Source organism: Coptis chinensis, chromosome 1, assembly GCF_015680905.1.
Source record: "Coptis chinensis isolate HL-2020 chromosome 1, ASM1568090v1, whole genome shotgun sequence".
Classification (NCBI taxonomy): domain Eukaryota; kingdom Viridiplantae; phylum Streptophyta; class Magnoliopsida; order Ranunculales; family Ranunculaceae; genus Coptis; species Coptis chinensis.
In genome coordinates, this window is record NC_141456.1 from 13,922,572 (window position 1) to 14,210,929 (window position 288,358).

General features: G+C 36.5%; 18 protein-coding genes, 3 long non-coding RNA genes, 1 other non-coding gene and 6 pseudogenes across 37 annotated transcripts; 10 read left to right on the top strand and 18 right to left on the bottom strand.

Moving 5' to 3' along the window:
- Positions 1-1,099: 1,099 nt before the first annotated feature.
- Positions 1,100-6,397, bottom strand: LOC147522330 (two-component response regulator-like APRR1). Its single transcript, XM_086567517.1, is given in 8 exon segments — positions 1,100-2,310; positions 2,313-2,509; positions 3,085-3,169; positions 3,353-3,490; positions 3,988-4,116; positions 4,700-4,833; positions 4,918-5,079; positions 6,056-6,397. Coding segments are annotated over 8 exon segments (1,725 nt in total). The 5' UTR covers positions 6,219-6,397; the 3' UTR covers positions 1,100-1,593.
- An 11,582-nt stretch (positions 6,398-17,979) lies between these two features.
- Positions 17,980-21,221, bottom strand: LOC147522331 (pentatricopeptide repeat-containing protein At2g15820, chloroplastic-like). Its single transcript, XM_086592786.1, has 2 exons — positions 20,505-21,221; positions 17,980-20,278 (listed from the first exon to the last, which is right to left on the bottom strand). The coding sequence occupies exons 1-2, from the start codon at positions 21,081-21,083 to the stop codon at positions 18,398-18,400; spliced, it is 2,460 nt and encodes an 819-aa protein (XP_086448912.1). The 5' UTR covers positions 21,084-21,221; the 3' UTR covers positions 17,980-18,397.
- An 88-nt stretch (positions 21,222-21,309) lies between these two features.
- LOC147522332 (putative disease resistance protein RGA3) lies at positions 21,310-25,917 on the bottom strand. Its single transcript, XM_086592766.1, is given in 4 exon segments — positions 21,310-22,249; positions 22,252-24,068; positions 24,070-24,308; positions 24,311-25,917. Coding segments are annotated over 4 exon segments (3,366 nt in total). The 5' UTR covers positions 24,830-25,917; the 3' UTR covers positions 21,310-21,458.
- A 1,521-nt stretch (positions 25,918-27,438) lies between these two features.
- Positions 27,439-32,269, top strand: LOC147522333 (sulfite exporter TauE/SafE family protein 3-like; annotated as a pseudogene). The gene is made up of 9 exons (XR_015212963.1): positions 27,439-27,854; positions 27,937-28,001; positions 28,098-28,125; positions 28,235-28,320; positions 28,388-28,474; positions 28,585-28,635; positions 28,836-29,057; positions 29,404-29,497; positions 30,231-32,269. The product of XR_015212963.1 is annotated as a sulfite exporter TauE/SafE family protein 3-like (transcript).
- Positions 32,270-32,758: 489 nt separating this feature from the next.
- On the bottom strand, positions 32,759-36,184 carry LOC147522334 (uncharacterized; the record flags this gene model as incomplete). The annotated part of the gene is made up of 4 exons (XM_086567524.1): positions 32,759-32,983; positions 33,621-33,816; positions 34,531-34,581; positions 36,143-36,184. Coding segments are annotated over 4 exons (477 nt in total), but the record flags the coding sequence as incomplete, so codon positions are not given.
- Positions 36,185-36,265: 81 nt separating this feature from the next.
- LOC147522335 (serine/threonine-protein kinase VIK-like) lies at positions 36,266-42,991 on the top strand (annotated as a pseudogene). The gene is made up of 10 exons (XR_015199461.1): positions 36,266-36,292; positions 38,720-38,746; positions 38,842-38,958; positions 39,148-39,242; positions 40,196-40,316; positions 40,428-40,506; positions 41,069-41,128; positions 41,585-41,852; positions 41,943-42,058; positions 42,500-42,991. The product of XR_015199461.1 is annotated as a serine/threonine-protein kinase VIK-like (transcript).
- Positions 42,992-43,836: 845 nt separating this feature from the next.
- On the bottom strand, positions 43,837-59,202 carry LOC147522336 (uncharacterized). 3 transcript variants are annotated; one of them, XM_086592775.1, is made up of 21 exons: positions 58,634-59,196; positions 57,642-57,730; positions 57,447-57,554; positions 57,121-57,228; positions 56,899-56,989; positions 56,535-56,593; positions 56,115-56,177; positions 55,972-56,016; positions 55,840-55,875; positions 55,128-55,183; positions 54,324-54,405; positions 53,977-54,081; positions 53,715-53,862; positions 52,356-52,509; positions 51,399-51,621; positions 50,111-50,161; positions 48,755-48,805; positions 46,564-46,653; positions 46,318-46,455; positions 44,015-45,098; positions 43,837-43,958 (listed from the first exon to the last, which is right to left on the bottom strand). In XM_086592775.1, exons 1-20 carry the CDS (start codon positions 58,821-58,823, stop codon positions 44,040-44,042), a joined length of 2,946 nt encoding a protein of 981 aa, XP_086448901.1. In that variant the 5' UTR covers positions 58,824-59,196; the 3' UTR covers positions 43,837-43,958; positions 44,015-44,039. The 3 variants fall into 3 exon arrangements, with proteins under 3 accessions (XP_086448901.1, XP_086448896.1, XP_086448905.1); XM_086592770.1 differs by having other exon boundaries at positions 43,837-45,098; XM_086592779.1 differs by lacking the exon at positions 48,755-48,805 and having other exon boundaries at positions 43,837-45,098; positions 58,634-59,202.
- Positions 59,203-61,417: 2,215 nt separating this feature from the next.
- On the bottom strand, positions 61,418-63,349 carry LOC147522337 (uncharacterized). 2 transcript variants are annotated; one of them, XR_015212966.1, is made up of 4 exons: positions 63,244-63,349; positions 62,747-62,865; positions 61,740-62,666; positions 61,418-61,654 (listed from the first exon to the last, which is right to left on the bottom strand). It is a non-coding gene; the product is annotated as an uncharacterized LOC147522337 (long non-coding RNA). The 2 variants fall into 2 exon arrangements; XR_015212967.1 differs by having other exon boundaries at positions 62,751-62,865; positions 63,244-63,305.
- A 130-nt stretch (positions 63,350-63,479) lies between these two features.
- Positions 63,480-64,052, bottom strand: LOC147522338 (uncharacterized). Its single transcript, XR_015212968.1, has 3 exons — positions 63,871-64,052; positions 63,703-63,789; positions 63,480-63,620 (listed from the first exon to the last, which is right to left on the bottom strand). It is a non-coding gene; the product is annotated as an uncharacterized LOC147522338 (long non-coding RNA).
- A 4,379-nt stretch (positions 64,053-68,431) lies between these two features.
- LOC147522339 (3,9-dihydroxypterocarpan 6A-monooxygenase-like) lies at positions 68,432-70,668 on the top strand. 2 transcript variants are annotated; one of them, XM_086592793.1, is made up of 3 exons: positions 69,133-69,257; positions 69,400-69,730; positions 69,989-70,668. In XM_086592793.1, exons 2-3 carry the CDS (start codon positions 69,407-69,409, stop codon positions 70,571-70,573), a joined length of 909 nt encoding a protein of 302 aa, XP_086448919.1. In that variant the 5' UTR covers positions 69,133-69,257; positions 69,400-69,406; the 3' UTR covers positions 70,574-70,668. The 2 variants fall into 2 exon arrangements, with proteins under 2 accessions (XP_086448918.1, XP_086448919.1); XM_086592792.1 differs by having other exon boundaries at positions 68,432-69,730; positions 69,989-70,665.
- Positions 70,669-71,305: 637 nt separating this feature from the next.
- LOC147522340 (uncharacterized) lies at positions 71,306-73,098 on the top strand. Its single transcript, XR_015212969.1, has 3 exons — positions 71,306-71,435; positions 71,798-71,902; positions 72,893-73,098. It is a non-coding gene; the product is annotated as an uncharacterized LOC147522340 (long non-coding RNA).
- A 4,538-nt stretch (positions 73,099-77,636) lies between these two features.
- Positions 77,637-78,448, top strand: LOC147522341 (6,7-dimethyl-8-ribityllumazine synthase, chloroplastic-like). The gene is made up of 2 exons (XM_086567535.1): positions 77,637-77,640; positions 78,036-78,448. The coding sequence occupies exons 1-2, from the start codon at positions 77,637-77,639 to the stop codon at positions 78,446-78,448; spliced, it is 417 nt and encodes a 138-aa protein (XP_086423661.1).
- A 9,103-nt stretch (positions 78,449-87,551) lies between these two features.
- LOC147522342 (putative disease resistance protein RGA3) lies at positions 87,552-94,677 on the bottom strand. The gene is made up of 4 exons (XM_086567539.1): positions 93,903-94,677; positions 93,523-93,757; positions 93,220-93,427; positions 87,552-88,358 (listed from the first exon to the last, which is right to left on the bottom strand). Exons 1-4 carry the CDS (start codon positions 94,609-94,611, stop codon positions 87,708-87,710), a joined length of 1,803 nt encoding a protein of 600 aa, XP_086423665.1. The 5' UTR covers positions 94,612-94,677; the 3' UTR covers positions 87,552-87,707.
- Positions 94,678-100,024: 5,347 nt separating this feature from the next.
- On the top strand, positions 100,025-105,875 carry LOC147522343 (serine/threonine-protein kinase VIK-like). The gene is made up of 11 exons (XM_086592802.1): positions 100,025-100,647; positions 101,234-101,308; positions 101,408-101,524; positions 101,714-101,808; positions 103,017-103,137; positions 103,250-103,329; positions 103,913-103,972; positions 104,375-104,496; positions 104,601-104,686; positions 104,777-104,892; positions 105,312-105,875. Exons 1-11 carry the CDS (start codon positions 100,294-100,296, stop codon positions 105,436-105,438), a joined length of 1,353 nt encoding a protein of 450 aa, XP_086448928.1. The 5' UTR covers positions 100,025-100,293; the 3' UTR covers positions 105,439-105,875.
- Positions 105,876-106,023: 148 nt separating this feature from the next.
- LOC147522344 (serine/threonine-protein kinase VIK-like) lies at positions 106,024-126,013 on the top strand. Of its 3 annotated transcripts, none has more exons than XM_086592810.1 (10): positions 106,024-106,368; positions 106,454-106,680; positions 106,856-106,925; positions 107,283-107,756; positions 121,520-121,861; positions 123,591-123,685; positions 124,552-124,673; positions 124,775-124,860; positions 124,951-125,066; positions 125,514-126,013. In XM_086592810.1, exons 5-10 carry the CDS (start codon positions 121,766-121,768, stop codon positions 125,674-125,676), a joined length of 678 nt encoding a protein of 225 aa, XP_086448936.1. In that variant the 5' UTR covers positions 106,024-106,368; positions 106,454-106,680; positions 106,856-106,925; positions 107,283-107,756; positions 121,520-121,765; the 3' UTR covers positions 125,677-126,013. The 3 variants fall into 3 exon arrangements, with proteins under 3 accessions (XP_086448936.1, XP_086448934.1, XP_086448939.1); XM_086592808.1 differs by having other exon boundaries at positions 106,454-106,510; XM_086592813.1 differs by lacking the exon at positions 106,024-106,368 and having other exon boundaries at positions 106,661-106,756.
- A 5,138-nt stretch (positions 126,014-131,151) lies between these two features.
- Positions 131,152-139,263, top strand: LOC147522345 (uncharacterized). The gene is made up of 7 exons (XM_086567545.1): positions 131,152-131,323; positions 131,451-131,750; positions 132,015-132,767; positions 132,983-133,041; positions 134,453-135,478; positions 138,641-138,798; positions 138,900-139,263. Exons 1-7 carry the CDS (start codon positions 131,152-131,154, stop codon positions 139,261-139,263), a joined length of 2,832 nt encoding a protein of 943 aa, XP_086423671.1.
- Positions 139,264-159,492: 20,229 nt separating this feature from the next.
- On the bottom strand, positions 159,493-162,714 carry LOC147522346 (uncharacterized; annotated as a pseudogene).
- A 5,397-nt stretch (positions 162,715-168,111) lies between these two features.
- LOC147522347 (uncharacterized) lies at positions 168,112-183,975 on the bottom strand. 6 transcript variants are annotated; one of them, XR_015212970.1, is made up of 12 exons: positions 183,621-183,973; positions 176,854-177,557; positions 176,536-176,757; positions 176,300-176,464; positions 176,096-176,146; positions 175,738-175,848; positions 174,387-174,437; positions 172,983-173,033; positions 170,853-170,942; positions 170,607-170,744; positions 168,259-169,368; positions 168,112-168,187 (listed from the first exon to the last, which is right to left on the bottom strand). XR_015212970.1 is itself a non-coding variant. In XM_086592830.1 (11 exons), exons 1-11 carry the CDS (start codon positions 183,691-183,693, stop codon positions 168,310-168,312), a joined length of 2,715 nt encoding a protein of 904 aa, XP_086448956.1. In that variant the 5' UTR covers positions 183,694-183,970; the 3' UTR covers positions 168,112-168,309. The 6 variants fall into 6 exon arrangements, 5 of the variants coding, with proteins under 5 accessions (XP_086448956.1, XP_086448968.1, XP_086448960.1 ...); XM_086592830.1 differs by having other exon boundaries at positions 168,112-169,368; positions 183,621-183,970; XM_086592842.1 differs by having other exon boundaries at positions 168,112-169,368; positions 176,414-176,464; positions 183,621-183,969.
- On the top strand, positions 177,571-182,659 carry LOC147522348 (uncharacterized). Its single transcript, XM_086592854.1, has 3 exons — positions 177,571-177,895; positions 180,488-180,853; positions 181,773-182,659. The coding sequence occupies exons 2-3, from the start codon at positions 180,674-180,676 to the stop codon at positions 182,286-182,288; spliced, it is 696 nt and encodes a 231-aa protein (XP_086448980.1). The 5' UTR covers positions 177,571-177,895; positions 180,488-180,673; the 3' UTR covers positions 182,289-182,659.
- Positions 183,976-184,847: 872 nt separating the features above from the next.
- On the bottom strand, positions 184,848-185,787 carry LOC147522349 (uncharacterized). Its single transcript, XM_086560080.1, has 2 exons — positions 185,331-185,787; positions 184,848-185,253 (listed from the first exon to the last, which is right to left on the bottom strand). Exons 1-2 carry the CDS (start codon positions 185,601-185,603, stop codon positions 185,134-185,136), a joined length of 393 nt encoding a protein of 130 aa, XP_086416206.1. The 5' UTR covers positions 185,604-185,787; the 3' UTR covers positions 184,848-185,133.
- A 1,834-nt stretch (positions 185,788-187,621) lies between these two features.
- On the bottom strand, positions 187,622-191,474 carry PME31 (pectin methylesterase 31). The gene is made up of 6 exons (XM_086592858.1): positions 191,061-191,474; positions 190,634-190,738; positions 190,477-190,554; positions 189,959-190,146; positions 188,609-188,782; positions 187,622-187,946 (listed from the first exon to the last, which is right to left on the bottom strand). The coding sequence occupies exons 1-6, from the start codon at positions 191,307-191,309 to the stop codon at positions 187,784-187,786; spliced, it is 957 nt and encodes a 318-aa protein (XP_086448984.1). The 5' UTR covers positions 191,310-191,474; the 3' UTR covers positions 187,622-187,783.
- Positions 191,475-202,982: 11,508 nt separating this feature from the next.
- LOC147522351 (uncharacterized) lies at positions 202,983-203,501 on the bottom strand. Its single transcript, XM_086567555.1, has one exon. The coding sequence runs from the start codon at positions 203,499-203,501 to the stop codon at positions 202,983-202,985; it is 519 nt and encodes a 172-aa protein (XP_086423681.1).
- Positions 203,502-218,700: 15,199 nt separating this feature from the next.
- LOC147522352 (pentatricopeptide repeat-containing protein At1g05750, chloroplastic-like) lies at positions 218,701-240,021 on the bottom strand (annotated as a pseudogene).
- Positions 240,022-242,971: 2,950 nt separating this feature from the next.
- Positions 242,972-244,944, bottom strand: LOC147522353 (pentatricopeptide repeat-containing protein At2g20540 pseudogene; annotated as a pseudogene). The gene is made up of 2 exons (XR_015212974.1): positions 243,269-244,944; positions 242,972-243,075 (listed from the first exon to the last, which is right to left on the bottom strand). The product of XR_015212974.1 is annotated as a pentatricopeptide repeat-containing protein At2g20540 pseudogene (transcript).
- Positions 244,943-246,573, top strand: LOC147522354 (putative pentatricopeptide repeat-containing protein At1g74400 pseudogene; annotated as a pseudogene). The gene has a single exon (XR_015212975.1). The product of XR_015212975.1 is annotated as a putative pentatricopeptide repeat-containing protein At1g74400 pseudogene (transcript).
- On the bottom strand, positions 246,428-251,735 carry LOC147522355 (transmembrane emp24 domain-containing protein p24delta9-like). Its single transcript, XM_086592873.1, has 4 exons — positions 251,407-251,735; positions 251,106-251,318; positions 246,862-246,938; positions 246,428-246,713 (listed from the first exon to the last, which is right to left on the bottom strand). Exons 1-4 carry the CDS (start codon positions 251,620-251,622, stop codon positions 246,569-246,571), a joined length of 651 nt encoding a protein of 216 aa, XP_086448999.1. The 5' UTR covers positions 251,623-251,735; the 3' UTR covers positions 246,428-246,568.
- LOC147522356 (small nucleolar RNA snoR137) lies at positions 250,149-250,289 on the bottom strand. Its single transcript, XR_015206360.1, has one exon. It is a non-coding gene; the product is annotated as a small nucleolar RNA snoR137 (small nucleolar RNA).
- A 26,040-nt stretch (positions 251,736-277,775) lies between the features above and the next one.
- Positions 277,776-279,259, bottom strand: LOC147522357 (uncharacterized). Its single transcript, XM_086567578.1, has 2 exons — positions 279,103-279,259; positions 277,776-278,647 (listed from the first exon to the last, which is right to left on the bottom strand). The coding sequence occupies exons 1-2, from the start codon at positions 279,230-279,232 to the stop codon at positions 277,776-277,778; spliced, it is 1,002 nt and encodes a 333-aa protein (XP_086423704.1). The 5' UTR covers positions 279,233-279,259.
- Between the last annotated feature and the right edge of the window lie 9,099 nt (positions 279,260-288,358).

The window sequence follows — 288,358 nt, forward strand, 5'->3', positions numbered from 1 at the left end:
AACAATCAATGTTCATAACCGGGTTGTTTCGGTTGGGTTGAGCCGTTTATTTTTTTTCTTCAGGAGTATACTTGACATTTCATCTACCAGGGCCGTTGTTATTTCGCGTCAAGGGTAAATTTGAACTTTCAACCACCCGGTCTTTGTGAGTGATTAAAAGAAAAAGGTTGTCCTCTAGAATTCTTCTTCGACCGATTTGTCCTCTAGAGGGTCGCTCTATATTCCTAAAAACAATTTTTTTTACCCTAAATAAATAAAATTTAGTTATCAAAAAATAAAAATAAAAAATCATGTAACTTCTACATTTTTAGTTATAAAGAAATTTCAAATCAAAATAATTTGACAGAAACTCCATATACAGGTCATTTTGACAAAAAACAAACATGTTTTTCAAACATGTTTTTCGGAGTTTAGCATTCAAAGGCTGGAAAAACAAACGACCCCTTATTTACTTTATTTTCTTTTTGTGTCCTATATCCATGATGGCTTATTTGAAGCAAGAAATGAACTTTCTTTCATGTTATGTTTATATTTTGGAATAAACATGGTTCAACTTGATCTGGTTTGTCTTTCTCTGTATGAATTGCTACACTGAGGAAACTATGTTAAGCAGTAATAGTGAAATCATGGGTTGTGCAACAGGATATATGGAGTACCAATCATAAAGAAAAGAAAAATAAAAGTATGAAAAACTGATTGGCAAGACGCAGGATAGGTTGAAGGAGCGTACAAAACCAGGAAAATGAACGATAATCTACATGGAAATTAAGTACCCAAGCCTATCTCTCTTTCCTGTGATCATTTATACTGGAGGAAACTCTACGAGTACAAGGTCTCTTGTTTGAGAACATTCCAATTTGTTAAAGTTCTTGATAAACGGGGTATGAAATGATTGTCTGTGCAATTTTTCTCAAAAATTATCTCTGCCTGGATCCCCTCATCCATTCAATGATGGTAAACTATGTTTAAAACTTGTCAATCTGTATAGCAGAATTACAGCATAGTGAGAAACTTGAGAAATGAGGGGCTCTCATGATACCTCCCTCGTTTTGACCAAACCCCAAAACAAAGCTGAAAGCAAAGAACAAACAATTCAGGCTTTCATGGATTTGCATTCTTGCATTACACTCCTCGTTCCATTTTCAAATAGTAGAAAGAAAAAGGCTTTCACATTTTCCAAGTTTTAAGTTTCTAACCATACAAAGCTTTAGAAATCTTTTCTCTTTGGCAGCCTCTAAGCCGAACTTTAATCCATTTGATCAGTGATAACTTTTTCAACTCAACTTCTCTGACGTTGATTTCTTTGCCCAGCATATTCCATGTTCCATGCTGATGAATTAAAGTCAACTTGTCCTCTCTCCAACAACGCCTTCGGAAGTGTAAATCACGCGAGATCACCAGTCAACTTGTCCTCTCTCCAACAATGTCTTCAGAAGTGTAAATCACCTGAGATCACCACAGATGAACTAACATGCGCAAAGAAGCATAGAAACAAGGACCTCGATATGAAATGATGAATTTTTTTGGAATAGTTCCTGAAGCTCAAAGACTTCAGTTACCTTGAGGCATTGCCCTCAGCATAAGAATCCATAGCTACAACTCCTCTTCTTCGTCATCTTCATCTGAATCCCCAGCATTGATAGGCTGCCCATTTAGATCAACATCCACACCGTTCATCTGCCTCACAAACTGTCCTCTCACACGAGGCCTCCTCTCAGCAAGTCGTTTGCGGTTTATGTATCTGATCTTCTTGTCAAAACACCGGTCTTTCCTCTTCTGCCTAAACTTTATCAGTGCTGCTTCTCTTCTTTCAGTTCGATCTGGTTTTACTTTTGTTGAAGCAAAACTTGCGTTTGGATGCCAATGGTGAGTTGCAGGCATTTGACCGGTCTGCATACAAACACTGACCGGGTAGTAGGGGAATGACGGCATCATGGGCACATGAGTTGAACACTGTGGGAGAGAATTGTACTGAGGCAACATAGTTGAAGCATGCTTCCCAAAATCATGTTGGTTACCTTGAGACATTTGCACTGAAGAAGGCATCATAACTTGATTCATCATCCCATGCATATAATAGGGCAGAGAAGTAAGTGATGGAAGACCTGGAATATTAACTTGAGCCTCGTTGCTCGGATGCATCAATACTGTAGAAGGATGTTCCTTCTTTGAGTTTCTTGATTGATGGAACTCCAGTGAGACAGGAGCACATGACTTTTCTGTATAAGTGGTGCCAGGGATGGTTTCACTGCTAGGATAACTGTTTCCTTTGTGGTAATTCTCCACCACTTCCGCAGACTTGTGTACTGCTGAACATTGGCACCAGGTGAATTACACCATCTAGCAAGTGTTTCTTCCTTGGTTGCGCATTCTGCCTGAGCAGCAGTTTCATCTATACAGACAATTCTCTGACGTTTGCTTGGAGTGATGCTTGATTTGACGTATGTCAAGAATGCTGAGGATTCACCAATCTTTAATGCACTCTTTTTTGGACATGAAGAAACTTGTGCTGAAAATCACAACATGCAGAGTTCAACAAGCAGAGTCATAAGTCTGTGCTTCAGACTTTCTCTGAGAGTAATCTCTCTGGGAATACAGCGCTATATTGTCAGAATAAATAATGCTTTCGCCAAGAAAAGCATTTAGGGAAAAACATACCCTAACTGATGGGGAAGAAAACTGTTGAAAATACCACTAGTAACCACAAAATGGTGGGAGCCGAACGAAGAAGAAGAAGGACCTGAAGAGAAGAGACAAATTGAATGGTGGTGTTTGAAGAGAGATCAGGGGTGGTTTTGTGTTCAGCGAAAAAAAGAGAGAGAGGTGTGTTTGTGATTCGGCAGACAGACGGACAAAGTGCATTTTCGCTCCCTTGAGCCAAGACCTCACTTCGTTCGGGATTAAAAAAATCAACTAAAGGACAACAGCTGCAGTAAAATTTTGTATATGAAATGCTTGTCAGACATTTTCTTAAAAATCAGATAGGCCATTGGGAAATACTCAGATACTTGTCATGAGTCCCATGAGATATTACATCTAAAGAATTGAATTAAGTAACAATGATGCAGACCATTAGAAGCTCACCTGTTTGCTGAATAGGTCTCAGCACATCAGGGTAATATTCAGACGGTCTATTGAGTGCAGGTTCTACAGATGCAGCAGCATTGGACTGCACAGTAAAAACAGATTAAAAAGGTAGAGTTAAGATACATTCTAGACATTAATTGAATAAGCATCCTGAAATTTCAACAGTGGAAAACAAAATATGGTCTTAGCCAACAATGAATGGAATGCAAAAACATTGCAAACCAAACCCAGTGACCATGGTAAAATTTTAAGAATGAAGACTAACAATAGTACATAGCGACAGCCGGAGTATTTCAACTTTTTCAGCAAATTTTGCAGCTTTTGCCACACCTTGACCTTCAGGACACAAGCAGAACAAAGAATAATATCTTAGGAACAGGGATCTCATCAACGAAGACCATGATTACATCAAAATACATTCCTTTTTAGTGGAAACTGCACCAGATCCTCAGATACCATGACTCGCCATTTCTGGCTTGCATTTGCTTATCTGGTATTTTGCGCGACTTAAATCTTATTATTTCACATTTTCAATAACTCACATTAACGAAGACTCGTAATCATATAAGCTTCAACGACCTATCTGGAAAAAAAATTGGTGGATTAAGAATTGGACAACATAGGTTTGTAAGCATTGATAGAAGACGTAGGATGATTGAGACAACACCACTTTTCCAACTTCAGTTGAAGACCACCAAAACTCAGCATGTTGCAAATGGCTAAAAATGCTTCTGATGAATCATAAGGGCTTCAAAGTAGAAAGCCCAAAAGGACAAGATCAACAAATCCTGGAAACATATCTGATATACACCTCTCGACTGCCTAATTATTTTGAAAATTCATATGCAAATCATTCTTACCTCAGCCTCTCGATTATTCAAAATGCTATTTTCAAGAATGGTGCTTCTCATGGGACTTCTCATCTGTGTCATCTGAGAATACAGTTGTGCTGTTGGTATTGGCATCACTGGGGTCCGACGCTACCATATCAAAGTCATAATTCAAAATTTTCTTCTCCGACAAACCAAGCTGAAAGTAAATAAAATAGAAAATGAATTTCCTGAAATGAGTCCAATAGTCCATCTGTTTTATACTATTCAAGTACATGATAATTTGAGTTCCTTAAGAAATATAGGGTAAGGCACTAGAAAATTTTCTAATACATTCCCAGATACATATATATATCACATAGTATAACACAAAGGGAGATGGTACTCTAGAGCCCATTCCAACTTGAATTGTAGGAAGATCCTTCTCATGCTATGTATGAAAACTCTATGGATTATACACAAATGGTAGCTTATGACAGTTGAAGTTCACGATTAGACCATTACTGCATATTTTCATAGAGTCAAATATTCATTTACTTATTACCAAGCAAAAATGAAGGCATATTTTCATAGATATCCTAAGAAAAAATCTACATATGGCTCCCCTGCATATGTGCTAAGTGCTAACTGTCTCAGTATGCGATTAGCAGACAACACCAGGTCAACTGGCAGAGCTTGTACAATCCTGTTCTTTTTCAAAAACCAAACAGTACACAGAAGCAGAAAGACCCAACCGAACGTCAAAAAAATAAAATAAAAATCACACCGTTGAAAATACCAACCATTTGCCGCCTTCTCCACGTAAGCGTCCATAAGTTCAATAGCTCATTGGTGCGTAATGGCTTAACAAGATAATCAGCTGCTCCAAGTTTCAAGCACTTAACAACAACAGAAACCTCATCTTGAGCAGACATCACTGAGCGATTCAAAAGGATAAGAAACGTGAGAATCAGTTCACATGCATGCAAAGATAGCACATACAATATCAAATTGAACTTACTGATGATAGGAATCCGCCGTAATTGTTCGTCGTGCATAATGTACTTTAACAGCTTTAAGCCTTTGGTTACCGGAAGGTCAACTTCGGCAAGTATGATATCGATATCGGGCCCCTCTGCATTAAGAGCATCAATCACCTGTCTGGGTGTCCTCACTGAGGTTACTGAAAGGCACCAAATATAAAATGTCACAAAGAAGTCCCTTCCTACGAAATCAAATAAAATGTGATCGTACATGCAGTCTGAAAGTATATACTAAGATTAAGAGATGTGGAATCCTCTCAAAAGAAAGAGTTTATAGTAAAGCTTGTATAACAATAAAACCATGGGAAGAGGAAACCACCATAAGAGTAATTGAGAAAAATGTCAAGAAACAAAAACTTTGAGTGACTTCTCTTTCTCCAAAATACTTGCCTCCGTTTTCAGAGCAAAAGACCCATAAACAAACAATAACCAAAGTTGAATGCAAACAGCCAAATGGCTTACCAAGAAGAATTGATGCCATACAAATAGTTACCAATATAAATATGCAATGAGATTGTTAATAATTCTAATGGCAAGGGCAAAGTGTCTCATTAGCCACCCTTATCTCAATTACATAAATCCTATAGTGCCATTCTACAAGCCCAGTCGGAGAGATACTAAGAGATAAAGTCAGTCAAAATGATCTTGGCTTTCACGACAAAAGCCAAACTCATAGTACAGGTAATAAGATAACAAATCCAAAAGCAAAATTCCAAGACTGTAGCTCAGTTCACTACTTTGTTCCAAAATCTAAATCCAAATAAACGCCCTTGGAATTCTCTAGTTCAAACTATGCCTTCTGCAGAATAATCCAGTAAATAAACAAACTTTTTATATCAATTGAACAATCATAAATTTCAACTTTGATATGATTCTCTTCCAAACTCAAATTATACAATTTATAACCAATCTCAAATTATACAATACAACCCCATCCTCATCATCACTTCCATCCGTAAATACAAGTCATGTTCCTTCAATTGAACTCCACCCAAAGTCAATAACAAAACATTCTAATCACTCAAATTTGTTTTCACTTTGTTTATAAGCCCATAACAACAATCAACACTAGGTAACAAAAAGATACTAAATAAGCAAATAAAAAAAACAAGGTACCTTGATAAGAACATTTGGAAAGAAGAGTGAAAACTTCTTTAGAGCTTTTAGCATCATTATCACACAAAAGTATCCTCACTTTACTTCGATCAAGATATGGCATATTACTACCGTTACTGCTACCACCATCTTTACGTACACCACTTGCTTCATTTCTTTCCATTCTCTTCAACTGATCAAATGAGTCCAAGTCAACTTCTTCTCATCAAACCAACTTCAATACCACCTCAAACTGAGTTAGTTGCCGAGTTTTGAGTGTTGTCATGTTAACCTTATCTCACTATAATAACGAAAAAGTAATATTAAACTAACTAAATATAGTACGACCAAAATATCAAAATATGGAACTAACACTCACTCGAGTCCGGTTTTTGCTATCCTCAAATATTGTGTCCTAGCTGTCCAGCCTCACAGTATATACTGTCGGTTTGCATTGAAATACAGACATTTATGTGTAAATCTCCAAGTATTATATAAACGGTTGTGATGTATTTTGGACAGCTGAACAGCAAATTTTGGAACAGCATAACTCAGGTCCACTCAATCTAGTATTATGTACCAACTAACAAGAAATTTTATTTTGTCCCCTTGTAATTTTTATGCCAATGACTTGACTAGCTCATATTGTGGATGTGTCTAGTTGCCCAATTATTTTGTCTAAAGCATGTGGTATATAAGTTGTGATACTTTTCGAGAGGATTAGTTGGTAGTTTGGGCACACAATGGGGTTATTTATCTTGGATATTTTGCCCATCCATTTTTCGGTTTGCATCATGAATTTTTTATTCTTTTCAATTTGTAATTGAAAAGCCAAAGTCAATTTCTTAGAAATGCAAGAGTTACAACTTACAAATGAAGACCATTTTTGAATAGATGGTTGCTTATTTGCACTTTTCCCATAATGTTTTGAGGTGTTTAGTAACATGAACAGATTAAGTTAATTGGTGAGTTTATAGAATTAAGACTAGGTAAAGATTGTTTAGCCAATAATTAGGAAAATAATTGGGAACTGGTGGGGCCGGAAGAACGAACCCAACCACGGAAAAGTGACAACAGAGAGAGAAAAAGTGCAAGCGTGTGGGCCCACTGTAAGTGCTGAAAAACTATCCACGTAATGCTGAAATCGAAAAGAGAGACGTGGTGCAACAAGAATCTCACCTTGCACATCTTTCAGATCATGCAGAATCATTCGGTTGTCCCCAAAGTGTTTAATGCCCAAGCGTTACAGATTTGTCCTAATAACGCAATAAGTCTGAGATATCTGTCGGTTTGCTAGGAAACGGTATCAAAATTTCAAGTCTCGAAATGAATTAAACGACTTTTATTTCTTGAAATCGAATCAGATTTATGAAACCTTAACCTGCCCAAGAAAGTTGAAGCCTCGAAGGGAACCATTTGATTGTTTGATTTCAATTTTCCCCAACCATATAAACACGAGATAAAAAAGATGATGTAAAATGTAATTTGCGTTTGTTTCATAATTTATGCTCCAATACCAAATGCATGTTCACATAAACTTGCTTTCTCGTGTGATAGTTAATTGTTTTTTAACTTGTTACTCTTATAGCTATTAATATTTAACCTCACTTAGTTTTGCTTTTGTATCAAATGGAGATGAACGAAGTGGAATTACACAAGATTCTTGAGATACTGGAGCAAACTAAATATGCTCTGTATCAGAAGTCATACCAATCTATATGACAGTGGCTACTTGGAAGCCATGTGTTTGAGTGCATAGGTTTGTAGCTTAGAGACTTGGGTTGATTACGAAATTTATATCATTCATTCTTCTCTCTTGTTTTAAGTCTTAGTCAGTTTTGTTTATATAGTGTTAATTCCAAGACCTTAAAATGCATGCCTACGACTTTTCATTTAGACAATGTGTATTGTTTACCAAATTTATTTTTCCGTGTAAAAATTCCAAATCACTTTGGAATTTTCTTAATAATAGTACAATACATTTGTCGGCGTAGCTTGAGAAAAATCCTATGAGAATATAGCTCAGAGTTACAAAAGATTGCAGATCTTAAGTCTTTGGTAACTTGTCACAGCCCGAATTTCTAAACAATTAAAAAAAATGAATATTTGAAATATAAATATCTCAAACATCACTCGGTTTAATTGTCTAAAACCCAAATTTACTTGGGGGATACAACACATGTCAAAACCTAAAACCCACATCACAAATGGGATCAACTTAACAACAAAAATCTCCAAATCCTCAACTATCACTTTATTAAAACTTTCTTCCATCCCAATACAAACTTAAACAAACTTTAAGAATAACAATTTCCAACATCGTATTCTCATGTTATATAAAAATGTAACCTACGTTATTACATCCTTCCAATAATATCGGGCCTAAAGAAAACTAACAATTCGCCTCCGGGCATCTAATCCTAATCACACGCCGTGGTTCCAATCGCCTTCCACCTATATTCCTAAGAACACACCCGTTCTGCCAAAACAAAGAAACATGGGTGATTGAAAATGGAATTTCTTTGGTATGAGTAGACTAACCACATAAAACCATTATCATACTTTAATTATTCAAACAATCACTTTATATTATCCCATAACTTAATCATTCACAGCTTGGAAGACAGGTAGTTCCGTCATTTTAACCGGCATAATTTCTTCCCAAGCAAGACTTCCATTATATAACTCATTATAATAACTCGTTTTAATATCTAAACCATAGAATTAAAACTTACCGATATCCACTGCTGTATAAGGGTAGGACCGCGTCCCTGCACAAAATGTTATTAAGTCCTACCCTCCTGCAAAAGAAAGTTAGAACTTCTATATAACCTATGTAGATATTATATTATGTATTCAAAAGTAAACTCAAACACTCGCATAATCAAACAATACAACTAACCCGCAAGGCGAATACCTTAGTTCCTCTCAGAGTGGGTCAAATAATAACGGTCATTCATGGCACATTCAATGAATACCCTGGGTCATTCCTGCCACATTCAAGGAATACCCAATCCTACATTCCCGTACACTCAAGGAATATAACTAACCCGCAAGGCGAATACCTTAGTTCATCTTTAGGGCAGTCCAAACAATCTGGTCATTCATGGCACATTCAATGAATACCCTGGGTCATTCCTACCACCACCACCACAACAATACCCCAAGATCACAATTATCAACTTCGGCGCCCCATTATCGCTGCAAGCCTTCAACTTCATCCAGATCCACCAACAACTTAATCCAACCACAATCCCATCGCCTCCAAACCAACAAACCAATCAACACAATAAAAAAAGCGACATGGGAGTTGAACGCCATTAACGACTCAAGCTCGAGAGCTCCATCGATTCCAACCAACTTTTTCCCTTTATAAGTAAAATAACAACACGTAAAACGTAACTAACAAAAAGAAATCTAACGGGAAGAAATCTTTGACAAGAAAGCATTCATACATAGCCGTACTCTAGTTTGGGGAAAAAGAAAAACTAACTACACACAATATCGTTTTATATAGACAAGACCCGTAGAATTCTAAGCGGATAAAAAAATCATAGTTCTAGTAGTGGTGAGAGTTAACTCTACTCACCTGTAGCGCTATCCGATTATCAACCAGCTACCAGGAAAAACCTTCCTTTCCTTCCTTCAGTAAAAATCCCATTTTTTTTCTAAAACCCTCGCTGTGTTCTTTTTCCAAAAACTCTACGTGAGAAAACTCCCCGAAAAACAAGGACAACACTTATCCATTTACCTACGGGCTTTTATCCGTATCTGATAGTTATCATCTATCCATTTTATCTATTTTCATTATTATTATTTTTATTATTATTATTATTAGGAAAATAAAATAATAAAAACACGGGGTGTTATAATATACACACCTTAAAAGGATCTCGTCCCGAGATTCAAGGTAGAGTGTATATTAACCAAACAACAAGATCAACAACCAATAAAAAAACATACGTGTATACGTAAGTATACACACCTTAAAAGGAATACACATATACAATATCATATAGATAGACATACTAATATGCAAATCACATACTTTGAAAATGTATCTATATACGTATTGAACCCAAGAAATACGTGTATACACTAGCATACACAACTCAAAAGAATAAACGTAATTAATTTCTTCAATTGCCAACACTTAAGTAAACTCATTATTTCACAATTTAGCAAAACCCATATTCTTCAAGTTAAATCATACTAAGAAGGCAATGTAGTTCCTCTCATACCGAGGCAGTTAGTTCCACTCTTAGTATTTACCAACTAATCCAAAGCGCGTTTAAAAATACATATTATTTTTTTTTTTTTTTTTTAACGATCTTTCTGTCAAAACTATTTGTTTAAAAACTCATATGTTTCATCCACCACCTTAGTGTTTACGCATATATATCAACATTTCTCTCGTGTCTCACAAACACCACATGTTGAAAATAAAAATATAAAACGTATAGACCCGATTCATATTATCAACGGCCTACACTATGTCCACCATCACATAGGATCAAACACCTACAATGTGAGGCATGCATATTGGCTCACACACCAACGATATGCAAGTATACACACTGGTTCACACACCAACGATGCATACTAACTCTCTCTATCATCTTCACACACCCGAATTTCGGCTGAATTGGAAAACATTATTTGTTCCCCGACTCTTCGATCTCCGAGGTGTGGCGACTCTCAACTTCAAAACCCATAAACAGCTTTTAAATATCGCGGATAATTAAAACCAATAAAAATTTCAATTAAACAAATGTCCTCTTCATTACAAAATTTACAAATAAGATTAGGTTACAAATCTCTTTCCAATAACTCTTTATTTAAAATTACAAATGAAATATACAAAAACATTGTCTAGACTGAAAATCTATATCACCTTAAGGGAAAACAAAATACCTCCCCGAAATGCAATGCTAATGAAAAACCACAAGCAAAGTGACCAACCTTCTTCAACACTAAAGCGTCAAAACTTATCAACTATGTTCATTGAATGAACACACCCGATAAGCAAACATGCAAATCGGTTGAGATTATAAAAATCTTTGGTGTGAGTAGCTTCTAAAACAACATATACTTATACAAATATATACATAATCTATACGGCAGCTTAGTTCCTCCACCGAGGCCTTTACTTTCAACGACTAATACAACATCCTTAAGTTCAATAACTAAAGGGCGGTAGTTCCTCCATTCGGCTTTTTAACTTCCCACTAACCACACAACAAACTATACTCATAATAAATAAGGCATGTAGTTCCTCCATCGAGGTTTTAGGTTCTAACTAAACTATAACCCACCAAGCATATACAATCATCTATCTAAAGATACATCATTAACCAACACATTACCATAATTAGATTATTTCGGGCTTTCTTTCGTGTCCCTAAAATCACGCGTCATTATCTATGTCTTACCTAGTTTCCCTGGCTACCACAATCGCTACCCAACCGAACATGTACATCCACATGCCTCCCTTACATAATGAACCGGTCCGGCGTAACCACCCGGCGGGATGCGCGACACCGTAAAATCCTCACACGGAAGCAATTATGTAAGTAATGCCACTATTCGGCATAAAATATTGCGCATCATCGTTCTATTTTTGCGAACGGAATAATCAAGCCACTATTCGGCTCGCCCGAGGAGGCCATTCAAGCCTTCTTCGAACGCCGGAAGGGCCGCCGAAGGCCATTGGATTAACTGAAACGCTGGAAGAAGGCCGCCGAAGGCCATTGGATTAATCGAAACGCCCGGAAGGGCCAATCACATGAGTTGTGGTAGTCAGTTCTAGGATTTTCGTTATGTAATTTATTCGGGTGTCATACATTAATGACTCATAAACATTCCACTATATCACGTCGCGGTCAATTACCTTTATCGCTAAAGCCATAATATCTAGAAACATCTAAATTATATCTCATAGTCACTTTCATTTCTTTCACGTGCCAATATATTATTGCAGACTATACCACACTCCCGGGGCAAATATTCACCAATACTATATTAGCATCTCACATATAAAATAATGGAGTGTATATACATTTCTCCAAGATATTGCATTAATATAAATATCCCAAAGATATTATCTCATGTCACAATGCTTCAACGTGATCACATACATTTTTATTATAACGTATTAGGAATATAATATCTCCTAATATCTCAATATCGTCACGTGTCGAAAAAATACACAACATCAAGGTCAAATCTTTCTTAGATAATGACCACCAAATTATCCAAAGCTTCCATCGTGATTTTATTACTATATGTGTCCATATAATATACACATAATACGTAGCACAAATAAACAGTCCACAATCCACAATCAAAGCCCAATATATATATGATTTACACAACACTCACGTCAAATCTAAATTAGATAATGACCAACCAAGTTATACAATATTCGATAATATTTTATTACTATATTTGTCCACATAAGCAAATGTGTGAAAACTGGAAAAGTCAACATTCCACAGTCAACGGTCAAAGTCAAAGTCAAAGGCAACACATCATGGTCAAAGTCAAAGTCAACACGTCATGGTCAAAGTCAACATGTCCTGGTCAAAGCCAAAGTCAACGGTCAATGGTCAACAGTCAATGGTCAACAGTCAACCCATCAGGGTCAATGTCAAAGTCAACATGCCATGGTCAAAGGTCAAAGTCAACCATGGTCAAAGTCAAAGTCCACATGTCATGGTCAAAGCCAACATGTCTTGGTCAAAGTCAATTCATCATTTTCAAAGTCAAACTGTCGTTTCAGGTGTTAAACCAGGTTGAGTCATAGCCATGGTTCAAAATTTAAGGTCAAAAAGAATCGTGGCTCATAGGCTCATGACTACGGTAATGGTTCGGACCCAACTGGCCAGGCCCAAACCTTAGAACCCGAAAGTCTAAACCGTGAAAGACCCAAATAGATATATTTTAAGTCCAGTGGACTAGCCCCAAGAAATATTAAAAACGGGCCCAAAAACTGATACTGAACTGGCCCAAAACAGTTAAGTGGATTCGGCCCAAAAACTTTAATATAAACCGGCCCAGTCAAAACAAAATAGAACTGTCCAAACAAAACAACCAAAATCGGGCCCAAAAACCAACTAAGGCCCAAGACCAAATAATAGAACTTTGGCCCAACATACAATAAAATCGGCCCATAGAAACAAACTAACAAAGGCCCAACAAGAAGGCCCAACTAAGATGAACAGTTACTGTTGATCTTCTCTAGCTCCATCAGCCACCACCACCGCTCGAATTCCGGCCACCACTCGTCTGCCCCATTCAAGCTAACGGTTTCAATCCCCCTAAAAACCCAAACAACATTAATAAAACCAAAAATCCCAAATCGTCAAATCCCAACATCACCAAAATTAGATCTGGAAGAATTCCCACCGCCATTAATGGCTTCTCTCCGAGCTTTGACAGCCCCCATCAACAGCCCTCACTCACTACCCCCATTCCTCAAACAAACAACCCACGACACCAACAAAACAGTTCACAACAACAGTTCACATAAAAATCAAAACCTCAGTATCGCAGTAATGGTGTTCGGCGCCATTGACGCCTGTTCAAGGCTCCCAACAGCCCAACCACCGTACTCCAACCCCCAACAATCCATCAAACCCACTCATCAGTCCACAACCAAACACCAACAACAAAAACGAGTTCAACCCGCCACCATCGATGCGGTTTCACAACCAAAAACTGGGCGCTTCCTCGCGACGCCATTAGCGCCTGTTCAGAGCGTGAACAGAGCTACAACAGTATTTAAGTTCAAAGTCCACGCCGCCATTAACGCTCTGTCGAGCTTCAAGCTTCCAAAGCTTCAACATTTTAACAGTTCAACAGTGTTTGACTAGAGTTTTAACAACTCGACGAAACACGACGTTGAATAAAACAATATAATGAACAGTATAAAAACAGAAACCTTAGACAGTATACCGATATTCGAAAACGATAAAATCCGGTGATATAGCAAAATAGCTACTCACCTGAATTAAAACCCGACGAATCCTCCGTAGTCCGAACCGTCGCGCTCCACCTCTCCAGCAAACCAGTTTCTCTCTCTGCCTCCATTTTTAATATTTTATTCTCCAGGAACCCTATTTTCTAGAAAAATGTGTTTATATACTTGGGTCCGAAACCCAAGCCCAACACAGACTCGGGCCCAAAAACCAGGCCCACGTATCCCGAGTCCAATCCGACGAATTTTGAAAATAAATAATTAAATTAATTAATTAAATAGATAAAAACGTATTTTAAAAATACGGGCTTTACAATCACATAGGATCAAACACCAACAATGTGTGGTATGCACACTGGATCACACACCAACGATGTACATGTATACACTGGATCAAACTCCAACGATGCATACCGAGAGATGTTATGTATATTGGATCACACACCAACGATATACATAACTTGGACAATATCAAATATTTCAAATCCAACCTTTATCAAAAGGGTTTCTTTATTCCTTGGATAATTCCAATTTACTCAAATATGAAATTTTAAAATAACTATTTCTTCTTTAGTCAATACTTACTTAAAAATAGAAAACTCCGCTAAGAAAACAACACTATAACATGCAAAAAATTCGATTATAAATTTCATAAGAAATTAACCGTTAAAACAAGCATTTTATTTTCCTAATCATATCCCAACATTCCACTATAAAAGTACACACAAAACAACAAGCCAAACCAAATACCACGAAGAAACACTCCTACTACCCATTCACCACAATCCGAGGATCACCTAGACCTTCACTATCTAGGCTAACCTAAGCTCGATACCAAATGTGTCACCAATTTCTAAACAATTAAAAAATGAATATTTGAAATATAAATATCTCAAACATCACTTTCGGTTCAATTGTCTAAAACCTGTGCTATGACGGGGATACAACACATGTCAAAACCTAAAACCCACATCACAACAGGATCAACTTAACAACAAAAATCTCCAAATCCTCAACTATCACTTTATTAAAAACTTTCTTCCATCCCAATACAAACTTAAACAAACTTTAAGAATAACAATTTCCAACATCGTATTCTCATGTCATATAAAAATGTAACCTACGTTATTACATCCTTCCAATAAGATCAGGCCTAAAAGAAAACTAACGGACTGCTCCAGGCACGAATCCTAATCAGACGCCGTGGTTCCATTGCCTTCCACCTATTTTCCCAAGAACACACCCACGTTGCCAAAACGAAGCAAACATGGGTCAGCAAAATGGAATTTGCTGGTATGAGTAGACTAACCACATAAAACCATTATCATACTTTAATTATTCAAACAATCACTTTATATTATCCCATAACTTAATCATTCACAGCTTGGAAGACAGGTAGTTCCGTCATTTTAACCGGCATAATTTCTTCCCAAGTAAGACTTCCATTATATAACTCATTATAATAACTCGTTTTAATATCTAAACCATAGAATTAAAACTTACCGATATCCACTGCTGTATAAGGGTAGGACCGCGTCCCTGCACAAAGTGTTATTAAGTCCTACCCTCCTGCAAAAGAAAGTTAGAACTTCTATATAACCTATGTAGATATTATATTATGTATTCAAAAGTAAAACCCAAACACTCGCATAATCAAACAATACAACTAACCCTTAGGCTTAATACTTTAGTTCCTCTCAGAGGAAGGATCCAAATAATCGGTCATTCATGGCACATTCAATGAATACCACGGGTCATTCCCGCCACATTCAAGGAATACCCAATCCTACATTCCGTACACTCAAGGAATATAACTAACCCGTAAAGGCAAATACCTTAGTTCCTCTTTAGGGGGTCAAACAATCGGTCATTCATGGCACATTCAATGAATACCCGGGTCATTCCTACCACCACCACCACAACAATACCCGGTATCCACAAGATCAACCGCGCCCCATTATCGCACCGCAAGCTTCAGCGGCCTTTCATCCCGGTCCACCAACAACTTAATCCAACCACAATCCCATGCCTCCGCCCAACAAACCAATCAACACAATAAAAAAACGACATGGGAGTTGGAGTCGCCATTAACGACTCGCCCAGAGCTCCATCGTGATTCCAACCGGCTTTTCCCTTTATAAGTAAAATAACAACACGTAAAACAGAACTAACAAAAGAAATCTAATGGGAAGAAATCTTTGACATTAAAGCATTCATACATAGTCGTACTCTAGTTTTGGGAAAAAGAAAAAACTAACTACACACAATATCGGTTTATATAGACAAGAACTTCAGTAAATTCTAAGCGGATAAAAAAAAATCATAGTTCTAGTAGTGGTGAGAGTTAACTCTACTCACTTGTAGCTTATCCGATTATCAACCGCCTACCGGGGAAAAACCTTCATTTCCTTCCTTCAATTAAAACTCCCATTTTTTTCTAAAACCCTCACTGTGTTGTTTTTTTCCAAAAACTCTATTGAGAAAACTCCCCCGAAAAACAAGGACAACACTTATCCATTTACCTACGGGCTTTTATCCCAGATCTGATAGTTATCATCTATCCATTTTATCTATTTTCATTATTATTATTTTTATTATTATTATTATTAGGAAAATAAAATAATAAAAACACGGGGTGTTATATAACTATTCAACCAGCATTACTCTTCGAGTTTGTTCGAATAGTATTGTTTTATGGTAATTTGTAGTGTTAGAGTGTGGGATCTATTCAGTGCAAAAATATAAAATTTATTCATATAATCATTTTGTCCTTGATATATAATATTAGATGTTTTTCTTCTCTGGGAAGGACATCGTATATAATACTCAAATGCACACGGCACCCTAACACAAACACAGTTGGTATGAAAACACCCAATAACTCAACTCGACTCGATTTCGAATATTTATCACATTCGAAGTCGACTCGGCGACACTTGTATGACTGTAGAGATCGACTCGACTTCGTCTCATGACATTATCACCTATTACTCTTATCATTGCTAGCATTAGCATTAGGCATCCATCCGCTGTAATACCCAAATCATCACAGCCATTTGCCATCATTACAATGTTCTTACCATCATTACGCACTATGCCAACTCAAGCAACCTAACACCCAAAGCTACTGGACACGTGCTCATCTTAACCACACATCTATCCAGACCACCACACGTGTCTTACTTTATGTACACCCTCAATGCCTATAAAAGCCACTCTCAAAACTATATTGGCTTGATTCCAGCACTCTTGATTCTAATCTCACTTATATAGTGCTGGACACGTAGACATTTTCTTACTCATAAAGAGCAGCCATTTCCACCAACCAAAACTATCCCCTTCATTCTAGAGCTAAATCTTAAATAATTGGTGTAATATCCTATTAATCCCATAGAATAAAATTAGACATTTACATTCTCAATGGATTTGTCAAGCGATTTACTCATCCCGTTAAATATATTGGTTACCACTGCTTGCAGACTTCCAGTCGTTATATCTCGAGTGCAGAAAGACAACAAAAACTCGTATTTAGCAAGTAAACTGATTGCAAATTTTGGATAAATTGATAATCTCGCATACATTTGAGTTGAGGCTTGATATGTGCTTGTAAAATTACAGAACCCTGGAAGGTGGTCCTAAAAGTCTAAAACAGATAAAGCATACAAATTGAGAAAAGTACACGCCACGATGAGGCACATTTTCCACATAAACCTTGAAGTACACAGACCAATTGTGGTGTACAAATACCAAATGAACAACATTCTTAGCCAATCCCAGAAGCCATAGCCCGCAACTCATACAAACCGTAAAAAACAGAATTATGGTTGTGTAAACAGGAAAGGATGCTATTATGTATTGAATTACATACATGTCTAATTGCTGAGTTGTCCCTTGAAATAATGCAATGGAGATGAAATGCTACTTCGAACAATTCGGTGGTTAGGGAAGCATAGGAAAACAGTGTGCAGAGCTTAAGAAACCAAGGTGAAATGGAGAATTATACAATCTTCGGGTCACTGCTTTCTCGGGAACAGGAAGCATACTTGGAGTCTTGTGCTTCTGTTCTGGAAGATACAAGGATGGTGCTTAAGGAATGGATTAGATTGTTAAAATTACTAGAACAAGAACACCAGAACGATTCAAAACTATAGCGTACATACAATGCCTGTTTGCCATTAACATTATAACAGTTCTTATTTATGACTTCATGGTGCAGTAACGATAATAAACTATGTCAGGCTGTTAGCTTTCTCAGCTTTCTGAGCATATGAACTTGGCTGCTAGATTCAAAACAGTCACAACTTGATGGGATTCTGAGATAAGATCAGGAGCAACAATTCAGTGAATCATCAAGAACTACACATCTAAGCTCAGAGATTTTCTTCCTATTCGTTTTCATTGTCACTGCCATCTGATGCTTTCTCGTCAGAGTCGGATCCACTATCAAAATTGATATCCTGGATCTCTGCCCCATCATTCCCCAGATCTTGGACATCAGCTCTCAAAAGTTCTCTTAAATCATCAAGAATGTAGAGCTCTGTAAGTTTCCAGAACCAGACAGAGTTACTGCCAAGGAAACCAATCCAAAACACCCTCCCCTTCCGTTTTACCCTGCAATCCAACGATTTCGCTTTCAATACCATGACAATTTTTTCAACATCCTCACGAGTTCCACCCTTTAGCTTGAGCAGTATATCTCCAGAGGATGTTCTATATCCCCCATACATGTACCAGTATGCTAAAACGCGTGGTGACAACCAACGATGGATCAGCTTTGGAATTACAGGCCGTCCTTTTGGCCAAAATTGGTCTGCATAGAAACTAAAATACGTGTGTGCAATCGTAGAAAACCTATCTGGTATACTTTGATTCCCGTCAGTTTCCCTGCTAAAAGAATTTAGCCATTCATGGTAGTGGTCATGGATATGTCTCTTCAAAACAGAATGGACACTAGAGCTTTTGCTGAATTCAAAATGAAGGGCATGATTCTTCCTTGCTTCATCTGACTCTAGGCGCAGACCACCTAACAATAAACCAATCAAAATCTCTCTTTGGTCTTTACTGAGTTTCAAACTAGTGGGTTTCTTAAAAGATTTCCTGCTCAAGCTCAGAACAAAGTCGAGTTTTTCCATTAACGAAGGATCAATGTCATATTTCTTTAAGCACATCAAATCGTAAATCTTTTCAGCTTCAATGTACTGCCCTGAGGAGAGATACCCACTTAAAATGGTATTGCAGGATCTGGAGTTAACACCAATTGCTCCATTACTATACATTTGGTTGAAGATCTCCATAGCCTTGTTATGGTTACCAAGTCTTACCAAAGATTCCAAGTAGATATTGAAAACAGCTCGGTTTGGTTGGCATTTCTCAAGGTATTGTGTAAAAATTGCCTCCAGCTTCTCATGCAAATTCAATTTGAGGTACATGTTCATTAGCTCAACATAAGCCGGTATAAGAGGCTTCATTCCACTCTTTACAAAATCATTCACAAGGGACTCAGCGATTTCTATCTCCTGTGCTTCACACATCACTTCTATTATCTTATGATATGCAACAACATTGGTGGAATTTGTACCTTGCATTGCTCTGAATACCTCCAACGACTTTGTAGGTTCTCCCACCTTTGCATAAACTTCCATTCGGTGGACAAAAGCTTGGGAAGGAAGGCTGCAATCGGACCTTAGGAGCTTAAGCCAAGTCTTTTCTACTTCCTCCACATCCCCTTGCTTAGAATATGCTCTCAGTATGGACACAAGAACATCTTTCTCCTCTTCCACTCCCACTTGTTTCATTTCTCCTCTCAATGCTACAATCCTCTCAGTGTCTATAACATCCTGATAGCTATGGAGCCATATCAAACCTGCATATATATTCTTCGAAACATCAAGCCCAGAAGTCACCATGTTATGATAAACGAACTCTGCCTGCTTGAGATAATATTTAGACGTTCCACCCGGCTTACTGACAAGAGCTTTAAAAAGAGAATTATGCAAGCTAAGGCGAGGCTTATAAGCCCCAAACTGTATCATACGGTTGAAAATACCACAAGCTTCCTCAAGACAACCTTGAATTGGTGAACTCAAATAGGCAACAGTCAGAATATGAAAAGTCGATTCACTAGGAACACAACCCTGATTGATTATATTGTTAAATATCTCACGACATTTAGTGAATTTCCTCTCTTTGCCCATGTAATCTGCTAGCTTGGTAGCAAAATCAAAATCAAATCGATACCAATGCTGCTGCATCATCCACTTATACACCTAATATCCAACAACAACAACAACAAAAAAAAAGCTTCTCTCACACAATGTACAGAAAAAGAAAAAGAAAAAGAAGGGCAATGCTTAAAATGATCAACAAGTTTACACATTGATACTCTACCTACTCATTTAAACAATATATATGACAACGGGGGTCTTTAAATTTTCAATATTTCAGTCAATCAAGCAAATAAACAAAGAAACAGAATGCAAGAAACACACTTACCCTAAAAGAAGCTTCATTTTCACGAATTCTCATAAAATGAACAGCAATATACATAGCATTCTCTTGAGCAATCCATTTCCTTTGTGCATTAAGTATTCTAATCAAAGTAGCAGGTTTATGAGACGGTAGCTCTTTACACAACCAAGCTATTTTAGACCTTCTCCATTGTTCAGGTAACTCTTCCAACTCTTTCACTTCAACAACAGGTGAAGCCAACTTCTTTAACTCAGCAACATCAAGCTCATTACTTTCACTTCCAAACTCCCATTTTTCCTCCACCCCAGTTGAAGAAGCATAGGGGGCGGAAGAGAATGGTTTTGAGGATGAGGAGAAAGAGAGAAGATGGTTAGTGGGTGTAAATAACGTGGGTGTACGATGGGGGTGAAAATATGAAATGGATTTTGAGGATTTGGTGAAGAGAGAAAGAGAACGGAGAGAAGAAGAAAGAGAGTGGCGCATGGAGGGAGTGAAGAGGAGAGAGAGAGTGGTGTGTGTGTGGATGGAAGAAGAGAGGGGTGTGGATATGAAAATTGGGGTGGATGAATAAGATAGCTCTTGTGCTCCGCTTCGAAGGAGCATTTTTTTCGGTTTTGCCCTATTTAAAACGGCGCCAAATTTTAGACGGCTAAAATGTTGGGTTACATTGATGATTTTCTAGACCTTTCCATTTTATCCTTGTAGATTTTTTCCTGGAATTTTAAAAAATCAATTTCGGGTTTTCAAAGTTACTGATATTTGGATTCCTAGTGGACTGTGTCCATAAAGTAGAGTTTCCAGACAAAAAGAGAACATCTATTATCTTGAGTAGAATGCAAATTGGAAAAGAAGTACTGAAGAGAAGAACAAACAGATATTGTACAAAACAAGGCTCTCTACCTACAACAATGCTTACTAGCCACTGAACAGGTGTTCAGGAATTACAAGCTTATTGCTAAGGCTATATAGAATGTAAAGTCACCAATGTTGTTGAAGCCAATCTGAGTCCATTCGTATGTTGGGAATATGTGCTATCTTGTACCAATTATTACCTCCTCTCTGAAAAGCCTCCATAAGTGCAGGACATCCTCTAATGTACAACATTTGAAGTGTGACAGGTAGCTGATTCCCGGGAAGCGTTAAGAGTTGAGGGCATTTACAAATCTCTAGAAGTTGGAGGGAAGAGAGATTTTGAATATATCTGGGAAGGGATATCAGAGTAGGACATGATACAATTCGGAATGACTTTAACCCGGAGGGTAACTCTTCGTCGTGCAAGGACTTGAGTTTAGCACAAGAGCAAAATTCCAAGTACTCAAGTGAAATGAGCTTCTGCAGCCCGTCCTCCTTTGGCAGCGATGTAAACTCGTCGCAATCAATAATCTTCAATTCTGTAAGTGATACCATGTGCTGAAGTACACCATCCGGAAAACATTCTAGCTTGGAAAAATGAGAAACGGTTAAAGAGGAAAGAGATCGGAAGCAAACCAAAGAACTCAATAACATCTGGTCACACTGTCCAACCACTAATTTCTGAATAGAAGGGACTGATGGAAGAGTTTTTAATCCCTTGCAATTCGCTATTTCGAAAATTGTAAGAGTTAGAGGGAGTTGAGGTAGTTGTTCCAACTTGGGGCAATCCCAAATGGTAAATTCCTTTAAGCAAGGGAACTCACCTGCCTCTACTCCAGACCAGTCCTCCAAAATAGGCATGTCCTTAATTTCCAGCATCTCCAGTGACAGAAAGCCTCTAACAGCTCCATCCCCAAAAAGTCTGCACCAATACGTTTCAATCCATACATTCCATGCATTTTGAGATTTTTTAGTTTTGGAAGTTGCCACACTGGTGGTAAATGTCCACATTTCCTAAAGTTAGACAAGCAGAGAGTCTCTAAAGTAGAGAGTGATCCATTCCTTATCCAACTTGGAAATGTGGCACCACCATAATTTTGAATCCTCAGCTCTTTGAGGTTTGTGTGAGGTTGAAGGCCTTCAAGTACCTCTTCATCCATTCTTTCACTCCGCAAACTGAGTACATTAATTTCACTCCAATGCAATGTCAAGTCATCAATGTCAGGCTTTGTCATTAAACTAGCATCTTTGGCCGTCAGCACATCGACAACATTTTCCAGCTTTGAAATACGAAGTGCTCCTCTAAGATTCATCAGATTCTTAAACTCTTCTACTCCACAACCACTCCTTTTGGTCACTACGAAATTTGACAATGTCTGGAGACTAGTTAACCTTCCCATTCCTGGTGGTGTGGATATCAACCTAGAGAATGGATCCAGCTGAGAGCTTCTCTCAAGAAATGGAAGAATGTTGGATAAATCACTGCTAAAAGAAGTGTCTATATCTCGTAGATTTATCAGGTTTCTAAGATATTTTGGTAACTCGAGTAGTCGTCTATCAGAAAAGGGAAGTATTCTTAACAATATCGTGCTGTAGGATATATTCAGATGTCGTAGATTTACCAGATTCCTCATGTCACTTGGCAACTCAAGAAGCTCGAGACATTTGATCAGATTTAGAGTTTGTAGATTGACTAGAGTGGTTATAGATTCCGGTAATCTTTCAATGCGAGTCCAAGAGAGATCAAGGTATCGCAAATGCTTCAAGTTTCCCACTGAATTCGGTAGCTCAAAAATGCTGGTATGACTCAAATCCAGCACACGTAAGCATTTCAGTTTCAAAAATAGATCAGAGGGGATGTGTTCAATGCGAAATCTGCATCCACCCATGAATAACAGTGTGCGCAAGCTCTTGGATTTGTATAAAGCATCATAGTCTTGTCGTGTTAGTTCACCAAAAATAAGGGATACATGGCGAGCTCGTTTGGATATATTGCATACCTCATTAGCGTCAGACCTAAAGCATTCCTCACGCATGATAGATTGTGCGAGGTCGTGGATGAAACCATGCATCTTGTACCTTGATTGGCCGTCCAGAGGATCTATATGTGCGAATTGAAAGAAAGACTTGGACAACAGCTCAAGAAAATAATCATTAGCTGTGTCCTCCAGTTGTTTCCCTCCCTTCGGCTGGATAAAACCTTCCGCAATCCACAATAGGACTAAGTTTTCCTTTTGAAATATGTACTCCCTGGGAAACATTGAGCAAAAACCAAAGCAAGGTTTCAGATGAATAGGCAAATGGTGATAGCTCATTCTTAAAGTAGGCAAGATATCATTCTTGTCCTCTGGAATGTCGCATGTATCAGTTTTCAAGGTAGTATCCCATTCCTTCTCGTCTTCAACGAACTTTAAAAGGCCTCCAAAATTCTTTACTGCCAAGGGCAACCCCTCACACTTCTTCACAACTTTCTTCCCGACTGTTTCAAGATTTGGAGGTAATTCTGAAAGCCTATTTCCCATTGTACGTTGTTTGAATAGCAACCAGCAATCTTCATTTTGCAAACCCTCCAAATGGTGAGCTTTAACTGTGCCCATGATTAAAGAAACCATTTTGCTCCTGGTTGTTACAATAATTTTACTACCTTCCGCAGCAACATTTAATGGAACTTTTAAGGTATCCCAATCAGTATGATTCTCGTTCCATACATCATCTAGCACGAGCAAAAATCTCTTCCCGTATAGCATACTTTGAAGGCCTCTGCATTAGATCCATGTCTAAGAGATCACTTTGACTTCCAGTTGCAGACTCTATAATTGCTTTGGTGATCCTTCTCACATCAAAATCCTCCAACACACAAACCCACATTCTTAGTTCAAAATGCTTCTGAACTTTCTCATCATTGTAAACTAGTTGCACAAGAGTTGTCTTCCCAAGTCCTCCCATTCCAACTATGGGAATAACTGCGGCACGCTTTTTCCATCAGATTCATCTGATAACAACAACGACGATATTACTATCTCTTTGTCATCATTTCTGCCAAAAACACATGATTCATCTACTAATGAACTAGTTTGTGGCCTTGCTCTGATTCCATGAGTCTTCCCTCCACTTCCCTCTCTCAAGTGAAGATCCTCCCTCTCTTTTGCAATCTCATCTAGTCTCTCAATGACATCATTTATCTTAGGTGCTATACTAATGGAGGACAAGAAGTTCCTTACTCGACTCGACTGAAAAGCTTCGGTTGCCATCTCATCTATCAAGTCATCAGCATCATATGCTACGTCTTTAAGATCCCTTAGCCAAATTCTTACTGCCTCCTCCCTTATTTGCCTTTGTTCTGCATCACTGAGTACTGCTTGAATTCTTGAAAGAATTCTAGTCAACTTCTTCAGTTGTTTGTCAACACCCCTACGCAACCCAAACTCTTCTAAAATGGGAGAAGCCAATTGTTGAAACACTACTTGTAAAAACGCAGATAGAGCTGCATCTGCCATGGTTTTTTCCTTCTCTATATCACAAAATTACTGAGAACTTTTTTTTTTATTATTATTATTATTATTATTTTACCCACCTGATCAGGAGGATAGAACTTTAGAAGTAGTCAGAGAAAACGGCAGTTAGATTTTAGAACAATGAACAGTAATGACTAAGGAAGTTGCCTGGGAATGTAGAGTTGACTGGACTTGTCAGTTGTGGTGTGCTGCTGCTATGGGCAGTTACACTAGTACAGTAAATCAGTAATAGTGTAGTAGTGTACTACTGAATACTGATGCAATATCCAGTACACATCCGTGAGCCCATCACCTCAATTTAAATGGGACTTGAGAATCTCAGCTGAGACCAAGGTAGAAATAAGTTTTTTTGGTAAAGAAAGGTAAGTTGATTGCCGGCTTGGCTCAGAACATTCTAGAAAGCCCAGTATTCCAAATGATTTCAAAACAGAATCACAAGTTTATAGGGATTTTGTTAAAGAATGCGAATTTAGCTTTCCTATTCATGAACTTGAATTTTGATCACTGGTTATGCCGCAAGTTTTAACAATCAAAACCCTACTAAAAAGAAAGCAATTCACTTTTTTTTTTTCTTTTTGCAAATGAATACACTTCCAAAACAAGGAAGAGCTTCCTACATTCTTTACATCCATACATAAACTAATCAGCGACTTTGCCGTAGCAAGGTTCAAAATAAAATATGGAGGGATTTGTTGTCCTCTAGCCATGAGTATATAAGCAATAATATTTGAGTCTGCAAATGTAAAAGAAATTACAATAATTAAACAAATAAATACTATAGTAAATATCATATGCTTACTAATCTAGCTCTCCATGATAAATTGGTTCTCGATGACTTCAACTAGGTGTTTGGCAGTCCGTCAAAAACAATTCACTTCAAAACTTTGCACTACACGAAATTATCTAGATTTGCATAATTTCGGGTACAAAAAATTGTCTACCATATTTAGGCTGAGGATAGGTTAACTGAGATGGGCCAAGGACCCAACTGATAATGTGTTACTCATTTATGGATTGATAGACACGACTACTTTTCATCATGATTCACGACCCAGAAAAAGGTCAGACCCAAAGCCCAACTTTATACTCGACCTCAATCTAAGTAGTGAAAAATGAAAACGGAGGACAAAACAACCTGGTTGCCAGGGGCGGACCTAGGAGAGGGCTAACAGAGGCTATAGTCCCCTCCCAAACTTTCTATGAAAAAAAAAGTCACGATATATACTACTAGTTAACATAAATACATATTACCATTTAGTGTTATTTTTATTATGTGAGAGAATCATTTCTTTATTTAAAAAACGTTTCCTAAAGTAGCAGCCCCCTCTCAGTTTGAATCCTGGTTCCGCCCCTGCTGGTGGTTGAGTCAGACTGACTCCCCAACGGCCAACGCACTGCACAAAACTCTTGACAACGACATACTAATCCAATAAGAGCTAAATGTTATAATAGTCGAACAGGTTAAATTGATAAGTCTTGCAAGATATAAGTTTTTGCACAGTGAAAAATGATATTGTAAAGTTTATCTCAAAAGTCATGCATTAAGACAAATATTGTCATATATTAATCTTTAAAAACACAGGCATAAATAAAGCTACTTCTATATTTCGTCAGCACTCAGAACATGGAATCGAAATACGTTATTTTCTTTATGCACAAAGCCAACTGTAGTTCCTGCAGCAAGGTGCCTCCGCATGAAAAATCCAGAATCCATGCAGTAACCAGTCCTTGACACCCTTCTTATTCTTGAAGTGTATCGGGTGCCAGTGTCAATGTCGTCAATATAGATTTGGTTATCATAGCTCCGGCGGGAATCAAGATCCTTACCATTATTAATATGTGGTAAAATATGCTCCATCACTTGGGTGGGTGCCAAACGAAGCCCGTCGCTGATATCAGTTTCAGTCAGTTTTTTGTTAATAGGCCACATGAATTGGTGTGTCTTGGCTGGCAACATTTTAAATTAAAATGTTGAAGTAGTGGTAGGCCAAAGAGGTATAGAGTTTTTTATAGCCATGAACCAAATCTCATGAAATTGCACTCTCATCAAAATATGTTGTTCATTGGCAATCAGATTACCTTTTGTAATTTTATGGATTTTTTTTTACAAATAAACTAAGAAAGTAACTAAAAAATATTGAGGAATCTTGAGCACCGGTTCGTGATTCTGTTTAAATTATTAAGTTTCCCTTTGGTTGAGATTTTATACCAACAAATGATTTTGAAATAACCTTCTATGGAAGAAATGATAAACTTTTTATGAAAGTACCAAATCCAAATGAATGTTTGATTTAATTAGTGACAAAAAAGAAAGAAAAAGAAAAGGCAACTCATTCAAAAGGGGCGGAAAGCTCCATAGATTGTGTTCCTCATTCCTTAAGCTAGATTATCTCATTTTGAGAGTAAACTAATGGTTTCTAAATACTTTTACCAAACAACTATTATCCAAAATCAATTATAAAGATCATAATAATGTAGTGTAATAAACGGGCCAAATACCAATCTATCTAATAATAAAAAGCGATGGGTGGTATCCATCCGAGTATTAATCGTTCATCTTTTAACAAGTTGTGACATGGCAAAAAAAACGGCTCACACCTGGTATGCTACTTTCATCCACAGCGTCTGGATCCATGAGATCAGATCTTCCTTTTTAATCTCTCTTCCAACATCTGCCCTAACCGCCGCATCAGCCCTCCCACTCCCACCCTTACAGTCTCCCTCTACAAAAGCTATACTATAAGTTGGTTTTCAGCGTTGGCTAACATGGATGAGAAATCAAGATTGAGTTTTAGGAATTGAAATTTCGTGGAGCATTCGTAGTGCTAATGAACATCAAGCTTCCTTTTTGAGGATGAACATGTATTCCGACAGCTCAATGATTCCTGAAGCTGAAGAAGAAGGATCTGGGATGGAGTTTGACAACCACGTATCAGTATAGGAGTTGCTTTTAATGTGCTTTTTGCTGATTGGATGGTCACGGTTATCCTGATTATCCTTTTCATAGGTAAGAAATTTCTTGATTTGCTTCTCTCCTTGCCGTTTTCTAGAGTTGGAAAGCATCCTTTAGTTATTTAGTGATTCTGCAGGCACATCAACTAAGGCATTCTTTAAGGGTGTAGAGACATGGAAAAAAGAAACTATTTTAAATAAGGTAATTCGAACCTTCATTCATCTGCTGTGGAGTTCTAATCCATTTTAAACCAATTCTTTCCTCCCGTTGAATTAGTTGTTTCTTCCTTGATTTCAGGAAGCTGCTAAACGATTGGAGTCAAATGGTACGTCGGTATGCTTTCTTTGAAGTATCAGATAGCATCAAGATTTCATACTATCACTTCATTTTTTGTACTTCAACTTGATAGTTACCATCCCTTCCTGTTTAATAAGGTAACGAAGAAGTAGAATACAAGGCCTTACCTGGTGGCCCAAGCAACGATACTCACAAGGAGACAAATACTAATGGAGATCAAGAGGTCAGTATATGCTACTACTGTGTCACTCTGTTTAAGCAGCCTAGGTTAACTTCAAATGCTTTTCTAGGTCCCTATCCTTGAGAATGTCTACTGGAAGGAATTTGGCCTTCTTGTTTTCGTATGGGTTGCGTTCCTCGCTCTACAGATTGCTAAGGTACACTTTTTCAAATGTTTCAATCATTACTAAATGCATATACGTCAAATTTTCCTGTTTCTATTTGAAATTCATGTTCTGATAGAAGACCCTGCTTCTTTTTGACACAGAACAAGACAACAACCTGTTCGATTGCCTATTGAATTTTGAACTTAATGCAGGTATTTGTAGCTTTATTCCGACGGAAATGCTCCTGACAGTTTTTTTCCCCCATTTCTTTTATGATGGTTTACATTATTAATGGAAAGAGAAGGCTGCTGGAGGGTAATGTAGAACCAACGGATCACTGTTTTATCACAAAGCATTTCCCCTTAATACTATTTGAACCAGTAGTCTAAGTTGTTTCCACAATGGCTTGCAGATTCCTGTTGCTGTGGGAGTTACTCTGTATCAGGCAATTAGCTTGTATAATGGAAAGGCAGTAATTGCATCCAAGGGAGACACAGACACAAACTGAAAAGTGCATCAACTGATTTTATACAGCGCTTGTGGTATACTAGCTGGTGTGGTCTGCGGGCTCCTTGGTCTTGGTGGTGGATTCATATTGGGTCCTCTATTCTTGGAACTTGGCATTCCTCCCCAGGTGTGTATCGGCCACCATTCTTACATTAGCTAGAACTTGTACGAGAGATAGAGAGGGCATAATATTAATTGGAACTATGGATCACCCCTACTTTTTTCCCGTCTTTAGTTTGCCTCCACAATTGCTGCCAATATCTACATTTTCTGGGTTTGGGAGAATAGATCACCCTATCACCATCTCAAGATGTTCTCCTCGAGATGTTCTCGTCAGTTCAGTGCACATCCAGGAAATAAAATTGTTGACCCTTCGTAAAAACCAACTTGTTGTTCATAAAAAAAAACAATAAATGATTGCAGTTACGTGTTTACTTATTTTTGCCAGACTTAATATGAGGGTCTAATTGCAGGTCTCAAGTGCTACAACAACTTTTGCCATGACGTTCTCTTCATCGATGTCAGTCGTGGAATACTACCTTCTAAAACGTTTTCCAGTTCCCTATGGTATAGAAATTCTGTTATTTGCTTTTGTCATTTTTATATTTATTATATTTGTATATCGTAGACCGACCGTAAGGCACGTCGAGCGTCGAGGTAGCACCGCAGGCACATACGCCTCGCGGGCCGTAGGCACGGGCATACCCTGGTGAATAAATAAAAAGAGAATGAATACCGTGTTTTTCCAACGATCTTGGGCATTAACATCAGCACCATAATCAATAAGACACTGAGCAACATTAAGCCAACCATGAAGAGAAGCAACATGAAGGGGTGTCCTATTATCATAATCTCTAGCATGAACAAGTGTTGGGTCTTCCTTTAAATAAGCATGCTAACATACTATAAAGATTTAGGAATTAACTCTGGTTGCAAGTCGTTAGAAGTTTTCAGCAGCAAGGCATTATTATTGATACAAAAATAAGATACCAGGGCATTATTAATAGTGGTTTACAAGTTTATCTCTAAAACTGAAAGGTCTCTAGTTTCGAAAGATACTGGAAAATACCAGTAGAAAAGATTCTTTTCATGTGAAAACCATGTGTGTAATGTGGGGGTGGGGTGTGGGGGTGGGTGGCAATTGAAAAATATTAGAATGCAATTAACTTAAACAAAACAGGGTTCACCAATATAATAGTATGTAGCTTATAGTGCAGTTCACACTAAAGAGTTCTCTTTTTGAGTAGTTTGGTCAATTGGTGCACATGCTGATAGGAATTTCACTTTCATATGTGATCAGGGGCATGACCTATCTTCATAATGAGCCAAATGTCATAATTCACCGCGACCTAAAGCCCAGGTAAGTTTCGGGACTTATTTAAGCATAAGCTTCGTTTTTCTAGTTGAAGGTTTCTGATGCATTCTAATTTGGTACCTGTAATTATTACGTTACCCTTACTGGTCAAGTGTATCTAGGGGCCTGCTTGATAATCAATTTTCCCGCTGGCAAATCGATATTTTTCCCGCTGCTTGTTGCAATATAATGGGTCTGGCAAAAGTAAAATCAATTTGCCGGTAAAACCCTCACTCCAAAAATAAAATTTCCGAGGAAATCGACCAAAATTTTCTTGCTGGCAAATCACAATCGCTATCTCTCTCAAGCGCCGACGGTGAGTTCTTACTCCCTCTCTCTCAATTTTTAATGGTGATGCTGCAGATGTATTTTCATTCTTGAAAACTCGATCTACTAGCACAAAACCATTGATATCCATGGTTTGCTATTGATCCAAAAGTCCAATTTCGTGTTGTATGTGTGATAAATGAGCTAGATTGAGTTTTTGAGATCTATATTCTCCAGTTAATCAAGTATGGATTTGCTATTGTTCCGTTTTCTTTTCTTTTTGTTTATCTAAATTTCTGATACTTGTTATTATTATTGTGCAACTTTTCCAACAATGTTGCAATACGAACTTCGAGTTTCAGTGTCGCAGAGATCACCTTGGTGCATAGACGCATAGTATTCTTCTTCTAGTGGGGTACTGGTCTACTAGAGTGTCAATGTGTCATACCAGAAAAGGAGAATTAGATAATTAATTTTACCTGCTGTTAGAATCATTTGGAGAATTTTTCACAAGTAGGCTTTTATTAAGAAAGTGACTGGGCATCATCTAGAATATCCTGGGGCTAATTGCCGACTTTTATATCAAGTATTTGAGTGTGCTTTCATTTCCGTTAGTAGCTTTTTCTGTCATTAGCTTTTGGGGTCAAAAAGAATAACATGGCACAAAAATAATTGGTTGTATATGTGACTTGAGGTTTTGATTTAAGTTGGTTTAATTCTTGTCAGTATATTTATCGAATTCACCCGACCCAATAGTACCCATTTTGGGAACGCCCAGTGCCAAAGTCACTGAATGAGTAAGTCGCCAATCCCTAAAATGGACTATTTAATGTACTTTATCTGTTGGGTTACGGGCGGGCATTTTGCCAGAGGTTTATATTGTATCAATATACCGTTTTCTCTTGTTTCAAGGACTAGTTACTTGACTTAACTGACATTTGTCGAGACGGTTAAGTAGCTGGTTATTCGAATTAGTATGTCTTTTAGTAGTTGGGTTTACGACTGAGGTCTAAGGTTTTATATATGCCTTGGATGTATATTTATTGGATTTTCAGGTTATGACAGGATGTGTGTATATGAAATGTCGAAAATACAATACAAAGGAGACTTAGAATGTGATGTTTTATAGTTGGTTTTAGTAAATAGAATATAGTTGGTTGGTCCGTATCACGTCTCAAGTTTTGACTATATTGTGTAGTGTATGAGTGTTTGAATTAGAACTTGGTATATGTACAAGTGTATGTGGCTTTTGGATATTATAACTTGGTAATTTATCCATTCTATTTAGTGAAGTTATTTAATAGAATGTTGTTATACACGTGTTTTTGTTTTAATGTTTAAATTCAATTAGTATATGTTTCTGTGTGTGTGCAGGCTGTGTAAGTGGTCTGTGTGCGAGTGCTTTGTGTGTGTTGCAGGCTTGGGGTGTGTGTGTGTGGCTTGCAACATATTGAAGTCAAATATAGCAAGTTCAATCAAAACTGGATTCATTTTCTCTTCTCTCTGATATGCATCAATGTAACATCTAGCCTCTAACTTAGGCATTCTCCAATGCAGGGGAAGCTCCGAGGCATGTGTAACTTCTTCAGCTAGGCTAGGGTGTATATTTTCATTCAGAATCTTCAAATGTTTCAGAGTGAAGTCTTTGGCTTCATGTAAAGTATTTTCATCTTCGAAACAAAGATGAAAAGCTTCGAATAAACTTAACATTCCCTTCACATCCTGACACACGCTTTGTCTCAAACATAGTACTAATAACGCCTCCTTTTTCAACTCTCTCATTCATTTAACTCTCTCTCTCTCTCTCTCTCGTCTCACACCACAGCAGGTTAGTGAACTTTGTATCAATTTGAATATCCATCTCCATTAGTTAATTGTTTAGCTTTAATTGTGATTACCATAGGGAACTTTGTATCATTTGCTCCTACCATAGGGAACGTTTTACCTATAGAATGACCCATCATAGATGAAAGATATAGACCAAGTATCAAATACTTGGTGGAATTATGTCGATAGTTGTTGATGGTTTATAGGTTTCGACATCTAGAATTTGATACGATACATGTCACTTAAAAAATTCTTAGTATATAAATTGTATCGATCACAGTAGGTTCAGGTGAAAAGTTTGCATGATCAGATGCTATTCTTGGGAATAAAAGCATGCCAAGATTCGAAGGTAATTGCATCTACTTTATGGGCATACAAGATCACTTTAATAAATTATAAATAATAATAAAAATTATATCACTTGAGTTTAGTTGTTGATACTTGAGTTTCAACATCTGAAGCAAATTTAAATTTGAGAACTTTATGTAGGCTAGCAATGGGTTTGACTTCCTTCGTTATAGTTTGGTTTGGATCTACAATGCATTTGCCCCTGAATAGATTTGCTTCAGATGGTCCTGTCTCCTCGTGCACCAAAGGAGCACTATCTGCCAACAGTATTCAGGTTAGCCAAACGGAATACAAGCCAAATAAAAACAGCTTTCCAAAAAACAATCATAAGTCACCCTTAACCTAAATTAAAAGAGGAAAGAAACCACCTGATTGCAGATGGAACACAAGCTACAAAAGTAAATGATGACTCTAATTTTAACACTGAAGGTACTTAGCATTTAGAACATCTAAAGAAGGTCATGTCACTAATGGGCTTTTCAATTCTTTCAGGTTTAGTGAAAGAAGGCAATTGTAAGTATATGAACTTAAAGTTAAACGCATCTTATTAATGTCTCAAGGGTCTTGCCAGTGCTGATCAAAAGCCTTTCAGAATAAGTATATTATTAGATCTCCCTATAGGTTTTTAACGGTCATAGGAAAATTTCAAAAAAATTCTGTTGGCTTAAAGACATAAATTGCAATAGAGCAAGGAAGACTTCTCAATTGACCCATGGGGAACATAAAACAGGTAAGGTTGAATTATTAAGGTTTATCTATTGTCAATATGATCATCAACTGAATGTTTGCCTCTGAAGATGCAATGCAACCCATGAGCAACTTGAAAGGAATTAATATTGTGGCTAATCAATTTTTCACATCTTCCAATGGATCACCAGTTCACCTATGATTATATGGGTGCACCAGGGAGAATTCTCATTGTAGAATCAAGACGGTAGGACAGGGTTTTATTCACCAATAATTCCATAGGGCATCTTGAAACCATGTATTTAAGCTTCTCTACAAGCAAGTACTGAGGCAATTGTGAAGGAATCTGTCCTGATTCTGTGAATACGTAGCATGTCCCAATAGTTTCTTCGTACTCACCTATCTGCCAAGGGAAAAAAAGAAGAACAGAAGTGAAGAACCGACTAGATGGTAAGAAATACAAAATCTTAAAAATGTATAACTATTAAACTTAGCAAGACAACATGATTTCCGCATGAAAGGCACATTGTTATAGTATGGTGTCAGGTTGTTGAATGAAACTGAATTACTTCTTTACCCATTCTCTTTCCTGGAGAAACTGAGTTGTCAGTCCAATGTTCCTAGACAGATAACACACCAACTTTGTTGTCTTCTTTAAGTACAAATTAGTTATCATGTTGTTTCACTATACCATAAAATAGATCAATGATGGCATCTGTTCGACGGTTCAAGAAGCTAATTCTATTATCTCTTCCAAACACTTCATGAACTTTCATTAAGTGTACGTATATGAATGTGAACTTTTAGGCACAGATGTGATTCTGAAACCTTAAACACAATAATGTAACACTTGCGAAGAAGATGAGTGAAAAATCAGAAGCATGGTTTATCCACCCAACCCACAAGAAGTTTTTGTTCATTTTTAGTGTTTTGTACCTCTGGAGGTAGGAACACTGCACACCAGATAGAGTAGTCTCTGAGCATATCATTGCGCAAAGTCTATTTGATATTTCATCTTTAAAAAATAGATTATGTTTAAGTAATTTGAGTTCTCTAAATAACAAACAAGTTATAACACATCTCACTTAAAGTACGTAAACTTTGCAAGGAAACTCACCAGTTTCAAATTGTCACCGATAATCAAGATTGGATTCAAGGTGTCCAAGCCCTAGAAAATTAAAGCACACAATAGTCGTCAAAACTGAGAAAAATTAACATAACTCTCCCGTATACCCCATAATAACTGATTTTGAAATGCATAACTATCTGCAGAAACAGACATGTACAGTGAAGAAATTTAGAAATATAAAAATCTTTACCATAATCCATCATTGATCATTGGAAGGTTATAGAAAAAGTTTTTCATACATGGATTTAATTCATTGTTGACAACCATTTATCAGGTGATTATATGGGTAAATTGAAATAACTCAATGTCCAGTTAAATTGATTGCTAGTCTAGAATATAAAATGAACTATCACCTACTATGTCCCAATGACCTCAAAATACATGCCGCCACATCTTTAATCCAAGATCTTTGAAAAGCTTGAGAAACATCTCCCTATGGATTGGCATGAAACTTTTTAGCCATAAGCATAAAAAAAAACATCGTCATACGTCACTGGACATCTGATTACGGTTGTGCTTGGAAAATGAGTGCTTCAGCTTGTCTATAAAGCTGCTCTTTTCAAGATTTCAAACTCTTGTAATCATACTTACAATCATTTTGCATGAATATCAGGCCATATTGCTTGTGGTAGTCGCTCGCTTAGCAAGTTAGCATGCGAGAGGTACGGGTAACGACCCCGCACCTCCCCTTTGAAGCAATTTAGCCAATCCAGGAAAAAACAAATCAGGTCATATAACTTATACATACATTTACACATACCAATAAGACATATGGTACATTAGGAAGGACTGCCCACAAACAGCATAAAGATCAAGTAAAACATAATACTCCTCTTCTTCTCCTCCTTTGTCATCCACATTTTTAGATTATTTTCTTTGTCAACCACATTCTTAGTTTGTTTGGAGTTTTCGACTTCCATATCTTATATGCATGATAAAACAAACTATTAATGTCTCTTCACAAGGCTATTCTACAAAGTAACTGGTACTAGGTCAACAATATCATTATAAACCAAATTAACGACGCTTGAATGAGATGGGTAAAAATGCCAAGTAATCTTACTAGTACAGTGCCAATGGGGTACAATGACATTTCAGTAATGCCTGTTTGATTTAGTTATTTACTTGTATAACTAATACGCATGCCAGTGTTTCCCCACAAAACTAAACAACCATAAAATTTGAAGTAATAGTTCAGACATTATGTAAGTTGCGTCATATTAAAATATAATTTTGATTTAAAAAGTGAGGACGAATATAAAAAGATTATGAGAGAGGGAGAACAAATTATTAGGAAATGCGGACGGGAGAGAATTAAGTGTAACTAAAAGATAGCTAAGTTAGGGTCATAGACAAAACTACATGAGAATTAGACGCCGAGCAATATCGAATAAAGAAAAGTCGATTAATTAAATTAATCCCCCATGAGAACCAACGTAAGGGGAGACAAATTACTGTAAACAATTGAAACAAACTAAAGTAAAAAATACCCAACCTGAAGATTCAAATTTTTTTCTCTAGTTGTAATTTCATCTTCTAATCAACCTGTAAAATTAATTAAGCGGGTCAAAATAAATAAAGCCCAGTAAAGAGAACCTGCCTGAAAAATCAAAGCTTGGCCGGTTGTGTAGGAGTAACCAAAAGTAAAAATTTATCTTTTCCTGAAACCCAAAATCAAAGTAACAAATGGGTTATCAAGAGAGTGTGTTAGCTGCGGATGAACATGAAGTTTAGACTCGTTGCGTTGCAGGTGGGTATGGGAGCGGCGGTTGGAAAAAAAAAAAGACTAGAGAAAAGAAGGTTTTTTTTTTTTTTTTTTTTTTTTTGCTTGACAAAGGAAAGTTTGTTTTCGGGTCTTTCTGTAATGGTTGTATGCATAACTCCATTAATGAGTTGGTTATTATTAAGTGATCTCTCCCTCCCTATGACACTATTAAGGTAAACTACGATGGTGTTGCAAAATGGCTTGTATGAGAGAGATTTAGTCATTTAAGAAGATCTCCTCATCTCTTATATCTATTGTTATTTTTTTTTTTTATGAACATAATTAATGAGAAAAGAGAATATGAGAAAATCGACTCTTTACTGTGAAATTTTTGGTTTTTTGGGTTTTTCATCGGTTTAGGCTTTTGATTTGCGAAATAATTCTTTTCCACTAAAACTATATTTTTGGGCCTTATATATTGGGAGGCCCATGCGTCGCTTCTTTCGGGGCGCATGGTAGTATGACAACACTTTAACCCGACCTTAAAGAGGGAAAAGGTTAGAATCTCTCTTATTGACAACACTTAACCCTGTTTGACCTTAAAGCCAAGGTAAAAAAAGGTTTAGAACACTATTATGTTTTCGATTGTTCTAAACAGTTAAACAATAGTTTTAAGGACCAAAATATTTTGCCATTTTAATTCTGTTTGCTTTGCACCTTTCATTTCCTCAACTAAAAAAAATATTTATGGTAAAAATTGACTTAAAAATATGTTTTGTGTTAAACATTTTTAACATTTAAACTCAATGCTAAACCCTAAGGACCTAATCCCTAACACACTATTATGTTTTATAGTTCATTTAAAACATGTATACTAAACAATGTGTTTTAATCCCAAAAATATTTTGCCATTCCATTTTAATTAATCATTATAATCAAAACAATAAAATGGGCACCTTTCATTTTTTTTAGAAAAAAAAATATTTATTACAAGTTTGTCATTGACTTAAAATATGTTTTTTGTTGGGCAACCCCCAAACACATCAAGTTAACCTGATGGCAACCTCTTTGTAGCCTTTCTCCCCCATTTTACTCTTCTACATTTAAACTCAAAGTTTAACTAAACCAATATTAAACCCTAATTTCCCTAAAAACTATACCTCAAGTCCAAAACTAATTAATCAAATTTAATAAAAACAATGGTGTGAGAGAAGAAAAAATCCCAAAGGCTAAACGACGGGTGTTTGTGTTTGTTTTTTCCTCTATTTTTCTAAAAAAATTGGGTGGGGGTATTACAAAGGAGTTTAACTATTGCCCCAACATATATATGCTAATCTTGTGGTAATTTGGTAAATGCGGGTTAAAGAGTGATGAAGAGAGAAGAAAAACACAAAGGCTACAATTTGGAGGGTGTTAATAGTAGGACCCTTATTATTTGGTAAGGGCTTATCATTAATTTTGTTTGTAAAAACACAATTTACATTAAAAGTAGGACCCTTTTGATTTGGAAAGGGCTTATCCATGCATTCTTTTGACTAGAAAGTAAGCCCATGCATTCTCGCCGACTCTTTTGAAAACTTGCTAAAGAACATATACAAATTTTCCAACAAATAGTTTTAATTAGGAAACAAAGATTTCCGTTTTAGTTGAAAATAAACCGTTTTAATTTGCTAACAAATCTTTTTAACTCAGCTATTTCTAGTTGAAAAAGGGTGTCATCTAATTGCAGTAAAACCTGGCCTTGTCTTTCAATACATAAGTTTGAATTTCCTTAAGATACTACACATTTTCTTAAGAGCATTTGCAATGCAGGTGATAGAGGGGGGGAAGTGATAACTATCACCTACTTTCCTCTAAAAGTGCTGTGCAATGCTGGGTGATAAACTCGGTGATAGTTTTCCCGAAGTTCAAAACAAGCTAAACCTTCCCACCGAAGTTTATCATCGACTTGTTAACTTCGGACGGGATGTTGGATTCCGCCTCGTGTTTTTTTTAAAAAATGGTTTTTTTTGGACGGGATGTTAGATTCCGCCCTCGCATGATTTTTCGGTTTTTTTCGATTTTTTATAAATTTTCGAGACGGGGGATGTTTCATTCCGTCCGAGTGTTTTTTTTCAATTTTATGTCAGGGCACGAATCCAACATCCCGCCCAGATATATTTTTATCACCTTTCAGATTGCGCATTTTCACGCTTTTTTATCACCGGGTTGGTGATAGAGGGGGTGAAAAGTGAGGAGGTGGCGGTGATAGAGGGGGTGAAAACTATCACCTGCATTGCAAATGCTCTAAAGGATTTCCTGTCAATGTGATGTATTACTAAGGCCGAAGCAACTTCGAATTAATAACACCAACGAATAAAATTGATAAACACCCAAAAACAAAGGTTTTAAAGAATTTTAAAGGGAAAACAAAATTCCTTTAATTGAACCTCTCGAGGAATTCGTTCTTTGCAATTGCTATTGCATCAAAAGTTCGAAACATATGGTGGCTTATCTTATGTAAGTTGTGATCTACAACATTGAATTGTAGCTCTTGACTTGTATTGTGCTAGTGAATTCTCGATTTGAGGCCTAATATCCTTTTTTCTATGCAGGGACAATATGGCAGTCATTTTGAACCGAAGACTGTTCCACCCCCTCTTCCAAACGAGAGCGATTGGGAAATTGACCCTTCTGAACTGGATTTTTCAAACTCAGCAATGATTGGAAAGGTGAAACCTTTATTACTATATATAACCTTTTCAGTATGATATTAAGGACCATATTCTACAACCTTGTGGAGAACTTATTATTTAGCTAATGATTTGCTTGGTGGGAACCTGGTATCAAATTGGATTTTATTAGTTGAATTCTATAATCAGGTTACCCTGATATGATAATTTGGATTTTGTTAATTGTAGGGATCATTTGGTGAAATTCTGAAAGCAGGCTGGGGTGGGACCCCAGTAGCTATCAAACGCATTCTCCCCTTTCTTTCAGATGATAGATTGGTGATGTAAGAGCAGTATACCAAACTGGTTACTTTACAATCTTTGTCAATGTTTCTGAATGTTCTATACCAATGTAGTTAAAGCTTTACCTAGCTGCTGTCCAGGCAGCCTCCTCACCGTGCTAATTCAGCAAAAAAATAAAAATAAAAAATAAAAACCTTGTCGCCTTGGTAGGACCACTAAAACCTAGGTTTAGGACCAAGAAAATTCCAGAACGGTTGCCAATGCACTATAGTTTTTGTCTACTTGCTGGATTTAACTCAATTGTATTCTTTGCAGGAGAACTCTTAGAAGTGTAACTGTAAATAGCTTCACTAGATTAATTTTCTATCATCTACCTCAGTTTCTGGTTTAAAAACTTATTAAGTTACTTTTTGTCATCCTCCTTCCCATCTTCTTCTCTCTGCATGTGCAATGTTGTGGCGCGTCTAAAAATAATTCTTTTTCTATTCTCCCTTCTAGTTCTGTTATAGAGCACGCATTCTTTTCTGCTTCTCTTGTTCCTCTTCTTTTGCCCTTTCGTCCTTTTTCCTCTGTGGAGAAAGCTGTTTACATACTTTGCTTTTCTGTTCTACTTCAGATTTTTGTGTTTGCATGGCCTTAACTTTTATTTTACTTGTATTTTTTGTCTTTTTTAGTGCATTTTTTTTGTATGATAATCACCCACAAGACCTAACTATCTTTGTCACATGTTCTTATTTTCAAACTTATTAAACAAGTATGTCAGCAATTTAGTACATGAATTTTGGTATGACTCACAGGCTTGCTCTTTGTGTGTGCTTATATATATATCCTTAATTAGGACCCCTCTTGACCAGACATCACTAGATGCTTTCAACCATCTTAACTGGGTTTCTGAGAGTAGTCTAACACTGCTCATTGTCTATTTTAATGGCATAATCGTGTTTTCAGAATATTCCAAGAAGACTAGACCTTATTGTTTTCTTAATCTATCCAGTCAGGACTTCAGGCATGAGGTCAATTTGCTAGTGAAGCTGCGTCACCCGAACATAGTGCAGTTTCTTGGAGCAGTCACTGAGAGGAAGCCTCTAATGCTAATCACAGAATATCTCCAAGGGGTATTACACCTAAGTACTTTGCAATGTAACTCTTTTAAGAGTATTCAAGATAGAAGACGCTCGTGATAGGAGCTGTATTTTTAAGATAACCAGTTGTTTTTATGACTTTAGGGTGACCTCCATCAGCATCTCAAACAAAAGGGTTCACTTAATCCAGCAAGGCTATCAATTTTGCACTAGACATTGCCAGGTAACAAGTTCGAAAAACATTCTCCGGTACATTCCATTGTTGTGTACCCAGATAACTAGTTCAATCGAGACAGTTGAGAAGTGTATATGAAAAAGAGAAGTTGGACACAAACGTGTTAGGGTTAATGGTTGAACCAATATAGTCCCAAATCTCAGTTCTTTGTTGGCGGTCTTCCTTTAAGCAAGCTCGCTAACATACCTATAAAGATTTAGGAATTAGCTCTGGTTGCAATTCATTAGAAGTTTTCAGCAGCAAGGCATTATTATTGATCCAAAAAGAAGGCACCAGGGCATTATTTATAGTGGTTTAGAACTGTATCTCTAAAGCTGACAGGTCACTAGTTTCTAAAGATACTGGAAAATATCAGTAGAAAAATTTATTTTCATGTGGGAGTTTTGTGAATTGAAAAATATTAGAATCAACTAACTTTTGCAAAACAGGGTTCACCAATATAACAGTGTGTAGCTTATAGTGCATTTTACACTAAAGAATGTTCACTTTTTGAGTGGTTTGGTCAATTGGTGCACATGCTGATTGGAATTTCACGTTCTCGTGTGATCAGGCGCATGACTTATCTTCATAATGAGCCAAATGTCATAATTCACCGGGACCTAAAGCCAAGGTATGTTTTGGGACTTATTTAGGTGTAAGCTTAGTTTTTCTAGTTGAAGGTTTCTGATGCATTCTAATTTGGTACCTGTAGTTATTATATTACTCTTAATAGTAAAGTGTGTCCAAGGGCCTAGTGTTCGAGACTTCGGAGGTTGAGTCCAAGGTCTTGGGTTTGATTCCCACCTTGATGGGGAAAGGCATTTTGAGGGGTTAGGGAATAAAACGTTCAAACTATCAAAAACAATTAAAAAATTCCACCCCCCCAAAAAAAAAAAAAAATTTTTAAAAGGAAAAAAGAAGAGATGACTATATTTCGTAGATTACATAGTAAATAAGTGAATGTTAGATTTTTGTAACACTATATTTTGCAAAAGAAAAGATAAAGATTATGTATTTCTTTTCCATAGTAACCTTAGCATAGAGTTGCTATGCACATCGGTTTGTGCTGAATCTAGTAAAATGTCAGGAATGTTCTTCTAGTCAACACCAGCGCAGACCATTTGAAGGTTGGAGACTTTGGATTAAGCAAGCTCATCAGGGTTCAAAATTGTCATGATGTCTACAAAATGACTGGAGAAACTGGAAGCTGTGAGTAATGGCTATAACATTCTCGTGAAGGAAATAGTTTTTTTTGCATGTTTTAAATCTTATCCTATATGGCTCCTGAGGTCTTCAAACGTCGAAAGTATGACAAGAAGGTTGGTGTTTTCTCATTTGCGATGATTTTATACGAGGTATTGTTGTTTTTCACATTTAGTTTGCCTTCTGGGAAAAAGCAGCATTGGTTTTCCGTTAATTTTATGGCTCCCTGAACCTCTCTGTAGATGCTTGAAGGTGATCCACCAATGTCAAATTATGAATTTTATGAAGCAGCGAAGTATGTGATAGAAGGACATAGACCCATATTTCGTTCGAAAGGCTATATCCCTGAACTAAGAATGTAAGTCAACTTGCAGTATATTGCGTTTTTGAAGGGCAAAGCAATCTTTCTGTTCTCACTATAAATTCGCATGGACATGTTATGAATTAATTAGGACCTGTTTAATCAGTGGTCACCAACAGAGGTCACAACTGTCGAGTCAGCTTAAGAGATGTCACAACTGTTGACTTAGTTGGCTTGACATGCAAGTGACCACTAACAACTGATTTAGGAATGTATCAGTCATGTTCATAGCAGACACTAGAAGTGTTTCATCTGACATACATAAACTTAACTGGATAGTCTTGGGATAGCTGTATTTGGGGTATTGACTTAGGCTCTCAAAGTAGAACCTTCTCTCATTGGCCGAGGAGTTTTTGGTGCTTTACTAACTACTAGGCTTTTAGTAAATATCTGGTCATGAACAAGTTTATTCACACTTTTTTGTATGTGGAACTTTAGGCTGACGGAGGAGCAATGCTGGGCTGCTGACATGAACCAAAGGCCTTCCTTTTCCGAAATCCTCAAAAAGCTTGAGAAGATTAAAGGGACCCTTCCAACAGATCATCATTGGAAGTTTGGAACCTCTTCACACGTAAGAGCTATAAACCAAGGGGTTCTCCCATATTTCTGCATCACTTTCTCTCCATCATTACTGGTAGAGGATGTGTCGTGAAGAGAGCCATTTTCTCCCCAGGGGTTGCAAAACGAAGCCCCTCCCTGATATCATTTTCACTCAGTTTTTTGTGGGCGGGCCACATAAATTGGTGCATCTTAGGTCAGTTGGGTGGCATTTTATAATGTAACAGTACGTAAAAGAAAAGAAATGTCCTTGTGTAGAAGATTGAAGAATAGGAATATGAACGTACGCTTTGTTGCAAGAACTTTCGCCGCTTTAAGGCTCCGCCTTGGTATTATGGAAATAGATGCAAATGTGGAAAGTTTTAAACAAAATGTTCCCTAGTTTTTTCCAATTTGCAATTGCCATATTGCCATGACAAATCCCTTTTTTGTGGTAATGAATTAATGAACGTTTTAATGCTTTTTTATTTATTTTCACGTTGTATCACTTGTATGGCATAAGGAAAATTAAGCAGAAAAATGATGTCACATATAACTAACGAAATCCTTGTGAACTTTTTTATCACGTGTTTGATGAGTGACTTACATAGTGGACAAAAACACCAACGAGATACAGCCAATTAGGATTTTCTCCTACTAGATGGGAAATTAGGGTCTCGCCCAAGAAAAAAAAAAAAAAGTTAAATGGTGTGTGTATTTGGAGGGAGACCCAAAAGTTTTGAAGTTGTTACAACGGGCTACTCTTTGATGCTGGCGGAGTTCGAGCTTCAGACCTCTGATATCATCACTCAAAGATTTCACCGACTTTGCTACCCAGCACCTGCCCAAGTGTGAATATTGTTTGGTTATATCCTTCAATGAGAAAACAACTTGTATATAGAGTTCCAACCGGGTGGACCACAAACTTAGCTTCTTCACTGCTGTGACTTCAAATATTCTAAAAACTGTGGCAACTGACTTTCCTTCAATATCCCAAGCTATCACTCTAGTTGCTCCTTCCCTCCTTTTCTATCAAAAGAGACATCTAACCTTATAATAAATACAATCTTCATTAACAACTGGAAGTGAGTCACTCATACCCAAATGAGTAAAGTTAGGGTTAGAGATACAAAATTTTTTTTTGACGAGGTCTTCTTTGTTCTTAACCAACTGGAACATTTTGTGATGCCTCGTACCAAGGGTGAAACTCATCTTTTTGACACTTTGATAACTTGACATTAATAAAAATAATCTGATGGTATAGGAATCATGAAAAATATTGTAAATTCTACACTGAATATTTAACAAAATCACACAACACGCTTGCATACAACCTTGTAGACTTTGATGGACAATGTAACTACTAGAGATTAACACGCTTGCATACAACCTTGTGTACTTTGATGGGCAATGTACATGATATATGAATAACTACTAAAGATTAATGGGGAGGTCCACTAACTTTCGTGGAACTACCTCCCCAACTGCTGCTTCCGCTTGAAGAGTCACTGTATGGATAAAACGGATTAGGAGGTGATGGAAGTTGTATGTTCCCCTTAAGTATCTGCACCACATCACTCATCGTTGGCCTGTCGTTTGGCATATACTGAGTACACCATAACGCAGTCATACATAATATCTTTGCTTTCACTTTATTCTCGTCCTTGATGCTGCAGTACTCCATAACTTTATCTAGCTGTCCTTTCTTGAAATTTTCCCATACTAGTCCAGGAAGCCAATTTTGACCATCATTATTCTTTCTTCTCCCCAAAACTTCAAACAACATCATTCCAAAACTGTAAGTATCGCTTTTAGGAGTCACAGGCATTTGCTTCCACATTTCTGGGGCCGCATAGCTATATGTCCCCCTAAACCCAATCACAGAGATATGACTTGAATCTCTTTGAGAAATCTTGGCCAGTCCAAAATCTGCAACTTTAGGAAAAAGTTTTGAGTTAAGGAGCACATTACCAGGCTTTACATCGTAGTGAACTATCTCCTCATCACAACCCTCGTGCAAATAAGATAGCCCCTTTGCTATCCCAATTGCAATTTCATACAGAGCCTCCCACTGTAAATTAAGGTGATTCTCGAATAAAACCTTATCAAAAGATCCATTCTCTAAGTACTCATATACAAGTGCTTTCATATTGACCTCAAAGCAATACCCAAAAAGTCTAACCAAGTTTCGATGCAAAGTCCTACTCATTGTTCTCACTTCGGCCATGAATGTGTATTCCATGGCAGTCATGGCGCTGTCTCTTAGTTTCTTCACAGCTACTTGCACACCATTAGGTAATTTACCTATAAAAACATCTCCATACGCACCAGAACCTACTTGATTAGTGAAATCTTCTGTAAATCTTGCAAGTTCGCCACTTGAATATTGTTGCAATTTCTTTTTTCTTAGTTCACCTAAAAAAATTCTCATTGAACTTAGGATACCATTGGCTCCTTTCTCTGGAGATTTCTCCTGGGGCTCATCAAAACCTCTTGAAACCTGTAAGAAATAAGCAACATTTGTATAAGCATTAAGCTGAACATCTCATGGCAATCATTTAAATGACATAACCAAACACTGGAATAAAGAGAGAAAAAAAAATGAACGGGAACAATAATCCAATTGTCCAAAGGTCCAAAATAATTACAGCAATATAATAAGAAGCTCGGAACTATTCTAGGATAACAAAGCCCTTGGAAATGACCCTTCTCCATATCCTTAAGAAACAAGTCAGAGAGGTTGAGGAGATGACACATAAACATCGTTCAACTTCCATTCCTCAATTAAATTTCCAACCTCCGTGTTGAACTGATCAAAAACCCACTTCCGTAAACTAAAGATTCTACAAATACTAATAAAACCACAATCAAATCCCACCTCTATAACTTGAAATCCTCAATAGCTCACTAAAAAATGTACAATTAATCCATACAACATATATTACCATTTCCTTTGCAGCAAACCTAGGGATCACAACTACCCTCTGAAACAGTGCCAACCAGGGCTACCTTCCTGTTGGGGGGTGGGGTGGGTGGGGTATGTTTTTAGTATTAATAGAATAAAAGAAGAAGGGCGATCGATCTTCAAAGTTACCATAGAACCCTAACTGTCCTGCCAACTTCAACTTGTCCAAGACTTGCACTAAATTGAATTCCATCACCCATCCAAAATGCCTATTTCATTTGAAACAACAATCTAAACTGGAGCATCAAAATTGATACTTAACATCAAACAATAATTATATCATATTTTAAATCATTAAAGCTTGAAGATGGGACTTGGTAGTCATAGTAAAAGGAGATTTGGCAGTTAGAGCCAACCCAACCAACAAACTACACGACTAATTAATCTCAGCTAAACAAAAAGCCTTGGATTCTTCATTTCATAAAGCCAACCTATTTTGTAAAGCTAAGTGCCGAAGTAAACCTAGCAATTTTGATCCACATGAGAAAAATAATGATAACGCTTTAGCATAATACATAGTATTAATATTCATTTAACGCCGGCATCTTTATTGACACACAGAAAAATTCAAATTGAGGATATTATTCGCCATTGAATTTTTCCATGATGTCCATTATGAACTGGGGCAATAGTTCAGGCAATCAATAGTCCAGTAACATATATGAGTCACATATGTGCCATCATTGATACCACATGAAAAACTAATCAAATAGTTAACCAAAAAACAGAAACATAAATAATTAGGTATGCCTACTTGATTGCGCTCAACATAGTAATCTCTGACATCGTTAACCTCCTCCGGATTCAACTCATCATTATCTAACAATCTCAAAATCAACTCTAACTTCATTATGTGATCTTTGTGCTGAGCAATGGAAGTCTCCAAATGTGTCTGTAAATGAAAGTATATTCATCAATACAAATGGGTACCCAACAATATAAACACAATAAAAATGATGGATACAGTATTAGTTAGGAAATGGTCTTCCATCTCTCTTACCAGTCTAGGTGATCTTGCCATTCCTTTCTTTACGGAGAGTCCTACAATCTCAGCTTCAAAGGAATGAACTTCGGACTCTAGCTCTGACACCTATTAAAGCACAGAAGATAGGTCTTAAGTCTGTCAGAGTGGCATGTGGAGATCATGTCATAAGTATGCGTTCCACGTGACATCAACTTTAGAGCACAAAACAAGGGTTTTCAAATGTAGGGGTGGCAAATTTATGCACAACCCGCTAACCCGACACAAATCCGACACGAAATTAACGGATTCGGGTTGGAAAAAAAAACTTTTGGGTCATTTAAGGGTTGACCCGCCGAACCCATCAAATAAATGGGTTGGGTTAGGCTCACATATGTTAACTCAAATAACCCATTATAGTAGACCCGATTAGTTCTCAGGTCTAATGGGTCAGGTCATCAACCCGTGACCTATATAACTTGTTGTAAAATAAGTTTCCTTATTTTTTTAAGATCTCATCATCCCAACTACCTAAAATAAATGACTAAAAATAAGAATGATTAGCCGTCATATTGATTCATTTGATAAAGATATGTTTCGTTATTCAATTTTTATTAATATGTAATTGAATTATGGATGGTTTTTGAGAATATATATATATATATATATATATATTGATAAAAAAAATCGTGAAATACTAAATATTTTGCATACAGGTTATCTATGAATCCAATCTGAAACTGATCCGAAATTGACCCGTTGGCTTAGTAAGTCACCCGTTGGGTAACCTATTATATAGGCGGGTTGGGTTTGGTTTTGACAAACTCGACACGATTAGTAATTGAGTTAGGTTTGGGTTTGCTCTCCTAACACGTGACCCAAATATGACACGACACGAACCCAACCCAACCCAACACGACCCATTGCCACCCCTATTCAAATGCATGTATGTGTTCTTGGGTGGGTATGCAATGTATCAGCCACATTCGTAATTTTACTAAATGACAGATAATAAATTGTGTGCAAAAACTATTCTTCCCATACACATAAGTCAAGTCAAGCCATCAGGTCTTTGAGATATGTATTATCTCAAATCTTGATGAGGTTGATGACTCCAAAAGCTCAAACTTGTAGAGAGAGCAAACTTTTATATCTATAAAGAGGAGGCCCAGGAATAAAACATGGATTGGGCATGCCTAGAAATGGGGTGCAATAATCTCCACAATTGAAGCCCACCTGGCAATTTCAGTTCCCAAGTGCCATTGACAAAACACTAGCTGGGTAATGGAATGAAATTATTAGACGGATTGTGACTGCTACCAATCTGAAAGGTTCAAGACCCCCTCTTGTACTATCAACGCACAACTCAGTGTCAGACACATGTCAAATCAGTCAGAATCCCAAAGACGGTTATATTTGACGCATAAATTAAGTTGGGATTTCGGATGTGCTATAAGTACGAGTTCAGAATACCAGATAATGAAACCAAATAAAACTGATAACTATTAATTCAGCAGGCCATATAACACAACAGTGAACAATAAGATGAACTACAATGAACACTATAAGGCCCTAATTGAAAGGCAAGTATTAAATAACCGTTTAAATCAAACTTAAACCACTAGTTCATGACAATTCAACAAGTCATAGTTTATTTTGTAATGGTCAGTAAAAGTATATGTATTATACTGATACTATGAAAAGTTTAAGATTGAGGTATCCTATACACATCAAAATATATATATATATATATATATATATATATATATATATATATATATATATATATATATATATATATATATATATTATTTTAAGTTAAATTTAAAGTTAAAATAAGTACGTAAATAAAACTTCACCTAAAAAATGAATTCAAATATGATTTGTTGTGGATATGATGTACTCACCATAAATATCATCTCCACAAAATTTCAGTTCATTTGGATACCTCTAACCTAGGCAAACGATGATTGCAAAAACTCGACATTTCTAAACTGTTAGATTTCAACAATTTTCATCTATGTTAGATTTTTCCAAATTAGCTGAAATTTTGTGAGAATGATTTTTATGGTGAGTACATCATGTCCACAAAAACTTAGGTTTGAATTCATTTTCTAGGTGAAGTTAAACTTATGTCCTTAAAAAAGTACATACTTCTAAGAGAGGGATTGTATATATATAAGATTCATCCATTACTTTTTATAAGCAAGCAAAGGGATGAATCTCATACCACATTATTCAACCAATCCCTTTTCTCTGATTTAGCCTTCTCTCTTGGATCCTATCACAAAAGATAAAAATGATAAATATTAGCACCAACTTCCGTGAAACTTAAATCAAAATACAATCACTATTTATTTTATATAAGAAAAGTCTAGTTTTATTTTATATATATCTAAACAAGTATACAATAGGATGAGATATCCTACAATACAATAGCATAAGAAGAGAGAAAAGAAAAAAAAAAAAAAACAAAAAACAAAGAGCAACTCCAATCAGCTCATAATGGACTCCATCTAAACATAAACGCCTCAAATAGTATGTCTTGGGTCTCATTATGCGTTTTTATTAATACTTTTGCTATTTTCAATTGATGTTCTTGCAACCTCTACCATATGCACTAAGAAAGGTAATTCACGAATAGAAAAAGCCACAAAAAATGAAAACTAGATAAAAGAAATTTGTAGTTCGAGTATTCCAGACTATGAGAAAAAAAGAATTAGATCTTGGCATTAGAGGAAGTGGTCAAACTATGAGAAGATAAGTTGACCGTCATAAAAGCCCCGGAGTATTCATTCGATAAATAGATGTCTGCATGCTTTCATTGATATTATTGTGGATCCAGTCAAAATAAATATTTCAGTCAGCTATTTCCAATTGACAGACTACAATAGACAACCTTTTATCAGCATCTTGCATCCTTTGTCTACTTTCTGCAACCATGACATAAAAAGAGGTTGAGCAATGCCTAGAAATGGGGTGTAATAATCTCAACAGTTGAAGCCCACCAAGCAATTTCAGTTCCCAAGTGCCATTGAAAAAACACTAGCTGGGTACTGGAGTGAAATTATCAGACTGATTGTGAATGCTACCAGTCTGAAACGTTCAAAACCCCCTCTTGTAGTATCAACGCACAACTCAGTGTCAGACACACATCAATGAAGTCAAAATCCCAAATACGGTTACATTTGATGCATAAATTAAGTTGGGATTTCAGATGCGCTAAGTACAAGTTCAGAATACATACTGAAACCAAATAAAACTAATAACTATGAATTCAACATGCCATATAACACAACAGTGAACAATAAGATGAACTACAATGAAAAATGTAAGGTCCTAATCGAAAGGCAAGTATTAATAACCATTTAAATCACACTTAAACCACTAGTTCATGACAATTCAACAAGTTATAGTTTATTTTTATTGGTCGGTAAAAGTATATGTATTATATTAATAATATGAAAAGTTTAAGAATGAGGTATCCTATATCCATCAAGAGAAAAAAAAAAAAAAAAAAAAAAACAATAATATATAGGATTCATCCGTTACTTTTTATGAGCAAGCAAAGGGATGAATCTCATACCACATTATTCAACCAATCCCTTGTCTCTGACCTAGCCTGCTCTCTTGGATCCTATCACAAAAAATAAAAATGATAAATATAAGCAACAACTTCCGTGAAACTTAAATCAAAATACAATCACTATTTTTTTATTTTTTTATTAGAAAAGCCTAGTTTTATTAATATATGTCTAAACAATGATACAACAGGATGAGATATCCTACAATACAGTAGCATAAGATGAGATATATAGCAACCCAGCATGTTGTCCGATAGCAAAGCTAGGGGAGATATGTCTGTTGCCTTTAAAAATGGTATGGGGACTGTATTACCAGCTGCATAGATGGACCAAAGCTGCAAACGAAACAAAAATAAACTAAGTACCTAACACATGTTTGCATTTTATAGCACCTATTACACAGTCAAGATGCTATACTCTCGAATCTCGATGCACCTCGTGTCCCCAGTGGAGACCCTCCACTATGTTTTCACGACAGAAAGACCATAGTCTCTCCATCCATTGAGCCGGACAATTATAAACCTCAATTTTGGCCAGAATATGACAAGACACTGAAGCTTCCTCGTTTTTTTTTTTTTTAGGATAAATAAAATGATGATTATATTGCTACACGAACAAGTAGTTCCATCAATACCAAAAACAAAGTCACTAACAACTTTATTTGGACAGATCCTACCACACAAAAGAAAAGCCCCAAAACAAAGAAGCAAAAACGAAGATGAAAATTCAACGAATTCTCTACTAAAAATCAATTCAATTTAATCCATAAAGACTAAATTAGTTAAAGGCCTACAACTCCATATATAGGAAAACAACTTCTAATTCGCTACTGTAAATTTGGAAGTAAAAATAATCCCAAAATACCCTCATTAAATAACCTCAAACTAGTAACTATACCTTATTCTAATAATCACTAACCATATCAATATGTGACTCAATTAATTATGTGAAACCCTAACTCACATCAGAAAAACTACCCTAAAAAGGATCATTAAAAGAAACCCTAACTCAATATGTGACTCAATTCTGTGTTTCTATTAAATCGACAAAAAAATTATCATTCAACAATGATATGATATTGGTTAAAGTAAACCGGTTCCCATGCGGATCACTGTGATGAACACTAATCTGTCCCCTAAACCTCTGAACCTCAACAGAATCCCTGAGCAGAATGTCAAAGAGAAAACAGTAACAGATTTTTTGATCATTTACGTACTTACCATTCCACATGATGTAAAATGCTCAGGTTTCTTTATTTGATGAGAAATATGTACGTGAGAGGAAATTTACCTTGTCTTGCACTGTAAATGCTTTCCGACTCACATTTCCACTCTTCAATGTGCTACTGCCAATACCACGGCCACCTCCAGATTGTAATTGAGAGAGGTCATCAGTATTCAGGGAACAATCAGGAGATCCATGTACAAGATCTGATGACCCTTGTATCGTCTCTGCATCTAGTTTTGGTTCTGCATTCTGAATGTTGCTAACAGAAGCAGTTGTAGCTCCTTTCCTGTAAAAATTAAAGTACCCCATTAAATGGTGTTGAACCCCTGAAGATACTAAATTGAGCAATCTAGTGAATCAAGGCATCAAGCAGAAATAGTAATTAAAAGTTACTGGAGACACTAGGAATTACTACATATAATTAATATAAACTAGGGGGCTAAAGAGAAACAGTAGAGTCAAAATCGAGTATCTTACTGGGAATGGGTTTTCTTTTTCATCAACGCACTGTAGCTGAAAGTAAGCCAATTGAGCAGATATAAGACACAAACTTCTATCACGTGTGAATCCAGTACACAATCTTCTTATTAGTCCTCATACTTCAGTGGTCATTTATCACGTGTGGATCCAGTAGTGACAATCTTCTTATTAGTTGTCATAGTTTACTGGTCATTTTCCTTCTTTTCTAAATAGCACTTCTTAAGCACCTAAAGTTACTACGTCAAAATATATTCATTTTTCTTACAGGTCACTATTACTAAACATTGAAGAGAAGCTTATACCGAACATAGTAAGCAAATTAAAAAATATAAAAATAAAATAAAAAGAGGAATGCATACAATTTTTCTTGAATGTGACAATAAATAAGGAAACAAATTTAGAGAGTCAGATAATTGAGATTCACTTATTATTCACCTGTTAGTACTTGATGAGTAAATATTATTTAAATACATCCTTCATTAAATTAGCTTATACAAGAATAAATAAATGTTCATCAGAAACAAATAGTAACCGAGGTACCATATTTCAGAAGATTCAACTCCTGATGCAATCAAGGGAGTACTTCCAGTGGTCCTCTGAGCAGGTAAAGATTCTTTTGCATTGGAAATGAATGCTTGATTTGCTGTCAGATCTAACTCAGCACCATCATGAATAACTACAGTCCCAAAGCCACCTGCTTTACATAGAATTCAGCCGTATCTCAGAAGGATCTTTCCACAAATTATAAAGAGCCCCATTTCATTCAAAAGGTAAAACCACACCAAAATTTGCATTTGAGGAATTTAGTGTTCTTTAAACAATCAGCGGGTTAGATTCTATCCCGACACTAAATCTCAAATATGCCGATTTTTCAGCAAATTTTAGTTTGTCAATAGTATAAAAATACCATTTCAGCTTTAAAAATTTCGGAAACATCGATTTCTTTGTACTGTCATATAACTGCTAATAGATCATGAACGAAGGTGATAATAATAGTTCACACAGTTACGTACAATTATCGCAATGAACGTTCCGCCATTTATCCAAAGCAGGAGACGGTACTATAAGGTTGGTCCAACCGAAATAATGTTTGTTTTTATAGTTTTAAATGGTCGGCCATTGGCTGAAAGTGGAAACAATCAGTTGAAGAAAAGAAAGTAGAAACAAGATGGAAACTTCTCTACATTCTGAGAGGGATAATACTCTACAGTCTGGTAGTACTTTTTTAAAAACAAATTCTACAGCCGCAGCAGCTATAGATTACATTGTCTCCAAGTTTCTTCTTTCTAATAGTTTGAACTTTATTCCCCAACCCCTTGAATTCCCTTTCCCCGGTGAAGGTGAGAATCAAACTCAAGACCTTGGACCCAACTTCCCAAGGCTCAACACCAGCCCACTGAACACCTTAGCATGCATATGTTAAGATTACGCGTCGAAGCAATCATCTGCGTATGAGGAAAATATTAACCAAAAATTCATCGTGTTGGATACCACTCATACCCAGAGATTGAAGACATGGGAAACCATTAAGAGTACAGCTTCAAACTAATAAAAATGAATTTGCACCCGATCCATATCAGGTAAACATTACAATCTTCTATGTACAGACAGTGTTGCGTTATTTATCTAAATTATGCTATCAAAATGCATCCAAAAGAAAGAAAGAATTTAACCTAGACACAATGCTTTAATCCTGAGTTATCTAACCCAACACCCAAAGCAGAGGTTCTAATTACCACTAAGAAGCTCTAAAAACTACCCTTGCTATTTTCTTGGGGGATTATGCAATAGGTTTGTACATGTAACTCAGAATTTGGAACCTCGTAATTCTTCAGCAAAAACAAATTTACACTATGAGTGTGAATAACATCTAATACATTAATGAATGTGTAAGTTTACCGTCGTCTGGAAGTACACCAGCTGATGTTTGGTGATCCCAAGAACTTTCCAATGGAAGATCATCACTGGGAATTCCAATGTTTGGAGGCTTTGATGGAACAGTGTCTCTGTAGTCTTCATTCAATTTTGGCAGCGTCTCCTCCAACACCTGTTCATTATAACAAAAAATAAGAGTATTAAAAATAAAGAATAGACGCCAACACAAACAATGTCAAGAAAAGATGTATTTTGAAATGAATCCTAATAAGTTGGTCCCTGGAACCTGATCTTCTGCTTGGACAGCCATCAAAGCTCGTATCTGCCTTGCCTTCTCGATCTTTTGTAGCATGGCAGAAGCTCCCCATTTGCATTTCTCAATGAATTTGTGCTGAATTTCAGATATTGGGAAAAAAAATTAAGTTTTCAGAACGATATGCATCCAGAAATTAACAAAAAGCTATTTAGAACAACATTATTGATGACAAAGGCTTCCTTTTAAGGGTACGGAAGACTTGAGGAGAAACTCACGTGCTAGGAGCAACAGAAAATATAACAAGCCAACAACTGTATGTTTGACTAAAGTTGGCAACCTGAGAAATAGGTAAAAACTTGTGCTATTGCCAAATATACCTTCAACATTTCTGGAGCAGTAGGACGTAGGCGCGGTTCTTTGGTAAGACATTTTGCCACAAAATCATGGAACAGGCGGGACCTGCACAAGGTAACAACCGGTACTAAAAATAAAAATAGAAACTACCAAACAATAATGAGTCTACTAATGCCCTTCTGTGCACTATTGCCATATGATGAGGATTCAATTCGATATTTAGATGTGAATTGTCTTGTCCTATCCATGCTGGAGACAAACATGCGCCAGGGGATTAATTCCTGCTTTCAAGGTTTTTAGTCTTGTTGTCTGTAGCGAACTTCACTTTACTATTTGGTGAAAGTGATAATATTTATTGCTAACCACAAGATGAAGATGGGCTTGTCTTCTTTGATGCTGCAATCACATGCAGTTACTATCACCCATGGTTATGACAAAAAAGGACATCCAGCTAAGCTGTAAAAGTTGTTTAGCTGTTGAAGTTGAAATGAATAATTCCTACAGTAGGAATAACCCTGACATTAAATAGATTTGGGTATCTAGTCAGATGCCATACAGAACTTGTATTTGGCTGTCAAGAGCTAGTTCTCTTTGTCCTACTTGTCAAAAGCTAGTTTTGTTCGTCCTGCTTGTCAACCTTGAAATTCTCAAAACTCTGGGAAACACGATCAACATTTAGACAAGGAGAAGTTAAAAGTCTTTTCATGGTACACTTAAGTCAAAATAACTAAACCAAACTCCTGAAAATGTACTAGACAATTCCATTTGGAGAGAGGAAAAAAAAAAGAGGAAAAAGTTTAACGCAAGGACAAATCATTTCCCTTTACCATTTTTTTTTATCCTCGAGCATTGGAGCTGGCTCATTTGAAATCATAAACAGCACCTAGCAAAACAAGGTGAAAAGGAATTGCTATTTATGAGACGATCGAAATAATCAGTTTTAAGGCTCATAAAGGAATAACTGCAAAATCCCTAACCTACTGAAAGCACTCAATTTCCCTTACGACTGAATGTGGTGTTAGAAGACTGCAGAACACCACGATTTGAAATAGAGAAGTTTTACTGACATGTAATCAAATACCCAGCATATTATGTGAATAGTTTGCATCTAAAATAAATGCACCGAGATTAAGCCTCAAGGCACGCCTAAAAGCCATTTATGGTTTTAGTACCTTGAGGCTTAAGCCTTACATGTTTATCTATTTTGTGATTTAGTCTATATTTTCAATTGCAGAATAATGAACCGACCTCCGTCAGCTTCCAACATGTGTCTGGTTTTCAAGATCATATAGTAGCACTACAAAAACATGAAGTACATGTATTTGTTGAAAACACTCTTCCTTTTATTACATGTGTTTTATATAAGAACAACATAGGTAGCGATCATTCGAATTCTAATAGCAAAAAGGATTGGTGTTGTCAAAAGCAATGTCTGAAATAAACATGAATGATAAAAAAAACAGAGTATATAGCAATAATTTTTTTTTTCCAAAACATCTATCTTAAAACAGTTAAAAGCATTCATGTGCATGTACTAACTCTCATCGGATGTACAGTTGATCTTGGCGGCAACCCCTGAAAATTATATAAAGCAAGAAAATGTCAACAACCAAAGTTAACAAAATTAACAAATATTTTTCACCCAACAATTTATGCACTATAGAGACATACCTCAGCCATTTCAATTGCAGATACACCAAGGGCCCATACATCAACCTGGGGAAGAAATTAGCATAAGAAATATTACCTGGTTTTAGAAAACCAGAAGATAAGGTTGTAGTTCAACAACAACAACCACAAGATGGATGCATCACCTTTCCATCATAGCGGTTTTCTTGAATAACTTCTGGGGCCATCCAATGTGGAGTGCCAATGAACTGCAAACCCGAAACTTCCAATTAAAAAATCAAAGAAAAACACAAACACCTTTAAAACTTTCCAAACATAAGTTACAAACCACATCAACCAAGTCATACTGTGTTAGGAGCAAGGAAGACCATTTATCTTTAACCTTTCCCAGATAGAGTTTCAACATTCTTTTTTTTTAAGAGGTAAACGGTCATATATATATAGGATGAGATATCCTACTAAGAACTGAAAGCAACAATTTTTAAAATTGGCATCCGTTAGTCACTCACTAGGTTATATTCACTGTGGTTGGGACAGTTTTGAAAGAAAATAAAACAACGAAGAAGATGCACTTAATCTTACAGGCTGAAACAAGATAAGTGTACCGTGTTTTGTTTCGACATAGTTCTGGTAAGCTGTGCCCCAACACCAAAACCAAAACCACCTGCTCATGTTAGCAAACACATCAGTAGCGGTGCTAGGGAGATGTCAACTTAACATACAGGTAAATGATGGTATCCTACTATGGAGATATTAGCAAACTTAGGTCCAGAACTCAGGGTGGTCAAGGGATTGCAAACTGCTGCTTACACCTACACCTGAGGATGACATGAACAATATCTACATGGAAATATGGTAGCACTAATGTGGGTGGGTGGGTGGCGAGGGAAGGAGAGCTGGGGGGTAAGCTGCCCTTTATCATAGAACTTATATCTGACAATGGCTCTAACAAATATGTACCTTACTTACCCAATTTGACCTCTCCTTGTTCCGTAAGCAAGATATTACCACCCTTAATGTCTCTATGGACCTTGAAGATTGAATGCAAATAAGATAGCCCCTACAACGTATAAGTCAAGTTAAAAATTAATAAGACATGGCATACACAATAGAGACTAGGAAGCACATTCTGGTGGTCTCTTTCCCTAAATGGCGGTCATCTTCAAACTAAGCACCAAACCGACAGAGTACCTTCAATGCTTCCCTACAAATATAAGCTATCTGTTGCTCCTCCAATGCCTCCTCAGTGACGTTCATCAAGTCAGCAACACTTCCACCCCCACAATACTCCATTACTATCTGCCAAGACATGGAAACTATTAATTAAGAGCTGCTCACAGAACACAGAAAACACCTAAATGGCCAACAGGAATTCTTGACCTTATATGTGCAAAAGATGGGTGATGTTTTCATGTATAATAACCTAAATAAGTTAAATAACGAATATATAGACACTCGTAAATAGTGTATTTGCATATAGAAAGGCACGCGATACAACTAGTTGATTTTGGGCCTACCCACAGGTATTCTTCTCCTTGGTAACTCCCAAAGTAGCGAACAACATTTGGATGGCTACACTGCTGCAACATCTCAATTTCACCACGAATTTCTTCATATCCCTCCTCCTGCAAAAGACATACACACTTTGTTTATTCAATTCTTTAACGCACCCAATATTAGATAAAAAGGAAAAGGTGATATAGCTCGCAGACCCCTTCGCTTAAAGATATGACTTTGATGGCAACCAACTCCGAAGTCTTTATATCTCTAGCTTTGTAAACAGCTCCATACGAGCCTTCTCCTGATAATCCCAAAACCATTATCATTCACAAATGACATTTCACATACAAGACAGAGCAGTCCCATGTTCTAAATTCCAAGGTTTTTAAATTATAGTAAATTAGTAATAAATTAAGATTTTAGTGATCAAGAAGCTGAAGTTTAATTCCTAGTTTTTAGTTCCTAGTTAGGATCGTTTTTCTATTAGTGAGTACGCTTCCTATGTTGACTACTTCAAAACATTGCTTTTGAAGCGATCGTTGGCCCTGGGACAAAGTACAATTTTCAACAGTAACAAACTTTAAGCTCGTTCAATTTTCAACACCAAAACAGAAGCCAAGAAGAGAGGTTTCATGATCCACCTTCTACCACCCTCCCCGAAACCCAGCTTCTAATCCCTTACCTATTCCTGACATCATATATATATGCACATCAGAGAGTATCTGCCGACCTAGAACTAGTTCTAACGGCATTAGAAGTCACTTTAGAAAAGACTTTACCATTACATCACTAGATGCCAGACACATAATACCTTCAAAGCCTTAGAGCAGCAAAAATGAGCAAATAAAAATACATTGTAGCCTTAGTATCCCTTGCAGTGTTCAAAATATACATCCATCATGTCTTTAATAACTCAATAAGGAATTCCAATCTCAACCCCCAATACTAATTGTCAACACAACTTCTCCTCACCAATGGGCTCACTGAATATAATGGCGCTACCTCCATCCTAGGTTATATCTTATATAATATTAGCTAACAATCTAAAATCTGATAGACCATAGCTTGTAATTAGCAACTTTAAGTAGTGTAATTAAACAATATAAGTTAATTAGTCTCCGAATTCTTTCATTCCATAAGCAAACACAATCCATTAAAACATAAATTCACAAATAAAAATGAGTCAGGAAAAAAAAAATCAAACCTAATTCATTGAGCAATTCATATTTAGTAGAAGGATCTTCTCTGGTAACACTATCAGGAATCGAACAATCCGAAACCTTCCTCAACTGCTGCTTCCTACTCTCATCACTCTCATCACCGAAACTCCCATTCTTCCCTCCTCCTCCTCCAACCGCTTTCATACTCTCCACAGCTCTACTCATCATAGACATAGAACCAAATCTCCCTTCTCCACTATCACTCCTCCTCTTATTACTACTACTAACAACAGAAACAACCGTTTCATTTCTAACAACAACCGAAGACGAAGAATCACTAGATCGATTCCTATTTCTTTTATTATTACTAGTAAACGGGTACGGGCGTTGTACGGGTTATAGGAAAGGAAATTGGGGTGGAAAAAATCAAAGGAATGAACTCATGTAAATTAGAATAGTAACATATTACATTTTTTTGAATGGATATATTGTAATACGTTTTAGATTAATACAGGTCGAGGTTTGACAAAAAACTTCAATTTGAAAATAACACCTTCAGCTAGTTGTGTTCTTTGTCCGATTTGATTTTTGCCGCTCTGTCATGGTGCGAATAAATATATTGGAACAGGTATTTAACTGTATGTAATTTAGTCAATATCAGTACCACAAACTAATTTACCAAAAAAATAGGTATTATATTAATGAAGTTAACATTTGTGCTGTTGGTTTTGTAATTATCTCATATGAGTATTTATATGTAAGATATAACACTGTTATTGATTGCTGTTGGTTGTATACTATATCTAGTTGAAGAATATTTTATTTTATTTTTTTAGAAAGAGAAATGATCACATTGATAAACAATTAGAAAAAATACATTGCTTCTATTGATAGTTGTTCTATAGAGTTATTAAGTCGAATATAATATGTGGAGTAAATTGAATGTGTAAGTAAAAGCTTTTTGGAATATGTCTATATGACAAGATTACCATTTAAAAATTTTCAATATATTGTGGATCTCATTTCGTGTGTATGAAAATTGAAATTATTCAAATGACGGAGTGGTGATTTTTTCAAATCATCTCTATAGAGGCGAAAAAAAGAAGAAATTATGGATGCTAGTCGCATCGCTAAATTATATCTGTTTGACCCTGTCGTTAGTCGCACAATCATTTGATCAATTCTTGCATTAATTATTGGTCTCCCCATTCTGAAAATGCTATTATCACCAAATGAAAATGCTATTATCACCAAACTCCACATGTAGTACTTTGACAGAGTGCATAATGAAGGAGTTCAGAGGCGTTAAAAGTGTGATCCATTGTGCACACTAAGCCCAAACCAAAAATGCTCATTTGCACAGCGTATTTTGTATCTACTAAGGTGAAAGTTTGTGAAGAATGTTATCAGGTAAACTGCTTATTCTGTCTTTTGTATCATGCTTTATCTTTTTCGGCATAGATATAATTTCCCATCGTTTGATTCTGAATAAATTTTCAAGCTAGGAAAAAAGTAGTAAAAAAAATTAGTTTATTTATAGTAGTGCAAAAAATTTAAAAACGACATCACACTTACACATGCAAGAAGGAAATATTGAGACTGGAACCTACTATGCAGATGTCTTCTTCAAGTATCAGTCATTCGTTGTGTACACCTGATTGGCCGACTCTGTTGTTCGTCGAAACACATGAACAAACACAAAAAAGAAATAAAATAAAATTAGACGAAATGCACTAACTTGGAGATGAAGGTCAGTATGCAACACTGGCACATTAGTTGTCCCTGCTACTCCTACTACCCCATTGCCTCCACAATGCCCATTTTTGGAAATCTTATGTGAGAGGGTTTTATTCAAAAGAATTCATTGGCTTTGGGCATCTTATGGGGAATGGATCATAACCTTTTTCACTTAAAACTTGTGTTAACTGGCTTCTTTTCAGAGGCATTAATCTAGATGTTTTCGACCCTGTTTTTCTTGTTCATCTCTTCCAATCTCACATCCTTAAGGTTTTCCCCTTTGTCTGCCTAGAAGCCTCTAGTTCCGGGAGCCTCGCCTTGATTCTCTCAACTTCTTCCCTATTAAGCTCGCGCTCTGCCATAGCCATATGCTTCCCGAGGTGTTAACAGTTGCAAATTAATAAACAAAATACCAGTAACTGTCTGTGGGTTGGCATTCGTACCCCAACATGCTTCAATGACTGCACCCACTTGCTGAACTCCTCTTGAAGTGGCAAATGCAAGTGATAATACGGTATCATGTGATGCCAAAGAGGGGAGTCTTCGACAGCCACAACAACGGTTCTTGAAGCTAAACCAACCTTTCAAGACAAAGAGCTCTTACTACATAGCTCTCCACCGTATAGGCTAATAATTAGCTCTGACTACACTTACTTGTTCAAAGCATGGCTAAAGATTTTTAAGGTTTTTAGAGAAGGCCCCAAAGCGTCCACATTTGAAGTCATACTGCTTTCTTCTCAATACAATGATTGTCTCGATCTGCTCACTAATGGGATAGAGACACTGACCTGATATCCAGCAGTAAGGGCGAACGTGTTTGTGACAAATTAACCAACTTAATGCTCAATGCTGATGGGGCTGTTGGGAATTCAAGTTGTGTTTATGGTGGGAGTGAGGTACCAGGAAGTTGATATAGTGGCTACTTATAGAGGATAAGGTAAAATCCAATCTATTGCAAGAACTCAATGCAATATCAAGGTAGTAGCGTGGTACTGGGTTGGCGGCACTAATAAAAATAGTCGAAACAAATTTGAAAATATTTAAAGTGAACTCAAATACTGCTCTTACAGTTCTGCTACTGAAAAAATATCTAATAACCAAATATAATCATAAACTTAGAGTCCAAATGAGTATCTTACATGACTATCATTAATAATACACGATTCACCGTAGTTTAAAAGAACTAAAAATTACATAATGGTAGGGGCCTACTGCTAGGGTCCTCATTACTGGATAACTCCTTCGAGTTCTGCTCAGAGATTGATAAAGGCAAAAGAACCTATACCTACTAATTTCTGCATGCTCCAGTCCATCTCCAACCTTCAATCCTATAACCATATATTCTTTGTTCAAACTTTTATTAAAACTAAAGATCACAATAGATGTAAGTGTAACTAATCTAAAGTTTCTAACCTTGTAAAGTTTGTGGATTCTCTTAAATGCGACAGTCTTGTCTGAAGTTTGCACGGTATCATTTAAGCTGTATGAATAAATTTCCTGTGCCAATATATAATAAGGGCATTTTATTTCCCGTGTTAGTTTTAAAGAATTAAGTATCTATAAAAACAAATAGTAAATAATCACCGCCCCCAAAATCACAGTAAGGGAAATAGTATCTTACAACTTATTTTTTGTTGTGAAATAGCTCTCTAGCAAGTTACTGATGAAACAGAAAAGATCAAAGTTATAGAGCAAATAATTGCTTTAAATCCATAAAAATGAACAAAGAAAACATAGAAGATAAATTGAAAATCACTCCGTAAAATGTGTCAATACCTATTACCCATAATGAAAGTTAAGAATGACTGGCCACAATTCCATTATTTGTCCACATGATTAAACTTTATGCTTTAGCCATTGATCAAAGATTTTTAAATCCAGCTAATAGGTGGGCTAATAGATCTCCTAAAACCTATGACAGATAATAGAGTCCAATAGAAAACAGAGAAGGAAGCATGACCAAGAGAAGAGTTAACAATTTAGAATATCCAACACTTGCACATTGTTCAGAAAGTAGTGACAGACACCATTCTTTTCTTTTGACTTGCTTTCTTATAATAGTTAAAAAGCAATAAAGATACAACAGCTTCTCTAAAACTCTTAAAACTACAAAGACTGGCTAAGGACATGCACAAAATGCTTAGCACAGAGGTCAGATGCAATGGTATGACATGGCTCGCAGACAAATAAATACACCACTCAATTTAGCCAATTCAGCAGAAGCTGGAGCTAGTCACAACAATGACAGCAACAACAACATCAAACAATGCAGGTTTAACCAAAGATCCTGCCCATCCTTTCATAACATTTCCATTTAGAAATGTTACTCTTAGCTACATCCTGCATACCCAACAAAAATCCAAGTTGAGAAATCGTCAACTGTGATGTTAGCATAATACATGCACTGATGGGAGACGTACCTACCTTAAGAGAATGTTATACAGTTTGTCCTTTGCTAGCTACTTCTTTCGGGTTGGTCTCTCTTGGAAATGCATATGTTTAACGATAGGGACATAATGGACAATTAGAACCCCCAACACTAAATGAAGAAAAACCAAATTATTAATTACTAAACCACTACCCACAGCTTCAAGGTCAAATGTTTGAAACCCTCAACCAATCAACCATATAACACACAAATAATTAACTAAATTTAAAAAATGAAAGGATAACATCAAATTTGTTAAGGAGGTCTAATATATAAATGACTTTTATTAGTACAATTAATATTAGTTTTTAGTTACTTAATACCAAATTTTCAATTACAAAACACTATAAGTAACAATTCTCATTTGATCAAAATATACATTGTTTATATGTCCAACCGTACATGAAAGTATGAAACACCTCATAAAGGAAACCGGTAAACAGTATATGTCATTCACATAAAAAAATCAAGGCCAATAGTAGTGCATACCTTGTCAAGAGTCTGTGTTGTAAGGGCATACGATTGGGGAGCCACCAATTTCATCTTAACAGACAATCCTCATTTCCAAAGAAGCTTTCAACTTCATGGCAAAAAACTGTAAAATGGAGAAGAATGGACGTATTATGGGATACATCAACTAAAATATGGGCAAATAAGCTAACCAAATCATATTAGCAAAAGAAACGAAACAAATTAAAGACAACAGTATGAGATCATGACCTTGATGTGAAGAATCCCATCCATCTGAAAACATTTCATTTCAATGTCTACTTGTATTTTCAGCGGCTGTAGGGTCATCGCCTCCTAATGTTGATTAAAAGAGCATCTTTAATCTCATCTGACACAGCGGGTACCAGCTTAGTCACCTGTATAGTGAGAAATTGATAAGTTTAACACAAACAAAATACCTTCTACTACCAAATAATGAGTGGCGCGAATTGTAGTTACCTCCTTCCCATCTGGACCAACTTCCTTAATCTCGCATGTAAGTGAGTTTAAAATGGAGTCAAGATCATTCACGATTAACCTGAATGCCTGGTTAAACAATAACGCTTAAACCAAATTGCAATTCAGTCAACAACGTGACTTTAAGGTGAGCATGGTCTAAGAAATTACCTCATATGCATGTCCATATTTTCGGTATAGAGGCCAACCAATACTGATATAGAGATCCAGCCGGAAGAAAATACAATCATATTATTAAGTAAACTAATAGATAACAACCAATAACTACACTAAACAATTAATTCTATAAACTAAATCAACAATTCATAGATTGAGGCTTCCAAATTGAACAAACTTCAACAATTCATAGGGGCTTTTATCCATTGCAGCCACGATGAACTAACTGCATCGTGATCTTTGGGCTTTCATTACTGCAAAGACAAGGACTTAAAGGAGGCATAGAGAACTCATCCAATGGTCGCAACTCTTCAAACTTCGTAAATGTGACCAACACCACGATAGTAGGAACCACAGGAATAGCAACCTTAACAGGAAAAGTTCCCGGTGGAAGATTTCTAGTAAGAAGTTCTCTTAGACGACGGATTGCCTCTTGACCTTGTTTTGCGAGAATATCAAGCAAAGGAAGGAGTTCTTAAATGCGGCGGGGAAATTGGGTGAAAGCCGAGAATAGGTCTCAACTTCTTTTTTTTGGTACTTTCGCTCTCATCGACTTTCCTCATACCGATGACTACTCTCGGAACTCAAAGATGGTTTTCTTGTATCCCTTCCTCTACGGAGTTCATCCCCCTTCTCAGCAATATCTACTGAGTGCCTACCAAGTCTATTTCTGGGAGGAGAATCCCCAAGGAGATCACTGACCTTCTCCTCTACACAAAGCAAACTTCTAGGAGGAAGCAAGCTCCCGTTTTCTCCATCCACCAAATCAACCTTTCTTCTCCTGCTTAGCCTCACTCTTCGCTACAACTTCAAGCGCCTTATATATATATATATATATATATATATATATATATATATATATATATATAGTGGAAAATGCTCCCAGTGAACCACATTAGCCCCCCTTTTTTCTCTGAGACTGACACATCAGATTTTTCATAAAAAATGGAATTCTACGCCATTTTTTGCCGATTTCAATTGTTCGTTACCCAAAATAAATAAAAATCTCTCTTCCATGTTCTTTTTTCAATACTACAAAACACTCCCAACTCTCCAAAAAAAATTCATCTCTTTAAACCCTCTCTCTTATTCTTCTCTTCTTCCAAAATTAAACTAAGAATGATAAAGTAATGTCAAAATTAAACTATGAAGTGGAAACAAAAAACCTTTCCCTCTCTCCCCACTTTACATGAAACATCACTTCTTTTGTATATGGATTTATATACTTTCACGTGAGTCGGCATAAAGCTTCTTTCACGATCTACAACAATGGTATTCTATAAATTTGTTCCGCTACAGGTTAATGGAGAAGCTCTATTGAAAGCGATGCCAATCTGTGGTGTTCATATCGGTTTCTCATACATGATACAATTGATAATATACTGATGGAGAGACTCGGATTAAGTAGCATTTTACTAAGAGAAAAAGGTAAAGAGCAAATCAGAATACATTGAAATCAGTACATTGGTAATTGAAGCCAATCAGTCTCTATTGGTAAGTATCAGATACGGAATTTTGAATTGGGACTGGGTTCTTACTGAGCAGAATTAACATCAAGCAACCACCGTACAACATGATGTCGGTTGCAGAAGGGCGATTAGAGGAAGTTCATATATTTTGTTTGGAATATGGATGTAGTTGCAATCGTTAAAAACCGCAAAGGAATGCTGACGGCAGCTGAATGACTTGGTACATCTGTGTATTGGGTTTCTTTTATGGAGATGGTATTCCCTTGCTACTTTTATTTTCCGTCTAGAATCAAGCGTCTGTCAAATTTGCTTTTATATTTAGTAATGTGTATCTTTATATTTAAAATTACTTTATGCTTATGTTGTCAAGAAAACTGTGAGTTCAAATAAACTGTTGATGTTTTCCTATCTATATTTCTGTTTTGCTGTCAAATCCCACTTAGTTTGTAGTTGGAGATAATTGTCAGTGGACATAAATATATGTTTGTTTACAATTTCTGAAAGGGTGAAAGAGAACATTGTGGTATTTGTTTGGTAATCCATATATAATATCTTCCTATGTCAGAGGCTCAGAGCATCTTAAGCAGTGTTTGAGAAACCCCAAAGTGTATACATTTGTTTCCCCAGCTGCCCCTTTAAAAGGCATATTCTTCTCAATATATTAGTCACTGAATGGATAAAAATCATTTCAAAAGAGTCTATCTGACATATTGATCTTTTCTATGATCTCAAAGAACAATATAAACACAAATTGAAGAAGTCTCAGAGGAATCTACCACAACCACTACAAAGACACAATTATGCATTATGCATGAGCATTCCTGAATCAGGCAGGAAAGTTTTAGATTTGACTGCTATTCTTTATTTTTCTCCCTTTATTTTTATTACATAATGCTAATTCATTATTTGATCAGCAGTTTTCAATCGTAACTTGGTTCCTTCTTATATTTCTTCTTTTTATAAGCCGCAATAATAACCATCTGTGATTAGTATTGAAATGCAAGGAAATAAGGAAAATGACAGCGTCACTGAAAACTAATACTGGAAAATAATAGTGGTCTTATGAAAGTTCGGGCTTACTCTATCACGGATAAAAGGATTTGCTAATTCTCGCAAAAGGTAGTTGGTAACAGCCTGCTTTCTGCATAATATTGCTTTGTGGAATGCAGTCAAACCATCTTGGAAAGGAAATTGGTTTATCAACCGCAAAACTCAAAACCAAAGCTAATGATGTAATGCAATGAGTCAATGACCAACATAATCTTGGAGTTCTACAGATGAATTTTACTAAATAGTGGTCTACAAAACAAAACCTTATCATCAAGTGATAAGAAAATATACCTTATCAGTTGCATTTATATTAATAGCGTGTTTTAGCAATGCATCCACAAGATAGAACTCTCCTGATGCAGCTAGAGTGTGTAGAGGTAGCCATTTTCCCTGAAACACAACAATAAAACTATGCATTATAGTTATCAATGTTATTTACCACACCACCAATAGGAAACTCAGATCCTTTAAGAAGAAAAGCAAGGCCACAGTTCTCCAGAAAAATTAACCAGTACCAAAAGAGTTGCAAATGCAGCCTTACTAACAATTTTACAATACCTGTATTAAGTGAATCATGATAAGGAATGATGGTGTAAATAAGTGAGTGCTCCTGCCTTTGCGAAACATTGTAACACATATTAAACATTCTTCAATTAATTGACAGGCATAACCAAAGACAGGTGATGACTAGCAAAGTCGGTAAAACCTTTGGGTGATGATACCAAAGGTCTAGAATAGAAGGGTAAAACTTGAGGCATACTGTAAGTTTGTGCGTACAACTATGAGACTATGAGATTGTTTCGTGCAAGGTGAAATTGGTTGCATAAAATAATTTGACTAGGTTGTGCTTTGTGTCTGTTTGGCACATTTGGAGCTGATTATGAGGCTCAGCCATCAAACGAGTGTTGCTTTCTGAACTGTGGCTTTACGGCTATAGGGAAAAGTTCCTGTAAGCTCAGACAATTCCCCCGCTTACTCTACATGGTATTTGCACTCTACAATTGTATTCTGCTTTCAATTATAATTCACAACATGTTTGTTGTATGTGTTTGTTGGGTTCAAGTTCAGGCCTCAGCATTCGGAACTAGAAGAAAAGGTTAGTGAAGATGAGGAGAAAACCAGTGTGTACAGTGTGTAATCCATTGTCTGGGGCTTTGGCTAACATATTTGCGTACATATTTATTCAATGTGTTTTTTTTTTGGTCTTTTGTTGTATGGTATGTACTTTTTTTCATAGCCAATTTGCTACGATTAGAGTGGATGTTGTTCCTTTCTATTGAATATTGAATGATAAAAACCATAGATGTAGAATCGATTTAAACTCGAAAACATCTACTGAAAATGGAAGCTCTGAAGGCCTAAAAAACATGAGTTTCTTAAGCTCCAAGCAAAAGAAAACCCCAAATAAACCAGATAAAATAGAAGTTGTAAGTTTAATTGTAACAAAAGATATCATCTTGGATGGACATCAGAATAGAATTTATAGTTTCTTGATACAAATTTTGTTCCACAAACGTAAGTCTTTAACTATTGTTCCACAAACATACATTGGTGTGGGTGTATGCGGCTTCAGTGTATGGAGAGAGGGAATCCCATTATGAGTGTCATGTTGACATGTCGTGTGCCACCTCCCACATTGAGTCTCAACTAAAGTATTATGAGTCTGATCATGTGATGACTCGAGAATCTCGAATAGACGAAAAAAGATGAAGAGATCTTCACTGAGCAAGAAAAGAAGAGGATTTAGTAGGGAAAAGGAGAAGAAGACAGTCAAAGAACAAGGAGAGTTGGAGAGAACTTGGGGTTTCTGGAAAATAATCTTGATTCAATAATAATAGTCGGTGTCTAAACCAAATAAGTCTACACCCTTTTATAGTTAAGGGTTTACATGTTACTCACATAACAGCTAAAGAAACAAAAGACTAAGAATAGACAAAAAGAAAATGAAGTAACTAACGTAATGCAACACAGGCTAGAGTAGTCTGGACATCTCTTAATACTTCAGCAAGGTCTTATACTTGCTGGATAGTCAAATTCCCATAACAAAAAACTTTCATGCAAATGCTTCAACACACATATTGATTTAGTTCTCACTGAGAGCTTTTTAGTTTGGTAAGTTTATATATATATATATACCCAACCGACACGCATTTTATTTTTTTCTTGAATTTATATTGTTTTTTTTTTATTCATTTTGGGGTTTAGACTATTTTATGAATGATTTTTATTTGTTAATGGACATTTTATTCATGTTTTGTTGAATTTGAGTGATTTTATTGTAGGAATGCAAGTGTTTTATTTATTAATTTAAGTTGAATTATTTATTCCATATGCTGAAACAACGGAATTACATATGCTGAAACGACTGAATTACATATGCTGATCGATCCTCTATATGTATTTCAACACAGCTTTCCACGTATGTTAAATCAAACATGGCTGACTTCACTAACACAACTTACTGCCTCTTAGTGTTCCTCATTTCCTTTGTCTTGGTTAGATATATCTTTAAAACAAGAGTGAACCGTTACAATAGCATCCGGAGTCCACCCAGTCCACCAGCTTTACCGATCATCGGACACCTTCACTTCCTAGGCCCAATCTTGCATAGGTCCTTCCAAAATCTATCACGACGATTTGGTCCACTTATACTTCTCCATATTGGTGAATCAACTTGTGTTGTTGCCTCATCCGCAGCAGTTATCAAAGAAATCATAGGCACCCATGAAAACATTTTCTCTTATAGGCCAGAGTTTGGATCAGTAGACTTCTACATATATAAGGAGTCTAGATTTGTCACAGCTGAGTATGGTCCGTATTGGCGGTTCATGAGGAAAATTTGCATGACAAAGCTCTTATCAGGTACACAACTTAATAAATGTACTGATATTCGACAACAAGAGATAGGGAGACTCTTGGAATCTCTAACCAAGAGCTATGAAGAAGGTAAACCGATTGATATAAGTGGCCTGGTTACAACAATGACTAACAATATTATCTGCAGAATTGTCATGAGCACAAGATGTTCAGATAGCTGTGATGAGGCTGAGGAGATTAAGAAATTCGTTAAAGAGACTTTGAAGCTAGGAAGACTACTGAGTGTAGGAGACATGTTGGGTCCTTTATCGAAGTTTGATTTGTTCGGACATGGGAAGAAGCTAAAGGTGGTGATGGGATTGTTTGATAAGCTGCTGGAAGGGATCATGAAGGAACATGAAGAGAATAGATGTCATGATAAAAGAGGAGGGGATCTGATGGATGTTTTACTAGAAATTTACAGAGATGAGAATTTTGAGGTCAAATTGACTAGAAACGACATCAAGTCTTTCATCCTTGTGAGTGATCTTTTGTGTTTCCATTTCACCAAGTAGTGGGTTTTTGCAGAAAAGACAATACTGCTGCAGTGCTGTTGTATGTAGTGCCACCCTATTTCCCAGAATGAAAGACAAACACTAGGACTAGCATCATTCATAACTTAGCAGTTTTTTGTTGAATTGCCACCCTATTTTGTTCTGTTTTTCACTATTACGACTTGAACATCCTTACATTCGGAATCTAATTGGCTATTAGTCGATTACTATATCCTTTTTCAGGAGCTTTTCGTAGCAGGTACAGACTTGATTTCTACTTCAATCCAATGGGCATTGGCAGAACTTATAAATCATCCAAACAAATTCAAGAAACTTCGAGAGGAAATTGATGTAGTCGTCGGGAAAAGTAGGCTTCTTCAAGATTCTGATGTAACGGCTTTCCCTTACTTGCAAGCAGTTGTAAAAGAAACACTAAGGTTACACCCTCCAGCACCCTTTATAATCCGACAGTGTGATGAGGACTGGAACATTAAAGGCTTCAACATAATGAAGGGTACTAGGACACTTATTAATGTGTTTGCTGTTATGAGAGACCCTGATTCTTGGAATCAGCCAGATAAATTTGTACCAGAAAGGTTCTCAAATGAAAGTTTCAGGCATAAACAGAAGGAGATAAAAGGACAGGGTTTTCATTATTTACCATTTGGCAGTGGGAGAAGAGGGTGCCCTGGTGCATCACTTGCTCTGAATGTTGTTCATGCCACAGTAGGAGCCATGGTGCAGTGCTTTGACTGGAATGCCAACAAAGATGGAGTTGTTACCAATCAGGTTAATACTGAAGAAGGGCTAGGGTTTTCGATTGTTTAATTCAATTCACTAGCTTCTTTTATATCTTGGTTTCTATGAGTTTCTTGAAAAGAGACGATGGTCTGTAATTGCATTCTTTTCTTTTTGCTATTACATCTTCTACTTTAACTTATTTGATATATCCTTTTTCCCATGGTTTGTTGAGAAGAGATGGTTGCATCTTGCACTTTTCATCCATGTACTATAAAAAAAATCATGATATTCTTTTGTCTCTTAATTTAGATGTTGAGTTACTTAACTCATAAATCTATGTTGGAGGAAACTTAGATTGTTAATTGAAGGGGTGTTTAATAAATTTACATGGAGTAACAGAGGGGTGTGAAGTGGCTGAAGGGCCAAAAGTACACCATGTATTATTTTTTGTTTACCTAGCCCCCTACATGAGTTGGATGGAAAGGATCAACCAATTCATATATGCTTTTCGTGAAGGGGTGAATTTTCCAGTGAGATGTTAGTTTTCTTAACATATTCATATATGTTTTTGGTTACAATGATGATATGTATTTTTTTTTCCCTTACACCAATTTTTGGCTCATACTAGCATATATAAATGCATCCTAGCATTTACCACCTAATAAGGCAGACCATTTTAGATGTTTCATTTTATATGGTGATTGGTGTTTTATGAAATTATTTAAGCTTAAGTTATTTCTATCACTAACAATATTTATTTGGTTAAGTGAGAACTTATTGATGTAATCACAGAGATGCAATTTGGTTAGTATGTACCAGTTGATGCAATTTGGACATTTCTATTTTGACACCTAATTTTTATTGTAATCTTATCGGGATTTGGTTATATGTAAGGACTTCAGTTGCTATTCCTCATCATTTGAAGTCTCCTCTATCAAGGACAAAGGAGGTACTTTTTTTGCTACTAAAATGTACAGAGTCTAATCACACTTTTATTAAAATGATAGTCATATATTTTACAGTTTTACCATCCGTTATTAATTGCTTGATTAAGACGAAAACCACAGAGGGAGAGGATGTAAAATGCTGGACCATGATAAAAAGACAGTAGTGCTTATCGTTGAGGAAGGGTCAATTCATGGTCATTTCAAACAACCGAAGAGTGGTTATGTATAATTTTGGTTCATTTTAGCAATTATTCATGTTCATCATACATATTTAAAGAACCTCCAATTTTCAAGAAAATGTTAATTTACCTAATTGTGTTTGCTTTTTGGGTGATGTTCCATAGTGGTACCTTGCTTACAATAGGATGATTGGACCTTCTCGAAATAAATAATTTAGCATGGTTGATGCAGTTCTGAGGTTGCTATAAAGTTAGCAGCTAAACAAACTTTGGAATTCCCTGTTACTGAGGCAAATACTTCCTGTAGCCCATTCCTTATGCATCTCCTTGCTCTTTTCATTTGTGACTTATTATGTTGATCTCTTAGACCTCTTACTGCCATCTTAATTTGAGTCATATAATATCAGCGGGCTATGTATCTTATCATTTTAAGTAATCTTTTTAGATCTAAAATGTGGAGATTTAGTTGAAATTATATTGTGCTTAATAGTAGAGAACTATATACATGTTTGGTTGAGGACTTGATCGAGGGTTTAAATTTAAATTGATTGAAATATGATATAAATGGTTGGAGGGTTTAAATTTATCTTCAAAATTGCAGATTTCTTGGTTATTTAGAAAGGTCGGTACAGATGACGATAAGGGATTTCAGTGCTACTTGGCCAATGTTCAATATAAACTAAGGATAGCATGATAGTGAAAAAACTATTCGAGAAGGATTTGTAAAAAATGGCGGAATTGGTAAGCCAAATATGTTCCTTCCAATTCTTAAAAAAGTATGACTTGAAGAGAAATGTCATAAATTACCAAATACATGTGGTCAAGACGATGGGATTTGGTCTCTAGGGGCCAAAATGCTAAGATGTCTCTACCTAGAACTAGATCAATTTGTTGATTGGTAATAATAGATAAGTAACAATCAATAAAAGGGTTTTAAGGAATCTATATTGATAACTAAGACATCCCAGCTAGGCTCATACCTCTTAGCCCACTATGTGTCATGTTCCTTAGCAAGGTAGTAAGGTAAACAATAAAGTCCTAGTTATGATTGTTTCAACATATTGGAGCTCCGATCCACTTAAAAACACTGCCTTGGGATTTCAATCCTCGAAATAGAGCACTTGCAGAAGCCTAATCAAGGAGAAATGTCTTGACATCTTGGCTGCTATTTCTGAGCATGCATTGTTTCTTTGAACTTTCTTTTCTTTCAGAGTTTATTTTATATTTTTTGCCTTTTGTCTCATGATAAATGTGTAAGTGGACCTTCATATATTGGGCAGAGACAACGAAAGAGTTCATTGCAAAGTTGGATCTTAAAACTGGCCAGAAAGTTCTTGGTGGTGGTTGCGGCATTGGTGGAGGAGACTTTTACATGCCTGACAACTTTGGTGTTATGGTTTCTTTCAATCTTGAACGTGCCATTGGATGCAAATGCTTTGTTGAATTTAATGTTACTAAATGTATGCAAATGCTTCGTTGAAGTTGATGTTGCCGTTGTATATGAAAAGACATACCCACATACAAATGTGTTAATATTTGTACCAAAGTTTTTTTCTTAATCTTTTGTAGAAGCAGCCCATACAAAACACTTTATACTTTATATGTTCTGTTTACTTTCTTCTTGGAGGAGGTTACTTACAAGAATGTTCACATAGAAGTAAACAGAGCAGCAAATCATCTAGGAAGGTTGGGTGTTCACAACGATGATGGATTCGTAGTATATGGCCCATATCTTGGTTGTAGTTTACTGCCTATAGAGTAAACTAATGTAAGACTGTAATTAAGAGGAAGAATATATGATATTTCACAGAGTATCATTTATGGGTCTGCCCAAGGTTGCAATAAGTTGCATTCAGTTGCGTCAGATTGTAATCAAGTTCGCATTGATTTCATCACTATTGGTTAATCTATATTCCAAATCGTTGCACATGTAAATTTGATTACAAATTAAATTAACATCAATCAACTTCATAGTAGATCATTTTAATTACATTTCATGGTTTCATGATTTAGTTGAAGTATTAATCAACTTCATAGTAGACCATTTTAATTACATTTCATGGTTCTATGATTTAGTCGAAGTAGTCAAGTAGCTTGAAGTTTTTGGCAATGTAAACCATATGTAGGCATGCAACGTTGGTCTTAAGGAAATTGGTCATAAAGAAAGTGATTGCCTAGATGGTGGTATTGCCTATGGTTGTTGATGTGTTATTTGATTTTAAAACTTTGAAAGAGTTCTACCGAAAGTGATGACATGCTCTTGCTCCCGCAATCCAAGACAACATGCCTCCCTATTCTTAGTTAAACCCTGAATATATGCCAACGACGTACCATTAATATAGGTTTATTTACTCGTGCATGTAATCCATTATTCTCTTTGTTGGTGTTTCTTTGCATGCCAAGTGAGGACGAGATATTTTATTCTTTAATCGGAATTTTTTCATCTATACAAGTATTGTGTGTGTATAGTATTTTGATTGCAATTTCTAAAAAAAAATAGAAAAACATAAACCCTTCAAATAAAATATGTAGTGAATTATTAGCTATATATATATATATATATTATTTATTCAAGTAGACTTTAAGTTTTTGAGCCATTAGCTATCTATTTAGCAAGTCCGGCCATAGGCCGGGCCAAATGGCTAGTATATATATATATATGGGGTGGGATAAATGCACAGTTACTGTAGCCACATTGTGGACACAGTGCATCCACACCACTGATCTCGTGCATCAACATAACTGATGTCTTGCCAATCCTACGGACATAGTCCACTCTATCCCACCAAATCGAAATAAACGAAATTTCAGAAAAACAAAATTTTGCGAACTCTCTATATATATCTTTGCTCATAGCAACTATGCCGATGAGCAGTAAACCCATCAGAAATCCCATTCTCTAGCACCGACTCTGAAGAATCTATCTTAAGCGCAACCTCCAATTAACTCTTCTCATCCTCTGTCAACAGATCACCATAATCACTCTCCGTCTCATTTTCATTGCAAGACGAGAAAAATTCATCGTCTGTCATAGCTCCAAGAACCCGTCTAGACTTGGTGCTCACAACCACGTTCGGCATATCATAAACTTTAGCTTTCCACTGTCCAAACCATTTCCGTCTTTTCTTGCCTTCTCCAAGTTAAGTGTGGTAAAAGTAATGCACATTATGCGAGGCATTGCAGTGACTTCTTGTTGAACCTCTGCATCTGTACCTTGTGTGAGATTATGCAAAGTGAACCAGGGAAACGAGGCTGAAAGATGAAGAATATGAAGAGCAGACAATAAACATACCCAATCTTCTGTGTGGAGATGAAGAGCAGATAAAGAAAGTTGATGTCTCAAAGAAAGCATCGTTACTCTTGTAAAATGGTGCCAGCGCAAACAAATTGGAAACCAAACTTGTTCCCCAAACACAATTTAAAAGTAAATTAAAAAAAATAATAATCTAACCTCTTCCATGTAGAGAGGGATTTTCAAGATGAAGAAGAGATGTTGTTGAATATGAATTTTTTCTTTGGGAAAGTATCGAAACAGTTGGTTGGGGGAAAAAATAACTGAAAACTTGGGGCAACAGATTAGAAGACCATGCCTTTCTTGTGGGAAGTTGGGTAAAAAAGTCTTGAATGATAAAGGCACTATTCTGTGACTGGAACAAAAAAAAAATAGAAAAGAAAAAAGTAAGAAATAGAACAATACGAAAATTGCAGACAAATTTGAAGAAATAAACAAAATTCCTACCTATGCGCTTTAGAGTAGGTTTCAATTCATTAATTCAATCAGCAGAGGAATGACGAATTTGTTTTGAGTGGAAAGAACATTTTGGTGGAATGACGGAGTTCTTTTTGTCTTAAATTCGGGAGGGAGCGAATTTAACGGGCTTTAATTGGGATTGGGAATATCAGGAACGAAGAAGACGAAAGAACGGTTTAATTTGCTTTTAATTGGGAAACCGCTAAATGGTGTATCTGTTTTATGTTTTATGAATATGTTGAGTTTTATAGTCCGATTTACGGGAATACGGGAACTAATACGTAATGGCTAATTTACCCTTTGAATGTGAATTGTAGAAAATTTCATGGGTGAAACTTTCGGGTACCCTTTTGATTTAAAAGATTGGATTAAAATCAAGAATACACGGACTAATAAACGGGGGCAAGTTTTCCCATTATATATAAGATTATTAGTTTTTTTTAATAATAACTGTTCCTGAATAATTTCCATCATTTTCATCATCATCCTCATCGTCATCACCATATTCAGAGTAATCTAGATCGTCTAGATCGATTCTAAAATCTTTTGGAAGTCTTTGTAATAAAGGTGGTAATGATGATTCATCTTCATCTTCTTCTTCGAGTTTGACTTCGTTTTCTTCTGTGGTTTTATAACCTTCTTCTTCTTCTTCTGAATCTGAAGATTCATTGTTGTGAATTATTACTGTTGAGTAGAGTTGTTGTTGTTGTTGTTGTTGTTTCGGCTTTGTTTTTATATCTTTTGTGAGACGAGTCCATTTTTCTATTTTTTTTATTTTGGAGAAAGAGGGAGAAATGAGGAGAGGTCTGGTTTTATAGTTGTGTTATATGGGCTTTGTGGATTCAATTTGGGCTTTGTGCCTTAACTTGGGGTGGGTCCAATAGATATTTGAGATGGGTTTTGAATTGTAACTTCGTTGGACGGCACCAAACCCAAGTCCAAGAGTTTCAAGCCCAGTTTTCGGTACTGGGGTGGGCTGGCATTTCAGTTGGATCATTTTTGTTAGAACCACTTATATTTGAAAGAGACATCTATCTATCTATCTATAAAAGCTCGCACGCATTTTCTCTCATCACCATATGGCTCTATTTTGCACCTTGAGCAATATGATTAGCTCCTAAAAAATCGGATGGAATAATAATTAGTGACACCTCCCCAAATTTATTTAAATCTCTCTAATCTATTCTTAATTTTCTATGGCCTCCTTAAAATAAAAAGAAATATATTATACGGAAAACCTATTAACTTATACACTCCTATCCAAGATTTTTTCATACCGAGCGAGAGTGCTACAAATAAGTGCAAGTCTATTCAAAGCATAAGTGAACCGAAACAACGCAATCAAACAATTATCGGCTTCAAGAACCTCGGAAGAGAAATCATCTGAATGTTCTCCAATCAGGGACTGATAAATTCTGCTGATCCACTGAGTAAGGTCATTGAAACGATTTTGATTATTGAGGGGTCGTGGATTTAATAAACCGCTGCCGCTTCGGACTTGTAGATTCCTGTTGAGTTGAAGCCAATACTCCGGTTTCAACTTGGGGGGCGCACTTTTGTGGATATCCAAACCCATCTGCTCATGTTCTTCCTTACTTATGGATTTATGGATGGACCTGGGAGGCGTAGTCTCTTCTTCTCCCTCCTCAATATGGTGTACTGACCTAGCTTCCCGCCTTGAAGAGACGAAGAGTTGTTGGAGGAACAACTCCACCAGAATTTGACATTGTGAAAGCACTAAAAATTGACTTGGCACTATTATGAAATATGGTGGAATCAATGAAAAAAGCTTTGCAACTAAAAACTAAGGGGTCGTTTGTTTTTCTGAGCCTATGAATGCTGAATGCTGAATGCTGAATGGCTCATCCTCTGAATGCTAAATGCTGATTCTTTGAATTCTAAAAACATGTTTGTTTTATGTTAGAATAACACGGCTCAAGGCTGAATATAAATCATTAGGACAATTTTACTCATGCTATCTATTTTAAACACTAACTTGATTTCTTGTTAAACAAAAATATATATTATATTTGAGGAGAAGAGATGGATTATCAAAAAAAAAATAAATGATAAATAAATTTATTTAAAATATGCTTTCACAAATATATTTTAACAGTTTATTTTTATATTTTGTTTATTTTCAGAATATATATATGTAATTCTATTTTTAACAAAGTGGATATCATTCACCCAAAAAATGAAAAACCCGTGACGCCAACATCAAATTTTGAAGAACTTATTTTGAAGCCATAAAAATCAAGGTAGGAAAGTAGATGGGTTCTTAAGAAAAGGCAAGAAGGGACTTTTTCTTGTTTCAATTAGAATTCAAAGATTGAGGAAGAAATTTTGGTCTTTGAATCTTTGAATGCTAAAAGTAACACTGAATGCTTAAACTACTTCAAAAAAACAAACAAGTTTTGAACCTCTGAATGCTTAAAACTTAAGTTTAAGAGGCTCTGAATGCTGAATTCAAAAAAAACAAACAACCCCTAAGAGATGATTAAGGGAGATGAGTAAATATAAGCAGCTTCATTTCTTACTTTTATAGAAACAGAATAGAAGACTAATACGGAAGTTACTAAAACCATCCCCAAGCTTAAGCGGTTGAGTTATTATTTGTACATGGTATTACTATGAGTTATTATTTGTACATGGTACTACCATTGTTGTAGCGCGTTTTAATGAGGTCGTCACCAAGCTGCTACTCGAGGGTGCTGTCGATACTTTTAAGAGATATTCAATTACAGAAGAAGATATCGATGTTGTATGGGTTCTTGGCAGTTTTGAGATTCCTGTTGTTGCACAAAGGCTTGGGAAGTTGGGAAAATATCAAGCTATTTTGCGTATAGGAGCAGTGGTTAGAGGTGACACCTCCCATTATGACGCAGTTGCTAACTCTGTTGCATCCGGAGTAATTTCAGCAGGTCTTAGTTCAGGAGTCCCATGCATATTTGGCATTCTCACATGTGAGGACATGGATCAGGCATTAAACAGAGCAGGGGGTAAAGCTGGAAACAAAGGTTCTGAGGCGACTCTGACAGCTATCGAGATGGCATCATTGTTTGAACACCATTTGAAGGAGTGACCTCAGGATTATAGTAGTATGTATAGAGTTCAGCTGCTGCGAACAGGATCATTGTTTCAGATATACTTGCGAACTGGATGCCCTTAGAGTTGTTATTTTAGCCTTGAAACTAAGATTATGGAACTCCTTTGCGTCTTCAAGTATCTACTAATGATCTTCACAGAGTAATCTTTGTTTACTAGAACTGTTTTGATGATTATAAATTGTTTTTTGCCTTTCGGTTGTGAAAGGCAGTTAAAATGATAGATATAACTATGGATTCTCTCAACATTCTTCTTCGAGAATGATATTCTAACTATGAGTTATTATTATATTGCCTCGTAAAGTTTTCTGCTCTGGCCTATACTTTTCTGCTCAGGCCTATACAGGTGAAGAAAAGTTAAGTAGACAACTAATTAGATATTGTTATTACTTAAGCACCTTTTGTTTTCTGATACATATACTGATCTTCCTAATATGATTCTATTCTCTTATGTTATTTCGTTCATGCTTAAGATTTATGTCTATTGGCCCCTTTATAATTTAATGTCAGGTTCCATGTTTTGTGTTATATTGTTCCTTTCTTTTTCCAAAGATATGACTTTCAGTTGAAATTAAACGAAACTTCTCTAGCTAGCATGGTACACTATGTTAAATATATTTTTTTGGATACTTTACTGAATAAATAGTATTTGCATTTCCTTACTACTCTCTATGAGAGCTCAATATCGTACTTTGTCATCCCAACATCGTTTTTAGCTTCTACAATCTCATGTCCTTCACCAATGACAGTATTAGAATGGATACTTGGTCTTCGGGTTTTTTCCTTCATAAAAGGTAGAGATGCAGCAACGCATTCAGGTCCATCTTCTTTTAATTGTTTATATATATATTCTCTGTTTATGAATGTATTTTTCCAATATAAAATCAATAGTATGAATTCATGTTTGGATGAGAGATATTGGTTGGTATGGCGATTTTAAACCATGGTATAGATAAGTCCACACACAAACTTACAACTTATTGAGCCAGAATGAATATTTTGTAGCATATGTGATTGTGTGGTTTCTACTATTTCTTACTAAGTAGCAGTAGTTTGATATAATTATCGGGCTTGAAAACTTGTTTTTAAATATCTTTTTGTGTGTGATTTTGTTGTGGGGTTTCCACATTGTTAAATAGGGTATTAGAGTGGTTTGAAATAGAAAGACTCTTCTCTACTGTTAACCAGACTACTACGCCTCTCTCAAAGCTCATAGCACTGATATGTAAGTTACACTATCTTTCTGTCTTCCCTATATCTATTCTTTGTATGAGGAAATTTGATTTATATATAGCTAGAATGTTTTCGATACATTCTAGGGTTCTTGGTCACAAAATAACCTACACAAATGATCAAAATATATAATACAAATCTATGTTGATATTTGTACTTTAATTTGTTCTCAACTTCCACTTCCTTTCTCTTCTATGGTAATTATATAAAAATATCAGCCATATATGCATGTCTTTCAAATGTCTCTCTGTTGGGATGACTGGACGAGTCAAACTCATTATGTCCTGTACTATTGTTCTTCTAACTCATTATGTCAAGCTTCTGATAGATTTTCTTTTTTCCATCTTATGAGAATTCATTACAGGCTTAATAAGTAATTTTTTAAATCTCTTTTGTGTATATGTGCAAATGAATTTTTAAGTAGATTCTATAAACCTCTAAAATTGGTTTTTGGTCTCCAAGTACTATTATGTTATTATGTAACAAAGTGATTTTTTTGCGTATAGAATTCTGGGATGGTGGTTTTCTAACTTTAATTTTTCTTTGTCCAAATTATATATCTTCCACACGTTGTCTTCTTAATTAGCCTATTCAGTTGCATTTTCTTATTTTTTTTTTACTAATTGAGATACACACCTAATCTTTAGCCAATATCATTTATTAGGAAGTGAGACGCTTGCTCAACGGACTAAACTCTGGAAAACAACTTGAATCAATTTGTCTTTATGATTCTACAATCGATCTATTTTCAAATTATGACTCTGACATGCAGGTAAACTGTGACTCTAAAATACTTCCATTTGTAGCTTAATGTAGCTTTTGTGCCGCATATGATAAAGTAGATGGTAAAACGCATGGTCCAATTATAGCTTAACCACATTAACGGTATAAGACAGAATCATGTTAGGTCTCAGATCTTTATGAAACTTGGGTAAAAAGAGGTGTCTCATGGGTAAGAAAGTTGTAATTTTTCTGTCTAGCTGCTCCAGTTGGTATTTTTTCTAGAATCATCAGAGAAATGATAAAAGAGGCTAATATTGGGTTCATACTACAGTATAAGAAAGTATCATGTTAGAAGTGCAGATCAAGCGTTTAATCAACCTCCATTAGGTATAATTCAACGACTTTTTTATATTACCTTAGTAAAAAGTAAGGAATAGCATGCCCGAAAGAAGTGCATAAAGTTGTAAGATGTGTGGTCTAGCCGTGGGCACTTCATGTGGTTTGTAACTATTCCGTTGTTGTTAAAGTCCTCTACCATATTTTTAAGAGTACAATAACTGTTAGGTAAGGTTCCTTCTATTTTCCTCCACTTCTCAAAGAACTTTGTACACTGCCACTTTTAAGTAGGCACATATAACTTTTGCAGTGGGTTGACAGTGGGCATGGATTAACTTTAAAGCAATCGATGCTACGTGCTTAAACACGGGGATCTACAACAGGTAAAGCTTGTTGCATTTTGAGTTGAGCTTAACTTTAAATTGGAATTGGATGGGAATTAAAATGGATCCCATTTAGATAGGTATACATAACTCCATATCTTCTCTCAAATGTCTTTGGCCAAATATCAAGTGTGCCCATGACCAACTATTACTCATAAAATCAGGTCCTACTCTATTAGCCTACCAAGATGCAAGCTGGATTTCTCCTTTGATTGGTGTACCATGCTAGGAAGGATTTTCTTCACCATCTACTAATAAAGAACTTGACCATATCAGAACTTTGGGTTTCAAATAATAAAGAGGGCCATTAAATCCTACTACTACTAATTTTAGATTTTAATATTGTTGTAGTTGTTCTTTTGTAATCATGAAAGTAGTATGTTGACTCACAGTCTATAATACAAAATCCTTCAAGAAAAAATTGCATACATGACGAGAACTCTTAAATGTAATTTGAGCATTGATAGCGATTTGTCTTGATTGTATATTGTTATGTTTTATTATGAAGGGTAATGAAAGAAAGAATGGGTCTTACTATTCCTACATGTTCCGCTAAACTCTATAATTAGACCTGAATGGAAATGGAAAAACTGAGGGTCTCAAGACACCAAGAATCAGAGTTAGCTAGAATCAGGTCAGAAGAACAACTATTATAGAATTGAGCAGAATTCACTGGCTAAAATTATTCTATTCTATTAATGTTGGCTATGCCCATGTTCTGTGGATGTATCTTTCTTTTATTGTTACCGTTAATTAGTAATAGGAAACTTGACATTTAAAAAGTATAGATTATTTTGCTTAGTATCGTTTTCTTTTAGGATATAGTTTTGTATGTGGCAGAGACAGTATAGCATGGATTAGAAAAGTCATTATTTGATGCTTTCATTTGCAATATGTTGTTGCAAAATGGTTCTTAGTTTATTCGATGTGACTACCCAAAATGTTTTTTATGGAGTTCTTGATTTAGTGAGTTTTCTCCTTATTGGACAACCTTTATTTGGGATTGGTATAACATTTGTGTTGTGTGCCCTATATCAATGCTCACATTTTCAACCAAGAATTATGTTTTGTTCCTCATCGTGGATGACAAATGGATTGACCTCTTGGAAACATGGACCAGCTCATTACTCACTTGCTTGCCCGCAACCCATGCCCATATCATCTACATCAAACCCACTAGGCATGACCATCTACCCCACCATAGTACCAATAGTCAATTCATTACTAAGAGCCATTGATTAAAGTAGGATCTCCATTGGGGCGCATGTCCGAACATGGGTTTATGTTCTTCACAAGGACATGCAAGTGATTTTTTTTTGGGAATTTATGTTCTTCACAAGAAGTGCTTTGAATATTCATGTGCTTTGTTAAAACCTTAAATTTGTGCTTGCTATGCCTCCACTTTTCTCTGTTACTTCATTCTTCTTTAATCTATTATTTCATAGCATATGGTCAAATTTGCATTTTTTTGCTCATACCTATGGTTAGTGATATAAATTGAACAAATTAGTCCCGTAGAAATGAAGTATACACCATGGTTTTTGGATGATGATCTACGTGATTTTCCCCAAATGATTTATGAATGAAAATTCATAAAAGTATTAGCATGATGGCTTTCACACAATGTTTTAGACGGACAGTCATGAATGTCATCCAACATTGGCGTGCCGAAGGATAGAATTTGTTGAAAAATATCCATGAGAAGTGCAATGGAAACCATGTAGATCATCATCCAAACAAGTAAATAGTTGCGCTACTCGAACAGGTTTGTAGTTCCATGTAACATCCATATTCTTTTAGAAATTTCATATATTTTCTACGAAATTTATAGTTTTAGTGCACTGTGTCTATATTGCTATGGAATTTGAGGCATAATATCTATAGATATCAATATTCTATTGAGTACATTTTTGGATGCGGTGCCCAAGCATTGTGTGCAGTGATTTGTTAATGGTAATCCGTGTTTTTGCAGAGTTTTCATAGCTCTCAAGGGGTGCCATGAAGATAGACTTGGCCGAACCCAAAAATAAATGAATGTGATTAGATATGAGCATTGGAGCAGTTTGTTTGTTGGAATTGCTGGTTTTCAATACGTGGTACAAAGAAATTAAAGGGCATATTTCTTCTAAATTATTGGATTTTAAATTGGTGAATGAAGAATTGAAGATCTTAGGAACCTTGGAGTTTCGTATAATATTAATGGTGTTAAGCACTTAACAATAGTAGTGAGGATGTGCAATCCCGATACTTTTGTGTACTTAATATTTAGCTTTATGTGATGGAGGTTTGGAACTATGGTTCTGAAGAGAAGGGGTTTGTTTTATTTGATGAAATGGTTTCAAACAGTGATATTGTTGCAAGAAGTAGAACTGTAGTAATGGGTTGGGACCTGATGAGAAGTCCATTTAACTATGAGAACACTAAGCTAGATTATGGTGGAGATGTTGAAGTGAACCAAGGATTTATGGATCCGGGGTTTTCTGATATGACTAGAAAACAACTCCCAGCTAGCAATTATTTTGGGGAGTATTTGGATAGTAAGATGAGTAGTGGAGTAGTGTCGTCGCCGAGTTGTATGAGTAATTTGAAAGAATTCTCTCAGGAAGATTCAAGTTCAAGGTTTTCAAGCTCTGTTGCGGACTCAAATCGTAGAGATTCTTCACTCTTTGATTTGAAGTTGGGGAGGTTGGGTGCATGATAATCAGGACACACAGGTTGGTAATTCCTCTAAAAAGATGTCGAGTATAACATTAGTATCTTTGTCTATGCCAGAAAAGAGAGCTCGCACGACAAGTTTGACCTTTCAGAGAGCCATTTGTCAAGATCATGGTTGTAGCAAGGACCTCAGCAGCTCAAAAGATTACCACAAAAGACATAAAGTTTGTGAGGTTCACTCGAAAACTGCCAAAGTAATCGTTAATGGCATCGAGCAAAGGTTCTCTCAATAGTGTAGCAGGTTCTTTTTTAGTTTGTGATCTTCGTTCTTGAGAATGCAACTGACCTCTTAGCAAATCCTCTACATAGTACAAGAATTCATTTTTAATATAGAGTGATGCAATGATTCAAGTGTTAATTTTGCTCTTTCTTATGCTTTACTTAACTTTAATTTTGTGATGGGGTTCTAACCGATAGATTTCATAGATTTCTTTCATGGAACAAAATTGAAATTTTGACCATAGTTTTTGCTCTTAAATTTTCAATTTTTTTAGGAGTGAAAACAAAGATGAAATCGCACAATTAGTAAAATAAGTATTTATTTAACTTCTTTCGCAGACCGCATTCTACTTTTGTCTTTGATGGTCTTCAAATATTAAACCATGAAGAGGAGTTCCTAAGTTCTTTGACAAATGGTCATTGGAACAATCTTGATGGATTAAGGTACTACACAGTACATATATCAGTGCTCATGTTCTTTATATGTTTAAGATGAATTCGCTATTGTTCTTGAATATACCTGCAATCATCGTAGTTAAAGTCACTACTGTCTACCCTATTCCAGATGTTCCTACAATTGCCCATGTCTTTTTTGAGACACAATTATTGAACTAACCCACAGAATAACTAACAGGAAATCAGAAACTGGATGCAAAGGCATTGAAATAACCTCAAAGATAAAATTAAAGGGGAAATAGGAAATTAGATGCAAATGCATTGAACTAACCTCAAAGAATAATTAACGAGAAATCGGCAACTGGATGCAAAAACATTGAACTAACCTTAAAGAATAATTAACGGGAAATTGGAAACTGGATGCAAGTGCATTGAACTAATCTAAGAAAAATTAAATGTGAAATAGGAAATTGAATGCAAATACATTAAACTAACACCAAAGAATAATTAACGGGAAATCGGAAACTCGATGCAAATGCATTGAACTAATCTCAAAAATTAATTAATAGGAAATCAGAAACTCAATTAAAATGCATCGAACTAACCTCAAACCAAATATGTTATTATCGAAAACTGGATGTAACTACATTGAACTAATTTCAAAGAATAATTAACGGAAAATTTAAAACTTGATGCAAATACATTGAACTAACCTCAAATAATAATTAATGAGAAATTATGGATGCAAATGCATCGGACTAACGTTAAAGAATAATTAACAAGAAATCAGAAATTGGATGCAAATGTATCGAACTAACGTCAACTAATAATTAACAAGAAATCGGAAACGAGATGCAAATGCATCGAACTAACCTCAAATAATAATTAATGGAAAATCGGAAACTGAATGCAAATGCATAGAACTAACCTCAAATAATAATTAATGCGAAATTGAGAACTGGATGCAATTGCATTGAACTAACCTCAAAGAATAATTAACGAGAAATCAGAGAACTATTCTCAAAGAATAATTAACGGGAAATCAGAAACTGGATGCAATTGCATTAAACTAATCTCAAATAATAATTAACAGTAAATTAGAAACTGGATGCCAATGAACTAACCACAACAAATAGTAACAGGAAATCAGAAACAAATTAACGGAAAATCAGAAACTGGATGAATTGCATAGAACTAACCTCAACGGATAATTAACGGGAAATTAAAAACTGGATACAAATGCATCGAACTAACCTCAAAGATTAATTAACGGGAAATCGAAAACTGTATGCAACTGCTTTTAACTTACCTCAAAATATAGTTATAGTATATGTAGTGGGAATGTCTCGACAAATATATTTTTGCATTTAAAATGGTGTTTATCTCATCCTTTTTTGTATCATTAGAAATGTCTTGCTATTGACTTTACAAGAAATTTGGATGAGTGATCAATATAATATTTATATTTTATAGCTTTGCATTGCATAATTGAAAATATTTTTTAGAATAATTAAATATAATACCACAATATTTCAAAAAAAAAAAAAAAAAAAAATCGTTTTGATCAAAACTTGCATCATTAAAATATTTTGGAGTTAAAAGTTTTGATACATAATAATTCAAAAAAATAAATTAAAAAATAGAAAGAAAAAAAAAATGAAAACGGTCCCCGTTAATATTGGACACACTGAATATTTCTATAAATTTGTGTTTTCATCAAAAAAATTTGAATCATTACAATATTCTATAGTTAAAACTTTTTGATACAAAATAATTCAAAAATTAAATTTAAAAAATATTTAAAAAAATCAAATCAATTATATGAAAACGGTCTCCATTCGTTGAACGGGTATGAAAACTAGTATTGCAAAATTGATCATTTCTCTGCCTATTATAATTCAGAAATAATTAGGTTGCAATCATTATGAAATCTAACTAATCATGAGCAACACATAATTAAATGGCATGATGGCTTTGTTCCTACAAATCATGACTGTAAGTGTTGAACTTCCAGGCCAACTGGACAAAGTTAAAGATTGCAGTAAGCTTTCTTTTTTATTTTATTTTATTACTTTGCACAAAAATGATACAGAAAGCTTGGTATAGTTGTAGACTTGTATGTATGTGACTGTGTTGGCGATCATGGTTTTGGCTGTGACATACTTTTTGGGTAAGTGGCACCTGATATGTAACAATAGCTTAATACCAGTAACAGGAAAAATTACCTTGAAATGTTGAAGAAGTATGCAACCAGCAATGTGATGATTACACGTGATTATTTTATATATACCAAATCATTCAGGCATGAGAACATCTAAGTCATTGAAGTAATATTCTTGGAATTTATATTTATATATATATACTGTATTTTTAAATATTCAGGTTGGATTAAGGTTCAGGTGATGATTGTCTGACATCTGTTGCATTTTTTTCTAAGTGAAAAGTAGGCTAGTTGGCCATGAACCTTCAACACTTATATCTGATTATGAATTCTTAATCCAAACCTTATGAAAGTGATGTAATGATCATTAACCCATTTATCTCTGGTGTGAGTGTGGGACCCACACTAATCTCATTGTGTTAGAACTTATAGAACTTAGAACCATAGAGCTTTAGGCCTTAGGCAATGAATGTTTTGCTAAAAGCAGAATTAGAAGTACAATTTGGCCCAAAGAGGGGATATTTGGAACATGTCGTCGCCGTCTAAAATCACACACGGGGAGAAAAAGAAAGAAATTCGATGCAGGCTACTCATTTTTAAAAGCCGTTAAATCCTGAAGTCATGTTGGCGTTATGACGCATATGTACGTCTGTATGTTGACGTTATGAGGAACGAAATCAACGAATTTAGTTTCCTCACTTCCCTTTGCTCCAGTTTTCGGAGAGCAAAAGATAATAACATACAGACAGCTCAAAATCTCACAATCTGAACCACAATCTGAAGTATGGTGTGTGACTGTGTGTTAAGTTTGAACACATTTGTATCCTTATTTACATTACAGAGTCACAAGTACATTGCTTCTATTCAACTAAACAATAGCAGTAGAAAAAGTAAATAAAGCAAAATATTCTGCAGTGATGCACTCTGCACAATATATTATTTTTTAGGTAGGCATATCTGCAAAAAGAATGATGTAGTATATATGACGACAACTAGAAGTCTAGAATTATGTAAACTATTATGCTCCTGGCTAGATCCCCTACTAGCAGGGGAACCAGGATTCAGTTATATCTAGAGCATGTTGGATAAATCACTGCTAAAAGAAGTGTCTATATCTCGTAGATTTATCAGGTTTCTAAGGTATTTTGGTAACTCGAGTAGTCGTCTATCAGAAAAGGGAAGTATCCTTAACAATATCGTGCTGTAGGATATATTCAGATGTCTTAGATTTACCAGATTCCTCATGTCACTTGGCAACTCAAGAGGAGTTTGTAGATTGACTAGAGTGGTTATAGATTCTGGTAATCTTTCAATGCGAGTCCAAGAGAGATCAAGGTATCGCAAATGCTTCAAGTTTCCCACTGAATTCGGTAGCTCAAAAATGCTGGTATGACTCAAATCCAGCACACGTAAGCATTTCAGTTTCAAAAATAGATCAGAGGGGATGTGTTCAATGCGAAATCTGCATCCACCCATGAATAACAGTGTGCGCAAGCTCTTGGATTTGTATAAAGCATCATAGTCTTGTCGTGTTAGTTCACCAAAAATAAGGGATACATGGCGAGCTTGTTTGGATATATTGCATACCTCATTAGCGTCAGACCTAAAGCATTCCTCAGGCATGATAGATTGTGCGAGGTCGTGGATGAAACCATGCATCTTGTACCTTGATTGGCTGTCCAGAGGATCAACATGTGCGAATTGAAAGAAAGATGTTACGTGCTAATTGAATAAGTCTGGGTTTAGTTGCTAATAAGTAGGAAAGAACTAGTCTTCTCCTGGATAGTAGGAGATAGTAAGTAAGTAGTTGTAACTCTTTCCTATTTTCTTGGTAGAGTCCATTGTAATCAAACACCTATATAAGACATCACTTATCACGTATCTTAATTGTTACATCACTTATCACGTATCTTAATTGTTCAACTCTTGAGTTGTACTGAGGTAAAAGGTTCCTCTATAAGCCTTCTATCTTTTAATTCATCATAGGTTCTAGTAAACAAAAGAGGAACACTCCTCAGTATATACCAGCTTGGTATCAGAGCCTTGGAATGGAGACAAGAGTGGAGAGCATGGAAATACAAATGAAGTCTATCACTGATTTGTTAGAGAAACTCCACACTCAAGTACAACAAATAACACTAGCTCACTCCAACAATGATGCTGAAACTTCCGCTAACAAAATTCAAAATGGTGGAGATAAAATGTTGGAACGTGGTTCACAGCACACCACTTCAAGCAGTTCCATTGTGCCAAAACAAGTGAAGATTGATTTTCCTTGCTTCAATGGAGAAGGAGATCCAACAGTTTGGTTGTGGAGGGTGGGAAAATTCTTTGAACTTCATCATACGCCACTTGTTGATCGTATTCCCTTTGCCTCATTCCATCTTGAAGGTGATGCCCAAGTATGGTACCAGTTGTTGCAAGAAGAGATGGGTAATGTCTCTTGGGAAGACTTTAAGGAGGGAATCGATTCTTGATATTCTCCGAACAAGTTTATGGATTTCTTTGGACAACTTACCAAGTTGCAGCAAATAGGAACCATACAAGAGTATCAAGCAAGTTTTGAGAGACTACTAGCCAAGGCAGGCTCTTTACCACAAGAATGACAGGTGAGTTGTTTTGTTAGTGGTTTACGGGATTCTATTCGAACTGATGTACAAGCCAACAGACCCTCCACTCTCTCTATAGCTATTGGGTTGGCTCGCCTTTATAAAGCCAGAGATATCTCTCACCAAAAGCCGCCTCCAGCAACTTCAAAAGTCAGCTCTGAAGTTCACAGTGTTGTCACCACTAATTAATTCACCCGCAACATCAATTAAAAGGTTGCCTGTTGAGGAAATGAATGACAGGAGAAGAAAGGGGCTTTGCTTTCGCTGTAACGAGAAATTTGTTCCTGGTCACCGTTGTAAGAAATTATTCTCAATTCAGGTCACCCAAGACGATAGTGATGATGATGTGGAAATGGAAATGGATGGTGGTACCGATGATCCACCTCTAGAAATATCATTACATGCGATTGCTGGAACTCGTGCACCTGATACAATGCGAGTTAGGGGAAGGTTGGGACACAAACCAGTCACGGTTCTCATCGATTCAGGAAGTACGCACAATTTTGTGTGTGCACGAATGGCAAAGAAAGCGGCATTGCAACCAACTTCATCTACCAAACTCAAAGTGATGGTAGCTTCAGTGAAAGGTTAAGTAGTTCGGGTAAGTGTGCTCACACTCAACTGAATCTGAGGGTGTTTCGATATTTGTTGATTTTTATGTGATTCCACTGGAAGGTTATGATGTTGTCTTAGGTACTCAGTGGTTAAGTACTCTAGGACCTATTGAATGGGATTTCTCTAAACTTAGAATGAAGTTTAAGGTAGAAGGTAAGGAAGTGACACTACAGGGCTTATCTGTTCCAGAAAACAAAGTTGTTGGTAACCTTCAATTTATGCAAGCTGTGAGGAAGAGCAGGGGGAGGCATGCTACACTTGTATTCCTTAAGGGTGTCTCAAACAAAGGCTATTAATTCTTGTGTACCCTCATAAGTGGAGAAGCTTCTACATCGATATAAAGGGGTGTTGGTAGCACCTACAAGCCTTCCTCCTCGACGTCTGTAGGATCACAAAATTCCATTGTTGCCCAATCAAGGACCAGTTTCGGTGAAGCCATATCGCTATCCTCATTTTCAGAAAACTGAAATCGAAAAGATGGTGGCAGAACTATTATCTTCTGGTGTGATTCGACCAAGCAATAGTCCTTATTCTTCTCCTGTTATCTTAGTGAAGAAACATGACGGTTCATGGCGATTGTGTGTTGATTACCGAGCTTTGAATAGTATTACAATCAAGGACAAGTTTCCAATTCCAGTGATCGATGAGCTGTTGGACGAACTGAATGGCGCAAAATTCTTTACAAAGTTAGATCTTCATTCCGGTTATTATCAAATTCGTGTCCATCCACACGACATAGAGAAAACGGCTTTCCGAACACATCATGGTCACTATGAATTCTTGGTCATGTCTTTCGGTCTCACAAATGCGCCTTCATCTTTTCAGGCGCTTATGAACGAGGTATTCAAGGATTATCTAAGAAAGTTTATTCTGGTTTTCTTTGATGACATTCTCATTTACAGCAAAACATGGGCTGAACATATGCATCATTTAGAAATTGTATTTTCTATTTTAGAATCTAATCAATTGTATCTTAAGCAAGAAAAATGTCAGTTTGGCCAAAACAAGGTGCAATACCTTGGCCATGTAATTTCGAACGCATGTGTGTTCTTTGTTGATCCCGACAAAATTGAAGTGATGATATCTTCCGCCCAAACCGAAAACATTGAAAGCATTGAGAGGGTTCTTGGGGTTGACAGGCTATTACCGAAAGTTTATCCAAAGCTTCGGCAAGATAGCTGCTCCACTCACTAAAATGTTGAAGAAGGATTCATTTGTTTGGACACATGAAGCTGAAAGATTATTTGAGCAGTTGAAAGAAGCTATGACGAAAGCTTCCGTATTAGCTTTACCTGATTTCTCAAAGCAATTTACCGTTGAATGTGATGCTAGTGGTTCGGGTGTGGGAGCTGTCCTAATGCAAGAAAGGCCTATCGCTTTTTACAGTAATGCATTACGGGGAAGGAATTTGTTGTTGTCCACTTATGAAAAAGAGATGCTAGCCTTAGTGTTGGCCGTGCAAAAATGGTGTCCGTACTTACTAGGACGGCAATTCTTGGTACGGACTGATCATCATAGTTTGAAGTACTTGTGGAATCAGAAAATTTCTACTACAACACAACAAAGGTGGCTCTATAAGTTGATGGGATTTGACTTTCTTATTGAGTACAAAAAGGGTAAGGAGAACATTGTCGCTGACATTCTTTCAAGGAAAGAATCCATCCAGCCTGTTGAACATGAAAAGGGGGAGCTTGCAATCATTAGCCAGCCGATTCCTGATTGGGTGGAGGCTATCAAGGAAGAGGTGCAATACAATCCAGACTTGCAACGTGTGATTCAGCGTATAAATGATGGTGAAGCAGTAGGACCATGGCAGTTCAAAGACGGAGTAATTTTTTTCAAGGAAAGAATTTATCTAGCAGAAGGTTCTTCTCTAATCAAAGCTATTATGGGCCAATTTCACAATAGCACTCATGAAGGCTATCAGAAAACTCTTCAACGAATCAGAGAAAACTTCTATTGGACAGAATGCTAAGATCTAAATCGCGAATTTGTTGCTGCTTGTGATGTGTGTCAAAGGCATAAATCTGAACATCTGGCGCCTTCGGGTTTGTTACAGCCACTTCCAATTCCTAACAGGGTATGGGAAGATATTTCTATGGACTTTATTGATGGTCTTCCTATATCCAAGGGCAAAACTACAATTTTTGTGATTGTCGATAGGCTCTCTAAATATGCACACTTCATTCCATTATCACACCCTTACACAGCCGTTGGAGTAGCAAAAGTCTTCTTTGATAATATCTTCCGATTGCATGGCATGCCAAGGACAATTGTTTGTGATTGAGATCCGACTTTCACAAGCATTTTTTGGTCAGAGTTATTCAAAATGAATGGTACCAACTTCAACTACAGCTCAGCTTACCATCCTCAAACCGACGGTCAAAGTGAAGTTGTAAATCGCACTGTGGAGATGTATTTGCGTTGTTTCACCAGTTCGCAGCCTAAGGACTGGTTTAAATGGTTAGCATGGGCTGAATATTGCTACAACACCAGTTGGCATTCAGCTATTAAAACAACTCCTTTTCAAGTTGTTTATGGTCGGTCACCTCCTACCTTGCTGTCCTAAATTCCGGGTTTAGCTAAAGTTGAAGCTGTGGAAAAAGAATTGATGGACCGTGATCAGATTCTTAAAGACTTAACAACCAATATTAAGGAAGCTCAATCAAGAATGAAGAAGATATATGATCGTCACCATACAGAGAGAGAATTCACAGAAGGAGATTGGGTTTATTTGAGGCTTCAACCTTATTGTCAGACATCTCTTACGATGAGAAAAAACTTTAAGTTATCTCCTAAGTTTTATGGGCCATTTCAAGTTCTTAAGAAAATAGGTGTCGTAGCCTATAAACTGGACTTGCCAAAGGATTCTCGCATTCATTCAGTATTTCATGTCTTTTTGTTGAAGAAACAGGTTGGTGACAAGATTCAAGTTCAGACTGAGTTGCCCATTACAAGAGATGACGATGAATCGCTGTATCCTAGGCCTCAAGCCATTCTTGATCGTCGACTACGAAAAAGGAAAGAGCAAGTTCTTATTCATTGGCAAGGGTTATCACCAGCAGAAGCAACATGGGAGGATCTGGAATTGATGAAGGTCCAATTTCCAGAACATGGCCTTGGGGACAAGGCCCGTTTTTAAGGGGGGAGGAATTGTTACGTGCTAATTGAATAAGTCTGGGTTTAGTTGCTAATAAGTAGGAAAGAACTAGTCTTCTCCTGGATAGTAGGAGATAGTAAGTAAGTAGTTGTAACTCTTTCCTATTTTCTTGGTAGAGTCCGTTGTAATCAAACACCTATATAAGGTGTAGTGAATATGGAATAAGACATCACTTATCACGTATCTTAATTGTTCCTCAGTATATACCAAAAGACCACTTGGACAATAGGTCAAGAAAATAATCATTAGCTGTGTCCTCCAGGTGTTTCCCTCCCTTCGGATGGACAAAACCTTCCTCAATCCACAATAGGACTAAGTCTTCCTTTTGAAATATGTACTCCCTGGGAAACATTGAGCAAAAGCCAAAGCAAGGTTTCAGATGAATAGGCAAATGGTGATAGCTCATTCTTCAAGTAGGCAAGATATCATTCTTGTCCTCTGGAATGTCGCATGTATGTTTTTTTCAAGGTAGTATCCCATTCCTTCTCGCCTTCAATTGAACTTTAAAAGGCCTCCAAAATTCTTTACTGCCAAGGGCAACCCCTCACACTTCTTCACAACTTTCTTACCTATTGTTACAAGATTTGGAGGTAATTCTGAAAGCATATTTCCCATTGTACGTTGTTTGAATAGCAACCAGCAATCTTCATTTTGCAAACCCTCCAAATGGTGAGCTTTAACTGTGCCCATGATTAAAGAAACCATTTTGCTCCTGGTTGTTACAATAATTTTACTACCTTCCGCAGCAACATTTAATGGAACTTTTAAGGTATATCCCAATCAGTATGGTTCTCGTTCCATACATCATCTAGCACGAGCAAAAATCTCTTCCCATATAGCATACTTTGAAGGCGCCTCTGTATTAGATCCATGTCTAAGAGATCACTTTGACTTCCATTGCAGACTCTATAATTGCTTTGGTGATCCTTCTCACATCAAAATCCTCCAACACACAAACCCACATTCTTAGTTCAAAATGCTTCTGAACTTTCTCATCATTGTAAACTAGTTGCACAAGAGTTGTCTTCCCAAGTCCTCCCATTCCAACGACTATGGGAATAACTGCGACGCTTTTTCCATCGGATTCATCTGATAACAACGACGATATTACTATGTCTTTGTCATCATTTCTGCCAAAAACACATGATTCATCTACTAATGAACTAGTTTGTGGCCTTGCTCTGATTCCATAAGTCTTCCCTCCACTTCCCTCTCTCAAGTGAAGATCCTCCCTCTCTTTTGCAATCTCATCTAGTCTCTCAATGACATCATTTATCTTAGGTGCTATACTAATGGAGGACAAGAAGTTCCTTACTCGACTCGACTGAAAAGCTTCGGTTGCCATCTCATCTATCAAGTCATCAACATCATATGCTACGTCTTTAAGGTCCCTTAGCCAAATTCTTATTGACTCCTCCCTTATTTGCCTTTGTTCTGCATCACTAAGTATTGCTTGAATTCTTGAAAGAATTCTAGTCAACTTCTTCAGTTGTTTGTCAACACCCCTACGCAACCCAAACTCTTCTAAAATGGGAGAAGCCAATTGTTGAAACACTACTTGTAAAAACGCAGATAGAGCTGCATCTGCCATGGTATTTTCCTTCTCTATATCACAAAATTACTGAGAACTTTTTATTATTATTATTATTATTATTATTTTACCCACCGATCGGGAGGATAGAACTTTAGAAGTAGTCGAGAAAACAGCAGTTAGATTTTAGAACAATGAACAAGAATGACTAAGGAAGTTGCCTAGGAATGTAGAGTTGATTTGGACTTGTCGGTTGTGGTGTCTTCTTTGCTTCTGGCGATTACACTAGTACACTAAATCAGTAATAGTGTAGTAGTGTAATGCAATATCCAGTACACATCCGTGAGACCACCACCTCAATTTAAATGGGACTTGAGAATCTCAGCTGAGCCCAAGGTAGAAATAAGTTGAAAGGTAGAAATAAGTTGATTGTCGGCTTGGCTCAGAACATTCTAGAAAGGCCAGTATTCCAAATGATTTCAAAACAGAATCACAAGTTTCTAGGGACTTTGTTAAAGAATGCGAATTTAGCTTTCCTATTCATGAACTTGAATTTTGATCACTGGTTAAGCCGCAAGTTTTAACAATCAAAACCCTACTAAAAAGAAAGTAATTCACTTTTTTTTTTGGTAAAGGAATACACTTCCAAAACTAGGAAGAGCTTCCTACATTCTTTACATCCATACATAAACTAATCAGTGACCTTGCCATAGCAGGATTCAAAGTAAAATGTGGAGGGATTTGTTGTCCTCTAGCCACGAGTGCATAAGCAATAATGTTCGAGTATCTACAAATGTAAAAGAAATTACAATAATTAAACAAAGATACTATAGTAAATATCATATGCTACTAATCTAGCTCCCCAAGATAAATTGGTTCCTTTTTGCTCGGGGACTTTAGCTAGGTGTTTGCACTCCGTCAAAAGCAATTCACTTCAAAACTATGCACTACATGAAATTATCTGGATTTGCATAATTCTGTATTTAGGGTGGGGCAAGGTTAACTGAGATGGGCCAAGGACCCAACTGATAATGTGGTACTCATTTACGGACACGACTACTTTTCATCACAGGATTTGGGTTTAATCTCCCTCCCACAGAAACCGGTACGTTAAAACCCCCTCAATTCTTTTCTCACCACAAACCCTCCCTGCATTTAATAAAATAAGAAACTACCCAAAATACCCCCACGTAAATAGACTCGTGGACTTTCTGTTTTCTGACCACACTTTCTTATCACTTCCATCTCTCTGGCTAGCTTTTTAGATCTGAAGCATCTTCTACTGCAAATTCTCATAGTACACGAGTAAATTCTCTATTTTCTCGTCAACAAAAAAAATGAATGCAACAAAAGAGAAAATAAAACTCTACAATTTCGAAAAAAGCTGAAAAAAAAAATAAATAATAAAAATCAAACCTTCAAGTTCTAGAAGAGATGGAGATGAAATTGAAAAGATTGCTGCTCCAAAAACTACGAACAAACCAAATCTTGTTAAAATCAGTTCAAGTTTTCATAGTTTTGCAATTTCAAGTTTAGATTTTTATGTTTGTGTATCTAGTAGTTTTACTATGCATTTTTATATTTTCGTAGTTGTTTTTACTCTACATTCTTAAATTTGCATAGTATTTTTTATTTGCTTTTTCATGTTTGTGTAATGTGTGGTGGTAATTATACTCTGCATTCTTAACTTTGCATAGTATTTATACTTTGCATTCTTAATTTTGCATAGTATTTTTACTCTGCATTCTTAAATTTGCATAGTATTTTTTATTTGCTTTTTCATGTTTGTGTAATGTGTGGTGGTAATTTTACTATGCATTCTTAACTTTGCATAGTAGTTTTATTCTGCATTTTTAACTTTACATAGTATTTGTACTATGCATTCTTAAATTTGTATAGTATTTGTACTTTGCATTCTTAAATTTGCATAGTAATACATTTATGCATTAAAGTTTTCCTAGATAATATTTGTTATTACTTGGTTTTCTCTCATTATAAGAGAATGTAAACAAGAAGGTGTACAAGAAATTCAGAGCTTCTGTAGTAGGGGTCATGTTCAAGATTTTAAGGAAACTTTTAGAGATGACCATATTGTGAATTGAAGCTGAAAGAAATACCATTTGGAAAGTTGTTTATGGTGTTTCACGATGGTACAATCACAAAGACAATGTTAGAGAAGCACAACCACTATACATAATCAAAATCTTACAAGCATAGTTAAAGAAAAGGCGAAAATTCAAATTCGAAAAAAATAAGTGGGTAGAACTGACTCAAAGCTGAAGATAGTGGTATTCCAGTCGAGAACCATCATAACTCGGGAGTGTTCGCTTATGCTGTACTATTACTGTTAATATATTGGAGTTGTTTAGTATTCATATTCCGACCACAAATTTTGAAGATCGAAAACAAGTTGAAGATAATTAACAAAAGAGAATTCAATTTCTAAATCTTCTCTCATTATATATTAGGTTAAACTTTCTATTCAGGTTGTTGATAACCTATGCAAGTAGAGAAATCCATATACTAAATATTGAAGGTTAAAATTCGTTGGTTGTAGAAGTTTTGCAACAAAACTTGTGTTTGGTCATTTGGGTTTGTTAGGGACCTTTTTCTTTTGGTTCTAGCTTTCACAAAGATTGGAGAGTTAAACTATATATGCAAATTAAAATTTTCATAGTGGTATTATGTAATTTTAAGTTTGTATAGTACTACTACTATACATTTTTACGTTTGCATAGTACCAATCTAGCTAATGTTGTATGATTAGTTTAGTTGATTGCAATGGTAATGCATGAATGGTATCCGTTATTCATCTTCGTGTATGAAAATAAATGCAGTCAAATGTCGAAAAAAAATTATAAAATAGGAAGAAAGTGTTATTGTTAATCTTCTCATCTTTTCAGTAGCCATTTTCTAGAACAAAATATTCACATGTACATACAAATTTGCATAGTTTAAACTAGTATGAAAATATAAATTTTCATATGTAAATATAACTTTACATAGTTTAACTAGTATGACAATATATGTTTGCATATGTAAATATAAAATTGCATATGTTAACTACTATGAAAATATAAACTTTCATACGTTATCTCAAATTTACAGACATGTTCAGTTTCAATAACTACTATGCAAATGACAGTTTTCATATGTAAAAAAAATAAATCATGTTAACCAACTATGTAAATATAAATTTTCACAGGAAAAATCAGAAGTCATGTTTGTTCAAATTTAAAAATTTGGTACAGTGCCAATTGCTAGTTCAATTGCGGCTTGCGCTTTTTTATTTTCCTCTTGTAACACTACTGCTTTCATTCATTTTATTTTCCTCTTGGGCATTTCCACAAATACGTAGTGAGCATATTCAACTTCTCCCCCACCTTGAATATATACCACTCAAATTTGTACCTATAAAATATGGTTATCCATGAACCCATTTTATATCACAAGAAATCAGTGTTATTTTTTTAGTGTAACGAAGAATCTTCGCTGCTTTATTGGAAAATGTAGTTTGTCTCCGAACGATCTTGATTTATTGAAAATGGTATAATAGGAAACCAAAAATTTAAAGGGATAAAAATTAGACCGCAAATTGCTTACAATTTCAAAAGCGAGGAATTTATTTGGCAAGGCCTAAATAATAGGGAGGTTTTACATATACGTTCGTGACTGAGGAGTTTATATATAACAGGATTTGATTGAGGGGCCGAGGCCCATTTCTTGCTTTTCATCACGACCCAGAAAAAGTTCGAACCCAAAGCCCAACTTTATACTCGACCTCAATCCAAATAGTGAAAAATGAAAACAGAGAACAAAACAACCTGGTGGGCGGTGGCTGAGTCAGACTGACTCCCCAACGGGCAACGCACTGCACAATAAGAGCTAAATGTTATAATAGTCGAACGGGTTAAATTGATAAGTCAAGCTGATTAATTAACAATGATAAAAATTGCAAGATATAAGTTTTTGCACAGTGAAAAATAATGTTGTAAAATTTATCTCAAAAGTCATGAATTAAGACAAATATTGTCATATATTAATCTTTAAAAACACAGGCATAAATAAAGCTACTTCTATATTTCGTCAGCACTCATAACATGGAATCGAAATACGTTATTTTCTTTATGCACAAAGCCAACTGTAGTTCCTGCAGCAAGGTGCCTCCGCATGAAAAATCCAGAATCCATGCAGTAACCAGTCCTTGAGACCCTTCTTATTCTTGAAGTGTATCGGGTGCCAGTGTCAATATCGTCAATATAGATTTGTTTATCATAGCTCCGGCGGGAATCAAGATCCTTACCATTATTAATATGTGGTAAAATATGCTCCATCACTTGAGTGGGTGCCAAACGAAGCCCGTCGCTGATATCAGTTTCAGTCAGTTTTTTGTTAATAGGCCACATGAATTGGTGTGTCTTGGCTGGCAACATTTTAAATTAAAATATAGAAGTAGTGTAAGGCCAAAGAGGTATAGAGTTTTTTATAGCCATGAACTAAATCTCATGATTGCAATCTCATCAAAAATATGTTGTTCATTGGCAATCATATTATCTTTTGTAATTTTATGGAAATTCTTTTTTACAAATAAACTAAGAAAGTAATTAAAAAAAATTGAAGAATCTTGAGCACCGGTACATGATTCTGTTTAAATTATTAAGTTTCCCTTTGGTTGAGATTTTATACTAACAAATGATTTTGAAATAACCTTCTATGGAAGAAATGATAAACTTTTTATGAAAGTACCAAATACAAATGAATGTTTGATTTAATTAGTGACAAAAAAAAAAAGAAGAAAAGGCAACTCATTCAAAAGGGGCGGAAAGCTCCATAGACTGTGTTCCTCATTCCTTAAGCTAGATTATCTCATTTGAGAGTAAACTAATGGTTTCTAAGAGCATTTCTAGGTGGTGGTAATATCTCTTCAAATTTGAATAAGAAATTTGGAGAAATTGATCGCAAATTTTGACCAACTTTAACTCCTATAACTTGTCTCAAATATCGACCATAAATGAAATTGTAGACCCTACTACGCGCGCCATTACCACTGTCGCCCTCAAATTGAAAAAAAAAAATCACGTGACATTCCCACTGTCGCACCAAATTAAAAAAAAAAAATAAAAAACCCGCGCGACATTAATAGTGACATGCTCAAGTACCACTGGCGCGTGGTGTTTGTCAAAGTAAAAAAAAAAAATTTGGCGATATTTGCAATGTCGCTCTGCATCCAAATTGCTAAATTTGTGAACAAGAATACAAACGGACAGGTGGTGCAACCGAATATACTACCACCTAGAGTTGGAATTCCGAAAATTTTTAAATTTTTTCTTCAAATTTAAAGATTTTTACAGGTGATAGTACCACCTAGAGATGCTCTAAATACTTTTACCAAACAACTATTATCCAAAATCAATTATAAAGATCATAATAATGTAATGTAATAAACGGGCCAAAGACCAATTGATAATAAAATATCAGTGTAATACTTGTACGCATACACGGGATTCCGTGACGATCCTAAATAGGCTCGAACCCAGAACCACACCAAACTCCGAAACAACGTATTGAAAACGAATCGAATAAAACAACTTTAACAAACCAACTTGATATCCCGACTCAGAAGTCAGAACTCACCGACAAGTCAGTCAGACAACTCAACAAAATCTGAAAAAAAAAAAAAAAAAAGGTCTTCTCTAACAGAAATATAACAGAAAAAACAAGATCCAATCTAAAAAAAAACCAATGACTGGAAACTCAGATGAATCATCAGGAGGAGGAGGAGGAGGAGGTGGACCATCAACATCAAACACAACAACAGCAGCAGAAAATAATAACAATAGTAATAGTAATAGCAATAGCAAGCAGAAAGAGAAGTCAAGAGTGAGTAGAACATCATTAATATTATGGCATGCACATCAGAATGATGCAACAGCTGTTAAAAAGTTATTAGAAGAAGACCCAACACTTGTTCATGCTAGAGATTATGATAATAGGACACCCCTTCATGTTGCTTCTCTTCATGGTTGGCTTGATGTTGCTCAGTGTCTTATTGATTATGGTGCTGATGTTAATGCCCAAGATCGTTGGAAAAACACGGTATTCATTCTCTTTTTATTTATTCATTTTATGTTAAAGGTTACATATTTTTTTTTTCTTTAGAGTATTGAGGCATTCACAAATTTTGGAATTTATGAGAATATTGTGTTCTAGAGTAATTGGGCATTGAGAATATTTTCTACTTATAATTTGATAGTGTTAGTAAGTAGAGGAGGATTTGTGTTCAATCAATCAAGTCGTTCTCATCTCCCTGTTACGCATTGACCCATTTCCTGTTCCATCTTTCCCTAGCACCTATATTTGGAAATCCAAAGTACCCGTCTTTCCGTTTGGTGTGCAGCTCAGAATAGTAGAATAAGGTTCTCGTTAAATTTTGGCTATTGTGTCAATCAGATAAGGAGTTGTTAATCATATGCTCATCCTGTAAATATTGCCTCGCTATATAGCTTGATTAACTTTTGAAACTTGGAGACTTATTGTTTTGCTTTTTGTATACTATTGGATTTGACTTAAAAGTATTTTAGTTTATCTTATTTTTTAAAGTGGATTATAGATAAGCTATATGTTTTGTTCAGAATTCTTAACTTCATCTGCCTCGCACTCCAAACTGATTTTCTTTTGGCAGCCCCTTGCTGATGCAGAAGGAGCTAAAAAACACAACATGATTGAGCTGTTGAAAACATATGGTGGCTTATCTTATGTAAGTTCTGACCTACCAACTTTGAATTGTAGCGCTTGACTTGTATTGTGCTGGTGAGTTCTCGATTTGAGGTCTAATATCCTTGTGTTTTCTGTGCAGGGGCAAAATGGCAGTCATTTTGAACCAAAGCCTGTTCCACCCCCTCTTCCAAACAAGTGCGATTGGGAAATTGATCCTTCTGAACTGGATTTTTCAACCTCAGTTATGATTGGAAAGGTGAAACCTTTATTACTATATATAACTTTTTCAGTATGATACTAAGGACCATATTCTATAACCTTGTGGAGAACTTATTATTTAGCTAATGATTTACTTGGTGAGAACCTGGGATCGAATTGGATTTTATTAGTTGAATTCTATAATATGGTTACTTTGATATGATAATTTCGACTTTGTTAATTGTAGGGATCATTTGGTGAAATTCTGAAAGCAGGCTGGCGTGGAACCCCAGTAGCTGTCAAACGCATTCTCCCCTCCCTTTCAGATGATAGATTGGTGATGTAAGAGCATTATACCAAACTGGTTACTTTACAATCTTTATCACTGTTTCTAAATGTTCTATAGCAATGTAGTTAAAGCTTTACTTAGCTTCTGTCCAGGCAGCCTCCTCGCCTTGCTAATTCAGCAAAAAAGAAAAAAGAAAAAAGAAAAAGAAAAAGAAAAAGGCCTTGTCACTTTAGTAGGATCACTAAAACTTATGTTTATGGCCAAGAAAATTCCAGAACGGTTGCCAATGCACTATAGTTTTTGTCTACTTGCTGGATTTAACTCAATTGTATTCTTTGCAGGAGAACTCTTAGAAGTGTAACTGTAAATAGCTTCACTAGATTAATTTTCATCACCTACCTCAGTTTCTGCTTTAAAGACCTTATTAAGTTACTTTTTGTCATCCTCTTCTTCCCATCTTCTCGCTGCATGTGCAATGTTGCTGCACGTCTAAAAATAGTTATTTTTCTATTCCCTCTCCCTTCTACTTCTGTTATACAGCACGCGTTCTTTTCTGCTTCTCTTGTTCCTCTTCTTTTGCCCTTTCGTCCTTTTTCCTCTATGGAGAAAGCTGTTTACATACTTTGCTTTGCTGTTCTACTTCAGATCTTTGTGTTTGCATGGCCTTACTTTTATTTTACTTATCTTTGTCACATGTTGTTCTTATTTTCAAACTTATTAAACAAGTATGTCAGCAAATTAGTGCATTATGACACAGGCTTGCTCATGTATTATACCATGGTTTATACCATGCCCCACAACTTCACCCACAAGACGAACTAAAACCTAATTTTTTGTGGATATGTCCAACAAACCATGAAGATCACGTCCACAAAATTTCATCTCATTTGGTGGTGTTTAACAATGTCAAAAGATGGTTGCAAAATCGAAGAATCTGGGCCGTTAAACAAAATTCAAAATTGGCAACATTTTTTAACTAGGTTAGAGGTTTCCAAATGAGCTGAATTTTGGTGGAGTAACTATCCATAGTTAGTCGATCATATCTACAAAATATTAGCTCTTAACTCGTCTTGTAAAGGGGCGTGGTATAAACCATGGTATAAAAAACCATATATATATCCTTAATTAGGACCCCTATTGACCATCTTAATCTGGGCTTCTGAGAGTAGTCTAACACTGCATAGTCTATTTTAATGGCATAATCGTGGTTTTCAGAATATGTCAAGCAGACTAAACCTTATTGTTTTCTTAATCTATCCAGTCAGGACTTCAGGCATGAGGTCAATTTGCTAGTGAAGCTGCGCCACCCAAACATAGTTCAGTTTCTTGGAGCAGTCACGGAGAGGAAGCCTCTAATGCTAATCACAGAGTATCTCCGAGGGGTATTACACCCAAGTACTTTGCACTGTTACTCTTTTAGGAGTGTTCAAGATAGAAGACACTCTTGATGGGAGTTGTATTTTGAAGATAACCAATTGTTATTGTGGCTTTTAGGGTGACCTCCATCAGCACCTCAAAGAAAAGGGTTCACTTAATCCAGCAACGGCTATCAATTTCGCATTAGACATTGCCAGGTAACAAATTCGAAAAATATTATTCTCGTTACATGCCATTGTTGTGTACCTAGATAACTAGTTCCAGCGAGGCAGTTGATACGATGAGTATATGAAAGATAGAAAGTTTGACACAAAAGTGCTAGAGTTGAATAATTGAACCAATTTAGTCCCAAATCTCAGTTTTATTGGTGGTCTTCCCTTAAATAAGCTTGCTAACATACTATAAAGATTTAGGAATTAGCTCTGGTTGCAAGTCGTTGGAAGTTTTCAGCAGCAAGGCATTATTATTGATACAAAAATAAGACACCAGGGCATTATTAATAGTGGTTTAGAAGTTTATCTCTAAAACTGAAAGGTCTCTAGTTTCGAAAGATACTGGAAAATACCAGTAGAAAAGATTCTTTTCATGTGAAAACCATGTGTGTGTCGGGGGGGGGGGCAATTGAAAAATATTAGAATGCAATTAACTTAAACAAAACAGGGTTCACCAATATAATAGTATGTAGCTTATAGTGCAGTTCAAACTAAAGAGTTCTCTTTTTGAGTAGTTTGGTCAATTGGTGCACATGCTGATAGGAATTTCACTTTCTTATGTGATCAGGGGCATGACCTATCTTCATAATGAGCCAAATGTCATAATTCACCGCGACTTAAAGCCCAGGTAAGTTTTGGGACTTATTTAAGCATAGGCTTCGTTTTTCTAGTTGAAGGTTTCTGATGCATTCTAATTTGGTACCTGTAATTATTACGTTACCCTTACTGGTCAGGTGTGTCCAGGGGCCTAGTGTTCAAGACTTCGGAGGTTGAGTCCAAGGTCTTGGGTTTGAGTCCCACCTTGATGGGGAAAGACATTTTGAGGGGTTAGGGAATAAACTATCCCTCCCCCCAAACACACACACTTTAGTACATTTTGTAGATTATATAGTAAATAAGTGAATGTTAGATTTTGTAACACTACATTTTGCAAAAGAAAAGAAAAACATTATCGTATTTCTTTTCTATAGTAATGTTAGCATAGAGTCGCTATGAACATCAGTTTGTGTTGAACCTAGTAAAATGTCAGGAATGTTCTTCTAGTCAACACCAGCGCAGACCATTTGAAGGTTGGAGACTTTGGATTAAGCAAGCTCATCAGGGTTCAAAATTGTCATGATGTCTACAAAATGACTGGAGAGACTGGAAGCTGTGAGTATTGGTTATAACATACTCGTGAAGGAAATAGTTTTTTTTTGCATATTTGAAATCTTAACCTTTGTCTTTTTTGTGGTGTGTGTGAAATGAAACAAAAGATCGGTATATGGCTCCTGAGGTCTTCAAACATCGAAAGTATGATAAGAAGGTTGATGTTTTCTCATTTGCGATGATTTTATATGAGGTACTATTGTTTTTCACATTTAATTTGCCTATTGGGAAAAAGCAGCATAGGTTTTTCATTAATTTTATGGCTTCCTGAACCTCTCTGTAGATGCTTGAAGGTGATTCACCAATGTCAAATTATGAACCTTATGAAGCAGCTAAGCTTGTGGCAGAAGGACATAGACCCATATTTCGTTCGAAAGGCTACATCCCTGAACTGAGAATGTAAGTCAACTTGCAGTATATTGCATTTTTGAAGGGCAAAGCAATCTTTCTGTTCTCGCTATAAATTCACATGGACATCTTATGAATTAATTAGGACCCGTTTAATCAGTGGTCACCAACAGATATCACAAGTCACAACTGTTGACTTAGTTGGTTTGACATGCAAGCGGCCACTAACTGATTCTGGGATGTATCAGTCATATCCATAGCAAACACTAGAAGTGTTTCATCTGACTTACAGAAACTTAACTGTTTAGTCTTGTGAGAGCTATATTCGGGCTATTGACTTGGGCTCTCAAAGTAGAACCTTCTCTCATTGGCCAAGGAGTTTTTGGTGCTTTATTAACTACTAGGCTTTCGGTAAATATATCTGGTCATGAACAAGTTTATTCACACTTTTCTGAATGTGGAATTTTTAGGCTGACGGAGCAATGCTGGGCTGCTGACATGAACCAAAGGCCTTCCTTTTTGGAAATCCTCAAAAAGCTTGAGAAGATTAAAGAGAACCTTCCAACAGATCATCATTGGAACCTCTTCAACACATAAGAGCTATAAACCAAGACAAGGATTCAACATGTAGATAATTTTCTCCCAGGTTTTGGATCACTTTCTCTTACTGATTGAGGATGTGTCGTGAAGAGAGACATTTTCTGGCTGTCCTACCCTCAAGGTTATTTACAAGCGTGTGCGCGATGCTGATTTCAAGGAGTGGACGAATCTGGTCCTATATATATATATAATGTTTTAGCTTACCAGAATTTTCTTTTATTTACTTGTTATCTTGTCATCATAAGCTGGAATCGGCAATTTTCTGAGTTATCTGTGTTACTCGTAGCTCTTGTCAAAACATAAAACATCTGACAAATTCTGGCAATTTAAGTTCTCAGATTTCTTTATATAGGCTGGACTAGCTAGCTTGATGTAGAAAAAGTTTGTTGTGAATTCTTTGTTGGAGTTATATACTTATATGTGGTTTGATACTATTATTTACCATTTGAAGGATGGATCAAGTCTATATAAATAACCGACTGCAATATTGCTTCTATTTGTTAAATATCAAATAATGCTCAGTGTGATACTTTTATATACACTCTTTGTTGTCTGAATCTAATACAGTAGCACTAAGTACTATGTAGGGTTTCAATTGCATTGCAGCAAGCATGCTTTCAAAGCAATGTTAATGACATTCTCAAACAATGTTAATGGCATACGCACCCAAGGAATGAACCAGCAATTCTTCTGCAGGTCCTTGATGGGTCAAATTCAAAATCTATGAGTGTCTCAAATGCTAGCTAGTAACTTCCAAAAAGCTTCGCTTGTCCTGCTGCCTAGAACCCAACCCCCCATACAAGAAAGAAATCTTCAAAGTGAGAGAAGCTAGAAGTCTAGAACTACTTCTGGTCTTCTGCATAAACCAAACTAATCATAGAGTCTTGAGAGATAAATATAACGATCTTCAGTTGCTCTGGTTAATTGGTAAGTAATTATCATAGCCTTCATTTCGTGTTTATTAGCATAATGTAATTGTAACTGAATAATATTTATGCATTCATTTGTATAGCTAAGACATACAAAGAGTTGGGAGCAGACATTGTCGTGGCGAACTTGATCATTCAAGGTAAATGCTTGTCCCTAAAACAGCAAGGACCAAAAAAAAAAATTCTCCCCAGTTGGGTACTATTCAAACTTTGTCTGAACAAGGGTCAATGCGTATTTTATCATATGGGTTTAACTTGAGACTGGCCTGGTTTCTTAGCAATAACAATGGAGTATTTTATAACTTTATGGGTGAGAGTTTGATAATGGGTTTTACCTTATCTCTATATTAACAAATTTTTCATTCAAAGATGCAACTATGGGAGAGGTCCCTTTCCTTTTTCTCTCTTTTGCTCAGATGTTTCCATTAATTTGCATTCCCTAGCTTTATGCATTCAATGTAATACGAGTGTTTTGTTGTTTACAGGTTGTGAATAGTGAGAGACTTGAATGTGGAAACGTCACTCTTCTTCAAGAGCTAGCAAACTTTATTTCAGGTACGTACAAATGCTTGTGCCTTTGAGAATTGTTTGAAGAACCTAATATGTTTTCTCTTGATTACATGAAAGTATTGATTTTGGGTACGGATATGGGGACATGTATATATACAGATTCTACTATGCAGATCCTAATATAACTGTCATAGGCATAGCAAATTGTAAATAGGTGACAAAAAATTTCCAGTAAGGAGAACTTCAGAATTCTAGATTGTGAAGAGTAACTCACCAGATGTAAGAGCTAAAAGTGAAGCAACTATTTCATTTTTGTTTTATGCTTTTAGCTTTAAAAAAAAAAGAATTTTTTTGAATGATATACATTTGCGCCCATCACATTTTCATTTTTTCGTTCTGCAGATGACTCATTAGCTAAATAGCACATTTTCATAAAAGATCGTGGACAATGTTGAATTGAACTCAGTAGAGAGGTTGATTGGTGAATTGGAAATCGAACAAACAAAGAGATGTTCACATGAGCAGCTGCAAACCTTCACTTCGGATTTTTCTACAAATATAGGTTCTGGTGCATATGGAACAGTTTACAAAGGCATATTAGACAACGGTGTCAAAGTGGCTGTAAAGGTTCTTGGACATAACGAATTGTCTGATGATCAATTCAAGGCTGAAGTGTCCACACTTTGCAAGACTCATCACAAGAACTTGGTCAAGCTCTATGGCTTCTGCTTTGCACGCGACATGAAAGCACTTGTGTATGAATTTGTTGAAAATGGATCTCTAGAGAAAATTTTATACGAAAGCGAAACAATAACGTGAGAGACTTTGTGCAGTATTGTGATTGGGACAGCAAAAGGACTCTCCTATCTGCACGAGGTTTGTCATCCCCGAATAATTCTGATGTAGATTAAACTAGAACAGATCTACTCTCTCCAGAACCCTAATTACAAACAAAAATTCTATATGAACAAACTCTTTTGAACAAACTCTCTTGAACAAACTGATGTGGCACTCATCAAGCAGGGGTACGTGTGTATTGCTCCAAGAAGAAGTACTGCAATCAAGGTCTCTCTGCTTGCCACGTCAGTTTGTTCTCTAGAGTTTGTTCAAAATAGTTTGTTCACGTAGAAAGACTCAATTACAAATCCGTTATTTATACTAATCCTAAAAACTATAAACCAATAGTAACACGACAAGTGTCAACAACTAAAATATAATAACTAAACTAGTGGGCTTACAACTTATGGATTTGACCATATTGATGTCCGCATCAAATTTACTACAATATTAAGCCTTCTAACATTCTACTGGACTCAAACTTTAGTTCCAAGATTGGTGATTTTGGATTAGCCAAGCTTATTACTGTTAGGAATATTTAACTTAATTGTACTTACTCTTTACCAATTACCAAACTATACAAACCTTTTGTCTTGTAAGTGTCTTGTACTTCTTAATTAAATCCGAGCCTAGTGTAGATACACTATGTCCTTAAGACAGATTTTCCCCCTCACGGTGCTTGAAGGTTGATGAGAAACTATCTCCCAAGATAGAACGGATTTCCTTTTATAGAAAGCTAGCACTTCAATTCTATAGACTCGTGCGAAACACAACATAGTATTTGACTAAGAGAGGGAGAAGAGAAAGATCGAACTCTGTGTGATCCGGTGTATTTTCTCTCCAAATTCATCCACTATTTATAGGTGAGTGGTGCCTTTTGAAACAACACGGTGACTCTTGGGAAAAAAGTAAGCAACTCTTTGAAAAGTCACATGTTTTGAAAAGGACACACCATTTCGCATATATCATTGTGTTTTGAACTAGTGCCTATTTGAAAGGTTGCACCTTTTCGGCATGATGCCTTGTTTCAAACCGTGCACATTTCGAAAGGTCGCACCTTTTCGGCATAATGCTGCACGTTTCAAACAAATGCATCATTTTAAAAAGGTTTTTCTCACATTACGTACTGTTTCAAGAAAAAACTCATTTCATCTTAAGTGGGGTAACTTGGGAGACAAACTACTCATTCATATTTAAATGGATTTGAACAAATCATTTTTCTAACAATCCCCCACATGAATGAAAATTTGGCTTCTTCTATCATAAACATCGGATTTCTGTTCTTTTACAAATGAAAAGATACCGCATCAGGTCAAGTAGCATGGGAGGCCTTGAACTTGCCTTAGTGAAAGACGATCGGATTTAATTGGACGATCAGTAGACTTCAATTAATGTCCTTGAACTGTCAGCCGTTTGTATAAACCTAGACAATCATCTTCACGCCAGCACGAGTCTCGAATACTGTTGGTTCTCACGTTTGTGTTCATTTTGGCCTTGAACACTTCTTGGTTTCAGATAGTGCTTTTGAGACATTTGTCTTTAAAATTCTCATAGAAGCGGCCCCACTTCACACTAACATAGGTGATTTCTATAAAGAGTATCCCAATACTCCACTTGGATAACATAACTTTCCAAGATATAGTAAATCATTAAAAGCTTGACTTATCCCCGGTTCATGGCGGATATACCACCGCCTTATATAGGAATGGGTTAGAGTATAATATTACTCTCCGGTGCTAACTCCGAGTCACTAACTAACATAATTCGGTTGGCCCATTGAACCTAGATCTTGGGATCTCCAAATCAACTAGGTTGGTTTTTCCATTATGATGACTCTTGGTTGATTATCTCAAAAGCTTTAAGCCCATTCCCTTGATAATCTTTCTACTTGCTCTCTTGTTAAACCTTTTGTAAAGCGGATCCCAATGTTATCTTTTGATCTTACATAGTCGATTGAGATAACTCCATTTGAGAGCAATTGTCTAACGGTATTATGTCTACGACGTATATGTCGAGACTTCCCGTTATACATGCTACTCTGTGCTCTACCAATAGTAGATTGGCTGTCACAGTGTATACACACTGTTGGCACAGGTTTAGCCCAGTTTGGAATATCTTCTAAGAAATTTCGCCAAAGAGCGCCAATAAAGCGCCAATAAAGTAGAAAAAAAAATGAATTTGCATAAAATTGTTAGAAAAATGATTTGCTCAAATCCATTTAAATATGAATGAGTAGTTTGTCTCCCAAGTTACCCCACTTAAGATGAAATGGGTTTTTTCTTGAAACAGTACGTAATGTGAGAAAAACCTTTTCAAAATGATGCATTTGTTTGAAGCGATTGCATTATGCGAAAAGGTCGCGACCTTTTCGAAAACCGGTTTGAAGCGGTGCATCATGTCGAAAAGGTGCAACCTTTCGAAATAGGCAATCGGTTTGAAGCTTTGATGCTATATGCGAAATGGTGTGTCCTTTTCGAAACATGTGACTTTTCAAAGAGTTGCTTACTTTTTCCCAAGAGTCACTGTGTTGTTTCGAAAAGGCACCACTCACCTATAAATAGTGGATGAATTTGGAGAGAAAAATACACCAGATCACACAGAGTTCTGATCTTTCTCTTCTCCCTTTGTTCTTAGTCAAATACTATGTTGTTATTTGAGTCTATAGAATTGAAGTGCTAGCTTTCTATAGAAGGAAATCCGTTCTATCTTGGGAGATAGTTTCCCATCAACCTTCAAGCACCGTGAGGGGGAAAATCTGTCTTAAGGACATAGTGTATCTACACTAGGCTCGGATTTAATAAAGAAGTACAAGACACTTACAAGACAAAAGGTTTGTATAGTTTGGTAATTGGTAAAGAGTAAGTACAATTAAGTTGTATATTCCTAACAACTTAAGGCAGATTTCTTTTTTTTCTTCTTCTTTTACCGAGCGAATTTGTTTTACGTTTTCTTTTCTTTTGGTTTAAGGAAATAACAAAGTGTAGTTATATTTCGAATATGGCAACAACACCGGTTACTCCTGGCATTCTTGTTCTCTACTGTTGTTTCCCATTCTGTTCCTCATGGGGAGAAGCCTGAAAAGTTCAATGGAACTGATTTCACCGGCAACGAGAAGATGCTCTTCTATCGACTACCACGAACTTGGCAATGTTTCTATGGGATAAGGCTCGATGTAAGCCCCGATGAAACCGACAAAGAGAAGGTTTTGGCCAAGGATGCTTGGTTTCATGCTGATTTCTTGTGTAGAAATTATGTCCTTAGTGGGTTGGCTGACTCATTATACAATGTGTATAGTGTGTTCAAGACTGCTAAGGAACTTTGGGATTCATTGGACAAGAAATACAAGAGTGAAGATGCTAGCATTCATAGTTGGCAAATTTCTTGATTTCAAAATGACAGATAGTAAGACCGTCATAAGCCAAGTCTAAGAACTTCAAGTAATCCTCCATGATGTCATTGCTGAAGGAATGACCCTAGGAGAATCTTTCTAAGTGGCTGCTATGATTGAGAAATTACCACCATCTTGGAAGGATTTTAAGAACTATCTTAAGCATAAACGCAAAGATATGAATCTTGAAGAAGCCGATTGTCCGCCTAAGGATAGAGGAAGATAAGCGCCTATCGAGAAGAAGGGCAAGGATCCCATGGTGGCAAAGGCCAATGTTGTGGAAGGATCAAGTGCTAAAGGAAAGAGGAAGCACCAAGACAAAGCTCAAGGTGAAGAGAGTAGTACACCTACTAAGTTCAAGGGCAAGTGCTACTGATTGTGGGAAGAATTTGGACATAAGGCAAGTGAATGTCGCAAGCCAAAGAAGTATAAGAAGCAAAAGACTGAAGCCAATATGACAATGGACACGCTTTCTGACAATGTTAATGACATGATATCTGATGTGGTTTCTGACTGTCTCATAATTGGAAATGAAAGGGAATGGTGGGTGGATACTGGTGCTACTCGCCACATATGCTCCAACAAGTCGATGTTCACCACTTATCATGCTGTGGAAAAGGAAGAACAACTCTTTATGGGAAACTCTTCTACGTCCAAGGTTGAAGGCAAATGAAAGGTGGTGATGAGGTTGACTTATAGGAAGGAACTAACTCTGAATGAGGTGCTCTATGTGCCTGACATTCGCAAGAACTTGGTTTCTGGGTCGCTGCTGAGCAAGAATGGCTTTAAGTTAGTCTTTGTTTCTGATAAATTTGTATTAACTAAGAATGATGTATTCGTGGGAAAGGGCTATCTTCAGGATGGGCTATTTAGGATATCTTGTTTTACTATTGCGCCAATAAAGTTGAATCTTCTGTTTACTTGATTGAGTCTTCACATGTATGGCATGGTAAATTAGGACATGTTAATTATGATACTTTGTGTAGATTAATTAATTTGGACTATATACCAAAATTAAAAATAGACCCACACCATAAATGTGAAACTTGTGTAGAATCCAAGTTGACCAGATCATCCTTTCATTCCATTGAAAGAAGTACTGAACCTCTAGACTTAATACACACAGATATATGTGATTTTAAGTACATGCAAACTAGAGGTGGTAAAAATTATTTCATTACTTTTATTGACGATAGCACTAGATATAGTTATGTTTACTTGTTGAGAAGTAAAAATGAGGCAATTGAAGTGTTCAAACACTATAAAAATGAAGTTGAAAATCAACTAAGCAAAAAGATTAAGGCTATAAGGAGTGATAGAGGAGGTGAATATGAATCACCTTTTGAAGGTTTCTGTTCTGAACATGGAATCATTCATCAAATTACGGCTCCTTATTCACCTCAATCAAACGGTATTGCGAAGCCGAAAAACCGAACTCTAAAAGAGATGATGAGCGCTATGTTGTTGTTAAGTTCGGTTTGCCCCAGAATTTGTGGGGGGAAGCTTTGCTTTTACGCCAATTACATTCTCAACAAGATTCCTAACAAGAAGACGCTTAAAACACCATACAATTGTGGAAAGGTCATCCAGGACTTCCTCTGAATTCTTAAAAGTGTGGGGGTGTCTTGCTAAAGTGGAAGTCCCTAAACCTAAGAAGGTGAAGATAGGACCCAAGACTATTGATTGTGTATTCATTGGATATGCAAACAATAGTAGTGCATATCGTTTTTGGTTCATAAATCGAGATTCAAGATATACATGTTAATACAATTATAGAGTCAAGGAATGCTTCATTCTTTGAAAAGACGCGTTTCCATTATAACATGTGTGTAGAGTCAAGTTCAACAAAGAGAACTTTAGATGCTACAACTAGTAACCATCCTACACAAAGCGAAATTGAGGAGGAACCTAGGCGTAGCAAAAGGTCAAAGATGTCAGCGTCTTTTTTGACCTGATTTTCTAACATACTTGTTGGAAAATAATCCTCAAACGTTCAAGGAGGCAATGTCATCTCCGGAAGCTACTTATTGGAAAGAAGCAATAAATAGCGAGATTGAATCCATAATGCAAAATCATACATGGGAATTGGTAGATTTACCACGGGTTCCAAGACTTTGGGATATAAGTGGATATTCACAAAGAAATTTAAGACTGATGGATCAATCGACAAGTATAAAGCTAGACTTGTGGTCAAAGGCTTTAGACAAAAGGAAGGATTGGATTATTTTGACACTTACTCTCCAGTTACAAGAATAACTTCCATAAGGATGCTAATAGCAATAGCATCAATACATGGATTTGAAATACATCAAATGGATGTAAAGACGGCATTCTTGAATGGTGAGTTAGATGAATAAATATACATGGAACAACCCGAAGGGTTTATTGCTCCTGGACAAGAAAGGAAAGTTTGCAAGCTTGTTAAATCTTTATATGGATTAAAGCAAGCACCTAAGCAATGGCATGAGAAATTTGACAATGCAATGTTGTCAAACGGTTTCAAAATAAATGAGTGTGACAAGTGTGTCTATGTCAAAAGCACTCTAAAGGGATGTGTCATTATTTGTCTCTATGTAGACGATATGCTAATTTTAGGTAGTAATATGGATGTCATAAAATCTACCAAACAAATGTTGTCTAGTAAGTTTGACATGAAAGATTTAGGTATCGCTGATGTTATCTTAGGAATTAAGATCTCTAAGATGGAGGATAGACTTGTTCTATCACAATCTTATTACATTGAGACGATTCTTGACAAGTTCAAGAAATATAACATCACACCAAAAAGGTCACCAGTTGACGTAAATCTTCATTTAGCCAAAAATACTAGAGATAGCATATCTCAACTAGAATACTCTCGTATACTTGGTAGTTTAATGTATGTCATGAACTGTACAAGGCCTGACATAGCATACTCGTGAGCAAGCTAAGTCGATATAACGAGTAATCCCGACGAGATCATTGGACCGCCATATTGAGAGTTTTGGGATACTTAAAGTATACTCGAATTTTGGTTTGCACTATACAAGATATCCGGCCGTTCGATGGAATGCTGCGATGCTAATTGGATATCGACTCTAAAGACTCAAAGTCCACAAGTGGATATGTCTTTACACTTGGAGGTGCATTTGTTTCTTGGAAATCCTCAAAACAAGCGTGCATAGCGAGGTCCACTATGGAATCAGAATTCATAGCATTGGATAAAGGTGGAGAAGAAGCGAGTGGGCGAAATTTCTTAGAGGATATTCCAAATGGGCTAAACACGCCGCCCGGTGTGTGTATACTTGTGTGACGATAATCTGCTATTGGTAGAGCACCTGAGTAGCATGTATAGCGGGAAGTCTCGACATATACGCCGTAGACATAATACCGATTAGACAATTGCTCTCAAATGGAGTTATCTCAATCGACTATGTAAAGGTCAAAAGATAACATTTGCGGATCCGCTTTACAAAAGGTTTAACAAGAGAGCAAGTAGAAAGATTATCAAGGGGAATGGGCTTAAAGCTTTTGAGATAATCAACCAAGAGTCATCATAATGGAAAAACCAACCTAGTGGATTTGGAGATCCCAAGATCTAGGTTCAATGGGCCAACTGAATTATGTTAGTGACTCGGTTAGCGGAGAGTAATATTATACTCTAACCCATTCCTATATAAGGGCGGTGCATATCTGCCATGAGAACCGGGATAAGTCAAGCTTTTAATGATTTACTATATCTTGGAAAGTTATGTTATCCAAGTGGAGTATTGCGGGATACTCTTTATAGAAATCACCTATGTTAGTGTGAAGTGGGGCCTTCTATGAGAATTTTAAAGACAAATATCTCAAAAGCACTATCTGAAACCAAGAAGTATTCAAGGCCAAAATGAACACAAACGTGAGAACCAACAGTATTCGAGACGGTACTGCGTGAAGATGATTGTCTAGGTTTATACAAACGGCTGACAGTTCAAGGACATTAATTGAAGTCTACTGATCGTCCAATTAAATCCGATCGTCTTTCACTAAGGCAAGTTCAAGGCCTCCCATGCTACTTGACCTGATGCGGTATCTTTTCATTTGTAAAAGAACAGAAATCCGATGTTTATGATAGAAGAAGCCAAATTTTCATTCATGTGGGGGAACTTACTCTTTACCAATTACCAAACTATACAAACCTTTTGTCTTGTAAGTGTCTTGTACTTCTTAATTAAATCCGAGCCTAGTGTAGATACACTATGTCCTTAAGACAAATTTTCCCCCTCACGGTGCTTGAAGGTTGATGGGAAACTATCTCCCAAGATAGAACGGATTTCCTTCTATAGAAAGCTAGCACTTCAATTCTATAGACTCAGCGAACACAACATAGTATTTGACTAAGAACAGAGGGAGAAGAGAAAGATCAGAACTCTGTGTGATCTGGTGTATTTTTCTCTCCAAATTCATCCACTATTTATAGGTGAGTGGTGCTTTTTGAAACAACACGGTGACTCTTGGGAAAAAAAGTAAGCAACTCTTTGAAAAGTCACATGTTCGAAAAGGACACACCATTTCGGCATATAGCATTTGTTTGAACCGGTGCCTATTTGAAAGGTTGCACCTTTTCGGCATGATGCAATGTTTCAAACCGGTGCACATTTGAAAAGGTCGCGACCTTTTTCGCATAATGCAATCGTTTCAAACAAATGCATCATTTTGAAAAGGTTTTTCTCACATTACGCATCTTGTTTCAAGAAAAAACCCATTTCATCTTAAGTGGGGTAACTTGGGAGACAAACTACTCATTCATATTTAAATGGATTTGAGCAAATCATTTTTCTAACAATCCCCACATGAATGAAAATTTGGCTTCTTCTATCATAAACATCGGATTTTGTTCTTTTACAAATGAAAAGATACCGTGATCAGTCAAGTAGCATGGGAGGCCTTGAACTTGCCTTTAGTGAAAGACGATCGGATTTAATTGGACGATCGGTAGACTTCAATTAATGTCCTTGAGCTGTCACCGTTTGTATAAACCTAGACAATCATCTTCACGCCAGCATCGCCTCAACATCTCGTTGGTTCTCACGTTTGTGTTCATTTTGGCCTTGAACACTTCTTGGTTTCAGATAGTGCTTTTGAGACATTTGTCTTTAAAATTCTCATAGAAGCGGCCCCACTTCACACTAACATAGGTGATTTCTATAAAGAGTATCCTGCAATACTCCACTTGGATAACATAACTTTCCAAGATATAGTAAATCATTAAAAGCTTGACTTATCCTGGTTCTCGCGGCAGATATGCACTGTCTTATATAGGAATGGGTTAGAGTATAATATTACTCTCCAGTGCTAACTGAGTCACAAACATAATTCAGTTGGCCCATTGAACCTAGATCTTGGGATCTCCAGTCAACTAGGTTGGTTTTTCCATTATGATGACTCTTGGTTGATTATCTCAAAAGCTTTAAGCCCATTCCCCTTGATAATCTTTCTACTTGCTCTCTTGTTAAACCTTTTGTAAGCGGATCCGCAATGTTATCTTTTGACCTTACATAGTCGATTGAGATAACTCCATTTGAGAGCAATTGTCTAACGGTATTATGTCTACGGCGATATGTCGAGACTTCCGCTATACATGCTACTGCGGCTCTACCAATAGCAGATTACGTCACGGTGTATACACATCACGGGCAATGTGTTTAGCCCAGATTTGGAATATCCTCTAAGAAATTTGAAGCCACTCGCTTCTTCTCCTTGTGTCAATGCTATGAATTTCGATTCCATAGTGGACCTCGCTATGCACGCGTTTGTTTTGAGGATTTCCAAGAAAAACTACACCTCCAAGTGTAAAGACATATCCACTTGTGGACTTTGAGTCTTTAGTGTCGATATCCAATTAGCATCGCAGTACTTCCTCGAACGGCCGGATATCTTATATAGTGCAAACCAAAATTCGAAAGTATACTTTAAGTATCCCAAAACTCTCAATATGGCGGTCCAATGATCTCGCCAGATTACTATGATATCGACTTAGCTTGCTCGAGAGTATGCTATGTCAGGCCTTGTACAGTTCATGACATACATTAAACTACCAAGTATACGAGAGTATTCTAGTTGAGATATGCTATCTCCAGTATTTTTGGCTAAATGAAGATTTACGTCAACTGGTGACCTTTTTTGTGTGATGTTATATTTCTTGAACTTGTCAAGAATCGTCTCAATGTAATGAGATTGTGATAGAACAAGTCCATCCTCCATCCTAGAGATCTTAATTCCTAGGATAACATCAAATGACACCTAAATCTTTCATGTCAAACTTACTAGACAACATTTGTTTGGTAGATTTTATGACATCCATATTACTACCCAAAATTAGCATATTGTCTACATAGAGACAAACAATGACACATCCCTTTTGAGTGCTTTTGACATAGACACACTTGTCACACTCGTTTATTTTGAAACCGTTTGACAACATTGCATTGTCAAATTTCTCATGCCATTGTTTAGGTGCTTGCTTTAATCCATATAAAGATTTAACAAGCTTGCAAACTTTCCTTTCTTGTCCAGGAGCAATAAACCCTTCGGGTTGTTCCATGTATATTTCTTCATCTAACTCACCATTCAAGAATGCCGTCTTTACATCCATTTGATGTATTTCAAATCCATGTATTGATGCTATTGCTATTAGCATCCTTATGGAAGTTATTCTTGTAACTGGAGAGTAAGTGTAAAAATAATCCAATCATTCCTTTTGTCTAAAGCCTTTGACCACAAGTCTAGCTTTATACTTGTCGATTGATCCACCAGTTTTAAATTTCTTTGTGAATATCCACTTATATCCCAAAGTCTTGGAACCTGGTGGTAAATCTACCAATTCCCATGTATGATTTTGCATTATGGATTCAATCTCGCTATTTATTGCTTCTTTCCAATAAGTAGCTTCTGGAGATGACATTGCCTCCTTGAACGTTTGAGGATTATTTTCCAACAAGTATGTTAGAAAATCAGGTCCAAAAAAGACGTTGACGTCCTTGACCTTTTGCTACGCCTAGGTTCCTCCTCAATTTCGCTTTGTGTAGGATGGTTACTAGTTGTAGCATCTAAAGTTCTCTTTGTTGAACTTGACTCTATACACATGTTATATGGAACGCGTCTTTTCAAAGAATGAAGCATTCCTTGACTCTATAATTGTATTAACATGTATATCTTGAATCTCGATTTATGAACCAGAAAACGATATGCACTACTATTGTTTGCATATCCAATGAATACACAATCAATAGTCTTGGGTCCTATCTTCACCTTCTTAGGTTTAGGGACTTCCACTTTAGCAAGACACCCCCACACTTTTAAGAATTCAGAGGAAGTCCGATGACCTTTCCACAATTAGGTATGGTGTTTTAAGCGTCTTCTTGTTAGGAATCTTGTTGAGAATGTAATTGGCGTAAAGCAAAGCTTCCCCCACAAATTGCAGGGGCAAACCGAACTTAACAACATAGCGTTCATCATCTCTTTTTAGAGTTTGGTTTTATTACTGCAATACCGTTTGATTGAGGTGATTAAGGAGCCGTAGTTTGATGAATGATTCCATGTTAAGCGAAACCTTCAAAAGGTGATTTATATTCACCTCCTCTATCACTCCTTATAAAATTTTAATCTTTTGCTTAGTTGATTTTCAACTTCATTTTTTATAATGCTTGAACACTTCAATTGCCTCATCTTTACTTCTCAACAAGTAAACATAACTATATCTAGTGCTATCGTCAATAAAAGTAATGAAATACTTTTTACCACCTCTAGTTTGTACATACTTAAGATCACATATATCTGTATGTATTAAGTCTAGAGGTTCAGTACTTCTTTCAATGGAATGAAAGGATTTCAATTGCCTCATCTTTACTTCTCAACAAGTAAACATAACTATATCTAGTGCTATCGTCAATAAAAGTAATGAAATACTTTTTACCACCTCTAGTTTGTACATACTTAAGATCACATATATCTGTATGTATTAAGTCTAGAGGTTCAGTACTTCTTTCAATGGAATGAAAGGATGATCTGGTCAACTTGGATTCTACACAAGTTTCACATTTATGGTGTGGGTCTATTTTTATCTTTGGTATATAGTCCAAATTAATTAATCTACGCAAGGTATCATAATTAACATGTCCTAATCTACCATGCCATACATGTGAAGACTCAATCAAGTAAACAAAAGATTCAACTTTATTGGCGCTCTTTGGCGCAATAGTAAAACAAGATATCCTAAAGAGCCCATCCTGAAGATAGCCCTTTCCCACGAATACATCATTCTTAGTTAGTACAAATTTATCAGAAACAAAGACTAACTTAAAGCCATTCTTGCTCAGCAGCGACCCAGAAACCAAATTCTTGCGAATGTCAGTCACATAGAGCACCTCATTTAGAGTTAGTTCCTTCCCAGAAGTCAACCTCATCACCACCTTTTCTTTGCCTTCAACCTTGGACGTAGAAGAGTTCCCCATAAAGATTTGTTCTTCCTTTTCCACAGCATGATAAGTGGTGAACATCGACTTGTTGGAGCATATGTGGGTAGTAGCACCAATATCCACCCACCATTCCCTTTCATTTCCAATCATGAGACATTCAGAAACCACAGCAGATAGGTTCATGTCATTAACATTATTAGAAAGCGTGTCCATTGTCACATTTGCTTCAGTCTTTTGCTTCTTGTACTTCTTTGGCTTGCGACATTCACTTGCCTTATGTCCAGCCTTTCCACAGTTGTAGCACTTGCCCTTGAACTTAGTAGAGTACTACTCTCGCTTCTTGAGCTTTGTCTTTGGCTTCCTCTTTCCCTTAGCACTAGATCCTTCCACAACATTGGCCTTTGCCACCATGGGATCCTTGCCCTTCTTCTCAGATAGGCGGTTATCTTCTTCTATCCTTAGACAATCAACTCTTCAAGATTCATATCTTTGCGTTTATGCTTAAGATAGTTCTTAAAATCCTTCCAAGATGGTGGTAATTTCTCAATCATAGCAGCCACTTGGAAAGATTCTCCTGGGGTCATTCCTTCAGCAATGACATCATGGAAGATTACTTGAAGTTCTTGGACTTGGCTTATTACGGTCTTACTATCCGTCATTTTGAAATCAAGAAATCTGCCAACTATGAATTTCTTCATGCCAGCATCTTCACTCTTGTATTTCTTGTCCAACGAATCCCAAAGTTCCTTAGCAGTCTTGAACACACTATACACATTGTATAATGAGTCAGCCAACCTGCTAAGAACATAATTTCTACACAAGAAATCAGCATGAAACCAAGCATCCTTGGCCAAAACCTTCTCCTTGTCGGTTTCATCAGAGCTTACATCAGGAGCCTTATCCCACAGAAACCTTGCCAAGTTAAGGGTGGTCAGATAGAAGAGCATCTTTTGTTGCGGCTTTGAAATCGGTTCCATTGAACTTTTTCGGGCTTCTCCCCATGAGGAACAGAATGGGGAAGCGATGCTTAGGAGATGGCGGGTGGTGTTGCCATATTCTCGAAATACAACTACACTTTGTTATTCCCGTAAACAAAAAGAAAAGAAAACAGTAAAACAAATTCTGTTCGGTAAAGAAGAAGAAAAAGAAACTCGTCTTAAGTTGTTAGGAATATACAACTTAATTGTACTTACTCTTTACCAATTACCAAACTATACAAACCTTTTGTCTTGTAAGTGTCTTGTACTTCTTAATTAAATCCGAGCCTAGTGTAGATACACTATGTCCTTAAGACAGATTTTCCCCTCACGGTGCTTGAAGGTTGATGGGAAACTATCTCCCAAGATAGAACGGATTTCCTTCTATAGAAAGCTAGCACTTCAATTCTATAGACTCGTGAACACAACATAGTATTTGACTAAGAACGAGGGAGAAGAGAAAGATCGAACTTCTCGGATGATCGGTGTATTTTTCTCTCCAAATTCATCCACTATTTATAGGTGAGTGGTGCCTTTTCAAACAACAACACGGTGACTCTTGGGAAAAAGTAAGCAACTCTTTGAAAAGTCACATGTTTGAAAGGACACACCATTTTAAGATATATCATCGTTTTTGAACCGGTGCCTATTTGAAAGGTTGCACCTTTTGGCATGATGCATTGTTTCAAACCGGTGCACATTTCGAAAGGTCGCAACTTTTTCGCATAATGCAACTGTTTCAAACAAATGCATCATTTTGAAAAGGTTTTTCTCACATTACGTACTGTTTCAAGAAAAAACTCATTTCATCTTAAGTGGGGTAACTTGGGAGACAAACTACTCATTCATATTTAAATGGATTTGAGCAAATCGTTTTTCTAACAATTACCAGGGACAAAACTCATATCACCATGTCTAAATTTAGAGGCCTCCTTACTTTGGTGCTCCAGAGATTTTTGTAGGATCCTCATTGGCAACTTATAAATCTGATGTTTACAGTTATGGCATAGCGTTGTTTGAGATCTTAGGGAGGAGGATAAGGGAAAGATCGTTTCCAAACCAAGTTTGGGAAAAGTTTAAGAAAGGACAATTGGAGGACTTCTTAAAAAATTGTGGCATTGAGGAGAAGATCATGGAAAAGGCCAAGAGAATCTCAATGATTGCATTATGGTGTGTGCAATTTGTGCCTCGTGATAGACCATCCATGAGTGATGTGGTGAGACTTCTTGAGGTAGAGAAGAAGTCATGATTCCTCCCGATCCCTTTCGGGTTCGGAACTCTATGAGCGTCTCTTCAAGTAGTATGACAACACTTAACCCTAAGCTTAAAGAGAAGGAAAAGGTTAGAATCTCTCTTTAGATTGTCTACATTTGTTTCTAAGAGTTCATAATTTGTTTGCTTTGTTTCTGTGTAATCTGTTTGCTTTGCATAGCCATGGTAAAAAAATCGGTTAAACAATGAGCAACACACTATTATGTTTTATAGTTCATGTAAACATGTATACAAAACAATGTGTTTTAAGGACCAAAAATATCTTGCCATTTTTATTTTTATTATTGGCTTTCGCTATGGGCACCTTTCATTTCGTGTTGGGCAGACTAAAAAAAAATTTATTACAAGTTTGTCGTTGACCTAAAAAACATGTTTTGTGTTGGGCAACCCCAAATACATCAAGTTAACCTGTTGATAACCTCTTTATAGCCTTTCTCCCCCCATTTTTACTCCCTACATTTAAATTCAAGAGTCATAACTAAACCAATCTTAAACCCTAATCCCTAAAAACTATACCTCAAGTCCAAAACTAATTAACCAAACATAATCAAAACAATTAAATGGAATACTCTAACTTTTTAGAACACAAAGATCCCATCTAAAGACGGATGCTGACGTGTTTGTTTCTTTTCCTCTATTTTTCTCAAATGCGTCACCGCGACCGAACTACACCTCTATTACAAGCAAGTTTAACTTTTAAGTTATTCTACTCTATTTCGATTTGGCTTCGATTTATATATGCTAATCTTGTGGTAATTTGGTAAATGCGGTTAAAGAGTGATCGAAGAGAGAAGAAATACACAAAGGCTAAAACTAGTTAGTACTAGTTTTTTGGTTTTTGGTAAATTGGGTGGGGGTGTACGTAATCTTGTGTAGTGCCCAACATAAGTACAGACCCCAATTGGGCCGGGGTCTGCCCAACACAATTTGGAGGGTGTCAATAGTAGGACCCTTATTATTTGGTAAGGGCTTATCATTAATTTTGTTTGTAAAATTATGTATATTAAAATCTTTGACTAGAAAGTAAGCCCGTGAATTCGCCGACTCTTTTGAAAACTTGCTAAAGAACTTATACAAATTTTCCAACAAATAGTTTTAATTAGGAAAAAAAGATTCCCGTTTTGGTTGAAAATAAACCGTTTTAATTTGCTAACAAATCTTTTTAACTCAGCTATTTCTAGTTGAAAAAGGGTGTCATCTAATTGCAGTAAAACCTGGCCTTCTCTTTCATTACGTAAGTTTGAATTTCCTTAAGATACTTCACATTTTCTTAAAGGATTTCCTGTCAATGTGATGTATTACTAAGGCTGAAGCAACTTCGAATTAATAACACCAACGAATAAAATTGATAAACACCCAAAAACAAGGGTTTTAAAGGGAAAACGAAATTCCTTTAATTGAACCTCTTGAGGAATTCATTCTTTGCAATTGCAATTGCATCAAAAGTTCAAAACATATGGTGGCTTATCTTATGTAAGTTGTGATCTACAACATTGAATTGTAGCTCTTGACTTGTATTGTGCTTGTGAATTCTCGATTTTAGGCCTAATATCCTTGGGAAATTGATCCTTCTGAACTGGATTTTTCAAACTCAGTAATGATTGGAAAGGTGAAACCTTTATTACTATATATAACCTTTTCAGTATGATATTAAGGACCATATTCTACAACCTTGTGGAGAACTTATTATTTAGCTAATGATTTGCTTGGTGGGAACCTGGTATCAAATTGGATTTTATTAGTTGAATTCTATAATCAGGTTACTCTGATATGATAATTTGGATTTTGTTAATTGTAGGGATCATTTGGTGAAATTCTGAAAGCAGGCTGGGGTGGGACCCCAGTAGCTGTCAAACGCATTCTCCCCTTTCTTTCAGATGATAGATTGGTGATGTAAGAGCAGTATACCAAACTGGTTACTTTACAATCTTTGTCAGTGTTTCTGAATGTTCTATACCAATGTAGTTAAAGCTTTACCTAGCTGCTGTCCAGGCAGCCTCCTCACCGTGCTAATTCAGCAAAAAAATAAAAATGAAAAATAAAAACCTTGTCGCCTTGGTAGGATCACTAAAACCTAGGTTTATGGCCAAGAAAATTCCAGAACGGTTGCCAATGCACTATAGTTTTTGTCTACTTACTAGATTTAACTCAATTGTATTCTTTGCAGGATAACTCTTAGAAGTGTAACTGTAAATAGCTTCACTAGATTAATTTTCATCATCTACCTCAGTTTCTGGTTTAAAAACCTTACTAAGTTATCTTCATAATGAGCCAAATGTCATAAATCACCGGGACCTAAAGCTAAGGTATGTTTTGGGACTTATTTAGATGTAAGCTTAGTTTTTATAGTTGAAGGTTTCTGATGCATTCTAATTTGGTACCTGTAGTTATTATATTACTCTTATTAGTAAAGTGTGTCCAGGGGCCTAGTGTTCAAGACTTCGGAGGTTGAGTCCAAGGTCTTGGGTTTGATTCCCACCTTGATGGGGAAAGGCATTTTGAGGGGTTAGGGAATAAAACGTTCAAACTATCTAAAACAATTCAAAAATCTCTCCCCCTCCCCCCACCCTAAAGAAAATTTAAAAAAAAAAAAAGGAAAAAAGAAGAGATGACTATATTTCGTAGATAACATAGTAAATAAGTGAATGTTAGATTTTTGTAACACTAAAAAGATAAAGATTATGTATTTCTTTTCCATAGTAACCTTAACATAGAGTTGCTATGCACATCGGTTTGTGCTGAATCTAGTAAAATGTCAGGAATGTTATTCTAGTCAACACCAGCACAGACCATTTGAAGGTTGGAGACTTTGGATTAAGCAAGCTCATCAGGGTTCAAAATTGTCATGATGTCTACAAAATGACTGGAGAAACTGGAAGCTGTGAGTAATGGCTATAACATTCTCGTGAAGGAAATAGGTTTTTTTGCATGTTTTAAATCTTATCCTATTTCCTTTTTGTGGTGTGTGAAATGAAACAAAAGACCGATATATGGCTCCTGAGGGCTTCAAACATCGAAAGTATGACAAGAAGGTTGATGTTTTCTCATTTGCGATGATTTTATACGAGGTATTGTTGTTTTTCACATTTAGTTTGCCTTCTGGGAAAAAGCAGCATTGGTTTTCCGTTAATTTTATGGCTTCCTGAACCTCTCTGTAGATGCTTGAAGGTGATCCACCAATGTCAAATTATGATTTTTATGAAGCAGCTAAGTATGTGGCAGAAGGACATAGACCCATATTTCGTTCGAAAGGCTATATCCCTGAACTGAGAATGTAAGTCAACTTGCAGTATATTGCGTTTTTGAAGGGCAAAAGCAATCTTTCTGTTCTCACTATAAATTCGCGTGGACATGTTATGAATTAATTAGGACCTGTTTAATCAGTGGTCACCAACAGAGGTCACAACTTTCGAGTCAGCTTAAGAGATGTCACAACTGTTGACTTAGTTGGCTTGACATGCAAGTGACCACTAACAACTGATTTAGGAATGTATCAGTCATGTCCATAGCAGACACTAGAAGTGTTTCATCTGACATACATAAACTTAACTGGATAGTCTTGGGATAGCTGTATTCGGGCTATTGACTTAGGCTCTCAAAGTAGAACCTTCTCTCATTGGCCGAGGAGTTTTTGGTGCTTTACTAACTACTAGGCTTTTAGTAAATATCTGGGTCATGAACAAGTTTATTCACACTTTTTTGTATATATATGGAACTTTAGGCTGACGGAGGAGCAATGCTGGGCTGCTGACATGAACCAAAGGCCTTCCTTTTCCGAAATCCTCAAAAAGCTTGAGAAGATTGAAGGGACCCTTCCAACAGATCATCATTGGAACCTCTTCACACGGAAGAGCTATAAACCAAGACGAGGATTCAACATGTAAATTTCTCCCATATTTCTGCATCACTCTCTCCATCATTACTGGTAGAGGATGTGTCGTGAAGAGAGCCATTTTCTCCTCAGGGGTTGCAAAACGATGCCCCTCCCTGATATCATTTTCACTCAGTTTTTTGTGGACGGGCCACATAAATTGGTGCATCTTGGGTCAGTTGGGTGGCATTTTATAATATAACAGTACGTAAAAGAAAAGAAATGTCCTTGTGTAGAAGATTGAAGAATAGGAATATGAACGTACGCTTTGTTGCAAGACCTTTCGCCGCTTTAAGGCTCCGCCTTGGTATTATGGAAATAGATGCAAATGTGGAAAGTTTTAAACAAAATGTTCCACTAGTATTTTCCAATTTGCAATTGCCATATTGCCATGACAAATCCCTTTATTGTGGTAATGAATTAATGAACGTTTTAATGTTTTTTTTTACTTATTTTCACGTTGTATGGCACAAGGAAAATTAAGCAGAAAAATGATGTCACATATAACTAACGAAATCCTTGTGAACTTTTTTTATCACGTGTTTGATGAGTGAGTGAGTGACTTACATAGCGGACAAAGACACCAACGAGATACAGCACTCATCACATGCTTATTTGACCACAAGTAGAGTTGTGATTTACATTTATGGTTAACGTATTACCCCATCACATGCTTATTTGACCACAAGTAGTGTTGTGATTTACATTTATGGTTAACGTATTACCCCCATCACATGCTTATTTGACCACAAGTAGTGTTGTGATTTACATTTATGGTTAACGTATTACCCCTACTAGATGCGCCAATTATGATTTCTTCTTATTAGATGGGAAATTAGGGTTTCGCCTCCCAAACACAAAAAAAAAAATCAAATCATGTGTATTTGGAAAAAGACCATAATTTCCTATCTAATGTGGGGAGAGGGAGGGGGAAGGGATCCTAATCTATCTATCTATATCTATATATATATATATATATAAAAAACTCGCACCTTACCTCTCTCCTCACCATATGACTCTATTTTCCAAACCGTGCATTCTCATTCACTCCTAAAGAATAGGCAACTCTATATATTAGTTTGACCTCCCTAGATTTGCTACTTTCTCCTTCTTTTATTCTTTATTTATTTGGTTCTCCTATTCTCTTTTAAAACGAATCCTAATAAAATAAAAGTCCTAAAAACTACTAAACCAAATTCTTAAAATACTAAATGAGGATGAAGAGATCAAAGTTTGCCAGAAGAGATCACCATCCGTTGTCTGCTATGTTCTTTCACTACTTTTGCTTCATTATATCAAGGCAAACAGGTTCATGCATATGCTCTTAAGATGGGTCGGACGTTGATGTCATCAGTATGCAACACTCTCATTACCATGTACACAAACTGTTTGGATCTCTTTGTTTGCATTCAATATCTTTGACGAGATGACTAGCAACTGATTCAGTTTCTTGGAATGCAATTCTAACAAAGATGTCAAGGCCACAACCAGCCCAATGACACTTGGCGATTCCTAAAACTAATGCATACTTCTGAATATAAGATTGATCATATAACACCGGCAATGGATTAAAAGCGGATTTGATCGACACTTCGGTTAGCGGATGCTTGCAAATATTTTGAATCAATGACTCATCCCGACGTCGTCTCTTGGAGTACTTTGATTGTGGGGTATCTAGCTCGATTCGGGGATGGGGAAGCTCTCAAACTTTTTGAAACAATGAGAAGTGCAGGTATCAAGCCAAACAATGTCACCTTTGTTGGGGTTCTCTCTCGCTTGACCATGTTGGATTGGTAGAGGAAGGGTGCAATTACTACAAAATCATGGAGTCCGACTATGGGATTAGACCTACAAGGGAACACCGTTGTTGTTGTGGTTGACATGCTTGCCCGTCTTTGGGAGTCCGAAGGAAGTTGAGAACTTTATGAGTCAAATGTTATTTGATCCCCGACATTGTGGTGTTTAAAACTCGCTTGCGGCATGTCGAAACCCCAGGGATGTAGAGGTTGCAAAGCGTCGCGCCAGATAGTGTATGGAACCTGGATCCGTCCGATTCAGCATCTCATGTGTTACTTCGGCAACATCCTTGCATTGACAAATAACGGGGTGAGGTCGCCAGAGTAAGGAGATTAATAATGAAGCGAGAGGTGTTAAGAAGGTTCCCGCCAAAGTTTGGATAGAGGTTAAGAATCGAGTCAATGTATTTTGTAGAAGACGAAAACATACAAATATGGACCGATATATTAAGTAATTGGAAGGTTTATATTGGAGATGGAAGCTAATTGTAGTCTTGAGGAAAAAGTTGCCTCGGCTAAAGCACTTCACAAATAGAACCAACAACCCGATACTACCTTATTTAAATATATCAATACCGGGATCTTTGCCTATTTACATGAAGTCCACCTATGTCTTGCTCCATTGAAAGTAGGTGGACTCGCCAGAGAAGAGAGTTGAGAAATTAACAAAAACAAGCTGTAAAAGAATGTGTGGGGGAGACAGACAGAGATGAATGTCTCAAGGGTCCCATGGCTCCTCAGACAGTGTTTCGACTTCGTGGTTAGTAGGAGCCCCGAGTAATCTTGAAAAAATTTGAGAACATATCTAATCAAGTAAAGTTTGGTCTAAATTAAAGCCATCCCATCGAACCGGCTTATACTGAAAGAGCACAAAATACACTTCCAAATTAATAATAAAATGTGAATGCCAACGACTTTGTTGGTTCAAGCTTTTCCATGTACAAAGTGGAGTTGTTCGTACAATGGGAAAGCAGAAATCCCACCAATTAACATGAAAGATCAAGCACTCCCACAAAACACATACCTTGGCAAGGTTGGCTCTCATCTTTTGATGTTCCCCGACTTACACTCTTGAGAAATGTCGAAGCCAACCCGGGTGTATGGCATCATTGGAAGAAACAAATAGAGCTATCTCGCATCTGAGGTAAAAAAAAATGTCCGACTATTGGACAAATCAAACAAGCAAGTGCATAAAAAGATAAAAAGAAAGCATCAAGGCGGGATATGGAGAGTCTCACGGTTTTGTACTCAAAGAATGTTCCCCGAGGCCTAGATCTCAACATACAAGGCCATAACCTCAATTTCACACAACAAGGCCCATAAGGTTTTAACCTTGATTCAAAATCATAGAGTACCCCAATGAATTTTTATGCACCAAAAGGACCTTAACAGAAAGTCTAAATCAATGTCCCTTTCATTTAAGGAAGCTTATATGCTCCAAAAAATTGATAATTTCTAATCTTGAAGACGAAGTGATAAATTTAAAGGAATGATGTCAACCGGACCACCCAAATTATATGGGATGTTGATGTAACGAGAACCCATGAGTTATCGAAGTTTTTGATTTCTAAGAGAAAACAATAATACACATAATACTCGGTGATCTCAAACATTCGTTCCTACAATAAATTATTGTGGTATGTGCAACCTAGAAATAGTCCAATACCGGATCTCATACGCCTATTTACGCCTCATCATCATCATCCCGAACGGAACATCACCTTATGACCCCATACCTCAATAAGACTTAAAAGGTAATCATGGTGATAAGTTAAACTAACATTTCAAAACGCAGAGTAGCAAATTACAGGTATTTGGTTATAGTAAATTGTCACATCTATTTAACCAAAACGCAGAGTGGTTGCGCATCATATCTGTCACAAGGTATTGTAGAATCTACAGACCAATTGGATCTTCACGCGACTAGATGAATAAAAACACGCAAGACCAACTACGACACTCCAGGGAAAGGTGGGTCAAAAGGAACAAATATCAACTGATGGATGCAGGACAAATCAACCTATGCCGCTATTCATACTAACACGTTTTCAGTATCTTAATGTTAAGATAATTAGTATGAACATCACACAATAGTTTGTTGGTAGGCAGAAGCAGAACAAAGCAGATCTTTCAGCATAGCAAGTCCAGTTATCTATGTTTTTTTATGCGAAAAAGTCCAAATATAGTTCATAGGAAATGTATAATGTGCATAAATTCAACACTTTTTTTCCGTTCTCAAATTCCACAATACATACATTAAGTTCAAGGATAACCTCCATTACCTTTGCATCATCAATATCTTGAAGCAAGGTTCGCTCACATGCCAAATTCACCCTTTGGGGTTCATCAAAATAGCTCCTTCTTTCCTATTTGATTAGAGCTAATTAGCTACGCATGTCCAAATAACAGAATAGTATTCAATTGAATCAATCAGTAACGACTATATGACATTGCATGTTTATATCAATTATTACAGGTTCCAAAACACACGTACAAACTTAACTTCTTATTTTTTAAAACTCTACGAATCCTAATAAAACAAAATTCCTAAAACCTAATAAACCAAAAACTCCACTTCTTATTTCTTAAAAGAATCAATCAGTAACGACTATATGACATTGCATGTTTATATCAATTATTACAGGTTCCAAAACACACGTACAAACTTAACTTCTTATTTTTTTAAAACTCTACGAATCCTAATAAAACAAAATTCCTAAAACCTAATAAACCAAAAACTCCACTTCTTATTTCTTAAAACTGTCCAAACCTAGCAAAATTGAAGTTAGATTTTGAATTCCTAAAACCTACTAAACCAAAAACTCAACTTCTTATATCAAACTCAACTTTCTAAAAACTCTCAATTGTATAGCTTCAATGGTATCAAAAGGAACACCAAAGTGTGCTTCAACCAGTGGTAGAGCATCAAAAAATAGAGCAAAACTTAGAGTAGCAAGAAGGACAAGAATAAAATCAAAGGAAAAAATAGGTATTGTTCAATCTTAATACCTATATTCACTCTGTGGGGAAAGGTATGCAGCAGTAAGGTATTTCAAGCACAAACATGCCTAGAATTTAACATGTTGTTGCCTTTTGAGTCTGCGAAAAACCTTGAAGTGCTGGATAAGCACACACACTGATAATAACAATAATAATCACAACTAATAATATATTATGAAAGTAAATGTCAGAAAGACAGTGCTTGCTATTTTTTCAGTATAAACTATTAGATTGTTTTATTTTATTTTTATTTAGTTTTCCGGTATGAAAGTTTTAAGTTTAAATCAACTGAATTGGAAATGGAATGATTTTATAATAATTATTATGCTATCTAAAGATACCAAATCTTTTGCGTTTTATGAGGTATATTCTGTTCTCTGTGGTTGTGGTTAAAAGGACCTACACCTCCACTCTTTCAAGTAGACTTTTCTCTGTGGTTGTGAAGTTGTCATGGTACCCAATACCTCATGATATCAGTTCATATACCCTCTCCTCTTTGTTGAGTTATGTTGTACACTAGCACAAATATTGCGGTAGAAAAACACTAATTGATTGATTTTGCAGGCACTTATCCAGTTTTAAGCAAAGTAGAATGTAAACTTAATCGATCTAATTGAATGAGTTATTTAGCGGAAAAAAGGAAAAGGCCTCTTGGTGTTGAGTGTATGCAAAATCAGGAAAGAAATGAATTAATGAAAACAATTTCCAAACAAAAAAGAGCTGACCTGAATAAGAGGAGGAAAAAATCCGTTGTTGCTGAGTTTAATGAGTCTGTATCATTAGACGAAGATTATTATTCACAAATGATGAGTAGTGAATCAGATGGTGATGAAGAAGACATATCAAATGAAACTGAACATAAAAGTAAGATTTTCCATATATTTTAATTTTGTATTATGATAAAAATTCCTAAAGAAATTTATATGTTTGTGTTCGTTTGGAGAGCCAAAGTCTATGTGTTCGTTTTGTGGAGCAATACTTTGGTATGAAGAAAGGGTTGGTAGAACAAAGCAGACCAAGAAACCAAAGTTTGGAATATGCTGCCTCCATGGAAAAGTTCAGCTTCCTCTTTTAGCTGATGCACCTCAATTCCTAAACCAGCTACTAGATTCTGAAGGTGGTTCAATGTCTACAAATTACAGAGAAAACATGAGTGCGTATAACTCGATGTTTGCTTTCACATCAACTGGGGGAGTGGTTGATAAAAAAATAAACAATGGTAAGGGACCATATGTTTTTAAGATCAGCGGACAAAATCACCACAAAATTGGTTCCTTGCTACCAATTCCAGGTACACCTCCTAAATTTGGGCAATTATACATATATGATACAGCCAATGAACTATAATACCCTCTTGAAAATATTTCAAAATATTAGATTCTTAGATATTAGGATATTAGATTTTTTTTTTATTGGCTAGGATATTACATTTTTTACGTAGATATGATTTTCTTCAATGAAAAATGGAGCAAATAATTAGCCATTTGAATTTTCGTAATTATTTTGTTTTTACATGTTCTTTACGAGTTAATTTGGTTTTTTCCCTTTGTGTCAGGCCAGACTCCTAAATTTAGGCAGTTATACATATATGATACAGGCAACGAAGTGCAAAACAGATTGAACTCTTTTAGTAAGAAGATTGAAAAGAAGAAACCGTTGGATCCAAACATTATAGTAGGACTCATTAGCATGTTAAATGAAAACAACAGAATAGCTGAGACTTACAGAATGGCGAGAGATCGTTTTGAAGAATCTGAAACCGCTGATGTTAGTATAAGACTCATTAGCAGAAGAGTAACTGATGGAAGGCTCTACAACTTACCAACTTCTAATGAGGTAGCTGCTCTCATTGTTGGTAATGGAGATGAATCTCAAGGTCACCGTGACATTATTGTTGACAAAAAAGGATACGGCTTAAAGAGAATTGATGAAACTTTTCCAAGTTTTATGTCAATGCAATACCCTCTCTTATTTCCTGACGGAGCAGATGGATATGTGCCTGAAACCAAGTACAGAAATGGTAGTAAAGTGGGTAAAAGACAACATGTTACCATGAGAGAGTACTATGCATTTAGAATGCAAATGAGAGGAAATGAAGGGCTAACAATATTCAAAAGTAAACGATTGAAGTTACAGTTTTGGGTAGATGCATACACTGCTGTTGAGGAGATGAGGCTTTCATGGGTTAGAAATAACCAACATACTATACGTGCAGAATTGTACCAAGGTTTGGTTGATGCTGTTGTTTCTGGGGACTCTAAACCTGCATCTGTTGGTAGGCGATTAGTTTTACCATCATCTTTTACAGGTAATTAAGTCTATTGAAATCCCTAAAACTCACTTACAAGTTTTAAAAATTAATTTATAATGATAAATGATTAGTTTTACCATCGTCTTTTACAGGTGGTCCAAGATATATGGTACAAAATTATCAGGATGCCATAGCCATTTCCAGATGGGCTGGAACTCCTGACATTTTCACCACATTTACTTGCAACCCCAAGTGGTCTGAAATTTAAATAGCATTGGACAAGGTTTCTAAGGGACTAAAACCTGAAGATGCCCCTGATATTGTTGCTCGGGTATTTGAAATAAAACTACACGAGTTAATGACTCGACGGTAAATGGCGTAAACATTTTGGTAAAGCTTGGGCAGGTCAGTCTTTATATTTAAATGTTTTCACGTAAGTTTTAAATGTCAATGACCCTACTTTTGAAAAGTTAAACAATAAATATGTCCTAACTCAAACACATTTAGTCAAGCTCCTGCACTATCCCGACTTAGCATAGAAAACAACATAAATAACCATGGACTTAGCATTCATGTAGCGCCACACACACACACACACCAACCAAACACAAAACAGTACAATGTTTTCTTTATTTCTTTTTTACTTTTTACCTGTTGCACATGTTCTTTGCAATGTTTGTTGCCATAATTTAGGAAATGTTATAGTGGATTTAGTTTGTATTTACCTGGTCACTTTAAATGGGAATGCCTTATTTTTACCAAAATCAAATTCCTTAGGATTATAGTGAACAAAGTGGAATCAAATAAGGAAAAAGAAAAAATCTTCAACCTGAACAAATGAACAACATTTGTTGAGTTCTTTTATATTCTCTGCTATAATTACCTTAGCACACTTTGCTAACCCATCAAACGTGACATATTTATCTCCGGAGATATTGAAAATTTGATTGCTTGCTTTCTCATTACCAAGAACTGAATAAAGGCAAAGCCAAATCCTCAGAACAATTAAATAAAAATAAAATAAGAAGTAGTTATAGCTGAAAATTTGAATTGTACATTATACTTGAGATAAAGATTTTAATCTTTTAACTTTAACATGGCCAAGTTATGTTATTTGAACCCCTCAATTCGGATTGAATTGACGAAGCGACTTTCAATCTTTTCCGAACAAGAAAATAATGTCCTCGAAAGCATGTCTTCTCGCCATAGATTGCATCTAAGCAGGACAACTGTGATTGTTAAGGGATATTTCCCTAACGTAAAGGCTCTTTAGTGTATCTATTGAAAGCTGAAATATGAGAGTTGTCCATTTTTCTTAGGACTTACTTTGTAGTATCATACTCAAAATAGATGCTATACTAAAATCCATACTTTCCTTAATCTTTCTGGAACAGTAAAATAATGTCCTGAAAGCATGTCTTCTGCCATAGATTGCATCTGAGCAGGACAACTGTGATTGTTAAGGGATATTTCCCTAACGTAAAGGCTCTTTAGTGTATCTATTGAAAAGTGAAATATGAGAGTTGTCCATTTTGCCTAGGACTTACTTTGCAAAGATCATCATACTCAAAATAGATGCTATACTAAAATCCATACTTTCTTATAGTTTCCAAAAAAAATGTTTTTTAGCATAATTTGGTAGTTAATGCCCTATTTGATTTAATGATCTTTTCTTATACGAAAAGCTTACCTTATATTCTTTTATTGTCTTTTCTTTGTTTTTGCAGCAATATACACAATAGAGTTTGAGAAAAAGAGGATTACCTCATGCTCATATATTGCTTTTCTTGGATAATGGTTCCAAGCCCAAAACTCCTGCTCAGATAAATAAGTTAATATCAGCCAAGCTTCCTGACCCAGAAGATAAAGTTGCATATGCAGCAGTTACACAGTTTATGATACACGGACCCTGCGGAGATAAAAATCCAAGCTCACCATGTATGTTGGAAAATAAATGTTCTAAACACTATCCGAAGGCTTTCAGCAGTGATACTACAATTGATCACAATGAATTCACCGTTTATATGAGAAGAAACAACGGTCGTAAAGTCACGGTTAAAATGTTTGATAAGACTGAGGAACTGGACAGTAGGTGGGTAATACCACATAATGTCAATTTGTGTGTTAAATTTCAAGCACACATAAATGTTGAGCATTGTAATAAGGCAAGGTCGATAAAGTATCTTTTCAAATATATTAACAAGGGCAAAGATAGAGCCACTGCTTTTATTGTTGAGAATGTCGCAACAGATGTAGACACGGGGAAGCAAATCATTCGAGATGTGGACGAAGTTGGACGTTTTCTTGATTGTCGTTATCTTTCTGCTTCTGAAGCATGTTGGAGATTATTGAACTTTGAAATTCAATACAGAGACCCAAGCGTAGAGAGGTTGCCATTTCATCTTGAAGGAGAACAAATTGTCTACTACAGTGACAATGATTTACCAGAAGAAGTCATCAAACGCGAGAAAGTTTCAAAAAAAAATTTTACAGAATGGTTTAAAGTCAATGTCATGTATCCATCTACTAGAGAACTTACTTATATGGAATTTCCCACTAAATGGGTTTGGCAAGTCAATGACAGAGTGTGGACTCCTAGACGGGGAAAGGGTAAAAGAAAGATTGGCCGTGTTTATTATGCTCACCCTACATCAGGGGAGAGATTTTACTTACGGATGTTGCTTAATATTGTCAAAGGTCCTAGAAGTTTTGAAGAAATCAGAACAGTCAATGGAACTATTTATCCTACTTTCAAAGCAGCGTGTGAGGTAACTTATGAAATTTTGTTTTCGTTTATCATTATAATTGTTGAATCTTGGGAAGTTAAACAACATAACCATGTCAACACATAGTTATTTCTAGATGAATATAATTTAAATGTCATTTTTACCATGCTATATTGTTGAATTACTATTTACCAAAATATAATTTAACTGTTTACCACACACACAATCGGATTGCTCATTGTACTAATATAAGCTTTTACATCTTCTAAATACTCAAAAGGGAGACAACACAATTGCATCAGCTTTAAGTGGTTCGACTTGAAAGCCACATTACCAGAGATGAACCCCATAGCTGGGTATTAATTGAGGAGTCTAAGCCACTGCACATTATCAAATGAATATCCTAATACATAAACTTAGTATCTAGGCCTGAATTAATTAGAGTCTTCTGTCTTCACAATGAGAAATATATAAAAAGAATGTAAAGAAGAAAAAATAAAAGACTCACCAGAACATATGAAGGTTGCAACTTGGATGTAGTCAAATACCTCCTAAAGTAAGGAAAAGTGGAAGTGAAAGCCATTTCAGTCGATACTCTCCAGGTTGCCTCCATTCCTGTCTCATGTAAACCATGGTCTTACAGGCTATTCAAAAGTACTAGAGAGAATGTTTTGCACATTACATACATAAAGTTCTTATTTCAATATAGAGAGAACAACATTCATATATAATGCATAAATAATTGCATGAGAAGTAGCAGGATTCTAAATCAATCACCGCCAGCGTGCATCTTGGGATTCATGCACTCACAATGAACATGATATACGTAGAAGAAACCAAAGCAAGTATGGCCTGACGCATATGTGGAAGTAAGTTAGTAGTGTTCATCCATACCCCGGTTTGGAGCTGTTGATTGGCCCTGCTGACAAGATGAAGGCCTACCCCGGTCCCGTCTTTTGTAAGAAGATTTAGCAAGGTTTTTTGGATTATGTGTGTTTGCATTGGTGGGGGTGATGTCTGTGGGTTTCTAGAACTTACCCTACCTTTAACCCAAACCTCAGGCAGGTTAAGGTTGAACTGAGAAAGGCAGTCCATCCGCTCATTAGGTCATCACTCATCACTAAGTATCCTGTTGCTTCCTTTGGCGACAACACATTTCTTTTAGCGGTGGAGTCATGACAACAAAGTAAAATAAAGTAAAAGGAATAGATATGACAACAAAACATGGTAAATCATGTTTAGCTAAATTTAGTAACAGAAAACAGAATTTCTTGCAAGCAAAAAAAATTCAAGTAGAACGGGTCACAAATGTAAGTCTATTTATAGGCGGAAACTGACAAATGTGTGTATTAATAGGGAAAAAATGAAATAGTTTTTTATTACTTATTGCTTGATTAGCAATAACCCGAGCACATGATGTCTTCCCTAAGGAAATAGTGTTTGGTTACTTTATCGCTTGATTAGCGATAACCCGAGCACATGATGTCTTCCCTGTCCCTACAAGTCACATTTCCAAGCTTAAGCTACGTTAGACGCTAGATAACTAGAAGGAAAATTTTAAATATATATAGATTACTATTAAAACATGAAGTTTAAATTAAACTGGCAGCACTTTGCTAAGAGAGTAGGGTAACAATTACAAAACATTTGCTAAGAGACTTTCGTGCCAAGATTTCGTCTCAAGAGTGTGGATAGGTTGGTTGAGACGGTGGAAGCATTTTTGGAGGAGCATACTTAATCCGACAATAAAGAAAAGGGACTCTCCTAAAACTTTTACAAATAAACTTAGGAAAGCAAAAAAAATTCAAGTAGAACGGGTCACAAATGTAAGTCTATTTATAGGCGGAAACTGACAAATGTGTGTATTAATAGGGAAAAAATGAAATAGTTTTTCATTACTTATTGCTTGATTAGCAATAACCCGAGCACATGATGTCTTCCCTAAGGAAATAGTGTTTGGTTACTTTATCGCTTGATTAGCTTATAACCCGAAAGCACATGATGTCTTCCCCGTCCCTACAAGTCACATTTCCAAGCTTAAGCTACTTTAGATGCTAGATAACTAGAAGGAAAATTTTAAATATATATAGATTATGTTAAAACATGAAGTTTAAATTAAAACTGGCAAAGCACTTTGCTAAGAGAGTAGGGTAACAATTACAAAACATTTGCTAAGAGACTTTCGTGCCAAGATTTCGATCCCAAGAGTGTGGATAGGTTGGTTGAGACGGTGGAAGCATTTTTGGAGGAGCATACTTAATCCGACAATAAAAAAAAGGGACTCTCCTAAAACTTTTACAAATAAACTTAGGAAACACATACACACTTAGATTTGTTTTTCCTCGTTGTCTATTTTGAATAACTCCCCGGTTAATATATGCTGAATTTTAATTTTAAACTATACATATTTAATTGTTCAATTAAATTTACCCGCCAGCACTAGGTTTGCTTTCGATGATGACAAAGAGTGGGATGATGCACTAAAAGAAGCTAGCGGATGGTTATGTCCTAAAGCATTGCGAGCTGTTTGTGACGTTAATGTTGATGTGAGAGATATCATTTCCTGAAAAACTATGGGAGAAACATCACCAGGCATTAGGAGATGACATGTTATTTTAGTATAGAAGAATCAATGGAAATCAGACATTGATTTTATCAGAGGAGAAAATAAAGAACTACACTCTATGCGAGATTGAAATAATCATGCCTCGTAAGAGGTAAAACTTTAGCAAAGGTCAATGACTTCCCATTTCCAAATATGAAAGACCAGATGCCAACTGGTAATAGACTGATCGCAGGAGAACTTGACTATGATTGTCGTTCACTACGTGATGAATACGTTAGAATGCATGAAGTTCTTAATACCGAAAGCAAAGATGAAGTATTCCAGCTTAGTCACCCAAGCAAGATATTCACGTAATGGAGGTGTATTTTTGTTTACGGCAGTGGAGGAACCGTGAAAGACGATCTATACAAAACTATCATCTCAAAGCTAAGATCTTAAGGTAAAATTGTTCTTGCAGTTGCCTCTTCTCGAATAGCATCACTACTCCTACCAAAGGGCTTAACAAAGACATTCTAGGTTCAATATTGAAATTCCTACCAGTGAAGAGTCGACATGCAAAATCTCAAAACATGAAGAACTTGGCGGCTAATACAAAAAGCAGATCTTATTTTATGGGATGAAGCTCCAATGACTTATAGGCACGGATTCAAGTTGTCGATTTAACTTTAAAAGACATAATGGATGAAAATAACAAATATTTTATGGAAAACATTTTAATGAGTGGAGACTTCAGACATATTTTGCCAGTTATTCCAAGGGGTAAAAGAGGTGACATTGTTGACGCTTCAATAAACAGGTACCATTTTGAATATATCAAACAATCTTAATTTTATCAAATAATTCATTTAGTAACCTTGAACAATTATTAATTTTGCCATTTTAATTCTATTTGACAAGTCTAAAACTGGGAAAATGTAAAGTTTTTCATCTGACTCAAAACATGAGATTAAAAAGTGACAATGTTGATCCAGAAACAACTAGCTCTATAGAAGATTTCAGCAAATGGGTTTTAGATCTGGGAGACGGAAAGTTGCCAACAATTTCTATGGAGAACGATATCGAGCCAACATGGATACAAATTCCAGATGATCTTCTTATTCCTGAATCAGAAGACTCAATTAAAGATATTGTTTCAAATATTTATCCAAATTTTGCAAACAATCACGGTTCTGTAAAGTACCTCAAGGAAAGAAACATCTTGGCCCCCAAGAATGAAACAGTTGATGAAATCAACTCATACATTATTTCATCACTTCCGTGAGATTTTACTGAGTTACTTGAGTGCATAACACACTTTGTCCTATAGAAGGTTAGCATGTTAAAAAAAGTAGTTATATAAATAACTGTTTTTAACTTTTATTATCTTATTACTTTCGTTGTTTTACTGGGAAAGTCTCATCTAACAGACGCTTCTTTCCTACAAAATTTTTGAATACTTTTCAGTTTTCTCGGATTACCAAACCATAACATTGAGCTGAAAGTTGGTGTTCCTATAATGTTAATGCGAATTTGAATCGAGTAACGGGCTTTGCAATGGAACTAGGTTGATTGTGACAAGGATGGGATCCAAAGTTATTGAAGCAAAATTATAACGGGTAAGAAAAAATACATTGATCCAATAAATATTTGGAACTTTACAATCATATAAGCAAATTCATAATTACAGTACAAACATAGGTGAACTCGTTTATATTCCAAGAATTGTCCTATCTCCAACCGACACAAAGTGGCCATTTGTCTTCAAGAGGAAACAATTCCCCATCAAAGTGTGTTACGAATGACAAGAAACAAGAGTCAAGGACAAACTTTCAACCATGTTGGTGTTTATTTACCACGCACCAATTTTCACACATGGGGGTTATATGTTGCTGTTCGAGAATCCACATCTAGACAGGGGCTAAAATTTCTAATCAAAAGGGAAGATGACGAGCCAAAAGGATATACACAAAACATTGTGTATAAAGAAGTTTTTCAAGCAATCTAAGGAAGGTATCAGATTTCAAAAACAAAAATACTTTATGGTGTTTTTAACTTTTTAATAACTTATCCTTACTATGCTTTTGGTCTTCTTTAATGCATGAGAACCTTATAGGGGGATATTAGGTAGTTGATTTAGTCCAAGAAAGTTCATTACAACTTCTATGTTGCTTTAAGTGGTGTAGCCTTTTTACTTGGTTTTCTATATGAATTATGAAGTTAACTATTTTGGTGTTTATATTCTTTGTATTTCCATTTTTTGTTTTCCAGTGGTTTTTGGTCCTGTTGGAGACGATGATATATTTAATTATCAATGTTTCTTAACCTAAACAAGAAACACAAAAGGATTGTCTTAGTTGCTTAATGACTGTGTCTTAGGTGATTCCACATTAGATGTTGCGGTTGGAAGACTTGGAGGTGGTGGAGAAAAAATTAGGATTTGGAAGCTTGGTTGATTGCTAACCTCAGAGAAACAAGACAACTTAAAATAGAAAGAGATGCCAACATTTTAGGACTTAACATCCGAATAGAAACAAGGCATCTTAAAATAGAAAGAGATGCCAACATTTTAGGACTTGACATCCATCACTGCTGTTGAAATGTTCAAGATCAAATTATTGACGAGATGTGATTCATCCAAGAGAAAATGTAATTTACCGACAGAGCAAAAGGAAGAAACTTCGTTTAAAGGACATCACAGAGCATGATAGCACCAAGGCCATATTTATGAGCCCCAGCAAAAGAGCAAAGAAAGAGCTAGTTTTCTTTGAACCAATGTGTTTTAATTAGTACATGGAGCAAAGCAGCCTTTAGGAAGAAAAAGCTAGAGGCTGAGAGGAAGCAAGAGAGGTTGTTATGCTATTGGCTAAAACCTTACAACCGGCAGCAAGTATGAATACTGGCACAAATCACACCTGAATGTCCAACTTTATCGGACTTCGAAACAAAATTATAACTAATAGAATCTCTAACTAAATCTTACAAGAAGACTCTATTATTGTTAATGTTTTTTAGGACTCTTACTATTAATGTTTATCTGAATCTCTAACTAAATCTTACAATTTTAATAGGACTTTATTATCGCATAACCGGCAAGAAGTATGAATACTACACATCACACCGGATGTCCAACTTTATCGACTTCGGACACAAAAAATTATATTCAACAGAATCTCTAACTAAATCTTATCGCCAAAAAAGTGGAGATTATTTTGTTGATTGGCAACAAAATCTCTAACTAAATCTTACAATTTTAATAGGACTCTATTATGTTAATATTGTTTTTAGTAGGACTCTATTACTATTAATGTTTATCTGTTTTTCTACTCAATCGGGTTCAATAAATCAACTTAATACTAAACCTATATAAATCCATCAACGCATTATATAACATAAAGCACTAAAAAAAAAGGAGCCTACCTTACAAATTCAAAGGTAAATTCTGAACTATTCAAAAGTACCCTACAAGAATCCTCGCCGATTGAATGCTTGAATTTCAAATAGTAGCAAGATTTTACAAGTTTATTTAGCAACACTAAGTTCGTGATATCTTATAATGATTGTTTATATTTTTCCAAAATTTGATTGTCTAAGCAATTAGTTACATTCTAGAATCGTAAAAGTGGATGACGGTGGATTGATACGGTGAAAAATGCAAAGTCATCATGAATTAATTTCATAATTATTGATTTTGGTTCCTTTATTTTGTTTAGATATCGAGTTATGGAAGAGGCGAACGTTAGCTAAGAATATTGCAAAAGGTATGATAATGGGTTCTTTTGATCCTCAGAATCGATTTATGATTTAGTAGTCAAGAATTTATTTTCATGCAATTAATTGTATGAATATATATTACACGATTTTATTGACTACGATTACAATCACAACTCAATTAACTTTATATTATATATGAAACTCATGCTTCCATTCAACATAAGATTAGAAAACTATTAATGGGAAGCAACATAAGGCACATACACAAGTTATTTCAAAGACACCATATATTGTCAAATAGTGTTGATTAACAATAAGTTCATGCCTTTATGGTTTATCGATTGTTAGCTTTGAATATTAGGTTCATTTTTTCCACTTTGAAACGCCCGATTTGTTACACAAATGTGTCTCAAGAGCCAATATTGATTATGCATGTACAACGGTCAGCTCTGTACAAGCAAGTTTACTCTTTCGACATGATCATCTCAAATCTGCATATATGATTGTTTGTTGATGTACATGTAAAGATGCTTGCACAATAGTTCTAATTATTTCTAAGTTAATCACTCCAAGTATACAAGGGTAATGGATGTACATGTTAGTATATTCTTCTGCCGTAATGCAAGCATCCATTACTTAATCACTCCACCCGGTGAAAGAATTTTGTGTGTTTACTATGCTAGAAAACTTTGGTTGAAGTTAAACATTATTGAAGAATATTTATTGTTTTGTGTAGCACCTTTCAAGTAAGGTTCTACTGTCTATTTTCCACTGACATTTTTTATGTTGTTATTGTTTATTATATTAAAATATGTAGAATCGTTAAATATATCTGTCCACACAATGCACATAATGTTAATTGGTGTGTGTGTGTGTCATTGGTAGCTTTATATTTTTCACTAAGTTTGGTTTAAGTTTTTACACTTTATAAGACGACGGCCTAAGAATGGAAGCATCTGATGTATATTGGTCGTGTTCACGGTATGTAGCTGATAATATATATTTTTTTTTATATTTTTCATATTTGTTTCGGCTATGTTATATTTGTTTAATATGCTCAATTTTGGGTTTCACCACTTTGTTATTTGGCCGGGGTATATAAGAATATGAGTATATTATCTAATCGGATCTGTGATTATTTATTGGTGTAACGTGACTAAATAATGTGAATTTCCTTTATGCTATAGCCTTTTATGAAAGGACTAATGTAGAAGCACTTTTTATGCTATAGAGATTAGATGATATGGCGAGGAAGTGCAAGACTTTGGACGAGCTTAACCTTTACTCACCATCTTGTAAAATAATAACACGAGTAAGCAGAATGTGGATAGCAAGGTATAAAGAAAAAGTTTTTGGAATTGAGATGATATTGATTGATGAAAAGGTAAAAGTTATTTGATCTAATTTTACTATTAGAGTCAAGTCATGATATGTTTTCAATATATTATTGTTTGCAATTTATTGTCATTTTTTAACATAAACAGTTTACTATCTCTCTTAAATTTTATCCATAAATATTCAATTAATAGCATGTTTTTTCCCTTGTATTATCTAACATATTTGTATTAAAACCGTGTCATTCAGAAAATAAAATTCACGCTAAAATCGACAAGGAAATCCAAAACTCCTTGAAAAAAAAATAATTAAACAAGGAGAAATTTATTGTTTTGAAAATTTTGAGGTTAAAGGCAGCAAAATTTCAATATGAGCCGGTGGGGTTAACTTCACCATTTCCTTTAAAAAGATACACAGCTTGTAACCGTTTCAAAGGAAGATGGAAAAAATTCGCAGACAATACAAGTTTTCATTTGTTGATTTTGAAGAATTCATGCAAAAAAAAAGAAGACTACGTCAATGCATTCAACACAGGTTGGTATGTTACCATCGTGGTACTACAATTTCGAACTACTTAGTAAAGACAGGGTAACCATATCCGACCTAATTCAATTAGGCAGAAATAGATGCAACTGTGTTAGTCTTAAATAAAGATTCGGAAGAGATTTAAAAAAATAGTATTTTATGTTTTTATAATCGATACATAAATCATTTTATTTGTAGCATAAGTCATTTACTTGCAAAGCAAAATTTATAAAGCTTTTTGGAAATCGTTGGAATTACAAATCTTGCCAATTCTCATCATATCCAAACATGTGGAAAACGAGGGGATGAGCCATCTTGCAAGGATTGTAAAACTACTTACAATAAACCATCTCGAGAGGTAAACAAATTGAAATTTTAAAATAAAATTATGTTTATATGTTACTAATATGATAAGTTATGTTCTCTTTATACACTGGTACTATCTTAAACTTTGTGTGCAAGATGAAACAAATCAAACAAAGATTTGTTGTTTTGGAAATAAAGCGTAAGACATAGTTAAACCATTTGACAAAATTAAAAATGAGTTTAAAGGCGAAAGTATATATATACAATTTTTTATTGATACCAAGTAAATTTTTTTAGAAATTTATATTAATGCATTTTTATTTCTACAATCCGGGGCAATAGTTGGGATGAAATTAAAGAAGAATTAGAGAAAAACACTGGAAAGACATAACGTCTTCAAAGTTGTGATAAATGAGTACAAGATGCATGAAATCTATCCAACATTCGAGGTGTAAAACAATATCTTGGAAGAAAAATGGATAAGGAAAAACATAGAAGAAACTACACACAAATAAGACATTCAAATCATCGGCGTGTATTTATCTTTTAAACTAACTTCCCTTACAACCATTGGTCAAATATTTTCATATTTAAATTTGTACATGTCAAAATACAGGAAAATGGAGTAAATAAAAAGAAAAATAAAACAAGAATCCTACTGATGAGGTCTCTCCAAGCAAAAAAATCGGAAAACTCCTTAATCAAAGGTATTGTGTTCAAAATATTATTTAAACAATTTGATGTAACTTTTAAATTACAAAATAACTTACTTTGAAAAACTTTTTCATTCAATATCTGAGAACAATGATTTGGAATAGATGCCGACAATTTAGTTTGATGCAACATGATTCGTGAAATAATATGTTATTTGAATAACGCCAACAATTTAGTTGGAAGATATTAGATTGTTTTCAGTATGTATGACTTTTCTTCAATGAACAATGGAGAAAAATAAGTTGACATTTGAATTTTCTTAATAATTCTGTTTTTACATGTCCTTTAAGAGTTAATTTGGTTTTTCTTCATTATGTGAATGCTATTACGATTTCAAACTTATTTATGTAAATACTATTACGATTTCAGATATTTAATAGTTGGAATAAATGAAAAAACAATCAAAAAAGGATAAATCAAATCGGATAATGGAATGATAAAGAACAACAGAATTCATACTAGAAGCGTCTCCTTGACCACCACCACCATGATGACAATACTCTAACAATCGAAAAATAAAGAAAAGGGGTTAGTTAGAATTACCTTATCCATCAAGATTATTGCCTATGTTGCATCCTCCGCTTTCTAAGCTATTCTAGATTTCCTTTTAGAATTTCTCCATTTTCTTCTCGCTGATCCTAACTTGCATTCATGGCGAATTTAAAAAGAAGCCATCATACAAATTATTGACAGCCACCACAACATTTTCCTTGATTGCTTTTTAGCATTAACAGGTACCTGCCGCACAATGTCCACATTATTAGATACAAACACAAACACCACACACACACACATAGAACACAATTATGGTGGGATCCAATCATGTGGCCCTCATCCACCAATTGGAACATTACGAGCCGCGACCGCCTTTAGTCCAAAGATCTCCTACATGTCTTACGTATGGCATTGGCTGAATGAGATTGTAGTTGTTGTAGTAGCAAAACTTGGTGTTGGTTGAATAACATCTTAGACACCTCAAATTTTTTACAGAAGTCGCAGAGTAATAGTGATGTTATTGGTAGTGGTAGGTGTAGATGAACAAGTAGATGGTGATGGTGTAGAAGAAGATATTCCTCCCAAACTGCGCACCATGGAAAGACAACTTTCTCCATTTTGTAACATCCATCGGCACCTTATCGATACCTCATGACAGCATTGAGGATTGTACAATTAACGTTACACATACCTCAAAAAGTCTCGAATCATTATAAACACATGGGCAATGGGACATGATCCAAGCATGTTTAGATATATTTGGCACCATTGCTACAAATGCTCTTTTTGTAACTAATTGCTTCGTGATCACAATAGCTAAATCTAAATTCGGATGTTCAATCATGCCCGTAATCTAATATTTGTGCCGATACAACATGACAACCTAGGAACTGGCATAAGTCTAATCCCCAACTTAAGAAGTCGACACGATAATGCCCATTCTGAGTAAAGGCAAATTTTAGTGGCAAAAATGAAAAAAATAATTGCGGGGATGTGTGATTCGATGAGTGCTTTACCAAGCAATAAAGGAAAAATAGAGGGAAATAAATAGTACATATAATCAAATATATTAATATTATTTACAAATTTATTACTCCCAAGTCATAAACATATATGAAACACTTAAAAATAATTTTAACAACACATTAGTATTTTGTTATTTCCTGAACCTACCAAACCCAAAAATCGGGAAACAAAAATAAAACCTCTCCAACATCTCCAAAGAAGATACTATAGCCCCAATTGAAAGTAATCTTTACTTATAGTTTCCATCCAAGTGTAGTATACTACCATGCCTGACCATAGTAAAATCAGTATTGAAGTTTTAGAGATATAAATGCAAAGGCATGACCACGCCCAACACGTGACGTTGTTATTGTGACACAAGACGCCCGCACAACAAAATTTATTTACATTTCAGCTACATTTGTGAAGGAAAATGAGGTTTTGTCCCATTGAAGCTATTGTTGTGTTATGCCCGCATCATGAGTGGCTAAGGATAACACCAAATGGCTAATTTCTATATTAACTTTTATATGCAAAAGAATCCAAGCAAAAGAAAACGACAAGAAAAATATGTAAACACCAACTAAAATTTAGAAATCAATAAAATGGTGCAACTAAAAACCAATGAAATGGTAAAGCACAACCCCAAGCATCGCAAAGATTGGCATTTTGTCAGATTGCATCTAAGCAGACAACCGTGATTGTTAAGGATATTTCCCTAACGTAAAAGGCTCTTTAGTGTATCTATTGAAATTTGAAATATGAGAGTTGTCCATTTTTCTTAGGACTTACTTTGTAGTATCATACTCAAAATAGATGCTATACTAAAATCCATACTTTCCTTAATCTTTTCGAACAGTAAAATAATGTCCCGAAGCATGTCTTCTGCCATAGATTGCATCCGAAAGCGGGACAACTGTGATTGTTAAGGGATATTTCCCTAACGTAAAAGGCTCTTTTAGTGTATCTATTGAAAGTTGGGAAATATGAGAGTTGTCCATTTTGCCTAGGACTTATTTTGCGGCAAGATCATACTCAAAATAGATGCTATACTAAAATCCATACTTTCTTATAGTTTCCAAAAAAATGTTTTTAGCATAATTTGGTAGTTAATGCCCTATTTGATTTAATGATCTTTTCTTATACGAAAAGCTTACCTTATATTCTTTTATTGTCTTTTCTTTGTTTTGCAAGCAATATACACAATAGAGTTTCGAAAAGAGGATTACCTCATGCTCATATATTGCTTTTCTTGGATAATGGTTCCAAGCCCAAAACTCTGCTTCGGATAAATAAGTTAATATCGCCAAGCTTCGACCCGGAAGATAAAGTTGCATATCCAGATTACACAGTTTATGATACACGGACCTCAAGGAGATAAAAATCCAAGCTCACCATGTATGTTGGAAAATAAATGTTCTAAACACTATCCGAAGGCTTTCAGCGATGATACTACAATTGATCACAATGAATTCACCGCTTATATGAGAGAAGAAACAACGGTCGTAAAGTCACGGTTAAAGTGTTTGATAAGATCGAGGAAGCCCCGGGATGAGAGGGTGGGTAATACCACATAATGTCAATTTGTGTGTTAAATTTCAAGCACACATAAATGTTGAGCATTGTAATAAGGCAAGGTCGATAAAGTATCTTTTTCAAATATATTAACAAGGGCAAAGATAGAGCCACCGCTTTTATTGTTGAGAATGTTAAATGAGATGTAGACACGGGAAGCAAATCATTCGGGAGATGTGGGACGAAGTTGGACGTTTTTCTTGATTGTCGTTATCTTTCGCTTGAAGCATGTTGGAGATTATTGAACTTTGAAATTCAATACAGAGACCCAAAGCGTAGAGAGGTTGCCATTTCATCTTGAAGGAGAACAAATTGTCTACTACGGTTGACAATGATTTACCGAAAAGTCATCAAAGCGAGAAAGTTTCAAAAAAAAAATTCTGAGAATGGTTTAAAGTCAATGTCATGTATCCATCTACTAGAGAACTTACTTATATGGAATTTCCCACTAAATGGGTTTGGCAAGTCAATGACAGAGTGTGGACTCCTAGGCGGGGAAAGGGTAAAAGAAAGATTGGCGTGTTTATTATGCTCACCCTACATCGGGGGAGAGATTTTTTTATGGATGTTGCTTAATATTGTCAAAGGTCCTAGAAGTTTTGAAGAAATCCGAACGATCAATGGAACTATTTATCCTACTTTCAAAAGCGTGTGAGGTAACTTATGAAATTTTGTTTTCGTTTATCATTATAATTGTTGAATCTTGGGAAGTTAAACAACATAACCATGTCAACACATAGTTATTTCTAGATGAATATAATTTAAATGTCATTTTACCATGCTATATTGTTGAATTACTATTTACCAAAATATAATTTAACTGTTTACCACATTTACGGACTCATTGTACTAATATAAGCTTTTACATCTTCTAAATACTCAAAAGGGAGACAACACAATTGCATGACTTTTAAGTGGTTCAACTTGAAAGCCACATTACGAGAGATGAACCCCATAGCTGGGTATTAATTGAGGAGTCTAAGCCGCACATTATCAAATGAATATCCTAATACATAAACTTAGTATCTAGGCTGAATTAATTAGGAGTCTTACGTCTTCACAATGAGAAATATATAAAAAGAATGTAAAGAAGAAAAATAAAGACTCACCGGAACATATGAAGGTTGCAACTTGGATGTAGTCAAATACCTCCTAAAGTAAAGGAAAAAGTGGAAGTGAAAGCCATTTCGGTCGATACTCTCGAGGTTGCCTCCATTCTGTCTCATGTAAACCATGGTCTTTGGGCTATTCAAAAGTACTAGAGAGAATGTTTTGCACATTACATACATAAAGTTCTTATTTCAATATAGAGAGAACAACATTCATATATAATGCATAAATAATTGCATGAGAAGTAGCGAGGGATTCTAAATCAATCACCAGTGCATCTTGGGATTCATGCACTCACAATGAACATGATATACATTAGAAGAAACCAAAGCAAGTATGGCCTGACGCATATGTGGAAGTAAGTTAGTAGTGTTCATCCATACCCGGTTTGAGCTGTTGATTGGCCCCTGCCGACAAGATGAAGGCCTACCCCGTCCGATCTTTTGTAAGAAGATTTAGCAAGGTTTTGGATTATGTGTGTTTGCATTGGTGGGGTGATGTCTGTGGGTTTCTAGAACTTACCCTACCTTTAACCCAAACCTCCAGGAGGTTAAGGTTGAACTGAGAAAGGCAGTCCATCCGCCATTAGGTCATCACTCATCACTAAGTATCCCGTTGCTTCCTTTGGCGACACAACACATTTCTTTTTAGCGGTGGAGTCATGACAACAAAGTAAAATAAAGTAAAAGGAATAGATATGACAACAAAACATGGTAAATCATGTTTAGCTAAATTTAGTAACGTAAAATGCAATTTCTTGCAAGCAAAAAATTCAAGTAGAACGGGTCACAAATGTAAGTCTATTTATAGGCGGAAACTGACAAATGTGTGTATTAATAGGGAAAAAATGAAATAGTTTTTTATTACTTATTGCTTGATTAGCAATAACCCGAGCACATGATGTCTTCCCTAAGGAAATAGTGTTTGGTTACTTACCTTGCTTGATTAGCTTATAACCCGAAAGCACATGATGTCTTCCCTGTCCCTACAAGTCACATTTCCAAGCTTAAGCTACGTTAGACGCTAGATAACTAGAAGGAAAATTTTAAATATATATAGATTACTATTAAAACATGAAGTTTAAATTAAACTGGCAGCACTTTGCTAAGAGAGTAGGGTAACAATTACAAAACATTTGCTAAGAGACTTTGTGTGCAAGATTTCGCCTCAAGAGTGTGGATAGGTTGGTTGAGACGGTGGAAGCATTTTTGGAGGAGCATACTTAATCCGACAATAAAGAAAAGGGACTCTCCTAAAACTTTTACAAATAAACTTAGGAAAGCAAAAAAAATTCAAGTAGAACGGGTCACAAATGTAAGTCTATTTATAAAGGAACCGACAAATGTGTGTATTAATAGGGAAAAATGAAATAGTTTTTCATTACTTATTGCTTGATTAGCAATAATAAGCACATGATGTCTTCCCTAAGGAAATAGTGTTTGGTTACTTCTCGCTTGATTAGCGATAACCCGAAAGCACATGATGTCTTCCCCGTCCTACAAGTCACATTTCCAAGCTTAAGCTACTTTAGATGCTAGATAACTAGAAGGAAAATTTTAAATATATATAGATTACTGTTAAAACATGAAGTTTAAATTAAACTGGCAGCACTTTGCTAAGAGAGTAGGGTAACAATTACAAAACATTTGCTAAGAGACTTTCGTGCCAAGATTTCGTCTCAAGAGTGTGGATAGGTTGGTTGAGACGGTGGAAGCATTTTTGGAGGAGCATACTTAATCCGACAATAAAGAAAAGGGACTCTCCTAAAACTTTTACAAATAAACTTAGGAAACACATACACACTTAGATTTGTTTTTTCCTGTTGTCTATTTTGAATAACTCCTGAAGTTAATATATGCTGAATTTTAATTTTAAACTATACATATTTAATTGTTCAATTAAATTTACCTGCCAGGCACTAGGTTTGCTCGATGATGACAAAGAGTGGGATGATGCAACTAAAAAGAAGCTAGCGGATGGTTATGTCCTAAAGCATCATGCAGAGCTGTTTTGTGGACGTTAATGTTGATGTGAGAGATATCATTTCCTGAAAAACTATGGGAGAAACATCACGTGCATTAGGAGATGACATGTTATTTCAAAGATAGAAGAATCAATGGAAATCAGACATTGATTTTATCGAGGAGAAAAATAAAGAACTACACTCTATGCGAGATTGAAATAATCATGCTCAGAAGAGGTAAAACTTTAGCAAAGGTCAATGACTTCCCATTTCCAAATATGAAAGACCAGATGCCAACTGGTAATAGACTGATCGCAGGAGAACTTGACTATGATTGTCGTTGACTACGTGATGAATACGTTAGAATGCATGAAGTTCTTAATACTGAGCAGCATGAAGTATTCCAGTTAGTCACCCAAGCAGTATATTCACAGAATGGAGGTGTATTTTTTGTTTACGGCAGTGGAGGAACCAGAAAGACGTATCTATACAAAACTATCATCTCAAAGCTAAGATCTTAAGGTAAAATTGTTCTTGCAGTTGCCTCTTCTGGAATAGCATCACTACTCCTACCGTGGGCTTAACAAAGACATTCTAGGTTCAATATTGAAATTCCTACCGGTTGAAGAGTCGACATGCAAAATCTCAAAACATGAAGAACTTGCGAAGCTAATACAAAAAGCAGATCTTATTTTATGGGATGAAGCTCCAATGACTTATAGGCACGGATTCGAAGTTGTCGACAGAACTTTAAAAGACATAATGGATGAAAATAACAAATATTTTGGCGGAAAAACATTTTTAATGAGTGGAGACTTCAGACATATTTTGCCAGTTATTCCAAGGGGTAAAAGAGGTGACATTGTTGACGCTTCAATAAACAGGTACCATTTTGAATATATCAAACAATCTTAATTTTATCAAATAATTCATTTAGTAACCTTGAACAATTATTAATTTTGCCATTTTTAATTCTATTTGACAAGTCTAAAATCTGGGGAAAATGTAAAGTTTTTCATCCCGACTCAAAACATGAGATTAAAAGTGACAATGTTGATCCGTAAAACAACTAGCTCTATAGAAGATTTCAAAGAAATGGGTTTTAGATCCGGGGAGACGGAAAGTTGCCAACAATTTCTATGGAGAACGATATCGAGCCAACATGGATACAAATTCGAGGATGATCTTCTTATTCCGAATCGAAGACTCAAATTAAAGATATTGTTTCAAATATTTATCCAAATTTTGCAAACAATCACGGTTCTGTAAAGTACCTCAAGGAAAGAAACATCTTGGCCCCTTAAGAATGAAACAGATTGATGAAATCAACTCATACATTATTTCATCACTTCGAGGAGATTTATGGAGTTACTTGAGTGCGCACACACTTTGTCCTATAGAAGGTTAGCATGTTAAAAAAAGTAGTTATATAAATAACTGTTTTAACTTTTATTATCTTATTACGTTGTTGTTTTCTGAGGAGAAAGTCTCTTTGAAACGGGGCGTTCTCTTTCCTACAAAAATTTTTGAATACTTTTCAGTTTTACGGATTACCAAACCATAACATTGAGCTGAAAGTTGGTGTTCCTATAATGTTAATGCGAATTTGAATCGAGTAACGGGGCTTTGCAATGGAACTAGGTTGATTGTGACAAGGATGGGATCCAAAGTTATTGAAGCAAAAATTATAGCGGGTAAGAAAATACTTGATCCAATAAATATTTGGAACTTTACAATCATATAAGCAAATTCATAATTACAGGTACAAAACATAGGTGAACCTGTCTATATTCCAAGAATTGTCCTATCTCCAACTGACACAAAGTGGCCATTTGTCTTCAAGAGGAAACAATTCCCCATCAAAGTGTGTTACGCAATGACAGTAAACAAGAGTCAAGGACAAACTTTCAACCATGTTGGTGTTTATTTACCACGACCAATTTTCACACATGGGCAGTTATATGTTGCTGTTTCGAGAACGACATCTAGACAGGGGCTAAAATTTCTAATCAAAAGGGAAGATGACGAGCCAAAAGGATATACACAAAACATTGTGTATAAAGAAGTTTTTCAAGCAATCTAAGGAAGGTACTGTATTTCAAACAAAAAATACTTTATGGTGTTTTTTAACTTTTTAATAACTTATCCTTACTATGCTTTTGGTCTTCTTTAATGCATGAGAACCTTATAGGGGATATTAGGTAGTTGATTTAGTCCAAGAAAGTTCATTACAACTTCTATGTTGCTTTAAGTGGTGTAGCCTTTTTACTTGGTTTTCTATATGAATTATGAAGTTAACTATTTTGGTGTTTATATTCTTTGTATTTCCATTTTTTTGTTTTCCCAGTGTTTTTTGGTGCATTTGGAGACGATGATATATTTAATTATCAATGTTTCTTAACCTAAACAAGAAACACAAAAGGATTGTCTTAGTTGCTTAATGACCGTGTCTTAGGTGATTCCACATTAGATGTTAGGTTGGAAGACTTGGAGGTGGTGGAGAAAAATTAGGATTTGGAAGCTTGGTTGATTGCTAACCTCAGAGAAACAAGACAACTTAAAATAGAAAGAGATGCCAACATTTTAGGACTTAACATCCGAATAGAAACAAGGCATCTTAAAATAGAAAGAGATGCCAACATTTTAGGACTTGACATCCTAATTCTTTGTTGAAATGTTCAAGATCAAATTATTGACGAGATGTGATTCATCCAAGAGAAAATGTAATTTACCGACAGAGCAAAAGGAAGAAACTTCGTTTAAAGGACATCACTGAGCATGATAGCACCAAGGCCATATTTATGAATTCCCAGTGCAAAAGAGCAAAGAAGAAGCTAGCTTTCTAACCAACCAACAAGTTTTAATTAGTACATGGAGCAGCAGCCTTTAGGAAGAAAAAGCTAGAGGTGAGAGGAAGCAAGAGAGGTTGTTATGCTATTGGCTAAAACCTTACAACCGGCAAACAAGTATGAATACGGCACAAATCACACAGAATGTCCAACTTTATCGACTTCGAAACAAAATTATAGCGAATAGAATCTCTAACTAAATCTTCTGATGAAGACTCTATTATTGTTAATGTTTTTTAGGACTCTTACTATTAATGTTTATCTGAATCTCTAACTAAATCTTACAATTTTAATAGGACTTTATTATCAAGCATAACCGGGCAAGTATGAATCGCACATCACACTGGATGTCCAACTTTATCGACTTCGGACACAAAATTATATTCAATGAGAATCTCTAACTAAATCTTATCGCCACAAAGTGGAGATTATTTTGTTGATTGGCAACAAAATCTCTAACTAAATCTTACAATTTTAATAGGACTCTATTACTGTTAATATTGTTTTTTAGTAGGACTCTATTACTATTAATGTTTATCTGTTTTTCTACTCAATCGGTTCAATAAATCAACTTAATACTAAACCTATATAAATCCATCACGATTATATAACATAAAGCACTAAAAAAAAGGAGCCTACCTTACAAATTCAAAGGTAAATTCTGAACTATTCAAAAAGTACCCCTACAAGAAATCTCTTTCGATTGAATGCTTGAATTTCAAATAGTATGATACTTACAAGTTTATTTAGCAACACTAAGTTCAGATATCTTATAATGATTGTTTATATTTTTCCAAAATTTGATTGTCTAAGCAATTAGTTACATTCTAGAATCAGTAAAAGTGGATGACGGTGGATTGATACCGATGAAAATGCAAAGTCATCATGAATTAATTTCATAATTATTGATTTTGGTTCCTTTATTTTGTTTAGATATCGAAATTAGGAAGAGGCGAAAGCACGTTAGCGAGAATATTGCAAAAGGTATGATAATGGGTTCTTTTGATCCTGTAACTGATTTATGATTTAGTAGTCAAGAATTTATTTTCATGCAATTAATTGTATGAATATATATTACACGATTTTATTGACTACAGTTACAATCACAACTCTGAATTAACTTTATATTATATATGAAACTCATGCTTCCATTCAACATAAGATTAGAAAACTATTAATGGGAAGCAACATAAGGCACATACACAAGTTATTTCAAAGACACCATATATTGTCAAATAGTGTTGATTAACAATAAGTTCATGCCTTTATGGTTTATCAGATTGTTAGCTTTGAATATTAGGTTCATTTTTTCCACTTTGAAACGTCTGATTTGTTACACAAATGTGTCTCAAGAGCCAATATTGATTATGCATGTACAACGGTCAGCGCTGTACAAGCAAGTTTACTCTTTCGACATGATCATCTCAAATCTGCATATATGATTGTTTGTTGATGTACATGTAAAGATGCTTGCACAATAGTTCTAATTATTTCTAAGTTAATCACTCCAGTATACAAGGGTAATGGATGTACATGTTAGTATATTCTTCAAGCGTAATGCAAGCATCCATTACAGTTAATCACTCCACCTGTGAAAGAATTTTGTGTGTTTACTATGCTAGAAAACTTTGGTTGAAGTTAAACATTATTGAAGAATATTTATTGTTTTGTGTAGCACCTTTCAAGTAAGGTTCTACTGTCTATTTTCCATTGACATTTTTTATGTTGTTATTGTTTATTATATTAAAATATGTAGAATCGTTAAATATATCGGGTCCACACAATGCACATAATGTTAATTGGTGTGTGTGTGTGTCATTGGTAGCTTTATATTTTTCACTAAGTTTGGTTTAAGTTTTTACACTTTATAAGGCTGACGGCCTAAGAATGGAAGCATCGATGTATATTGGTCGTGTTCACGGTATGTAGCCGATAATATATATTTTTTTATATTTTTCATATTTTTTTGGCTATGTTATATTTGTTTAATATGCTCAATTTTGGGTTTCACCACTTTGTTATTTGGCCGGGTATATAAGAATATGAGTATATTATCTAATCGGATCTGTGATTATTTATTGGTGTAACATTGACTAAATAATGTGAATTTCCTTTATGCTATAGCCTTTTATGAAAGGACTAATGTAGAAGCACTTTTTATGCTATAGAGATTAGATGATATGGCGAGGAAGTGCAAGACTTTGGAGACGAGCTTAACCTTTACTCACCATCTTGTAAAATAATAACACGAGTAAGCAGAATGTGGATAGCAAGGTATAAAGAAAAAGTTTTTGGAATTGAGATGATATTGATTGATGAAAAGGTAAAAGTTATTTGATCTAATTTTACTATTAGAGTCAAGTCATGATATGTTTTCAATATATTATTGTTTGCAATTTATTGTCATTTTTTAACATAAACAGTTTACTATCTCTCTTAAATTTTATCCATAAATATTCAATTAATAGCATGTTTTTTCCCTTGTATTATCTAACATATTTGTATTAAAACCGTGTCATTACAGGAAAATAAAATTCACGCTAAAATCGACAAGGAAATCCAAAACTCCTTTGAAAAAATAATTAAACAAGGAGAAATTTATTGTTTTGAAAATTTTGAGGTTAAGGCAGCAAAATTTCAATATGAGCCGATGTAGTTAACTTCACCATTTCCTTTAAAAAGATCTGGTTGTAACCGTTTCAAAGGAAGATGGAAAAAATTCAGACAATACAAGTTTTCATTTGTTGATTTTGAAGAATTCATGCAAAAAAGAAGACTACGTCAATGCATTCAACACAGTTGGATATTCTGTGTACTACAATTTCTGAACTACTTAGTAAAGACAGGGTAACCATATCTGACCTAATTCAATTAGGCAGAAATAGATGCAACCAGGTTAGTCTTAAATAAAGATTCTGGAAGAGATTTAAAAAAAAATAGTATTTTATGTTTTTTATACTGATACATAAATCATTTTATTTGTAGCATAAGTCATTTACTTGCAAAGCAAAATTTATAAAGCTTTTTGGAAATCGTTGGAATTACAAATCTTGCTAATTCTCAGACTTGTCAAACATGTGGAAGCGGGGGATGAGCCATACCGCAAGGATTGTAAAACTACTTACAATAAACCATCCGAGAGGTAAACAAATTGAAATTTTAAAATAAAATTATGTTTATATGTTACTAATATGATAAGTTATGTTCTCTTTATGTTGGTACTATCTTAAACTTTTGTGTGCAAGATGAAACAAATCAAACAAGCATTTGTTGTTTTTGGAAATAAAAGCGTAAGACATAGTGCAGCAACCATTTGACAAAATTAAAAAATGAGTTTAAAAGAAAGTATATATACAATTTTTATTGATACCAAGTAAATTTTTTTAGAAATTTATATTAATGCATTTTTATTTCTACAATCCAGGGGCAATAGTTGGGATGAAATTAAAGAAGAATTAGAGAAAAAAATCTGGAAAGACATACGTCTTCAAAGTTGTGATAAATGAGTACAAGATGCATGAAATCTATCCAACATTCAAGTAAAACAATATCTTGGAAGAAAAAATGGATAAGGAAAACATAGAAGAAACCCGACACTATGAGACATTCAAATCATCGGCGGTATTTATCTTTTAAACTAACTTCCCTTACAACCATTGGTCAAATATTTTCATATTTAAATTTGTACATGTCAAAAATACAGGAAAATGGAGTAAATAAAAAAAAAAATAAAAACAAGAATCCTACTGGATGAGGTCTCTCCAAGCAAAAAAAATCGGAAAACTCGGAATCAAAGGTATTGTGTTCAAAATATTATTTAAACAATTTGATGTAACTTTTAAATTACAAAATAACTTACTTTGAAAAACTTTTCATTCAATATCTTGAGAACAATGATTTGGAATAGATGCCGACAATTTAGTTTGATGCAACATGATTAAGTGAGCCAATATGTTATTTGAATAACGGCCAACAATTCAGTTGGAAGATATTAGATTGTTTTCGTATGTATGACTTTCTTCAATGAACAATGGAGAAAATAAGTTGACATTTGAATTTTCTTAATAATTCTGTTTTTACATGTCCTTTAAGAGTTAATTTGGTTTTTCTTCATTATGTGAATGCTATTACGATTTCAAACTTATTTATGTAAATACTATTACGATTTCAGATATTTAATAGTTGGAATAAATGAAAAAACAATCAAAAAAGGATAAATCAAATCGGATAATGGAATGATAAAGAACAACAGAATTCATACTAGAAGCGTCTCCTTGACCACCACCACCATGATGACAATACTCTAACAATCGAAAAATAAAGAAAAGGGGTTAGTTAGAATTACCTTATCCATCAGTACATTGCCTATGTTGCATCCTCTGGCTTTCTAAGCTATTCTAGATTTCCTTTTTAGAATTTCTCCATTTTCTTCTGCTTGGATCCTAACTTGCATTCATGGCGACGAAAAAAGAAGCCATCATACAAATTATTGACAGCCACCACAACATTTTCCTTGATTGCTTTTTTTAGCATTAACAGGTACCTGCACAATGTCCACATTATTAGATACAAACACAACACCACACACACACACATAGAACACAATTATGGTGGGATCCAATCATGTGGCCCTCATCCACCAATTGGAACATTACGGAGCGCACCGCCTTTAGTCCAGTATCTCCTACATGTCTTACAGAAGTGGCGTGGCTGAATGAGATTGTAGTTGTTGTAGTAGCAAAACTTGGTGTTGGTTGAATAACATCTTAGACACCTCAAATTTTTTACAGAAGTCGTTGCAGTAGTAATAGTGATGTTATTGGTAGTGGTAGGTGTAGATGAACAAGTAGATGGTGATGGTGTAGAAGAAGATATTCCTCCCAAAACTGCACCATGGAAAGACAACTTTCTCTTTCCATTTTGTAACATCCACTGGCACCTTTACTGATACCTCATGACAGCATTGAGGACTGTACAATTAACGGTTACACATACCTCAAAAGTCTCGAATCATTATAAACACATGGGCAATAGGACATGATCCAAGCATGTTTAGATATATTTGGCACCATTGCTACAAATGCTCTTTTTGCACTAATTGCTTCGCATCACAATAGCTAAATCTAAATTCAGATGTTCAATCATGCCTGTAATCTAATATTTGTGCTGATACAACATGACAACCTAGGAAACTGGCATAAGTCTAATCCCCAACTTAAGAAGTCAGATTACGCATAATGCCCATTCTGAGTAAGGCAAATTTTAGTGGCAAAAATGAAAAAATAATTGCGGGATGTGTGATCTGATGAGTGCTTTACCAAGTACACAGGAAAAATAGAGGGAAATAAATAGTACATATAATCAAATATATTAATATTATTTACAAATTTATTACTCCCAAGTCATAAACATATATGAAACACTTAAAAATAATTTTAACAACACATTAGTATTTTGTTATTTCCTGAACCTACCAAACCCAAAAATCGGGGAAACAAAAATAAAACCTCTCCAACATCTCCAAAGAAGATACTATAGCCCCAATTGAAAGTAATCTTTACTTATAGTTTCCATCCAAGTGTAGTATACTACCATGCCTGACCATAGTAAAACTGTATTGAAGTTTTACAGATATAAATGCAAAAGGCATGACCACGCTCCAACACGTGACGTTGTTATTGTGACACAAGACGTCCAGACAACAAAATTTATTTACATTTCAGCTACATTTGTGAAGGAAAATGAGGTTTTGTCCCATTGAAGCTATTGTTGTGTTATGCCCAGACTACAGAGTGGCCAAGGATAACACCAAATGGCTAATTTCTATATTAACTTTATATGCAGCAATCCGCAAAAGAACGACAAGAAAAATATGTAAAACACCAACTAAAATTTAGAAATCAATAAAATGGTGCAACTAAAACTAATGAAATGGTAAAGCACAAACCCGGGCAATCAATGCATTGGCATTTTTGTTGCTGATTTTTCCCGACCACCGAACAACATCCATAATTACATCCCATAGAATCGCACGACCTCAACATCAGCAGCTTAGCATCCTTAACACGTTGCTTCCACGGTGTCAATGACTTCGAGATATGTCAATCTCCTCTCGCTATCCGGGTGGTCAATGCAGATTTCATTTCCTTGAGTTTGATCTCAAATATTTTCTTCTCATCAGATTCGACCAACCCAGTCAGGCCTTCCTTGCTGAATAGAAATAGACATAACGCAACATAAAGCACAATTAAAACTCAGTAAATCCAATACCACTACAACATCACATGAATAAATTACTCCATAAACTTATTAATTTTCATCTCATTGGCTATTCCCTAATTTCATCATTTTAAGCATATAAATGGTATTCTGAAATGCACTACGAAAACAAAGATATGCTTTAATCTTCGAAAGGAACACTCACGTGAAATGCTCAGAGAAACCTTCAGGAGAGCGCTTTGCGGAAGGAAAAAAATCAAGGAGATTGTCCTCCATCTTACCCCACTTCAGGAGTGTAATAAAATCATCAACACTGTTATCAATCAGGTACTCCTTGAAGAAGTCTGTTATGAATGTAAGCACTAGCCCCTTTCCCCCAAGATTATCCTTGAGTAGCGGTTGCATAACTGTCTCCGGGGGAAGTCCAGACAACTTCTGGGAGAATGTAAGGGCTGTGAAAATAGCAAGCTTCTTTCTTTCATTCTCTTCAAAAAGCTCCAATGACTGCAGGAATCATAGCATAACATTTTCGAGATTCTTTATGAGGAAAGGCCTCCTGCGCAAGATCTTCTGTAGGTAAAGAACAGAAGGCAAAATAGCTTCGCGTGTTGGCTCACAATCTATGAGAATAGGTATGTCGCTCCCCCTCATCAGATTTTGTTGTGCCAGGTTGTGTTCGGCCTCCTATGAAAACCACCTGCAGTGTCAAAACCATTAGATCCTAATACCACAATAACAATAAGAAACCATCGGCCCTTTAATAAAATTGCAAGATAAGAGAACAACATGTCCCTTGTGCTAATATGAGATCAAATAAATACTTAAGAGTCTTTTCTACTCTGTAAATATACCTCTTACTTGACCTAGCAACTAGGTAGGATTACACAATCAAGACTACAAAGAGCTTCTATATAAAAGGACAAGAAAAGAGACTTGACTGTTTTTGTAGATATCTGAAAGAGGTGACATATCTACAGTGCTCATATAGAAAGCTCTTACACTTGATTTTCTTAATTACTTTTTCTATTTATAAACTTTGTGTTTTCGAAATAATCGATTACCCGACCTTATGAACGGATATATATCGGACCATTTGCATCTGCAAATGCGGTAGGGTCAGAGGAGTCGCTATATATTCCATTTGGCGGGTCTTGATCCATGCCACTAAATATCTGAGGAAAAAAACACAAACAAATCATTACCTAATTTGAAGAACGAAAACATATAAAGAACAACAAAAAACATTAATATAGTCACTCCTATCTACAGTTTACATATTATTCAAAGTGGACCAATCTGACATTTCAATCTAATTGGCCCAAACGAATTGCTATAATGTGGCTACCACCGTCCGTAAACAATGATCTATATAACACCGTTTCATTGTTAACAGTAAAGTCGGTCTTTAAGGTCATCCATTAAACTGGAACCTAATCCTTTGGAATGGAAATTGCTTCTTGAAGTCTAACAAGGGAATTAAATTATACGAAGATTTTTCACCAAACAAAACTATGTCATGATATCGAAACATAAAACATATTAAGGCGGTGTCCAAAGGAGAAGTTTCTAGAGTTGCAGTTAATTAAAAGTATCTAGTAGAACAAGTAACAAGGGAAAAGGAAGAGGAGAAAACGAGTATTCTCTCAAAATTTCAACTCTTAACTCATTCAGTGTTCATGTGTTATTGTTATGCATAATAAGGTACCTCAGATTAAAATTTTCAGCAGGACTACAGACTTCAAGATATCTTCTGTACACAATACACTTGACCAAAAAAGCCGTTGAGTTACAATGCATAAGCATTTACATCTCATCCTTACATAACACAAGTATTTTAGAAGTAATGGGTTATGAGTCATCCGAGAAGTACTTGAGAAGAAATAATATTATATACCTAGAACAAGTTCTTAAAGATTTGCTAGGACCTGGATAATATAAAATGGCTGAAAAGGGTATTCCCGACTTCAAGTTGGTTGGAGAAGGGCTTGGATTATGATGACGATCAATCCATTCCTAGCATACACCGCATCATGCTTGGGTAGAAAGAAGCATGAATAACGAGCTAAAATTTGATAAAACCCACGAGATTTTCAATATCTAAAAGTTTATTTGATTACACGGAAGATATGGGAAGTAGCATATCGAAGTTTCACTTGCCCCGATTATTATATTCTAAAATGCTTCACATCTACCAAAAAATATCCAACGAAGTGGGATTAACCCATGAAATTTGCAAATATTCAATAAAAAACGCCGGCTATTATTGGAAACCAGATCCAAGAATTAGCTAGAAAAGATACCTTAAATTACACATGGCATCCGTATCTTGAAAAGTTAAGGTCGAAGCTTTGGATGCAGATCTTTTGCATTGGCTTTCTCCTCCTGAAACAAAAGGCAATTAGATATAAGAATGAAACTGGAACTAAATGACAAAGTTATATCAAGAGCTGATGGTGACCGATACAAAAAATATGTACAAATACTGGACTACCACACACTCAAGGACCGACTTACCAAATCACCAGCATTATCCAGATATACGGACCCTTTGCATCTACAAATGCGGGTGGTCCGGAGGAGTCCTGTTATATTCCATTTGCGAGTCTTGATCCGCGTGCCACTAAATATACAAGAAAAAAACACAGCAAATCATTACCTAATTTGAAGAACAAAAACATATAAATAACAACCAAAAAACATTAATATAGTCACTTCTATCTACTCCGACTCACGCCATAACTCTAACCATGGGATGATCATTATTGAGAAGCAAACGAGAAGACTCACCATTAGATTGTTCTGAATCTAAAATGCCAACCATCTTCTGAATTGAATCATCCTTTGATACATTGTTAGTTTTCAGGGCATTGAGCTTCTCGAAAAGCGAAGTAAATTTTTCTTGAAGTATGATGAGACGAAGTCTCATTGGTGCTCTTTTAATAGGAAATTTCTACGAGAATGTAGACAAGTGTAGCTTAGCTCCGTCTACTTTTGTGATCGATTCTCTTATTAATATATTCTATATACCGGTTATAAATAAAATAAAATAAGAAAAACCCGGTGCTACCTTATATCAAGCTCCTCGATTTCGAATCGCTTCGAAAGCAGCCTTTAATGATTGATTTGCCATGCCAAGATGAACTACCTCAAATAATGTAGGTAGAGTTGTGCGTATAGTCGGAAGAGGGGCCAATAGGACCAAGAATAAAGACATGAGGGCTGCAAGCAAATACAAAACTAATTGTCAGTATATGTATGTAATCACACAAATCATGAAATTATTTAGAGAATTTGGACAAATTCTAATGAGCAGATGATAAGAAGAGGACATAAATTTCAAAGAAACGCGGTGCGTTGGACAAAGTGACAAACTAAGACATGATTATAACTGTACTCAAGTTACTAGACATCTTAGGTGTCGAAAATAATATGAATTGATATCAGTACAAGAACAAACATATGAGGGATAAGCCTTGAGGTCACCTCTCAAATATACATTTATCAGATGTAACTAAAGATGTCATTCCACCAGTTGCCCTGGGAGCAAAGAAGACAAACATTCCAGTATCTGGTCTTTATGGTCATGTTGCAGAAACAACAAGTAAGACCTCTACCTACATCCATGACCTTTAAAAGTTTAAAGTGTTTCAGGTAGGAGGGACATAATATCATCGTATTCAAGGACATACTTGAATCGATTACAAACCTAAAAATTTATTCTTTTCTTTTATTTATTTTTTCAGTGAAACATAGCGGGGAGCAAAATGAAAAAATAATTGGGGATGTGTAAATATTATTTACAAATTTATTACTCCCAAGTCAGAAACATATATGAAACACTTAAAAATAATTTTAACAACATTGTTATTGTGACACCAGACGTCCAGACAACAAAATTTATTTAGAAAAAGCAATCATCATAGTTACTGAAGCCTCCAGTGTGGTCACTCTACCAAGCAACACACAAAGTAGACCTCCAATTGTTTGCACCACCTAGAGGCTCCAGAGCCTACCTCTCATCCCATACCTCTTAGCCATCATATCAGAGATTAATCCTCCACCAGGTCAAGAAATGAAATTCGCTAGACCAAAACTTGCTGCAATGATTCCGGCAGTTTCGAGCTTTAGATTGAACCTGTCATAAAAGTATTGTGCAATTATGTTGTCCACCGTCGATTCCACTCCAAAACAATACCCATAAGTCAAGGCCAAAATCCACCCTCTGTAATTGGTGACCCCGTGGTTGAACACCTGCGACTATTTATCTTTTGGTCTCTCTCCTGACTTCTGGAGCGGCTTGAATGCGAACTGCATGTTCAAAGAATATCCTAGCAGCTGAGGATCCCGAGATCCTCACCTTCACTACAAATCTATCACCACTCTGGTAGAGCACAAAACAATGTCAGAGAGACAGTTAGCATCAGTAATTACGATGCTAACAAAGATGGTATGATGTTTAAAGCATTACTCTTAAGGGTCCAAGAAACTTCAGTGACATTTATGATAATGCCAAAGCTTCGCCATTACAGGCAATTGCATCTGCGCTTTTGAAAGGAAGCTGCGTGGGAAAAACAGATAGCGATTTAAATTTGAATTGAATTTTAGATTCAATACCCGCAATTTGTTCGGCCCAGGCCCAACACTAATAGTATACTTATAGGTTTCTAAACCCAATAGCTTCTACCTAATTAAAAAAAATATATCTAATTTAAAATAAGGTGATTTAGCTTTAGGACGTCCCAATAATATGGATATTTGTGTTGGACCCAAAGTTTTACGTTTCTGAGCTTTAGGTAACCCTATCGTTAGTTAACAATTCATTTACCAAGTTTAACCGTCTATTGTGGTGTGTCTGGTGTTATGCCATTTCAAAATGCAACAATTACCCCTCACACGTTTTGCACGTGCCCACACCATAAAACTAAAAAATTATTTAACTAATTATTTCATTCTTCCTCTTCTCTATTATTTACAATTATTTATTGACTTCATTTTATTATGTATATTGTAGATAATGGCGTATGAAAATTACAGCTTATGTAAAAAAAAATTGTTTAAGGAAATTCTAGAAGCAGGACTTAACATTCAACAAGATCCAATCTACAACACAGAATTAGAGAGCGGACGATTCAAAAGCACTGTGACATTAAAGATACCAAAAGACTTATTCTTTAACAGTGAAGATGTCATAGTTAAAGAAATTGATGGAAGCCCAACATATTCTGTTGCAAAAGCAGAGGATTCAGCAGCTTTTTACGCAATACAGTTTATAAAGGATGAACGTGATATAGAAATTGAAGACTTCAATTTCAAAGAACTTATGAAGAAAAGAATAGAAGTTGAAGAAAAGCAGAATCAACTCGATATCCTCAAAAATATTATGCTAGATTGTTTGGTTGATGATAAACACAACAAAGATAAAATATATTATCTTGAAGAAAAAATTAAAGGAATGAAAGGCATGTAGAGTTCCATAATAAAAAAAAGAAAACCATGAGGATTAGTACTTTAATACCAAAACTTTATTATGTTGGTCACATAGTATTTTTTTAATGGCCGAGGTTTAACGCTTTTTATTTATGAAAATTTGTAACTATTGAATCCGTTAATTTTTAGTTTAAATTTATAATATTAGCACACTCGCTTTTCAAATATGACTACTTCAAGTTATATTGTGTTCGATATCGAAAAAAATATAAGTCATTTGTCACCTTTGGAGTAGGTATTCGTATCATAGCATTGTTTCATTTGCTGACCTTCTAAAAGAAGTGAGTAATTGTAAATAAGTGGATGCACTGAACATTCAACAATGTAAATCTTTGGATGTTGTCTTCCAAATATTAATGAGATAGTGAGTTCCTCCTTCAGTATTCTAATGCCAAATACCAGATGAACTTTTAAAAAAAAACACACCATTGGTAGTGCGAAATAATTAGGCAGTCAGCAACATTCTCAGATGTCTAGATTTTTTTAGTATTATCGAGGCAGTTTTGCAACTCCATTATATAAACTCTCCTAAATCACCACAAATTACCACAAGAGCACAATCGATTATGAAAATGGTGAGCTAGAAAGCATTAATATTATAATAGCTTTGACCAAAACTGAAAGATACTTAATAAACTTGGATCAGGTTTTGACACACTTAAGTTGTGATGAACTGCCTGCTTCTCATACTCACTGAATTATCATCAAAATGTCTACCGCAAGCATTAGGGCTCATCTTTGCTAATAACATGTTTAGAGACAGGTTTTGCTTTAGTTCTCGCATAATAATGTCTTTGAATATCTTTGATCTCCCATTTCAACAAGAACATTGGTTAAATAGTCATTCTGCTCTTTGTACTCCCTCTACATTGCCCAAAATCCATTTCCACAACCTTGACATTGTCTTCAATGTGTCTATCAATGTACATGCAGAAAAATCATATTCTTTGATTAAAGGGCGAATAATTTGTATTTCTTTTATTTATAAGAGAGATTCTCCCATCATAATAGTGGATATGCTCTTAAGTAGTGCAAAATTATAATTTCATATCTGAGAAACGACAAAAATAAGTTCATATATGTGTTATAATTACAAAGCAAATACAAGAGCTTCACCTTCGTTTACAGCAGCACAGTCCATATCCACATCTGTATTTAATTTAAGAGATTTAGACGTGAAATCAAGTAGTATGTTGAAATAACCAACCTCAAACATGAAAAAGAAAATAAAATCCTCAAGTCTATATGTGAAAAATATAATGGCCTTAAGCCCAAGTTAAATACACCAAACCATATTTGCAACATTAATCGAATAGTACAATTATAGATATACATGAAGTTAGAATAATAAACAAACTAAACTTCTAATCAAATAGGTAACCCTAATCAATTTAAATCTATAAATACTGCGCAGTGAGATAAACTTTGAAGTAGTAGACTATAACTACGAAGAAATAGAAGAAATTTGGAACAAACTTAAGATTGTAGAAAAGAACGACATGCTTAGAAATCAGTGCATACAAATTTAGGAAGAAAAAATTCACATTCTGAAAAAAGATATTAATTATCTAAAGGCAATTATAAATAGGGAATGATAGAGTTATGATTCTCTCTACATAACCAAAATTCTTTACATAACCAAAATTCTTTGTTAGTTATCCGAAGTTTTGCTTTTATTTTTTTTCTGCATAAGCTTTTTAGACTATCAAATGGTTAACTATCAAGGTAGTAGATTGAATATTTCTAGAAATTTGTGTTTTTATCAAAATTTTAATTATTATAATATTCTATAGTTAAAACTTTTTAGTATATAATAATTCAAAAATTAAATTTATAAAATATTAAAAATAAATTAAATTAATTAGATGAAAACAGTCATTATAATATTCTATAGTTAAAATGTTTTAGTACATAATAATTCAAAAATTAAATTTATAAAATATTAAAAATATATATGAAAACGGTCCCCGTTCGTTGAACGGGCTCAAAAACTAGTTGGCTCATATAGTGGGGGTGTAATACTAGTTAACCCTTATATAGTGGGGGTGTAATACTAGTTAACCCAAGACAGACTAGTAGATGGTGGCATGGGCCTCTCTGTTAAAAAGCCTACTAATCCAATAACATATGGATTATACTACTGGTCAAAAGTTTTGAAGTTGTTACAATGCGCTATAACTGCTATGCTAGGTTATCTATCGTAGTGAAAGGTGTATGATTTGCCTAAGTGTGAATCATTTTTTTTTTATCAGCAAACCTGCTTTAAATGAGATCAGTAACTCTTTGATGCTGACAGAGTTCGAGCCTCAGATCTCTAGTATCAGCACTCAAAGATTTTACCGACTTTGCGAGTCTGCACCTGCCCAAGTCTGAATCATTGTTTGGTTATCTCCTTCATTGAGAAAACAACTCGCATATAGAGTTCCAACCGGGTGGACCACAAACTTAGCTTCTTCACTGCTCTGACTTCAAATATTCCAAAAACTGTGGCAACTGACTTTCCTTCAATATCCCAAGCTATCACTCTAGTTGCTCCTTCCCTCCTTTTCTGTCAAAAGAGACATCTAACCTTATAATAATTAATACAATCTTCATTAATAACTGGAAGTGAGTCACTCATACCCAAATGAGTAAAGTTAGGGTTAGAGATACAAATTTTTTTTTTGACGAGGTCTTCTTTGTTCTTAACCAACTGGAACATTTTGTGATGCCTCGTACCAAGGGTGAATCTCATCCAGATAACAACACATTGGCCTTCTTCTTGGTACAATTATCGGCATGAACATTTTCTTTTTTGACACTTTGATAATTTGACATTAATAAAAATAATCTGATGGAATAGGAATCATGAAAAATATTATAAATTCTACACTGAATATTTAACAAAATCACACAACACGCTTGCATACAACCTTGTAGACTTTGATGGACAATGTACATGATATATGAATAACTATTAAAGATTAACACGCTTGCATACAACCTTGTAGACTTTGATGGACAATGTACATGATATATGAATAACTACTAAAGATTAATGGGGAGGTCCACTAACTTTCGTGGAACTACCTCCCCAACTGCTGCTTCCGCTTGAAGAGTCACTGTATGGATAGAACGGACTAGGAGGTGATTTAAGTTGTATGTTCCCCTTAAGTATCTGCACCACATCACTCATCGGTGGCCTGTCCTTTGGCCTATACTGAGTACACCATAACGCAGTCATACATAATATCTTTGCTTTCACTTTATTCTCGTCCTTGATGCCGCAGTACTCCATAACTTTATCTAGCTGTCCTTTATTGAAATTTTCCCATACTAGTCCAGGAAGCCAATTTTGACCATCGTTATTCTTTCTTCTCCCCAAAACTTCAAACAACATCATTCCAAAACTGTAAGTATCGCTTTTGGGAGTCACTGGCATTTGCTCCCACATTTCTGGGGCCGCATAGTTGCCTGTCCCCCTAAACCCAATCACAGAGATATGACTTGAATCTCTTTGAGAAATCTTGGCCAGTCCAAAATCTGCAACTTTAGGAGAAAGTTTTGAGTCAAGGAGCACATTATGAGGCTTTACATCATAGTGAACTATTTCCTCATCACAACCCTCGTGCAAATAAGATAGCCCCTTTGCTATCCCAATTGCAATTTCATACAGAGCCTCCCACTGTAAATTAAGGTGATTCTTGAATAAAACCTTATCGAAAGATCCATTCTCTAAGTACTCATATACAAGTGCTTTCATATTGACCTCAAAGCAATACCCAAAAAGTTTAACCAAGTTTCGGTGCAAAGTCCTACTCATTGTTCTCACTTCGGCCATGAATGTGTATTCCATGGCAGTCATGGTGCTCTCTTTTAGTTTCTTCACGGCTACTTGCACACCATTAGGTAATTTACCTATAAAAACATCTCCATACGCACCAGAACCTACTCGATTAGTGAAATCTTCTGTAAATCTTGCAAGTTCGCCACTTGAATATTGTTGCAATTTCTTTTTTCTTAGTTCACCTAAAACAATTCTCATTGAACTTAGGATACCATTGGCTCCTTTCTCTGGAGATTTCTCCTGGGGCTCATCAAAACCTCTTGAAACCTGTAAGAAATAAGCAACATTTGTATAAGCATTAAGCTGAACATATCTCATGGCAATCATTTAAATGACATAACCAAACACTGGAATAAAGAAAGAAAAAAAAATGAATGGGAAAAATAATCCAATTGTCCAAAGGTCCAAAATAATTACAGCAATATAATAAGAAGCTCGGAACTATTCTAGGATAACAAAGCCCTTGGAAATGACCCTTCTCGATATCCTTAAGAAACAAGTCAGAGAGGTTGAGGAGATGACACATAAACATCGTTCAACTTCCATTCCTCAATTAAATTTCCAACCTCCGTGTTGAACTGATAAAAAACCCACTTCCGTAAACTAAAGATTCTACAAATACTAATAAAACCACAATCAAATCCCACCTCTATAACTTGAAATCTTCAATAGCTCACTAAAAAATGTACAATTAATCCATACAACATATATTACCATTTCCTTTGCAGCAAACCTAGGACTCGCAACTACCCTCTGAAACAGTGCCAACCAGGGCTACCTTCCTGTTGCTCTCAGCACTGTAACTAATTTAACCCGGGGGTGGGTGGGATATGTTTTTAGTATTAATAGAATAAAAGAAGAAGGCGATCGATCTTCAAAGTTACAATAGAACCCTAACTATCCTGCCAACTTCAACTTGTCCAAGACTTGCACTAAATTGAATTCCATCACCCATCCAAAATGCCTATTTCATTTGAAACAACAATCTAAACTGGAGCATCAGAATTGATACTTAACATCAAACAATAATTATATCATATTTTAAATCATTAAAGATTGAAGATGGGACTTGGCAGCCATAGTAAAAGGAGATTTGGCAGTTAGAGCCAACCCAACCAACAAACTACACGACTAATTAATCTCAGCTAAACAAAAAGCCTTGGATTCTTCATTTCATAAAGCCAACCTATTTCATAAAGCTAAGTGCCGAAGTAAACCTAGCAATTTTGATCTGCATGAGAAAAATAATGATAACGCTTTAGCATAATACATAGTATTAATATTCATTTAATGCCGGCATCTTGATTGACACACAGAAAAATTCAAATTGAGGATATTATTCATTGAATTTTTTCATGATGTCCATTATGAACTGGGGCAATAGTTCAGGCAATCAATAGTCCAGTAACATATATGAGTCACATATGTTCCATCATTGATATCACAGGAAAAACTAATCAATTGGTTAACGAAAAAAAGAAACAGAAATAATTAGGTATGCCTACTTGATTGCGCTCAACATAGTAATCTCTGACATCGTTAACCTCCTCCGGATTCAACTCATCATTATCTAACAATCTCAAAATCAACTCTAACTTCATTATGTGATCTTTGTGCTGAGCAATGGAAGTCTCCAAATGTGTCTGTAAATGAAAGTATATTCATCAATACAAATGGGTACCCAACAATATAAACACAATAAAAATGATGGATACAGTATTAGTTAGGAAATGGTCTTCCATCTCTCTTACCAGTCTAGGTGGTCTTGCCATTCCTTTCTTTACAGAGAGTCCTCCAATCTCAGCTTCAAAGGAATGAACTTCGGATTCTAGCTTTGACACCTATTAAAGCACAGAAGATAGGTCTTAAGTCTGTTAGAGTGGCATGTGGAGATCATGTCATAAGTACGCGTTCCACGTGATATCAACTTTAGAGCACAAAACAAGGGTCTTCAAATGTAGGGGTGGCAATTTTGTGCACAACCTGCTAACCCGACACAAATCCGACACGAAATTAGCAGGTTCGGGTTGGAAAAAAAACTTTTGGGTCATTTAAGGGTTGACCTGCCGAACCCGTCAAATAAATGGGTTGGGTTAGGGTCACATATGTTAACTCAAGTAACCCATTATAGTAGACCCAATTAGTTCTCAGGTCTAATGGGTCGGGTCATCAACCCGTGACCAATATAACCTGTTGTAAAATAAGTTTCCTTATTTTTTTAAGATCTCATCATCCTAACTACCTAAAATAAATTACTAAAATTGAGAACGATTAGCCGTCATATTGATTCATTTGATAAAGATATGTTTCGTTATTCAATTTTTATTAATATGTAATTGAATTATGGATGGTTTTTGGGAATTTATATATTGATAAAAAAAATCGTGAAATGCTAAATATTTTGCATACAGGTTATCTGTGAATCCAATCTGAAACTTATCCGAAATTGACCCGCTGGCTTAGTAAGTCACCCGTTGGGTAACCTATTATATAGGCGGGTTGGGTTTGGTTTTGACAAACTCAACACGATTAGTAATTGGGTTAGGTTTGGGTTTGCTCTCCTAACACGTGACCCAAATATGACACAACACGAACCCAACCCAACACGACCCATTACCACCCCTATTCAAATGTATGTGTTCTTGGATGGGTATGCAATGTATCAGCCACATTCGTAATTTTACTAAATGACAGATAATAAATTGTGTGCAAAAACTATTCTTCCCATACACATAAGTCAAGTCAAACCATCAGGTCTTTGAGATATGTATTATCTCAAATCTTGATGAGGTTGATGTCAAAGTGCTGATGACTCCAGAAGCTCAAACTTGTAGAGAGAGCAAACTTTTATATCTATAAAGAGGAGGCCCAGGAATGAAACATGGATCGGGCACGCCTAGAAATGGGGTGCAATAATCTCCACAATTGAAGCCCACCTGGCAATTTCAGTTCCCAAGTGCCATTGACAAAACACTAGTTGGGTAATGGAATGAAATTATCAGACGGATTGTGACTGCTACCAGTTTGAAAGGTTCAAGACCTCCTCTTGTACTATCAACGCACAACTCAGTGTCAGACACATGTCAAATCAGTCAGAATCCCAAAGACGGTTATATTTGACGCATAAATTAAGTTGGGATTTCGGATGTGCTATAAGTACGAGTTCAGAATACCAGATAATGAAACCAAATAAAACTGATAACTATTAATTCAGCAGGCCATATAACACAACAGTGAACAATAAGATGAACTACAATGAACACTGTAAGGCCATAATTGAAAGGCAAGTATTAATAACCGTTTAAATCAAACTTAAACCACTAGTTCATGACAATTCAACAAGTCATAGTTTATTTTGTAATGGTCAGTAAAAGTATATGTATTATACTGATACTATGAAAAGTTTAAGATTGAGGTATCCTATACACATAAAATATATATATATATAGCCCCGCTCTTAGAAGTATATACTTATTTTAAGTTAAAATAAGTACGTAAGTAAAAGTTCACCTAAAAAATGAATTGCAAATATGATTTTCTGTGGATATGATGTACTCACCAAAAATATCATCTCCACAAAATTTCAGCTCATTTGGATACCTCTAACCTAGGCAAACGATGATTGCAAAAACTCGACATTTCTAGACCGTTAGATTTCAACAATTTTCATCTATGCTAGATTTTTCCAAATGAGCTGAAATTTTGTGAGAGTGATTTTTATGGTGAGTACATCATGTCCACAAAAACTTAAGTTTGAATTCATTTTCTAAGTGAAGTTAAACTTATGTCCTTAAAAAGTACATACTTCTAAGAGAGGGATTGTATATATATAGGATTCATCCGTTACTTTTTATAAGCAAGCAAAGGGATGAATTTCATACCACATTATTCAACCAATCCCTTTTCTCTGATTTAGCCTTCTCTCTTGGATCCTATCACAAAAGATAAAAATGATAAATATTAGCACCAACTTCCGTGAAACTTAAATCAAAATACAATCACTATTTATTTTATATAAGAAAAGTCTAGTTTTATTTATATATATCTAAACAAGTATACAATAGGATGAGATATCCTACAATACAGTAGCATAAGAAGAGAGAAAAGAAAAAATAAACAAAACAACAAACAAAGAGCAACTCCAATCAGCTCATAATGGACTCCATCTAAACATAAACGCCTCAAATAGTATGTCTTAGGTCTCATTATGCGTTTTTATTAATACTTTTGCTATTTTCAATTGATGTTCTTGCAACCTCTACCATATGCACTAAGAAAGGTAATTCACGAATAGAAAAAGCCACAAAAAATGAAAACTAGATAAAAGAAATTGTAGTTCAAGTATTCCAGACTATGAGAAAAAAAGAATTAGATCTTGGCATTAGAGGAAGTGGTCAAACTATGAGAAGATAAGTTGACCGTCATAAAAGCCCTGGAGTAATCACATGCTACTTGGATTCTAAAGAATAAGTATGTGATTGCTCCGAGTATTCATTCGATAAATAGATGTATGCATGCTTTCATTGATATTATTGTGGATCCAGTCAAAATAAATATTTCAGTCAGCTATTTCCAATTGACAGACTACAATAGACAACCTTTTATCAGCATCTTGCATCCTTTGTCTACTTTCTGCAACCATGACATAAAAAGAGGTTGAGCAATGCCTAGAAATGGGGTGTAATAATCTCAACAGTTGAAGCCCACCAAACAATTTCAGTTCCCAAGTGCCATTGAAAAAACACTAGCTGGGTACTGGAGTGAAATTATCAGACTGATTGTGAATGCTACCAGTCTGAAACGTTCAAAACCCCCTCTTGTAGTATCAACGCACAACTCAGTGTCAGACACACGTCAATGAAGTCAAAATCCCAAATACGGTTACATTTGATGCATAAATTAAGTTGGGATTTCAGATGCGCTAAGTACAAGTTCAGAATACATACCGAAACCAAATAAAACTAATAACTATGAATTCAACAAGCCATATAACACAACAGTGAACAATAAGATGAACTACAATGAAAAATGTAAGGCCCTAATCGAAAGGCAAGTATTAATAACCATTTAAATCACACTTAAACCACTAGTTCATGACAATTCAACAAGTTATAGTTTAATTTTATTGGTCGGTAAAAGTATATGTATTATATTAATAATATGAAAAGTTTAAGAATGAGGTATCCTATATCCATCAAGAGAAAAAAACAAAAGAAAAAAAACACAATAATATATAGGATTCATCCGTTACTTTTTATGAGCAAGCAAAGGGATGAATCTCATACCACATTATTCAACCAATCCCTTGTCTCTGACCTAGCCTGCTCTCTTGGATCCTATCACAAAAAATAAAAATGATAAATATAAGCTTCAACTTCCGTGAAACTTAAATCAAAATACAATCACTATTTTTTTATTTTTTTATTAGAAAAGCCTAGCTTTATTAATGTATGTCTAAACAATGATACAACAGGATGAGATATCCTACAATACAGTAGCATAAGATGAGATGAAGAATAAACAAAAAACAAAAACCAACTCCAATCAGCTCATAATGGACTCCATCCAAACATAATTGCCTCAAACAGTATGTCTCGGGTCTCATTATGCGCTTTTATTAATACATTTGCTATTTTCAATCGATATTCTCGCAAACTCTACCATATGAACTAAGAAATGTAATTCATGAATAGAAAAATGGCACAAACACTGAAAACTAGATAAAAGAAATTTGTAGTTCACATGCTACTTGGATCCTGAAGAATAAGTGTAATATGATTACTCTGAGTTTCGATAAATAGATATCTGCTTTCACAGTAAAAACATATATTATTGTGGATCCAGTCAAAATTAATATTTCAGTCAGCTATTTCCAATTGACAGACTACAATAGACAACTTTGTATCAGCACCTTGCATCCTTTGTCTACTTTCTGCAACTATGACATAAAAAGAGGTATGTTTTTAATTTTCGTATTAATACACCAAAAGAAGAAAGCGATCTTCAAAACTACTGTAGGACCCTAAACCTGCCAAGACTTACACCAAAAGAGTGCTAAATTGAATTCCATCACCCATCCAAAATGGCTCTTTCATTTGAAACAACAATCTATACGGGAGTATCAGAACTGGTACTCAACAATGAGTATATCATATTTAGTAAAAGGAGATTTGGAAGTTAGAGCCAACCCAACCTACAAACTACACGACTAATTAATCTCAGCTACACAAAAAGTCTTCGATTCTTCATTTCATAAAGCCAAGCTATTCCATAAAGCGATGTAAACCTAGCAATCTTTGATCCACATGAGAAAAATAATGATAATGCTTTAGCATAATACCTAGTATTAATATTAACGCCGGCATCTTGATTGACACATGGAAAAATTCAAATTGAGGAGATTATTTGCCGTTGAATTTTTCCTTGACGTTCATTAAGAACTGGGCCAATAGTTCAGGCGATCAATAGTCCAGTAACATATATGAGGCACACATATGTGCCGCCATAGTGTGTGTGAATGTGTGATTTAAAGGATATACAAAGATCAACCTATCATATATGAATAACAAAGCACTAATTAAACAAATAACATTGTGAATTGTTGAAAGTGTGATAAATGGTCAAATGGGTATTCACCTTAACAAGAATAGGAGGACCGATTGTAACAAGATCTTCAAAAAATTCCACCTTCTCTACGGGTAAAATATTATAGAGCTTGTCAACATCACTAAATTCATCAAAATCATCCTGGCATAAAAAAATTAAGGCAGAAATGTAAATGCGAGCAATAACAAAAGCAAAAAAAAAGCATAGATCAGCAACTTTATTGGGGGAAAGAGCGGAATTTAAACACTTCAGCGTTGATACCACAGGAAAAACTAATCAATTAGTTAACCAAAAAAGGAAGAGAAATAATTGGTATACATAAAAAAAAAACAATATATCGGATTCATCCATTACTTTTTATGAGCAAGTGAAGGGATGAATCTCATACCACATTATTCAACCAATCCCTCGTCTCTGATTTAGCCTGCTCTCTTGGATCCTATCACAAAAAATAAAAATGATAAATATAAGGACCAACTTCCGTGAAACTTCAAATCAAAATACAATCACTATTTTTTTTTTTAATCAGAAAAGCCTAGTTTTATTAATATATGTCTAAACCATATTAATATTCTAGTGTATTGAATTTAACCATATAAAAATCAGAATCTCCCTTCCCATCTTGCCCATCTACATTGTTAAAGATCTCCTCCACCGCAAAGAACTCCTCTGTTGCACCTTCTGTTTCATCTTCACTTTCACTTACCACTTCAGTGTTGATATTTGACACAATAGAATCGAAGTCCGAAAATAGTACCTGATTGAGAGATAAACACTCAATTCCCAATTTCAACAATAGATACTCCCATTAAAATGATTGTCACGTACCTCTGCTTTGAAGTCCTTTGGTAACTGGTCCTTGGCATCCCACAGTGCATCAATCTCCTCACGAATCAGCAATAGAATATTTGATCGTATAAAAGAAGTGTTAAACATAACTCTGAACATCATTTCCTCACGTATGAGATCTTCATCTAAGTGGGTGCATTCAAGAACCACATCCCCTTGAACACAACAACGGATATCTATCTTTACCAGTGTAGACTCTTCCTGTAGATGTACTTTCCAGGATTCAGATAAACATTAACTGCTTAATGTGGAGAGTAGATGTACTTTCCAGGTTTCAAACATCTAAGAGTTTTATACCTGTCTGTAGTGGCGAGTGTGTTTCTTTGTTTTTGGCGTTGAAAATAAAACTTTAGAACCTCTGCTGGCTGTAGATGAAGGATCCTGACCATATACCCGGATAATTGGCCGACAACCACTTTCTCCATTGAACACTGGAAGGACTCGAAGGATAAGACAATCCAATATCAACGGCGTGGCAGATGGAGGCCAATCTGAACCAAGATTTTTGCGGGAGATATACTGCAAATATCTCATTTGGGAAGGTTGTGGATTAAGAGGAGACAGAAGATGAAGCAGTTCCCTAGGAGCTTGCTTGTATACCATTTCTAGAGTCTTTTGCTCCCCACTATATTGCTTTCTGTATAACAATAGACCCGCGAGCATGAAAGCAAGCACGGGCCACCCACCTCTCTCACAGTGCATCAGCAACACATTCTGTTGCCTTTCCAATGACAGCCAGCTCTCACTTGATATTAAGAAATGATGGATCATCTCTAAAGGTAGTACAGGGCATCCCTCATACTGTCGAGGATAGTCCATAACAGTCATGTCATACTGAGACAATATGTCTGAAATCTGGCTCCTCCTTTCTCCTTCCCTAAAGTTAAAAACCATGAACGAGGCATCCGGAAAGTGGTCCTGTAGCTGGGCCACAATGCCGCTCAGGTAAACTTTATACTCATCCTCTTCCAAAATGTCCGTGGAAAAGCAACAGTCAAACACTGTATAAAACGAAACACCCACATCAAACAAATTGAAAATAATAAGAGTGTGTTTGTTCTGAAGGAAAGACTATGGAAAGGAAAGGAAAATAGGTGTGGTCCACCTTTTCCATAGTTTTTTGGCTGTTTGTTTGTCCCATGGAAAAGAATAGGTCATTCCGTATGGAAACAAAACTAGGGAAACGGAAATGGTTTTGTGTTCGTGCCCAAAAAAAAAAAAAAAAAAAAAAGTGTGCGAACCACTTAAAAAAAAAAAAAAAAAGGCGACAGCTCAAGCCACCACACCCTTCTTCTTCTCTTCTCATCTTACACCACTCAAACTTCATACTCTATCTCAGGTACTTTCTTCCTCTCTTGTCTTTCTCTTTGTGGGATAAGCATATTTTTTAAATATACAACTTTTTTCTTATTATTAGTAATTAATTAACTTGATAGGACCAACATACTATAATTCCTTAATAAGTTAAATGCATCGCAGCTGTTACACAATAGAGTGCCCGTTGATCTAGTAGTGAAACAAAAGCAAGTTCGCTTAGCATCAGGATTCCTTATATGCAAATCCATGTTTCAATGTGGTTTTATGGCGTACTCTCTTGTAGAATGGCTTATATCTTTTCAATTGTCCTGTCCAGTATCATGCAACATATCAGTGCTCTAGGAAAAAGAAGAAGACTGTAATACAATAGATTCAGCTTCTTACCAGAAACACAAAAGTCAAATAAATTCAGCTAAAAGCCTAAAACCACTTAATTAAACAAGGTTGTGCCAAATGGCTACTTTAGAACTATCCCCTACTAATAGTCTCACAGCTGCATATGCTTAAACGCTCAAATGTCATTAACTTGCTGTCCCTATATTAAAACTATATTAAAATACTTCATACTAAAGTCCCAATATTAATATACAAAGGAGCTTAGTTAGAGTATAACATACAAAGCGATCATTTACTTGATCATAGACAACATAAACAAGTGACCTATTGGTTTGTAGAGTTTGACAATAATTTTAATAACATCAAGTTTAAACTTAGGGGCCTAGACAAATGAATACTTCGAAGTTTTAATGATCATGATGTAGGGACGATGGTATTATACTAAGAATATGTAGTTGACAAAGTTGAAAGTTATAATATGTATAATAGTAAAGTACTGCGCAATTGAATGGACCCATCCTTGCTATGAATAAATGCATCTTTGAGGAGAAAACAGAGGTTGATTTACAGTGTATAGATTTACTCTAAACATACAAGATCGGATATCGCAGACATTTTCATGTTAGTTAATATTATATATGTTGTTCTTAATATTTATCTGTTAATTAATTGTAGTAATATTAACTCTTTGATAATATTATATGTTTATCTGTTAATTAATTGTAACTCTGTTGATCAATAATGACTGTCTTAGGAATATGGATGACTACGAAATAGTTGCAGTCTTTTGTGTAATTGCTGCATATTTTGTAATGTCACGTATGCTTGAGAACATGCCTATTGATAGGGTGCCACGTAGAAATCGGGACTACTGAGAGACATCTAGCTCTAGAGAGGTCAGTATTGAGGAAGATGATAATAATTGTCATAAAATGCTCCGGTTGAATAGAGCATGTTTTAATACCTTATGTGAACGACTTCAAGAAAGAGGTTTGACTGCTAGTAGGTGGGTTTCTGTGAAAGAACAAGTGGCAATGTTTCTTTACATTTTAGGCCACGATACACGTATGGGGCCTACTGCTTGAACTATGATAAGGTCACAAGAAACTATCCACCGACATTTTCATAGAGTTTTGCAATCTGTATTGAGGCTTGGTAGGGAATACATAAGACAGGCACGTCAAACGAACTCCCCAGCAACAGGAAGTAATATGAAGCCTTGGGCCATGAGATATTTTAAGGTAAACCGAGTAAAATACTTACTCTTAAACCTAGCTAGCATTTGCCTTAAAGGTATAAAGTTAGTCGTAATTATATATTTTTTTTATTTCCTCGTTTTATAGGATTGTGTTGGTGCAATTGATGGTACTTTCATACCGGCAATGGTACCTATAGCAGACCAACCACGGTATCACAACCGGAAGGGGAATTTAGCGCATAACGTTCTAATGGCTTGTACATTGGTATGAAAATATCATATGTATTGGCCGGATGGGAGGGTTCTGCTCATGATAGTCGGATATTGAGAGCTAATCTAAACCATCTAAGGGAGAGCTTGTTTGTTCCACCTGGTAAATATTACTTAGCTGATGCCGGTTACCCACTTGCCCCAGGCTTCTTAGTTCCGTACCGGGCAACAACGTATCATTTATCTGAAATTGGAGAAATGGCAGCACGGAACGAGAAAGAGTTATTTAACTTTAGACATTCTTCACTGCGTAATGTAATCGAGCGTACTTTTGGACTTCTGAAAAAACGGTTCGCTTATTAGAGGGCAACTCCTTTTTACAATGTGGATATACAAGTTGATTTAATCATAGCTTGTTGTATACTACATAATTTCATACGAGAGGTTGATCCTGTCGATGTTGGTGGATGGCCGGATGAACCGGATGTGGAGGAACCTAGAGATATGGGTAGCCAAGCTCAGGATTATAGTGCACTGAGGCCAACTAATGAGTGGAAGTTGTTCGGGACCAACCTAAGCGAGAGCATGTGGAATGGCGTCATATGTTTCAAACACAAAGAGAGTGATCGACTACTTTTACGTTTTTTAGTTATTTATATGTTGTATTTGTTTTTGGGTGGGAAGAATATGTACTTGCATCTGACATTTATGCAAAGTGTGAATTGCAAATGCTATGGTTTGATTATATGTTGTTGATTAAAACGATGAAATCTAAATTTTATGGATCTTTTCAATTCCTATGTACTATATTTTTTTAATAATTTATATTGTGGAAATAGATGTGTTATGATCATATAATAATTTTAATAGGGATGACAACACAAGCAACACCTCAAACACCACAAGCACCAGTACGCGATCAGAAAGGGAGACTAGTTTGGACTCAATCTATGGATGATGTCATGTTAGAAGTTTTCTTGGAACATCTTGCGAAGGGTTTAAGGGGAACCGGTGGATGGAAGAAAGAAATCACATTCTTACTGTCACATCGAGGCAATGAGAGATCAGTTGGGTTTTGCTATCGATATTGAACACGTTGAAAACCGAATCAAGACAAAGAGGGCTGCAGTTAAATCATTCAAAGATTTGAGATCTTTTTCTCATAGTGGTTTTGGTTGGAATCCGGATACAATGATGATAGAAAGTGATGCTTCAGTATGGGCAAATGCAATTAAGGTAAGAATGTTTATGCGAACAAGTTTTGTTAGTTATTGTAGTATAGTGAGTACTTTAATTATTTGATTCTTTGATAACATAGTTATTAGTGCCCAAGCTAAGATTTTATGTTCCTTTAATTTTGTGACAAATAATATATTGTGTAAGCAGTTTTTGTTGGTTTAATTTCTGGTGTTAGTTAAGAAAATTCTTGAAAAATTGTGCTTGAGAATTTGGTCTTGGGGCTTGAATAAGATTTTTAGATCTGTGAGTCTGCTTTCCAATACAATTGGATTCATCTTGTTTCGATATTTGCACAGTAAGTTACGACTGTTTTAGTACATAATGGTCAGCCTAGATTTTTCTGACGAAGTTCTGTGTTTGGTGGCGTTCTGTGCATTTTCTGTTGGGAACCTCATTTCATGGCCTGAAAGTTAGCTGTAGACAATCTAGTGTAGTTTCATACCCAATTTACCTTGTACTAATCCGAGTTATACAAATAAAGTTATGACAGTTTTAGTGCAAATAGGTCAACCAGGATTTTTCTGACAAAGTTCTGTGTTTGATGTTGTTCTGTGCATTTTCTGTTGGGAACCTCCTTTCATGGCATGAGAGTTAGTTGTAGAAAATCTAGTGTAGTTTCATACCCAATTTACCTTGTACTAATCCGAGTTATACAAATAAAGTTATGACAGTTTTAGTGTAGATAGGTCAACCAGGATTTTTTTGACGAAGTTCTGTGTTTGGTGGCGTTCTGTGCATTTTCTGTTGGGAACCTCCTTTCATGGCCTGAAAGTTAGTTGTAGCCAATTTAGTATAGTTTCATACCCAATTTACCTTGTACTAATCCGAGTTATACAAATAAAGTTATGACAGTTTTAGTGCAGATTGGTTCAATATTTTTTTCTTGAAATCCAACAAATATTTTTTTATGTCGCAGGCAAACCCGAAAAGGAGGACCTATAAAGGTAAGCAAATACCTAGGTTGTTGGAGTGGGTTGAAGTGCTTGGAGACAATATACTTTGTGGTAACATACAAAAAACTGGTCTTACGGTGGATGAGGACGCTACAGTGGCAAGTGAGATGGACATGTCATCACAGGTTCAGTATTCAGATACTTTGCTTAGGGAAGGCATGCGTATCCATGTGGATAACTTCCCACCAACTAATAACGAGGGTGGAGGCTCCCACACTACTACTTCCCAACCATCAAGTCAGTCTGCCCGTCCAAACAAATTGCCTCAGAAGAAGCGCAAGAGCATGGAAGGTGGAGGCAATGATGTTATAGAAGGCATGAGGCTTGTTATGCAGAATGTGGCAGATTCTTTGCGTGTGAGGAGTGAAATTGAGCGTGAGAGGATTACAGTTGAGGCTAGTAAGAACAATGCTCTAGCCCTCACTTGGGACCAAATTTGTTTAGCCATTGATGAAATTGATGTGTTGGATGAGGAATAAAAGATTGCAGCTATGAAGTTGTTTTCACAAGATGGTGCTGAAAACCTAAAAATGTTTTTCTCAAGATGAATACCAACAAGCGTGCTAGTTGGCTATTGAAGAAGCTTGGTGATAATTGAGTGGATGGGTTCTCAAGTCTTTTGTGGTTGTTTTAGATACACTTTGGATTTGCTTTCATGTGTTCTTTTTCTTTTTATGATGGAGTGTTGAAGTCTTTTGTAGTATTTCAGATCCATTAACTATTTTGGATATTTTCAAGATTATTGTAGTATTTTATTATTGTTTTAGTGAATGCAACAATAGTTTATGTGTTTGAGGGAGTTCTCTATTATTATTGTTAGACAATATTATATATGAGTTTGCAGGTGTCATACAAGTGTTCATACTCCTAAAAACAGGGGTAGTTTTGTCTTTTTTTTTGTTCTATATGCTAAATTCATTTTAATTTACAAGTTTCATATATATATTTGCAAAATGAAAAAGGTCATGCCATTTGTTTTTTTATTTTATTTTTCCGAAGCAATGAGTTTTGGAGAAAATATGATAAGTAGTTTGGAGAAAAATGATAAATAATATTGATGAAGTATTCATGTTTCCAACTTTCTTTTCCTTTCCGCGGTTTTGCATAACAAGCAGGGATTATTCCTTTTTTTTTTTTTTCCACGGGTTTTACCAAAACACACATATTTCAAACTCTTTCCATTCCATTCCTTTTCCACATTAGAATTCTTTTTTACCAAACGCATTAGTAAAATTTTAACAAAACACACCCTAATCTAACTACTTTAAAAAAACTGTCTCGAAGTGAGCGGTGATATTTTTCTCTTTATACCCCGAACATATTTGGTTATTACAATTATTATTAAAAGGTAAATACGTAAATAAGATATGTTATGGAAGGGTAAGACCGGTATTTGACCGGTAAAATTTAGACGTTTCCCCCTTGATTTAGCACATTATCCTCAGTTTTGCAAATATTTGCAATATTGCCACTGTCCAAAAAGCTGACACGTGGACTCCTCTTTTCGAAATTGAAACATTGCCCTCATTTTTTGTGAACAATTACAGCATTACCACTGCCCAAAAAAACTGCCCGCTCACGTGGCTAGCCACGTGTCAGTTTGCTAGTTGTATTATAAGAGGTTCCATATGGCAGAAGAATGAGTACACACTTTCTAGAAAATTCAAGAATTCTAAAAACTCTTTGGGTACTATGTTTCGATAAAAAAAAATGGCACACATTAGCATTAAACATATCAAGGGATAATGTAATAAATTAATAGTAATCAAGTAAATGAGATCTGAAAGGAAAAGGTATAGAAACGTACGTACCGTAAACTCTTTCGGAGATTTCTAACAACCGATCCGGTGGTTTTCTATAAAGCATTCTTCTGAACAGCGCCATCTAATGGGCTGCAACTTGTTGGGTAAGCTGTTTTATCAAATGACGGTATTGGACACGTGGATTGAGGTGATTGGACTTATTATATATTAGTATACTGCTATCAGTGTTGTGAGAGAAAAATGAAGAAGAAGAAGAAGAAGAAGGGACTTGTTTCTATTAAAAGGGGTCATACATCCATTAATTCTTACTTGCATTCCGGCGTTATTTGCTACTCATTTAAAAAATAATAATCATCTTTACTTCTATTTTAAAAATCCCACCTCCAGTAGTCAATCTTTATTTATACTAGCTAAATGCACGTTTGCACGTTGATGATAAGGAATACATATATTGGAGCGTATGTGATCATGTAAATAAAAAAAAACCATTCAAGTGTATGTGATTATGGCCAACTTGTGTCCACAGAATTTAGCATTTACGCTCGAATTTGGTCAGATTAAGCCATGTCCGACACTTTAGCCATTTTATGAGAAATCCTAGAAGAGGTGGTGAATTGACTGAATTCAACCTGACTCTCAAGCAGCACTCTATAAACTTACACTTAAACTATGTAATTGAACGCAATTGCTGGACCAGTATTTTTCACGTGAGGAGTACGTACATAAATGCATAAATGCTCCGTCCGTAAAACTACCAAACCACTGGATAAGTTATAGCATCTTTAGGAGTGATATCAACCTAGCATCAAACACCAAATTTCTAACAATTTGATGTTTTTTCAACTTTAGGAGAGTCACATGTTGATGAAAACACCAAAAAAACACCAAACCAAACACCAAATCGGTCAATATTTGGTTTTGGTGCTGTATCAAATCACTCACGCAGTTTTTCTAAAACCGCGCGGTTTTGCCAACATCGCGTGAGCTTGGGCTGCTAAATGGGCTTCTATGGCGCCGTTTTGCCAACACCGCCTAGGCTTGGGTTTCTATTGGAGCGATTTTGCCAACATCGCCTAGGCTTGGGCTTCTATTGATGCAGTTTGGCCAACACCGCGTGTGTTTTTTCTGAAAATTAGAACTGTGGTGCATAGAACTTGAGAAATTATGAATTGTGCATGGAAGTTAAGAAATTAAGAATTGTGCAATTGAAGAAATTAATAATTGTGATCCAAAATCGAAAAAATTAAAGAAATTAAAAAATTAAGAATTGTGCAATCCAAAATCTATGATTATGATATAATATCCAAAATGATCCAAAACCTATCATATTACATAAAATTTATTTAGCTCTTTTTTTTCGTCACTTACCACTCGATGTCTCTGCTCTCTCTATTTGGATATTCCGAAGCTGCTCCTCTAAGTTTCTAACCTGAGAATCAAGATATTCTCTGTCTGCACGAAGGTTAACTACCTCAGCCTGAAGTTCTTCATATCCCTGATGTTGTTGCATGTACACCTGCTGAATATCCTCATACGCTTTTCGAGTCTCGTCATACACATGTTAGGATTGCTGATATGCCTGAGAATATGCTTTCTCCCTTTCTTGGCTATAATGATACACGACAATCCTTATCCCATCAAACATACAAATCTGGTTCTCATATCTTTCCCGAATCTCAGCCTGAAAATCAAAGAAAATACATTGTGAGTACATATTATATATATAATGAATAAGAAAAATAAAATAACTAAACTCACCTTGGTATACTGATCAATCTGCGGCTCTAACTCGTGGCAACGAGCACGAGGCACCTCAAGAATGGAAATGTAAGTAGCATCCCCATCAGGTCCACACACGGCAAACATCTGAGGATTACTGGCAGACACAGGAGCTGGATGATATGCATTCAAAGGTTGTGGGTTGTAAACAGGCTGTGGCGGATGAAGAATATGTAACTCACGTCTCATCCCTTCCAGGCCCACAAACTCGAAGTTGCTAGCTTGACCAACAGGGGACAACAACAGACCCATGGAGACATGGTTCCACCATCTATAATACTGATTAGCAACTGCTCAACAACAAAAGAATACGCATCTGGCCAAAGACCATCACTGGCATGAACTTCATGAACTTGAGTTCTATCTCCCGACTTCGCATCACTAACATCTGGCATGGGAGCACATGGAACTCCATAACGTCCAGTCATCTGCCTCCAACATCGGTCGCCACAGTACCAAACCTTACATCCGCGTCGCAAAAAAACAACTCGTGGCGACGGACAACACACAAGCATGCCGTTGAATCGTCAAAGGCAGTAGACAAATGCCAAGGTCTCCACTCAATAGATGGCAATGATCTAATATCAATCTGAGCACGAGCCATATAGACATTATTTCTAATCGCTTTATTTACGAAGTCAAGTGAGAATACGACCAACTACCAAATCTAAATCTAGAGTATCAGTAATCATGTCTATGTTAGGACAAAGAGTTCGAAAGTACTCATAAAACCAAATCTCTAAAAGTCCTGTGAATCCTGCAATCTGAGGACTTCTACTTCCAAATGTCTGTGAAACTTTATCTAACGCCGCTATCAATGTGGCATATACTGAGCTACCCAGGTCATAATCTCTCATACCATGCAAATTAGATACATAAGCATAATATCCCAGTCGTATTGTAGAATGACCATTGGGAAACAGAACATGCCCAATAAAAAACATAAAAAAAAAACCCTAACATACACATCAGCACCCTCACTACCAGGCAGAACAGTCAAAGCTAACTTCACTCGTGTATCAGGATCCAAGAGGGGTTCCATATATGCAGTATTAATATGAGATAGTTTTATACCAGAAAAATCATAAGCATCCGCATCCAAGCGAGGAAAACTCATAAACATACTATCCATATTCTCATAATTTGTATGAAAATGTATCGGTTGGCCTATACCAATACTCAACCCAGAAATCATAGTGAAGTCTAGTGGTGTGAACCCTAACTCCGCACAAGGGAAATGAAATGTATGAGTTTTACTCCACCATCTTTCTACTAAAGCTATGACCACTACCCAATCAGCCTTCTCATAATCCACATTAACCAAAAGACCCAAAGGTGTATACAAAATATTATCTTTAATGTGTACAAACTCATCCAAATTCTTAATAATCTTCCACCACTCTCTAACACCAAGTAAAGCCGATCTAACTCTGTAGTCAATAACATGCTGATATTATGAAAAAAAAAAGAATGCGTATAAGATAAATAAATAATTTGTCCAACTCAACTAATTAATGCATAATATTCAAAGTATTTAATCAAAATTAATTAATTACCTGAGTATTAGCCACTACACTCGACACGTATTTTGTATCACGTGTAGAAGACACAACTTCCATATCAAGTGCTTCACCGGGTGCAAATTGTCAATCGAAGTCGTTCATCTGATACTCCAGTATATAGGGATGTCTATCAGTCGGCGCGACATCCTCGGGTTCTTCTCCCCCACCGTATTCTACTTCCTCGGGTTCTTCTCCCTCATCGTCAATGTCGTCTATGTACTGCCAATCATCACCCTCGAAAAGTTCAAAAAGATCCATATAAAATTTCAAGAGTTTAGGTAGGTTTTTGTTTTTGTTTTTTACTAAGGAGAGGGTTTATAATTGAGAGAAGAGTTGAAAGTGATTGAACCGTGCGGCTTTGGTCCTGTTTATGTAGAAGTAGCACACGATGTTCTGAACACCTCGCGGTTTTCTCAAAACCGCATGGACTTGGGCCTGTCAGTTAGGCTTTAGTGGCGCGGTTTATCCAAAACCGCGTGGGCTATATAGCGCGGTTTATCCAAAACCGTGTAGTTTGATGTCGAAAATTTGATGTTGCTCCTAAAATTACTTGGTGTTTTTTTGGTTTGGTGTTTTTTCGGTTCAAAATTTTAGTGTTTTTTTGGTAGCTCTCCTAAAAATGCTCTTAGTTGATGCCATGGAAAGAATTGGGTAATTAACTAATTATATGGTTGTTACCTTAACCAAGGAGTAAAGAGGTAAGCATAATGTTACAACAGTGCAAATCATCATTGCATCCAACTCGGAAAAATTATTGTTACCGTATCCAGTTCATTAAAAATTTATTGATCTATAATTCTATATGACCACTAGCTACCAGAAAAAAAAAATACGTGAAAAGTTTTACGAGAATTTTTCGGTAGTAATCTATTAAGCAGAAAAAGGAATCCTTAGAGCCATTCTTTGCGCCAGCCATGGTCTTTCAGGATCTGGGTCGATAAAGTAATGCAGGAGGAACCTTTCTGCTTCTTCATCCACCAGTTCCCTTGCCCATGTTACACGTTTTGAAGGGCAACTTCCAGGACCGAAACACCTGTTAAAAATACATGCCCAACAAAATTTAATGAGAAAGAAGAAAGAAAGAGAGTGGGGGGGGGGGGGAGTGTTAAGCTTTTAGTTGTAACATGTTCTGATGACCCAGAAATGACTACATGAAGATGCCAGAAGCCATGCAGACTACTTTGGTTCTCACGCAGGCATCAGATTCCACAAACTACCCTTATGAGTTGTGATTTATGAATGATCAAAACATATATTCAGCATATTCCCTCTGAATGTAGAAACTTATATTTCAGACTGTAACAATCATTCATTACGTCACAACTTGAAAAGAACTCCTCCATTGGAATCCAGATACATAACATAGGACCATTCTAATATGAATGCAAGCATAATTTTCCGAAATACTAGGTCATTTAGAAATATATAAAGTGATTAGTTAACTTGATCCCCCAAAATTTCAGGGGGATCACATCAACAGTGCTAACGAGATCTTTTTGGTTTAAACAAGTAGCTGAAACTTGCACCCAGATGATTTTCAAAATAAAAAAATGACAAGTAATCATTTCAGCTCACTTTAAGTTGTAAGCTAAATTATATTGTTTTTGAATATTGAGCAAGTTGTCATAACCCATGTTCAAATGCGTTGGTATAAATTTGAAGAAAGCATGTAACAAAGGGTTGAATGCAAGATACCTGTACTCATAAAAACAAGCACTTCTTTCATTTTCAGCTTTCCCCCAATTATTCCATCCCACATGTTTAATGCATGTGTCCATCCATGTGTATGCAAACACCACCCTCCCAAACGGTCCCCAGGGCCGCCCAAGATATGAGTACCCAGTCCCTCCATTCCCAGTAATTACACATCTGCAATGAAAATCACTACACACTGAAGCATTGGTTTTGCAATGAAAATCACTACCGCAAGGCATTAAGTTAAGAGTTTTCACAAAGAAAATTTTCTAACAGAATTTACAAGACCAGACACCATAACATTGGTATTGAAGTATACATAGACACAAAATATGGCAAGTGGAACTTTGTTATACAGCATTGCATAATGATCTGTTCGCCCATACAACTGGCTGCAATAAGAAGTAATAACAGAAGTAAAAGACAGAACTGTTTTTTCGTTGAGAATGGAATCAGATGAACCTGCTGGTTCTTAAAATTCACATTACAATCCAGCATTTGAAATTCTCCAACAAACAAATGAGGAGAAAACCTACACTACTCACAAACTCAACAGTAAATGTTATGTATCTTTAACAATGGTAGCAACACGTACAACCCATCAAATATTGAGATGCACCAACTAGTATCAAGGTGACTTCAGTGGAACATATGGTAGAGTGAGCAGATAGCGAAATGGGTGTCTCTGGTTGCAAATTAAAACTGGTCTTGCTACAAAAGTTTCATTCAATGTCACACTCTTAATGACCAAGCATACACTTTCAACCATGATATGTATGATCAATTCAAATAATTTACAGGACAGAGTTGATATCGGTTAATCGCAAAATCACAAACTTGAACTCAATTGCCACCACATACTAGATAAGAATAGCAAGTAAAGATAAGCAAGCTGCATGAGATAAAATGTTCATTTTGATATTGTGGATCGTCTCACAGAAAGATAATACAGCACATATGTGATTCTAAAGAACGGATGGATCATTCATGACAAGAAGGCTTCTTTTAAGAAGACTTCAAGAGAAGAATGTTTTCAAGGAAGTCGCATCTCATAAGACGATGCCCTAAAATAGTCATTATAGTGACTCTGAACACCTTTATATAATAATAGAATACCTGAACTGCAAATCTCAGTGTGAAAGGATGGTCAGAATGTCAGATAGTTCCACAAACTCATTTTTCCCTAACTTCTATTGCATAAAAAATTAAAAATGGACAGACTAAAATATATTTTGACACTTAAATGACACCAAAAAGTATGCAGCATAACACAACCAGAACAAAAAAAAAGTTACAATCAGCAACAATGAAGATAATTCCGATAATTCCGGCAGTAAAGGATCCACACACCGTAGAAAGACATAACCAGTTGTCTCCTGAGAAGATTTCCTACTTTGGGCAGTTATGTATCCTTGTGATTTGCAGTGGATATGACAATGTTCCAAAAGAGCGGTACTATTGCCAAAGATAAAGTCCACACTCCCTTCAATATAGCAATCTTTCAAATACTGCTTTCCAAAGTGTAAATACAATGTATCCTGCAGGAGCACATGACAGTCAGCCCCGTCGAGAAATACTTTCTTTACAATTAGACACAAACTATGTTTTAAGAGCTTTACACATTGACAACTAAACCTTATCCAACGTCAATACAACACCACTATTCTCTGCTATAAAGAAATATTTTGCAAAAGGCAAAACATTGACGTCCGTTATTGCTTATACAAGAAACTGAAGTTGGCACAGGGAAAAACAAATGACAATCAAGATGACATCCCTAATGATTTCATTCAAATTTCCATAGGCATGAGCAAGAGTGATTCTGTCAATGATCAGAAAAATGTGAACTAACAAAATGAATAGTATACCTGCCACCCTAGAAACCTGCAATTATAGAATGCACATCGATCAGCAGTCACTCTAATCGCAACTGCTTGCCCTGATCCCTGCCAATTCAAAACCGAAGTCAAAGATACAACAATAATATACTTCAACATGTTTACACGACCCAATTTCTACTTATACCTCGGGAGCGGAGTTCTCGAATGTTATGTTCTCAGCAATGAAATCCTCACCTTCAACTATTGTACTCCCACATCCAAATGTCCCAGTTCCAATCACACGAGAACCCTATAGACGACGAACAAAAGTAACTCATTTCACTAAATAAAGAGAACCTACTCATCAGAACTAGAACTAATAAAAGGATTGTAAAAAAACCAACTTTCCCATAATTCTATTCCATTACCCAATAAAACCATTATTAAAAACAAAAAAAGTAACAAGTACCCAATAATTATTATGATGAATGGAGAAAAGGGTTTGAAGGAAAGTCCTTATACTTCTAGTCCACTACACTATACAAAACATAAAAACCAAAATTAAAAACTACCCAATGCTTATAATGATGTAAGAAGAAGAGAGGCTGATTAAAAAGTTATAAAAAACAAACCTGATGGTGATCAATCTTAGTAGCAGTGTTATTCCAAGTAAGAACAGTATCTTCAGGAGTTAAACCAGCTAAAGTAATGAGATTTTTAGTCTTGGGAACATAAACAGGTTGTTTATAAACACCAGGTGCAACACGAATCACGGTTCGTAAAGTATTACATAATGGTACTGCATCTATTGCTTCTTGAACTGTTCTATATTGTCCTGACCCGTCTTGTGATACTTGTAAAACTCGTCCAGCCATGTTCATATATGTTTCACAGAAATGAAGAAGAAGAAGAAGAAGAAGAAGACCGACAAGTTTGCTGAAAGAGAACGCAGTGTGGTTTTTGGGATGTGTAAAGTTTTTTGTTTTGTGTGGAAGGTTGGGTTGAGCTGGGAATGAGACGAGGACTCATTGTTGGCCAACTTGGCCGGTCTTTCAGTTAAGTTTGTTTGTTTAATCATTGGAATTTTCGGTGAAATATTGGAATATCGCGTGAAATTTGGAGTTTTGGAATTTTCAGTGTATAAATATCGCAATTTTATACAAGGGTTAACAAGTATTACCCCGGTGGGAAACCCCCTACACACAAATCCAATTTGATTTTTGTTTTTTTTGTGTATTTAGGGAGAGACACTAATTTCCCCTCCTAATTGGCTCATTTAGTGAGGGATAATACTAGTTAGTTTTCTTTTCTGTTTTCTTTTTTTTTTTTTTTTTTTTTTTTTTTAATTGGTTACGGAGTTGAGGTAGACCCGTACCTGTTGATTAAACTTCAAAGAGTTACATATACCTCCCCACGAAGCCTTACAATAATGAGAAGCTCATGAACATAACCCACTCGGGTACATGCACAAAGACTTAACAACATAAAAACATCTAATATTTGCCACCAAACAAAAGTTTATCCCTTAAGACCGGTGATCATTCCTTAGTGTTTCTGTGCGTGCTCGAAGTCATATAAAAATGTCCCACATTCACTACAAGCGTATGTTAGACCAAGAGTATCATCCGAAATTTCCTTGATATATCCATCAAGGTTTTTATTTTTATCTCCTACCTTGGAAGCTTACTTAATCATAACCAAGGTAGGACTAATTTCACCAGCTAAGCACCCCCTGACCACACAAGGAGAGAGTTTCTTGGTAGTTCTCTTTGACTTTACCGTAGTCCATTCCTCATCAGCTCGAGTTTCGCTATATACACTCAACCTTGTACCAGGTGTAGGGATAGGTTATGCTTTATATCTCGACTGCTGTTCCATGGGAGCACAAGACTGCTCACTAATCAAGAGGTTCTGAGAATCATTTGTACCAACAGCAGCATCCACCTGTACTATAGCAGTATCCACTTGAACCACAACATCCAAGTCTACACTATAAATTTTAGAATTCATGTATACAAGAGCAACATCTTGATGAGGTGGCTCATCGTTGTAGGAAACTTATTCCAAAAATATACTTATTGTTAAGTAAACAAGAAATCAAATTGATATAACAAATATATCATGAACAAACCTTTAATTTCAACAAACAAACAAACCTTTTAGTTCAACAAATGAACTTAATTTACCAATGATTAAATCCGAGCCTAGTGATGATCACTATGTCCTTAAGACAGATTTTCCCCCTCACGGTGCTTGAAGGTTGATGGAAAACACAACATAGTATTTGACTAAGAACAGGGGAAAAAGAGAAAGATCAGAACTCTGTGTGATCTGGTGTGTTTTTCTCTCCAAATTCATCTACTATTTATAGATTAGTGGTGCCTCTTCGAAACAATATAGTGACTCTTGGGAAAAAGTAAGCAACTCTTTGAAAAGTCACATGTTTCGAAATGACACACTATTTCGGCATAAAGTACTGTTTCGAACTAGTGCCTATTTCGAAAGGTCACACCTACCTTTTCGACATGATGCACTGTTTCGAACCAGTGCACATTTCGAAAGGTTGCACCTTTTCGACATAATGCACTGTTTTGAACCAGTGCACCCTTTCGAAAATGTTTTTCTCACTTTATGTACTGTTTCAAGAGAAACCCATTTCATCTCAATGTGAGATAACTTAGGAGACAAATTACTCATTCATATCTCAATGGATTTGTGCAAATCCATTTTTCTAACAATCCCCCATATGAATGAAAATTTGGCTTCTTCTATCATAAACATCGGGTTTCTGTTCTTTTACAAATGAAAAGATACCGCATCAGATCAAGTAGCATGGGAGCCCTTGAACTTGCCTTAGTGAAAGACGATCAGATTTAATTGGACGATCAGTAAACTTCAATTAATGTCCTTGAACTGTCAGCCCCGTTTGTATAAACCTAGACAATCATCTTCATGCAGTACCTTCTCGAATATTGTTGGTTCTTACGTTTGTGTTCATGTTGGCCTTGAACACTTCTTGGTTTCAGATAGTGCTTTTGAGACATTTGCCTTTAAAATTCTCATAGAAGCGGCCCCACTTTGCACTAACATAGATGATTTATATAAAGAGTATCCTGCAATACTCTACTTGAATAACATAACTTTCAAAGATATAGTAAATCATTAAAAGCTTGACTTATCTTGATTCTCACGGCAGCTATGCATTGTCTTATATAGGAATGGGTTAAAGTATAATATTACTCTCCAATGCTAACTGAGTCACAAACATAATTCAGTTGGCCCATTGAACCTAGATCTTGGGATCTAGAATCAACTAGGTTGGTTTTTCCATTATGAGGACTCTTGGTTGATTATCTCAAAGGCTTTAAGCCCACTCCCCTTGATAATCTTTCCACTTGATCTCTTGTTAAACCTTTTGTAAGTGGATCCGCAATGTTATCTTTTGACCTTACATAGTCGATTGAGATAACTCTATTTGAGAGCAATTGTCTAACGGTGTTATGTCTACGACGTATGTGTCGAGACTTCTCGTTATACATGCTACTCTGTGCTCTACCAATAACAGATTGGATGTCACAGTGTATGCACACTGTTGGCACAGGTTTAGCCCATTTTGGAATATCCTCTAAGAAATTTTGAAGTCACTCAACTTCTTCTTCTCTAGCCTCGTCCAACACTATGAATTATGATTCCATAGTGAACCTTGCTATGCACGTTTACTATGAGGATTTTCTTGAAATTTATGCATCTCTCCTAGCGCAAAACACCACATTTGATGTCTTTTTCCAATTTTGAATTGATTAATTCAAGAAGATACATAATCCTCATGCTACTCAACTTGTACCTCAACATGTTGTTCGCTATTTGATACCACAATTGGAGTCACCTCACAATCCCCATCTCCACGATTAATTTCCCGAGTACAAATTGGAGTTCTGTCTTCGGGGAGTAGTTGAGTGTCAGCAATCTCACCTTCCTCGTGTTCTACATTTTCTTCTGGCTGAATTACATTCTTTTGGACCTCATTACTACCGTTCGGCACTGCCACGACATGAGTTTATTTCCTCACTCACATGGGTTTGTCCATCTGTAACCGAGACAGAAGAGGATGGATCCAAATCTATAGTGGTAACACCTTGTGAATTGGTACTTTTCTTTGGTGTCCATCTTTGCTTTAAAGGTTGCTTCTTTCTGTGTTGTGGATTTTGTTGCACTTTTCCCTTCTCTCCTTCAGTTGAGACTCCATGCTGCAAAGGACATTAAGCATCATCATGGCCAAAAATATTGCATTTTTGTATTGTGCTAGTATCCAGTTGTACTCTAATGCTATATCAACATTAACACCCTTGCCCAACTCCACAGTTGTTGAACTAGTAAAGGAGAAATCAATGTTCACAACAATACATGCTCTTACGTAGCTCAACCTCTCCCTCTTGGATGTAGCATCGTCTATGCATATTGGGTCTCCAAGTATGCTGCTCACAAATTCAATCACACTCTTAGTCCATAGTTGCTTAGGTGTATCCATTTTCACCCACATTGGTAAAGCTCTAATTTTGCTTTTATGTTGTTCTATAGATTCAGACCATGGTCTAACAATGAAGACTCTACTAGTTATGAAAAGAGGCCCCAATTCGAGCACATGTTGCCAGTCTTCTTCATTGAAGAACTTAAAATAGAATAAGTTTTTGTCTGCAACCATGTCGAAACTTCTTTTTATTTTCCATTGTTTGGTAAGTTTATCTTTAAAATACTAGTTAACCCTTTATACAATAACCAAAAATGAGAAGCCATACAAAGTTTATGAAGATTTTGAAACAAACTAATAAACCGCAATCGCATTTGGGTTTTCAATCTGATTCCACTTTAAAGTTGTTGAAGACCTAAAGTCTGTGGTATTAACTAACGCCATTGCACACTTATCACGGATTAGCTTTACTCACATTAATCCCCCGACATATATGTCTTATGTGATATCTAAGAACACTTTCTATCTTATGCTCTAAGATCACACAACTAGAATGAATACATGAAACAGAAATAAGGAAGAAGATGAGTTGAATCTATGTTTATTGATTTTCGATAACAATTTATAATTTCTCTCTTTCTTTCTCTCTCTTCTTTGTAATGATTTTTTCTGATAATGAATGAATAATCATATTTCTAATCTCTTCCAGTCTTTATATAGTGTTCTGATTTGGCTTTGACCCAGTCAATCTTTGACATGTGTCCCTTGTCTTCCTCCTCCTCTTTCCCACTCAATACCTGCAAATGTTTAAACATAATCTCGAAATATACCGAAACATTGACCCTTATGTCAATGTTTCAAGTTTTGAAATGTCAGATATAATGCCTTTATGCACGATATTTGCCCACTACATCGCCCTCTCTCGAAGATTTGAAATTTCACTCAACAATTTCAATATTTCGAGAAGCGGTTATATCACTTTGGGCCCAAATATCAACCCGGTCCATATTATAAGACATAAATTTAAAACCAACCGTTCCGCTCTCCCACAAGTTCCAGCTTCTCCAATATGCTACTTCTTCTTCAGAAATCGATTTTCTTTGCTGCATTCTTGCCTTCCATTTCTTAGACATACTTCCAACTTTTATAGGTATGTTTGTAACTTCTTGCATTTTGTTAGTTTTGCTACATCATATCTTGCTATAACTTATACCAATATAACTCACACCCTCATAATTATCGCTAGGTTTTTTTTAGAGATTGTTAAAATGTGAATGTCGTAAGCTTTAGTATGTTCACACTTACACTACTGTACCCAACACTATAGAATGTTTGACAATGCTAAAAGTTTATATCTTTATCATTTGAAGATTATTTATTTCGATATTTCTCATATTACTGTTTTGCCTATCAAATATATCCATTGTTTATACCCATATATCGAAATTTCCGATATAAGAATATTTATATCGAAAATTTCGATAACTGTACTGTTGATAATATTATATATATATTAAATTGACCCTACTAAACATGCCTTTGTCCTCGCATCTTTGTTTATAGTCCAATGGCGAGTGAAGATACCTTCTCTGATGATAGTATTAGTAGTGAAGGAACCCCTTCTGGCGATAGAGTTCGTAGTCATAATTTTGCCTCTACTTCTTCAAGGCCCTATCGACCCCAGACTTCTTGGGATTTATCTTATGTTGTAGAAGGGATCCCTTGTCATCCTTTTGAAACCACCGCCTCAGAATATGAGCGCGAAACTGTTGAAGATACCAGTCAATGGAAACATGAACTTAGCCCTTTCTTCATCAAAAGACCTAATTTGATGCTAGTTCAAACCGCTTATCAAATTCCCACTTCCCTTTATCTGCAACACTATGCTGGTACTCGGACTTTCACCAAATGTCAAAGTGGCACGAGACGAGCGATCATTGTCACCGTTGGTCAACTCGCCGATGGATTGAGATTTCCTCTGACCAATCTCGATCGCGAAGTACTAAACCATCTGAACATTTCCCTTGGTCAAGGAATGGGGAATTTTTGGAGGTTAATGTTTATCTGCAATTACTACAATAGTCACCTTTCCCCAGAAAACTATGAAGCCGATAGAATCAGATTATCCGATATCCTTAGGCACTATAAACTTGGTGAAAAACTTCCTGGATATTTTTACCCTAGAAAACACAACAAATCCAACATCAAGGGTATCATCCGCAAAAACCGAAAAAGCGATAAAGAATGGACCAAATATCCCATCATTGTTTTGGGTGACTGGGAAAGTGTCGATCCTCCAGCGAAACCTCCTTTTAAACATCAAGTCTTCAATTCTTCAGGTATACCCTCCTTTTGATTTAACTTCGATATTTATATATATTGGAATCCCACTCTGACCCCCGCCTTTCTATATATTTTCAGTACTCCTCCCTCATTTCGAAAAAGCTCGTGGGAATTTCGACAGAGTGCTTAAACTGTTAGCAGGAACCGAAGATGAAGTTGATGTTAAAAATGGGGCTGACAAAGAAGGGAACCCTCGCCTTGCTGTTGCTCTTTCTGACATTAAAAATTACTGAGCTCCTCTTTATGTTCTTCATATTCGGGCTCTCCACAAAATGGGTCAGTCGCCAACTCCCACTACACCTTCACCAGATCCTTTAAACAATCCCTCTTTTATCATGTCCTCCTTTGCTTTGCATGAACTACCTCCTAGTCTCCCCAACAGTTTCTTCGACTATTTAGATAACAATCTTACCATGACTCCACATCTTTTTCCCCAAATTAAAAAAAAAAGTTTCTAATTTTTATGAATATCCGATTTTACAAAATATATTTGATCAACATCGTTTATTGTATACAAATATGGCACCTCGATTATCAGCGAACCCAAGTGTTAGTCACCAATTTCCTAATAAAGATAAATAGAAAGCTGCTGACACTACATCGGCCAAGGTTCCACAGAAACAACCTCTTGTTCTACTTTCAAATGTCTAGAAATCTTCTTCTAAAGATAAGCATCATGCTCCTCGTAAAGTCATATCCCATACTTCATCTCAAGATACTCATAGTCACTCCAGTTCCAAGAAAAGAAAATGGGGGGAAAGTGAACTTGCTGAGGGTCAAACACTTGACTCTATTACTTCTTCCGATACCACTTATCTCTTCAAGCCTGTATTTCAGCTATGCGATGGAACCTATATTCCCTTAACTGCCTCCCTGTTCGCCGATGATCTTCCTGAAGACTTGGGTGTGAGCCTCTCCTCCAACTGCGTTCTTCCAAAAGATATGCTTGCTATGCGTGCTGCGACACTTGCAAAACGCTTAACAACCTTTTGTGATTTCATAGAAAAGATATTCACACCATCTTTCCTTGGTCAGATATATAGATCTTTTATATTAACTTATCGATTTTTGTTATTTTTCTAGGCTAAAGTGGCTTGTCTGGCTCAGTTTGACTCCCACTATCAGCAGGACAATGATATTGGTCGCTTGAGAAAAATAGTCGAAAGTCAACAGGTGGAAGTTGACAAACTGAACACATAAGTTACTCTCTTGAAATGGGAGAACAGTCAACTGACAAGCCACTTGAGAAAAAATGTCGAAACGGCTGAACAAACCCTTCAACAAAAGATTGCAGAACATACTAAAATTCTGAAGAAAGAACACTCAGAACAGCTGAAGAAACTCACTGAAGACTTTGCTATCACAGAGGCAAAGTATAAAGAAGCTTCGGACGCTGCCGATGATGAATTTAACGATGTTATGACATCTTTGAATTCTCTTGCTGATCAGCTTGAAGTCTTCCGACCATATGTTCCAGCTGATGTTCTTGCAAAGTATGATCTTTCTGTCGATAGTACTCCTACTAATGAACTTCCAGCTACCATTCCATCTACTTCTGCTGCTACCCCTACACCAACGACTTGCCCTGCTACTGATGCCATCCCACATGATGACTTTGCTGAAATAGATGGTCTCCTCAGTACCCCTCCATCTTAAAATTGATATTATGTCAGCCTTATTTTGTATACTGGAATATTGTAACTGCACCTATTTTGCTACAATATTCCCTTATTTTGTAATACTGCTACAATCCTTTTCTTTCCTTATCAACCACTTTTGTAGACTTGCATTAATAGAAACATGAATTTCTTGACATCCTCACCAGGACTTACATATCACTGATGTTTAGACTTATATCAAATAGCCAATGTATCATTGAAACTTAGCCTTGTATTAACAGAAAATTTAACTTTCGATACTCTCAACCAACAAAAAATTGAAATTTTTGATACTCAACCAAAACTAGAGTATCGACGATATTAAGACTTGTATTCCCAGAAAAATGAAATTTTTGATACTCCACAAAAACTAGACTATCGATGATACGAAGACTTGTATCACCAAAAAAATAAAATTTTCGATACTCAACAAAAACTAGAGTATCAGCGATACTAAGACTTGTATTACCAGAAAAATGAAATTTTCGATACTCAACAAAAACTAGAGTATCGGCGGTACTAAGACTTGTATCACCAGAAAAATGAAATTTTCGATACTTAACAAAAACTAGAGTATCGGCGATACTAAGACTTGTATCACTAGAAAAACGAAATTTTCGATACTCAACAAAAACTAGAGTATCGGCGATACTAAGACTTGTATCATTAGAAAAATAAATTTTTTGATACTCAACCAAAACGAGAGTATTGGCAATACGAAGACTTGTATTACCAGAAAAATGAAATTTTTGATACTCAACAAAACTAGAGTATCGGCGATACTAAGACTTGTATCACCAGAAAAATGAAATTTTTGATACTCAACCAAAACTAGAGTATCGGCGATACGAAGACTTGTATTACCAGAAAAATGAAATTTTCGATACTCAACAAAAACTAGAGTATCGGCGATACTAAGACTTGTATCACCAGAAAAACTGAAATTTTTGATACCCTCAAACAAAAGAAAGTATCGGCGATACCCCTGTATTAAATGACCATAACTCAAACAACTTAATTCAAATCCCAACATGCATTAAAACTCCATTTAAACTTATTAAGTAACAATTAAATGGTTTACTCCTTCCCAAACGTTCTATGCACAAATAACCATAAAATTACTTTTTCCAACTGTCTTTATTTACCAATTCCTTGTTTTCCTGCTAACCTTCCTTAATATCTCTTGTTTTCATGCTAATACCATTTATTTTTCTCATTTTTACCATCTTTCTACTTGTATAAAATCCCGTTTTTCACATTATGCTTCAACTTACTTTTTACAAACTATTTTACTGAAACACCACCAACGTAAAAAAAAACATGCATCCTTTCTCCTTCTATCTTAACATTCTTGTCCTGCTTATGGTTCTTCCAGAGTGGCTCGATTGGTCAGATTGCCCAACCATGAAACACTCTGATGATGAAGAAGAAAAAGAAAAAGAAGAAAAAGAAAAAGAAGAAGATGAGTGACTTCGAGATCCTTATTGTTATGACTATAACAATGATGGATCTTCCTTTGACGGAGACGATGGTGATGATGAGAATGAAAATGAGGGTGAAGATGAAGACGAAAATGATGATGAAGACGATGACTGACTTTACATCTTTGTCTATGCTATGTATCAATGTTTTAACAACAACTGTTAATAAACAACTACCATCATTTTTATTTTGACATTATTATTGCCCCTTTCTAATTATGAATAACTACAATTATACATGTCATTGTTGCCAAAATTAACAATTTAAATAACGCACCTTTATCATAAATGCAATATCCGATGCCTCCTTCATGCTGCCGATATGATCCACTTTATATGCCTGGTATCGGCCACTATTTTTTATACCAGAACTTTTGACAATATGCCTAATATCAACATTATTTCTGCTAATATCAGGACTTATATGCCTGGTATCAGCCATTGTTTTTGATACCAAGTCTTTTGACAATATGCCTAATATAAATATTTCTGCTGATATCAGGACTTTATGTGCCTGGTATCGGCCATTGTTTTTGATACCAGGACTTTTGACAATGTGCCTGATATCAATACGTCTATCGATACCAGGACTTTTGGCGATGTGTCTGATATCAATACGTCTATTGATACCAGGACTTTTGACAATGTGCCTGATATCAATACGTCTATCGATACCAAGACTTTTGGCAATATGCCTAGTATCTACCATTATTTATAATACCAGGACTTTTTGACAATATGCTTGCTACCAATATTTCTGTCGATAACAGGACTTTATGTGCCTAGTATCTGCCATTGCTTTTGATACTAGGACTTTATCGACGATATGCCTGATACCAACATTTCTGCCGATAACAAGACTTTATGTGTCTAGTATCTGCCATTGTTTATGATACCAGGTCTTTTTGATGATATGCCTGATACCAACATTTCTGCTGATAACAGGTCTTTCATACATAATATTATAACATAATTGCATTATGAATCCAAGACTTTTATTATCATGAATATTCTTCCTACATAGATCATTCCTCTGATAAAGTTGAAAAATACATTATTGATAAAATACCTTCAGATTATTGACATTCTGAGGTTTTGGAAGTAGATCGCCATCAACATTCTTCAAATAATATGCCCCGTTTATTCCCACCTTGTGTATGATATAGGGTCCCTCCCAATTTGCTGATAGTTTTCCAACTCCCTTATCTTTTGTCACTTGAGTCACTTCTTTCAACACTAAATCGCCTTCTTAGAAACTTTTTCCTCTGACTTTCTTATTAAATGCTTTTCTTAGCTGTCTGTGGTAGCAATCAAACTGAATTCTTGCTTGCTCCCATTTTTCCTTTAAGTTTAAGATCTCTGTATGCATCCCTTGTTCATTCAACCCTTTTTCCACAAGCAATGTTTTGGATGTAGATACTACCATCTCAGCTGAAGTTACTGCTTCTATCCCATAGGCTAGAGTAAATGGCGACTCTCCTATAACTACTCTTGGAGTTGTTTGGTATGCCCATAGTACACTGTTTAGCTCATCGACCCATAAGCCTTTCTTATCCTCCAATTTCTTTTTGATATTATCCATAATAGTATTATTTATTGCTTTAGCTTGCCCATTCCCCTGAGCATAATAAGGTGCCGATGTGAAGTGCTTGATCTTATATGATTCTAGGAAATCTCTCACCTTGCTTGCAATGAATTGAGGACCATTATCCGATATGATTGCATACGGTAAACCATATCGACATACCACTCTCTCGAACAAAAAACCGATAACATCCTGTTCTCTGATATGTTGCAAAGCTATCACTTCCACCCATTTAGTAAAGTAATTAGTCACAGCAAGCATGAACCTTTTCTTGCCTATCCCAGCTATTAAAGGTCCAACAATGTCCATTCCCCATAAAGCAAACGGCCATGGGTTTGACACACAATGCAATTCCTCTGCTGGAACATGAATTGCATGACCATGTTTCTGACATTGAATGCACTTCTTTGCATATTGAAGACAATCCCTTCTCATTTGTGGCCAGAAATATCCTTGCCTTGTTATCTTATTCGCTAAGGATCTTCCTGCTGAATGATTCCCGCACTCCCCTTCATGTATCTCTGCGATGATTTGATTAGCATCGGCTCCTGATATACATTTCAAATGCGGTCCACCAGGATTTTTCCGATACAAATCACCCTTTATTAGCATATATCTTTCAGCTCCAGATTTTATTCTTCTAGCTTCATTGTTATCCTTGGGTAACTCACCTTTAGACAAAAATAAAATATAATTACTTAACCATGACGCCCCCAGCGTATCTATCTCCATAATCTCAGGATGCTTTATATTGATACTTGGATTCTGCTGGACACCCACATGCAATATACGTCCTTCTGTATTTTCCAACATAGTAGCGACATATGCTAAAACATCTGCATGTCGGTTTTCTCCTCGATCGAGGTGCTGAAATTTTGAAGCTTCTTCTTGACGAAGTTCAAATAATCAATCATATTATTGCATTTCGCTGAATACCCTCCATTGATCTGACTTACCACCAGCTGAGAATCATTGAATACAGATAACTCCTTGACATTTAACGATGTAGCCATTTCCAATCATGTAATCAATGCCTCATATTCTGCTTCCTTATTAGATGTGTGGAATCCTAAGGTAACTACTGATTCCAATCTCTGATTGTCTGGTGTTATCAGAACTGCTCCGATACCACATCCCTTTTGACCTGATGATCCATCGACAAAAAGTCTCAACCCATTTGTACCAGCCCATGGATCATCCTCATCCATCACATCATCAGGTTCTTTCAGCTGTAAACCACTATCTTCTTCAATATTCCAATTTTCATCTTCAGCAGGAAAATCTGCTAGAAAATCCGCTAACACTTGACTCTTTTCTGAAACCCTATTCCAATACTCAATTCCAAATTCATCTATAAGAACCGACCATTTCGCCATTCTCCCTGACTTGGCTGTTTTGGCCAAAGTATGTTTCAATGGCAAATTTGTCATAACAATGACTGAATGAGCTTGAAAATAAGGCTTCAATCTTTGAGTGGAATAAAGAAGAGCTAAAGCGTATTTCTCCAACATCGAATATCGCGTTTTAGCCTCCAGCATGGTTTTAGATTGGAAATAAACAGGTCGCTTAAACCCATTTTCCACTTTTACTAATACCGAGCTAATAGCAAAATCCGATACTGATAAATATAAAAATAAAGTATCACCTTCCTCCGACTTTATCAAAGTTGGCATTTCTTGGAGATACTTCTTTAAATCTGAGAAAGCCTATTCACATTCCTCCTCCCATATGAACTTTGTATTCTTCTTCAGCAATTTGAATAAAGGTTTGCATCGGTCAGAAGTTCTTGATATGAACCTATTTAAAGCTGCAATTCTTCCTGTTAACTTCCGTATCTGCTTCCTAGTACTCGGAGAAGGCATCTGCTGAATAACTCGAATTTGGTCTGGATTCACATCTATTCCTCTTTTTGTGACTATATACCCGAGAAATTTTCCTGAATTGACCCCGAAAGTATATTTCTTTGGGTTGAGCTTCATATTAAATTGTCTGAATATCCGAAACATTGTATCGAGGTCTTTAACATGATCTTCAGCTTTTTTCGATTTGATTACCATATCATCGATATAGACTTCCACAATCTGCTTAATCAAATGCCTAAATATTTTCTCCACCAAACGCTAATACGTTGCTCCAGCATTCTTTAGACCAAATGACATTCGCACAAAACAATAAAGACCTCCTTCCATAATGAACGCCGTTTTTAACTGATCTAGTACTGCCATGACAACCTGAAAATATCCTGAATGCCCATCGCAAAAACTCAACAACTCAAAACCCGCTGTTCTATCGACCAATTCATCAATCCTAGGCATCGGATAATAATCTTTCGGACACTCTTTGTCAACATCTGTAAAATCCACACAGAACCTAACCTTGCCATTCTTTTTCGGGACGACAACAATATTTGCCACCCATTCTGAGTTATCGATTTCTTTGATGATTCCACACTCTAACATCTTTTTTATCTCATTTTGCACCGCATCTGCATATATCGGCCGAACCTTCCTATATTTCTGATGCATAGGAACTGTTCCTTCTCGCATATTCAACTTATGAGAACATATAAGAGGATCAATACCCAGAAGGTCTGCCATCAACCAAGCAAATATATCTTTATTTGTCCTTAAGAAATCTATCAGATCTTGTCTGACTCCTGCACTCATCTCCGTTCCGATAAAAGTGAAACAACTTTCATCATTTTGACTGATATTAATTTTTTGTACCTCCTCCATTGTTTTGCTTGGAACTACTTCCATCTCAATCTTCAGCTATGACGTAAATCTAAAATCCTATTGGTGCTTCATGGTATCGGATTTTAGAGATAAATCCTCTGCTAATTGCTATTTGGTGTCTTCCAAGATGCCCCCAGTATCTATTTTCTTCTCTTTCATCATCCCCTTCACAGTGATGAAATTGCATTTCTCAGATTCTGACTGATCACCTCGTATCTCATGGGGTCCATAAATAGTCGGAAATCTGATAACCTGATAAAAAGTACTGGGAACCGCTCTCATAGCATGTATCCATTTTCTTCCCAGTATAGCATTATGATCCGAATGATGCTTGATGACTATAAACTTAGTCATTATTGTTTGTGGTCCTGCCCTTACTGACAATTTTATTTCTCCAGCTGGTCTAGTTGAAGTTCCGTTGAAGCCATACAAATTAAACTGCGGCTCCTTCAAATGCGACTCATCAAATCCGATACCTGTATATGCTTTCCAGAACAAAATATTGACCAAATTTCCGCAATCAACTAATATTTTATGTACATCATAGCCAGATATCCTTAATGTAATTAACAATGCATTATCATGAGGTAGCATCACCTTTGACAAATCATCAGGAACAAACATAATAGCTCTAGGTATACTCGCCGCTACTAATGATAGATTTAATGGTATCGGCTCTATGTTCACTTCAAGCACTTCCTTCACTGTTGATATTTTTCTGATCTTATCCCTTATAATCTTCTTCAGTGGGATAACTATTTTGTAAATCATGTTGATCACTCCCAAAGGCTTATCATTCACCATCGTTGTTACTTCTGGCCGAGTATCTGCTTTGAATTCGCGAAGCTTCCCATCTCGCATTAATCTGTCTACTTCTCTGAGAAATTGTAAACACTTATTGGTTTCATGATTTTTGACCTTATGGAAATTATAGAAAGGTTTATATGTTATTTCCCTAAGCTTGTGAACCGGATGTTGGAAATAAGGTTCTTTCCCCACCCTCCTTAAGATATCTTCTACTATTGTATTAATGGCGATGTAATTGCTCAGGTCTAACTCTTCTTTCAGCGACCTTTCAAACCTCTTTTTCTGCGATGGTTGGTTCTCCGCCTTTGCATAAGAATCTGCTGTCTTCCTTTTATCAGACTTATTATAGTTATCATCCTTAGCTGACTTACTTGATTCCGATACCTGTAGTACTGACTAATTTGATGCCGTCATAATTCCCTCCTTAACTTGTACATCTTTTTCAGTCTTATCATACAACTCTCTCAGAGTTTTGATCTCCTTCCGAAGCATATACTTGTGCATGTCAGAACCTGGAATAAGCCCTGTCTGAAACGCCATTACTGCCATCATTTCCAACTGATCTAAATGCTCCACTAGCTGTGCCTCTACCTTGAACCTAGATAAGAAAGTTTTTAAAGATTCCTCCTTTCCTTGCTTAAGCTGGAACAAGACTGAAACCTGCTTCGGTTTTACTCGCTGATGACCATAGTTTGACAAAAACTTATCTTCAATCTCTTGATAACATGATATCGACCCTTCCGGGAGAGAACAGAACCACTTCAACGCTTTCCCCTTCATACTCGCAGAAAAAAATTTACATAATAACGAATCCAGATAAATTGTACCTTTGTATATCGAAAACTGATGCCGATATCCGAATAAATGGTCCATCGGATTTGATGTGCCATCATATTGGGTGAACTTCGGAAGTTTGAACTTTGGTGGAATGGGCATCATCTCAACACTTTGATGTATCGGATTTCTACTGACATCGTCCACCAGTTTCCTTATCGAAGCAGAAGTCTTCTCTAGAAGCTGGTTTTGCATCATCTCCTGTATCATCTCTTTAGTGATGGGTTGTGGTATCAGCATTTCCAGTATCAGCAAAGCTTCTGTAGTTCTTTCATGTTTTTCCGATGCTTTCTCCACAAAATGACTACCTGATTTTGAACTACATTCCTCTTCCTCCTCTCCCTGGACATCCTTTACAACCACACTCGGACTCCCCTTCTTCATCTCTTGGTTCTCCTTTAATAATATCGCATTTAGCTTTTCCACTTCTGTCAACCTTTTCAGAATTGCCTGAATTGAAGTATTACCTTACATGTTCTCCTCTTGATATCGCCGACTCCCAGAAGCCCTTGTATTTCTTGTTTGCGACTAATTATCGTTATCCACTTGTTTGCTGTTTGTTTTCTTCCTTGGAGCCATTATGATTCAAAGCTCACTATTTACTTACCTTTCTTCACTCTTCTGCTTTTCAAACAAAGAACAAAACTATAGATTCTATATCGAAGAAGAAGAAAACCTTAAATTTTCTTGTTCTCGATGCACAGACGACGCCAATGTGATATCTAAGAACACTTTCTATCTTATGATCTAAGATCACACAACTAGAATGAATACATGAAACAGAAATAAGGAAGAAGATGAGTTGAATCTATGTTTATTGATTTTCGATAACAGTTTACAATTTCTCTCTTTCTTTCTCTCTCTTCTTTGTAATAATTTTTTTTCGATAATGAATTAATGAATAATCCTATTTCTGATCTCTTCCAGTCTTTATATAGTGTTCTGATTTGGCTTTGACCCAGTCAATTTTTGACACGTGCCCCTTGTCTTCCTCCTCCTCTTTCCCGCTCAATACCTGCAAATGTTTAAACATAATCTCGAAATATACAGAAACATTGACCCTTATGTCAATGTTTCAAGTTTTGAAATGTCAGATATAATGCCTTTATGCACGATATTTGCCCACTACATCTTACATGCATAGAAAGAACTGGAAAGAATTCTCCAAGCTATTACTTATACAGGTGTTGGAGGTATAATCATGCACTCAAGTGAGATGAACAAGTATTGCGTGATCTGAAAGTTGAGATCTATGTAGTCATTAGCGAGATGCGGCAGCATGCGAGGAAGGATCATACATACAAGGCGTAGCTGCCCAAGGGCCATGGTGTGTGGAGCAGGGCAATACCACATTATATGCTGCAATAAGATCTCTACAGAGCGTACGAATTCAGTGGTTGCAAGACAACATTTGTACAAACTTGGCTGCGAACTGTATGTCTTATGGACAGTGAAAGTAGGTGATATGGAAGCGATTCAGGACAAAATGGGGTGAGATGTTGACGATACTTGCAAGAGTAAAATTTTGTATGCAATTGGAGATGCAAAAAAATGCATTGCAGATTATTAACAAGGGGTATATAAGTGCCCTTTATTTTGCAATTCATATGTACGTGTGTTAATGTAAAAGAGATTATCTACTATCTTCCATAAGTTTCTCAGTGTTTCTTGGAATGTTTGTTACTGTGGTAATTCATTCATCAAATTTTTATAAAAAATGGAACCTTCCATTCATGCCGATTATTTATTTTGGAGTATGTTCATTACTTTTTAAAAATAAGACTTTTGAAGAAGGTGGATCTTCACACAAGAATAAAATGAAATTGTTCAAACTTTTGTTCTTTAACTTTTTTGATACATGCTATGCATAAAATTTTGAAGTAAACTGATAGATTAGAGAGAGAGAGATTTGAGAATATTTACTTGATTAATTTCTAAGAAGATTACAAAAATTTATATAGAGATTTACAAGTTTCTAAAATAGGAACTAAAACTAAAACAGTGCGGTGGAAATCTAATAATACGCGAGGCGCGGGGTGCGCTCTGGTTGAGCTTTGGTTAAGCACAGGGTGCGCTATATCTACTGGACTCTTGTCAAGCCCGAGGCGCAGGACGCGCTCTAATCATGTTTTGAATAGGTGCATGGCGCGCTCAGCACTATGACATGAAGAATAACTTCTAATACTCCCCCTCAAGTTGGAGAGTGAATGCCAAGAACTCCCAACTTGCGAATTAATCTCAAAAGGTGTCCTTGCCAAGAGGTTTAGTGAAGGCGTCAGCCACCTAATCTAAGGATGGAACGAACATAGGAGATAGTAACTTGGCCTGTATCTTGTCGCGTAAGAAATGACAGTCCAATTCTATGTGCTTCGTTCGTTCATGAAAAACTGGATTTTGAGAGTGATGAAGGGTGGCTTGATTGTCACAGAACATGTTCATCGGAGAAGGATGAGAAATGCCTAAGTCAAAGAGAAGATACTTTAACCATTGAAGTTCACACGCCAGGGTAGCCATGGAACGATATTCGGCCGCCAGGAAAAGAGCGGGATCTGATTGCTCTATTTCTTTGTTTTCCAGGATATAGTGCCAGAACCAAGAAAAGTGCAATAACCACTAGTAGAACAACGAGTGACAGGGCATCCAGCCTAATCAGAGTCACAGAAACCAGAGATGTGTAAAGAACTACTAGCGGATAAGAGAATCCCTTTATTGATCGAACCTTTAAGATAGCGAAGTATACGATGAGCAGCATCTAGATGTGGAGTCCGTGGGGACTACATGAAATGACTGAGATAATTTATAGAATAAGTGATATCTGGATGTGTAACTGTGAGATATAAGAGACACCCAATCAAGCGACGATAGATGGTAGGATCCTGAAGTAATGTGTCATCATCAGTATGGAGGTTGATGTTTTGTTCCATAGGGAACTCAGAAATACGACCACCAGTGGTACCACAATTAGACAGAATGTCCAAAAGACATTTGCGCTGTGTAAGAAATAATCCTTCTTTAGAACGAGCAACCTTGATACCCAAGAAATATTTTAGATGTCCCAAGTCCTTGATATAGAACTTTGCTTCTAAAAATTGCTTCAAGTTCTGAATGAGAGATGGATTGTTGCCTGTTATCAGAATGTCATCCACATACACAAGGACAAATGTAGAATTAGAACCACAAATATTTGTGAATAGAGAATAATCTGACTTAGACTGAGTGAAGCCGGCAGTGATAAGAGTGTTAGAAAGTTTGGCAAACCATTGTCGAAAAGCCTGCTTGAGTCCATATAAGGACTTATTGAGGCGACATATCCTGTGCTTCCCCTGTTTGTCGAATCCAGGAGGTAATATCATATAAATAGTTTCATCCAAATCACTTTAGAGAAAGGCATTGTGGACATCCAGCTGATGAAGAGTCCAATGTCTAATAGCAGCAATGGAGAGAAGTAAGCGAATAATGACTAATTTAGCAACAGGTGCAAAAGTGTCATGATAGTTTTGGCCTTTAATCTGATTGTAACCCTTGGCAACAAGACGAGCTTTGTAACGTTCAATAGAACCATCTGAATGATATTTAATCTTAAAAACCCATTTACAACTAATAGGCTTATGATGAGAGGATGACGGAACAAGAGTCCATGTGTTATTCTGTTCCAAGGTTGCAATTTTAGCAGCCATAACAGCTCTCCATTCTGGAATTTTGACAGCTTGAGAAAAAAATGTAGGAACAACTGAAGAAGACACTTTAGACAAAAAAAATTTATGACAAGTAGAAACGTTAGTGTCAGAAACATAGAAAGCCATAAGATATGGAGTGGAACACCGTGTTATCTTAGAGTCCGAGTGGATGAGGTTGGCCGAACGAGGGACTATAGGTGCCTTAGTAAGAGTAGGACAATGATAATCTTTGATGAGAAGTGGTGGGGGGTTTCGTGCCCTAGTAGAACGAGGTGAGGTAAGATGGTTGAGTTGTGGTGCTCTGATACCATGATAGGTTAGAGAGAGAGAGAGATTTGAGAATATTTACTTGATTAATTTCTAAGAAGATTACAAAAGTTTATATAGAGATTTACAAGTTTCTAAAATAGGAACTAAAACTAAAACGGTGCGGTGGAAATCTAAATAATACGCGAGGCGCGGGGTGCGCTCTGGTTGAGCGCAGGGTGTGCTATATCTACTGGGCTCTTATCAAGCACGAGGCGCAGGACGCGCTTTAATCATGTTTTGAATAAGCGCATGACACGCTCAGCACTATGACATGAAGAATAACATCTAATATAAACTAAAAATATTTAACTAAGAAAATTCATATCAAACCAACTAGCTCCAAGGGTAATTATGCGGCTTTAACGTTTCACAGCGCTCCCCACTACTCAATTTCATCCCAATTTCAAAAGACGCAATAGCGTCACGAGCTGCGTATTCAATTTGTTCCCGGGTTAACCAAGCAAGCCAATTACTGCACGTCACCCGTTTTTCTTTCTTTAAGTCAATATGAAGAACGTCCTCAGTTAAACTTTTTAACCCATATTGCTAATCCGTGTCTAAATCTGGGTGGAGTGCTGCTAAAGACCAAAGATCAACTGCGTTGGCAACCTCCAAGCTATACTCTTTCAGGAGTTCGGCATCATCTTCAACCCCAACAAACGTGTTTCTAGGATCATTAAGAAAACTCCCAAAGCTTAATTCGAATCTCATTACTGTAATAAATATGATAGACAAGACAAACTTTTTGAACGCAAAGCTGGAGAGTTGTCGCATGCAATTTGCCTTTTTTTCCTCCAGTTCTAAGTTTTTCAATATATCCTTCCGTGTCTAAAACTACAACTAGCTTCTCTCCTTCTCAGCAATATTTATTCTTCACATTATGAATCCAGTTATCAACGACCCATCCTTCAGATGTTACCGTCGTTTGTATTAGTTTTCCATTGAACTCTACTTCAAATAAAGAGTCTGCTGGAATGTAGAAATCTCCATGCTCTTTTGTTTTCTATCTTGTCACGCCCATGATGTGATATGGTGTTGATGTAAGACAAAGTAATTAATAAAACACAAAATTTTAAGTTCAAGAACTCTCACCTCTTTCAAGTAAGTATGCTCACCCATTACACCATAGGCTCTATTTATAATGATCAACCATTTCCAAAGTCGTGTTGATTTTAGAAATCCGAACAAGAGTTAGAAACATCTTCCAAAACAAACTTGAATTTGGGCGTTAACTGCTTCTCAAAATAATAAAACTGATAAGAATCCCCGAGATACAAGTGATAAATCACAGAGAAGTCAAGATCATAACAATTAGAAAAGGAAGTCGCCAAGAAAATAAGTACAATATCCCGGTTTCTAAAATTGTCCTTTTAGAAAAATCTACTGACAATGTTTTCTCTCGATCTATCTATCGTATGAAAGCCTAATGATACATGTATTATTCACTATCCAAAAAAATGATACATGCATTACACGTTTTTCAATCAGCGAAACAAATATGTCTATGTCTAGCAGTCTTTATTACTATACATTCCATGCTCACTCCTTCACATTCTACAGTCTTGACGTCTTGTACTGCATAAGGTGTAGAAACAAGGCTTTTTTCATTACTACAGTCGACAGACTACAACCTACAGAGACTTGTTAGTTAACATTAAAGATCATCATGGTTTTTTCGTCCATTTTACCTAGAAATCGAGGACCTATATGAAGTGTTTGGGTAAGAACTCGCCCAAACACACCAATGGTTTCGTAAGGGAGGTTGTTGTAATGAATTGTTGAGACTGTACCTTCAATGGCTGCCTACGTATCCAAATCGTTCTCTGGAATCAAATCTCTCAAATGAACGTAGTTCTTTGTTTCAGAGGAATGGGGTATTTATAGGATAATAATGATAAATATTATTTCCTTTATTGCTACATAATCTTCTGTAATTATGTAAAGTCTTAATATGGAAGCGTATCTTGCCAAATATATTTTATAAATCTGAAACTGCTATATCTAGCTTATGATGCCCTAATTTTGGGCAGACAGGCACGCCATAAAATTGGGCAGGCAGGCACGCCATAAAATTGGGCAGGCAGGCACGCCATAATATTGGGCGGGACAAGCACGCCATAATTTTGGGCGGCACTGGCATGCCATAATCTTGGGCATCGTGCCTAGTAGTGAGTGGCACTATAATGGTACCCCGATGGTTGTTTATAAGGGTGCAGATATGATGGCACATACACCGCCCCCTCTTTGCCGGATAGAACTAGTTCCTTGTGGTGAAGAATAATAACAAAAACTGGTTCAAATAGGATGCGACAGTGGAAGTTATATACAGAGGTGAAGATTGTGAAAAGAAAGCAACCAAAGGTTGTTTGCTTGGCATGAATATCTAAGGCTGTTTGTACGGCCATGAAATTTATCGTTGTTTTTGTTCACTGCTTAGTTCAGGCAACACGAGTGGTATGAAAACACTCAATATTAATGAGATGGAGAAAATTTTGGGCGTTAAACATATTGCAGTTGCCCCCAATTGTTGGCATTTCACTAGAGAAACAACCATGTTCTACGGCAGTTGGATAGATATTCCAACTATTCAATGTCAACCAATGCTTACCCCCAGTTTTAAGTTGTGTATAAAATATTGGTGAAACTTGAGTTTTGTTGTAAAACTTGAGCTTTGTGGTGTATGGATTGCAAATGCAAACTCCACAACTTTGTGGCGCATGGAGAGAGGTGTTGCAAACGCAAACTCCATGACTTTTTTGTACATTGAGAGAGGTGTTGTAAATGCAAACTCCATGACTTGGTGATGCACGGACTTTTTGGTGCATGGAGAGAGATGTTGAAAATGAAAACTCCATGATTTGGTGATGCACGGAGTAAGGTGTTGCAAACGCAAACTCTATGACTTTTTGGTACATGGAGAGAGGTGTTGAAAACGCAAACTCCATGACTTTTTGGTGTATGGAGAGAGGTGTTGAAAATGCAAACCCCACGACTTTTTGGTGCATGGAGAGAGATGTTGAAAACGCAAACTCCATGACTTTTTAGTGCATGGAGAGAGGTATTGAAAATGCAAACTCTATGACTTTTTGGTGCATGGAGAAAGGTATTGCAAACGCAAACTCCATGACTTTTGAATTTGTATATGTTTTGTATAGTTAAGCCTTCATATCAACTGTTTGTCTTTAAGAATGGTAACTGAGTAATTGATATATATTATTTTTGACTAACTAACTTAATGAAAATAAAGAACTATGGAATAATGTATTTTATTGATGATTGATAATCTGAAAACAAAAGAAGATTACTTCATGGACCAATTCTAAGGAACTGTCGACCCAAACTACTAATTGTCTGGCTTGATAAAAACACATCCTAATCCAGAGCCAAATTTGTTGTGTGAGTCGTCCGTGTAAACATCCATGAATCGGGTGATGCGGCCGTAAGATTTGTTCAGCTTTCCTCGCCCCCAACTGGTGGTGCTTCACTAGAGATGCCTTCGTCTTGGTTGACTTCAGGGATGAAATCGTCGATAGGGAAATCTGCCATTTGGGATGCAAGTGCATGACCCTTTTCTGAAACGCGAGGTTCAAAATTGATGCTATAAGCACTTAAGTAGATGTCCCATTCTGCGAGTCTACTTGATTCCTGGGCACTTCGGAAAACTTTGCGTAGAGGATATTCCGTGTATACTTTGACCAGTCTTCCTTGGAAATACGGCTTGAGGCGTCTGGCAGCATGAACAAATGCTAAAGCAATCTTTTCAATTCTCGAATATCTGCTTTCCTCCCCCGTTAGTGTTTTACTAATGAAGAAAATCGGACGACCATCTTTTCTATTGATGAACAGGATTGCACTTACTGTAGTATCTGTAGCGGCCAAGTAAGCTCCAACAGGTTGCCCTATAGCTGAGCTGGCCAAGATTGGTGGCGAGACCAGGTAGTTCTTGATTGATTGAAAGGCATTTTCACAATCATCATTCCACCTTGCTGAGCCTTTTAACGTCTGAAAGAAAGGACGACACCGGTCCGAGTACTTAGAGATAAAACGATTTAGTCTTTGCTAAAAGCTCGTAATTTGTTGAATCTCCTTTTTTGTTTTTGGAGAGGGCATGGCTTGAATGGGTCGGATCTGTTATGGGTTAGCTTCGATGCCTCAACGAGTCATCAAATACCCTAGAAATTTCCCTGATACCAGTTCAAAAGCACATTTCAAAGGGTTTAGCCGCATGTTGAACTCATCAATTTTGTCAAAAACTGATTCTAAGTCAGAGATGTGATCTCCACTGTGTTTGGATTTTACAACCATGTCATCAATATAAGCCTCCATTGTCTTGCCCAACATATCTCCGAATATGGTGTCGATCATCCTCTGGTACGTAGCCCCTGCATTTTTTAAACCGAAAGGCATAACTTGGTAACAAAAAATCCCTTGGTCAGTTATGAATGCAGTTGCTTCTTGGCCCTTCACTGCTAGTGGGATCTGGTGGTAACCCGAATACGCATCCATAAATGATAATCGTGGGTAGCCAGACGTGGCATCCACCAATTCCGATATTCGTGAGAGAGGGTAGGGATGAATCGGGCAAGCTTTGTTAAGGTTTGTGAAATCAATGCACAGTTCTTTCTTGGGTACTGCAACCATATTAGACAACCACTGCGGATATGAAATTGGCCGTATAAACTTAGTTGAGAGTAAACGATCAATTTCCTCTCTGACTTTGAGTTTTCTTTTTGGGGCCATGTGCCTAGGCTTCTGCCGAACTGGCTTGATGGTAGGATCAATGTCAAGTGTGTGGCATGCAACTTCTGAGATAATTCTTGGCATCTGCTCGACTGACCAAGCAAAAATCTTTTTGTTCTTTCTGAGGAGTGCTACCATTTCCTTTTGTTCATTTTCCATTAGTTCTGCCGATATGAAAGTTGTTTCTCTACCTAAATTCCCAATCTGAACTTCTAAGAGGCGGTCTATGGTCTGCAGTCCTTCATTTCTTTAACTAGCAGTGTAAATACTGTGTGGGACTGATTCTGATTTAGATACTTGTTAATTCATCGAGAATTGTATTTCCCGCATATCCGGTGACTATATTCCTCCAAGACCTTTTCGTGATGGCGGTTTGTGGGAAGCCATCCGTCGCCAAGACCTTACAAATTTTTTCAAGAGATGGGAACTTTACTGCCTGGTGAAATGTAGAGACTATTGCGCCCATGCTGTGGAGCCAGTCCCTTCCTAGGATTGCATTGTAAGGGGATTTGCAATTCATCATAAGGATATCAATGTCGATTGACTTGTCCATTAGCTTGACTGGTAAAGAGACTCTTCCTACTGGGGTTGTTGTTGTTTCGTCAAACCCAATGATTGGATTATTTTCTGCAATAATTAAATTTTTCGACAATTTGCATGTTCTTGTAGCAACTGCAAAACGACGAACTGGAACTTCGTATCTATCATGATGTTGAACTTCGCCATAATCCAACGAAAGTTGAGATGGCGACAACATCATAATGAGGATGATGGGCGCCAATTAGATCTCTATCACTAAAACATAGGGGACCGGGGCTCGTAGTTTACGAGCGAATTCCTTCAACAAAATCAATGTTATTGACGTGATAAAATTCACGCAAGAAACTGAACTTAGCTCCTTGTTCACACTTTTGCCTTGCTCGTGAAATGTCATTGATTTTGGCATGACCAGCTAGTATGACATTGTGGATAGTCATTGCTAAATTTTGCTTCACAATTTTTGAAAGCAAAAACTCGTCTAATTGTCCCTTGTCGACTAGTCTCTGTATTTTTCCCTTGAGGGATCTGCACTCTTCTATTTCATGGCCGAAATCATTATGGAAGTGACACCAAAGATTTTTGTCACTTTTAGACTTAGTGTGTTCAGGTAAGGGCATCGGAGGAAAAAGTAAGTTGCGTCCCTTGATCTTCTCATATATCGCATCATACTTGGCATTTAATGGAGTGAGCTTCATTTCCTCACGAACTGTGTTAACCTTTTCAGATTTTTGTTGTTACCCTTCCGATATGTTTTGCTTATGTTTTCCTTTACCTTCGTTTGAGTCTTTACTCCGAAAGTCTTTATCTCTGGAAGCTATTGATCTAACATCTTCCTCCACATTAATGAACTGTTGCGTTCGTGCGAACAAATCGGACTTTGATTGTGGGGGGTCCCGTATAAGGGAGTTGTAGATTCCGTTTTTATCAAAATGAACTCCTTCCTTGAATGCATGAATGATCATTACGTCAGGGACATCGGTGACCTCTGCTTGTACTTTGCGGAAACGAATTACTAACTTTGCCAGTGCTTCATCCTTTTGGTGCTTGGTGTTAAGCAAGATGTTGACATCCTTAGGACGTGTCCAATTATACTTAAACCGATCTGTGAACTGGTTTACTAATTCCTGGAATGACGCGATAGATTGAGCTGGCAAGCTGGAAAGCCAACGTAGAGCTTCTCTTTTTAACGTAGACGGAAAAAGTTTGCATAAGAGGGGGTCATCTCTGCGCCAGAGAATTAGCCTACTTTTAAACTCCATAATATGATCGTTCGGGTCACCTCCTACTTCTTTGAACATAGAAAGTTCTGGTTGTTTGAATCCTTCCTGATGCTTTGTATTTTGTATCTTTAGGGAAAATCTCCCGACGACATCTTCATTCACTGCAAGGTTTTTCCATCGTGCATCAGCGACACCCACATTGGTTATTGTTTTCTTGACAATGTCTTTGATTTGTTGTTCCGTGAATGGTGCGCCCGTGACTTCTAGATTTCCGATTTGAGGAGTAATTTCACCATGTTGCATCTCACGGTGTTGTCACCCCCAACTATTGTTTGCTTCTATATTTGGCTGGTTCCTTGGGCTGCAAGACCTATGCCGATAAAAAGGGCTAAGCTGTCTAACTGGGGAGCCGCTTCTTTGGTGTTGCCGTACTCTAGGCTGACCTTTGTTAACATGTCTGTATCGGTTTGCTGCATTCAAGCCATGTCTAAGGTTATGTTGCAATTCGTCTCTGAGGTCCTGATCTTGGAGTCTAGCATTGCACCTTATGGTGGATGTTGTCCACCTTTCTGATGCACTATGATCAACCTTCAATGATCTTGTCATGTTATGACCACTGCTACGCCTAGTGTTGTTGGTATTTCGAGATCTGGATCGCCTTCTTGAATGGGATGTATGTCTGCTTGACCTTGAGTGATTCTGATGATGCTCAGGGACAGGCTCCAATGGATGGGATGTACCGTACTTAAATTGTAGTCGGTTGAATACACTCTGTTGTTCACCAGATCTGGGGGCTCTTGCCGGTGTGGAAGATGCAGCATCGGCATCATCCCTTTGTACTTGCTTCCCTTTGTCCAGTTGCTTCTGCAAGTAGTTGCTATGTTCTTTCTCTCTTCTGAACCTCTGACGCAACACTTCTAAAGGCACATCTTCATCTCCTATCTCCATATTCTCTGAATCCACTTTGCTTGCCTCTAGATCTTGAGAATGAGTTATTGGAGCCTGAAGTCGTGTACGTCTAAATCTGCGTTGTCGTGGCACCTGGAGGTTTGAAGGCTGAGCTTGCAGATCTGGAGCGACTGGTTGATTCATCAAGGTCTGATTAGTCAGAACTTCGGGATTGGGTAAGTTGTTTTCTTCTTCTTGTTGTAATCTTGCGTTCTTGCTCACTTGAGATCTTGTTGTTTTTGCCATTACCAGATCTTGGAAGAAAGAACGTGGACGAAGGTTCGTTGGTAAGAACCACAGACAGCGCCAATTATGTTTGGGTAAGAACTCGCCCAAACACACCAATGGTTTTGTAAGGGAGGTTGTTGTAATGAATTGTTGAGAATGTACCTTCAATGGCTTCCTACGTATCCAAATCGTTCTCTGGAATCAAGTCTCTCAAATGAATGTAGTTCTTTGTTTCAGATAATAATGATAGGATAATAATGATAAATATTATTTCCTTTATTGCTACATAATCTTCTGTAATTATGTAAAGTCTTAATATGGAAGCGTATCTTGCCAAATATATTTTCTAAATCTGAAACTACTATATCTAGCTTATGATGCCCTAATTTTGGGCAGACAGGCACGCCATAAAATTGGGCAAGCTGGCATGCCATAAAATTGGGCAGGCAGGCACGCCATAAAATTGGGCGGTGTTGGCATGCCATAATCTTGGGCATCGTGCCTTGTAGTGAGTGGCACTATAATGGTACCCAACGATGGTTGTTTATAAGGGTGCAGATATGGTGGCACATACATGAAGCACTCTTTAACACGCCATCAAATGGTCAGTCATCATGGAATATATCCAAAAATTACAAACAAATGTTATGGTTTATAACACTGATAAGTTCAAAAGAAGCCATACTATCTATGGAGAAATCATTCTATCATCTCTCTCCCAACATCTAGAAATGGCTCTGATAACTCAAGCATCCGGTTTTCTAACTTGGCTTGACTAGTGATCTCGTGAACTGTCTCACAGATGGCAGAGGCATGTTTGTGCGTCCAGTCACCTGCCACAAAATCTTGAATGACTCCATTAACTTGGATCCTGCTTCTACCAGGGCGCTTCTTCACACCTATCTCAACCATTTTCTGTCTTACTCTCGTAATTTTCGCCCAACTTTTGGCAGTAGCATACACATTCGACAAGAGCACAAGGTACTTATAAAGGTAATAATTGGGAATACCTTACATGTGTTGATGATTTGGGTAGAATGATATTGTGACTGAGTTTGACGGATCGAACTGCCTACGTATCCAGTTCGCTGATGAACTGGAATCAAATCGAACGTAGTTCATTGTTTGGATTCGAGTCACAGAGTGATCGATGGTGAACGGAGTAGATGGGGAGTGGAGAAGAAGCCTGGAATTCTCCTCCCTTTGTTAGAGAGTGGAGAGGAAATATATAGAATTCCCTCCCCCCTTTGGTGCTCCATTCATTGATGATCTTTAGTATTGCATTGATAGTTATACATGTATTCATGTTCATTTTGTAACCATTTGGTAACTCATGACTCTTGAGATGCATGGCTAATTGAAATGATCTAATAAGTTAGTCTCAAGATATGATTAATGGCAATGACACGTGTTGCAGATATATTGATAACAATATATGTCCCTCACACAACCCCTTCTCGTTAGGTCGTGCTTTCGTAAGAACGATCTGATGAGAGAAATAATTTGACACGTGTCCAAGTGGAACAGTGAGCGTGTTGGAGCTCGTGTGAGCGTTCTGCTCTAGTGAGCATAGGTCAAGGGACCATTTAGCGCTTATGTAAACGTTCTGCTCCAGTAGGTCAAAGGACCGTTTAGCGCTCATGTAAACGTTTTGCTTCAGTAGGTCAAGGGACATTTTAGCGCTCATGTAAGCGTTCTGCTCCAGTATGTCAAGGGACCTTTTAGCACTTATGTAAGTGTTCTACTCCAGTAGGTCAAATGACCTTTTAGCGCTTATGTAAGTGTTCTGCTCCAGTGAGCATAGGTCGAGGGACCCTTAGTGCTTAAGTAAGAATTTTGCTTGAGTGAGCGTAGGTCAAGGGACCTCTTAGTGCTTAAGTAAGCGTTCTGCTCCAGTAGGTCAAAGGACCTCTTAGTGCTTAAGTAAGTGTTCTGCTCCAGTAGGTCAAGGGACCTTTTAGAGCTTATGTAAGTGTTCTGCTCCACTAGGTCAAGGGACATTTTAGCGCTTTATGTAAGCGTTCTGCACCAGTAGGTCAAGGGACCTTTTAGCGCTTATGTAAGCGTTCTGCTCCAGTAGGTCAAAGGACCTTTTAGCGCTTTTGTAAGCGTTCTGCTCGAGTGAGCATTTTGCTCAAGTGAGCGATGTGTCCCCTGGGAGCCTGGTGCTCTTAGAGAGTATTCTGCACTGAGTCGGTCCTAGAAGTATAGGTCCCCAACTAGTAAGAAGTGGTGGGGCTATGTAGCCTTTAAGCTCGAGTGAGCGTTTTGCTCTTAGAGAGCGTTCTGCACTGAATTGATCCTAAAAGTGTAGGTCCTCAATTAGTGAGAAGTGGTTAAGCTATGTAGCCCTTGAGCTCGAGTGAGCATTTTGTTGTATATAACGTTTTAGCTCTAGGGAACGTTTAAGTTCGAGTGGGCGTGTTGCTCTAGTGAGCATTATGATTTGGAGATCGCAGTTGGTAGCTAGTCTTGAATTGGCGTGACTATAATTGAACCGAACTTGATCCTTAATAGGGCATCAAGCTGATTGGTTTATAGCTAACCTTTTTTGGAGTTTAATTGACCTGTGAAAATGCGAGCTGGCACTAAAGAGTTAGTACAGATTAACAGTAGTAATTTTGGAGATGTGTTGAGCAATGAACTCAAATAATAACTTAATTGAACGTGTCTAGATGGCAATAAATAGCCCCAATTTGGAGATGGTTTTGTCTAGCCCCTAGTTTGGAGCTTAAATGACCTGCACTAGATCGAACTAATACCGAAAAGGAATTAGAACAAAATAAATGGTACTTTCATCAATAAATCGAGCATTGAACTCAAAATGCTAGGTTGTATGTGCGCATGTGGCTATAGCTAGCCCTGGACTCTTCGGAGTGTAAGCGCCTTGCCAAGGAGCAAGCTGCACAGCTAATGCAGCTAGCCTCCTATATTTTCAAAGTATAGTCGACTTGCAAAGCACCCATCCATCTATAACAAAAAGGTCATTAGTATATGATGTCGTCCAAAATGTATTTTTTATAGTCTCGTCCTCTTTCTGTTACTGCCCTTAAGCCTTATGGCAGCATAATAAAAGATTCAGTCCAAGAATAGTAACAGTATCCTCAGTGTATGTAACGGATACTCAAAGCGAATAGCTTGCCGATTCCATGAGCGAACTGAATTTTTGTTTAATTGACTGACCACAATTAATTTCTTGACCAGTACACAATGGAATTAGTAGTTCCTGTAGATTATACATAATTTCTGCAGATATGTATGCATGCTCCCACAAACTGTTGAGTTATATCATTGGTGTAGTGGATTTTTCGAGTTTTCCTTAATCTTCCTCTGTGCTTTGTGATCTTGGAACCTTTAAATGAATGGAGAAGGGATGAGATGATTATGAGTTCAGGGTTGAACCGTCTGACGGCTGCCTACGTATCTCCTTGTTTATTATGGAGAATCAAACCCTATTTTCCGTTGTTCCTAAAAGTGAATCCCTCTGGTTTATATAGGAAGGGTGATGAGAGTCCTAGGGTTTAGGGCTGTCCTCACCGCTTGTGAGTTCCCTTCCATCTTTGGACTCTGCCTTCTTATTAAGATTCCTCTTCTTATGGAAGTCTGAATCTATACCATATCTTATGGGAGGTAAGTTTCCTTGTTGATCATAATGTCCCATCGTGCATGGGAAGATTATATCTAAAAGGTAACTCCTAAGATATGTCATCACGATTCCTTCCTTATCATCAAAGATCACCATCTTCAGTTTTCTTCTATTCAGGAACTGTCTATATCAGTTCCTAACGACTGGGGTAACTGTTATGTTTGAAAGCAGTCAGTCATGTGCCTGGCACATGTCCACTAAACACTCGTGCTTAGCACTAGATCACTTATTCACAGAACTGATTCGATGGTCCTCGTCTCATTCTGGACATCTATAATCTTAGGTTATTTCTCATACACGTGTCATCTGTTCAGTGACGGGAAATACCCCTTACAGATGCCCCCCTTCGTGCCCGGCTAAGCGTGGCTTTTGAAGCGGCATTTGCTTTTGGCGAGAATCCTTTTCCAAAACTGTTTGTTGGAATTGCTAATGTACCCAACTAATTAAGGCCCTAAAAAGATGGCTCGAACAGACACGCCGTTTCTCGAAAAAAGTAATGATGGCAGTTCCATCCCGAAAAGACGTACCGCTTGGGCTCATCCTAACCGTCCATCTTATTTGTATATAAAGGATCTGGTGAGAGAACTTTCATTATATCTTCTGCTACCTTTTTCATACTGAACCTTTTGATCTCCCGCTAGGGTTTAACCAAAACTTGAAACTTTTCCTCTTTTCCGATCATGAATCCCAACTAGTCACTTATAAACTTTGGAGATCTTTCCTTTTTGGAATAAATCCACGAGAAGTTTCACATCCCTAGAGATATCAGACTGGAGTGGGGGAGGTTATCTAATGAGTTGGCCTACAAGGAGGTGGCACTCATCACTTTTGGTCAACTTAGGGTCGGGCTCACTCTTCCCCTCCACCCATTCCTGAGAGAGTGTCTGATCCACTTCAATTTTGCTCTTGGATAGGTAACACCTCTATTATACAGAACTGTCATGTATTCTACCCTTCTTGCTAAGAGGCACGGATTCGCTCTGAACCGTTGGGTGTTTGGTTATTTTTATGAGGTTCGGCGTATTCGAGACCAGTCCTTCTACTACCTTATGACAAGAGACAAGAGCTCTCCGATCGTCTTTTTTTAGGGAAAGCAGAGTGACGAAGGCTGGGCTGACCACAATCTTTGTGTCCTGGGTGATGCATGGGACGTTCATCCTTCTGATGATGATGGTGAGCCTGTGGGAATTCCTGTTCCCAGAAACACACCCATGCTCCAACCAGTAAGTTTTCTTACTCGGGTACTTTATAACTTGATATAAGAGTCTTTTGCCTGAACTTCTTCGCTATTATTCCTTAGAAGACTCTTCTCCCTGGAACCAATTAACTGCAACTGATGCTGCTACGGTGGAGTTTATCAAGAAGATCCCCAAGGAACAAATGATGCCTTGGGTGATAGTTCCTGATCCACCCATCTTTTTGAATACTTCAACATGTTTACTGAAGAATTACTGCAACTTGTCCCTGGCTTTTCCCATTTTGGGATAAATACTGTGAATTCTGGGTACACAATACTTCCCCCTCCTATGGATTAGGATGTTGAACTTCTTCCTCCTCCAGTTCAGGATGATTCATCCTTAGTTACTAGAAGAGGAGGAAACCGCAAAGAAAAGAGTTCTGTGACTGCCTCTGCTGATACTGCGGTATTGGGCCCAGTTCAGGAGCCTGCTCTCAGTGATGATTGTGTGATCACTAGTGGGAGAGGCCCTGAACTGCCTCATGAACTGCTGGCTGCTAGTAATTTTAAAAGGGAAGTGTGTGTGTCCAATTGTCATAAGCTGAAGAGAGCTGATTCTACTTCTAACGTTGCCCCATCTAGTAAGAAAATGAGATTTTGTCCTCTTATTATGAATGACAAAACACCTTTTAAGGTTCCTACTACTATTCCCCCACCTGTTAAGTCTTGTAATAAAATAGTTGTACCCCTTCCAGTTCCGGATCCTCCTACAGGTTCTGCTCAAACTGGTGGTAATGTCCCTGTAACTGTTGACCTTCCCTCCCTGATAATCGCAAGGGGAAAGGTATTGCTGAAACAATTGTTATGACTATCGCTCTCCCCCCTCCTCGATTTGGTGATAAGAGGAGGGAGAGTGATGACATCCCTTTCTCGCCTCGATCTCCAGATTCCCCTGAAAGGGAGATGATAGTGGAGATGAGGCGTTGGGGACAAACTGATGAACAACCTGTTACCAACAAACATTTTGTTAAAGATATTGATATCGGGCTTGGAGTTTTGGAAGCTGTGCGACTTCTTGTTGACAAGGCTAAAGCCAATATAGTTGGGACCTTGAACTTGTCTTATTGCCGATCTGCTGTTCACCTTGCTAAGGTAAGACTTTCTTCTCTGTTCAATGTTCGGTTTCTCTCATTGTGTTACTTACACATCCTATATTCTTTTTCAGCTAGTGAATAACTATTTGGCCATAAACGAACCCATCTTTGTGGCCACCGCCGATACATCCACTGATGTCATGGCTACCGGTGAGCTGATCTGGGCAAAAGAAGCTACTGAGAAGAGAGCTACAGAGCTGCAGATCCAGGTTGACCAGATCTTGGCGAAAGAGAAGAAATATGATACTGGCTTCAAGAATATGAGAGATACTATATCCAACCTTCAGAGCTGCGGAGAAAGCCCTAAAAGGAGCTGCTAATGCTGGCACTTAGAAAGTGAAGTTCTTGGAACTGCGCGCCCACTTCACTACCCTGCAAGCAAAACAAGACCAGGTCCAAGGGGAGCTTCACCGTAGGAACACCGAAATAAAGACCCTTGGTCAAGCCATTGCCCATGCAAATGAGGTCATGTCAGGCTATGAGAGAGCTCTGAAGGAGAAACGTCTTAGTTCTGATAAGAAGGCTGATGACCTCCTGGCTGAGACCTCCAAGTTCTATTCCGAGGTGGTGCAGGAGGTGAAAAAGAGATCAGCCGAAAATGCTATTCGTTTTGCTTTAAGGGTACTGGATGTTTCTCAGGAGTCCTTCAATGCGGCCAAACAAGTTAAGTTCGAGGTGGCAATTGAAGATACTGGGTACGTTTCTCAGCTGGATGATCAAGGGCGGGTAACCAACCCTTTTGTCTTGTTCCCTGATCTGACACCAGCATCTCTGTTATTCAAGCTAAACTTATGCCTGATGGCTCCTCATCTTCTGAAGAAGACACCGATGATGACCTGCCTCCAGTTCAACTTTCTTTTCCGCCAGTTCGAACTTGGTGAATGTTCGTTGAATAACCGTTCCAGCTAATCCAACCACACAGTCGATGGTGAACCAAAGTTTGATTCTACCCCTGCTTCATAAGCCTTTCAGTTGATGATTCACATAAACATTTATTTTTAAACAATTATTCTATGGGTCTGCAATATTGAGCTATGTAGCTCACATACAATTTACTTTACTGAGCTCTGTAGCTCTTCTATTTTATGCATACTATTTACTTACTGAGCTATGTAGCTCTTCTATTTTATGTATGCCTTCAAAGTATTTTACGTTATATTACATATATTACTGTGCATACTCTACCCCTGTTGCCCCCAAAGTTCATTTGGAACAACAATAGGTGACCCTAGCAGGCTAAACAGATTAAGATGAGGCATAACCAGAATCTTATCAGGATGTCATGGGAGCCATTTCAACTTAACTGTAACTGAGAGTTCGATTGCATAGAGGTATATGCCTTTGCGAAAGCAACTTGGTGCCATGAGCACAACACTGTGTTTAATAACGATAGGTCCAATTTATTTTTAAAAAATAAAAAGGGTATCGCCTTAACAGCAATGGAGGAGTCTTCCTCAGCACCATCATGTCGATATAGTTCCAGGCCAATGATGGTGTGCTAGGATCGGGATCCCACCCAGATCTTCCTAGCAACCCCTGCGTTTGATGTTTTGAGAGCTCCCAGAACTGGCATACAGTTCAGGCTCGCAAGAACATTATCTCTTGCTCCAAGTCAAACCGGCATTCAGTTTACTGAACAGTTAGTATGGTTATATTCCCTAAAGGCTTAACCTATTGAGGATATTTCCAATTTAAAAGAAATGGCATACACTTCCAGCTGCATGGGGTTGAGAAAGGAACTGACAATTTGACTTTCCCTTAATCAGTATCACTGGTTCCAAAGCAAATTGACATACAATATTCTAGAACAGATAGTGAGCAAATAATTCCCTAAAGGCTTAGTCCATTGAGGATAATAAAGAACGTGCAAGGAATATATTTGATTGTAAGGTGAAGAACTTTATTGATGATTAAATATGCATAACAAAGCATGAAATAACAATTTACTGATAGTACTTGCGAAGGTGTTATCCGTTCCATGGTTTGACAAGAACGTCACCTTCAATAGTGTGTAAGTAGTAAAAACCAGTTCGACCAACCTTGTTGATGATGTATGGTCCTTCCCAGGTAGGTCCAAGTTTGCCGTTGGGCTCTGGGATCTCACGGAGAACCAGATCGCCAGTTTTGAAAGATCGAATCCTAACTCTCTTGTCGTATGATCTCTTCAAAGTATGTTGGTTACCAGCTAAGCGAAGTGCGGCACCTTCTCGCTTTTCATCTAGGAGATCCATTTCTCTACATAACAGCTTCTCATTGTCCAGAGTGTGCACAACATCTTACTTCTGAGTGGGAGCTACCAGTTCTAGAGGTATGACAACTTCAGTTCCGTAGGTCAGTGAAAATGGAGACTCACCTATTGATCGCTTGGGTGTAGTTCGGTACGCCCATAAGACCTTAGGCAGTTCTTCGACCCATAAACCTTTCGCGGCATCTAATTTATGCTTCATGTTATCCAAGATGACCCTGTTAGAGGCTTCAGCCTGGTCATTGCCTTGTGGATACCTTGGAGTTGAGAATAGATGGGTGATGTAAAACTCCTCACACAGTTCAGCAACCAGTCCTCCAGTGAACTGTTGCTCGTTATCTGAAATGATAACTTTGGGTATGCCAAACCTGCAGACAATGTCGTTCCAAATGAACTTTCTGACGTCTTGTTCTCGAATGAAGACAAGGGGAACTGCTTCTATCCACTTGGTGAAGTAATCCGTTGCGACCAATAAGAATCTGACATTGCCAGGAGCGGATGGTAGGGGTCCTACAATGTCAGTTCCCCACTGTGCGAATGGCCATGGGTTGGCCAATGGGTGCAGTTCTGTTGCTGGAGCATGGATAAGTGGAGCAAATGGTTGACATTTTTTGCACTTGCAGGTAAAAACTTGTGCATCCTTTTGCATATAAGGCCAAAAGTATCCTTGCCTTAGGATCTTGAGAGCTAGAGTTTTGCCCCCAGCATGGTTGCCACAAATTCCTTCATGAACTTCTCGCATAACCTGTTCAGTGAGATCTGGGGAGAGACATCTGAGATGAAGTCCCAGAAAGGACTTCTTGTACAGATTGTCTCCTACGAGGGTGAATCTTTGTATCTTTGCAAGCAGACGCTTTGCTATATTTTATCTTCAGGGAGTGTCCCTTCTTTGAGGTAGGACTTATATGGATCCAACCAAGTTGGAGTAATGGCTGGAACAACACAAACTGTTGTAACTGGGACCTGAATGCTAGATTTCTCCTGGAACTCAATAGGAATTGAATGAGACTCATTGTTGCCCAACATTGAGGCAACATATGCTAAAGCATCTGCGTGTCTATTGGCTGACCGAGGTAGCTGATAGAACTGAATGTTCTCAAAATCTAAAGGCCCCTTACCAGTTCCAGGTATTTTGTTATTCATTCATCCCTAGCCTCGTATCCACCATCAACTTGAAAAACAACCAGCTGTGAGTCACTAAAAACTGTGAGGTGTGTAAGGCCTAGATCGAGAGTCATTATGAGGCCAGCAAGAGTGGCTTCATATTCTGCCTTGTTGTTGGAAGCATTCCAACCTAACCAGATGGATTTCTCCAATCGCATATTGTCAGGAGTGACTAACACAGCTCCAATTCCTACGCCTTTGTCATTCAAAGATCTATCCACAAACAACCGACACCCGGAGCTTGGCTCCCAGGGATCTAGACGGTTTTCTAGAGATTCAGGCTAGATGCGATCATCTGAACTGGGGGTAGTTGAGTCGTACCCTGTGTAGGTCATTGGGAAATCTCCCAAGAATTCTGCTAGTACCTGACCCTTCTCTGAGATTCTGGGGACATAAATAATATTATATTCTGACAGTTGCACAGACCATTTTGCTAGCCTCCTTGACCTGTTCAGTCATTCTAGAACTGACCGCAATTGGTACTCTGTGATTACTCTGATAGTGTGGGACTGGAAGTATGGTCGCAACTTCTCTACTATAAAAACAAGTGCTAGAGCGGCTCTTTCGAGTTTTGGGTACCTTGTTTCTGCTAGAAGAAGCGTGCGGCTCAAGAAATAGACAGGCTTTTCAACCTTCTTTTCATCCACACGTATTAGTAAAGAACTGATACCATAGTCAAACGAACAGAGATAAAGGCCTAAGACTTCTCCCTCAACTGGCTTGGAAAGGATTGGTGATGCCCTCAGGTATGTTTTGAGTTGATTAAATGCTCTAGCATTCTTCCGTCCATGCAAATGAGGTATTCTTTCGCAGTAACTAAAATAGAGGTTTGCACTTATCTGAACTCTTGGAGTTGAACCTGTTCAGAGCTGCTAACTTGCCCGAAACTTTTTGAACCTCTTTTATATTTTTAGGTGAGGGCATATCTAGGAGTGCTCGGATTTGATCTAGGTTTCCCTCGATTCCTCTTTTAGTAACTAGATACCCCAAAAACTTCCTTGATGAGACAGTGAAAGCATACTTTGCAGGGTTGAGCTTCATGCAATACTCCCTGAGAATGTCGAATGCACGCTTCAGGTGGGAGAGATGATCTCATCGTCTTAGGCTTTTGATTAAAAGATCGTCTACATACACCTCCACAATGTCACCTATCAATCCTTTGAACATCTTGTTTACCCCTGCATTTTTTAGTCTGAACAGCATGACCTGATAGCAGTATAGGCCATCCTCGATTGTGAAACTAGCATGCTTATGGTCTTCTTCATGCAAGGGAATCTGGTTGTAACCAGACGACCCATCTGTGAAAGACAATAGTTCATGTCCAGCCGTTGTATCCACTAATCTATCAATTCATGGCAGAGGGTAGTTGTCCTTTGGACATGCACGGTTCAGATCCGTGAAGTCGATACAGATTCTCCATGACCCATTCTTCTTTCTTACTGGGACAATATTAAAAATCCAAGTAGGAAAATTGATTTCTCTGACAAATTTATCTGCCTTCAGTTTTTCAACTTCGGCTTTTACAGCTTTGGATCTGTCAGCACCTATTTTCCTTGGTTTCTGCTTGACTACTACTGCATCACTGCAGACATTGAGTTGGTGGCATGCCACATGGGGATCAATTCCTGGCATTTCTTCAAACGACCAAGCAAACACGTCCTTGTGCTCTCGGAGGAACTGTATCAGAGTCATGCGCTCTTCATAACTTAACATGGTGCCGATGAAAGTGGTTTTTGGCGAGCTTCCTCCCCCAATATCCACTTCCTCTAATGGCTCTAGTGAGGGAGGATTCTCCCTCTCTCTTGGGACCAGGTCCGGGAGAGGGGGATCCAACTGTAATTGCTATTTGGTGGATTGCCCACCTCCATTGGTTCAAAAGGGAATGGGGACTGCTTTGTTGCTAAAGCATAGAACGTCTTGGCAGCCACCTGATCTCCTCTGATTGTCTCAATTTTCCCATGATGTAGGAATTTTAGACATTGGTGATAGGTGTTGGGAGCGGCTTGAAGTCTGTGTAGCCAGGTCCTACCTAAAATTATGTGATATGGTGTGTTAGCTTTTACCACAACAAAATTTATGATAAGAGTTACCGGACCAGTGGCTACATGTAATTGGATCTCCCCAACTATGAGAGTTTTGTCCCTACTGAATCCATACAGGTTGGAGCTGGTGGCAACCATCTCCGCATTTGGGATCTACAACTTTTTGAATGCATCATAGTAGAGTACATCTGCTGAACTGCCTGGGTCCACCAATATGTGATGCAAATCTTAAGGTAGTCAGCTTCAGTGAAAAGAATGAGCGGATCTTTCTGGGGTACCGCGTTGACCTGAGCTCCTATAGTCAGCTCGCTGTTCATGATCCTCATCTGCTTGGTGATGCACATTTGATATCGCTGCACCTTTGTCAGTGACCTGTCCACTTCATTTACTTGCTTTACCAGAAATCATATTTATCTGGAGTCGGCAGTTGAGCGGTCCAGTACCTAGGGGCTCCTGAACTGACGTACTGATCTCCTCAGGTTGTACTACATTTACCTGTTCGTGTGCCACAAATTGCTTCAAATACCCCCTTTCAATCAGATCATGTAGTTCATTTTTCAGGGTCCTGCAGGCTCTAGTGCCGTGACCCTTACTCTTATGGAACTTGCAGTAGGTTCTTTAGTCTCTGGTACCCAAGGAACCTGGCTTAAGCGGAGCTGGCCATTTGAGGTAACTCTGATTTTTTATCGAGTCCAGAACCTCATCTGGCTTTTTGTTTAGAGGGGCGAAGTTTCTGTCCACTGAGGGGAAGAGCTTTTTCAGCTCCTTCCACACGTGGCTTCTTCTGTTGATTTCCATCTATACTACTGGATACATTTTGGTATTGCCATCTGGGCATTCATCCCTTTGATGGGGATTCGGCCCTTTGGTGATCACGATTACGGTCTCTCTTTGATTTTTGAGGGGGAGAATTTCCATTCCCTTCTTGAGGAACTCCATGAACTGAGTAGTCTGTTCATCACAAGATTCTATTTGGATTGAAATTTCCATGAACCATTGCATGTAGGATCTCAATGCCTCTCCATCCTTTTTCTTGATGTTGAACAGTGCATCGATCTGTTTAGGTTGATGCTTGTTGCATGAGTACCTGTCTATGAAGGTCCTAAATAGTTCTTCTGAGGACCTGATCTGACGCTCAAGTAATCTGTGGTACCACTGGAGCGTGGATCCATACAAGGAGGCTTTGAATTCCTGACACATGACATGGCCATATCTCTTATATTGTCCCATAGTGGCACAATACCTGAATATGTGATCCACCGGATCTAACTTGCCACTAAAGACACTGAACTTTGGTTGTTTGTAACCATGGGGATATGGTTTCCTCATCACCCGTGATGCGAAAGGAGATCTGTCTGCCCCCATTATGGTGGATTGAACAAGGGAGTCTTGCATTTTTCTCCCATTGCCTGTCATCCGATGTATCTGATGGATCAGGTCATTCTTCTCAGTTTCCCATGCAGCTTCTTTGGTAGAATGCTTCTTGGTCTGAGCTCTTTTTCTATGTCGAGGGTCGACATTATGATCCTGATCAATTGACTCTAGTTCGGATGCTGTATCCGAGTCCTCATCTGAGTTGCTATATTCCGACTCAAATGTCTCGCATCGAGCTAGACCCCCACACCTTAGGTTCTTTGCATGACCACCTTCTGGAAGGTTGTCATCATTGAGATCGATGAGTGGCTCCTTTCCTGTGTCAGATTGATACAAATGCTTCAACAGTTGTACTTCTCATTCAAGATTTCTCTTTTGCTGTTCTAAAGCATGTACTGCCTAGCTTGCCTGAACTGACTCTAGGTTGGTGAGGACAGCATTCTCACCATCTTGACGCTCTTCTTGGGCATTTTTCCTGGGGCCTACACCGGGAATTGCCGGTGTGTCGGTGCTGGTCATGGGTCTTTGGAGGGGGTTGTTTGCGTTGTGGTGACTAGCGTTGTCCCCCCCTTCAGGTGTCTCATGTTATTCTTCTCTCATAGCGACGCTGCATGTGGTAGCGCCACCCTTTGTTTTCTTTGCTCTTGCCATCACAATAATAAGAGTTTTTAGGCTAAATCAATCGTCTGAAATGAATATTTACCTGTTTTCGTCCCCACAGACGGCGCCACTAGATGTAGGGGATTTTTTGAGTTTTCCCTGATCTTCCTCTGTGCCTTGTGATCTTGGAACCTTTAAATGAATGGAGAAGGGATGAGATGATTGTGAGTTCAGGGTTGAACCGTCTGATGGATGCCTACGTATCTCCTTGTTTATTATGGAGAATCAAACCCTATTTTTCGTAGTTCCTAAGAGTGAATCCCTCTGGTTTATATAGGAAGGGTGATGAGAGTCCTAGGGTTTACGGATGTCCTCACCGCTTGTGAGTTCCCTTCCATCTTTGGACTATGCTTTCCTATTAGGATTCCTCTTGTTATGGAAGTCTGAATCTAGACCATATCTTATGGGAGGTAAGTTTCCTTGTTGATCATAATGTCCCATCGTGCATGGGAAGATTATATCTAAAAGGTAACTCCTAAGATATGTCATCATGATTCCTTCCTTATCATCAAAGATCGCCATCTTCAGTTTTCTTCTGTTCAGGAACTGTCTATATCATTTCCTAACGACTGGGGTAACTGTTATGTTTGAAAGCGGTCAGTCATGTGCCTGGCACATGTCCACTAAACACTCGTGCTCAGCACGAGATCACTTATTCACAGAACTGATCCGATGGTCCTCGTCTCATTCTGGACATCTATAGTCTTAGGTTATTTCTCATACACGTATCATCTGTTCAGTGATGGGAAATCCCGCTTACAATTGGTATTTATCATTCTCAATCCATGGCTACCACAACAGGCAACAGGTCATATGTTGGTAGATAAGGGCCACCAGATTGAATACATACTATGCTCAGGTCGGCATGTAAAATAATGGAGACCAGAAGTAATGGTAGCCCTGATAGTGTCGTCTCTAGCCAAGGGCATAGAAAAGACTAACATGGCATGTTCCACTCTTCATATGAAATGATATTGAATGGAAATAATCACTATTTTTACACAATATTGGCAAAGGCATAAAGCCCCTTGTTCAATTTTGAACGGCCTCCCTCACCAACTAATGAGAAGTTAAGTAATCCATGTAGTACCAGCTCCATTTGGCTTTTTTAAACAAAGATAAATTGTATTCAAGTAAAAAATAGTTTGCAGAAGGTATGTCTCTATAGAAATACCTTGACCAGCTTAAAATTTTGGATTACGGTGCTGAGAAGTAACAACTTGACCAACACTAGGTAGTAAATGCGACTAGGTACAATGCATTATAAATTGAGAAGTGAACAAATAGTCTCGAACTGAGTAGTTCGCAATGAAGCGAGTGATTGCTGCATTTTTTGCATTTGCTTTCGCTTGTTGTCCGCCAATAGTCTCGAACTAAGTGCATAAATGAAAGAAATTGAAAGGCAAGTTCTGAACATCATATATGAATTAGATAAAATAGAAGTGATGCTCAAGGGTCCATGCCGATTGAGGTTTGGCTTTGGCAATATTAAATAACTTGTTTTTACATGCTAAACCACATAAACCGGTGTCATCCTAAACCAATTAAGCTTATTGTCATCCATTGAATGTCGTGCTCCTAATACTAAACAGTTGATAGGAAACTCTGACGAGAGGCTCAGCCGGGAGTTTTGCAAAGCGACCTGTTAACTTGGGGATATATACCGACCTGCTATATTGAACTGAAACTGGGGTGTCTTGTAGACTAATGGTACATCTAGAATACATATTCATCAATGATGTGATGGTAGTAATAACGTAATCAAGCCATATGCCCATATGTATGCTTGCTAGTTCGTGTATGCTCATGTGATTCAACAAGACAATGAAAAAAATTGTCTTATACAAGATAGCATGAGTCTAATAATTGAAATGTGTGTTTTAGCCTTTAATTAACATGTGAAGTTTTGAATAAAAGATAGTTAGAGAAATTTATCATCATATTTATGAAGATCGAGTCTGGCTATAGAAAAATCCAATGTTGATCAGCAACATCATAGTCGTTAACTTTGAAATTTCGATATTCATCGGCAGCATCCATGACTTTTCACCCACGCTTCATGGGCTTGGAAATGAAAGTTTGTGTAGAGAATTATTCTCGAAGTAGACTGAATTTCCAAGAAATTGATCCATGAACGGCGGTAATATAATGGTAATAATTTGGCATACCTTACATGTGTTGATGATTTGGGTAGAAAGATATTGTGATTGAGTTTGACGGATCGAACTGCCTACGTATCCAGTTCGCTAACGAACTGGAATCAAGTCGAACGTAGTTCATTGTTTGGATTCGAGTCACAGAGTGATCGATGGTGAACGGAGTAGATGGGGAGTGAAGAAGAAGCCTGGAATTCTCCTCCCTTTGTTAGAGAGTGGAGAGGAAATATATAGAATTCCCTCCCCCCCTTTGGTGCTCCATTCATATCAATCGAATGAGATCAACTTTTGGTGCTCCATTCATTGATGATCTTTAGTATTGCATTAATAGCTATGCATGTATGCATGTTCACTTCGTAACCATTTGGTAACTCATGACTCTTGAGATGGCTAATTGAAATGATCAAATAAGTTAGTCTCAAGATATGATTGATGGCAATGACACGTGTCGCAAATATATTGATGACAATATATGTCCCTCACAATACCCAGAAGTTTGACCTGGCTGAAGGTCTATAGTCAGTTGAGGAGCCACAGCGCTTGCAACTTGTATATTCTTGTAAATCCTGCAACCACCTAGCAGAGCCCTCCAAATGGCATAATTAGGCTTCATTGACATGGTCTCTATGAGCTTCTGTGCTTCGTCTAAGTGACTAGAGCGGCTTAACAGATCAACCATACACCTATAGTGCTCGATCATGGACTGGATTCCATATGATTAAGTCATGTACTCGAAGTAACGACAACCATCCTCTACCAGCCGTGAGTGGCTACAGGCACATAGCACCCCAAGGATGGTTCTCGATCTCATCCAGCCTCACTTGATTATCTCCCTCATTATGCATCCAGCGGAATACACCAAGTGCTTCCTCACCGCGTCCTTGCTTAGCAAGACCAGTGATCATGGTTGTCTAAGAAACAACACTTCTACACTTCATCTCATTTAACACTCCGTACGCTTCATCAATGAGTCCACAACTTGCATACATGTGTATTAGTGCATTATTCATAGAGACAGGTTGTGGCTGATTCCTAAAGTGTGAAGTTTTGTCAACAAAGGAATGTATCCAACTCCCAGTTTTCAAGTCCCCTAATTCAGCACATGCTGACAATGCTGCTACCAATGCTACCCCATCCACTTGTATGCCAACTCTCCACATATTACGGAACATAGCTTACACTTCCCATTCTGAGCAAAACTAGCAATCATAGTTGTCCTCAACACAACATTCCTTTCCGGCATGTCATCAAAAACTTTCCACGCTTCATCCACAAACCCACATCTCAAATACCCAGCAAGCATAGCATTCCAAGTCACAACACTCCGTTCATTCATTTCATCAAACACCCTATGCGCCTTTACAACACCAGCATCCTCTCCACTCAAAGCATACATATTAACCAAATTAGTCTGCACAAAAATATCTGAATACACACCCTTACACAAAATCCTCCCATGTACCTTCTCCCTGGCCCTTCTCTCAAAAACCCTAGTTTCGCACACGCAGTTAGAACAAACAAATATGCAAACCCATCAAATTCCGCCTCTTCCACTCTACCCAGTTGATTAAACAACCCAATCGATTTTATCGGTGTTTCGCTCCTAGTCGATAATTGCCAATTCCATGATTATTAATCAAAGTATCAAACTGTATAAGCATGCGACATTTGGTTAGCCCAGGCTAAAATCTGAACGGTTGGAAGTTGACGCCAACTAATTATTTGCCAATTAATTTTAGACATAATGACCTAAAAATACAACCTAAAAAAATACAATGTATTTTGCTGTTTTTTACATTAAATACAATATATGTTTTTCTTACCTATCAAAATTTTATAATTAATACAATCCGTCATGTGAACAGACGGGATGTCAATTTACTGTTAAAAATGGTCACGTAAGTTTCCCCCTCCCCCTCCCCAATGTCCTCATTTGAAGATACTTAATTGACAATTCTTGACAACACAGCAACAACCCAATCACCATGTTGAATCCAATTCTCTACAATTCTTCAATTCCTTCCTTCAATAATCACTTGACTTGTTCAAACAAAAAATAAATTGAGAAAATGGTGCAAAATCCAAACATTTAACCCCTAAAATTATAGACCCAATATGATCAAGCACAGGCTACAACCCCTACCACTGAAGCAAAGAACGTTGTTTCTCAAAAGTTTTGTAGAGTACTTTGTTATAGAGTACATTGTTTCACTTTACAAAGTATCATGATTGAAATCAAGAACATGCAATGAAGACGAATTGCTCGGAGCTCCACTTTGCTAATATAGCTGAATGTTGATGAACGATGATTCATTTTCTCAGTCTGAATGATCGCGTTAAAGAAAAATAGAGGATACCTAATATTATTCCCCATTGTAAAGGGGATTTTCCGTCATTGAATAGATGACACGTGTATGGAAAATAACCTAAGACTATATATGTCCAGAATGAGACAAGGACCATCGGATCAGTTATGTGGATAAGCGATCTAGTGCTTAGCATGAGTGTTTAGTGGACATGTGCTAGGCACGTGGCTAACCGCCTCTAAGTATAACAGTTCTCTAAGTCGTTAGGAACTGATATAGATAGTTCCTGAACAGAAGAAAACTGAAGATGGCGATCTATGATGATAAGGAAGGAATCGTGATGACATATCTTACGAGTTACCTTTTAGATATAATTTTCTCATACACGATGGGACATTATGATCAACAAAGAAACTTACCTCTCATAAGATATGGTATAGATTCAAACTTCCATAAAGAGAGGAATCCTAATAGGAAGGCAGAGTCCAAAGATGGAAGAGAACTCACAAGCAGTGAGGACAGTCCTAACCCTAGGACTCTCGTAGCTCTTCCTATATAAACCATAGAGATTCGCTCTTAGGAACTACGCAAAATATATAGGGTTTGATTCTCCTAAATAAAAAGGAGATACGTAGGCAGCCTCCAGACGGTTCAACCCTGAACTCACAATCATCTCATCCTTTCTTTACTTAGTAAAAACGTGTGGATCACACAAGACACAGAGAAAGATTAGGGGATACTCGAAAACTCCCCTACACCCATCATACCAAATCCCCTGCCATGTTGATGTTAAAGAGGAGTTTAATTTTAAAAAATCGAACAACCCCATTTCCGCGCCGCATCGTATCAAGATCCAAAAGTAGTGGAGCAATAACAATTGGTTCATGATTCCATTGTACTAATCTGACTAGGACATTGGGTAGTGTTATTATTGTTGTTAGCATTGTTATTATTGTTGTTGGAGATAACGATTTTCATGTTGAGTGGGGAAGAATTGGAGAAGAAGGGGGGGAATTGTATCCAACGTGGTGATTGAGTTGTTGATTGATTTGTTGTTGAGTTGACTAGAAGTATTCTAAGTGGGGGAGATGAGAGGGGGTGCAACTCATGTGACCAATTTTAACGGCAAATTGAATTTCCTTTTAACCACACCTAACAGATTGCATCAATTATAAAAATGTATTTGTTATTGACAGACCCCATATTTTGTTGGGCAGACTCCAACAAAAAAAACAATTATTACAAGTGTGCCATTGGTCCTAAAAAATTGAATTCGAAAACCCCAAGCTTAAACGACCCGGCTAGGTTGCTCATTGTGCAAACCCAACGATGTGGCCACACCGTTTGGACTGAGTCTCCAACGATGTGGCCACACCGTTTGGACTAAGTCTCAAACGGTGTGGGCACATCGTTTGGGATTTGAACTTTGAAAAAATATAAAATTCTATTTTTTGGCGTTTGAGACTTAGTCCAAACGGTGTAGTCACACCGGTCAAGAGGCCAAAAAACAAAACTTTATATTTTTTCAAAGTTCAAATCCCAAACGGTGTGGCCACACCGTTTGGACTAAGTCTCCAACGATATGGCCACACCGTTCAAAACTTAGTCCAAACGGTGTGGCCATACCGTTTGGGATTTGAACTTTGAAAAAATATAAAGTTCTGTTTTTTGGCCTCTTGACCGGTGTGGCCACACCGTTTGGACTAAGTCTCAAATGATGTGGCCAAGTCGTTTGGGACTTAGTCCAAACGATGTGGCCACATCGTTTGGTCTTCTCAAATGGTGTGGCCACATCGTTGGGTTTGCACAATGAACGACTTAGCCGGGTCGTTTAAGTTTGGGTTTTCAAATTCATTTTTTTAGGACCAATGGCACACTTGTAATATTTGTTTTTTTTTTGGACTTTTTAAGACCAATGGCACACTTGTAATAATTTTTTTTTTTTTTTGGATCTGCCCAACACAATATAGAGTCGGGCAGTAACAGGACTCTTACAAAAATTTGAAAGTGAAATGTATTTTTAGGCAAGAAAAAAATACATTGTATTTAATGTAAAAAACAGTAAAATACATTGTATTTTTAGGTCATTATGTCTTAATTTTATGGGAGACATTTATTTGGTGAGTTGAAAGTTGAAAGTTGAAACCAAAGTTAGATGTTATTTGATACACAGACACTTGTGATTTTATTAATATATGCAAGCCAAACTTTCTGAACGCAAGCCAATTAACGGTATTTTTGCTACTTCACAATCAACTACCACGAATATCGATCTTCTTTATTGGGGGGCGGGGGTTAGCCATTCGGAGCCCAATGTGGCTCTGCCGGGGCATGGAGCCATTAACCTAGAAATGAGAGTATTGATGAACCACAATACTATACTGAAGGAGTCTAAGCTGATAGACCGTCCCACGCCCCATGTAGATCAATCAGTATTATGCAAATTGTGACAGTAGAAACTTTTTTTGATCTCCAATCTGAGAACACGCTGATATTCCCAGTAGGCTCGTCCCAGTAAGTGTATTTGCTTTCGTAGTCGATCTTTTATTAAGTTATTCTATATTCTACTGAAGAATTGCGTTGATTTGGTCTTCGAAATATTTCCAAAACAACTTTGCGCCATGGAAAATTTTGAATGTTATTTACTAATAAACAATGGGGGTAAAAAAAAATCTTAAGAAGCTCATACATATAGAACCTCGTGAGGCCATTTAATTACTTGTTTCCTATGAAATGGATTTTTTTGTAATGGATTTGAAGGCTAAATACGATTATGAAACTCTGAATCTACTATCCAGAGTATATGTAGTACGGAGTACTAGGATGAATTGACAATGACTTGTGTTACAAGTTGCAACCAATATACGATCTGTAATTATCAGTCAGAGGGATAGAAACTGCTCATGCATGTAGGACGAATATTACTAACCCTATAGGCCTATACAATGGAGTTTTATTATTATGACGTATTTTAGCGGGTGGCCAAATCTCCAAAAACACATATACATTCTCAAACGAAAATAACATCTTATTCTGTAAAGAACAATGATACTAATTGTAATGATACGACTAATTGTAATAAATTTCATAGCTAATTGTAACGATACTTCAGTGAAATCATTAACAACGCTTGCAAGTAATAGCACATAACTAGAAGCTAGAAATAAAGAAATAAAGAAATACAAATCACAATTCAAAATTCAAAATTAACAGTTCACAACTTATCGACAACTCATTATATTTATTGTTGAGGACAAGGTAGGAAACTATATATTTGAGAATTTAATGGCAGGTAGAGGTCGGCCATAACCTCAGCTATATTAAAAAAAAAACAACTCATTGTATAGAACCAATTTCTGCAAAAGTAGATCGAGTTATGCTGTTATGGAGATAACGTCTCTTCAAACCAACTCCAAGGGTTATGCAGCTTTAACATTTCGCAGCGCTCCCCACTACTCAGTTTCATCCCGATTTCAAAAGACGCAATAGCGTCACGAGCTGCGTATTCAATCTGTTCCCGGGTTAACCAAGCAAGCCAATTACTGCATGTCACTCTCTTTTCTTTCTTTAAGTCAATATGAAGAACGTCCTTAGTCAAACTTTTCAAGCCATACTGCTTATCCATGTCTAAATCTGGGTGGAGTGCTGCTAAAGACCGAAGATCAACTGCGTTGGCAACCTCCAAGCTATACTCTTTCAGGAGTTCGGCATCATCTTCAACAGCTACCCCAACAAACGTGTTTCTAGGATCGTTAAGAAAACTCCCAAGCGAATTCGGAATCTCATTACTGTAATAAATATGATAGACAAGACAAGCTTTTTGAACGCAAAGCTGGAGAGTTGCCGCATGCAATTTGCCTTTTTTTCCTCCTGTTCTGAGTTTTTCAATATATCCTTCTGTGTCTAAACCTACAACTACCTTCTCTCCTTCTTGGCAATATTTATTCTTCACATTATGAATCCAGTTATCAACTATCCATCCTTCAGATGTTACCGTCGTCTGTATTAGTTTTCCATTGAACTCTACTTCAAATAAACAGTTTGCTGGAATGTAGAAATCTCCATGCTCTTTTGTTTTCCATCTTGTCACGCCCATAATGTGATATGGTGTTGAGGTAAGACAAAATTACTAATAAAACACAAAATTTTAAGTTCAATAACTCTCACAAATCTCACCTATTTCACCTAAGTACTCACCCATTACACCATAGGGGCTCTATTTATAATGATCAACTATTTCCAAATTCATGTTGATTTTAGAAATCCGAATTGAACTCGAGTTAGAAACAGTTTCCAAAACAAACTTGACTTTGGGTTATGGCTCGGGTTATTTTCAGTTTTGCATGGGGTTTCTAATTTGGCGGTAACTGTTTCTCATAGTTTCGGTCGCAAGCTTCAGCTATTACATTGTGCCAAACTATTTCTTCCCTTCGATAAGTTCTCTTGCATTCATTTGTTGGATTTGTTGTCGCGCAAATAATTGGCTCTGGTCGCTATGGTCTTGGAATTGGATCTTTTGGCGTAGACTGGGTAACTATATCAGGTTTCTTGGGCAGTCCCTTAGCCTCACCACAATCTGCCACCGCAAACTTATTGGTGGGATTTATTTTGTTTCTATGCATTACACTTCTAATTGCTTATTGATCTTAATCTATACAACACTAGGTGCTTCCCATTTTCATCTTATGATCTATACGATTTCGATGGGCAAGTTTATAATGTTTCTGAGACTGAGAAGAGTCCTCGAGATACAAGTGATAAATCACGGAGAAGTCAAGATCATAACAAGTAGAAAAGGAAGTCGCCAAGAAAATAAGTATAGTATCCCGGTTTCTAAAATCGTCCTTTTAGAAAAATCTACTGACAATGTTTTCTCTCGATCATATGAAAGACCAGTGTAGTCAAGGCGTGCCCCTAGGCGTGCCTTTTTTATAAAGGCACACTTTTAGTGCCTCGCCTTGACTAAGGTCGAGAGAGGCAATATAAGGCGCGCTTTTTGTCGAAAAGCAAAGTAGCGCCTTATCAACTTTTACAGTTTTTTTTTTTTTTTTTACAATTTTTGCTATACATGACACATTTACACTCGATCCAATTGTTATATGATATAAGAAATTGTACAAATTTAGTAAGTTTCATTGTGGAGTACACTTTAAACTTAATTTTGACTAGTTTTTGTTAAGTTGTATGGATTGAGAGAAGACACAAAGATGGATTAAATTTTAAATGAAGTTTTACGGGATTCTAAAATTGAATCACGTGTTCTATTTTATGAAGAACTTATTTGGCTCAATTCGATCGGTTCATTATTTTAGTTTATTGAAATAGAACTAGATTGTATTGAGAGATACGAGTTTTATTTTGCTCTTTACTTATTGTTTAAGATTTTTCTTTTAAATGACTACAATGGTTTTATGTTTACAATCACATAAAATTAATTTTAAAGTTTAACTAAGCAAATCAGTGATAATTCATGGCATATTTAATATTTATTTTATTTTTTATTTGATATATCTATTTTTTTTTTATTACTACGCTATTTCACTTCAATCGTAGCGCCTTGCTCATGCTTTACTCCTAAGGCACAAGAGGGTATTGTGCCTTAGGTTCGCTTTTAACGCCTTTTTACTACACTGTGAAAGACTAATGATATGATACATGTATTATTCACTATCCAAAACAAAATGATACATGTATTACAAGTTTTTCAATCAGTGAAACAAATATATAATATATGTCTAGCAGTCTTTATTACTATGCATTCCGTGCTCACTCCTTCACCTTCTACAGTCTTGAATAAGGTGTAGAAACAAGGCTTTTTTTTTCATTACTACAGTCGACAGACTAGTCTACAGAGACTTGTTAGTTAACATTAAAGATCTTCGTGGTTTCTTCGTCCATTTTACCTAGAAGTCGAGGACCTATATGAGGCACTCTCTTACACGAACTATACATCCTCGCAACCTCTATAAGCTTCCTCCTTGAGCTTAGTGCATCTTGTCATTCAACGACGCGGTATTGATTCAACATCCACTATCTTCAGAATTCTAAATGGCCAAAAGGATCTCATACGTATGCTACTTTACTTGCATCGATACTGGGCTAAACCTGGCAAGAAATAGGCACTGCCACTCCTGTGTCGCAGACTTACAATAATTGAGCTTGAAGTTACAACACTGTCCAGTCCAAAAGAATATGTAAACATCCTTTCTGGATAAATCATATTTCATATTTTCATGTGACCCCTTAACTAGCACATTTCACACAGCAAGTATCAAGGATTTCAATTAGCATTTGATAAGAGCTCTCCCGCAGAAATCCAGATATAAACAAAAATAAGAAAATAAAACAATGAGCAATTTTAAAGGAACCATGCACCTTAGACGCATAACAAATTGACTCCTGAGTCCTGAGATGCCTTCTTAATGGGGCAAATGGGCAATAATGAATCCTTCTGACTTGCAGTGTGGAGACGACACAATGTTTCAAAAGAGTAGTGCTATTGGCCTATTCTTGAAAATGAAGAGCACGCTTCCTTCAATGTTAGCACTCTTTCAAATACCTTTTTCCAGAGTGTAAATACAATTTATCAAGCACGTGAGAATCAGCCCCGAAAGAAATCGCTTTCAAAACAATTAGACAAATAGTCTACTGCTAAAAATTCAGTCTTCGATTTGAAAGAGCTCCTACGTAAATACAAGTATACAACACTAATAGTCAATTACTATATACACGAGAAATATTCTTGCAGAAGCCAAACTATTGTTGGCACTTGAGAGTTGGGAATTATAGCATATACCAAAAACTGAAGTTACAAACACTGCATGATTGACTGATTGTCACTTACAATTTCCAACACTTCACACGCATCCTTTCACAATGTCATAACAGATACTGCATATGAGAGTTAATCAATCTCATTTAAGGTATGGTAAATCCAGTGTAGTTGAATACCATACCATAGTACGTACCATAGCTGAATCCCAAATGAAATCTCTCCCATGATGCTATATTCTCTACAAAACCTTGGGGTGAGCATACAGTTAGCTGGATATGTAAAGACCCTAGTTCAAGGAAAAAATCCCAATCCTTGACAGTAATCTTGCCAGTGTTCCAGCCATCCACCAAGCGAATGAAGGTGCTAATGGGCTTCCTGTGTATGGTAAAAGATATTTCAGATGGGGCCTGATCCCTATCGTTCAAATATATGCGCCATTAAATGGTCAGTCATCCTGGAATATCCAAAAATGACAAACAAATGGATATCCAAGAGTGTCAAGTTGTGTGACAGACAGGATAATGCATGTTCTGGTTTATAACACCGATAAGTTCAAAATAAGTCATACTATCTATGGAGAAATCATTCTATCATCTCTCTCCCAACATCTGGAAATGCCTCTGATAACTCAAGCAGCTGGTCTTCCAACTTGGCCTGACTAGTGATCGCGCGAACCGTCTCACAGATAGCAGAGGCATGTTTGTGCGTCCAATCACCTGCCACAAAATCATGGATGACTCCATCAACTTGGATCCAGCTTCGACCAGGGAGCTTCTTCACACCTATCTCAACCATTTTCTGTCTCACTCTCGCAACTTCTGCCCAACTTTTGGCAGCAGCATACAGATTAGACAAGAGCACAAGGTACCCTGAAGTTTGATCTGGCTGAAGGTCTACAGTCAGTTGAGGAGCCACAGCGCTTGCAACTTGTATATTCTTGTAAATCCTACAACCACCTAGCAGAGCCCCCCAAATGGCATAATTAGGCTTCATTGGCATGGTCTCTATGAGCTTCTGTGCTTCGTCTAATTGACCGGAGCGGCTTAACAGATCAACCATACACCCATAGTGCTCGATCATGGGCAGGATTCCATATGATTGAGTCATGTACTCGAAGTAACGGCGACCCTCCTCTACCATCCCTGAGTGGCTGCAGGCACATAGCACCCCAAGGAAGGTTCTCTCATCTGGCCTCACTTGATTATCTCCCTCATTTTGCATCCAACGGAATACACCAAGTGCTTCCTCACCGTGTCCTTGCTTAGCAAGACCAGTGATCATGGTTGTCCAAGAAACAACACTTCTACACTTCATCTCATTGAACACTCCGTACGCTTCATCAATGAGTCCACAACTTGCATACATGTGTATTAGTGCATTATTCAGAGAGACAGGCCGTGGTTGATTCCTGAAGCGTGAATTCTTGTCAACAAAGGAATGTATCCAACTCCCAGTTTTCAAGTCCCCTAATTCAGCACACGCTGACAATGCTGCTACCAATGCTACCCCATCCACTTGTACACCAACTCTCCACATATTACGGAACAGAGCTAACGCTTGCTTACACCTCCCATTCTGAGCAAAACTAGCAATCATAGTTGTCCACGACACAACATTCCTTTCCGGCATGTCATCAAAAAAATTCCGTGCTTCATCCACAAATCCACGTCTCAAATACCCAGCAAGCATAGCATTCCAAGTCACCACACTCCATTCATTCATTTCATCAAACACCCTACGTGCCTTTATGACACCATCATCCCCTCCACTCAAAGCATACATATTAACCAAATTAGTCTGCACAAAAACATCTGAACACACACCTTTACACAAAATCCTCCCATGTACCTGCTCCCCTTCTCTCAAAAACCCTAGTTTCGCACACGCATTTAGAACAAACGAGTACGTAAACCCATCAAATTCCGCCTCTTCCACTCTACCAAGTTGATTAAACAGCTCAATCGATTTTATTGGTGCGTCGCTCCTAGCATACCCTCTTATAATCTGATTCCAAACAATTGTACTTGGCTTTTCAATCTGTTTAAAAGCTTGTATTGCATGTTCTAAATCCCCAGAAACAATACAAAAAGACAATAACTTTGCAAGAATGTAATTCTTTTGACACAAGTCATTTACTATTATTTGTGCATGGATTTGAAACAGCTCTTTTCTAGTTTTGCAATTGTCCAACAATGAAAACAAATTTTGTTGCAAAGCTCTAAAGTTTGAAACTTTCACTAACATGATTCTTTACTTTACCAGACCTTGTTTTATTCTGACGAGAAAAACTCATTTAGCTTATTTGCATTCTAGACCTAAACTCAAATCTCAAAATCTGAATACCCTTCTTAAAGATTACATCAAGTTCAATTCTACTAGCAATGTTTTATTATTATTTAAAAGTTTACAAAAAAAGACTGCTTCTATTGTGGATAGTTTCACATTGCATTTTGTTCTCAAAGCTTGTTTAATTAGATCATCTGAAACTGAAGGGAAACAAGTTCATAGTGTAATTGTGAAACTTGGGTTTAATACTGTGATTTTTGTTCAAACAACTTTGATGAAGATTTATTCAGTGAGTGGGAATGTTGTCGATGCGCAGAAGGTGTTTGATGAAGTTTCTACTAGGAATGTTGTTTGTTGGACTGCGTTGATATCGTGTTACGTTGATAATGGGAAGCCGTATAGAGGACTGAAGCTTTTTAGGGAGATGCAAATGGAGAATACGGAACCAGATGAGGTGACGGTTACAATTGCGCTATCTGCTTGTGCTGATCTTGGGGCATTGGAGGTGGGAGAATGGATTCATGGTTATGTTCGTCGTAAACGGGGGTTTGAAGCAGACTTGTGCTTGAACAATGCTCTGATTAACATGTATGTGAAATGTGGTGATATTGGTAGGGCTAGGAGGACATTTGATGGGTTAAGTAGAAGGGATGTTACGAGTTGGACATCTATGATTGTCGGTTATGCATTGCATGGGGAAGCCGGAGAAGCTCTTAGACTTTTGATGATATGAAGAACAAGAAGGATGGGAACAAGAAAAATGGATTGGTAATACCTAATGAGGTGACGTTTATAGGAGTTTTGATGGCTTGCAGTCATGCTGGAAGGGTGGAAGAAGGCTGGCGGCATCTAGATAGCATGAGCAAGAAGCATGGCTTGAAACCCAGAATCTCTCACTATGGCTGCATGGTGGATCTGTTGTGCAGAGCAGGGCATTTAAATGAGGCATACGCCTTAATCATGAACATGCCACTCCAACCAAATGCAGTCGTCTGGCGTACCTTGCACGGTGCTTGTAGTCTTCAAGGGAATATTGAGCTTGGAGCAAAGGTTCGACGAAGGCTGCTTCAGTTAGATCCAAGTTATGCTGGAGATGATGTTACAATGTCTAACACATATGCTTCTGCAGGCTTGTGGGATGAAAAATGGCAGTGAGAGCTAGAAAGCATAGAAGATCTCCAGGCTGCAGTATGATTGAGCTGGGTGATAGGGTTCATGAGTTCGTTGCCGCAGACAAGAATCACCCTTTATGGAGGGAAATATATGAGGTCCTACATTCCATGATTAAGAACACAAAGGTTTCTGATTATGTACCAGGCATTGCAAATACTGCTATTAGCGGCTCAATGGGTAACTGAAACAATATGAAACCAAAAAAGAAGGATTCCAACCTTTCCTTTCAGACCACAAGATGAATACAAGTTCATGAAGAAGGAAGGCGCAAGATAACTGTAATAATTTTAACATTCAATATCCATTAAGTGATCAACTGTGTCTACTGGCCTATATTTCTGAAAAACTTTTTGAAGTGTATTATCGCTAGAGGAAATTACATGAGCAGCAAATGAATGTAATAAATTAACTACAGCAGCTTCTTCCTCTCAAAAAAGGACTTCAAATGCCATAGCTGCAAGCCAGCCACAGTTAAGCAGATGAAGAGTGAAAGGAAACTCAACCAGGCCATTCTGGAGTTTGTTGCTCTGTTCAGATCCTGCATTTCTTCCTCCCTGAAACATTTAAAAAGGAACACAAACCAGAAAGTAATAAGAATATTATATAGAACAGAATGTAGGATCACCATCGACAATAACGCAAATTTAGTGAACTTTCATTCACAAATTTTGCCAACAATGAATAGGAAGTTTTGTAGATTACCTTTCACGAAGATAAAACATCTCATCATGAATAGATTGGATAGTGTCTTCCAACTTCCTCAATTCTAGTTGCATGACCTAGCAATGAAAAGTGAAATTATTTGAGGTTTAATACAGGATAAATACAAATACCATTAGTATCTTCCACAAAGTTTAACATTATCCTGGAAAGAACTTGAAACATAACTTCTAGCTCAAACAGTCTTTACGAATGAGACTACTAATTACCTCAAGAGCTCTTCGTATCTGTCGCTATTTGGTATTCCATACCTTTCTTAAGTGATACAATGCATATATGCGTGCATAATACTCAAGTGCTAAATATAGAACTCTAAACAGAAAGCAAATGTGTACATACTGACGCAAAATTGTTCAACTACAACAGATCACTAAGACTTATTATTCTTCACAGAGCACATACATAGCTAGCTAACAACCTTATGATTTGTTATAACAAACCGACATAATGAACTCAACAATTTTGCTTTTTCCACTGATGATAACTTAAATTCAGAAAATTAGAAATATCTGCGTTTTTATGTATCCATAAGCAAACAAGCAATCTTTTTTCTTTTGCTTTTTGGGTTAGGTCATAGGGGGTTTTGACTCTTATGAATAACCGGCATTTCTCTCTTTTACTATGCTTCCTGACTTTTGCAACTCACAATTTACAGGAATATGTTTGATAAACTTTCATCTTAAGCTTAAGCTCTGCTATTCAATAACCATATGTTTCTGTACATTTCGATAACTATTAGTATTCTGTAAAGTTAACCTTATAAGAGAGTGCTTTCTGCAATTTTTAAGTCCATGCTAGCCTCACAACTTTGATCTTCCGCTAATATTGTCTATGCTCCCGCCCCTACAAACTCATAATTCACAATTTCTTGAATGTTGGTACCTGGTAGTGAAACATTTTTTTTCATACACAATTGATGTTTGCCATTACTAGAATGAAGGTACAATCTGTCGTGGTGTCGGCGCGCAAAGTAAGTAACAGGTATTATGTATACCTGATTCCATGACTGATGTACCTTGGGCTTGGGGAGTTGAGTGAGTTGCACAACTGTTGAAAGTTAGAAGCATCTTATTCTTCATATTCTTTGTTGTGTGTGATAATATGATGATAGGCGCTAATGTATCTCTTCTTTTGGGGTCTCACTGAGACCTGAGTATTCTTAAACCAGAGACTAGAATGTTTTCACTTTTTCTTGTTAGTTTCCAGCGAAAAAGGTTCACTACTAAAATGTAGGAAGAGCCCAAAACAAAAGGCATGGACAGGATGATGGTTTACATGAAATATGCCATCGGTGATATTGTTACTATCAGTCCACTGTTCGAAAAATTAACAGAGCATTCTGCTTGGCTAGTGGCACAAGGTTGACTGATTCTGATGTACAGACTGGTAACAACTCCGTCTTACAATGGTCGAATATTGTAAAACCCCAAATTTCCCATCCAAATCGAAGTCACTGTCCTTGAATCATTTTCCCCGAAATACTGTTTGCCCAAAACCCTTACTCTATCTCTCCCCCACAACAAACCCTAATCTATCTCTTCTCCCCAACAACAAACCCTAATCCATCTCTTGTGAAGATATTGAGAAAAGAGAGATCGAGATTAAAGAGAGGAGAGGTCGAAATTAAGAACAAAAGGTACCAACTGTTTTTTTCCTTCTTTGTGGGTTTTCTTTTCAAATGGGTCATGGGTGAAAAGGCGTTGGGTTATTATTCAAGGGCCCAACACAAAAAGCCCTACTACTATATATAAGGTTTGGGGTTTTACAAATATGTTATGAATTACTTTCGTTAGATGGTGTGTGGGATTGGGATAAGCTAGGTGCAGGTCTTATATTATTCCACTCAAAACATAACTCACGTGCATTTAAAGATGTCATTCCTAAGTTGTCAGTGGACAAAGATCAGAGTGGAAAAGTATTCAATTTCAGAGCCTCTTACCACAGAATCAGCATGGAACGTGATAATAAGCAGTGCTAATGATCTTAAAGTCGATGTCCTATGGCTGCTCAGGTGCATGAGAGTATGAGACAGTGCAGAACAGCTGTGTTCTTGTGGCGCCTAAATGCTACTTTCCCTACACTGTTGCACATCTCTTCGTGCAAGGTGATCTTGCACATGAGATCTAGTTTTACTTTTCTAAAATGTTTGGTGTTCTTTACGATCAATTGCAAAGTGTATCTAGGGCATCTTAAACAAGAAAATCATGGCAGCTTGGGAAGATAAATCGATGACCCAATCCCTCCTGTGGGAAATTTGGGTTGCTCAGAGTCAAAATAGATTTCAGGTTGTTCCCATTGTTCCTAGAAAGGTGGTGTAGAATGTTAAACACTGGTTACAAGATTTTAATTTTTCTTATAGAAGGTTCTTTTGCACAACTGATGTCACTCTAAATGATCAGGGTTCCTCAAATTGGTTCCAATCACACACGCACACAAGAAAAATACCACTCCTGGCAATCCATCTTGGTGTACTTGTAATACTTCTTTTGATAATAATGAAATAACATTTTATCGACAAAAAAAATGTAACCATACGATAGGAACACAAAAGCACAGAGACGTAAAAAGTAAAAGTAGTAGAGGAGCACCAATTCCAGGACGAGGATATTGAATTCAATCAGAAAAAACAACAAATGAATGTATAATGAACTATACCAAGAGAACGTAACAAGGTGCAAAATTGATCCTCATATTCCTACTGACTAATACTGCAAACACATTGACCAAAGCTTAGAAGTAACAACCAATCCATGCGATTAAAAACTAACCAAATCACTTGTCAAACAAAACCTAATGCATCAATGCAGACCAAGAAAACCAATCAATTCCGAACATTATAGCTCCAAAAGATAGAGTTCGTGAAGAATATCATTCAGACATTTAACAACCACATTACTTTGACCTTTTCAACTCATAAGTTATCCAGAGCATGTTCTCACTCACCATCCTCAGGTTGAAGTTTACTATTTGACACTACCCTTTCAATTTTGCATGGGAGTTTATTAAACAATTTATTTGTGTTTAATCTTTCTTTTGATTTGTTGTGGTGGGCCAAAAAGATGTTTATTTCTCATGTGAGCAGACCCCAAACCTTTACCAACCACAACAAATTACCTGTGAGAAATCCTCCAAAATCTCATAACAAGTTGTTAGAAAGACTGCTGAAAATTACTTCAGATTCATTATTCGTACGACTTTCTCCACGCACTCCCTCACACAATTTGTACTTCTATTTTTTTACCCAAAAGCAACCCCGCTATTTGTCTAGGGAATGTACCAGAAGACAGGTAGCATGGTGCAAAGTTAACAAACTGCACCACGCTGTTTAATACTGGAAAAGAATTAATCTATGCTTCGGAAACTAGAATCATCCTTCACTGTAAACGAAGGCGTTCACAAGTAGAAGCAACAAATCTCCATTAAAAGAGACAACCAGATCATTTGTGAAAATAACTAATTTCTCAACATGGACCAAGAAATTAAATCAACTTTTAAGAATGTAGCCTCCCACTAAAAATAGTGTCACAGGGACTACCATTCAACAACTAAATTAGGTTGATTAGCTATGAAGTTATGCAGAAAATAATTTAGTTATTAAGTTCATTATGCAACGAACTAATTGTACCTAAAAAGGCAACAGAAGGGCATGCACAAATACCTGAATTTCAATGCCCCATATAATTTTTAGTTGATTCAGTCCTCAATTCCTGTTTTGACCTCAAAACAAGTTATTGGGGGAGATGCTAAGATAATGAATTTGTTAGCACCACTATTGACTATCACCAAGCAATACCTCAAAACAATTAGGCAATAATCATAATAAATGAAACTCATTCTCCAATTCTCCTACAAATTCCTTTGCAGGGCCATGCTTTCACTACTCACACAATTAATTCAACAATTGATCTAAATTTCACTACCATGACCCCCCACCCTCTCCAATATACGAAACCTATCAACACTTCAACTAAAAACTTCTAAACAGCAAAAAACTAAACCAATCCTAATAACATTGAAATGAAAAAGCTTCCAAGGTTTCTACTGCTTACATAATTTACCCTTTTTTTGTAACATCTGTCCAATCCTTTAATCACACGAAACCATTCTCCTACTATACTTTCACTATGTTTGAGTCAATACTTAATCTAATGTCGAGACACTTAATCAATAGTAACATATAACAAAAACAACAATTTCAAGGATTTAAAAAATTATTCATCACTTACATCGACTTGTCCTTTTTTAGCAACATTACTCCAATCTTTAGCAGCAACACCACTTTTCCAATCAAAATCAATAGAAACGGTAATCGGTACCGGTTTATGATCCATAGCATAAAAACAAGCCATATAATCACCAGCTTCAGCTGCTGTAAAAGCAAATTGCCCAGATTCTACACTATCACCATAATGATAATTATTCCCAAAACTTGACGTCACCTTCAAAACCAAAAACAAAGAATTACCCATTCATTAAAAGCAGTCAAACAGTTGAAAAAACATAAAAAGATTAGATTTTGAGACTTACTCTAACAGTAATTTTATGTGTATCAGGTAATGGGTGACCTTCATTTGGATTAATAACACTGTACTTGCCAACTGTCATTGAGTTGGTTTTAATATCTTCTGATATACACTTTGTGTGACCAGATTGAAGATCGAAACGGATGGAGTGGGTTAGTTCCGAGAATAGCCCTATGGTTACAAGGAGGAGAAGGGGAAAGGGGAGGGGTAATTTGGTCATTGTATTGACTCTTTTTTTTGGGGTTTTGAGGAGAGATCTGTTGTGTTGGGGAGAAGCTCGGACAAGAAGAGGAGTTTAATGGGTGTAATTATTATACAAAATTTTATTTATGTGCGTTACTGGAATGAAAAGACGCTCTTGTCCTCGGAAATTATTTTAAATCTCCATGTCGGCCGATATTTCGGAAAGATCAAATTCTCTTTCTCTCAAAAACCAATTAGAATTGGAAACTATGGGGGATGAAACATTACTGAAGTTTTCATGGCGATTTAATTGTTAGATTAAATATTTGTTAAATCTAAAATCTTCTAAATGAAGAGCATGATGAGTGTAAAGGTTCTAATTGGTTGACCCTACAAATGTAGGCAATAATCGGGGAGAATGGTGTTTGTGGGATTGAATTGACCGAGTTCGTTCTGAGCGAACTGCCTACGTATCAAGTTCTCTCTGCTTGGGGGAGACTTGAATCAGGTCAGATGTAGTTCCTCTTCTTTATATAGGCGAGATGCCCGCGTCTCCTCCTCTCCCGCTTCAGGTCAAGATCAAGTCTTGAATGCGTGCGATCAGCCATGATGGTGAGTTATGAGAGCTCTTTGATGAGTGTCCCTGAAGTCCCAGTATTGACGGTGGCAGATGTGCTTCGGCGTTACGCGTGCCATTTAATATAAGAAGAGTCCCCGATTCGAGGATATGTAGCCGGTTTAACCCGGTAGATGATTCGACTTACGGGTCGTGGGGTGGCGAACTGTTGAGAGCTCATTTATCATGTCGAGAGTGAGCACTCGGTCGAACTGATGGTCGACTTGTCCTACAGCTTGAGAGTCGATACTATGGATTGTGACGAACTGGTTAAGATACAGCTTGGTATGCACGGGACACGTGGATAATATGCCCGCGTATATTAGTACCTCACACAACCCCCTCTTACTAGGTCTGTTATCTATTGTGTGTTTGGAAAACGACCTGGTAAGTGCCTCCGTTGGCATGTGTTCGGTGCATGAGATGCTAGTTGTAGGTTATTTGAAAAGTTGGAACCGCTTCAGATTTCGTGCTAGTAAAATCAAGGTAGGGTTTTCGCTTAAGAAGACGGTCATTTGGGGAACGTGAACAATCATTTCTATTCGCTTTTGGGAATCGGAACGGTGGCTTGTTTAAGAGGGTTTTGGAGATTAGGAAAAGAAAAAGAAATTATTTGCTTGTCTCTTGTTTCTCGTCTCTCAAACTCCGTGTTAGTCATCTTCTTTCTTTCTTGCATTGCGTCTTTTTAGTGTAGTGGTGTCCGGTTGTTCCAGTAGTATGTCGGACTCGATGATACACGCATCGGAAGAGATCGTTGTAAAGGTCGGTGAGAGGAGAGAGTTAGGAGGAGGAGGTTCGCAGAGTTCGAGTCCGTTGTGGAGATTGATGTTGGTGATGAGGGTCATCGTCGGCAGTATACCCCCAGGGTTGTAGATCCGTTGGTCATTAAGAGCTTTGGAGATTTGAGGTTGAGGTATGACATAGACATACCGACCGGAAATTCATGAGATAGGTGAGGATGTGAATGTGTTTAGTAAGGATTACGTTCCTCGTGGTGGTGGAATAGTTGTTTGTCATGGTCAAACGAGGTCTGGTTTGCATTTGCCTCATCCAAAGTTGACATGCAATTCTTGAACTTTTGTGATAAAGCCCGCCGGTTCGTTGGGAATAGCCGGGCGCCTTTTTTAGGGTTTTTGACTTGTTGAACGAGTCTGGCTCTTATAGGATTCAGGTCGAGGACATTGTTGAACACTTCGCTGTGAAGCGATCTAGTGCGAACAATTTTAGCCTCCAAACTTTGACTAAGAAGTCAGCAGTTCTAGATGGTGTCAGTAACGAACCGTGGGAGAGGACGCCATTGCTTGTTATTGGTAATTTATGTGTTGGTGGAAGTTAGGTGAAGACTAGAGTCTGTAACTTTAATGGTATGTTTTTAGTTCAATAGTTTTACTTTTGATGTACCGAGTTTTGTACTAATCTTGATTGTTTGTTCTCTGTAGAGGTCGCTATCACTCATCGAGGTCGTAGGGGTGAGATCGAGAGGTTCGCCTTGTTAAGTCGATCTGAGAAGAGAAATTTGCTTGGCGAGGTCGCTGAATATTTTGTCGAAAGAGGTGGGAGGGAGATAAGGACAAAGAGGAAGAAACAGAAAAGGAGAGCTCGTGGGCTAGTCGATAGTACTTCTAATTCTGAAATTGAGATAGATAGAGAAGATAGTGGAATACTGACTGATAAGTACCAAAAGCTGTGTTTTAAACCCCGTAGAGACATTACATTTGGGTCAATTACGAGTTTAATAAATGTAAATTAATTGTATTTTCATGTTTTCACATGTTTCAACAGACAACGATAAAATACACACAAAATCTACGTTTTAGCAAGAAATATAGCCGAATAAAGCTTGGACTTGAAATCTTCAGTATCAGCTCATTTAAGGGCATGTTTGTTAAAATTTTAACTAAAGGAAAGGAAAGGAAAAAACAAAGTGGTCCACTGGAAAGGAATGGAATGGAAACAGTTTCAAAACTGTGGAAATGAAAGTCTATTTGGTAAGCTGTGGAAAGGAAAGTAAAACTGGGAAAATGAATAATCCTGTTTGTTATAAAAAAATTGTGGAAAGGAAAAGAAAGTTGGAAACAGACATCATATTACCTAACAATTTTCTTTAAACTCATAGTTCATGCGATTTTTTTTTTGGCATGACCTATCCAATTTTGGGCACATATATCAAACATGACACCTGTAAAAAGAAATTCAACATATAGTAAATAAGTGTTGTGAAGTAGGTCACGCCTTGGATATGCAAGAGAGTATCATATTATTAAGGGGGGATAACACACCTTTAAGAAGTGAAATATCAAAAGAAAACTGGCATATATGGTAAAATGTAAAATGGCATATATATTCTTTGAGTCAATAAATGCTTGCAAAAGCTCGGGATGTTACAATAGAAGTGAATTACAAATGGAAATTAAAGGCAGCACTCTTGCACTCAGTTTATGCTGGAGCCAGAGGAAGAAGTTGATGCTTCTTATACCCCTCCCGTGTATTTGTAAGAAATATGTAAAAGTTTGAGTTAAAGAGCCAATGATCCCACTACACTACTAAACCACCTGCCACCGTACCTACACCACTACACCATCACACACCAGTCCACAAACACACACACACCTACCAAAGACACTCACCACCACACTCCCACCACTGTGCAACAAGCAAAGCAAAGATGAAGAAAAGTAAAACAACACCCAACACACAACAATGGCGATAAGCGGAAAGCAAAAGCAAAGAAAACCAAAGAACCGGCACATTGCAACAACAACACAACACACGCCAGAAAAGTAAATCATCACCACACACACAACACAGCACCACACCACACCACACTCTACCACATGACCTGGTAGCACACACACTCACACACACCTCCACCACACCACACCACACCATACACACACGCTACCACCTCCACCACACCAAACCAAACCACACCACACACACACACACACACACACACACACACGTGAGACTAGGTTTTTTTTACTCTGCCCATACCTCAAAAGAGCCTTAAGGCACCAAGCCTTTTAGAGGCTTAAGGCGAGTTTCAAAGGCTATTGAAGCATAAAACTCAATGTCCAAAAACAGCACTATAAAAATCCATAAAATATGTAAGACTTAAAAAAATACCCACCCTCGCATTGTATGTAAGGCTTTAGCCTCAGTGTGCTTTCCCAATGTGACTATGTGACGCTCTATAACTATATGATACACTATTAACTTTACATTAATTAATAAATTACTCATTTTGTTTTTGAGAAATTGTAGTTTTACTAAATTATCAAGGGTTATCAAACTAGATGAGCCAATTAGGATTTCCCCCCACTAGATGGTAAATTAGGGTCTCCCCCCCCCACCCAAACACACGGTCAACTTGGTTTGACTGTTAACTTTTAAGTCAAATGGCTGAAAATGACAACTACTAGCTAGGTGGTTCTATGATACCTAATAACTTTCTGAAAATATGTTTGTGAGTGTGTGGTGCATAAGGTGTACTAGTTAACCCAATTATCAAACTAAAATATAAAGCAAAAAGCAGTGTTACATTAATTATTAACTAAGAACTATAAAATGAATACATACAAATTAAATTACCTCGTTAAGAAACATTTTGTTAACAAACGCAAACATCAACCCACTAGCTCAAGTACTACTCTTTTTTCACATCTCACATATTCAACGCAGATGACAATGATAATTAAGAAAAAAAATAACATCTTTTTCTAAAATTAAAATTTAAAAACAAAAAAAGCAATGAAAAATAGAGAGAGAGAAAAGAAAGATGTCTTTACTTGAAATTGGAGACGAGGAGAAGTGATGAAAATAAATGAGAAAGATGTTTTTTTTTTTTGTTTCCTTTCCCTAAAATTTTTAGGTCTGGAGCGCGGACTCAAAACCATTTTCATTTCCCCAATTTTGTTTTCGCACGGACAACAAGCTTTCCTTTTCTTAGGCAAACAAACAGCTAAAACACTATGGAAAAGGTGGATCACACCTCTTTTCCTTTCCTTTCCGTAGTCTTTCCTCCATAACAAACAAGCCCTAAAGCTCCAAACTGCCAGCAAAGCTCATGGACTCAGAGAACCATGAAACAAGTTAAATAATCCAAACTTGAGTCCCTAAGCCAGCTAAAGAAGAGATTTTCGGATAAAAAACTTGGTCAAACTGACCTAAATTAGCCCCGAAAGTCAGGAGAAAACTTCAAACGGCGATATCTTCCGTCTCCTAACTCTGATTCAAACATTTGACTAGCTAAAATGATCAGCGTAGAAAACTCTACGTAACAGTATCTAGCTTCCAAAAAATGGTCGTACAGTTTGGAATATGAAGATAAATCCAAAGCCTATTAATATTTAGTCAAAGCCCATTACTATTCTAGAGAATATTTCTAGAATATTTCCTATAATATTTCTAGAATATTCTCTAGGATATTATATTTTATTTGTAACCGTTAGTTTTAGTTTAGATGGATTGAATCTAGACTGCCAAAAAAACTATAAATAGAAGGGTCTAGTTTTAGTTTTTCTCATAGAATGGTTATCATTCCATCAGTAGGAGTAGAGTAAGATTTACTGCTTTCTAGTGTAATTTTATTGCTTTCTAGATTAATTTACTACTTTCTGTTTTAAATTCATTTACTGCTTTCAGTTTTTAATTTTATTTTTCTGCTTTATGATTTCAAATTATGTTTTCAATCTCTAAATCAATTAGGAAATAACAAAATCAAATCAAACTTTCGCTCATCCACTTTCTCACTAAATCACGTGATCGAATTAATAGTTTATGTTTATAAATAAATATTTGCAATTTTATTGAAATGTGAATGAATGACAAACCCAACCGTTGTGTTACAAATAGATCAATGGCGCCGTTGCCCGGGATAAATGTAATAAATGTGGCGGCGGTAATAGACTTTGATTTTTGGTGGTGCTGGGTTGAGACGGTGGTGTTGGTCTGATTGTTGATTGGTTGTGTTGACTGGTCTGTTTTGTTGGAGGTGATGGTGGCAAGTTGAGATGGTGCAGTGGTGCTCTTGCTGCTGCTACTACCCCTCCTGTTGCTGCTCTTATTGCTTGCTGCTACTGCTAGGTGGTTCTATGATACCTACTAGCTTTCTGAAAAATATGTTTGTGAGTGTATGGTGCATAAGGTGTACTAGTTAACCCAATTATCAAACTAAAATATAAAGCAAAAAGCAGTGTTACATTAATTATTAAATAAAAACTATAAAATAAATACATACAAATTAAATTACCTCGTTAAGAAACATTTTGTTAACAAACGCAAACATCAACCCACTAAGCTCAAGTACTACTCTTTTTTCACATCTCACATATTCAACGCAGATGACAATGATAATTAAGAAAAAAAAAACATTCTAAAATTAAAATTTAAAAACAAAAAAGGCAACGGAAAATAGAGAGAGAGAAAAGAAAGACGTCCTTACCTGAAATTAGAGACGAGGAGAAGTGATGCAGACAAATGAGGAAGATGAAGAAGGGGCTGCTCCTTTCTCCTAGTTCTCTTTCGGTTCTTTTTGTTTGTTTTTTTTTTGGTTTTTATTTTTGGTTTCATTTCCCTAAATTTTTAGGTCTAGAGCGTGGACTCAAAACCATTTCCATTTCCCCAATTTGTTTCCGCACGGACAACAAACTTTCGTTTTCTTGGGTAAACAAACAGCTAAAACACTATGGAAAAGGTGGATCACACCTCTTTTCCTTTCCTTTCTGTAATCTTTCCTCCAGAACAAACAGGCCCTATAGCTCCAAACTGCTATCAAAGCTCATGGACTCAGAGAACCATGAAACAAGTTGAAGAATCCAAACTCGAGTCCCTAAGCCAACTAAAGAAGAGATTTTCGGATAAAAAACTTGGTCAAACTAACCTAAATTAGCCCGAAAGTCAGGAGAAAACTTCAAATGGCGATATCTTCCGTCTCCTAACTCTGATTCAAACATTTGACCAGCTAAAATGATTAGCCTAGAAAACTCTACGTAACAGTATCTAGATTCCAAAAAATGGTCGTACAGTTTGGAATATGAAGATAAAGCCAAAGCCTGTTACTATTTAGTCGAAGCCCATTACTATTTCAGAGAATATTTTTAGAATATTTCCTGTAATATTTCTGGAATATTCCCTAGGATATTAAATTTTATTTATAACCGTTAGTTTTAGATTAGATGGATTGAATCTAGACCGTCAAAAAAACTATAAATAGAAGGGTATAGTTTTAGTTTTTCTCATAGAATGGTTAGCATTCCATCAGTAGGAGTAGAGTTAGATTTACTGCTTTCTAGTGTAATTTTACTGTTTTCTAGATTAATTTAGTACTTTCTGTTTTAAATTCATTTACTGCTTTCAGTTTTTAATTTTATTTTTCTGCTTGAAGATTTCAAATTATGTTTTCAATCTCTAAATCAATTAGGAAATAGAAAAATTAAATCAAACTTTCTCTTATCCACTTTCTCACTAAATCACGTGATTGAATTAATAGTTTATGTTTATAAATAAACATTTGCAATTTTATTGAAATGTGAATGAAATGACAAACCCGGCCGTTGGGTTACAAATAGATCAATGGCGCCGTTGCAAGGGATAAATATAATAAATGTGGCGGCGGGAATAGACTTTGATTTTTGGTGGTGCTGGGTTGAGACGGTGGTGTTGGTCTGATTTGTTGAAGGTGATGGTGGCAAGTTGAGATGGTGCAGTGGTGATCTTGCTGTTGTTGCTACTACCCCTCCTGTTGCTGCTCTTATTGCTTGCTGCTACTGATAAGTGCTCAAAAGTAATGATTTATAACCCCAATTATCTGTATGTTAGTCTCTATTTTATATTTAAATATTCTAATATGATGCAATTTGAGTTTTTGCAGGTCAAAGAACCTAAATGTGATATATGGAAGGAAAAGAAGTCAAACAAGTCAAAAAAGAGTCACTGGGAATTACAGCTAAAGGCCTAGGGCAAAGACGTCATATTTGTCTCCATAAGTGCCAAGCCTAATAGGACTTTAAAAGAGGATAATAATTGAGTTAGAAGAGTCTTAAATCTGATCTCAAAGCCTTAATTTTGACTTCATAGGAAGAGAAGATCAACATGGAAAAGAAGTCAGAGTTTAACAAGAATTAGAAAACTGAAAGCTGTTAGAAGCTGCAGCTTGGGAAATAGCCTGCAGAACAAAGTGGGCCACGTCTAACTTTGGTCTAACCAAATTCAATTCTGTAAGGATTGCTTCTAGAAAGATTACAGAGAGTTTGACACCAAATAAATATAGGATTCGGATCTCTATCTAGACGAGCATGCAAGCCAATATATAAGCCACAAAAACCTCAGTTTACATCATCTAGAAAATTTAGTGTTTGCATCTTAGATCTAGAATTAAGAGAGAAGAAATTTCAGACCTTTTCACCATTAATAGCTATAAATATTATTCCTTTTCATATTGTGTTCATAGCTTAGTATGAGGAGCTAATCTCCATTCTCTTGGGAGATCGAGGAGATGAAGCATTTTTCGTATGTTTTAGTTTAGTTCTTCTTCTATCATGTTTTAGTTTCAATCCCTCATTGAGTTTCTTCTTATTCATCCATTGATCTAATGCTCCTGCGGAGGTTAGGAGGTCTTAAGGTAATTCAAGATTGTGTAGAGCCAAATACCACAAACCCTAGATTCTTTTCTTCTAGTTTTTAGTGTTCTAGTGTGATGATTGGATTCTTTATGACACCTCAATTAGTTGTATAGTTAATGCCACATGTGGATTTTCCATGGCACCTAGAGTTGTATATTGAATGTCACTTAAAGCACAATTTGGTTAGATATAAAATATCATTAGAGATTGAAGAAGTATTTGATGGAAAGATAGAAAGCACGTTGAAAGCCACATATTATCATCATGGTTATGAACATAAGGTTTGTAGGTATGGTGAGTTTCTATTAGTGATTTATATTAAGTGTTGGAAATAAGGCTGGATAAACACCCACCAGGATAAAGATAAACCACTGGGATAAGGATAACCATTTGATATGGGATGAGTATAGGACTCTATCCTATCTGATGTTAGATGAGTATAGGACTCTATCCTGTCTGATATTAGATGAGTATAAGACTCTATCCTATCCAATATTGAGGAGGTGGGAGAACTCTATAAATAGACCCCCCACCCCTCACATATTGATAATCCCAAAAACAACAAGAAAAGCTCTCTCTTCTTTAATGGTGGCCTCCAACATTTTCTAAAGAAGAAGCCAGTAATTTGTGGAGATTTCATAAGTGGTAACCTCCCTAGCCATTGTCAGTTCTTGGTTCTTGGTTCGTGAACAAAGGTTGCTTCCCGTTCGTGGTTGGAACTTCACTTCAGCAAAGTTGAGAAGAAGAAGATCTTGAGTGTGCCAAGAACATCATCTTCTCCTGTAGATCAAAGCTTGGAACTTCAAATTGAAAGCTGTGACCAAGGTACGATCTTCTATTTCCGCTGCGCTATTTCATGCATATGATATAGTGTAATTATACATATCGTAGGAATCATGCATGAGATATCGGTAAAAACCCTACATTAAGCATGATAGGTAGATCTATTAGACTAATTCTATGATTTTGGTGGATTCATCTCTCCCAAGATATTCTCTCTCTTGATTCATATTCATATATTTAATTTAGTTTAGTTTATGCATAGTTTACATCTCAAATTAAATCAACTATATATTCATAATTAATTAGCCACATCTTTTACTTGCATCCATTAGAGTAATTTAGATTAGGAATTTCTATTATCATCACTTAATTATTTAGAGTAGGATTGATACCTTGCTAGCCACTATACTAATCAATATTTAATAAGCTAAGTAAGATTTGCAAAAGATACGTAACACAAACAACGAAACAAATAATTACGTGTTGCGTGCCTTTTTCAGCTGCTGCTAGGTGGTTCTATGATACCTACTAGCTTTCTGGAACAAAAATGTTTGTAAGTGTGTGGTGCATAAGGTGTACTAGTTAACCCAATTATCAAACTAAAATATAAAGCAAAAAGCAGTGCTACATTAATTATTAACTAAGAACTATAAAATGAATACATACAAATTAAATTACCTCGTTAAGAAACATTTTGTTAACAAACGCAAACATCAACCCACTAAGCTCAAGTACTACTCTTTTTTCACATCTCACATATTCAACGCAGATGACAATGATAATTAAGAAAAAAATGACATCTTTTTCTAAAATTAAAATTGAAAAACAAAAAAAGCAACGGAAAATAGAGAGAGAGAAAAGAAAGACGTCCTTACCTTAAATTAGAGACGAGGAGAAGTGATGAAGATGAAGAAGGGGATGCTCCTTTCTCCTGGTTCTCTTTCGGTTCTATTTTTTTTTTTCGAGTTTGGTTTTCTTTCCATAAAATTTTTACGTCTGGAGCGCGGATCGGACTTAAAACCATTTCCATTTCCCTAATTTTGTTTCCGCACGGACAACAAGCTTTCCTTTCCTTGGGCAAACAAACAGCTAAAACACTATGGAAAAGGTGGATCACACCTCTTTTCCTTTCCTTTCCGTAGTCTTTCCTCCAGAACAAACAGGCCCTAAAGCTCCAAAATGCCAGCAAAGCTCATGGACTCAAAGAACTATGAAACAAGCTGAAGAATCCAAACTTGAGTCATTAAGCCAGCTAAAGAAGAGATTTTCGGATAAAAAACTTGGTCAAACTGACCTAAATTAGCCCGAAAGTCAAGAGAAAACTTCAAACGGAGATATCTTCCATCTCCTAACTCTGATTCAAACATTTGACCAGCTAAAATGATCAGCGTAGAAAGCTCTACATAACAGTATCTAGCTTCCAAAAAATGGTCGTACAGTTTGGAATATGAAGATAAAGCCAAAGCCTGTTACTATTTAGTCAAAGCCCATTACTATTCTAGAGAATATTTCTAGAATATTCCCTGGGATATTATATTTTATTTGTAACCGTTAGTTTTAGATTAGATTGATTGAATCTAGACCGTCAAAAAAACTATAAATAGAAGGGTCTAGTTTTAGTTTTTCTCATAGAATGGTTAGCATTCCATCAGTAGGAGTAGAGTTAGATTTACTGCTTTCTAGTGTAATTTTACTGCTTTCTAGATTAATTTACTACTTTCTGTTTTAAATTCATTTATTGCTTTCAATTTTTAATTTTATTTTTCTGCTTTATGATTTCAAATTATGTTTTCAATCTCTAAATCAATTAGGAAATAGAAAAATCAAATCAAACTTTCTCTCATCCACTTTCTCACTAAATCACGTGATCGAATTAATAGTTTATGTTTATAAATAAACATTTGCAATTTTATTGAAATGTGAATGAAATGACAAACCCGACATTGCGGTTACAAATAGATCAATGGCGCCGTTGTCAGGGATTAATGTAATAAATGTGGTGGCGGGAATAGACTTTGATTTTTGGTAGAGTCGGGGTTGAGACGGTGGTGTTGGTCCGATTGTTGATTGGTTGTGTTGAATGGTCTTTTTTTCTTGGAGGTGATGGTGACAAGTTGAGATGGTGCGGTGGTGCTCCTCCTCCATTGTCGTTCTTATTACTTGCTGCTACTGCTAGGTGGTTCTATGATACCTACTAGCTTTCTGAAAAATATGTTTGTGAGTGTGTGGTGCATAAGGTGTACTAGTTAACTATAACACCCCGACTTTTCTTTTATTTTCCTAATAATAATAATACTAATAATAATAAGAAGAATAATAATAATGATAATAGGTTAAACTAAATATATGATAACTACCAGTTAAGAATAAAAGTCCCGTAAGTAAATAGATAAGTTTCATCCTTGTTTTTCGTGAGGTTTTAAAAAATAAAAGGTGATTTCTCATTAGAGCTTTTTGGGAAAACACGAGAGTTATACACAAAAAATAAGAGACGGAAGGGAGAGTAAAATCGGAGTTAGTGGTTGTGGTTAAAGAGTAAAAAGAAAAGATTTTGAACGAGGAAGATCGTCTTTTTCGCGCGACAGTCAACTTCGGTGTTTGGGGGTTTTTCTGCTTTCGGAAATCTAGCTGGTCGGTTTATAAACTGTGAGTAGTCTAAAGATGTTTTTTTTTTTTTTATATTTGTTCTCTGCTAATCATATCCGTAATAGTGTTTTCCTTATTTGATACCTTGTAAACTCTGTTAATGGTGCCGGTTGTTAGATACAATTTTGAAGTACTACAGTATATAAACATTATGACGAATTTGAGAATTTAACTGTCGTAGCCTTGACACCGGTTGTTAATGGCATCGCCACAAGAACCAAATCGTTCTATTTTTGTTGTGTTTGAATCATGAATTGTTTTGTTGGAAATTTTGTTGTGATGTTATACTGTTAGTTTGATTTTGATTGTTGATGTTGAATTGGTGTTGTTGGGCTGAGATTGGGTGTTCTTGGGTTGAGTTTTGGGTGTGCTGTTGAAGCTCCGGAGGAGCGTTAATGGTGGCGAGAAATTCCATATCTAGTTTGGTTGAAAGATTTCGAATTCAAGAAGTGAGGTTCTTGCTTTTGTTAATGTTATAGGGATTTTGAAGGGGAGTATTTTCGGTTAGGTGGGGAGGGAGTGGCCAGGGTCGATCCGGTGGCCGATCGGTGGAGACAGAGTCGATGGCATCGCGTGGAGGAGACGACCCTTGGTTGGGTTTGAGATTGGGTCGTACCCCTCATATTGTTGTTTGGGGTCAAACCACGAGTCTTGTTAGATGGTCGGTGGTGGCTGGAGGTGGAGGAGAGGTGCGTTGAGGAAGAAGAATATGAACAGTGAGGGTTTTGTTGTTTGGGCTTGGGCCAAACTTAGTGGCTAGGCTTGAGTGTTTTAAATTTTGGAATTTCATTTTGGACTTAAGTGTTAGACTTTGGGCCTTAGTCTTTGGGCTTTTAGGTTAGAGGAGTTTATGTCTGGTTGACTTTGACTATTGACCAGGGTTGACTTTGACCAGTTGACCCAGTTTGACTTTTAACTCAGATTATGATTATGTCTACTAGGATAGGTCTAGGGCTATTAGCATGCTTGGCTTTAGGCTAAGACCTTTCTATATATACTTGTGTACGTGTATTTACTACTATGTGATATTTCAGTCTTTTATGATATACAACATTATGACACTTAGAGATCCATATAATTAATAACGCGTAAACCAAAAATACAAGAAACAAAATACTCTCTCTTTCTCTGAAATAATATATGCAATAAAGCTCAATAATGCATAAACAAATTTACCGCACCCTTTTAGAACTATCCACGCCTCAAGTTTTGGAAATGAGTTTTATGACTGATGATGTCATATGTTAGGTGGGCATTTATTGAATGTGTCATAAATGGCCCGTTAGCGTTATAAATGGGTATTCATTGAATGTGTCATAAATTACCCGGGTATTCATTGAATGTGCCATGAATGACCAGATGGTTTGGACTGCCCTAAAGAGGAACTAAGGTATTCGCCTTTCGAGTTAGTTGTATTCCTTGAGTGTACGGGAATGTAGGGTTGGGTATTCCTTAATTATGGCGGGAATGACCCAGGGCATTCATTGAATGTGCCATGAATGGCTCGTTAGTGATATGATAGGTATTCCTTGAATGTGGCGGAAATGACCTAATGTATTTATTAAATATGTCATGAATGACATGAGTTTTATGCCCAAAGAGGATGTGAAATATGTGTATGAAAGCCCAGAAATGGCTATGATATCGTGGTATTTGGTGGGAGAGAGGCACACAGAAATGTGTGATTTGGCAAATGTGTGGAGTGCAAATCCTGGAGTAGGTACTAAAGGGTGGTTGTATAAGAAAAGAAATTGATTAATTGATAAGAGAAATTGATTTGATTATGCGAGTGTGTTTGGGCTTACTTTTGAATACCTATAGGATATCTACATATGTTATATAGAAGTTCTAACTTTCTTTTGCAGGAAGGTAGGACTTAATAACATTTTGTGCAGAGACGCGGTCCTACCCTTATACAGCAGTGGATATTGGTAAGTTTTAATTCAATTACTTAGTTATTAAAACAAGTTATTATAATGAGTTAATAAAATGGAAGTCTTGCTTGGGAAGAAACTATGCTGGTTGAAATGACGAAACTATGTGTTTTCCAAGCTGAGAATGATTAAGTTAGGATATATTTAAAGTGATAGTTTGATAAGTAAAGACTGGAAATATTTATGTGGTTAGTCTACTAATACCAGCAAATTCCATTTTGCTGACCCATGTTTGCTATGTTTTGGCAACGTGGGTGTGTTCTTGGGAACATAGGTGGAAGGCAGTGGAACCGCGGCGTGTGATTTGGATTCTTGCCTGGAGCCGTCAGTTAGTTATTTTATTAGGTCCGATTCTTATTGGAAGGATGTAATAACGTAGTTTATATTTCAGCATGACATGAGAATAAGATATTGAAGACTTTTATTCTTAGAAGTTTGTTTGATGTTTTGTTTGGACGGAAGATAACTTAATAAAGTGATGGCGGTTGATTATGGGGATTGTGTAATTTAAGTTGATTCTTTTATGATATGACTTTTAAGGGTTTTTGTATGTGTTGTATCCACCCCGTCATAGCCTGTGTTTTTAGACAATTGAACATAGCGATGTTTGAGATATTTATATTTCAAATATTCACTTTGTAATTGTTTAGAAATTCGGGTTGTGACATTAACCCAATTATCAAACTAAAATATAAAGCAAAAAGCAGCGTTACATTAATTATTAACTAAGAACTATAAAATGAATACATAAAAATTAAATTACCTCGTTAAGAAATATTTTGTTAACAAACGCAAACATCAACCTACTGATAAGAGCCCAAAACTGTAGTTTTAACCCCTTAACAATCGTACTTTTAGACCAATTATGTGAATAATAAGTAAGAGTTAACATCGACACGTGTTTTATACATTTCGTGCTTCAAAGTCCATTATGCGTAAATGTGCCACTTTAGTGAGATAAAGGAGAAAAGGTCGGTTACTAAGGAGTTCCGTGATTAAAGGCCAAGATTCAAGAAGATAAAGCCTTCTTAAAGCCCCGGTCAAAAGCTGAAAAGTCGACACGGGCCAAAAACAAAGACACAAGTCGTGAGAACTTCCGAAAGCCAGATCTTTGGACTCGGACCTCGGAATTGGGCCTACCTTATGTCAAAACGACCGGCTCGGAAAGAGATTTCCAATGGTCTAAGCCTTGACCCAATCAGAAAAAGCAAAAGTGGACGAAAAGTCTGTGGAAGTCAACTGCAGCTGAAGAGGCCTTTTTGGACTGAAAGAATTGGGTTTTGGGCCTGATTCTCTGGCCCAAAACATGGATCCAAGCCCATGCACGATTTTTGGATATGAACATATAAAAACCAAAGCTTAGCTCTTTCTTAATGGTAGATAGTTAGGTTAGAAAATATATTAGGTTAGGATAAGAAAAGTAGCCATTAAACCTTAGTTCTAGATCTAGTTTTACATTAATTAATTAGTTTTTATTCTTGCCTTAAATTTAGTATTAAATTATTGTTATTGCTATTCATTAGATAAATAAAGTTAATTAGTTCTCCATAATCTAGTTTCATTTTCATTTATTTATTAGCTTAAATCCTTAGATTTACTTATTTGTCATTATTAGTTTAATTCAATTATTGCATGAGTAGTTTCGAATTGAGTTTAAACAAGTAAAGTTCAAATCTTTATATTATGTCTTGTTTAGATTCCATGAGAAATGATAGTTTAATGACTCTAGGCTAACCCTCCATTAGAGGGGTTGAGGAAGCCTTGAAGAAAACTTGATTTTGTTAGCTTAGAATTTGTCCTGATAATCTATTCAATTCTAGAAGTAATTAGTTCACCATGAGAATGGGTTTAATGCTTCACATGCTAGTTATTACTTGGTAGAGATTGCCATGAATAGTTAGGGATTAGATTTACCAATTATTATGCGATAGCATTTCAATTTGGAGTGCGACAGTTCTTGGTTAGTAGATTAAGTAGAGTTAAGGCGGAATCAATCCCCCTAATTCCTTATCATAGAGTCCAGTTAGTATTTCTGTAGTTGAATTATCGTATCTTGTTAGTATAAATTGAATCCGTAGTATAATCATAGAATAGATATTTCATATAACACATTACTCTCACCATTGTTCTTTGTGTTTGTTCAATTGAATTTGTTTAAGTCTTGAGAGTTAAGAGTGGAATGATTCCGTACTCTATATATTACATGAATATATATGTGAGAGTAGGAAATAAATTATTGATACCGTAAGAATAAGGTTAGAGTAATCTAATTGAGTTTTTACGAGTTATCAAATGGCGCCGCTGCCATCTTAATCTCGTTCAAGACAAGAATTCAATTGCTTGAATCCAAGGGGCAATCCCCCATTCTCTACCCACCCACCCTTTTAATTTTTCATTCTTGTTTCTTGAATTTTCGGAACCGCTCAATTTTAGGGCATAGGGCTCATGGATTCACAGAGAAAAACACTGCGGTGAAGGTATTTCCAAATTTTCGAAAATTCTGAAAATTTTCATACATATTATTTAATGTGTTGTTGATTTATTGGAATATTTTCAGATTTTTCAAAGTTGTTTTACCTTGTGAAAAAAATACGATCTTTACAGTGCTGCATTTCAGTTTTCACACCGTATGTTCTTGAAAAACAGACGAGTAAGGTTACTTAGGGAGTTCTAAAAATTCTATAATTTTTACAGGAGTATTTATCCTAACTAAGGAGTTTGTAGTAAAAATTTGATGAGTTTTGATTTGTTTTGACCCTCCTAAATAGTAGAGTGTTTCCAGTGTGTTTCTGCAGTGTTGCAAACACTTAATATCTGGAACACCAGCCAATAAGGAGAGGTTGTACAACTCCAATTGCTCTAAATTTTTTACAGGAATAATTAGGATCTGTCAGAAGGCTCCAGTAAAAATTTGGCAATTTTTGGATTTGTTTTGAAGGGTTAACCATTCGGTTGTTTGTATTGTGTCCGAAAACCGTTTTGCAAACTTTGGGGGGCAGTAGAGGGACTTTCACAGCTCCGATTGATCTGAAATTTTACAGGCTACTTGATAGACGTCTTAGGAAATTACTGTAAAAATTTCAGATTTTTTGGAGTACGATAAAAGGCCTAAAACTTGAAAACCTCGAGCGCGACCCGCGCCCAAACCGAGCGCGACCGCGCCCAAAACACTGGACAATCGACAAAACAGAGGGCACTCGCGCCCTCAAGGGAAAATTCAGTGTGAACAGCCCAATTTTCATAGGTAAATACAAATTTTTATGTCTTCAAGTTACTCAGTGTTTCTAACTTGTTAAATACACTGAGATCGCCAGATACAAAAAAGCTATTTAAACGAGAGAAAGAGGCATTCAGTACTCCTTCTTCCTCCTCGCCTCTTACGTGGGAGGAGTTTTAATTCTAGTATAATCAGGCTTGTTTTTCAGAGAAATAAATACCACACGCCTATCTAGAAATGTATGCTTAGAGTTGTGGTTGCATATTAGTTGCCCTATAATATATTTGAAAAACCAATATGGCATATCAATATGTAGACCAACAATCATATGATAATTATGCAAACCCTTCACCATGTTCATGCTGTGGTAGTCCTAACCATTGGGCTTCTCAATGCCCATCATATCAAGAGCAATCATGTAATTATTATGAAAACCCTTCACCATGTTCATGTTGTGGTAGTCCTGATCATTGGGCTTCTCAATGCCCATCATATCAAGAGCAATCTTGTAATTATTATGGGAACCCTTCACCATGTTCATGTTGTGGTAGTCCTAACCATTGGGCTTCTCAATGCCCATCATATCAAGAGTCTGAGCCTACTATAGGATATAATAATAATTATGAGCCTCAATTTTCAAATTTTTATAGTGACTCATACAATCAAGAGTTTTCTAGTCATCCAAACTATTCATGTAATTCCACCAATAACAATCAACCAGCCATTCAGCCTCAACCTAACCCATCACAGTACGACATCAACCAGAGTCACTCAAACGCCAATAACTATGACTATCAAACACCATACCAACCAGACCCACACCACCAAGCTTCCCCTCAGCTAACAACATTCGATGAAATAATGGCCCAAAACAAAATAATACTTCAGGAAATAAATCGGAACCTAAAGAAACTAGGTTCACCCACGCCCAGACATTTCTACCATGCCAGAGATCGACACTATTCCCATAACTAACCCAGTCAACCTAGTTCACACCTACCCTACATTTCATGAACCATTACCTTCCGAAGACCCTCCCATTAACCATTTTATTAACTCCACACCCCACCTGGATGAGGAAATTCTTGTAGACAACTCTTTAGGACTAGTTTCGAATGACCACTCAAACTTGAGCGATGGCTCCGAGGAACTTCCCACTGATCCACCTGACGATGAATATAATGATTACACTTTAGAAGATATTTATAAAGGTGTGACGAAGGAAGAATTTGATAACTATTGGCATTCTCGTAATATGGACCCTCCTGTTGAACATGTCCAGGCCTTTGAGTTTGCTAACTGTGACTCGGTGGATGATGTCTCACACATTCGAATGAGGCCATTGATGATACTTGTAGTGTTTTAGAGGAAGAGGGTGAGGACATGGAGATTAACAATTCAAATCTAAGGCATGAACAAGTTAATGTGCAAGAAAACGAGGAAGTTACATCTTTAGAGCAATGTGAATCTCAATTCAGTTTGGCAGTTGAGGAAATAACAAGGAAAGAAATAGAGGAAAATCTTAAAGATAAAGCCACGAACCACAACCTTGTGGATTCAGCTAAGCCAGATGTAGAGTTCTTAAGAGCATGTGAGGATCCACCACCTGATGAACCACCAACCAACCACCATCCACCTAAGTTACCACCTCCTATAATCCAACCATCTACCACAACTAAGCCATCTATTCACCCACCATTTAAAAGGAACCTCGATTTTGCCCTTAAGCCAATTGCCTCAGAGACCATCTATAATTTTTTCAACCCTCACAGTGAAGAATGTTTGCCTAGCACAAAATCCCATGAGTACACCATTCGGGTAATTGAGAGACAAGCTCTGACCGAGTGTAGTGAGAAACCTAGTTTGTCTTATTTTTCCTCATCTGAGCTTCATGAAAGACATCAGGATCCACACTTCATTCCCTTCTCACCTAAAGTATCGCTAATTCATCTTTTTGGTCATTCCAACTATTTAAAACAATTACAACATGATGGTTTGCATATGTTCTTTGATAGGATGCATAAGTTTTCATTCCTTCGCTTACATGTTTGCTTCCAATTATACAACATTATTCTGTTTGGGGGTGCATTTAGTATCATGTTTTTATGGCTAGACCCCCAACTCTTCCGACTATTTGTTTATAGTTGACCATGCATCATCCACTTTGTGCCACCCCAGTTTCATGCTTGTTTGGGGGTGTGCACAGTCTAGGGGAATCTGACGTAAAATGACCCCACATTAAGTCTCGAATCGACTTTTAAAAGACCCACGTTTTAAAACAAATTTTTACAAACCTGTTTTCAAAAATTTGTTTGGGGGTCGGGTGTTTGGTTTTTCCATTCTTGATCACTCAAATTCCTATTCTTACGCCCACCTCGCTCCCTTGAAGAGTAGCTAGATTTCTTCTTGTTTGTTGTTTTGATGTTTTTTTTTTATTATTTTTAGTAGATAGGATGTTACGTTGTTAAATTCCGTAGTTAACTTTGAATTTGGTAGTTAAATGTTGTTTGAAATTCAATTTTAATATAATGTTGTTCTTTTCAAATTGTGCATGGATTTTATTGTTAATCCCATCTTCCCGAATTGTTTGGGGGTGGTATTATTTATTCTATCATGATTTGTAGAAGATCCTCCATTTTAGAGTTTGTTTTGGAGTGAAGGTTGAGAATATTGTCGTAATTGGCATATCTATGATTAGATGTGGTGGTAGGATGAAATCTAAGAGAGTTTAGAAGTTACTAGTCTAAATCCAATTATAAAAGATATTAGGGTTGTTATAGAATCAAGAATATGAGTTGTTTTCGTTTTGGGTTGAAATTTTATTGTTTCCGAAATTGCCTTTAAAGCTTTTTGGCAACCTACCGATTCGCTTTTAACAATTCAAAACCTATAAAAACTTCATTCATTCTACACTCACAACCCACACTACACCTAACTTCCACCACTCACCTTTCACTCCCGCGATTCCCTCGTTTTGGCTCATTTTCCGAAGTTTCAAGAACTCCAACTCGGCCTTCTACAGAGCTCTGAGCGACTCTCGCTTCAGATATTTTTTCTGAATTTTTGTCGAGGCCGCTCGCTTCAAGCATATAAGCGCGACGCCAAACACTGGAAATTCAAATACTCGAGGGCGACTCTTCTATCGAGCGACTCGCATACCGACTTCCGTGGACCGAGAAAATTTCCAGCTTTTCGAAAGTAGTATCCGGATCATTAGCAGCTTTTCCAAAGCGTAATTTTGAGATGACATCTCCAACATTGATACCGAACAGTCTTTCAAGATTTGTTCCAAAGCACTACTTATGGTGCTTGGTTTTTGAGGCTTATCACATACGTTGGTCGGGAACCACTTATGGTTCTTGCTAGCATTTGTTCTTGGACTTGCCATGCCCGCTGAAATACAAGACCCATGATGCTATTGGGTAGATAATATGCATATCTACACTTATGACTTTTTTGCATGAGGCTTATGGGCAGTGCATTTTCAGATCGAGGACCAAGGCTTAATATAACGCCGCCCTTGGTACCTGGGTCCATGAACATAGGAACTGTTATATTTTGGATCATGCTAAACATTTTAGGGAATGGCGTGTTTTCTTACGTGAATGATGCCACTTGCGCCGTCTTCCTTGCTTTTAGACACGGGGACGTATGTGTCATGACCTTCCCGAACCTTGATGTCTAGTTTAGCACGAGCCCATAGTATGAGGCATAAGTATCTTCTTATGCCTGTTTTTAGTTTTGCCGTATTATGCTATGTTTCTTCCCTATTTTTTGTGCCCGTTTCACGGATTGGGTTGGGGTCGAAATTGTGAGACCCACCAATTATATTATCCGATCTTTCCGCAATGACTTGGCAAGGGTGGAGGATACAACCTCATCGGGTTGCACCTTACACCCCATCCGACCAAGTGGGCTTTAACAAAGTTAGCATCCGTAGATGATAAATGGCGGCAAGCTTGGCAAATTATAATGGCATGGCGGGGATGCGAAGGAACCTCACTTCTTTATAGAAGAGGAGGATGACGAGTAAACGCTGGAGTGGAGGTAAGTTTTAGTTTCAGTTAGTGTGCGCTATGTCCCAAGCAATTTCATTCTTGTTAACCCCATAAAGGATAGAACTCTTATAGAGTTGAGTCAGTTTTATTTCCTATATTAGCACGTTCTAACTTTGTTTTGTAGATGTTCCCTGAATTTCACATGTTTCAATGGTATTTTTCCTACCCTCTTTATTTACAATACTTTGAGGACAAAGCATGATTCTTGTTTGGGGGCATAGAAACACGTGTAATTGAGGCATCTGATAGGATATAGATAGATATAATATGCACTTGTTTTCTAGTTAGAATTTTAAAAATTCAAAAATATAAATAAATAAGTTATGCTATACACTTAGGAATATTGGTATTGTTTTTCTTTCTATGCTCTTAACAATCTAGAAGTTTCACGTAGCTTTTGCATCGAGAATAATTGTTAGAAACTTAGGTTAATATGTAGGTAATAATTTTTGCATCTATCAATAAATATATTACATGAGTATCTATGATTGTTAGCAAGAAGTTTCGAAATCTAGGCTAGAGTACTTATTCTACAAATCCTGTGAGAATATAGCCTAAAGCCTTTATATGAATGAAAACATTCGAGAAATGACACAAGGGAGAAGTAAAATCCGGATAGAGATATCACACGATCCACTTGCTTGATCACTATGCCATATCCTAAGCGAGAATTTAGGCCCTCTTTGGATCGATATAGCCGTAAATTCAAACCTATGAATTATTTTCCGCTAGTAAGCCCCTCTCGAGCCTTTCCTTAGCCTTCCATGAACCACAATTCCTTTACCCTGTTACAAAAACAAAACAAAATAAAAAAAATATATAAATCAACCTACCCAATTTAGAATAAGTCCGAGAATAGAATGAGGAAGAAAGAAGAAGAGAAAACACGTGTAAACAAAAATTAGTTAGTTCTTGCCTAAAAATAAAGAAAAGAAGTTTCCATCCAAAGAAAAGAAAAAATAAATAAATAAAAACTCCAAAAATAAATAAATAAAAGGAGTCAAAAGCCAAAGAAAAAGAAAAAAAATATGGCTAAGGATGGAAACAAAGTGTAGAAGCAAAAGTAAATAACAAGGTTTTCTCTAGTTACATAATATGAAGACTCTATTATCTCAGACTTGTCCTTTTTGAATATCTATTTCCTTCCTTCTTAAACCATCTCCTAATCCCCATAACACCTAATAAAGACCTCTAGCTCAATTAGGAATAGGCTAGTTTGATAGTAAGTGGCAGATGTGTTTGATCGACTCCGCTTCCTTGTTGTCATTGAGTTTGTAAGGTAAAAGTGTGCCCACCGCGACACCGGAGTAGAAAACTTGAGTAGGAAAAATCGAGTGGTTTTTGTCTTGACATTTTGTGAGGACCTACTTAAGGACGCTTATTCCGAAGTTTTTCTAAAACGAACCTGCTAGGCATTTCATAGTATATATATTTGTATCATAGATGATTGATTATTATGCATATATTAGTTTAGGTTTTGACTTGGTTATTTTTATTCATTTGCTAGTGAGATGTATAGATAGTTGAGACATGAATGAGGAAACAATAGTTTTATTTCTTAGTCGTTGTAGTATAGATGAAGTTTGTGAGTACCTTCATTGGGAAAACTCTCACGAGGTTATAACTTCGTCCACTAGGGAATTCCTAGTGGTTTGAGGCCTTGTTGCGATATGGTCAATGCAATCGCAGACTCAAATAAATGAGTGAGTAGTTAGAACTCCATTTTTGGTCACTTATTCTAATTTCTCATATTTGCTTGAGGACAAGCAAAATGCTGTTTGGGGGTGGTTTGATAAGAGCCCAAAACTGTAGTTTTAACCCCTTAACAACTGTACTTTTAGACCAATTATGTGAATAATAAGTAAGAGTTAATACTGATTACATGTTTTTATGCATTTCAGGCTTCAAAGTCCATTATGTGCAGAAATGTGCCACTTTAGTGAGATAAAGGAGAAAAGGTCGGTTACTAAGGAGTTCTATGATTAAAGGCCAAGATTCAAGAAGATAAAGCCTTCCTAAAGCCCGGTCAAAAGCTGAAAAGTCGAACCACAAAAACAAAAGACACAAGACAATAAGTGAGAACTTCCGAAAGCCGTATCTTTGGACTCAGACCTCGGAATTGGGCCTACTTTATGTCAAAACGACCGGCTCAGAAATAGATTTCCAATGGTCTAAGCCTTGACCCAATCAGAAGAGCAGAAGTGGACGAAAAGTCTGTGGAAGCCAATTGCAGTTGAAGAGGCCTTTTTGGACTGAAAGAATTGGGTTTTGGGCCTGATTCTCTGGCCCAAAACATGGATCCAAGCCCATGCACGATTTTTGGATCTGAACATATAAAAACCAAAGCTTAGCTCTTTGTTAATGGTAGATAGTTAGGTTAGAAAATAAATTAGGTTAGGATAAGAAAAGTAGCCATTAAACCTTAGTTCTAGATCTAGTTTTACATTAATTAATTAGTTTTTATTCTTGCCTTAAATTCAGTATTAAATTATTGTTATTGCTATTCATTAGATAAATAAAGTTAATTAGTTCTCCATAATCTAGTTTCATTTTCATTTATTTATTAGCTTAAATCCTTAGATTTACTTATTTGTCATTATTAGTTTAATTCAATTATTACATGAGTAGTTTCGAATTGAGTTTAAACAAGTAAAGTTCAAATCTTTATATTATGTCTTGTTTATATTTCATGAGAAATGATAGTTTAATGACTCTAGGCTAACCCTCCATTAGAGGGGTTGAGGAAGCCTTGAAGAAAACTTGATTTTGTTAGCTTAGAATTTGTCCTGATAATCTATTCAATTTTAGAAGTAATTAGTTCACCATGAGAATGGGTTTAATGCTTCACATGCTAGTTATTACTTGGTAGAGATTGCCATGAATAGTTAGGGATTAGATTTACCAATTGTTATCGCGATAGCATTTCAATTTGAGTCACGACAGTTCTTGGTTAGTAGATTAAGTAGAGTTAAAGTGAATCAATCCCCCAATTCCTTATCATAGAGTCCAGTTAGTATTTCTGTAGTTGAATTATCGTATCTTGTTAGTATAAATTGAATCCATAGTATAATCATAGAATAGATATTTCATATAACACATTACTCTCACCATTGTTCTTTGTGTTTGTTCAATTGAATTTGTTTAAGTCTTGAGAGTTAAGAGTGGAACGATTCCGTACTCTATATATTGCATGAATATATATGTGAGAGTAGGAAATAAATTATTGATACCGTAAGAATAAGGTTAGAGTAATCTAATTGAGTTTTTACGAGTTATCACCCACTAAGGTCAAGTACTACTCTTTTTTCACATCTCACCTATTCAACGCAGATGACAATGATAATTAAGAAAAAAATGACATATTTTTCTAAAATTAAAATTTAAAAACAAAAAAAGCAACGGAAAATAGAGAGAGAGAAAAGAAAGACATCCTTACCTTAAATTGGAGACGAGGAGAAGTGATGAAAACAAATGAGGAAGATGAATAAGGGGATGCTCCTTTCTCCTGGTTCTCTTTCAGTTCTATTTTTTTTTTTTGTTTCCTTTCCCTTAAATTTTTACGTATGGAGCACGGACTCAAAACCATTTCCATTTCCCTAATTTTGTTTCTGCACGGACAACAAACTTTCCTTTCCTTGGGCAAACAAACAGCTAAAACACTATGGAAAAGGTGGATCACACCTCTTTTCCTTTCCTTTCCGTAGTCTTTCCTCCAGAACAAACATGCCCTAAAGCTCCAAACTACCAGCAAAGCTCATGGACTCAGAGAACCATGAAATAAGTTGAAGAATCCAAACTTGAGTCCCTAAGGCAGCTAAAGAAGAGATTTTCGGATAAAAAACTTGGTCAAACTGACCTAAATTAGCTCGGAAGTCAGGAGAAAATTTCAAATGGCGATATCTTCCGTCTCCTAACTCTGATTCAAACATTTGACTAGCTAAAATGATCAGTAAGAAAACTCTACGCGAATAAAGATCTAGCTTCCAAAATATGGTGAAATGCAGGTTTGGAATATGAAGATAAAGCCAAAGCCTGTTACTATTTAGTCAAAGCCCATGACTATTCCAGAGAATTTTTTTAGAATATTTTCTATAATATTTTTAGAATATTCCCTGGGATATTATATTTTATTTGTAACCGTTAGTTTTAGATTAGACAGATTGAATCTAGACATTCATCGTCAAAAAAACTATAAATAGAAGGGTCTAGTTTTAGTTTTTCTCATAGAATGGTTAGTTTTCCATCAGTAGGAGTAGAGTTAGATTTACTGCTTTCTAGTGTAATTTTACTACTTTCTAGATTAATTTACTACTTTCTGTTTTAAATTCATTTACTACTTTCAGTTTTTAATTTTATTTTTCTGCTTTATGATTTCAAATTATTTTTCAATCTCTAAATCAATTAGAAAATAGAAAAATCAAATCAAACTTTCTCTCATCCACTTTCTCACTAAATCACGTGATCGAATTAATAGTTTATGTTTATAAATAAACATTTGCAATTTTATTGAAATGTGAATGAAATGACAAACCCGACCACTGTGTTACAAATAGATCAATGGCGCCGTTGCCGGGGATTAATGTAATAAATGTGGTGGCGGAAATAGACTTTGATTTTTGGTGGAGCTGGGTTGAGACGGTGGTGTTGGTCTGATTGTTGATTGGTTGTTTTGACCAAGTCCCAAAATTTCGATATCGGTGGATATCTCGGTGTACCCAAAAACCGAGATATATCGGATATATCGGATATCTCGGTTTTTTTGGTGACCAGTCCAAAGTTTCTAAAATATCGGAAATATCGGTGTACATAATAGCAACATTTATTTATCAAGAAAACCATAAAAAAATATTGACAAATAATTAACCACAATGTCATAATCTAATGTACTTAAAGTCTCAAATTACAAAATAAGATAAATAAGTTACATCAAATCATCAATACATAAACGAAAGTGGCGTGGTCGGGTCAACTTCCATACCCGATTCTTGAATCCTAAGCGCTTCACAATACCTACTACCCAAGTGTATACTGAGTTATACCCACCGTTGAGAAATTGTCGAACATGCCACTCATATTTTTGTGTTGGAAATTCTAACATGATTCCAATTCGAGGAGTGTTGGTGTAACTATACATTGGGTGCAATGCAACAAATCCAGTCTTGAGTTCAATGATTCATAACTTGGATAGAGTTGTCCATATGTTGGTTCAGTGTAGTCGCCATAAGGTTGTTGATCAACCCCCATCCAATATCCATATGAAGAACCATATGACGCACTACTCGCAGGGTGATTGATCATGCCACCAGAAGAATCGTTATCTCTTGATTGGTTGTATCCCCCAACCACTACTATATACACTCTCATTGTCATGGTCGTGTGTCCCTGAACTCATACTAATTGCTTCAAAATTAGAAGAAACTAAATCAATATCAACATCATTTCGTATAATGTGTCCTCGTTGTCTTCTTTGACCAACACTTCCACGCCCTGGCTCATACATTCTTTGGGAATTGTCATTAAGAACTCCTCTACCACTAGTGTTTCTGGCTGTAACCTCATATACTTGTGGGTCCAATGGAGTTTCCTCATCAGTTGAGTCATGCAATTGAATGTTAAAATAACCTCCACCTCCACCACCACCACCATCACCATCACCATCACCACCACCACTATCATCATCATCAGTATCAGGTTCTTGTGTCTCGTCATCACCAGAGATGTTCTCGGACAAATTATCTTGTGTTTGGAGAGGTGTGTCAAATTCGGGGCCCAAACTGAAAGTAGGCGCATCGCCATCTTCTCTTATTACTCTGTCGACCATATCTTCAACATTTGGGTCAGGCCTACCTGATTCCGTATCCAACACAGGTGCTAAAAGATTTTTATCAATAACCCAGTCAGCCAATGGATCAACTTGTTCACTATCCATAAATACTTGGGTGAGGTCAATAATTTGATCATTATCTATATTTTGCGCACGTCTTTGCTTCAAACGCAAGTTGTAGTGGACCTTCACCAACATCATCAATTTTGGCGCGCCAATATGGTTCCTAAGTTTCGTGTGAATTAGGCCGAATGTGCTCCAATTGCGCTCACACCCAGATGATGAAGCTGTTTGAGAAAGGATTTTGATCGCCAACTCCTTTAGCTCTTCTGTATCACCACCATACAACTCCCACCATTCAGCTGCATTATTTAAAAAAAAAACACATATTAATTATCTATAGACAATGCATTTGAGTGATTGAGAGTATGAAAAAATATTTCATTTACGAGGTGTGAAATTGTTATTCCGACTTTCGCTGCAGTGTACCAAATTCCGCTAAATGATCCCGAAACGACATCATCTAATAGACCAAAGTGTTAGTGACCCAGCATAAATGTAAAATTCAAATTCTAACTTGAGAATATCAATATTCTTATTTTTACCTGATGCAATGCTTTTGCTTGTTTGTGACCATCACTAAATAACACTTTTGCTACTTTTATAACTGCTTGTTTGTGGGGATCGGAGAATCCGAGCTTCAATGTGTATTGGTACTCTGGGTTTAGATACATTGCTAGTAGAAATAAACATAACTTTTAGGAATATTTGAAATAGAAATAATTTAATTAAGTCAAACTAAATCAAATAAACTCACCAGCTGTGTGTAGCACATGCAGTAATTGTTTTGTCCATCTTTTGTCGATAATATCAAGGACCCAACCACATCCAGGGATTTCAGAGATCTTCTCCCTCATTATTTCAAAGGCTTGTTGTACATATGGCATTGTTGGCTTCTTGTCACCATCCAACAACCTTAGGCATCTCAGACAAAGGTTCAAGAATTTGTACAACATAGTTAACATCATTCCAAAATGCTCTTGGCGACTTTGCTCCACGGTCATCATACCCTCTACAGAATTAGCCGATGGGGTGTCGAGATATCTTTGATCCACTTAACATCTGCCTAAGCGATATCTTTTTTCTCTGGAGACTTTTGAGAGACAAGTAGTTTGTGGCGAATCTAGTTGTTTGCCAAATCTAACTATTTAAGCCACCACATGTCTCCCTCATTAATGCTAAGACCACGGATGCATTGTAAATGAACTTTGTAATTGCATGAGCTTTTCGATACACCTCGCCACCCGATGATGCTTGGCAATATCTTTTAACATCAAGTCTATGCAATGACAAGCACCGCGGTGTCCAAAATAAATTATATCCCTGGTGTCTTCATCGGCAATCTTCCAAATTTTTTGTAGGCGTAACCTTGATCGATTATTATCGCACCACATTTGGTGCACCTATCTCATCAACAACCTCTTTCATTAACTTAAATACGATTTTGTGATCTTTCGGCTCAATGCGATATCGAAAGACTTCTTGAAAATTGTTTCCCGTCCACAATAGACCATGAAGTTAACGAGGGATATCTTTCTTGTCCGGACCAACCATCACACATGATGGTGCATCCATAAGTTGGATACTTCTCCGCCACTTCCATTTTGAATTTGTCGATATCATCATTTTCCATCTTTAAATATTTTCCCATTACCTCTTGTGGTTGGTCCTTTCACTCAAAGTGGGACATTTCGTGATGAAATCAATAGTTGGTTGGTAGTATGGATTGTTTGTCGTTAATGCATGTGGAGGTACTCGGCAAAATTGAACCATGAACCGATCCGTCTACCCAACTTCTGCCTCCATGTCTTCATTTTACCCATGTCTTTGACACTAGGTTGGTCGTGTCCTACTGTCTAATAGTGTATGGATCAATTGTTTCTTGTCTCATGGTTTTGGACTTCCGCAAACCCATGAATCCCTTTCCTTTGTTGCTTGATCCGAGCCACTTCGACGACACAAAAAAGTATGCGATGCGAAAACTTCTTGCATGTTCTCCTTCCCTTTCTAGCATTTGTCTTTCTTCCCATTGGTCACTCTCTGAGTTTCTTCGTGCTTGTTGCATGCCCACGAAACTCCTCTCCGCTTCTTCTTAGCGTCGAATCATTGGAATCATCGTCCAAATTAGAGCACATTGTCTCCTCAACTCGAGTTTCACGCTGCCGTCTTTTAAGTGTTTTATTTGTGCCATCCTGTAGTAGGTCTCGCATTGCAATTCTTACATGTCCGGGGACTTCCTTACACCTTGCCACTTGGTTACCAACCCCAGATAAGTGCTGTTTTAGGCGACTGACCCCACCACTATGAAATTCTAATTGACAGTAATTGCATTTAAACTTCGCCTTGTTGTTATCCAACGGTACGCCATGAGACCAACCAATATCCGGTTTCCTAACCATTTTTCTCTTAGACAAATATGTAACTACGAAACAGTTTTTCCGAACACGTTGAAATGCTGTACGTAGACAAATATAACTAATTAATCAAAATGTAAGACATACATTTAAAAAAGTGTCTACTCTTCAAATAGTCAAATACTACAACGGTACAACCCAATCCAATTTGAACTCCATGAAAAGGGATAGACATACACCGAAAGGTAAACAATAGTGATCGAGCTATACATATAACAACAATCGATGAAAGAAATTGTTTTGATCTGCCGTAACTTTGGGCATATACTACCACCTTAGGCAGGCACCGCCATCAAACTGATAACAAAAAGGATTGGAAATAGAAAAGGTAGAGAAAGATTCTATATTTATCACTATTGAACCCAACCCGCCCTTAGTCGGCAGATATTTATCTAAACAATCGCCTAAACCTCTTCGCTGTTTCACCATCGATGTCATCTTCACTGCCAGATTAACCCTTGTAACCTCAATCGAATCTCAATCAAAACTACTACAAAACACTTGTCCAAAAGGTAGGAAGATAACCAAGACGAACAATATCCCAAGTTCACTGATCAAATTTATTCCGGTAAAAGCAATCAACACGATATAATTGATATTTTCGACTTATTCGACATATATCTTTTGACTTTGACCGATGTTTGACTGATTTTTTATTATATTTCCGATATATATCGCTATATATCCATGGACCAAAATATCGGCGATATATCTGATATATCGTCGATATATATATCGGTATTTTGGTACACCGACATCGATATTTCCAATATATATCCACCGAATATAGAACCCTTTTTTCTCGATACATATCGGAATTTTCGATATAAAACTTTATATCACCGATATAATTGATATATCTGATATTTACGATATATATCGGTTGACTTTTTTACCATTTTTTTTTTATATTTCTGATATTATATTTTCGATATATTTGATATTTCTGATATTTTAAATAGTTTGGACTGGTCACCAAAACAATGGATATATTCATCGATATCGATATTTTGGGCCTTGTATATATCGACGATATTTCCCGATATATTAGGCCTTGGATTTGTTAGTGGCTTACTGCGTACAGCATAAGTCACATGGTGATATGGCCATATGAGATCATCATTTGGTAATTCAATTTGGCTATATGCATTGATTCACATTTGATCAAAATGATTACTAAAATCTACTTTCTTAATATAAACCATGGACCAAAATATCGCCGATATATATCGGTATTTTGGTACACCGACATCGATATTTTTGACATATATCCACCGAATATAGAACTCTTTTTTTTCCGATATATATCGGAATTTCCGATATAAAACTTTATATCGCCGATATAATCGATATATCCGATATTTACGATATATATCGGTTGACTTTTTGATCATTTTTTAATATAAATCCGATATTTCCAATATATTTCCGATATATTTCCAATATTTCCTATATTATATGTCCGACATATCCGATATTTTCGATATTTTAAATATTTTGGAATAGACTATTCCAAAATATTTATCGAATATGTCCGATATATCCGATATATATCGATTTTTGGGTACACCGATATATTGATCGATATCGATATTTTGGGCCTTGATTCTAATTACATCCAATCGATTCATAGGTTGTGTTAATGTCTATGTCGTGGAAATTATAATCCTTAAAAGTTGGTTATTTGAAAATTGTTAACCTAATCAGATTTTATAAATATTAACTCACGAAATTGATTAAAATTTGTTAAAATTAGGAGTTAATTTTCTGCAATTTTGATTTTCGAAATGTCTAAGCTTATTGTGCAAATTAACTCTTTGACTGAAATTGTTTTTCCTAATGAAACTAAAACCGACAAAAGGCTTATGTAATTATTATGTCCGTTGCCTTTTCCTTTTCATCTTTCGTTATGAGAACATGTCCTAGTGTGAGTGTCTATCATGGAGTAGGTGAATTATTTCTCCACACTCCACAGTGAATTTGTTGCTAGGACTATAAACAACTCACCCAACATTCCCAAGTTTAGATTAAGTAACATTAAGAGCAGTACCAACATTAACAACTTGTGAATCATAATATAAAGTAATCTCATGATCAAAGTTAACATTAAGAGATTGGTTTTGCAGCTAAATTAGTAATTAACTAAGCAGAAAACAAGTAACAACATAACTGAAAATAAGTACCTGGGTACAGAAAATGCCGCCAACTTTTTTCCCCGTGATGCTGTGAATTTGGTTTCTGCTTTGGTTTATGAATTTGTAAATTCTGTGATGAGTTGGTGTGAAGGTTGAGGAGAGGTTTTATTTTTTTGTGAAGTAGTGGGTTTGCTAACATTCACGGAATGAAGTCCCTTTTTCAATGACAACATCAGATATCAGATGCTAAAGCTAAAGCTAAAGCAAAAAGTTTTCACTTTATTCCAAACGTTTTTCACTTTTTCACTTTTTTCTTATGTAGCTAACAGCCTAACATTCACTTTTTCACTCTAATCCTTCGATTTTTTTTTTTTTTTTTTCCACTTAATCTCGCCGATATATCTCGGATATATCGGATATCTCGCCGATATATCTCGGATATTTCAGATATTTCGGAAATTTCAATATTAAAAATTGGTCAAAAAGTCAACCGATATATATCGATTATATCGGAAATATCGATTATCTCGGCGATATAAACTTTCATCTCGGAAATTCCGATATATCTCGGAAAAAAGGGGTTCAATATTCGGTGGATATATGTCGGAAATATCGATCTCGGTGTACCAATTTACCGAGATATATCGGCGAGATATCGGATATCTCGGCGATATTTTGGGCCATGGTTTTGACTAGTCTGTTTTGTTGGAGGTGATGGTGACAAGTTGAGATGGTGCAGTGGTGCTCTTGCTGCTGCTACTACCCCTCCTGTTGCTGCTCTTATTACTTGATGCTACTGCTAGGTGGTTCTATGATACCTACTAGTTTTCTGAAAAATATGTTTGTGAGTGTGTGGTGCATAAGGTGTACTAGTTAACTATAACACCCCGTCTTTTCTTTTATTTTCCTAATAATAATAATACTAATAATAATAAGAAGAAGAATAATAATGATAATAGGTTAAACTAAATATATGATAACTATCAGTTAAGGATAAAAGTACCGTAAATAAATAGATAAGTTTCATCCTTGTTTTTCGGTGAGGTTTTTAAAAATAAAAAGGTGATTTCTCACGTAGAGCTTTTTGGGGAAAAACACAGAGAGTTATACACAGAAAAAAAAAAAAGAGAAGGAAGGGAGAGTAAAATCAGTTAGTGGTTGCGGTTAAAGAGTAAAAAGAAAAGGTTTTGAACGAGGAAGATCGTCTTTTTCGCGCAACAATCGACTTCGGTGTTTGGGGGTTTTTCCGCTTTCGGAAATCTAGCTGTTCGGTTATAAACTGTGAATAGTCTGAAGGTGTTTTTTTTTTTTTTTTTATATATATATATATATTTGTTTTCTGCTAATCATATCCGTAATAGTGTTTTCCTTATTTGATACCTTGTAAACTCTATTAATGGTGCCGGTTGTTAGATACAATTTCGAAGTACTACAGTATATAAACATTATGACGAATTTGAGAATTTAACTGTTGAAGCCTTGACACCGGTTGTTAATGGCGTCGCCACAAGAACCAAATCGTTCTATTTTTGTTGTGTTTGAATCATGAATTGTTTTGTTGGAAATTTTGTTGTGATGTTATACTGTTAGTTTGATTTTGATTGTTGATGTTGAATTGGGTGTTGTTGGGTTGAGATTGGGTGTTGTTGGGTTGAGAATGGGTGTGCTGTTGAAGCTCCGGAGGAGCGTTAATGGTGGCGAGAAATTCCAAATCTAGTTTGGTTGAAAGATTTCGAATTCAAGAAATGAGGTTCTTGCTTTTGTTAATGTTATAAGGATTTTGAAGGGGAGTATTTTTAGGTTAGGGGGGAGGGTCGGGCGAAAGTGGTCGATGGTGGTGGCCGTCGGTGGAGAGAGTCGATGGCGCTTGTGAGGGAGACGACCCTTGGTTGGGTTTGAGATTGGGTCGTACCCCTCATATTGTTGTTTGGGGTCATACCACGAGTCTTGTTAGATGGCCGGTGGTGGCTGGAGGTGGAGGAGAGGTGTTGTGAGGAAGAAGAAGATGAACAGTGAGGGTTTTGTTATTTGGGCTTGGGCCGAACTTAGTGGCTGGGCTTCAGTGTTTTAAATTTTGGAATTTCATTTTGGACTTAAGTGTTAGACTTTGGGCCTTAGTCTTTGGGCTTTTGGGTTAGAGGAGTTTATGTCTGGTTGACTGCTCTTAACCTTGCTGGTTGACTTTGACTATTGACCAGGGTTGACTTTGACTAGTTGACCCAGTTTGACTTTTAACTCGGATTATGATTCAGTCTACTAGAATAGGTCTAGGGCTATTAGCATGCTTGGCTTTAGGCTAAGACCTTTCTATATATACTTGTGTACGTGTATTTACTACTATGTGATATTTCAGTCTTTTATAATATACAACATTATGGCACTTAGACATCCATATAATTAATAACGCGTAAACCAAAAATACAAGAAACAAAATACTCTTTCTTTCTCTGAAATAATATATGCAATAAAGTTCAATAATGCGTAAACAAATTTACCGCACCCTTTTAGAACTATCCACGCCTCAAGTTTTGGAAATGAGTTTTATGACTGATGATGTCATATGTTAGGTGGGCATTTATTGAATATGCCATAAATGGCTCGTTAGCGTTATAAATGGGTATTCATTGAATGTGTTATGAATGACCCGGGTATTCATTGAATGTGCCATGAATGACCAGATGGTTTGGACTGCCCTAGAGAGGAACTAAGGTATTCGCCTTGCGGGTTAGTTGTATTCCTTTAGTGTACGGAAATGTAGGGTTGGGTATTCATTTAATGTGGCGGGAATGACCCAGGGCATTCATTGAATGTGCCATGAATGGCCAGTTAGTGATATGATAGATATTCCTTGAATGTGGCGGGAATGACCTAAGGTATTCAATGAATGTGCCATGAATGACCTGAGTTTTATGCCCAAAAAGGATGTGAAATATGTGTATGAAAGCCCAGAGATGGCTATGATATCGTGGTATTTGGTGGGAGAGAGGCACACAAATGTGTGATTTTGCAAATGTGTGTAGTGCAAATCGTGGAGTAGGTACTAAAGTGTGGGTGTATAAGAAAAGAAATTGATTAATTGATAAGAGAAGTTGATTTGATTATGCGAGTGAGTTTGGGCTTACTTTTGAATACCTATAGGATATCTACATATGTTATATAGAAGTTCTAACTTTCTTTTGCAGGAGGGTAGGACTTAATAACATTTTGTGCAGGGACGTAGTCCTACCCTTATACAACAGTGGATATCGGTAAGTTTTAATTCAATTACTTAGTTATTAAAACAAGTTATTATAATGAGTTAATAAAATGGAAGTCTTGCTTGGGAAGAAACTATGCTGGTTGAAATGACGAAATTATGTGTCTTCCAAGTTGAGAATGATTAAGTTAGGATATATTTAAAGTGATAGTTTGGTAAGTAAAGACTGGAAATATTTATATGTGGTTAGTCTACTCATACCAGCAAATTCCATTTTGCTGACCCATGTTTGCTTTGTTTTGGCAACGTGGGTGTGTTCTTGGGAACATAGGTGGAAGGCAATGGAACTGCGGCGTGTGATTTGGATTCTTGCCTGGAGCAGTCAGTTAGTTCTTTTATTAGGTCCGATTGTTATTGGAATGATGTAATAATGTAGTTTACATTTCAGCATGACATGAGAATAAGATATTGAAGACTTTTATTCTTAGAAGTTTGTTTGATGTTTTGTTTGGACGGAAGATAACTTAATAAAGTGATGGCGGTTGATTATGGGGATTGTGTAATTTAAGTTGATCCTTTTATGATATGGCTTTTAAGGGTTTTTGTATGTGTTGTATACACCCCGTCATAGCCTAGGTTTTTAGACAATTGAACATAGCGATGTTTGAGATATTTATATTTCAAATATTCACTTTGTAATTGTTTAGAAATTCGGGTTGTGACATTAACCCAATTATCAAACTAAAATATAAAGCAAAAAGCAGTGTTACATTAGTTATTAACTAAGAACTATAAAATGAATACATACAAATTAAATTACCTCGTTAAGAAACATTTTGTTAACAAACACAAACATCAACCCACTAAGCTTAAGTACTACTCTTTTTTCCCATCTCACATATTAAACGCAGATGACAATGATAATTAAGAAAAAAATGACATCTTTTTCTAAAATTAAAATTTAAAAACAAAAAAAGCAACGGAAAATAGAGAGAGAGAAAAGAAAGACATCCTTACCTTAAATTGGAGACGAGGAGAAGTGATGAAAACAAATGAGGAAGATGAAGAAGGGGATGCTCCTTTCTCCTGGTTCTCTTTCAGTTCTATATTTTTTTTTGGTTTCCTTTTCCTAAAAAATTTAGGTCTGGAACACGGACTCAAAACCATTTCCATTTCCCTAATTTTGTTTCCGCACGGACAACAAACTTTCCTTTTCTTGGGCAAACAAACAGCTAAACCACTATGGAAAAGGTGGATCACACCTCTTTTCCTTTCCTTTCCGTAGTCTTTCCTCCAGAACAAACATGTCCTAAAGCTCCAAATTGCTAGCAAAGCTCATGGACTCAGAGAACCATGAAACAAGTTGAAGAATCCAAACTTGAGTCCCTAAGCCAGCTAAAGAAGAGATTTTCGGATAAAAAACTTGGTCAAACTGACCTAAATTAGCTCGAAAGTCAGGAGAAAACTTCAAACGGCGATATCTTCCGTCTCCTAACTCTGATTCAAACATTTGACTAGCTAAAATGATTAGCGTAGAAAACTCTACGTAACAGTATCTAGCTTCCTAAAAATGGTCGTACAGTTTGGAATATGAAGATAAAGCCAAAGCCCATGACTATTCCAAAGAATTTTTTTAGAATATTTTCTATAATATTTTTAGAATATTCTCTTGGATATTATATTTTATTTGTAACCGTTAGTTTTAGATTAGACGGATTGAATCTAGACCATCAAAAAAACTATAAATAGAAAGGTCTAGTTTTAGTTTTTCTCATATAATGGTTAGTTTTTCATCAGTAGTAGTATAGTTAGATTTACTGCTTTCTAGTGTAATTTTACTGCTTTCTAGATTAATTTACTACTTTCTGTTTTAAATTCATTTACTGCTTTCAGTTTTTAATTTTATTTTTCTGCTTTATGACTTCAAATTATGTTTTCAATCTCTAAATCAATTATAAAATAGAAAAATCAAGTCAAACTTTCTCTCATCCACTTTCTCACTAAATCACGTGATCAAATTAATAGTTTATGCTTATAAAAAAACATTTGCAATTTTATTGAAATGTGAATGAAATGACAAACCCGACCGCTGTGTTACAAATAGATCAATGGTGCCGTTGCCGGGGATAAATGTAATAAATGTGGCAGCGGGAATAGACTTTGATTTTTGGTGGAGTTGGGTTGAGACGGTAGTGTTGGTCTGATTGTTGATTGGTTGTGTTGACTGGTCTGTTTTGTTGGAGGTGATGGTGACAAGTTGAGATGATG

Excerpts from the sequence above, each read along its gene's own strand:
- LOC147522343 (XM_086592802.1), top strand. The coding sequence starts at position 100,294 with ATGACTGGAAACTCAGATGAATCATCAGGAGGAGGAGGAGGAGGAGGT. Across the intron at positions 101,309-101,407 it reads CATATGGTGGCTTATCTTAT|GGGCAAAATGGCAGTCATTT; the intron begins GTAAGTTCTGAC and ends TTTTCTGTGCAG. Across the intron at positions 103,973-104,374 it reads CACCGCGACTTAAAGCCCAG|GAATGTTCTTCTAGTCAACA; the intron begins GTAAGTTTTGGG and ends GTAAAATGTCAG.
- LOC147522347 (XM_086592830.1), bottom strand. The coding sequence starts at position 183,693 with ATGGCGCTGTTCAGAAGAATGCTTTATAGAAAACCACCGGATCGGTTG. Across the intron at positions 176,465-176,535 it reads CAAAGGACTTCAAAGCAGAG|GTACTATTTTCGGACTTCGA; the intron begins GTACGTGACAAT and ends TCTCTCAATCAG. Across the intron at positions 173,034-174,386 it reads GGGATTGGTTGAATAATGTG|GATCCAAGAGAGAAGGCTAA; the intron begins GTATGAGATTCA and ends CTTTTGTGATAG.
- PME31 (XM_086592858.1), bottom strand. The coding sequence starts at position 191,309 with ATGAACATGGCTGGACGAGTTTTACAAGTATCACAAGACGGGTCAGGA. Across the intron at positions 188,783-189,958 it reads ACTGGTTATGTCTTTCTACG|ATGTGTAATTACTGGGAATG; the intron begins GTGTGTGGATCC and ends TTTTCATTGCAG. Across the intron at positions 187,947-188,608 it reads GCTTGTTTTTATGAGTACAG|GTGTTTCGGTCCTGGAAGTT; the intron begins GTATCTTGCATT and ends TATTTTTAACAG.
- LOC147522351 (XM_086567555.1), bottom strand. The coding sequence starts at position 203,501 with ATGCTGGAGGCTAAAACGCGATATTCGATGTTGGAGAAATACGCTTTA.
- LOC147522357 (XM_086567578.1), bottom strand. The coding sequence starts at position 279,232 with ATGCCATATGTACAACAAGCCTTTGAAATAATGAGGGAGAAGATCTCT. Across the intron at positions 278,648-279,102 it reads GCATGTGCTACACACAGCTG|CTGAATGGTGGGAGTTGTAT; the intron begins GTGAGTTTATTT and ends TAAATAATGCAG.
- LOC147522342 (XM_086567539.1), bottom strand. The coding sequence starts at position 94,611 with ATGGCAGATGCAGCTCTATCTGCGTTTTTACAAGTAGTGTTTCAACAA. Across the intron at positions 93,758-93,902 it reads TGCAATGGAAGTCAAAGTGA|GTAGTAAAATTATTGTAACA; the intron begins TCTCTTAGACAT and ends TTGCTGCGGAAG. Across the intron at positions 93,428-93,522 it reads AATTTTGGAGGCCTTTTAAA|AATGAGCTATCACCATTTGC; the intron begins GTTCAATTGAAG and ends GCCTACTTGAAG.
- LOC147522345 (XM_086567545.1), top strand. The coding sequence starts at position 131,152 with ATGAAAACAATTTCCAAACAAAAAAGAGCTGACCTGAATAAGAGGAGG. Across the intron at positions 133,042-134,452 it reads CCCCTGATATTGTTGCTCGG|AGTTTGAGAAAAAGAGGATT; the intron begins GTATTTGAAATA and ends TATACACAATAG. Across the intron at positions 135,479-138,640 it reads CTTTCAAAGCAGCGTGTGAG|GCACGGATTCAAGTTGTCGA; the intron begins GTAACTTATGAA and ends AATGACTTATAG.
- LOC147522339 (XM_086592792.1), top strand. The coding sequence starts at position 68,831 with ATGGCTGACTTCACTAACACAACTTACTGCCTCTTAGTGTTCCTCATT. Across the intron at positions 69,731-69,988 it reads ACATCAAGTCTTTCATCCTT|GAGCTTTTCGTAGCAGGTAC; the intron begins GTGAGTGATCTT and ends ATCCTTTTTCAG.
- LOC147522355 (XM_086592873.1), bottom strand. The coding sequence starts at position 251,622 with ATGACCAAATTACCCCTCCCCTTTCCCCTTCTCCTCCTTGTAACCATA. Across the intron at positions 246,939-251,105 it reads CTAAAAAAGGACAAGTCGAT|GTCATGCAACTAGAATTGAG; the intron begins GTAAGTGATGAA and ends TTTCATTGCTAG. Across the intron at positions 246,714-246,861 it reads ATGTTTTATCTTCGTGAAAG|GGAGGAAGAAATGCAGGATC; the intron begins GTAATCTACAAA and ends TAAATGTTTCAG.
- LOC147522349 (XM_086560080.1), bottom strand. The coding sequence starts at position 185,603 with ATGGGTCTGTTGTTGTCCCCTGTTGGTCAAGCTAGCAACTTCGAGTTT. Across the intron at positions 185,254-185,330 it reads AGATTGATCAGTATACCAAG|GCTGAGATTCGGGAAAGATA; the intron begins GTGAGTTTAGTT and ends TTTGATTTTCAG.
- LOC147522344 (XM_086592810.1), top strand. The coding sequence starts at position 121,766 with ATGATTCCTCCCGATCCCTTTCGGGTTCGGAACTCTATGAGCGTCTCT. Across the intron at positions 124,861-124,950 it reads TTGCGATGATTTTATACGAG|ATGCTTGAAGGTGATCCACC; the intron begins GTATTGTTGTTT and ends ACCTCTCTGTAG. Across the intron at positions 125,067-125,513 it reads TATATCCCTGAACTGAGAAT|GCTGACGGAGGAGCAATGCT; the intron begins GTAAGTCAACTT and ends ATGGAACTTTAG.
- LOC147522336 (XM_086592775.1), bottom strand. The coding sequence starts at position 58,823 with ATGTCTATGATGAGTAGAGCTGTGGAGAGTATGAAAGCGGTTGGAGGA. Across the intron at positions 52,510-53,714 it reads TGGTGTACTTCCAGACGACG|GTGGCTTTGGGACTGTAGTT; the intron begins GTAAACTTACAC and ends TATGTAAAGCAG. Across the intron at positions 46,456-46,563 it reads TGGCAAGATCACCTAGACTG|ACACATTTGGAGACTTCCAT; the intron begins GTAAGAGAGATG and ends TTTCATTTACAG.
- LOC147522331 (XM_086592786.1), bottom strand. The coding sequence starts at position 21,083 with ATGCTCCTTCGAAGCGGAGCACAAGAGCTATCTTATTCATCCACCCCA. Across the intron at positions 20,279-20,504 it reads AAAATGAAGCTTCTTTTAGG|GTGTATAAGTGGATGATGCA; the intron begins GTAAGTGTGTTT and ends GTTGGATATTAG.
- LOC147522348 (XM_086592854.1), top strand. The coding sequence starts at position 180,674 with ATGAGAGATCAGTTGGGTTTTGCTATCGATATTGAACACGTTGAAAAC. Across the intron at positions 180,854-181,772 it reads TATGGGCAAATGCAATTAAG|GCAAACCCGAAAAGGAGGAC; the intron begins GTAAGAATGTTT and ends TTTATGTCGCAG.